The 244,690-nt window shown below is 38.7% G+C and overlaps 2 protein-coding genes and 2 pseudogenes across 6 annotated transcripts; 3 read left to right on the forward strand and 1 right to left on the reverse strand.

The window, feature by feature from the left end:
* Positions 1-16,331: 16,331 nt before the first annotated feature.
* Positions 16,332-195,686, forward strand: LONP2 (lon peptidase 2, peroxisomal). The gene is made up of 15 exons (XM_037816336.1): positions 16,332-16,676; positions 22,715-22,949; positions 39,770-39,901; positions 45,987-46,109; positions 49,051-49,208; positions 50,417-50,511; positions 58,541-58,799; positions 85,306-85,447; positions 121,571-121,721; positions 123,305-123,431; positions 139,686-139,819; positions 163,521-163,663; positions 190,534-190,741; positions 191,167-191,357; positions 195,266-195,686. Exons 1-15 carry the CDS (start codon positions 16,444-16,446, stop codon positions 195,485-195,487), a joined length of 2,553 nt encoding a protein of 850 aa, XP_037672264.1. The 5' UTR covers positions 16,332-16,443; the 3' UTR covers positions 195,488-195,686.
* On the forward strand, positions 50,518-53,824 carry LOC119518907 (annotated as a pseudogene).
* On the forward strand, positions 108,239-109,690 carry LOC119518756 (annotated as a pseudogene).
* Positions 195,687-202,525: 6,839 nt separating the features above from the next.
* On the reverse strand, positions 202,526-224,307 carry SIAH1 (siah E3 ubiquitin protein ligase 1). Of its 5 annotated transcripts, none has more exons than XM_037816339.1 (4): positions 224,104-224,307; positions 212,375-212,465; positions 211,553-211,609; positions 202,526-203,952 (listed from the first exon to the last, which is right to left on the reverse strand). In XM_037816339.1, exon 4 carries the CDS (start codon positions 203,948-203,950, stop codon positions 203,096-203,098), a length of 855 nt encoding a protein of 284 aa, XP_037672267.1. In that variant the 5' UTR covers positions 203,951-203,952; positions 211,553-211,609; positions 212,375-212,465; positions 224,104-224,307; the 3' UTR covers positions 202,526-203,095. The 5 variants fall into 5 exon arrangements, with proteins under 5 accessions (XP_037672267.1, XP_037672266.1, XP_037672269.1 ...); XM_037816338.1 differs by lacking the exon at positions 224,104-224,307 and adding an exon at positions 223,365-224,060; XM_037816341.1 differs by lacking the exon at positions 212,375-212,465.
* Between the last annotated feature and the right edge of the window lie 20,383 nt (positions 224,308-244,690).

Consider the following 244,690-nt stretch of genomic DNA (forward strand, 5'->3'; position numbering starts at 1 on the left):
CATGGAGTTGTCCTCTCCTTTCATTCCTGGGTTCCACTGACCTCCAGCATCTCTATTCTGCCACAGCTTTTTTTCTCTATGTCCAATTTCCTTTGCTTATAAGGCCTTCAACCACACTAAATTAGCCCCACCCTCATTCATCTGGGCACACATTAGCTAATAACATCTTCAAAGTTCCTATTTACAAATGGGTTTACACCCACAGGACCAGAGGTTGGGACCTGAACATGTCCCTTTTGTAAGGGACATGACTCAATCCCCAAGACCAGTAAAAGTATGGGCTAATGGATGGGGAAAGGAGGAAGGACAGCAAATTCCAGATTGAAAGTAATGCACCCTGGCAGGGAACTATGTCAGTGGTATGAAGATATCTGTTTAACAATGGAATCTCCAGGAAAAATATACATATATATGTTCCTAACTTTGTTATACATTTTACTGACATAAGAGTATGTATAGTTGTGATGGTTAGGTTCATGTGTCAACTTGGCCTTGTGATGGTGCCCAGGTGTCTGGTCAAGCAAGCACTGGCCAAACCATTACTGCAAGGACATTTGTGGCTGGTTAATAAGCCAGAAGGCTGGTTTATTAAATCATCAGTCAAATGACTGCATCTGTGGCTGATTACATCAACAAAGGGTGTGTCTTCCACAATGGGAAAATTCAATCGGCAGGACTTGATCCAATCGGTTGAAGACTTTTAAGGGAGAACTTTCATTTCTGCTTCAGCCAGCCAGCCTCCCCTGGGGAGTTCATCAAGGACCTTCACCGGACTTGTTGGCTTGCTGCCTGCCCTACGGAATTTGGACTCATACATTCTGCCCTACAGACTTTGGACTTGTGCATCTTGTCCTATTGAATTTGGACTCGTGCATCCCCACAGTTATGTGAGACTCTTTTATAAAATCTCATATTTACATACATCTCCTGCTGGTTCTGTTTCCCTGGAGAACCCTAACTAATATAGTAGCACACAATTAACAAATAATAAAATATATAATACTCTATTGGAAATTCCATATAGCTGATTCTCACAGAATGCTTTCATTGATTTTTGCAAAACTCTTGTATGTGTAGGTAAACTATGGCTGCAATGGGTGAATGACAGTAGCTCCAACATGAATGCTAGTTGACATTTTGCTTTATGTTAATGAGTAGGAGGAAAGTGAAACACCAGAGATGTATGTTGGTTGGATCATCACTCATTTGTCAGTGATGTGAGTGACTTTGCTGAATTGGATTATAGTTCTCAAATATTGAAAGAATCTTTCCTCATTTGCCATGCTATTCACAATGTAACAGCTACAGACAAAACACACCTGTAAATTTAATCTGCATTATTAACATTTCCTTAAGTAAAAAATAATAAACATGCCTTTTGTAGTCATTGCCAATTTCAAATACTCCCAACGTGGCTGATTTCAAACTACCAACCAGACTTCACTGAAGGAGGAACTGGGAGAAGAAAGCACAGTAAGAAACCATTGTATTATTCAGGGTTTTCCAGAGGAACAGAACTGACAGGATACATGTATACAATTATTAAGAGATTTATTATAGCAATTGTCTCACATGACCACAGGGATTGGCAAACCCGCATTCTGTAGGGCTCGCCACAAGTTGGGAACTCCAATGAAGGTGAGGTTGAATTCCTCAGGAGAAGTTGGTTGCATGAAGTAGAAGCATAACTTCTTCCTTCTGACTTCTGAAATCTGCAGTTCTGGCTTTTAAGACCTCCAACTGATTGGATGAGGAGACTCCCCTCATTGCAGAGGGCAATCTCCTTTGTTGACTGTAGATACAATCAGCTGTAGATGCAATTAACTAACTATATATACAAATTCATCTATGAAATACCTTCACAGTAACAATCAGGTCAGTGTTTGCTTGATCAAGCAACTGGATAAAATAACCTAGCCAATTTGATACATGAAATTAACCATTACAGTCTACCCATTGTCAACTTAGCACCCAAAGACATCTCCTTAAACCATATTTAATCCCCAAATAATGAAAATAACAGTCATACTTTTGCCTAATATGATACAACTGCCGAGTATACAACCAAAAATGCACAAACCCCTTCCTCAGAAGAGGACGCAAGTCCTTGGGTGATATTCACTTTTTTCTTCTTAAAATTTTTATTGTAGTAACAGATATACAGCACAAAATTCCCCATTTTAACCACATTCAAGTGTACAACTCAGTAGTACTAATTATATTCACAATATTGTGCTACCACATGTGATCATCACTTATTCTTGATGATGACATAAAGTTAATACAACTTATGTTATATGATGAAAGGGAAGAAAACGATACATGCTTTATGTATATATATAAACATTCATAACAAAACAAGAAAGAAATACTTATAACCATTTCAATCCTCATTTCTGCAACTGGTCATGTTGTCATAGCTCTTATTTATAACTACACCATCTTCCTTTACCCATTCCATATTCCCTTTACCCTTAGCAAGCTCTTTGGCTGGTCATGGTTCTTTGCTTGGTAGGGTGACCCAAATCTTCATTTTTTTAAATCATATTTTTTATTATAGCATATAACATATATACATAGAAGTGATAACTTTCCAAATGTACTTTAACAAGTAGTTAGCAAATTTCAAAAAATATTATTGGTTTCAGTTCCACGGTTTCACTTATTTCCCTATTGTGAAAAATAAAATATTTACAAAACAATAATATCTTTCAAAGTATGATTTAACAAGTAGTTATATAGGAAATTTCCAAAGTTGTTATGCATTACAGTACCATAGTTTCAGTTATTTCCTTATTGTGAAATATAACATATATACAAAAAGGTGATAGCTTTCAAATGACAATTTAACAAGTAGCTATAGAACAAATTTTAAAGGATGCTATGGGTTATAGTTCCATCATTTCAATTCTTTACTTCTAGCTATTCTAATACCCTAGAAACTAAGAAAAAGAAAATTAAATAGAGATTCAGTATTCATCATCCTTTGTTAAATTCCATCTTGTCTATTGTTACCCCTTCCTCTAGTTTAATCACTTTCCCAGTCTTCAGGGATGTCTAGGCAGTGACCACCCTAACTTGTTCATGTCGATAAGGGGTGTTGACTTTATGAGAAAGGGGGACACATCTGGTTGATGTTCTTGAAGAGGGTATTGCCTCTGGGTTTTTGGAACTTACCTGGCATAGAAGGTCTCTGAAGGACTTATGTTTTGGAAGAATTATCTTAGTGAGTGAAACTTTAATAGAGTCTCAGATAGGGATCCAGGTATTCATTAAGATTTGGGGGACTACTGTTGACTTGGGCTTATTATACTGTGGTAGTTTGGCATATCTAGGTGAAGCTTACATAGGAGTAATCTCCAGACACCTCCTAACTCTATTTGAATTTTCTTAGTCACTGAAACCTTATTTTGTTGCCTTTCTTTTCCCCCTTTTGGTCAAAAAGGCATTTTCAATCCCTCGATGCCAGGGTCAGGCTCATTCCCAGAATCCGTGTCCCACGTTGCCAGGAAGACTCATTCATCTGGGGGGTCCTGTCCCATGCTGGGGGAGGGTGATGGATTTATTTTCAGAGTTAGGCTTAGAGGTATATCTTCATTCTTGAAGGTTCTAGGCTATTAGTAGTCCTGCCTGTATTAGGTTGTTACAGTTTTGCACTGACTTTAATCACGGGGCATGGGAGTACTAAGAAGGCACCTGAAAAGATCTCCCATATTCCCAGGTAAACTCTTCTTTACCTTCACTGTGAAGTAGCAGCCCAATTTCCCCCCTGGTAATCAGTATCACTCACCCCACCCAGGACAGTAACTCTCTTCATTGCCTGTTGTTCAGAGGCATGAGGAGCACAAAGTGGCTGGGTGGCAGTCTTAACTCCCATTTCAATGGAATCCTTGTTAGGTCTCCTTGTGGAAGGACTTCTCCTTTTTGAACCAAGACCTCTAGAACAGTAGAGCATAAGGTTGCAGGGACAAGAAGCAAAAAATTTCTATTGGATCACTAGGGGTAACAGTGAGTGGAGCCACTACCATTGCCACCCCTTGATTTCTGAACCCAAGAATCCTAGCTATGGGAGAAATAGCAGCATAGGATGGATGCTGATTTAGAGCATATACAGCCTCCTGTAGAACACTGACCCAGCCCTGTAAGGTATTGCCACCCAATTAACACCATAACTGAGTCTTCAGAAGGCCATTCCACTGTTCTATCTATCCAGCTCTGAATTCAGAATGGTGGGGAACATGGTAAGACCAGTGAATTCCATGAGTATGAGCCCATCACCACACTTCATTTGCTGTGAAGTGAGATCTTTGATCAGCAGCAATGTTATGTGGTATACCATGATGGTGGATAAGGCATTCTATAAGTCCATGGATGGTAGTTTTGGCAGAAGCATTGTGTGCAGGGAAGGGCAAATCTATATCCAGAGTATGTGTCTATTCCAGTATGAATAAAATGTTGTGTTTCATGATGGAAGTGGTCCAATGTCATCAAACTGCCACCAGGTAGCAGGCTGATTACTTCAGGGACTGTTGCCATATCAGGGACTAAGTGCTGGTCTCCGCTGCTGATAGATCGGGCACTTGGGCACTCAACAGTGGCTGTGACCACGTCGGTCTTGGTGAGTGGACGTCCATCCCTACCACCATGGCCACTTTGTTCATGAGCCCATTGGGCAATGACAGGAAAGAGGCCAACTGGTATCCATAGAATAGGTCATCCTATCCCCTTGATTATTAAAATCCTCCTCTGCTGAAGTCACCCTTTGGTGGGCCCTCACATAGGGCACAAATATCTTCATGTTTTTTGCCCACTCAGAAAGGTCTATCCACATACGTCTTCCCTGGACCTCTTTGTCATTGGTTTTCCAATCATGTTCCTTCCACGTCCCTGGCCATCCAACCAAACCATTGGCCACAGCCCATGAAAAAATTATACAAACACACCTCCAGTCACTTTTGTCTTGAAGCAAAATGAACAACCAGGAGCACTGCTTAAAGTTCTGCCCACTAAGAAGATTTCCCTTCACCACTGGCTTTCGGGGGTGTCCCAGAAAGGGGCTGTAGTGCTGCAGCTGTCCACTTTCAGATGGTGGCTGCATATCATGCAGAACCATCTGTAAAACAAGACCGAGTTTTTTTCTTTCTCGATCAACTGATCATAGGGAACTCTCCAAGACGCATAGGTATGGGCTCTCAAAGAGAAGGTAATTGGCAGGAATGAGGGCCATGGGAAATTGGGCCACTTCCTCATGTAACTTATTTGTGTCTTCAGGGCCTGCTCAAGCCCAATCTCGTACATACCACTTCCATTTGATGATGGAGTACTGCTGTGCATAGCCAACTTTATGATTTGGTGGGTCAGACAACACCCAGTTCATGATGGGCAGCTCAGGTGTCATGGTAACTTGGTGGCTCATGGTTAAGCATTTGGTCTCTACTAAGGCTCAGCAGCAGGCTTAAAGGTGTTTCTCAAAAGGATAGTAGTTATGGCAGGGCTTTGCTTCAAAATCCTAAGGGTCTGTGCTGTAACTCTCCTACAGGGGCCTGCCAAAGGTTCCAGACTGCATCTTCATTTGCCACTGACACTTCCATCAACATTGGATCTGCTGGATCATATGGCCCAAGTGTCAGAGTAGCTTGCACAGCAGCCTGTACCTGTTGTGGAGCCTGCTCTTACTCCAGTCCACCCTCAGAACTAACAACTTTTCTGGTCACTTGGTAAATAGACTGGAGTAGCACACTGAAATGAGGAATATTTTGCCTCCAAAATCCAAAGAGGTTAATTAGGTCTTGTGCCTCTTTTTTGGTTGCAGGAGGGGCCATATACAACAGCTTTTCCTTCATCTTAGAAGGGATATTTTCACATGCCCACATCACTGATAACTAGAAATTTCACTGAGATAGAAGGCCCCTGATTTTTGTTAGATTTATTTCCCATCTTCTGACATGCAAATGTCTTACTAGCAAGTCTAGAGTAGTTGTGACTTTTGCTCACTAAGTCCATTCAATGTGATATCATCAATATATGGACCAGTGGTGGTTTTTACTAATGAGTATCAAGATAAAAACATTTGCTAGATCAATAGCTGCATACCAGGTACCAGGGAATGTGTTGATTTGCTCAAGCAATGACACCACATCTGGAATAGCAGCTGCAGTTGGAGTCATAACCTGGTTAAGTTTATGATAATCCACTATCATTCTTCAAGATCCATCTTTTTCTGCGCCGGCTATTGAATTGGGAATTGCTGCCTTTGCATCCTTCAAGTCCTTAATGGTAGCACTAATCTAGGTAATCCCTTTAGGAATGCAGTATTGCTTTTGATTTATTTGCTATTTTGCTGGGTAGAGACAGTTCTAGTGGCTTCCACTTGGCCTTTTCTACCACTAAAGCCCCCGCTTGACAAGTCAGGAAACCATTCTGCCACTTGCTGGGTATGTCTATTCCAATTATACATTCCAGAACTGAAAAAATAACCACAGAATGGGTTCAGGGACCTACTGGGCCCTCTGTGAGATGGACCTGAGCTAAAATCCCATTGATCACCTGACTTCCATAAGCTCCTACTCTGACTGGTGCACCATAGTGATGTTTTGGCTGGAATTGTTGTCAGTTCAGAGTAAGTGTTCAGTAGTCTCTGAAATGTCTGATCATTTCCTTTCCTCCAATGCACAGTCACCCTGATAAAAGGTCGTAGATCCATCGGGGGAAGGCTAGGAGTAATACTGCAGAATAAATTTTTGGCAGTATAGAAGGGTCCGTCCCCAAAGGGAATAAGTATTCCCTTGAGTCAAGAGGTTTTGTGTCTGTAAGCTGTCTCAAGTCTGAAAATTGGTCAAGAAGTCATGACTTTGTTTTTTTTGTGATTCAAGTTAAACTTTTAATGTCTTGACTTAAAATTCTTCTGCTTATTCAACTCAAGTAAGAATTTAGGAGATTGACCTATTTCACTTCTGTGTAACCTGTGACCAATTAGTTAATGTCATAGGTCTCTGTGAGTCAGATCATTCTGATTACTGCTTTGACTCTGCCGTCCATTATGGTAACCATGCCCACTGTCATTTTGGCAATCAAGTGCGGCAACTTGGATCCTGCCAAGCCTGGATCCAATCATCTCCTTTGCATTTAAGGATCCCAGTTCAGTGACAACATTTCCCACAGTAATATGTGACCTACAGAGAAGATCAACCACAGAGCTCTCCAGGGCTGATGGTACTCCTCTCACAAATTTATTCCTCACAGTTGTAGTAAAAGGTATATCCTCTGGACCCTCCTGGGTAGGTGAGCAGGTCTTACATGATAAATCCTCTCTAAGCCTTTCGATTACCTTTTCTATATTATTCCAGGGCATCTGTGGCATTTCAGCTACATTAAGTGTACACCACCTTTTGATCCACGCTTCTGTCAACGAACCAAACTACTAGAGCATTTTCTAACCCCTTGAGCTGCAACACTGAATACAGAATTGCTGCCTAGTGGGCCCATATCAATAAACTCAGCCTGACACACCTTTTTGTTCTTTGCACCATTATCCACATCTTAAACATGCATTCTAGTATATATCACTCTGATTTCTGCCTGTATAAATAGGAAAAATTATACAGTTCTTTTGGAGTGTAGCACACCTCCTCATGGGTCACATTTTGTTCCTCACCTTTTGGGGCCTATTTGTAACTTTAATCTAATTGTAGGTCTGGAAGCAAAAAGGGGTTGTGGGGATTGATTATGAGAGAAATTAGCAGTGTCTTGCACATCAATTACCTCAGGGGATTTCATTATGGTTTCATCTGGTGAAACGGATAATCTCCTCAGATGGAGGTATAAGGGCTGTTTCCTCAGGGAAGAAAATTACAGGTTTATTTAGGAAAAGCAGGTTTAATCTCCTCAGATAGGGGTGGGATGGCTGATTCCTCAAGGGAGGACATTACAGGTATATGAGACAAAGAAGGCTGCAGAATTTAGTGGTTCAGTGTCCCCACCATCATCATGATCAGCCCAAATGTCCCCATTCCAATTTTCAGGATCCCATTCCTTCCCAATCAATGCCCCCACTTTAACAGCAGACACCCTGTAAGGTTGGAAATTCAATTTGTGTTGTAATTCAGCTACTCACGTGGTGAGAGTCTGCATTTGGCTTTCAGAAATTTCAACTCTGTGGCTACAAGAAATAAGAGTGTCTTTCAGGGCACACACAGAAACTTTCATGTCCTTCATGTGGCACTTGAGCTGTGAATTTGAAGCTCTGAAACCCAAAACATCCTCCCCATCCCACACTATTTTTAATTCAGCCTTTGTCCCCATTTTTCTACTCATCCATCCATATACTGGATAAATATACAGCATATTTAAGAACCAGGCAACATCATTATAATTTTTAACTTCACAAAAATCTGATATGGTATCAAATATACTGTCACCCAGAGTCTTGCTTCTTATAAGCTTTTGAGTAGGAGTATTCAAAAGTAATATTTTGCATATGTCTATTGTGAATTCATGCCATGGACTATCAGTGCCCTCTTAACCATTGGAAACAGAGGCATCAGTGCCTTTTAGCCCCCCCACCATTAGCCACCATTTAGTCTAATCAGATTAGGGAATCAACTCAGAAATTTCATCCTTAAGATTGTTTCTCAAGATTCAGCTCTCAGTACCAAAGTCTGCATTAGTCAGTGTTCTCCAGAGAAACAGAACTCACTGGAAATATAAATATATAGAGATGTATTATAGGAATTGACTCCTGTGACTGTGAGGATTGGTAAGTACAAATTCCAAAGGGCAGACCACAAGCTGGGAACTCCAATGAATATAAACTTGAATTCCTCAGGAGAAGATGCCTGTGTAAAGTAGAGGCAGAAATTCTTCTTTCTGACTTCTGAAATCTACATTTCTGGCTTTTAAGACCTCAATGAGGAGACTCCCCTCATTGTTGAGGGCAATCTCCTTTGTTGGTTGTAGATGCAATTAGCCATAAATGCAATCAATTGACAAATGATGCAAATTCATCTGCATAATACCTTTACAGTAGCAATCAGGTCAGATGCTTGACCAACTGGATATCATAACCTAGCCAAGTTGACACATGCAACCAACCATCACATATAATATTTTTTGTAATAGACAACTTCAAAAGCATTAATAATAAGAAAATGTAGTAAACTAATTAGAAAGTGATGAATTTTGAGTATTTGTCATGCTTTTTTTTAAATTAAATTCAGTTTTATTGAGATATATTCACATACCATACAATCATCTATGGTGTACAATCAACTGTTCACAGTACCATCATATAGGTTATGCATTTATCACCCCAATCTATTTTTGACCACTTTCCTTATACTAGAAAGAATCAGAATAAGAATAAGAAATAAAGTAAAAAAGAAACCCAAAACATCCCCCCCATCCCACCCTATTTTTCATTCAGCCTTTGTCCCCATTTTTCTACTCATCCATCCATACACTGGATAAAGGGAGTGCGATCCACAAGGTTCTCACAAACCACTGTCACCCCTTGTGAGCTACACTGTTATACAATCGTCTTCAAGAGTCAAGGCTACTGCTTTGGAATTTGATAATTTCAGGTATTTACTTCTAGCTATTCCAATATATTAAAACCTAAAAAGTGTTATCTATATAGTGCATAAGAGTGTCCACCACAGTGACCTCTTGACTCCATTTGAAATCTCTCAGCCACTGAAGCTTTATTTCATTTCATTTCACATCCCCCTTCTGGTCAAGAAGATGTTCTCAATCCCATGATGCCAGGTCCAGATTCATCCCCGGGAGTCATATCCTGCATTGCCAGGGAGATTTACACCCCTGGGAGTCAGATCCCACGTAGGGGGGAGGGCAGTGAGATCACCTGCCGAGGTGGCTTAGCTGGAGAGAGAGGGCCACATCTGAGCAACAAAGAGTCACTCAGGGGGAGACTCTTACGCACAATTATAAGCAGATTTAGCCTCTCCTTTGCAGCAACAAGCTTCATAAGGGCAAGCCCAAGACAGAGTGCTCAGCATTTCAAGCCGTCAGTCCTCAGTTTGTGAGAACATCAGCAACAGTCCAGGTGAGGAAGTCCAACACTTCTGCATTTTCCCCCAGCTCTTCGGGGGGCCCTGCATATATATTTTTATTCTCTGCCCAAATTACTTTGGGATGTGTCACATTTGTTTTTAATGTAAGTTATTTAATTGTAAGTTAAAATAATTTAAGTTTTAGTAATGTTTATTTCTAACAATTAGCTCTCAAAATTCCTGAAAATTTGACAATTGGCTCTCATAAGCCAATAAAAGCCAGCTCCAGCAGATCACCATTGCATTTATCTGGAAAAAGTGGTGTCTTTTTCCAAACACTCCTCCTATCAAGGACATATTTTTCCAATTCACCCGTAAGTGTCCTATAGACTAGTGGTGGCTGTGCTTGGAGTTTAGCTTTCCTGGCTCCCATGTGGTGAAGATGGAAGCAAGAAGTGCCAAAAGCCTGGGTGAGGGGCTTTCCAGAGGTGATTGAGTGGACTGTCCAGGCTGTAAATGAATGAGAATCATGGGAAGATCTTGGAGGGGAGCATGGCGTCAGCAGGGGCAGCAGGAGTGAGGCCCAGCAATATAAGGAATACTCCCAGGACTTGAGCAAGTTAAAACACATCACTTGAAGGCCTACACCAGATCCAGTCAGCCTCCAGTGACAGTAGGACAAGAGCTGGTCAGGTGGACCACACACATCTACAGGAAAATTGGGGATACTATGCTTAGAACCCCACCTCTTCCCCTGCTAGGCCACAACCCCGAGACTGAGTCTTTACTGAGAAACTATTCAAATGATTGCATCAAACACAATTTTAAAATGGTAAATCTCCCCCCCACCATTAGCCAGCCAATGGGTGCTCATGAGGAAGACCAGATGTTTAGAGACCAAATGAAGAAATTGTATTTTTCTGCACCTTTTAGTTATGATACAGTTGGCTCACCTAGTTATTTATATCTACCTGCAAGGAGGTGCAATGGGGGTTTCACAGATGTGTCTCTTTTCTATAAAGGAATTTTTCCAAGAAACTCAATGGAGAAAATGAAACCAAATGAAAATTAAGAAAATTCAAATGTGTGTCATGGATATGTTTGCAGAACATGAATTGCTCATCCCAATGTAACTGGAGCTCGGCCACATGATAGCTTGGGCCTCCTTCCAGTACCACAAGGTCCACCTCTGCTTCCTCGACTGGACCGGGGGATTCCCTCCAGAACTTCCTTTGGCAGTACTTAAAATATTTCCTGGCATCTCAGCTTCTCCTCAGTAAAGAAGTTAGAGCTGAGGCTTATTCACTCGAATTAGTGGCAAAACCATTACTTCCAGGAGGGGCAGATGAGGACATGACTGTGAATAAAAGAGGAAAAAGATGCTACCTGCCCTAAGTTCTCTGTGTTCCCAGGGACAGAGGTCAAGATTGCACACTTGGGTTATTTATAGGCCATTTGCATATGGCGAAACAGCCTGTGAACAGGAGGATAGCCCCTGGAGCAAGGTAACCTGTGGCAAGGGCTTTTGGCAAGATCTGCTTTATTTCCTCATGATTCTAACCACTTACCCAGCAGGGTCTAGTGTCCTAGACCAGAAGGTACACCAGAGATTAAAGAAGTGCCCAGGGCAAGGGGCAGAGGCACTTGTGAGCCAGGCCCCAAAGACGTTTAAGTGATTAGATCTTTCTCCTCCTGTGTGTCTCTCTTCTAGTCAACTCATTCCTTTGCTATTTAACTTTCCTTGCAATTGAGTTTATTTCCTTCAATGAGTTTCAATAGCTCCCAGAGGCCAGTGACTGTCCATTAACTGTGGAATCCCCATACCCCAGTGTGTGGCCTTCTCTGTTCCAGAAACTGGGAAGTTCTTTCTCACCTTGATCTTTCTGCTATTCCTAGCCTCTGTCAAGAGCATCTGCCCCCAGCTCTCTGAAAAGCAGGTCCATTCTTATCATTAGGTTTCAGCTCAAATGCCACTTCCTCAGAGTAACCTTCCCAGACCTCCCCACCTCTAGCCACCCTCTGCCTATCACCTACTATGTAGTCTTCTTTTATATTTTCTTTACCTATCACCTTCTGAAATTGTCATTTATTTCTTTGTTGGCTTGTTTATTTTTTGCCTACCAACACTAGAATGTAAGCTCTTTGAAACCAGGGAAATTGTATGTCTTATTCTTTGGGTATATAACCAAAGAAAGTGAAATGTATCCCTGAATCCAGAATAGTGCCCAGCACATAGTAGGTACTTAATAAATATTTAATGGCTATATGAATGAAGTACATGCAGAGCCTGTCAAAGAAGGATACCTTACATTTAGATTCTTGATGCACTCCAGGTTAGCTGACACATCCCATCCTAAAGATAATCTGACAGGTTTGAAAGGTGTTCATAAAGCAAGCAAGTTAAACTTGGATGCATTTATACAACATACCTCCTATGGTGAACTATGCATTTGTATTTTAGAAAATAAATCCAACAGTTATTATGTGAACAGAACACACATTTTTTTTGTTATTGTTTTTGGTGTGTGTGTTAAAAATAATAAGTATAAGTGTTTTAAAAACATACCATATATCAGATAGGCTTGATCCCCAGAACATATAAGAATTTTACAGTGCAACAACAAAAAGGCAAACAACCTGTGCTGGTTTCAATCTTTTAACCCATTCCTGTGGGTGTGGGCCTCTTGTAGATGGTTCCTTTTGGTTAGGTTATTTCAGTTGAAATGTGACCCACCCCATTCAAGGTTGGTCTTAATCCTTTTACTGGAGTCTTTTATGAGGATGAAAGATGGAAAAAGCCAAGAGAGCTTAGAGAGAAACATCCAGAGAAGTGTGGAGAGAGTTTACAGAAAAAGATCCCAGAGGAGCTGAGAGAGAAGAGCCCCAGAAATGCTAAGAGAGAACCCACAGAAGCTCAGAGAGGAGGCCACTGGGATCAGGAGCTGAAAGCAATGAAACCCAGGAGTGGAGGACCAGCAGACACGGCCTCGTGCCTCAACACATGGCACAGGAACCATGGATGCCAGTGGCTTTTCTTCAGAGAAGGTATCGTCCTGCTGATGCCTTAATTGGGACATTTTCATGGCCTTAGAACTGTAAATTAATAAACTAATAAATCCTCATTGTTAAAGCCAACCCATTTCTGGTATATTGCATGCTGACAGCTTTAGCAAACAAAAATACAATGCAATTTAAAAAATGGGAAAAGGATGTGAATAGACATTTCTCCAAAGAAGATATACAAATGGCCAGTAAGTATATAAGAAGCCCAACATCATTAACCAACAGGGAATGCAAATCAAAACCACAATGATATACCACTTCACACCTACAAGGATGGCAATTATTTTAAAAACTGAAAATAACAAGTGTTGGAGAAGATGTGGAGAAATTGGAACTCTAGTGCTTTGTTGGTGATAATGTAAAATGGTTCGGCCACTGTGGAAAGCAATACGGTGATTCCTCAAAAAGTTAAATATAGAATTACGATATGACCTGGCAATTCCACTTCTAGGTATATAACCAAAGAAAGTGAAAGCAGACTCAGAAATATACTTTTAGACAAATGTTTATAGCAGCATCATTCACAATAGCCAAAAAATAGAAAAACCCAATTATCCATCAACAAAGGAAAAGGTAAACAAAATGAGGTACACACACACAATGGAATATTATTTGGCCATAAGAAAAAATGAAGTTCTGAGACATGCTGAAAATGGAAGACCCTTGAAAACATCGTGCTTAAAATAGCAAGAATTATGCTTAAAATATGCAAGACACATAAGGACAAATATTGTATGATGTCACAAGAAAAGTCTAGAAATAGCAAATCTGCAGAGACAGGAAGTAGATTAGAGATTACCAGGTGATGGGGGAGTGTATGGGGAGTGTTGTATGAAGTGTGTGTAAATAAAATGAATTTTTGCAAAAGTACCACAAAGTTTGTAAAACACTGGGAGCCTCAAAGAATGGGCCACGGTCCCTCTTGCCCTTGGAGAGACCTTGATGAACAAGTAAACTCTTGTGGACCTGGGCCATGCCTATTTTAGCTCTATATCACCCCCAGAGCCTGGCACAGGTCAGGGCACATAGTACACATCCAGAGAAATGATTCAGAGACTGCTGATTATACCCAAGGTCTTCAATCACCAGCTCAAATTCTAGTCCTTAGCAGCTCCGGCTCCAACCTAGGAGAGATTCTTGACAACTGTTTTCCTTTCACTCTTCAGTTCCCATCCACCAGCATATTCTGTCAAAGGAACATTCAAAAATATCTTGAATCTACCTGCTTCTAGCCTAAGGTATCAACATCTCTTGCCTGGATGGCTGCAATCACCTACTAACTGGCCTCCCAGGTTTTGAACCTCAGTCCTTATGTTCTAATCTCCAAACAGCTGCCAAAATGATATTAGTCCGTCCAATGGCTTCCATTAGGCTTAGAATAAAACCCACACTCCTTACCAGAACCTATATAGCCCTCTATAACCTGGTCCCACCCACCTCTCTCATCTCATTAGGTACCAGTTGGGTCCCAAGCTCATACATTCCAGGAATAGTTGCCTCAAAAACCCTAAATTCATTCCAACTGCAGAGCCTTTGCAATTGTTGCTTTTTCTGCCTGGAATATTGCTCCTTGGCCCAAACTCCTTGTCTTTGTCTTGCTAGCTCCTCACAGTGCAGGACCCAGATCAAATGCCATCTCTTCCAAGAGGCCTTCCCCCACCATCTACCTAAAGGACTGATCACTATCCACAATTATTTTCCTGGTTTATTTCCTTATTTATTGTTTGTTTCCCCCACTAAAATATCAGCTTCATAAAAGCAGGATCTTGTCTCTCTTGTTAACTGATGTATCCCTGGCACCTAGAAAAGCCTCTAGTACATAGTGGATGTTCAAAACGTATTTGTTTAGTGAATGATTGAAAGAAGGTACGACCACATTAGAGAAACAGATCAATAATTTTAGGCGAGAGCTTCCAAGTCCTGTGGTTTTGTCACCATCACAGAACCCAGTACACCTGACTTATGTCTTATCTTCCCTGTTGCACACAGAGAAACAAATTTCCATGTGGCCCATATCAGACTTAGTTGTCTATGGGGCTGTCACACTAGCTGAGACACTTGGACCTTGTCTTATGTTCCTTTTGCTACCCCTCTGCACTGGGCCCAGAGCCTGGCCCTTAGCAGTCCCTCAACAAACGCCAGTTGACTTGAATGGATTTTCAGTTCTCTCCTGGATTCTGAGAGCACTACTGGACTTCATAGTTGTAGAAAACTTTCTCTGAATCCACAGCCAAACCCAAGTCAAATACCCCATGAAGGAGCTCCCAATGGACAAAACTGAAACAGTTTGAAGACGAAAATACATACTGCTATCATTGCATTATAATCCATAGGAAAAATAAATTTCCGTGAGTCCATACTAACATAAATAGGTAATTGAATAAGTAAATAGGTGGGGGAGAAGGACAGCTCTTTCTTACAGTAGAATTCAATTAATAAATATAGAAATGTCTCCCCATAAGATACTTACTACTTAAAAAGAGAAAAATAGTAGTTTAGAGTGGAGAAACCTGGCAGATACCATTTTCACCAGATGATCAAGGTTAACATCACAGGTAGTGAGACATTTCACCATCACATATCATAAGAAAGGGATGTCACTACTGTGCTATTTGTGGCAAAAACACATAACATTGCTCTAACCATGAGAAATCATCAGCTAAATCCAAATTGAGGAACATTCTACAAAATAACTGACCAGTGCTCTTTAAAAGTATGAAAGTTTTTAAAAGATTGAGGAATTGTCACAGATCAGAGGAGAACAAGGATATATCATAACTAAATGAAAAGTGGGATCCTGAATTGGATCCCAGACCAGAAAAAGGACATCAGGGAAATGTTGGCTAATGTTGAATAAAGTCCACAGGTTAGGTATTAGTGATGTTAATTTCCAGATTTTGATAATTGTTCTATGATTGTATAAGATGTTAACAGGAGAATCCAGGTGAATGGTATATGAGAACTCTTTATTTTTGTAACATTTTGTAACCCTAGGATTAATTCAAATAAAAAGTTTTTTTTAAAAAAATTAAGAATGTACCATTTAAACACGCTCACCCTTCCAAACACAACATATGGGGTAGTTCTGTGGGTGAGGTTCACGGGAAAGAGAAGGCGAGGCCGGGAGAGTCGGGCATCGGAGCGGACTTGACAGGTGCTTCTTTTCGCATATCTACGACGCGCAACCCCTCCCCGGTGACCGCAAGAGGGGGCAGCGCGAAGCGGCGGCGATTGAGCCTGGGGGCGGGCCGTAGAGCGGGGCCGGAAGTCGCGCTGCTCCAGCGGCTGAGGCGATTCCGTCGCCTTCGAGTAGGTCGCACGGAGCTCTAGGCCAGGTTCTCTCGACGCCCTCCCAAGTGCAGCGGCCTTCGCCATGTCGTCGGTGAGCCCTATCCAGATCCCCAGCCGCCTCCCGCTGCTACTCACCCACGAGGGAGTCCTGTTGCCGGGGTCCACCATCCGCACCAGCGTAGACTCGGCCCGCAACCTGCAGCTGGTGCGGAACCGCCTGCTCAAGGGCACATCGCTGCAGAGCACTATCCTGGGCGTCATCCCCAACACACCCGACCCGGCCAGCGACGCGCAGGACCTGCCGCCGCTGCACAGGTAGGCCGGCGGCCCCGGCGGCGGGCGGCGCGGCCTCCTCCCGGGACCCGGACCCGGATCAGGGCCGGCCTTGGGGGGCGGCGGCTCCGGGCAGCTTTTGATGCCCGGCTCTATCTCTCCTTCAGTCCCCTCACTTGTAAAATGCGGGTGACAGATAGCTGTTTCTTCCACGTCAAATGAGGCCATTCGTGAAGTAATGCTTGACTCCCATGTCGACTCTACACCCGTAGCCGCTGCTGTTGTTAAATTTGCATTCCCTTCCCGGCTCGCGGTTCTTCGGACTCCTAGCTAGCCCATTGCTCTCAACTCTCCGGGCCCCTCCTTTTCTCTCCTTTCACCTTTCACCTTTCTCCTCCTATTTCCTTTCCTCCCAACCCCCCGCCTTTTAAAATCTTTTTTTTTCCCCCTTGACTGAGGCACTCCACACGTTTTCTTTTTCCTCTCCCATCCCAAACTGCAACACATCCGCACCCCCACCCCCTTTAACTTTTGGTTGCTTTTCTTCCACACTCCCTACCCACCCTTTCTCTTCTCCCCCAGTATTTTTGTTTTCCTTCTTAAAAAGCTTTTCCTGCTCACGTTTTCCCTTGTCTCCCTTTCTGGAACTTTCCTAGCGTCGTGCCTCTGTTCCTTCTCATAATCTTAACATTTCCTTAGGGGACAACTAGGACCTTATACCGCGGTCCTAGCTGTGCGTGTGTGACTTTGGGTGAGGGAATTAACCTGTGCATATTGCTTAATTCATTTGTAATTTGGAAACTAAAAAGCACTTTGGTGGGTTATGAAGATTAAATGAAATCAGGTATGTAGTCTGCTTTGCCCCATGCTTAAAATATAGCAGCACTGCCCAGTCTTGTGGCTGGTAGCCATCTGTGGCTATAGAACAGTTGGAATGTGGCTCCTCCACATTGAGACGTTCGAGTGACCAATTGTCCTGGCTTGCCCAGGATTGTTCTGGTTTCAGCATTGAAAACCCCAGGCAGACTGAGAACGTTGGTCACCCTAGATGTGTGATAACTGTACAGTGTGCACTAGATTTTGGAAATTTAGTATGAAGAATGTTTTTTTGGTTAATAACTTAATAAATTTTATTTTGATTACCTGTTGGAATGGTAATGTTTTGGCTGTTTGAGGTTAAGTAAAATATTAACATTTTGTCTGTTTCCTTTTAGCGTATAAGGTGACTACTAGAAAATTTAAAGTTACATATGAGTCTCACATTTTATTTCTGTTGGATAATCCTGATATATAGTATGCTCTCAACAAATGTTATCTTCACACTCACCTCCTAAGCCCCTGCCTCCTATCCTTAACTCTTCTTGAGGTGCTTTCCCAGTTTAGATCCCCACTTCTTCCCCTACAGTTATGTCTCTCCTTTAAATTAGATTTCCTAACTCTGGATGGATTTGGGAAGATTTAGGAATGCCTTATTTTTGCCGAAAATCTTGTGACTATATGTTTTTTTGAGGAGAGTTTGTAGCTTTCTTTAGATTCTCAAAGGAAATCAGTATCTCTCCTATTCCCTCCTAAAATACATATACTCAACAACCCATTTTTTGTCTGCATTGTGAAAGCCTTGTTTTTCTCAAGCACGGAAAACATTTTGGCTTCCATCTGATCTGTTTTGGTTATTGCTTGAGTGGAATTGAACACTTTCAAGTTTTAGTAAACTTTTTGATAGAGTTGGATTCTGATTTCCTTACATATGACACAACTCCTTAACCTCTGCTTTTTGCGCTCATGGTGTTTTGCTCTTTGTGTCCACTTAGTTGCCTGCTGAGGGGAGAGCATTCATGATTAGATTTTTAATTTTATTTTTATTATGCATATGTGTGATGATTACCATGTAAATTTTAACAGTAGATTTCAGTTATATTTTAAGTTTGAGTGACTGTTTGTTGTTGTTATTCTAGCAAGATTTTTGAAGGGTTTTAAATTTCTTTAAATACCTCCATAACAACAATAACTAAATTCTGCCTGGGAGTCATCACAGATAATGCAAAAACTGATGCTTGATGTTCATGTTGCTACCATTGTATCAACTGAGTAGCAATTTTAAAATTTAATAGCTTTAGTTAGGAAACATACATGGAAAATCTTTCATAGAATTCTAGAATTATAAGGACTCATCAGACCATTTAGTTATCCCAGAAATATTGTTTGCTACTTGAAAAGTCTATGTAGAAATTATTCTGCATCCCTTAGTAATAGATTCCAGGATCTTTTCTTTCTCTGATATGACCATTAAAATACTCTTTACTTTAAAAAAAAAAATGCTTTAATGGTAAAAATGTTGAGTTAACCATAACGTTAGTCAATTTCTAGACACAAATCTGCCCTTTCCCAGTTACCTGCTTTTCCCGTAGTACTCCAGAGGGAAGATCAGGGACTCCACTCCAGTCCTTTGTCTCCTTTGCACCATCCAGTTGACACTGGCTACAATCTTCAGGGAGCAACAGAAGTAATTTGCTCCCATGATATACAAAGTAGCAGTGCCAGATGTTGACTTACCTGAGTCACTTACTTGGTGGTTTTATACAGTGCAGCCCCCTTTCTGCATGTGAGTGTATAGGCATGGTGCCTGATACAGCAGCCGTTTTAGAAGAATAACTTTGGATTATCCATGCAGTGTAGAACTTGGCTCCCATGCCACCTTAGGATACCTTGCATTTCCTGCTTAACTGGATTGTACTTTTAGTGGCTCCTGAGTGACCCATTGTTTTCTTAGTGAAAATGGATAATAATTTAGCACTACCTGTACAGTCTCTTTCCATGAATTTCAACATAGTCATCCATTCTTCTTCCAGTCTTACCTTCAGGGTACATGGCTTCATTTCCTCAAAGTGCTGATTTCTCAATTTCTCTTCATTTGTTGCCCCAAATCATCAAATTATATTCATCAAATTCATCAAAATCATCTATTCAGGAATTTAAATAGGGTGACACCAAGATAAAAATAAAAAGAGCACTTCTTTCCCAGAAGTGTTACTTTTCTCTTGCTTCCAGGGCTTTGGAGAAGTGCTTCTCTTCATTAAGTGTCATTAAGATGTCAATATTAGACAGTAAATAATAGCTGTGCTTTCCAGCATCTCAGCTATTTGGAAGCTATGTTAATAATTTATTTTTACACTTCTTATAGGTACAAACTCACGTTGTCAGTTGTGGTGGGAAAAGGGTAAAATTTGTCACAAACCTAATACAACTACCCTTTTTGCTACTTCATAGCTTTGTAATCATGGGTAACTAATTTGTTTAATCCTTTCTGAGTTTCGATTTTTGTTTCATAATAAGTAGATAGTGCTGCCTTCCTCTTAATGTTGAAGGGAGGTATATAATAATATAATTCTTGCATAAACCTTTACTAAACTGCAAAACGTTCTAAACCTATATGCTAGTGATGTTATCATTCCCAAAATGGATAGTTTTAAATGTTGTTTTCACAAATGTGGTAGTGGGGAGCCCATGTTCTGAACCATATTTCAGTATGGGTAGAACTGAACTAGCATCTTTACAAAGATTGAGGATCTCTTGGAAAATTGAGGATTCCAGGGCTTTAAAGTTTGTTTGTTTAAAAAAAAAAAAGGTAAGTGCTTGGTAGAGAGACCAGAGTTTAGATATTTATATAATATTCTCATCTTGGAAAACTGCTTTTTAGTGCTTTTAGATTTCCTAACATAAGAGGTGGCGGTTCTCAAATACTTTTGTAACTCTCATAATATATGTCAGTTTACAAATTACACAAATCATACCCATTGTAGTCAGACCTTGTTTGGGTTAAAATAATATTTTACATACTCTGAAGGTAGATCCCAGTTAGGAGTTTCCAAAGTGCTTTAAGCGCTAACAATATCAGAGTAATGATGGTGTGGACTTCCAGAGCTTCTCCCTAAAGGGGAAGAACACACTTACTTTAATATATAAATTTGGATCAGTTTTGGCAAAATCAATAATGTTACTATTTAGTTGTGCCTAATAAAGTGCTTGTTAACGGAAGAGCTAGACTATTTAGGAAAGATGCCTAACGATATAAAGCCTTCTGTGAATCATAGTTGGAAGGGAGGTATTTGGTCAATTAAATATTTTGTTTACTTAATACCTATATTTATGTAAAAAGCTTGGAGTTCAGGATATATAGAACTTGTCTAAAATAACAATATATGTGGTCCTTTTCCACAATGCTTTTCATACAAAATGTCTTTCACCGGGTCTCTGTTTCTAGCCATCTAATTTCACAGATCATGGTGGTGTTTTTTTTTTTTTTTTTAAAGCGGGATGTGTGTGTGTGTGTGTGTGTTGTGTGTGTGGTACATACTAATCAACTATAAGTGAATGGTAAGCACTAATAACACATTTATATAAAGGTTATATATAACCTTTATATATTTTGTCTCATCATAGAGAAACGTAATGTAAATCTAATCTCTTCAATCTGGAACATCTTCCTTTTCACAGTTAGCAAAAGTATTTTATTTGCTTTATGAGAAAAGTCATTTTTACAGACTTAGTAATTAAATTTATCTCCCAATCTGGAGGTTTGCATTTCTCTTATCTCTCTCGTGTCTCTCATTGGTTTCTAGTTTATAAACCCTTTTGGCAAGGGATCCAGTTTCTTGTCTGTGGATGTTTCTTGTTGTATATAGAACTGTGAATTCTTTCAGCATTGGGTAAAAACATTAATGACCATAATCTGCAATAAATTGGTTTTAGCTGGCATCTGCTCAATTCGGGTATTGCTCATCTTCTCATGCAACCTGAGTTGATTTTCAGGAAATAGAAAATATAACCTACGTTGATTAATGACTGGAGAAAAGCAGCCACGACACAAATAACTCACAATAATAAATAGTTGCCAAATCATTTCAGGTTTTTAAGATATTTGATGTTTTTCCTCCCCACCAAATTGTCCTCCTAATTGTCTGCTTAAGTTATTGTTTAAATTAGTTTTTATCTCCCCACATGGTATGACTGAAAAAATGGTAAGGAATGATGGACATAGCTCAAATTAACTCGGTGGCAGAGGAAAGCCACCAAAGAATTTGAAATTTATCAATGGTCACGTAATCTACAGAATGAATAATTTGTAAGGAAGTAATTAAGAATTAACTGTATTAAGTAAACAGATTCACTAAAATTTTCACTGACTGGATTTGCATATAATTTCATGTTTGACTGGATATTGTAGTGTTACTATTTACTAGGCTCTCCTGAAATTCTAACCCTCTCGGTGGCTGAAGGGAGACAGTGTTATTTTAATTTGGATTATGGAAGCATTTTCTGAGTGTTGATCTTTAAATTTTCTGTAATTTATGCCTTAGCTTGGATGAAACGTCCCTTCTGTGGATTAGGTTTATATGTGACTTGGTTGGTATTGCATGTTCTGATAAGGAATGAAGGCATATTTTATTTAATTTTCTCAAATAGTATTAGGAATAGAACTAGGTATTTACCTTCTTGAGATACAGGTTTTTATCTAACTGTCCTCACTCTGTGACAGTGTGTGGCTTCTAATATTTAACCCCCACATTTAGAAGTTAAATAGAAGTTATATAGATGATTTATATAAAAAAAACCGCCTTGATGTTGGCAGCAGAACTGGTATTGGAACAGAAATATCTCGGATTGGATTACATCTTTCTGTTTATGTTATATCTGATTACAGTGCTAATATTTACTCTGATGTAAGATTGCTTTATTCCCAGTTGGCAGACTTAATTTAAGTTGTATAATTGTCAACCAACTACTTCTCTTAAGTTTTTATGTTTAAATAATCCAAATGTTTAGGAAGTCCTACCTAATTTTTAAAGGAGGTGCTTATTATGGTGAGATGAACTGACTGTTTTGTCCCATAGCTGGATGGTAGTGACTTAACAGACCACACACTGAGTGCTAAATTAAATAGAGAACTAATTAGCTTATGTTTTAGACATTCTTTTGGGGTTTTTAAAAATGAATTTCTCAGAAAAGGTGACAGTTTTTAGGTGAATTTCTGTTCTACCATACTGAATGTTTGTAATACCAACTTTTCATGTGTTTTTCAGGATTGGGACAGCTGCACTGGCGATTCAGGTTGTAGGCAGTAACTGGCCCAAACCACACTATACTTTACTGATTACGGGACTCTGCCGTTTCCAGATTATACAGGTGTTGAAAGAGAAGCCATATCCTGTTGCTGAAGTGGAACAGTTGGACCGACTTGAGGAATTTCCCAATACCTGTAAGCCTAGGGAGGAGCTAGGAGAACTCTCAGATCAGTTTTACAAATATGCGGTACAAGTGAGTTGCTTTCATTTGTTTCCTTAAAACTCTTTTTCTTTGGTTCCTTTGCTGCCTGCCCTAAGATATGATGAATTTGTTGGGTAGTGGAGTTTTGGGGTAGTGTAAGTTTAAATGATTTAATATAATATTGTAAAATACAATTTTCATTGCTTTTGTCTGAGATTGTGCCAAAATCATTCCAAGACTTATTAGCCCACCATTTCTAAAGATGTTCTAAAGTTATTTCTAGAGCTTCCCTTATATAAGTTTCAGTGTCTCCAAATAAGATAGTTATTAAACTTAAATGTTAAAGTCAAAAATTAAGCACAGCTTATCAGGAGAATGGTTATTGTAATGGTCCCTAGATGGTAAGCTTTTACAGCAGTCACAGCTGTTCCTGAGTTGTAATGGTTACCTCTAAATTCTGAGATGCTGAACTCTTTATGTATAACCTGGTCAGTCTGTGGAACTTTGGGTATCTGTGTGACACCTGAAACTCAGAGCTAGAGCTCGGCAGCTATGAATGTCAGTATTACCTCATACAGCAACTGTTTAAAAAGCTGAAAAAGAGTTCAGACCTCAATTAGAGATGTGAGTGAAGTGGATCTGGTTAGGACTAAAGCAAATTAGGCCAAAGGGTAAAGGACGATATTGACTGTGTTTTAAAACTTCAACTTCTGTGTGAGACCAAGTGAAGAGCTGTTTATTTGGTGCAGGATCTATATTTTCTGCAGCACACTAAATAATTTAACTTGTACAGTCAGTTTATTCAAAAACCATGATTACATGGAACTTTGAATAGGAAGAGAGATTTGGTAGGTTTATGCAGGTTAGTGTGAAATTCTAATACATCCCAAAGTAATTTGGGCAGAGAATGAGGATATGTTTGCAGGGCCCCCCTGGGGAACTGGGGAAAAATGCAGAAATGTTGGACTTCCCCACCTGGGTTGTTACTGGTATTCTCGCAAATGTTGAGACTGACTGGTTGGATGAGCCCTTGATCTTGGGGTGTGCCCTTCTGAAGCTTGTGGCTGCAAAGGACAGGCTGAGGCTACTTATCATTGTGCCTATGAGTCCCCCAGAGAACCTCTTTTGTTGCTCAATGTTGCTCTCTCTCTCTCTAAGCCTGCACAGCCTTCTACATGGGACATGATTCCCAGGGGTATAAATCTCCCTGGCAATGTGGGACATGACTACCAGGGATGAGCCTGGACCCAGCATCATGGGATTGAGAAAATCTTCTTGACCAAAAGGGGGAACAGAAGTGAAACAAAATAAAGTGTCAGTGGCTGAGAGATTTCAAATGAAGTCAAGAGGTCACTCTGGAGGGCATTCTTATGTGCTATATAGATATCCCTTTTTAGTTTTCAGTGTATTGGAATGGCTAGAAGGAAATACCTGAAACTGTCAAAGTGCAACCCAGTAGCCTTGATTTTTGAAGATGACTGCATAACTATGTAGCTTACATGGTGTGACTGTGTGATTGTGAAAACTTGTGACTCACACTCCCTTTGTCCAGTGTATGGACAGATGAGTAGAAAAATGGAGACAAAAGGTAAATGAATAAGAGGAAAGGATGAGGGAGATGGGATGTTTTGGGTGCTCTTTTTTACCTTTTTTGGGGGGGAAGTAAGGAAAATATTTAAAAGTTGATTCCGGTGATGAATGCATAACTATATGTTGGTACTGTGAATAGTTGATTGTACACTGTGGATGAATGTAGAGTATGTGAATGTATCCCAATAAAATTGTATTTAAAAAACAGATTGAGGAGCAGCATAATATCTCTGTAGACAATAAAAGCACACTGGAAAGACAAAAAGTCAAAAATTAAAATACTGCACAAAGTAATTTGTCACTAAAATATATAGGCACGAAATTATATGTTATATTGGTTGAGAAGACAAAGTCACACTATACCTGGCATTAACTATTGAAGAGTAAGCCCGTGGTGGGCTGATTTCCAGTTAATTGAGGCTAAAACCTCAGTTAATTAGAATTCCGGGAAAGAAGCACACATTAGGGATGTGTTAAATATTTGATACCTTTAATTCCAGGTTATTGAGGCTTTTTTTAGATTTAACAGAAAGAACCCTCATCCCCGTTGTTTCAGATATATTGAGATATCTCCATTGTATCACTGTTGTTGAGATATACTATAAAATGTAGTCATCTACTCTTTGTTATAATCCTGCGAATATTACTGAATCTAAGAAGATCGCGTAGTATCTCAAGGTCTTGTTATGAAAATCATAAGTCATTGAAAAGTGTGGACAAGTGTTCATAGCTTATGGTATTTGTACCTGCTATGACATTTGAAGAGACACGCTTGTAGTGTGGTGAACGACAAAAGTAAAGTAGAGAAATTTAAAGCTGTAATTTCTGCAAGGACTTTTACTCTGAAGAAAGAAACTTTGTTTTGAGAACCGGAATTAGTGAATATGCTATTTAAGAATGGAAGAACTATAGAGAAATAGAATTTCTTTTCCTTTTCCTGGGTAATGCTCCCTGGGTCTTTCTTTGTTCTCCTGTTGGACACAGTTTCATAGCTTTTTCCACTTTGCTTTTTAGTTCTCCCCACTTTGAATCTACAGAATTTTTTTAAACGTGTAAATTTCTATAATGACAAAGGAATTTTTAGAGAGAAACAAATCATCATAAATTTTACTACCGGAATACCTCTAACTTAATTTTTTCTTGTCTTCTGGTCGTGATTCATAGCCAGTTTTGTGTTTTGTTTTTATATCCATGTCCAGTTTTCATATTAAGTACTTTAAATTCAATACCTTTATCAATTTCATTGAGTTAGGATATCATAATTTTATCATTCCTCTTTTTTAGACATTAAGATTATTTCCAATTGATGCTTTTCATTTTATCCCGTCTACTTCTACAGCACTCATCATCTCTCACTTTGTCTTCTCCCGTAGCTTCCTACTTGATCTCTTAGTTTCTTCTATCTCTAAGCCAACCTGTTCACTGAGTCTTCTTTAAAAAAAGTTTGGGGCTTACCTCTCCCCTGAGTAAAATGGTTATAGGATAAAATCCATATTTCTCAGTGTGACATTAAGGCCCTTCACAACTTGGCCTAGGCCTATCTATCTCGCCTTAATTCTAGTTGCTTCCAGATACACATCTGTCATTCTAGCCACTGAACCCCAAAAACTCTGATGTCATGTTCTTTCATTTCTTTATGATTTTGCCTTTTGTTCTCTGTGTTGAAAGTGCTCTTCCTTCTCTGTATTTTCAAATTCTGTTTGTATTTTCCCTGCTCCTGTAGGCTGTTGTTGCTTTCTGTTGCTTTCACAATCCTTTATACATATCTTCTAATTTAATTGTATCACATTGTATTGAAATTTATCTTATAAGTCTGTTTCCCATACCAAACTTAAATTCATCCCTGCTTTAACCATCTTTAACTAAGCAGTATATTGTATCTAGCAAATATTATATATACTTAATAAGTGTTTGGGGAATGAGTTTCAATGATTTTTAGTTTATTTTCTTAGGATGAATTTCTAGGAGCAAAGGTCTTCAAATTTTATCTTCATCTCCCACCTGAACAGCTTCATCATAATTATACTTTAATTCCCTTGAGTTTAAGCTGATAATGAATGGATTCCTAAATTACAATGTTTTTAGAAAGGTTTGATCATTACTGGCATGTGAAATCTTACTAGAGTGACTACATGAGGACTCAGTATATCTTTCGTGAAATGGTAGGTACAAACAGAATTTTGCTGTGCTAGCCACTCTCCAGTCTTTGTCACATAATGTAACAAAGGTGTATTTCCCTCCTGTTTCTTGCCTTACACTGGTAGATGCAATGATCTGCCCGTTACAGTCACTTAGAGACCCAGGTTGATTAGAGACTTCTCAAGACATGCTTTCCTCATCACTGAGGCAGGAAAAAGAAATATGGCAGATCTCTCAGTGACATTTAATGCTTCTGCCCAGAAGTAACTAGTACTTTCTCATTTGTTTCACGGATCAAAGCAACACTTATAGCCATGTCTGTATTCAAAGAGGTAAACAGTAATCCTTCCATATATCCGGAAGAAAAAGGGAATCTTTATCAGTAGCCCTAATGACTACCATTGCTGAAAGCTTGCCTTGGGCTTAATCTGTATTAACTCCAGGATGTACCTGGAAGTTGTTTTTCTACATATCATTCAGATTCTGTGCTTAGATACTAATTAATCAAAATGTTATACTAAGAATCAATATTTCAGCTATTGACTGGTTATTATAAAATAACATCAGCTGCTTAACTCTGAGGTTCCTGACAGAAACTATGTTTTATTCGTCTCTGTATTCCTAGCCTAGTAACTAATACATGAAAGTACCTGGTAAATGTTTGTGATTGTTACTGAATTGAAACAACAGCGGAACCTGCCCTTATTTCAATATAAACTGATGTCTTTGTTTTGTTTGCATCTAAAAAAAAAAAAAAAAAAGAAGTACTTGGGATGTAGTAACACATTTTGTACTAGGTAGGTGTCCTTCTTTTCCAGTATCATACTAAAACCAGCATTTTAAAATAATTTAACAAATTCTACATGAAAATATCTCTGCATTTTTGGTATTTTGTTATTGCTTATACAGTTAGCATGAGATCAACAAAAATAGTATTTTAAGCATATTTGAATGGTTACAGCTAAAACTTCTGTAGTTCCCTTGCCCAACTCCCACCTGTTTCCCCAAATTATTAAACTGCTATGATTAAGATATATGGGTTCAGGATGGCAACACAAACAATAAATCCTCAGAAACTTTTCTCAATCAACTCTGTGCTTACCTACAAGAAGGTGAAATTATCTCTTATTTTTGCTTAATGAAATCACTGGTAGTATGCTCTGAACCTGACAGAACCTTCCCACTGCCAGAGCGTGGCTTTTGAGTTGTTTTTATCAAAATGGAACATATTAATAGACAGGCCACCTTAGATAAGTCACAGAGTTATGAAACATAAAACCCCTTCCTTTATTAGGTGAAATAGTAATTACTCTATCACATTAATAATTGTGCTATATTTAAAAGTTTATGAAAGAAGAATTTTATTGTAATTGTGACTGACTGGTATCTCTGTCTCTAGAATATTATCTGCTGCTTAAGAGAAGCTTAAAACATGCATGTTTAAATAAACTAATGAAGTATATTCATGATCAGTGCCTGGACTAGGATGATGCAAAAGAGGCATTTACCCTAATCCTGGCTATGCTTATGGTACTGTTCTAATTTGCCTTCCCTCAAGATCGTTTTTTATTTAACCTTACACTAAGTCCAGACTTACACTTTTTTTTTATCTTCATTTTATTGAGATATATTCACATACCACGCAGTCATACAAAACAAATCGTACTTTTGATTGTTCACAGTACCATTACACAGCTGTACATTCATCACCTAAATCAATCCCTGACACCTTCATTAGCACACACACAAAAATAACAAGAATAATAATTAGAGTGAAAAAGAGCAATTGAAGTAAAAAAGAACACTGGGTACCTTTGTCTGTTTGTTTCCTTCCCCTATTTTTCTACTCATCCATCCATAAACTAGACAAAGTGGAGTGTGGTCCTTATGGCTTTCCCAATCCCATTGTCACCCCTCATAAGCTACATTTTTATACAACTGTCTTCGAGATTCATGGGTTCTGGGTTGTAGTTTGATAGTTTCAGGTATCCACCACCAGCTACCCCAATTCTTTAGAACCTAAAAAGGGTTGTCTAAAGTGTGCATAAGAGTGCCCACCAGAGTGACCTCTCGGCTCCTTTTGGAATCTCTCTGCCACTGAAGCTTATTTCATTTCCTTTCACATCCCCCTTTTGGTCAAGAAGATGTTCTCCGTCCCACGATGCCAGGTCTACATTCCTCCCCGGGAGTCATATTCCACGTTGCCAGGGAGATTCACTCCCCTGGGTGTCTGATCCCACGTAGGGGGGAGGGCAGTGATTTCACCTTTCAAGTTGGCTTAGCCAGAGAGAGAGGGCCACATCTGAGCAACAAAGAGGCATTCGGGAGGAGGCTCTTAGGCACAACCATAGGGAGGCCTAGCCTCTCCTTTGCAGCAACCGTCTTCCCAAGGGTAAAACCTATGGTAGAGGGCTCAACCCATCAAACCACCAGTCCCCTATGTCTGTGGTCATGTTAGCAACCATGGAGGTGGGGTAGGCCAATACCCCTGCATTCTCCACAGGCTCCTCAAGGGGGCACTACATCTTTTTTTTTCCTTGTTTTTCTTTTTTTTTTTTTTAACTTTCCCTTCTTTTTTAAATCAACTGTATGGAAAAAAAGTTAAAAAGAAAACAAACATACAATAAAAGAACATTTCAAAGAGACCATAACAAGGGAGTAAGAAAAAGACAACTAACCTAAGATAACTGCTTAACGTCTAACATGTTCCTACTTTACCCCAAGAAAGTTACCTAATATAGCAACATTTCTGTGAACTTGCTCCTACTATATCCATCAGAAATTAACAGACCATAGTCATTCCTGGGCATCCCCAGAACGTTAAATAGCTTATCTGTTCTTCTTGGATTATTGTTCCCCCTTCCTTAATTGGTCTCTATTGCTAGTTCCCCTACATTCTACATTATAAACCATTTGTTTTACATTTTTCAAAGTTCACATTAGTGGTAGCATATAATATTTGTCCTTTTGTGCCTGGCTTATTTCGCTCAGCATTATGTCTTCAAGGTTCATCCATGTTGTCATATGTTTCACGAGATCGTTCCTTCTTACTGCCGCGTAGTATTCCATCGTGTGTATCTACCACATTTTATTTATCCACTCATCTGTTGAAGGACATTTGGGTTGTTTCCATCTCTTGGCAATTGTGAATAATGCTGCTATGAACATTGGCGTGCAGATATCTGTTCGTGTCACTGCTTTCCGATCTTCCGGGTATATACCGAGAAGTGCAATCGCTGGATCGAATGGTAACTCTATATCTAGTTTTCTAAGGAACTGCCAGACTGACTTCCAGAGTGGCTGAACCATTATACAGTCCCACCAACAATGAATAAGAGTTCCAATTTCTCCACATCCCCTCCAGCATTTGTAGTTTCCTGTTTGTTTAATGGCAGCCATTCTAACTGGTGTTAGATGGTATCTCATTGTGGTTTTAATTTGCATCTCTCTAATAGCTAGTGAAGCTGAACATTTTTTCATGTGTTTCTTGGCCATTTGTATTTCCTCTTCAGAGAACTGTCTTTTCATATCTTTTGCCCATTTTATAATTGGGCTGTCTGTACTATTGTCATTGAGTTGTAGGATTTCTTTATATATGCAAGATATCAGTCTTTTGTCAGATACATGGTTTCCAAAAATTTTTTCCCATTGAGTTGGCTGCCTCTTTACCTTTTTGAGAAATTCCTTTGAGGTACAGAAACTTCTAAGCTTGAGGAGTTCCCATTTATCTGTTTTCTCTTTTGTTGCTTGTGCTTTGGGTGTAAAGTCTAGGAAGTGGCCGCCTAATACAAGGTCTTGAAGATGTTTTCCTACATTATCTTCTAGGAGTTTTATGGTACTTTCTTTTATATTGAGATCTTTGGTCCATTTTGAGTTAATTTTTGTGTAGGGGGTGAGGTAGGGGTCCTCTTTCATTCTTTTGGATATGGATATCCAACTCTCCCAGCCCCATTTGTTGAATAGACCATTATGACTCAGTTCAGTGACTTTGGGGGCCTTATCAAAGATCAGTCGGCCATAGATCTGAGGGTCTATCTCTGAATTCTCAATTCGATTCCATTGATCTATATGTCTATCTTTGTGCCAGTGCCATGCTGTTTTGGCAACTGTGGCTTTATAATAAGCTTCAAAGTCAGGGAGTGTAAGTCCTCCCACTTCGTTTTTCTTTTTTAGAGTGTCTTTAGCAATTCGAGGCATCTTCCCTTTTCAAATAAATTTGATAACTAGCTTTTCCAAGTCTGCAAAGTAGGTTGTTGGAATTTTGATTGGGATTGCATTGAATCTGTAGATGAGTTTGGGTAGAATTGACATCTTAATGACATTTAGTCTTCCTATCCATGAACATGGAATATTTTTCCATCTTTTAAGGTCCCCTTCTATTTCTTTTAGTAGAGTTATGTAGTTTTCTTTGTATAGGTCTTCTACATCTTTGGTTAAGTTTATTCCTAAGTACTTGATTTTTTTAGTTGCTATTGAAAATGGTATCTTTTTCTTGAGTGTCTCTTCAGTTTGTTCATTTCTAGCATATAGAAACATTACTGACTTATGTGCATTAATCTTGTATCCCGCTACTTTGCTAAATTTGTTTATTAGCTCTAGTAGCTGTATCGTCGATTTCTCAGGGTTTTCTAGATATAAGATCATATCATCTGCAAACAATGACAGTTTTACTTCTTCTTTTCCAATTTGGATGCCTTTTATTTCTTTGTCTTGCCGGATTGCCCTGGCTAGCACTTCCAGCACAATGTTGAATAACAGTGGTGACAGCGGGCATCCTTGTCTTGTTCCTGATCTTAGAGGGAAGGCTTTCAGTCTCTCACCATTGAGTACTATGCTGGCTGTGGGTTTTTCATATATGCTCTTTATCATGTTGAGGAAGTTTCCTTCAATTCCTACCTTTTGAAGTGTTTTTATCAAAAAGGGATGTTGGATTTTGTCAAATGCTTTTTCAGCATCTATTGAGATGATCAATTGATTTTTCCCTTTTGACTTGTTAATGTGTTGTAATACATTGATTGATTTTCTTGTGTTGAACCATCCTTGCATGCCTGGAATAAACCCCACTTGGTCATGGTGTATGATTTTTTTAATGTGTCTTTGGATTCGATTTACAAGTATTTTGTTGAGGATTTTTGCATCTATATTCATTAGGGAGATTGGCCGGTAGTTTTCCTTTTTTGTAGCATCTTTGCCTGGTTTTGGTATTAGATTGATGTTAGCTTCATAAAATGAGTTAGGTAGTGTTCCATTTTCTTCAGTGTTTTGAAAGAGTTTGAGTAAGATTGGTGTCAGTTCTTTCTGGAAAGTTTGGTAGAATTCCCCTGTGAAGCCATCTGGCCCTGGGCATTTGTTTGTGGGAAGATTTTTGATGACTGATTGGATCTCTTTGCTTGTGATGGGTTGGTTGAGGTCTTCTATTTCTTCTCTGGTCAGTCTAGGTTGTTCATATGTTTCCAGGAAATTGTCCATTTCTTCTACATTATCCAGTTTGTTGCCATACAGTTGTTCATAATATCCTCTTATAATTTTTTTAATTTCTTCAGGATCTGCAGTTATGTCACCTTTTTCATTCATTATTTTGTTTATATGGGTCTTCTGTCTTTTTGATTTTGTCAGTCTAGCTAGGGGCTTGTCAATCTTGTTGATCTTCTCAAAGAACCAACTTTTGGTGATATTTATCCTCTCTGTTGTTTTTTTGTTCTCTATGTCATTTATTTCTGCTTTAATCCTTGTTATTTCTTTTCTTGTACTTGGTTTAGGATTGGTTTGCTGTTCATTTTCTAGTTGATCCATTAGTTCTTTGATTTTGGCTCTTTCTTCCTTTTTAATATATGCGTTTAGTGCTATAAATTTCCCCCTTAGCACTGCTTTTGCTGCATCCCATAGGTTTTGGTATGTTGTGTTCTCATTTTCATTCGTCTCTATATATTTAGCAATTTCTCTTGCTATTTGTTCTTTAACCCACTGATTGTTTAGGAGTGTGTTGTTTAACCTCCAGGTATTTGTGAATTTTCTAAGTCTCTGATGGTTATTGACTTCTAATTGTATTCCATTGTGGTCAGAGAATGTGCTTTGAATAATTTCAATCTTTTTAAATTTATTGAAGCTTGTTTTATGTCCCAGCATATGATCTATTCTGGAGAAAGTTCCGTGAGCACTAGAAAAGTATGTGTATCCTGGTGATTTGGGATGTAATGTCCTGTATATGTCTGTTAAATCTAATTCATTTATCAGATTGTTTAGGTTTTCAATTTCCTTATTGGTCTTCTGTCTGGTTGATCTATCTATAGGAGAGAGTGATGTGTTGAAGTCTCCCACAATTATTGTGGAAGCATCAATTGCTTCCTTTAGTTTTGCCAGTGTTTCTCTCATGTATTTTGTGGCACCTTGATTGGGTGCATAGACATTTTCGATTGTTATTTCTTCTTGCTGAATTGCCCCTTTTATTAGTATGTAGTCGCCTTATTTGTCTCTCAAAACATCCCTGCATTTGAAGTCTATTTTATCTGAGATTAATATTGCTACACCTGCTTTCTTTTGGCTGTAGCTTGCATGAAATATTTTTTTCCATCCTTTCACTTTCAATTTCTTTGTGTCCCTGTGTCTAAGATGAGTCTCTTGTATGCAACATATTGATGGTTCATTTTTTTTGATCCATTCTGCGAATCTATATCTTTTAATTGGGGAGTTTAATCCATTTACATTCAACGTTATAACCGTGAAGGCATTTCTTGAATCAGCCATCTTATCCTTTGGTTTATGTTTGTCATATTTTTCCCCTGTGTCTATTAATATCCTTTATTGTACCCATACCGAATCTCTTTAGTACTGAACCTTTCTCCAAGTCTCTCTGTCCTTTCTTTGTTTCTCTGTCTGTAGGGCTCCCTTTAGTATCTGCAGTAGGGCAGGTCTCTTGTTAGCAAATTCTCTCAGCATTTGTTTGTCTGTGAAAAATTTAAGCTCTCCGTCAAATTTGAAGGAGATCTTTGCTGGATAAAATATTCTTGGCTGGAAATGTTTCTCACTCAGAATTTTAAATATATCGTGCCACTGCCTTCTTGCCTCCATGGTGGCTGCTGAGTAGTCACTACTTAGTCTTATGCTATTTCCTTTGTATGTGGTGAATTGCTTTTCTCTTGCTGCTTTCAGAACTTGCTCCTTCTCTTCTGTGTTTGACAGTGTGATCAGTATATGTCTCAGAGTGGGTTTATTTGGATTTATTCTATTTGGAGTTTGCTGAGCATTTATGATTTGTGTATTTATGTTGTTTAGAAGATTTGGGAAGTTTTCCCTAACAATTTCTTTGAATACTCTTCCTAGACCTTTACCCTTTTCTTCCCCTTCTGGGACACCAATGAGTCTTATATTCGGACGTTTCATATTATCTATCATATCCCTGCGGTCCATTTCGATTTTTTCAATTTTTTTCCCCATTCTTTCTTTTATGCTTTCATTTTCCATTCTGTCATCTTCCAGGTCACTGATTCGTTGTTCACCTTCTTCTAGTCTTGTACTGTGAGTGTCCAGAATCTTTTTAATTTGGTCAACAGTTTCTTTAATTTCCATAAGATCATCCATTTTTTTATTTAGTCTTGCAATGTCTTCTTTATGCTCTTCTAGGGTCTTCTTGATTTCCTTTGTATCCCGTACTGTGGTCTCATTGTTCATCTTTAGTTCTTTGAGTAGCTGCTCTAGGTGCTGTGTCTCTTCTGATCTTTTGATTTGGGTTCTTGGGCTTGGGTTATCCATATCGTCTGTTTTTTTCATATGCTTTATAATTTTCTGTTGTTTTTGGCCTCGTGGCATTTGCTGAACTTGATAGGGTTCTTTTAGGATTTGTAGACCAATTGAAGTCCTTATCTCTAATTTATCAGATCTACAGCTTCGTGGAGTACACTTTCTCTAACTAACCAGCAGATGGCGTCCACGAGCCACCTGTTCTCCACAAGCCAGTTCTCCCCTGCTTAGCCTTTTTGGTGAGTGGGGGAGTGAGTCTTGTGGGGTCCAATTGGTGTACCAAGCTTGCGTGTGTAGTTGGTGTTGCCTGCCCTGTATATGGGGCGTGTTTCTGGGCAGTCAGGGAGCGGGGGTGGCTCTAACAATCAAATCTCCCTGGTGATCCTAGAGTTTTAAATCTGCTGCAATAGTCTAATCCTTCAGTTCAGTCCTGCCACAGTTTGTCTCTGCCACTGACCCACAAGTCCTTGGTATTGGCGTATGGCTCCTGAGACTTGCAAGTGGGCCCCTCTTCCAGGCTGTGCTCCCCGGGTCCTCTGTTGAGGGATGACTGTGCTATGTCACAGGTAAGTGCCATCCCCCCAGGGCAGTTCTGGGCTGCTGGGCTGTGTAGGGAGTCTCCCAGTCTGCTGAAATGATGGCTGAATGGGGCTTTGTTAATTCACACTGCTCCACCTTCCCAACTCTGGGACAATCAGCTGAGGTTGCAGGGAAGGCTAATATCCATGCCCAGTTTTGTGGTGTGTGCCTGTTATTTGAAGCACTTCCGTCACACTGGGTTGTCTGGGGCAGCTCTGGGCTATGGGGCTGGCGATGGGCAGGAGTGTTTCCTGTCCACTAGGATGATGGCTGTGAGCGGACACCCCCCTTTTCTTGGGAAGTTGTGGTGTTTAGTGAATTTTCTCAGCCACTGGATTATTGCGTTTTGTCTCAGAGCTCTCTTAGTTCTGCTCTTGACTTGACCTGCCCAAATTGCAAGTCTTTGAAGCTTTGTGTATTGGGCTTCTTAGAGTAATTGTTTTAGGAAAAAGAAAAAAGGATTAAAAAAAAAAAAAGGGGGCCCTCCTCAGAGATCTAATGGGTTATTGAAATGCTAAGAGACAAAGCAACCAGGGCCATTAAGGAAAGGTCCACAGGGCAGAGAGATCAGCTTTTCTTCGGGATTTGCATATGCGCCTCAGGGCCTGAGCTCTGCCCTTCCCCTTTCTCCAAATAAAATCTTCCGCTTTTATTTTGGAGTTTTTCATGTTGTTTTTTTTCAATGCCTGTCTCCTCTCTGCTGGGCTGGCTGCTCTCAGATTCTCTGGTGTCTGGTCTCCGTCTGTCTATGGTTGGAGTTTGGATCAGTAGAATGAGTTTCCAATAAGGGCTGCCACTGCAGTTCTCCCTTCTCCTTCCTGGAGCTGACAGCCCTTCCTCCCACGGGACTGAGCCTGGCAGGGAGGGGTGTGGGTCCCCTGGCCGCAAAAACTTACAGATTTCGCTGATCTCAGCAGTTCCACGTTTTCATGAGTGTTGTATGAAGTATGCCCAAAGTCAGATTGCTCTGTGGTGTCCAGTCCACGCAGTTCCTGGCTTTCTACCTACTTTCCTGGAGGAGTAACTAAAACATACAGCTCACCAGTCCGCCATCTTGCCCCCAGCCCTCCAGACTTACACTTTTTAAAATAAGAATAGCATACTCATCTGTGCGTTGCTTTTTTCAGTGAGCATTTCTATAAAGTTTTAATTACAGATTTCTGTAAAGCAAATATGTGCTTCTCTGTTTTCCATTGACTACCCATGACAGAGAGAAGTGAACTTGATTTTCTGAGGGTCTGGGGACAGAACTAGAAGTGGCTTGCTGCAAGTCAGAGTTTATATAAATCTCCTCATGTAAAATAAAATTTTATGGGATTTTGTCTTATATCTATTTTTGTTTTAATAAGAAAGTAGTTAGAGTTACTGTAGGATATACTCCTAGAATATTGGTGGATTGAAAGGAGGAAAATCTTGAAAAATGACAAAAATACAGTGTTTGAAGTTCATTGACTCTGAGCTGAGTCAATGAGGCATACAAATTTTTTGGAAAATGTTTTTTATTAAGTAAAAATATCTTGGATTTGAGAGCTCAGAAAAGGGTAATTTTGGTAGCTGAGAGATCTCACTGTGGAATCGTTTTATTATGTTTTACATGAAGGAGGTGATAATATCTCCATATTAATATCTGAAAGTGTTATGATAAAAATTTAGCACAATTCCCCTGTAGAGTAGTAATGCCAAGTACTTAACTGCAGCAGAAGAAGTGAACCTGGAGAGAATGGATGCACATCCCATACAGAAAGATGCTTGGTGACATTAAAAATATAGAATAAAGGGTAAGAGATTAGTGAAATTGTCCTTAGTTTCTTTACGTGTGATATTGAAAAGATGATGTGTCTTCTCATGATGATGAAAAAAAAAATTAGATTCACAGAGCAATTCCTAGAAGGGAGAAGTCCTAGAAGGAACTTCTTTGCCAATTCTAGCCTGATAAAGGGATTAAGGTATAACCAGTCTCATTTTGTGATTAAGACATCACTAGTATCAAAACCATGGATTTACCATTATCAACTTTTGGATTACCATCTCTAGTGAGACATCGTATTTTTTTCACATATAGTAATAGCAGACTCTTCCCCCCCACATTTTATATGGGTACCATATAATGAGAGATGTTGTTTGTGTGGCTTTGTTTTGAAGCCACCTGGTGTTTTACTGACCATGTGACTGTCTTTGGTGTTGACATCCCTGTGTCAAAAGCGAATGGTAAAAAACAAGCCTCTCTAGAACTTAAAACACATACTTTAACTTCTATTCCTACTCTACTCCAAGACATCTCACCAGGAACATCATGCAAGGCAGTCATGAGAAGGTGTTCTCACTAGATTAAAATTTAGAGACTCCAAAGCTAGAAATACTAAATATAATATTTTTTAATGCTTCTTTGAAATATTTTGTCTGATTATTAAGATTGCTTCACCTTTTTTGGTTTTGTCTGACCATGCAAAGCAAGGACTTACCTGTATAGTTATTGTAACTCATCCAGAATTGTTTGGGAGCATCATTAATCATTTTTAAATGAATCGTTGCTGTTCTTCCTAGAATGTTACATAGAGGTCCGTTGAAAAATAGCCATAATGTAGGCCTCTGCCTTTTAAAATGAGTAGTTTTGCCCATATTCTCTTTCCATATCATCTTAATATATATGACATCTCCCTCCTAGGTAGAAGTCACTAGGTTTATTTCTTCTACCTTCAGTTTCATCTCTCTAAAATACTGCTACTCAAAGTGTGATGGTGTTGGCCCAGGAACTATTTGCTACCAGTCCATGTCAAGATTAGTACAGAAAGTGAGATTAAGTATTTAGATGCTTTTTATGGCAATTTGACATTACTGTGACATCCAGGAATGTGATTTTGACTTTATGGAAATACTGGTCCCTGATGGGTTGGGTTTGAAAAGCACTGCTTTGGAGGATGACTGCCCATCTTCTCTGATATGGCCCTTAGAGCCCCCCAAAATGAATTTTGCATAAACCATGTATGTTATATTTTAAGACATACCATCCCAAATATAGCTTCCAAATTTGGTCAAAATCTGTTTTATAGTTTTTTAGGAATGTAGTAACAGACAGACAAAAACTCTATATAGGTTATCTCTGGTTAAGGAAGTGGATACCCCTTGTAGATGTAAACTTATTCAAATGTATTTTCTAAGTATCACTCTGATATTCTTGACACTGAAGCTGTAGAATCGGTAGAGTAGCACCTACAATGCTTCTTAGCCAGAAGGGATGCTGCTACTTGTTAGAAGACTTGGATTTGAGTTCTGGCTTCAGTCCTTACTTTGGTCAAAATACAGTTTCTCTGAATCTCAGTTTCCTTCTCTCCAAAATAGGGCTGATAATATCAGCTGTATTGCTACTATGGATTTCGACAAGGGTCAGATATGATTATTGGTTTTCTTTTTAGAAGTTAGAAGTGAACTGAGATGTAATCATACCATTGTTTGTTTGTTTTGTATTGTTCTTATTTGTTGTCCTTAGACTTTTTTTGCCTGAGTCCTGGCTCTTTTTGATTCAGAATTTTTAGACAGATATGTATTTGTTGTATATCAGAAGTATATGCCGTATATCAGTGGTGGAAGGCAGACTTGAGGTTTTGTAATTCAAATTGTAGTTTTGATGGGATGTCTTTTATACTTTACATACTGATGGTGTTATAGGTATAAGATAAGAATAGACTTTAGGTAGAGCTTCCGTTTTATGGTAGAACTGTTCTTTGTGGGCATATATTGCCCCAGTATGCTATGATTAGTGTCTCTTGAGAGAAAACATTTATGTCTATATTATTGTAGTGTGTTCTTTATCCCCAAGCAAAAAGTTCCTTTAGATGGCCAAAAATTCTTCATACCATTTGAGGGATAAATTTGACTCTCTTTATTGCTGTATACTGAGTTTACCTTGTTTGTAGAAATTAAAAACATGGGGCATCACCTTAACTAAGTGACCAAAGTTCACATCATCAATAAAAGGGACATAATCCTGATGAGATGTGCTGAGAAGAAAATAACGTTACTTAGGTGGTATTCCTTCCAAAAATGCACAACCTAAATCTTATCAGAAGAAAGCAATCAGACCAACCCAAATTCAGGGACAATCTATAAAACAGACATCCTATACTCATCAAAATAGTGTTACGAAAGACAAAGAAAGGCTGAAGAACTGTTCTAGATTATAGGAGACCAAAGAAACATGACAAATTAAAGCAGTGCCATAATCCTGGATAGGATCCTAAATCATAAAAGTAATTTGCTATAAAATAGGACATTATTGGGACCACTGAGGTAATTTGAATGTGGAGTATATATTAGAAAGTGGTATTGGATCTATGTTAAATTTCCAGAATTTAATAATTATGCTGTGACTATGTAAGAGAATGCCTTTGTTCTTAAGAACAAGTGTCATGATGTCTGCAATGTACTCTCAAATGCTTCAGCAATAATGTGTGTGTGTGTAGAGAGAAAGGGAAAGTAAATGTGGCAAAATGTTGAAATTCATGAATCCAGGGGAGGGATATATAGGAGTTGTACTGTTCTTGCAACTTTTCTATAAATTTGACTTTTTCAAAATAAAAATTAAGATCAAAGCACAAATTTACAAAGCCTTTTATAAACATCAGTATGAAATTTTGAGCCATTTTTGCTTTTCATTCTGATTGACATTTTGAAAGTACTTCTCTTTCCTTCTGAGGCCTGTAAAATGCCTTGACTATAATAATCTGTTTTGGAAACAAATTCCCAAACATTTAACCTATATGGAAATTTAATTATGAAAATTCACAAATAATGCCAGATTTCATTAAAAACACTTTTTTTTCTTCCAGTTGGTTGAAATGTTAGATTTGTCTGTTCCTGCTGTTGCTAAATTGAGACGTCTTTTAGATAGTCTTCCACGGGAAGCTTTACCAGATATTCTGACATCAATTATCCGAACAAGCAACAAGGAGAAGCTCCAGGTACAGTGTTCCCTAGGTTGCCTTGTCACTTTTTATTTGGATCTGGATGTTGTATAATTAAATTTTGACCCTTAGGAAAGAGGTACTGGAAACTTAGAGAAGTTGTTAAATGGCTTTTATGTTTACATTGCCCTTGAAAATGATTATTTTACATTTTTTGTTTATACCAGAAACTTTTATTCATATAGCTAGCTGTTCAATGTATGGAAAAAGGTAAAGCAGGGAATCATTTGAAAGGTAAATATTTCATTTAATAAAATACAGAAACAGATATTGTCTCTTCAAATTTAAACATGCAGAGCCTTTCCCTGTTTAGTTGCTTGCTTTATTAGAATTCTTCATGTTTCATAATGTATAAACTACACTTACGATGCATTATCTGTGACTTTCAGTTTCTATTTCTCTAAAGTGAGGTGAGTTTTAAAGACATTGAAAAATAATTCAAGTGCAGAATTCTAGATTTGTATGACTTTCCCTCAAACTATAAGTTTTCTTGCACACTTACTTTATAGTATTTTTAAGCACCCTGCTTTATTGAATCATCTTATATCATTTAAGTTAGTTTTTATTGCACTAAGCCTCATTCTTATTTTACCAGTTGATTTTATTTTTTAAGTCAAACAATTATAATAGCAAGTACAAATACAAATATGTTGGGCATAAACACAAAATTTCAGTTCAACTAGTAGGAGTAGAAGAGTACAGGAGTACTAGAGTAACCTGGCTGTGGACATCAACACTATATTGTACTGAGGGAAGAGAGAGCTCTGGTTATTGGACAATCATTAATGGAGATTCATTCGAAGTGCTTCTACTGTGTTGTGTATTTTTTATTTTAATTTTATTGAGATTGTTCACATACCATACAATTATCCAAAGTGTACAATCAATTGCCCTGGTACTCTCACACAGCCATCACACAATTAATTTTTGTTCAATTTTTAGAACATTTTCATTGCTCCAGACAAGAAATAAAGACAAAGAAGAGAAAAAAAAAAAAGAAAGAAAGAAAGAAAGAAAGAAAGAAAGAAAAGGAAACTCAAATCCTCCCATATCCCTAACCACCCCCCTCCATTGTTGACTTGTAGTATTGGTATACTACATTTGTTACTGTTTATGAAAGAACGTTGAAATACTACTAACTGTAGTATATAGTTTGCAATAGGTATATATTCTCTCCCTAAATGCCTCTCTCTTATTAACTTCTAGTTGTAGTGTTATACATTTGTTCTGGTTCATGAAAGAGATTTCTAGTATTTGTACAGTTAATCATGGACATTGCCCACCACAGGATTCAGTTTTATACATTCCCATCTTTTGATCTCCAGCTTTCCTTCTGGTGACATACATGACTCTGAGCTTCCCCTTTCCACCACCTTCACACAGCATTCAGCACTGTTAGTTAGTTTCACAACGTGCTACCGTAACCTCTGTTCATTTCCAAACATTTAAGTTCATCCTAGTTGAACATTCTGCCCATAGCAACTGCTCACCATTCTTCAGCCTCATTCTATACCTTGGTAACTTATATTTCATGTCTGTGAGTTTATATATTACAATTAGTTCCTATCAGTGAGACCCTGTAATATTTGTCCTTATTTGTCTGGCTTATTTCACTCAGTATATTGCTCTCAAGGTTTCATGATCAACCCATTTTTTTTTTAAAAGATGGTTTTGTTCACATGCCATACATTCCACCCTAAGTAAACAATTGATGGTTCCCTGTATAGTCACATATTTATGTGTTCACCACCCTCACCACTATCTATATAAGGACATCTACATTTCTTCCACAAAGCAGGAGGAAGGGTCAAAGAAGGTAGAGACGCAAAAGAAAAAGAAAAAAGAAAGAGGAAAAAAAAACAAACATTACAGCTAGGAAGCAGCAAAAGGAAAGATAACCTTAAAGTAGAATAAAGAGTCAGACACCACCACCAATGCCAAGTATCTCATACCCCTCCCGAATGTCCCCCTCTTATCTGCATTTACCTTGGTTTATTGCCTTTGTTACATTAAAGAAAACATAATACAATGATTCTGTTAATTGTAGTCTCTAGTTTATGTTAAATTGTATTTTTCCCCCATTGCCTCCCTATTTTTAACACTTTGCAAGGTTGACATTTGTTCTCCTTTGTGAAAAAACATATTTGTACATTTTATCACAGTTGTTGAACACTGTACGTTTCACTGAATTACACAGTCCCACTCTTTATCTTTCCTCTTTTCTTCTGGTGTCCCACATGCCCCTAACCTTCCTCTTTCAACCATATTCATAGTTATCTTTGTTCAGCATCCTTGCATGGCTGTGCTACCATCACCCAAAATTGTGTTCCAAACCTCTCAGTTCTGTCTTCTCCTGTCAGTCTGTAGTGCTCCCTTTAGTATTTCTTGTAGGGTAGGTGTTTTGTTCACAGTCTCTCATTGCCTGTTTATCAGAGAATATTTTGAACTCTCCCTGATATTTGAAGGACAGTTTTGCTGGATATAGGATTCTTGGTTGGCGATTTTTCTCTTTCAGTATCTTAAATATATCACACCACTTCCTTCTTGTTTCCATGGTTTCTGCTGAGAAATCTGCACATAGTCTTATTAAGCTTCCTTTGTATGTGATGGATTGCTTTTCTCTTGCTACTTTCATGATTCTCTCTGTCTTTGACATTTGATAATCTGATTATTAAGTGTCTTGGTGTAGGCCTATTCAGATCTATTCTGTTTGGAGCATGCTGTGCTTCTTGGATCTGTGATTTTATGTCTTTCATAAGAGATGGGAAATTTTCATTGATTATTTCCTTTCTTATTGCTTCTGTCCCTTTTCCCTTCTCTTCTCCTTCTGGGACACCAGTGATACGTACATTCTTGTATTTTGTTTCGTCCTTCAGTTCCTGGAGACGTTGCTCATATTTTTCCATTCTTTTCTCTATCTGTTCTTTTGTGTGTAGGCTTTCAGGTGTTTTGTTCTCCAGTTCCTGAGTGTATTCTTCTGCCTCTTGGGATCTGCTGTTGTATGTTTCCATTGTGTCTTTCGTCTCTTGCAGTGTGCCTTTCATTTCCATAGATTCTGCCAGTTGTTTTTTTGAACTTTCGATTTCTGCCTTATGTATGCCCAGTGTTTTCTTTTTAGCCTTTCTCTTTTGTCATATCTTCTCTAAACTTTTTGAATTGATTTAGCATTAGTTGTTTCAATTCCTGTATCTCAATTGAAGTGTAAACTGGGCCATAACTTTGTTTTTCTTAGTGTGGGTTGTAGTTTTCTGTTGTCTAGGCATCTGACCTCCTAGGCCACCCCAATCAGGTTTTCCCAGATGAGAACAAGCTCAGGTCACAGAAGGAGGAAATATTCAGTATCTTGTCTCCCTGATGGTGTGTCTTAGAGGATTGACACACCCTGTGCTTTTATGCCCAGCAACTGGTGCCTGTCAGCCTGTCACTCTGGGCTGGTGTGGCCCACAGCTCTCCTTCCCCAGGCTCTGGGGTCTGGTTCTGAATGTAAGGCAAGTAGTAGAGCTGGGCCGCTCCTCTTTCCTCTTGGGAAGCTATGCCCCCTCCAGAGGGGTCATTTGCATATAAATGGATTCTTTCTTTCTCTGACTCTGCTATCTCCACCCTTGTCTGGGTCAGAGAGCTGTGAGTTTAAAATGGCTGAGGCTTTCTCTACTGGAAAGCACTGAGAGCTGAAAATGGCTGAGGCTTTTTCCACTGAGCCGCCCAGGTTCAGAGAGAGAGAAGGGGACAGAAAGCTCCCAGATTCACCTGTTGGCCAGAGATAGCACCTGATCCTTTGGTCTCCATGTCTTGAGACAGATACGTCCCCTGATTCTCCCAAGGTCTGTTGTCACCAAAAGCTTCTTTTTGCTTGTTGGGGATTCACTGTCTGTATTGAGAAGTTAAATTAAAACCCCAGTTGGAGCTGGGCTGAGGTATATTCACTTGTTCAGAGAATGCTGCTCTCTAGCACCGGGAGACTTCCATGAGGGAGGGGCTTTCCGCTTGGATCCTCAGTTTTTCCTTACAGATTTTATGCTGCGATCTCCGGCATTCCTCCCAATTCAGGTTGGTGTGTGATGAGTGGACAGTCACGTTTGTCTCCCTGCAGTTATTCCAGGTTATTTACTAATTTTTCTGTCATTTATGAATTGTTCCAGGGGGACTAACTAGCTTCCACTCATCTCTATGCTGCCATCTTAGCTGCTCTAGGGCTGGTTTTTTAAAAACACTTTACTCTGGAGAGTCTGGAGCTGTCCAGAAGGAGTGTGGGCATGAGGCCCAGCACCTGCTCCGAGTGCCCCAGCCACTGTGTTGTATATTTTTAAATGTAATATTTTGAATGTAGAATTCATTTAGACTTACTATGTAGACATATCCCAGTCTTTAAAGAAAAATTCCTAGAAAGAGTTGAGTTCAGACATGTTTTGTTTTTGTTCTTAAAACAGTACACATAGCTTTATTTTTAAGCTGTATAGGCATCTGACTTTCTTGATTAGTTTATTCTGGAGCTTGTTTTGTTTTCATTCTTTTACTTAGGGTTTTCTTGTTGATTGGCTTTCTTCTCTAACCTTTGGTGTTCAGTTCAGCCTATTCTAGACCTGTAACTTAGATTCTGTTTAGCTGATGAGAGTTTTTCACCTCTTGTTTTTCTTTGTCTTGCTCTGCCTCTGTGTAGCCTTCTTGCATGATGGTCTCCTCAGATATGGTCAACCCCAGTCAGGGTTTCCCAGTCCAGAGAGGCCCAGGTCTCAGGAGGAGGGTATGGAGTTTCCTTGAGAATGAGACCCTCCTGTGAGGCCTTTAGACTCTGTGCTTCTCCTACGCTGTCCAGCAGGTGACACTTGCCAGCCTGCAGTTACCCCAGCAGTGTAAGGAGGCGAGGAGCCTTTAGTTCTCCTGGCGACCCTGACCCTGTCAGGGGCATGGCTGACTGAAGCTGGTTTCTGAATTCCAGCCCCTGGGATCTGAGTTTCCAAAAGGAGGGTTACCACTGGAACTGGGCCACGCTCCCCTTTTCTTGGGAAGTTACAGTGTTTAGCAAATTTTCTCCACCACTAGACTTACTGCTTTGTCTCTCAGAGCTATCTTAGCTCTGCTCTTGCCTGGGCCCAAATTACAAGTCTTTGAGGCTTTCTGTAATGGGCTTCTTAGAATAATTGTTCTAGAAAAAGAGAAAAAGATTAAAAAAAAAAAAGAAGAAGAAGGGAAGAAAAAGAAGGGCGCAGTATGGACTATTTACAGTCCTTACAGATCTAATGGGCTATTGAAATGCTAAAAGACCAGGAGTTGAGGGCAAATAAGGAACAATCAAGAAAGCAGAGAAATCGGCTTCTCAGGCAAGGGTCCTCGCCCCCTGGATTTGCATATGCGCCTGATTCTGTTTGAGCCCTACCCTTCTCCATATTATGTTCATCTGAACTCTAAAAAAGTCTGTTTTTATTTTGGGCTTTTTTTTTGCTGTTTTTTGCTAGCCCGATCTTCTCTCCGTGGGGCTGACTTGCTCCTGGATTCTCCAGTGTCTGGTCTCAGTCTATCTATGTTTGGAGTTTTTGATCAGCAGTCTGAGTTTTCAATCAGAGCTGCAATTGCAGTTCTCCGTCCTGGTTCCCAGCATCACTGATGGCCCCTCCTCCCACGGGACTGTGCCTGGCAGGGAGGGGCGCAGGCCCCCTGGCCGCGGGAAGTTACAGATTTCACTGACCTCAGCTGTTCCACATGTTCGTGAGTGTTGTATGAAGTATGCCCAAAGTCAAATTGCTCTGCGGTGTCTGGTCCACGCAGTTCCTGGCTTTCTACCAACTGCCCTGGAGGAGTAACTAAAACCCACACCTCACCACTCTGCCATTTGCCCCGCCCCCCACACAGCTTTATTTTTAAATGAAAAATCGGTATTTTTTTTTTTCCTTGTTTAGGATTCTGGTGTTCATTTCAAATAACCTTACTGATTTAATATAGTTAATTTGGTTGTACTGACCACAGTATAACTGTGAATACTGATAGGAATTGTCTTTTTTACTTAATTTATGTTATGGCTCTGACTGCCTTGTTTTTGGAGCATGTGTTTCTGAGAGAGTCTGTTAAATGACTCCTGTTTCCTTAGATTTTAGATGCTGTGAGTCTGGAGGAGCGGTTCAAGATGACTATACCACTGCTTGTGAGACAAATTGAAGGCCTAAAATTACTTCAAAAAACCAGAAAACACAAGCAAGATGATGATAAGAGGGTAAATATTTCTTTTAATACATTTCTTTGGGTTCCCAGTTGTTTTGTACGGTGGGAGATGTATTTCATGACAGAAAAATTGGGAAATGAATGGAACAATGAAGAAAAAAGTTCATTGTCTCGTACCACTCAAGTTACTGTTAAAATTTTGATGTGCTTCCTCTAGTCCTTTCCCATGCCTGGGTCTTTTTTTTAAACATGCAGGCATTTTCTCGTTTTTGTTTTTTTTTCGGTAATTATCCAAATAGATAATTTTCCTCTGCCGATTTCCTTTTTGTTAAATATTGTTTATTGTTTCTAATGTTTTCCATGTTTTAAACATTAGGAAATAACTGATGAATGTCTTTCAGTGCAACATTTTTTTTTTTGCTCCATGTAGTATTAAGAACATACTACAAAATTGTTTCCTAAAAAGAACTGTGTTAGTATGTTGTGCCACAATTTGGCTGAATTTTTTGTTTTGTTTTTAACTTACAGAGGTTTCAGTTTTCATTTAGTCACCATTCTCTGTACTTAGTGGTTTGATAAATGTCCCCTTCTGTTTTTTCTCTAGTTAATTTTTTTCAAAGCATTTAACTTTTTAACTCATTCATTATTTATTTTATCCTGTAAATGAGATGAAGAGAACAGTCATATTTTTTGCCAAATAGTGTTTTATTTAGCTCAACATTGTTTATTAAATAATCCTTTCCTTTTCCATTGATTTGTGGTACCTTCTTTTTCATACATTACAGTTATATGTAAGATGGGTCTGTTTGAAGTCTGCCTTCAGCTACTGATTTTACTATTTGTTTGTCTGGAGAGAGTTAAGATGGGAAAATATATTTAAGTGGCAAGACATGAAAACCACAGTTCTCTAAAGGCTATTGGAGATCCAGGGCTCTTGACTTAAGTGATAGCTTGGGAATGATGTTAGAGATTTAATGGTCATGTGCATGAAAGTGTTCCTTCATCAGTGGGAGTGTAGTGTAGAGAAAAGAAGAACAAGAGCAAAGGAGCAGTAGACTGAAAAGAGTGATGAGAGGTAGGAAGTAATGATCACCATACTGCTGTTGAGTATTCCGGAATACCATGCTGTTTCAAACACACAAACACACACGAAATATGAATTATTCCTGGATTGAGAGCGTATCAGTGACTCAATAATTCACTTTGTACAGAAGGACAAACCAATGTACCCTCTGCATTGGGAGTCACAGAAAACTGCAGTTTACTATTGGTAAAGATTACCATCACTTAGAAAAAAAGTTGTTCAGAAGTGCACCATAAAATTATCAAATAAGAGACATAAAATTATCAAATAAGAGACAGTTATTTGAAAATGTAGGAAACAGAGGATAACATTTGGATTTAGCTTAAAACTTTCTTGTTGCTGTTTTTCTAAGAATTAAAAAGTACTGTTTTAGCAGCTAGGGGAAAAGTTGCATAAAAAATGCTTTTGTCTCAACAGTGAAATCATTGATGCACTACTTTTTTTAAATCTCACTTTTTTAAAAAAAAGTATTTCATTTCCTGTTTTTTATAACTTAATATTGTATTAATTTTATCTAGTATTTATGTAAGACTGAAAGTATACTCAATTATTACATTCTCATTAAATTATATTTTTACTGTTTAAAAATGTTTTCTAACAGATTACTTCACAGGTTAGGAAACTCTGGAAACTTTTACATTAAATACCAGTATATCATTTTGCTTCAGTCATGGCAGGAGTTAATTCATGATGTTAATGAGTGGCAATTTTAAAGAGCATATGAGGTAGTTTTAAAATATGGTAGAGAGATAATGGAGAAAGAGAACACAAATGAAGGGCATTGGCTCCCCCCCTACGTGGGATCAGACACCCAGGGTAGTGAATCTCCCTGACAACGTGGAATATGACTCCTGGGAAGGAATGTAGACCCGGCATCGTGGGATGGAGAACATCTTCTTGACCAAAAGGGAGATGTGAAAGGAAATGAAATAAGCTTCAGTGGCAGAGAGATTCCAAAAGGAGCCGAGAGGTCACTCTGGTGGGCACTCTTATGCACAATATAGATAACCCTTTTTAGGTTCTAATGAATTGGGGTAGTTGGTGGTGGATACCTAAAACTATCAAACTACAACCCAGAACCCATGAACCTTGAAGACAATTGTATAAAAATGTAGCTTATGAGGGGGGACAATGGGATTGGGAAAACCATGAGGATCACACTCCCCTTTGTCTAGTTTATGGATGGATGAGTAGAAAAATAGGGGAAGGAAACAAACAAACAGACAAAGGCTCCCAGTGTTCTTTTTTACTTTAATTGCTCTTTTTCACTTTAATTATTATTCTTGTTATTTTTGTGTGTGTGGTAATGAAGGTGTCCGGGATTGATTTTGGTGATGAATGTACAACTATGTAATGGTACTGTGAACAATCGAATGTATGATTTGTTTTGTATGATTGCGTGGTATGTGAATATATCTCAATAAAATGAATATTAAAAAAAAGGGCATTGGATTTGGCACAGAAGATGGTTGTTGGATTTGAAAGAACAGTTTCATCCAAATGAAAGCTAAAGGCTTAATGAAGTGAATGGTGAGGTAGGAGAGGCAGTGGTGAAAGCCACTTGTTTGAGAAGCAGAGCGTCACAAGAAGGAAAGTAAATACTGTGGTAGTTAATGGAAGGGGTCATAAGTAAGATAAAATATTTTGAGAGAAAGAAGCCTTTTCTGTAGGTTGAAGACAGAATAGAGCTGGTGGTAGAAAGGCTGAAGTTGCTAGAGAGAAATTTCATGATGTAGGAGGAAAGACGGACTTTATTCAGTCACCAGATGTTAAGTAGTAATGTGTATGAAGAAAATAGATATAGCCATAAAACTGTTTATTCAGCACCAACCATACCTAATGTATGGCTGAGTACTTCATTTTCTATGTATTTAGACATGCAGTTTCACTCTTGTATTTTCTACTCTAGGTTATAGCAATACGCCCTAATAGGAGGATTACACATGTTTCCTTAGAAGATGAGGATGAGGATGAAGATAATGATGACATTATCCTGCTGGAGAAAAAAATACGAGTATCTAATATGCCAGAGCAGGCCCATAAAATCTGTGTCAAAGAGATAAAAAGGTAAATTATAGAGGGCATTCATTTGTGTTTTCATTTTGTTTATTAATGTTAAAAATTGTTGCTCATGGAAACTTGATTCTGCTGAGTATTCTCTGATTATTTTCTTTTTCTTATGCATAATGTATTTAGAGACCACTCTATTCATTTTATCTTTCCATTGTCAACTCTTACCTTTCATAGTTTCCCAGTTCTCAGGGGATAGCCTTGATCTGTGGAATACTTCCCCCTCTTTCTTCATTTCTCAACCAAGATCTAATTCTAAAGCATTCTTAAGTACTGAGGATAAATGATACAACTCTTCCACCTACAGTATGCTGTCAGAATTATCATTCTTATAACGGTCTTTTCATTGTCTTAAAGAATAGACCATACTTCTTATTTGGACATAATGTTTGTTCAGTTATCGTTATGTTCTTCACTTCACTGTTTGCTTCTTTAGATTATAGGCTGTAGGAGGCTGGGACAGTCACTTTGTTTTTATATAAGATATAGTGCAAGGAATCCTCAACAACAGAATAGGGTATATGAGTTGATTGCGTTTTCTGGTTATTCTCAGGGTTAAGTAGAAAGCCATTTTTTCAACCCTTACAGTACTTGCAACTGTGTAACCATATTGTATTTTCTTTAAGTAATGAATTATTGATGAATTAAATACTTAGTAACTAAAGATTTGACTTTCTGAGGTTCACAGTTAAGAATATTAGTAAATGTAGTCTACGGGGATTTTATATTGACTCTGACGGTTAATAAATGTGTAACATCAGTTATGTCCAAGAGAACCTTGTTATGGAAGTTACATTTTTTAATTAAATATCTGATGTTAGCTTGCTTTTATGTGCTGACCTCATATGTGATACAAAATAATAACTGGATAGGCCGTTAAATCTTAGTGTAATTAGTGGATATGTGTGACCTAAGACTTTCCCTGTGAGCTCACAAAGGGCAGACACTGGTGAGACCGTATTTCAAGGATAGAATCAGATATGGTGTTCTTTTCCTCAGGTTAGAGGTTTCTATTTTGTTTTATAGTGTATTTATAAAATTTTTATTAAAATTAATATACAAAATTAATATTAATTTCATTAAAATTAACATACTTTTTAACCAAATGTGCACAATATATCTGACCAAAAACTGTAGCTATACTTGATTTTTATGTAATTTTTCTATGTTCTTGAACGTATTTGCTATGTATTTTTTCCCTACAGACTCAAAAAAATGCCTCAGTCAATGCCAGAATATGCTCTGACTAGGAATTATTTGGAACTTATGGTGGAACTTCCTTGGAACAAAAGTACAACTGGTGAGCCAACAAAATAACACCTTTTTTATAGTCTGCCACTCAGAAAGCTCACACATATCCTCATTTAAATAATTCCTATTGATTATCTTACTGTTCAGTTAGTTCTTGGTGTAAATTATTTGGAGACTAAACTCATATTACCTAAGTCCTGGGATCAAATAGGAAAAGAAGGTGCTTCAAGAAGGTGCCTTTTCCCTGATTTGGGAGAATGTAGGATTTTTTCTATAACTGATAAGATATGTATTTCTCAATACCAATCAATCAGACAATAAAATTTTTATATTTATGTACTATTTGTCAGAAACATAAGAAAACTAACACTGAGGTAGTTGACAGTAAGTACCAAATATAGATAGTAACTCTTTTCTTTATGTTTTCCTAAAGACATAGGTTACGTATAAAGACAGGATAACAATTAAAGAGTTTTACCATTTTCAGATTTTTTCTCCTATTGGGGCCTATTTGAAGAGTTTAAATTCTTTTTATTCTTCAGTAGAATTTTTCATTTTATCAAGAGCCTTCGATAACCAGTTTTCCTATGAATTTGCTATGTGTTTTCCCTTGGGATACCTTATACTCATTTGGCTTTCGTAATTCTCAGAACCATTTTATTTGCATTTGTTTCTATTATTGGACCCACTTTTTTTTAGTTTACATACAAGATTTATTGAGTTCAAAATGAATTGATTGCCTAAATCACTGTTGACATCAGAGTAGCTGTATGGTTGACTTTAAAAAATTGAGCAGATATATCATCCTAATATAGTTACTACATTTAAAAAAATGCTAGAGGACCCCCCCCCCCACATCAGTGATCCATCCTTGGGCCTTCCCCTCTCACCACAACCCCTGTTCCTAGTCCCTCTTGTCTTCATCCCTCCCCCTCTCCCTCATCCCATCCATCCGCCATCCCTATCCCCTACCCTGGAGGTGGAGTGCCTGAGGAATTAAGGGTCCAGGCACTCTGGCTGCCATATTCTGCTGCCGAGGCTAAGGCTTGTGCCACTGTCTGCCTTCTCATTGCACTGGAGCACCTGTGCTGGCTTGTGCCAGGAACCACTGTAGCTCACCCGCCTTCAGGAGCTATTTCCCCTGCCAGTGTTCATCCTGAACAATTCTAGGACGCTCTGGATAATGATATTCGAAGCCTGGAACAGAGACAGTTTTATGAAGAAAATGAATTTTTTGTCATTAAAAATCTGGTATCCAATGCTGATATCTAGTGCTTTAGGGGTATGTTTGAAAAAATCTTCAGAGAGGAGGAGAAGCCAATGGGATTAATGGTCATGAGAGATGTGACCATTACAAAATTAGAATATATTCCAAAAGAAAAAGTGGTCACAAAGATCAAGATTTCCAAGAAAACGAGGAACTCTTCATCTTCTGCCTTCTCCCCAAGATTTTCAAATACATGGAGTGCTTCACTGGACCCAACGCCACGCCCACCATGCTGCTAAACAGATCTCCAGATTCAGGCAAGTCAGTGTCCTGCCATCTCTTGCACCGGGACCTGCACTGTTTCCCCTTCAGGTCCAGCTGTAGGTTGTGTGTGCCTGGACAGCCATGGAGCACACTGACCACAATAGTGGCTGTCTGTGCGTGCTCTCGGGAACACACAAGGACCCCCTGAAGCAGCACGACTAACCCCAGTGGAAAGAGGGTGTAAATATAACATTCCATGGGATTCAAGGCTACGGGGAAAACAATGCTCACGTGCACCTGGTGATGGAGAAGGGAAACACCATCTTTTTCCATCCTCTACTCATCCATGGGTCTGGCCAGAACAACTCAAGAATACTGGAAGGCACTTCCTGCCATTACTCTGGTGCCCATTGCTACTACATCGATGTGAAGGGCATCACTCAAGAAAACATTGAGAAGGAAGTTTTGGAAATAGCAGATAGATTATCTGGGACTAAAAATAACATCAACCTGAAAGATGTCTGGAGATTTCAGCACAGCTTCTGTGAGGAAAACAATCAACTTTTGAAATAGCTCTTTGTTGGAACTCATTTAAAGGAAGCCAAAACAAACACGGTGTTTAAGGAGAATGTTTTCCTAACAAGATGATGTAATCTTTTCTATCACTTGTTAACAAAATCAAAAAGCATGTATCAAGGACTTAATTGTGTATGATTAATTTTGCAGAGCAGTGTTGTTGCTTTGACAGATGTAAAAACAATAAAATTGAAATATAATTGTTCTAATGAAAATAAGTTGGAATTACAACTAATAAAGGTGATGATATATGAAAAAGAATGCTAGAGATTTTGAAAAATGTTAGCTCTAAAGCATGTTCATGCCTCATTAAGATTTGGTACACACACAGGGTTTCAGGATGTTGAATTTTTTATATAAAAAATACTTGCCTGTTAACCTATAGAGGACCATCTTTTTAAGTATCAAGATTTGTTTGCTTTTCTTTTTTTTGGTCTCAAAGAGGACCCAGTATGAAGCATACTTATGTTAAATTAACTATTGGGGCAAAATTAAGGGAGTGGCTAGTTACTAAGATGAAAATTGGCCTAATCACCTTCCTTTTGTTTTGGTAACCTTTAGATTTCGTCTCTATTACAGTTCTTAGGTTATTGCATTGGAAAGCAGCTATAGTCAGTATTTCTGTTTATGTTATTCTTCTTTCATGAATACTTTGTAAATTTGCATCCATCCTATTTCTTAGATTTTGATGTTTTTAAATTTCTATTAGAATGTTTGTGTATAACGTTGAGGTTAATTCACTTTTTGTTTTCTTCTAAATTTGGGGAATTCATAAATTTTCATTGAATTAAATCAGGTACACTGTTGAAATTTAGAAGGAACTACTTAAAAGCAATACTGGTAATTTTTTCCATTATTTTCAAGCTTTACTGTGGTATAATTGACATACAATAAAAGCTGCACAATCGTGATGTATACAATTTGATGCATTTTGACATATGTATATATGATGAAACCATCACCATAATAAAATAATGAAAATGTTCATCACTCCAAAAGTTTCCTCATGCCACTTTATGATTACTCTTTCCCTCCCCCTCTCTTCCTGCCTCCCAAACCCCAGTCAACCACTGTAGATTAGTTTATATTTTCTAGAATTTTATTGAATGGAATTATATAGTATGTACTTTGTGGGTAGTGGTGCTGGTTACTTTCACTCAGCATAATTATTTTGAGGTTCATCCATGTTGCTGCATGTATCAGTAATTTGTTCCTTTTTATTGTTGGATATGCCCTATAACTTGTTTATCCATCCACCTGTTGAGAGACATTTGGGTTGTTTCCAATTTTTTGGCTATTAAAAATAAAAGCTGCTATGAACTATACTGGTAAATGTATATCTTAATTTATTTCATGTTTATGTGTCATTACAAAATATTGCCTTGTAGTTGAAAGATTTTTACCAAAATGCTGGTGCTTTAAACTAAAAAAACAAGCTGAAGTCAAATTTCTTGGTTTTGTTTTTAATTCATATTTTTCTGGCAACTTGGTAGTAAGATAAATGCATTAGAACACACATTCCCATTGAAGTAGCCCCTTCTTGTCACCTGCGCAGTTTGAATTCATATGTGGGTCTGGATCTAGCTGGACTGTTGGGAAGTCCATTTAACTCATAGCCCTCCAGTGTCTACCCTTTAAGTGAAGTGGTCCTATTCTATGAGATTGGAGAGGCCCCTTTCTCCTTATTAGTTCAGACCTGTGAGAAAAAATACAAGTTCAGACATGTTTAACTACTCTTCTTCCATTTCAGCTGCCAAGCTTCCATATTGGCATATGCTTGCTTGGTATTTGCATGTGCCATTGATGGAGAAGTGACAATTTTCAAAGTCGGTAATCTTCTTTTTTGATGTTACGGTTAGTGTATAATATGAGGAACTTCTAGGTAACTTGGTAACACCAAGAGCCTTCTAAGTATTATTTTGAAATTTTGGTATTCTCTTGGTAATATTTTTTCTGCTCCAATATTTATTTTAATTAATGATATAAGACAAATACAAGGTGCATGTGGTCTGATGGCCTGAGAATACTAAAATTGCAGATTTGGATATTTGTCGTTTATAGCCTAGTAAATTACTCTAGGTTTCCTCCCTTTCCCACTTGTCTTATTTATTAAGTTAAACTAGTTACTAACCAGGAATTTTTTTCCAGGCTTGTAAATTGCAGTTGTAGAGATTTCTGGGCAAAATGTTTATTTAAACTTTGTATGCTAACTCCCATTCTTTACAGAAATAACCAAGAATATATAAATATGGAACGTAGACATTATCATTTTCACAACTAGGAAAGGATGTCCCTCATGTGCCAGAAACTCAGAAGAATTTCTGCTAGATGAGATTCAGATAGGACTAGATTCAACAAAGAAACTAGGGGAGGTTATACTGGAGCTGACTTGTAAGCTACCTCTGAAAAATTATAATTTCAAAAGAAGTAGAGGAGTCCGGGACCGTGTTCCCCCCTCAGTTTGGAAGGGTGAGGGTAGGCTTCTGAGACAGAGAGTACTCAGTTTGGCACCTTTAGCCACTGTCAGGGGCAGCACTAAAAGGCAGCTGGTGTAAATAAAAGCTACACCAGAGAGAGAACCAGCAGCATATGCGGAGGTGTTCTTCCCTTAAGCTTCAGGGCTCTTCGATCCAGCAAAGAACCCATGTGGAAATCTTCTACATGGATGATTACATGGGAAGATTACCCATAGCTGAGGTTCCCTTCCTACTCTCCTCAGGCCGCTCACCACTGATAACTGTTCCTTCAGCTTCAGGTCTAGAGGAATGATGTGAACAACATCTAAATGTAAATACTGGGGTGCAATTTGAATTCATTCATCCTGTTATAAAAACAAGCCAGTTTGGATAGATTTCTTATTATTCAACACTAAGTAGATTTAAAAACAAAACAAAACGAGACCTGTGAAAGCATTCTGTAACATAAAGGCAGGTAGGTGTACATAGAAAGCAAGCAGTGGAGGAATCTCAATTTCAAAAATATTTGCTGCGGGAAGCAAGAACATTTAAGGCAGCCTCTACTTTGAGCTTTTTTACTTATACGTGGAATCTACAGAACAAGAAATAAAGGATGAGATTAGCTATATAGGCAGGCAGAAATAGATGGGCAGACTAGATAGTTTAAGAAATGATATAATGAAACTAAAAGTTTAATAACAGCTTCAATAGGTATCGGGAGTAGTAAAGAGCACAATAAACCTTTCAAAAACTAATCAAAATGGAGCTTGAATTTGAAATGCTGTCTCTTAATGCAAAGGGAAAGAAGAAGAAAAACGATGTTATGTGATGGAGGGTGGAGAATAGAGAATATGAGAATTTTTATCATACAGGTGTGAGATTTCTTCAGAAGGAAGAAAAAAACGATGGATCTCAGACTTGTGTAGCAGTATATGCCAGAAGGCATTTTGGCAGCATTTTAGGGGAAACGTTTCTTGGGATTCTTCACCTACCTAAGATGCTGTACAGTATATGTGTTTTGGCATTAAAAATGCATAGAACTTGTGTACCCATCATGAAAATACTTCTCTTTGTTTAGCATTTCAACTAAAAGCTCAAGATAGGTAAATGGCTTGAGCTTCTAAACCATTAATAAATAGAATTAAATCTAAATGTGTGATTATAAAACCATGCAAGTGTCATTCATAATTCTTAAAAGATGCTTACCAAAGTTAGAGGTTGCGATATTAATCAGAAACAGAAAATGGAAAGGAAAAGAGTTGGAGAAAGTAAGTTTGCTAATTTTCCCATTGTAAATAAGAGGAGGCAGTAGGTACAATTTCAATCTTTCAGTTGTAAATAGAGAAATAGTCCTTCAAATAAGTTTTTAAATGCTTTACAAATGTAACCATAAGTTACATTAAGAATAATAATCAGAAAAAATATATAGTTTGTATAGAAAATTTAGAAAATAGTAATTTATAAAGCATGGAAATTATCTTTCCTTAAAAGTTGGAAAGAACTTGCTTTTTAAATTGTCTTCACTTGACATATTTTTTGGAAGAAATTCCTTCACAGTGTTTTCAATTTTATCTAAATTATGTATAATTCTATTCTTGTTTAATATCAGGACTGGATGTTGAGTTATAACAAGTACCTTTTTACATACAAAGTGATATTTTGATTAAAAGATTTTTCTCCTTTGAATGATGATACAATAAATGTATTAATAGTATTGAACCATCTTTTTATAATTAAAATGAATCCCCCTGGGATTGAGTAGATTACTCTTTCAATAGATTTGATTTACTAGCATTTTACTATTTAGAACTATACTAAATGGTATTGGTCTTGTGTTTTCTTTTGTGTTTACTGTGGTATATTTTAATGTCAGCATTGTAAAACAGTTGGGAAATTTTCTGTCTTTCATGTATACATTGTTTGGATTTTGAAGCCAGGAAAGTTGGGGAGAAATTTTATTCTTCCCTTTCTAAATTGTTTACATAGAACTCTAATAATAATAGCACTGTAATTAAATTATGTATATTACTGCTTAGCTAGGATTTTATGGAGCAGCTTGGAACCAAACCACCATTTAAGGCCATTTTTCCTGTAGGAAAAATTCATAGCAGTTTCCAAATAACTGATTGAAATGGTGAACTTCTGTTTTTCTTGGCTAATACTCTCCCATCCTCTGCTTTCACTATCTGTGTGATCACATGACTGTGTATTACCATGGCAGACCTTCAGCTGGGGAATTCATTTTGGCTTCCATGACAAGTGTTTTATCTATGAGTATTTTCAGAGCTAAAGCACATCTGTAAATCTGATGAGTGCTTGATTCTAGAAACAAAGCCTAACTGATGCACTTCTGGTGAGACTTTAATTCTTACAACTTTTCTGAAGGGCAATTAGACAATTTTTAACTGTGTTTTAATTTTGATCTAGGAGTTTCATCTTTTTTGAGTTTAGCTGTAGGAACTAATTACAGATACATGCTGAGATACAAGGATGCATAGTGAAGCATTCTTTGTAACAGTAAAGATTTGTAAACAATCTAAATGCTCAGCAATAGGGAATTAGTTAAATGAATTTTTGGTTAATTAAATAATGGAATATTATGCACCATAACTGAAAATGTTACTGAAAAATACACTTGTTACTGAAAGGTTTCCTAATATATTAGGTGAAAAAGCATTTTACGAGACTGTGAAACCATAATGATAAGAAAAAAATTTTTAAAGAAGGAATGAATCCCAACAGAAATAGAAAATAGTCTCCAAAGAAATAATACATTAACTCCCTGAGTTTTAATTGTGTATTACATACTATTTCTGGAGGCATTAGATCTTTTTTTTTTTAAGTTAGGGTGTGTTTTCTTCTCATGTATCACCCTATTATTAACATCTTGCATTACTGTGGTACATTTGTTATAATTCATGAAAGAACATTTCTATAATTGTACAATTAACTATAGTCCATCGTTTACAATAGGTTTCAGTTTGTTGTACAGTCCTGAGTTTTATCTTCTAATTTTTATTCTAGTAACATGCATACAATCTAAAATTTCCCCTTTTAACCACATTCACATGTATGATTCGTTGCTGGTAATTACAGTGTTGTGCTGCCATCACCACCATCCATTTCCAAAACTTTACAATCAACCCAAATAGAAATTCTGTACAAATAAGCAGTAACTCCCCGTTCCCTATCCCCAACTCAGCCCCTGGTAACCTATGTTCTAGATTCTAACTCTATGAATTTGCTTGTTCTGATTATCAGTGAGATCATACAGTATTTGTTGTTTTGGGTCTGACTTATTTCACTCAACATAATGTCTTCAGGGTTCACCCATGTTGCATGAACCAGAGCTTCATCCTTTTTTAATGACGAATAATATTCCATTCCATGTGTAAACAGAAAAACATAAAAACCAGGTCCTGGTCTCCATAAAGACTCATTTAGAAGGATCCAATTCAGTCTGTTCTTGTCACTTCTCTTTTCTAAAAAAATATCTTGGCTCTTGCTGGACTTGAAAGGTTCTTCCTCTTAAAAATTCTACATGCTCAGATGATTTCTGTTGGGTTATTTAACAGACCGTCTGGATATTCGGGCAGCTCGTATTCTTCTGGATAATGACCATTATGCCATGGAAAAGTTGAAGAAAAGAGTGCTGGAATATTTGGCTGTCAGGCAGCTGAAAAACAACTTGAAGGGCCCAATTCTTTGTTTTGTTGGCCCTCCTGGAGTTGGTAAAACAAGTGTGGGAAGATCAGTGGCCAAGACCCTAGGTCGAGAGTTCCACAGGATTGCACTTGGAGGAGTGTGTGACCAATCTGACATTCGAGGACACAGGTAGAATACTTCTCTTGGTCTAATCTCTGATTCTATTTCCTTTTTAATTGACTGGAGCTCCCAAAAAAGCTGAGGTATAATGTTTATTTTTCTTACAGGGCACTTTGTGGTACCTTGAAAAGGAAAGGACATTTACAATAACTTTTTAGGAAAGGACATTTACAATAACTTTTTAGCTAGCCTAGAATCTCTACCCTAATGATATACCCAAACTCACTCTGATATTTATATGTTGATGAATAGTTACTCTGTGCCTCAACTTTCCTGGAATCCCATTTGAATATAATTATAAATACTTATGTTTGGATATAATAGAATAATGTCTTTTATTCATTTTGATCCAGTAGCATTCTATAAATAATGACCATGTTCTAGTTTGCTAATGCTGCCAGAATGCAAAACACCAGAAATGGACTGGCTTTTATAAAGGGGATTTATTTGGTTACTCAGTTACAGTCTTAAGGCCATAAAATGTCCACTGTAACGCATCAGCAACTGGGTACCTTCACTGGAGGATGGCCAATGACATCCAGAAAACCTCTGTTAGCTGGGAAGGCACATGGCTGGCGTCTGCTCCAAGTTCTGGTTTCAAAATGGCTTTCTCCCAGGATGCTCCTCTCTAGGCCACAGCTCCTCTTCAAAATGTCACTCTCAGTTGCTATTGGGGCGTTTGTCCTCTCTTAGCTTCTCTGGAGCAAGAGTCTGCTTTCAACAGCCATCTTCAAACTGTCTCTCATCTGCAGCTCCTCTCTCAGCTCCTGGGCATTCTTCAGAGTGACCCTCTTGGCTGTAGCGAGCTCGCTCCTTCTGTCTGAGCTTATATGATGTTCTGGTAAACTAAGGCCCACACTGAATGGGCAGGGCCACACCTCCACGGAAACTGTCCAGTCAGAGTTATAACCCACAGTTGGGTGGGGCGCATTTCCATGGAAACAACCTAATCCAAACCTTCCAACTTAATCCCCACTAATATGTCTGCCCCCACAAGATTGCATCAAAGATAATGGCATTCTGGGATACATAATACACCCAAACCAGCACATTCTATCCCTTGGACCCCAAAATGACATGATCTTTCCATATACAAAATACATTCATCCCATTACAGTATTACAAAAACTTAAATCATTTCAGTAACAATAGTTAAGTACAAAGTCCTATTAAAGTCAGTTACAGGCGTGGTTGGTCCTAAGGCATAATTCCCCTCTGGTTCTGTACCTGTGAAACTTAGAACAAGTTATCTGCTTTCAATATACAAAGGAGGGACAGTCATAGGGTAAACATTCCCATTGCCATAAGGAGAAACTGAAAGGAAAACAGAGTTAACAAGACCAAAACAGTTCCTAAAAGCTGCAGGGCAAACTCCATTATATTTCAAAGTCTGAGAGTCATCTACAGAACGACATTGCATCCTTGGGGCTTGAGAGAGCGGGAGTCTAACCCTTCCTAAGGGCCTCTGCGGCAGCCCTTTCCTCTCCAAATGCTGGGGTGAGTGCTCCAACGTATCCACACATTGGCCCCATCCTCCTCAAACATTGGGGCAGCACCCGGATTCTCTTCTATCTCCGGGGCACACGCTCAACCCGTTCAGAACAGTGGAGTGGTGGCCAGGCTCTCCCCAGTCCCCTGGGAATGTGCTGTATACTCTTTGAGGCCTGAGGTGGCAACACATTCCATGAACATCAAGGTGGAAGGCCCCCCTCGACCTCTGGGGCAAACTCACCCTTTCCATGCCTTGGGCCACTCCGCTCTCCCAGCCTGAGACCTCTTGACTTCAGGCTCTGTCTTTGAAGAAAACTTTTCTTCAGTTTGTTCCTTGTCTGTCTCCTCTAGTCCAGACCGGCAGCAGCTCCATCTATAAGGATCTCACAAAAATTCTGTTGGCTTTGCATGACACACACGGGTCAAAGCCGTCAGACAGTAGGACTTTCCACGGATTCTTTCTGGATTATTTCATCTCCAATCCTGGCTTGTACTGAAATGGCAGCTGGGTTCCATGTTTGGTTAAATCCTCATGTTGGGCTGTAGCTTCTGGGGATCCATGCCCTGGAAGCCTGGAATTTTCCAAACCATCAGTTTCTGGTTTCCTTGAACCTAAGAGTTCAGTTCTAAGTTTATCTCTGTCCTGTTGCATTTTACTACAAGCTGCAAGTAGAAGCCAGGCTACTATTTCTATATTTTGCTTGGACATCTCATCAGCTAAATATTCCAGGTTGTCGCTTTCAAATTCTGCCTTCCATCCGGGACTCAATTTTGCCAAATTCTCTGCCACTTTAAAACAAGGATCACCTTTCTTCCAGTTCACAAAACACATTCATCATTTCTGCTCAAGGCCTCATCAAAAGTATCTTTAGAGTCCATATTTCCACAGTCTCTTCAAAGCAGTTTAGGCCTTTTCTATCAAGTTCCTCACAATTCTTCCAGAATCTTCCCCTTATCCATTTAAAAAGTTGTTCCAACATGTTTGGTATTTGCAAACTCAGCAGCACCAGCACCCCACTTCTCTGGTACCAAAATCTGTTATAGTTTGCTAATGCTGCCAGAATGTAAAACACCAGAAATGGACTGGCTTTTATAAAGGGGATTTATTTGGTTACGCAGATATAGTCTTAAGGCCATAAAATGTCCAATGTAATGCATCAGCAATTGGATACCTTCACTGGAGGATGGCCAGTGGCATCTGGAAAACCTCTGTTAGCTGGGAAGGCACATGGCTGGCGTCTGCTCCAAATTCTGGTTTCAAAATGACTTTCTCCCGGGACACTCCTCTCTAGGCCGTAGCTTCTCTTCAAAATGTCACTCCCAGGTGTTCTTGGGGCGTTTGTCCTCTCTTAGCTTCTCTGGAGCAAGAGTCTGCTTTCAGTGGCCGTCTTCAAACTGTGTCTTATCTGCCGCTCCTCTCTCAGCTCCTGAGCATTCTTCAGAGTGACCCTCTTGGCTGTAGCAAGCTCGCTCCTTCTGTCTGAGCTTATATAATGCCCTAGTAAAGTAATCAAGGCCCACACTGAATGGATGGGGCTACACCTCCATGGAAACTGTCCAGTCAGAGTTATCACCCACAGTTGGGTGGGGCGCATTTCCATGGAAACAACCTAATCCAAACCTTCCAACTTAATCCCCACTAATATGTCTGCCCCCACAAGATTGCATCAAAGATAATGGCATTCTGGGGGACGTAATACACCCAAACCAGCACAGACCCATAAACTCCTATAGTTAAAAAAAATAATGTGATAGCTGGGGCAAGTAGAAGGAGATAAATCTTTGGTAACAGAATTTTCTACTTGCAATTTAAACTTCCTTTTGGTTTACAGTATGATTATGAGTAATAGGGAGAAAGGATGATTATTAAGGTTTATTTTTGTATTTTTGACACGCTTTCTATAAAACACATTGAACTCTGAGAACTCTGTCCCTGATTAATCTAACATTATCAGATTCAGATTTGCATGTTGCTTTGTTTTGTTCTCTCTTGTGTCTCTTGCTCAGATTGTAAAATGCCTTTGGAAAGCATGAACCTATATGTCACAGTTTAAGGGTTTCATTGCAGTCGCAGGTTGTGAGAAAAATATACGTATAGCCTATGTGGTAAAGAATATTTTAAAATATAAAACATTTAAAAATGTAGAAATCATGACTTGTTTATAAAAGAATATGATGCTTTTTTAACATCTTATTTTCCATTTGTCTTATTCTCAGGGATCACTGACAATCTTAGCAGCGATGGGAAACTGTTTCAGAAATGTTTTCACGAGAAGGTTATTTTTAATCACTCTTATTTGCTCATTTACAATTCTTATGCATTAAAGAAACAACATTCCAAGATTTTGATAAATAAACAATGAGTGGTGTAAGGCAGGGTGGGGAATTGAATTGGGTCATTTTTTTCTGGCAATTTCAAAAGATATTTTTGTTGCCTAGAGTTTATTTTCGTGTATGCCACTAGAGGCTGTAGTTTGCTTTTGTAAAGCAATTGGCATCGTTACTCTTGGACCAATCTTGAAGAAGAAATTTAGTTTGGAGCCTAAATTTCAGTCAGAGTGTCCGGGAAGTCTTCCCCATTCAAGTGACTTGATTGATACACTCAAAGTTGTTTTGGTTTATTTCTTCCTTTCAACCTTGTTTTTTTTCATGATTGTTTTAACCATTTGGGGCCCTTAAAGTTCTGCAAAAAAGGATGATAGGAATTGCATTGAATTTGTAGGTTGCTTTAGGCACTGGAGACATTTTGACACTATTTAGTCTTCTAATCCATGAGCACAGGATGTCTTTCTATTTATTTCGGTCTTTTTAAATTTCTTTCAGCAATATTTTAAAAGCAGTTTTATTGACATAAATTCATATACCATACAATCTATCTAAAGTGTACAATCACTGTCTTCTAGTATATTCAGAAAATTGTTCATATATCACTCACAATCAATTCTAGGACATTTCCACCCTGAATAGGGTTCACTGTGTTATAGTCCCATGTTTCATCCTCTGGCTTTCCTTCTAGTGACCCACATGACCCTAAATTATCCCTTTGAACCACAGTCACACCCACGTATCTTCACTGTTAAGTCACTTACTATAATTTACTCCTATCACTCCCATCCATTTCCATACATTACTATCAACCTTATAAATTCTGCACAAATTAAGCATCAGGTCCCCATTTTCTTCCCTCATTCTATCTTCTACTGACCTATGTTCTAGGTAGTAACTCCATGAGTTCACTGGTTACATTTAGTTCATGTTAGTGAGGTCATACAATATTTGTCCTTTTGTGTCTGACTTATTTCACTCAACATGATGTCCTCAAGGATCATCCATGTGGTCGCCTGTTTCTGTAGTTCATGCCCTCTTATTGCTGAATAATATTCCATTGTATGTATATACCACATTTTGTTTATCTACTCATTGGTTGATGGACACTTGGGTTGTTTCCATCTTTTGGTGATTATCAGTAGTGTCACCATGAACATTGGTGTGCAAATATCTGTTCGCCCTGCTTTCAGTTCTTCTGAGTGTATACCTAGTAACAGGATTGCTGGAATATATGGCAGTTCTTATGCTTACCTTCCTGAGGAACTGCCAAGCTGCCTTCCAAAGTGACTACACCATTCTGCATTCCCACCAACAGTGAATAAGTGTTCCTGTTTCTTCACATTGTCTCCAACACTTGCAGTTTTTTTTTTTAATGATAGCCATTCTAGTGGCTGTGTAATGCTATCTCATTGTTTTAGAAAATAACTTTATTTATCATATAAAAAAACATTTCCAAACAAATGAAAGAAAAGCAATGAGAAAAACAAGTATCCTGAAATAACTTCATTCCTTCCAATATGCTCCTACCATACCAAGAGAAAATTAACAAATCATAGTCACAACTGAGCATTCCCATAGCATTAGGATCACCCTCAATATCTTGTCTGTTCTTATTAGATTATTGTTCCCCCTTCACTAGCTGCTGTCTATCTCTACGTCCCCTATATTCTACAATATAAGACACTTATTTTACATTTTTCACAGAGCTCACATTAGTGGTAACATACAATATCTCTTCTTTTGTACCTGGCTTATTTCACTCACATTGTGTCCAAGATTCATCCATGTTGTCGTATGTTTCACAGCCTCATTCCTTCTTACTGCTGTGTCGTATTCCATCATGTATATGTACCACATTTTGTTTATCCATTCATCAGATGAAGGATATTTAGGTTGTTTCCATCTCTTGGCAATTGTGAACAATGCTGTCATGAACATTGGTGTACAAATACCTGTTCGTGTCACTGCTTTCAGATCTTCTGGGTAAATACCGAGAAGTGAAATTTCTGGATTGTAGGGTTGTGGTTTTGATTTGCATTTCCCTGTAACTAGTGATGTTAAGCATCTTTTTATGTGCTTTTCAGACATTTGTATTTCGTCTTTGGAAAAATGTCTATTTAAGACTTTTGCGCATTTTTTAACTGGGTTGTTTGTCTTTTTATTGTTGAGTTGTAGGATTCCTTTATATATTCTGGATATTGAACCATTATTGGACACGTGGTTTCCAAATATTTTCTTCCTTTAAGTAGTCTGCCTTTTCATCTTTGACAGAGTCCTTTAATGCACAAAACTGCTCAATTTTGAGGAGGTCCCATTTGTCTTTTTTTCTTTTGTTGCTTGTGCTTTGTGTGTAAGGTCTAAGAAGCAACCTCCTACCACAAGATCTTAGATGCTTCCCTACATTCTCTTCTAGGAGTTTTATGGTTCTGGCTTTTGTTTTTAGGTCTTTGATCCATTTTGAGTAAATTTTTGTATAGGGGTCCTCCTTCATTCTTTTGGACATAGATATCTAGTTCTTCCAGCACCATTTGTTGATGAGACCGCTCTGTCCCAATTGGGTGAACTTGGAAACCTTGTGAAAACTCAATTGACCATAGATATGAGGGTCTATGTCTAAACTCTTGATTTGATTTCATTGCAGTATGTCTCCCTTTAGGTCAATACCATGCTGTTTTTATCACTGTGGCTTTGTTGTATGCTTTTAGTCAGGAAGTGAGACTCTTCCAACTTCATTTTTGTTTTTCAAGATATTTTTGACTTCAGGACCCCTTACCATTCCAAATAAATTTGATAATTGACTTTTCCATTTCTGCACAGTGGGCTTTCGGAATTTTGGTAAGGATTAAGTTAAATCTATAAATCAATTTGGGTAGAATTGACATCTTAACAATACTTAGTCTTCCAGTCCATGAACACAGAATGTTTGTCCCTTTATTTAGGTCTTCTTTGATTTCCTCTTAGCAATATTTTATAGTTTTTTGAACACAGGTCATTTACATCCTTGGTTAAATTTATTCCTAGGTATTGGATTCCTTTAGTTTCTATTGTAAGTTTTTTCTTGATTTCCTCCTCACATTGCTCATTACTAGTGTATAGAAACACTCCTGATTGTTGTGTGTTAATCTTGTATCCTGCCACTTTGCAGAACTCACTTATTATGTCTTGGTAGCTTTGTTATAGATTTTTTGGAATTTTCTATGTTTGGGTCATATTGTCTGCAAATAGTGAAAATTTTACTTCTTCCTTTATGATTTGGATGCTTTTTATTTCTTTTTCTTGCCTGATTGCTCTAGCTAGAACTTCTAGCATAATACTGAATATTAGTGGTGACAGTGGACATCTTTGTCTTGTTTCTGATCTCAACGGGAAAGCTTTCTGTCTTTCACCATTTTTCTGGTTTGCTAAAGCTGCTGGAATACAAAATACCAGAAATGGGTTGGCTTTTACAATGGGAGTTTATTAGTTCACAAATATACAGTTCTAAGGCCATGCAAATATCCCAGTTAAGGCATCAGTGGGACGATACCTTCTCTGAAGAAAGGCCAATAACATCTAGGGTTCCTCCGTAATATGGGAAGGCATATGGCCAGAGTCTGCTGGGCCTCTGCTGGGGTTAGCTTCCGGTGTCTGTTTTTTTCTCCAAAATGCCTCTGGGCTTCTGTCTTAGCTTCTCTCTCTCAGCTCCTGTGTGTAGCTTCTCTCTCTCAGCTCCTGTGTGTACTTGCTTGTTTCTCCCAGGGCATTTCTCTCTAAGCATCTAGGGGTCCTCTTTTAGCTTCCCCAGGAAAATTCTGGATTTCATCTCTTAGCTTCTTTCCTGGTTCTGGTTTCAATGGCTGACTCCAAAATGTCTCTTGGTGTTTTGTCTCTAAGCATCTCAGTCTGTGTCAGTTCTGAGCTGTCTCTCTCTCCCTGAGCTCTCTTAAGGAGTCCAGTAAACTTATTAAGACTCCCTTGAATGGGCAGGGTCACCATGGAAATAACCTAATCAGAGGGTCCCACCCACAATTGGATGGGACACATCTCATGGAAACAACCTAATCAAAAGATCCCACCCACAATAAGTCTGCCCTCTCAAGATTGGATTCAAAGAACATGGCTTTTCTGGGGTGCATAATAGATTCAAACCAGCACAACCATTGAGTACAATATTAGCTGTGGGTTTTTCATACATGCCTTTATCATGTTGAGAAAAGTTCCTTCTATTCATATCTTTTGAAGTGTTTTTATGAGAAAGGGATACTGGGTTTTGTCAAATGTCTTTTCTAAGTCAATCAAGATGATGAAGTGGCTCTTCTCATTCAGTTTGTTAATATGGTATATTACTTTGATTGATTTTCTTATGTTGAACCACCCTTGCATAGATGGAATAAAACCCACTTGATCATGATGTGTAGTTCTTTTTTTTTTTTAAATTCAATTTTATTGAGATATAATCACATACCATCCCATATTCCAAAACAAACAATCAGTTGTTCACAGTACCATCATATAGTTGTGCATTCATCACCCCAGTCTATTTTTTGAACATTTTCCTTGTACCAGAAAAAAGTGAAAGTAAGAGTAAAAAATAAAAGTAAAAAAGAACACCCAAATCATCCCCCCCCACCCTACTTTTCATTTAGTTTTTTGTCCCCATTTTTCTATTCATCCATCCATACACTGGATAAAGGGAGTGTGATCCACAAGGCTTTCACAATCACACTGTCACCCCTTGTAAGCTACATTGTTATACAACCTGAAAAGGGTTATCTGTATAGTGCATAAGAATGTCCACCACAATGACCTCTCCACTCCATTTGGTATCTCTCAGCCACTGAAACTTTATTTTGTTTCATTTCACATCCCCCTTTTGGTCAAGAAGATGTCTCAGTCCCACGATGTCGAGTTCAGATTCATCCCTGGGAGATTTACACCCCTGGGAGTCAGATCCCACGTAGAGGGGAGGGCAGTGAGTTTACCTACTGAGTTGGCTTAGCTAGAGAGAGAGGACCACATCTGAGCAACAAAGAGATTCTCAGGGGGAGACTTGTAGGCACAATTATAGGCAGGTTTAGCCTCTCCTTTGCAGTAATGAGCTTCATAAGGGCAAGTCCCATGATAGAGGACTTGGCACATCAAACCGCCTGTCCTCAATGTCTGTGAGAACATCAACAACAATCCAGGTGAGGAAGTCCAACACCTCTGCATTTTCCCCCTGCTCCTCAGGGGGTCCCTGCATATATATTTTTATTCTCTGTCCGTATTACTTTGGGATGTGTCGCTATTTCACACTAACCTATGCAAACCTACCAGGTCTCACTTCCTATTAAAAGTTTCATGTAATTATGGTATTTGAACAAACTGTACAAGTTAAATTGTTTAGGAATATAGGTATTGCACCAACTAAACATCTCTTCCCTTGGTCTCACATGGAATTTGAAGTTTTAAAACGCAGTCAGTATCGTCCTTTACCCTTTGGACTGATTTGCCCAAGTCCTAACCACATCTGCTTCATTCATATCTCTAGTTGAAGTCTGGACTCTTTTTCAGCTTTTTTAACAGTTGCTATTATTGCTAATACTGATGCTCTATCTGTCAAGTTCTAGCTGAGTTTCAGGTGCTACACAGATACCCGAAGTTCCAGGGATTGATCAGGTTATACACAAAGGGATCAGTATCTCGGAATTTGGAGATAGCCATTACAATTCAGGAATAGATGTGACTGCTGTAAGAGCTTTCAATCTAGGGACCATTGTTTAATTCTTTTAATGTGCTGTTGATTCTGTTTGCAAGTATTTTGTTGAGGATTTTTGGATCTATATTCATTAGAGAGATTGGTGTGTAGTTTTCCTTTCTTGTAGTATATTTATCTGGTTTTGGTATTAGAGTGATGGTGGCTTCATAGAATGAGTTAGGTAGCATTCCCTCCTCTTCAGTTTTCTGGAAGAATTTGTGTGGGATTGGTATTATTTCTTCTTGGTATGATTGGTAGAATTCACTTGTGAAGTTATCTGGTCCCGGGCTTGTCTTTGTTGGGAAATTTTTGATGACTGATTCAATCTCTTTACTTGTAATTGTTGTTTTTTGTTTGTTTGTTTGTTTTGAGGTCTTCTATTTCTTCTAAAGCCAATATAGGTTGTTCATGTGTTTCTAGGTGTTCCGGTTTGCTAATTCTGCTATTATGCAAAATACCCAAAATGGATTGATTTTTATAAAGGGGGTCTATTTGATTACAAAGTTACAGTTTTAAGGCATAAAGTGTCCAAAGTAAGGCATCAGTAATCGGGTACCGTCACTGGAGGTCGGCCAGTGATGTCCAGAAAGCCTCTGTTAGCTGGGAAAGCACGTGGCTGGCGTCTGCTCTGGAGTTCTGGTTTCAAAAGGGCTTTCTCCCAGGACGTTCTTCTCTAGGCTGCAGCAGCAAGCTCCTTCTGTCTGAGTTTCTTATATAGGACTCCAGTGATTTAATTAAGAGCCACCCTGAATGGGTGGGGTCCATATCTCCATCAAACGTTTCACTCACAGTTGATTGAGTCACATCTCCAAGAAAATAATCAAAGGATTCCAACCTAAGCAGCACTAATCCATCTGTCCCCACAAAATTGCATCAAAGAACATGGCGTTTTGGGGGACATGATACATCCAAACTGGCACATTCCACCCCCTGGACCCCAAATGACACTATCTTTCCATATACAGAATACATTTATCCCATCACAACATCACAAACCTTAAATCATTTCAGTAACAATAGTTAAGTATGAGATCCCATCAAAATCAGTTACAAGGATGCTCTGTCCTAAGGCAAAATTCTCCTCTGGCTGTGGACCTGTGAAACACAGAACAAGTTACCTGCTTTCAATATACAAAGGAGGGACAGTCATAGGATAAACATTCCCATTGCCATAAGGAGAAACAGTAAGGAGAACAGGGTTTACTGGACCAAAACAGTTCCTAAAACCCACAGGACAAACTCCATTAGATTTCAAAGTCTGAGAGTCTTTATAGAGTGATGCTTTATCCTTGGGGCTTGAGAGAGCGGCTGTGTCACCCTTTCCAAGGGCCTTCACAGCAGTCCTTTTCTCTCCACACTCTGGGGTAAGTACTCCAACACCTCCACACATTGCGGAGACCAACTTTTTCTTGGCCCCACCCTCATCAAACATTGGGGTGCCACCCGGACTCTGCCTCTCCGGAGCAAAGGCTCTCCCCTTTCCGAATAGTGGGATGGTGATCAGGCTCTCCCCAATCCCCAGGGAATGTACTCCGTCCTCTCTGTGCCCTGGGGTGGCAGCACTCTTCCTGAGCATCAAGGAGGAAGGCCCATGCCCTTCCTCTGGGGCAAACTCATCTTTGCCATGTGCATGGGCTGCTACGCTTTCCCTGCTTGAGACCTCTTGACTCCAGACCTCAATCTCCATGGCTCTGTCTTTGAAGACATTTTTCCTTCAATTTGTTCCTCTGTCCCTTCCAGTCCAGATCAGCCAGGGCTCCGGCTATAAAGTTCTCTCAAAAATCTCATTGGCTTGGCATGAAGCACACAGGGGTCAGACAATAGGACTTTTCACAAATCCTTTCTGGATAACTCCATCTCAAATCCTGGCTTGTACTGAAATGGTGGTCGTATTGGTTAAATCTCCACAAGGGGCTATAGCCTCTGGGGTCTCATTTTCTGGAAGCCCAGAATTTTCTAAACTGTCAGTTTCTGGTTTCTTTGTACCCAAGAGTTCATTTCTCAGCTTATCTCTGTCCTGTCGCATTTTACTATAAGCTGCAAGGAGAAGCCAGGCCACATTTTCGATATTTAGTATCGAAATCTCTTCAGCTAGGTGTCCCAGCTCCTTGTTTTCAAATTCTGCCTTTCATCCAACACCAGGACTCAATTCTGCCAAATTCTCTGTCACTTTAAAACAAGGATCGCCTTTCTCCCAGTTGGCAATGTTACATTCAACATCTCTGTTCATGGCATCATCAGAGCTATCTTTAGATTCCATATTTCCACAAACAGTATTTTCAAAGCAATTTAGGGCTTTTCTATCAAGCTTCTCACAGTTCTTTCAGAATTTTTCCCTTATCCATTTAAAAAGCCATTCAACATGTTTGGTATTTGCAAACTCAGCAGCACCCCACTTCTCTGGTACCAAAATCTGTTCCGGTTTGCTAGTGCTGCTGTTATGCAGAATACCAGAAATGGATTGGCTTTTATAAAGGGGGTTTATTTGGTTTCAAAGTTACAGTCTTAAGGCCATAAAATGTCCAAGGTGAGGCATCAACAATCAAGTACCTTCACTGGAAGATGGCCAATGGCATCCTGAAAACCTCTGTTACCTGGGAAGGCACACAACTGGTGTCTGCTCTGGAGTTCTGGTTTCAAAAGGGCTTTCTCCGTGGACATTCTTCTCTAGGCTGCAGCAGCAAGCTCCTTCTGTCTGAGTTTCTTATATAGGACTCCAGTGATTTAATTAAGAGCCACCCTGAATGGGTGGAGTCCATATCTCCATGGAAATTATCCAATCAGATGTTTCACTCACAGTTGATTGAGTCACATCTCGATGGAAATAATCAAAGGATTCCAACCTAATCAACACTAATCCATTTGCCCCCACAACAAGATTGCATCAAGGAACATGGCGTTTTGGGGGACATAATACATCCAGACTTGCACACTAGGAAATTGTCCATTTCATCTAAGTTTTCTGGCTTATTGGCATACAGTTGTTCACAGTATCCTTTTGATTTTTTTTTTTTTATTTCTGATGCATCATTAGTAATGTTCTCCCTCTGATTTCTGGTTTTATTTATTTCCATCTCCTCTCATTTTCTGTGTCAATCTAGATAAGGGCTTGTCAATTTTGTTGATCTTCTCAAAGAACCAACATTTGGTTTTGTTGATTCTCTATTTTGTTGTTGTTGTTGTTTTCAGTTTCATTTATTTCTGCCCTAGTTTTTGTTATTACTTTCTGTTTGCTTTGGGATTAGTTTGCTGTTCTTTTTCTATTTCCTCTAAGTGTGTAGTTAGATGTTTGATTTTAGCTCTTACTTCCTTTTTAATGTAGGCATTTAGGGCTTTAAATATCCCTCTCAATATTACCTTTACTGCATCCTTTAAGTTTTGATACGTTGTATTCTCGTTTTCATTTGTTTCGAGATATTTATTGTTCTCTCTTGTAATTTCTTCTTTGACCCATCAATTATTTAAGAGTGTTGTTTAACCTCCATAAATATGTGTATTTTCCAGTCCTTCACCTGTTGTTGATTTCCAGCTTCATTCTTTAATGAAGAGATCAGAGAATGTGCTTTGTTATGATTTCAGTCTTTTAAAATTTATTAAGACCTGTTTTGTGAACCAATCTGTGGTCTATCCTAGAGAATATTCCAAGAGCACTTAAGAGCAATGTCTAACCTGCTATCTTGGGGTGCATTGTTCTGTATATGTCTGTTAGATCTAGTTCATTTATCAAATTATTCAAGCATCTCCTTATTGATCCTCTGTCTAGATGTTCTATCTGTTAATGTCAGTAGTGTATTGAAGTCCTCAACTGTTATTGTAGATATTCCTATTTCTCCCTTCAGTTTTGCTAGTGTTTGCCTCATGTAATTTGGGGCACCATGCTTAGGTGCTTATATATTGATGATTGTTATTTCTTCTTGGTGGATTTCTCATTTTATTCATATATAATGTCCTTCTTTGTCTCTTATAACAGCTTTTGTATTTATTTTGTTTGATGGTAGTATAGCTACCCCAGCTTTTCTTGGATACTATTTGCATGGAATATCTTTTTCCAGCCTTTACATTCAACCTATTTGTGTCCTTGGGTCTGAAGTGAGTCTCTTAAAGACAACATATGGATGACTCATATTTTTTTATCCATTCAGCCAGTCTTGTGTCTTGAATGGGGAGTTTAATCCAGTAACATTCAATGTTGTTACTGTAAAGGCAGTATTTCCTTCAGCCATTTTATCCTTTTATTTTACACGTCATATCTTAAATTTGTAGCTTTTTACCCTTTTAGTTACCCTTACTGATAAATCTTCATTTCTACACTCTCTTCCAAGCCTGTCTCTCCTGTCCTTTCTTGCAGTCCCTGAAAGGACTTGCTTTAGTATTTCTTGTAGGACAGGTCTCTTGTTAACAAATTCTCTGCTTCTGCTTATCTATGCATATGTTAAACTGTCCCTCATTTTTGTAGGACAGTTTTGCTAGATAGAGAATTCTTGGCTGGCAATTTTTCTCTTTCAGTGTCTTTAATATACCATACCACTGCCTTCTCACTTCCATGGTTTCTGATAAAAAATTAATCCTTGGTGTTTCGAGCATCCCTTGTATGTTAAGAATTTTCTCTTGCTGTTTTTAGAATTCTCCCTATCTTTGGCATTTGACATTCTGATTATGTGTGTCTTGGCATAGGTCTCTTTGGATTCATTTGGTTTGGGGTGTACTGTGCTTCTTAGACTTGGATATCAGTGCCTTTCATAAGAGTTGGGACTTTGTCAGCCATTATTTCCTCAAATATTTTATCTGTCCCCTTTCCCTTCCCTTCTCCTTTTGGGACTTTTTAATGCACTTTGTGTTTCTAATCTGTTCCCAGAGACCCTGCTCCATTTTTCCCGTTATATTCTCTATCTGTTCTTTTGTCTGTTCAAATTCAGATGTTCTGTTTTTAGCTCATTGATCCTTTTTTCTGCCTGTTCAAATCTGTTGCTGTGTGCTTCTAGTGTATTTATTTCATCTGATGTTCTTTTTGTTCCCATAAAATGTGTTATTTTTCTTTACATACTTTCCAATTCTTCTTTACACTCACCCAGTATCTTCTTAATATCCTTTATCTCCTTAGCCATATTTTCCTTAATCTCCTTGAATTGATTTAGGAGATTTGTTTGAACATCTTTTATTAGTTGTTCTAAATTCTGTGTCTCTTCTGAAGTTTTAATTTGTTTCTTTGACTGGGCCATATCTTCCTGTTTCTTAATATGGCTTATTATTTTTTGCTGATGTCTAAGCGTTGGGTTATCTTGGTGAATTTCCTCTGAAGGTTGGATTTTCTCTCTTGTCACATTTTTTGTTGCTTTTTGGATTTGTGTTAATGCTTTTCTTTGACACTTGGTTTGTCAGTTTTACCCAACAGGGCTGGGCCAGAGACCCACGAAGGGGGTGCACACCAACTCCACAGGGCCCCAGGGATAGGTCAGGTAAAGAAGCCTAAAAGCCTTTAATTCCACTCCCCAGGGTACGTTTTCCTGGCCTGCCCAGGATATGGCCCTCTTCACCCAAAAGCCTTTCAGATGTCTTCTTGGAGGTGTGCATTCCTCACCTGCCAGAGGGTGGTGCTCTTCACCATCCTATTCCCTTCAGCCCTCAGAAGGCTGAGAAGCTCCCTACTGACTGAGCTGCACTGGGCAAGGTGTAAGCTTAAACTGCTGTTAGTCTGTCTCAGCAGTGGCACAGTGCTAGATTGTGTCCCGCCCTGTTTTTTTGGAGTGTGAACCTCCACTGCCTTTCATTCTGGAGCTGCCCACTGACCAGAGACTGGAGAACCAGACACTTTTCTGCCCCAACAGTGGTGGACGGGTGCCAGGAGCTGGGGCTGAGGAGAGTTACATTCTCTTAGGGCAGCTTCTCTGTCTCTTTGTCCTGCACTTTCTTGGGTGTTGTAAAGCACTTCCCCTGATCTCCAGACCCCCAAATCCTTGTTGCAGTTTCTGCCTGACCCTTAGTTGTTTTTCTGGGAGAGAAATGAGCCTAGCCTTTCCCTAAGCATTCATCTTGTATCCATTGTCTCAGCAATATTTTTTTTAACTTTTATTTTGAAATAGTTATAGGATCATGAGAATATAAAAAATAGCACAGAAAAGTCCTGTGGAACTTTCACCTAGTTTCTCCCAATGGTAACATTTTACATAAGTATAGTACAATATCAAAACCAGAAACTGGGCATTGATAGAATCTGAAGTCCTTATTTATATTTCACTAGTTTTACATGAACTTGTTTGTTTGAATGTATGTGCGTTTCTATGTAATTTTATCACATGTATAGATTGGTGTAACCACCATCAAAATGAAGATACAGAACTGTTCTATCACTACAAAGATCCCTTGTGTTAACTCTTGATAGTCATACTCATTACCTAACTCCCTACTCTGGCCCAACCCCTGGCAACTAATAATCTGTTCTCCATCATTATAATTTTGTCATCTCAAGAATATTATATAAATGGAACCATACAGTATTTAATCTTTTGGGACTGGCTTAATGCCCTTAAGTTCTATCCAAGTTGTTTTGTCAATGGTTAGTTCTTTTTTATTGCTGAGTAGCATGCCCTGGTTTTTACCATAGATTGTTTAACCTTTTCACCCATTGGAACACATTTGGATTGTTTCCAGTTTTTGACGCTTACAAATAAAGCTGCTCTAAGTAAGTACTCATGTACTGATTTTTATATAAAATGATTTTTCATTTCTATGGAATAAAAACCCAGGAGTGAGACTGCTGTATTGTATGGTAAATGTATGTTTAGTTTTTATAAGAAACTGACAAACCATTTTCTGGACTGGCTGTACTATTTTACATTCCTCCAGGAACATATGAGAGAACCAGTTTTGCCATTTTCTCACTAGCATTTGGTATTGTCATAATTTTTAATGTATTTTTTTATTTTAGCTGTTGAGATAGATGTACGGTGATATTGAGAGTTTTATTTAAAAAAAAAGTTTTATACCATATTGTTGAGGTTTTAATATACGTTTACCTAATGGCTAATGATGTCCATATTTTCATGTGCTTGATACCTCTTATATCTTCTTTGGTGAAATATATGTTCATGTCTTTCGCACATTTTCTATTTGGATTATTGTAGCTTTTTACTGTTGAGCTTTGAGAGTCTTTGATATTTGTAGTTATCAGTCCTTTGTCAGTTATATTGCATGCAAATATTTTCTACCTGTTTGTAGCTTATGTTTTTATCTTCTTAACAGTATCTGTGGCAGAACAAAAGTTTTAAGTTTTGATGAAGTCCAGTATATCAATTTTTTTTCTTTTATGAATTGAATTTTGATGCATGTCTAAGAATTCTTTGCCAAGCTGTAGGTCCCAAAGATTTTCTTTTATGTTTTCCTCTAAAATTTTATAGTTTTCCATTTTTTATTAAGTCCATGATCCATTTTGAGTTAATTTTTTTTTTTTTTTTACTGTGGATGTCCAATTGCTCCAGCACCCTTTTTTGAAATAAATAAATAAATAAATAAATAAATAAATAAATAAATAAAATCATTCCTCTGTTGATTTGCTTTTGTACCTTTGTCAAAAATCAATTGGTATTACTTCTGTGAGTCCATTTCTGGGTTCTCTGTTCTGTTCCATTCATCTATGTGTATATCCTTTGCCAGTGTATACTATGCTGTCTAATGTAGCTACATGATGTCTTGAAATTGAGAAAAGTAATTCTTCTCATGTTGTTCTTTTCAAAATTGTTTTAGCCTTTGTTTATTCATATAAATTTTTTGATAAGCTTGCCTTTATCTATAAACAATCTTGCTGGAATTTTGATAGGAATTAAATTAAACATTTAAATCAATTTGAAGAAAATTGACATCTTTACTATGTTGAGTCTTCCAATCCTTCATGAGAATGGTATGTCTCTCCAAGTATGTCTTACTTGATTTTTTTTCGTCAGTATAAATGTCCTGTAACTGTTTTGTTAGATATATACCTAAGTACTTTTTTTAATTTTAAATTTTTTTATTGTGATTGTTCACATACCATACAATTATCCAAAGATCCAAAGTGTACAATCAGTTACCCCCGGTACCATCATACAGCTGTGCATCCATCGCCACAATTGATTTTTGTTCAATTTTTAGAATATCTTCATTGCACCAGAAAAGAAATAAATACAAAGAAGAAAAGAAAAAAGAAAAGGAAACTGACATCCTCCCATATCCCTAACCACCCCCCCCATTGTTGACTTATAGTATTGGTATAGTACATTTGTTACTGTTTATGAAAGAACGTTGAAATACTACTAACTGTAGTATATAGTTTATAGTAGGTATATATTTTTTCCCTATATGCCCCTCTATTATTAACTTCTAGTTGTATTGTCATACATTTGTTCTGGTTCATGAAAGAGATTTCTAATATTTGTGCAGTTAATCTCGGACATTGCCCACCACAAGGTTTACTGTTTTATATATTCCCATCTTTTAACCTCCAGCTTTCCTTTTGGTGACATACATGACTTTGAGCTTCCCCTTTCCACCACATTCACGCACCATTCAGCACTGTTAGTTACTCTCACAATGTGCTACCATCACCTCTGCTCATTTCCAAACATTTAAGTTCATCCTAGTTGAACATTCTCATATTAAGCAACCGCTCCCCATTCTTTAGCCTCGTTCTATATCTTGGTAACTTATATTTCATGTCTATGAGTTTACATATTATAATATGTATTATATATTATAATTAATTCCTATCAGTGAGACCCTGCAATATTTGTCCTTATGTGTCTGGCTTATTTCACTCAGTATATTGCCTTCAAGGTTTTGTCATCAACCCATTTTTTTTTTAAGACAGTTTTGCTCACACGCCATACATTCCATCCTAAGTAATTAATCAGTGGTTGCCTGTATAGTCATATATTTATGTGTTCACCACCCTCACCAATATCTATATAAGGACATCTACATTTCTTCCCCAAAGCAGGAGGACGAGTCAAAGAAGGTAGAGAGGCAAAAGAAAAAGAAAAAAGAAAGAAAGAAAAAAAAAACATGAGAGCTGGGAAGCAGCAAAAGAAAAGATAACCTTAGATCAAAGTAGAATAAAGAGTCAGACAACACCACCAATGCCAAGAGTCTCACACCCCTCCCCTAAGCCCCCCTCTTATCTGCATTTACCTTGGTATATTGCCTTTGTTACATTAAAGGAAGCATAATACAATGATTCTGTTAATTATAGTCTCTAGTTTACGTTGATTGTATTTTTCCCACAATACATCCCTATTTTTAAAGCCTTGCAAGGTTGACATTCATTTGTTCTCTCTCGTGAAAAAACATATTTGTACATTTTATAACAATTGTTGAACACTCTACGTTTCACTGAGTTATACAGTCCCACTCTTTATCTTTACTCTTTTCTTCTGGTGTCCCACATGCTCCTAACCTTCCTCTTTCAACTATATTCATAGTTATCTTTGTTCAGTGTACTTACATGGCTGTGCTACTATCACCCAAAATTGTGTTCCCAAACCTCTCACTCCTGTCTTTGCCTATCAGTCTGTAGTGTTCCCTTTAGTATTTCCTGTAGGGCAGGTATCTTATTCACAAACTCTCTCATTGTCTGTTTGTCAGAGAATATTTTGAACTCTCTTATATTTGAAGGACAGTTTTGCCGGATATGGGATTCTTGGTTGGTGGTTTTTCTCTTTCAGTATCTTAAATATATCACACCACTTCCTTCTTGTTTCCATGGTTTCTGCTGAGAAATCCGCACATTCTTATTAAGCTTCCTTTGTATGTGATGGATCACTTTTCTCTTGCTGCTTTCAGGATTCTCCCTGTCTTTGATGTTTGATAATCTGATTATTAAGTGTCTTGGTGTAGGCCTATTCAGATCTATTCTGTTTGGAGTGTACTGTGCTTCTTGGATCTGTAATTTTATGTCTTTCATAAGAGATGGGAAATTTTCATTAATTATTTCCTCTGTTATTGCTTCTGCCCCTTTTCCCTTCTCTTCTCCTTCTGGGACACCAGTGATACATATGTTCTGGTATTTTGTTTTGTCCTTAAGTTCCCGGAGATGTTGCTCATATTTTTCCATCCTTTTCTCTATCTGTTCTTTTTGTGTAGGCTTTCAGGTGACTTGTTCTCCAGTTCCTGAATGTTTTCTTCTGCCTCTTGAGATCTGCTGTTGTATGTTTCCATTGTGTCTTTTGTCTCTTGTGTTGTGCATTTCATTTCCATAAATTCTATGAGTTGTTTTTTTGAACTTTCGATTTCTGCTTTATGTATGCCCAGTGTTTTTTTTAATAGCCTTTATCTCTTTTGCCATATCTTCTCTAAACTTTTTGAATTGATTTAGCATTAGTTGTTTAAATTCTCAGTTGAAGTGTAAGTTTGTTCCTTTGACTGGGCCATAACTTCATTTTTCTTAGTGTAAGTTGTAGTTTTCTGTTGTCTAGGCATCTGACCTCCTTGGCCATCCTGGTTAGGTTTTCCCAGATGAGAACAGGCTCAGGTCCCAGAAGGAGGAAATATTCAGTATCCGGTTTCTCTGATGGTGTGTCTTAGATTATTGACACACACTGTGCTTTTCTGCCCAGCAGGTGGTGCCCATCAAGCCTGTCACTCTGGGCTGCTGTGAGGAGGTGTGGCTGTTTTCCCCCAGTCTCTGGGGTCTGGCTCTGAATGAAATCTGGGTAGTAGAGCTGGGCCCCACCTCTTTCCTCTTGGAAAGATATGCCCTCTAGAGAGAGGTCATTTGTGTATAAATAGATTCTTTGTTTCTCTGACTCTGCTATCTCCACCTTGTCTGGGTCAGAGTGCTGCAAGGTTAAAATGGCTGAGGCTTTCTCTACTGTAGAGCACTGCAAGCCGAAAACGGTTGAGGCTTTCTCCACTGAGCCATCCAGGTTGAGAGAGAGAGAAAGGGACAGAAAGCCCCCTTTCAGGGTCAGTGTACTGCCCCCAGATTCACCTGTCGGCCAGAGATAGCAGCTGATCCTTTGGGCTGCCCGTCCTGAGACAGATACTTCCCCTGGCTTTCCAAAGTCAGTCGTCACCAAAAACCTCTGTCTGCTTGTTGGGGATTCGCAGTCTGTTTTGAGCGGTTAACATTAAAAACCCAGTTGGAGCTGGGCTGAGGTATATTCGCTTGTTCAGAAAGTGCTGCTCTCTAGCACCATGAGGCTTCTATGAGGGAGGGGCTCTCGGCTCAGGTCTGCAGTTTTTATTTACAGATTTTATGCTGCAATCTCGGGCATTCCTCCCAATTCAGGTTGGCTTATGATGATTGGACAATCATACATACTGTCTCCCCGCAGTTATTCCAGGTTATTTACTAGTTGTTCTGTTATTTATTAGTCGTTCCAGGGGGGCTAACTAGCTTCCACTCCTTTCTATGCCACCATCTTAGCTCCTCCTCCCTAAGTACTTTTTGAGTGATTATAAATGGTATTGTGCTTTTAATTTCAGTTTCTACTTGCTCATTACTAGTAAGTATATAGAAATACAATTGATATATGTATATTGTTCTTGTATCCTGTGACCTTGATGAAATTGCTTACTAGTTTTCATTTTATTGTATGTTGCTTCAGATTTTCTATGCAAGCTATCATATGCTCTGCAAACAGAGACGGTTTTCCTTCCTTCCCAATTTGTGTGTCTTTTTTCCTTTTTCGATTCTTACTGTGTTGGCTAGGACTTCCAGTACTATGTTGAATATGAGTCATGAGAGCAGACATCTTGCCTTTTTCCTAATCTTTGGGGGAGAGTATACAGTCTTTCACTATTAAGTATAATGTTAGCTGTAGGTTTTTTTGTAGATGGTTTTTATCAAATTGAGCATGTTGCCCTCTATGCATAGTTTGCTGAGAGCTTTTATCATGAACAAGAGTTGAATTTTGTCAAATGCTTTTCTGTGTCAAAGGATATGATCATGATTTTTTTTCTTTAGCCTGTAAGTATGGTGGATTAAACTAAGTGATTTTTGAATATTAAAGTAGGCCTGCATCCCTGGAATAACCTTCACTTCATCATAGTGCATAACTCCTTTTTTATACATTGTTTTGTAGTTTTCAGTGTATAAGTCTTTCACCTGCTTGGTTAAATTTATTCCTAGGTAATTTATTATTTTAGATGCTATTGTAAATTGAATTCTTTTCTTGATTTCCTTTTCAGATTGTTCATTACTGGACTATAGACACCCAACTGACTTCCGTGTTTACCTTTTATCCTGCAACTTTGCTGAATTTATTCATAAGTTTTGGTAATTTTCTTGTGGTTTCTTGGAGATTTTCTATATGGATGGGATCATGTCATCTGCAAATAGAGATAATTTTACTTCTTCCTTTCCAGTTTGGATGCTTTTTATTTCTTTCTCTTGCCTGATTGCTCTGGCTAGAACTTCCAATACAATGTTAAATAACAATGCCGACAGTGGTCATCCTAGTCTTGTTCCTGATCTTGGGGTGAATGCTTTCTGTCTCTCACCATCGAATGTGGTATTTGGTGCGGGCTTTTTATAAATGCTCTTTATCAGGCTGAGTAACTTCTCTATTCCTAGTAGTCTGCATTTTTTTATCATGAAAGGTTATATTTTGTTTGCATCAATTAAGATGGTCATATGTTTTTTCCTTTCATTCTATTAATGTGGTGTATTACATTCATTGCATTCTGGAATAAATCCCACTTGGTCATTGTATATAATCACTTTAATATCATGTTAGATGAATTTGCCAGTATTTTGTTTTGCATGTTTGTATCTATATTCGTAAGGGATATTGATCTATAACATTCTTTTCTTGTCTTTATCTGGATTTGGTAATAGAGTAATGCTGGCCTTGTAGAATGAATTAGAAGGTAATCCTTTCTTCTCTGTTTTTTTTGGAGGAGTTTGAGAAAGATTGTTGGGTCTCTAGACAGCATATAGATGAATCATGCTTTTTCATCCAGTATGTCGCTCTCTGCCTTTAATAGGGGCGTTTAATCCATTGACACTTAAGGTAATACTAAGAAGGAAGGATTTACCACTGCCATTTTAGCCATTTGTTTTGTGTATGTCTTGTATATTTTTTGTTCTTCAGTTGTTCCATTAATGCCTTTTAAACATTTTGATTCTCTTTTTCTTTCCTTTTCTTTATATTTTGTAGTTATTTTCCACTAGTACTATCCTAGCTTCATAATATATAAACTCTCTACTATTATATATCTCTATCTCTTCCCCTTTATTATTGTCTCAGATTACATCTTTATACATTGCATGCTCATTAACATAGATTTAAAATGTTGTTTTATGCATTTGCCTGTTAAGTCTTATAGGGAGGGAAAGCAGTTACAAATTGAAAACACAGTAACATAGGATTTTATATTTACCTATGTGGTTACCTTTACCAATATTCTCTAGTTCTTACGGCTTTGGGTTACTGTCCAGTGACCTTTTATTTCAGGCTGGAAGATTCTCTTTAGCCTTTCTTATAGGACAGGTCTTCTGGAAGTGAATTCTTTCACTTTTTTTTTTTATCTGTAAATGTCTTTTAATTTCTCCATTTCTGAAAGATAATTTTGCTAGATACAACATTCCAGGCTGACAGATTTTTCTTTAATGACTTTAGATATGCTTCTGGCTTCCATGGTTTCTAATAAGAAATCTACTGTTAATCTTTTTGGGGTTCCCTTGTATGTGACAAGTCTTTTCTCTATTGCTGCTTTCATTACCCTCTCATTGTCTTCAGATTTTGAAAATTTCACTCTCGTGTCTCCTGGTTTAGCTCTCTTAGAATCTATTCTTCTTGGAGTTTGTTGGGCTTCCTGGATGTGTATATTCATGTCTCTCATCAGATTTGGGAGGCTTTGGGCCATTATTTCTTCAAATATTTTTTTGACCCTTTCTCTTTTCTTGTCCTTGTGGGACGCCAGTGATGCATATGCTTGTATGCTAATGGTGTGCTACAGGTCCCTCAAGCTCTGTTCATATTTCTTTGTTATTTTTTTTCTGCTCTGGATTATTTTTATTGTTTTGTCTTCAGGTTCTCTGATCCTTCTGCCTGTTCAAATGTGCTTTTGAGTCATCTAATGAGTTTTTCATTTCAATTACTGTACTTTGGAGCCACAAAATTTCTGTTTGGTTCCTTTTTATAATTCCCATCTCTTAATTTTGTCCACACAATGTTTTCCTGATTTCCTTTAGTTCTTTGTATATGGTTCCCTTTGGTTCTGTGAACGTATTTAAGACAGTTGATTTAAAGTCTTTCACTAATAGCAACAATATATGAGCTTCTTCGGGGATGTTTTCTGGAAAATTCTTTTTTTCCTGTGAATGGGCCAAACTTTCCTGTTTTTTTTTTTTTGTTTGTTTGTTTTGTTTGTTTGTTTTTTGCATGTGTTTTATAATTTTTTGTTGAGAACTGGACATTCTGAGTATTATATTGTTATAACTCTGGAAATGTAGTTCTCCCACTCCTCTGAGACTGCTAGTTTTTTGTTGTTGTTTTGGCATGAGCTGTCAGTTTGTTTCTAAACCATGTTTGCTCCCCCCCCCATATATATATATCACAATATTCAGTGTGGCCATTACCTCTTGTGGAAGGCAGCTGTATATAATAAGAGCTAGTATGTAGTAAGATATTATTATCAGAGTGCTTTTTTGCTTTTTAGAGGTGGTTATATCTTTTTGTTATGTGCTGTGAGTTGAATTTTATTCCCTAAATAGGTATGTTGAAGATCTTGCCCTGCTCCACCACCACCAGGGTCTCAGAATGTGACCTAACTTAAAATAATGCCATTATAGATATAATTAAGAAGAGTTCACATTGGAGTAGGGTGGGCCCTTAATCCAATATGACTAGTGTCCTTAGAAGAGAAGGCACACAGAGACACGGGAAGAAGGCCATGTGATGGTAGAGGCAGAGATTGGAGTGATGTGTCTATGAGCCAAGGAACACCAAAGATTGGTGGGGTAGGGGAGTGGGGGGCGGTGAAGACCCACCCAGAAGCTAAAAGAGACAAGGAAGGATTCTCTTCTACAGCTTTCAGTAGAAGCATGGCCCTGCTGACACTTTGATTTCAGATTCCAGCCTTCAGAACTGTCAAGATAATCCATTTCTGTTGTTTTAAGCCACCCAGTTTGTGGTAAATTGTTATGGCAGCCCCAAGAAACTAATAGAGTACCCATGAACAAAAACTGGATCAAAAGTAAGTAGCAGATGAGTTATAGGGTCAATATGTGCTGTAGGCATTGCGTTATTGGAAGATCACTTCGTGAGAAGTGGTCAGGAAAAGTTTCTTAGAGGAGTTGTCTTAGGTAGAGTTTACATAAACAGGGAGAATGTTAAGGGCAAGAAGGCACCATATTAACAAAGACTTTTTGGTTTTAGTTTGTTTTTAAAGCACAAGGGATATAATAGGATCTTGATGTGGGCTGAAGTGAGAGTAATGGCAGCAAATTAGAAAGACTGGCAGGGGGCAGATTGTGACGAACCTTGAATTCCAGATAAAGGAGTTTGGACCTAATTCTATAGACTGGGAAGCAATGGGAAGTTTTGGAGGAATTGTTTGTGTACAGTGATTAGTATCTAGGTTTCTACTTTAATAGAAAGGACATCTTCCTAGAATATTATTTACTCTCTAGTGACTTTAGGTCTAGAAGTTTTAGTACCTTTTTTGAAGTCTATTCATCAGTAAGGAAAGGAAAATAAATTAATGCAGTAATGACTCAGGAGCTTTGAGATTTTAAAATATTTCCCTTTCCTAACTGCTCTTAAAAATTATATTAATGGCAAATCCGTAAATTCTCTAGAGAAATAATTTTAAAGACTTACTAATTTTGAGTCTTGTTCTTATTCCATTTTGAAATCATGAATTTACGAATTCTTATTGTAACAGCACAATAGTTACTTATTTGGTTCCAGTGCCTTGGTCCCGTTCCCTGGATGAAAGCCATTCCCATAATATTTTAAAGGCTTTCTTGTCCTTTCAAAGGCCACTCTATTCTGTCCGACTTTATATAAATCATGTGGCAGAATTAAGGCCTGCTCTGTGAATCGGCTTTGTGCAGGTCATGAGATAACTGCTGCTGTTCCATTTGTACATTAATCAATTTCTTCTAGGCAATCAAACTTGTGTGCTTTTTCAGAAATATTTGCTTTGCATATGACTAGAGCGTAAGGTTTTAGTTAAAATTGGTAAATTGTTGCTTAAAATAAAGTTTTGCCATCTTTCTAAAAAGGGTACCTTTTTCACTTTGACAAACACTTGTTTTTTAGTTCATGCCACACACTACGTCTGTTATTATTATATAGATTGTTTTTGTTCAAATGTCATAAAACAAAATGCTGGCTGAACTTGGTTATGCCAGTTAGTGCAAATGGAGTGAACAGTTTTATTCAAAGGACCAGAATTAATGGAATTTTTATATAAATACTTTTGACCCCAAATTCTCTTATTATAATTGATAACAGATTATTGCCTTTGAAAATAAGAGTTTGGAATTTTTCATTGTATTTTTTTGTCCATGTTTCAAGTGGCCCTTTGAACCAGTTCTAATCTCCTTTATGAAGATGATGATGATGTTTTAACCAGCTCTGGGGCAACCATTTCAGTATGTAAAGAGGTGGTTATGTTTGTGGAGAAAGGGACTCTGAAAAGTCATGAAAAGCATAGGGATCAAATTCATAGGGTCCTTTTGGGATCTAGAAGAATAAGAACTGTAACTATGTGACCTAAGTGTAATGCTTTTCCTTGTCACTGAATGGCAAAAATGAGATACAGTTCTTTCAGTGATACAGGCAACTTGCAGCCAGAATTAAATGGAAAATAAGATAAGAATTAAATCTGGTAAGCTTTTTTGATTTATCAGGTTGCCTTTTAAATATATAGTACATCTTTGCGCTATTATGCAGATAGCTGAGTGTCTTTTTTCCAATTGAGTTTCGGTTTCTAAACAGCATTACTTTTGCATCCTGATATCTCATCATTTGTAAATTTTATGCTTGCTTTCTGTAGGCGCACCTATGTTGGCAGTATGCCTGGTCGTATAATCAATGGCTTGAAGACCGTTGGGGTTAACAATCCAGTGTTCCTATTGGATGAGGTTGACAAACTGGGAAAAAGTCTACAGGGTGATCCCGCAGCAGCTCTGCTTGAGGTAAGATTTAGAAAATTCTGTTTGTAAATCACAATAGAAAAGTATGGATAAAAAATATGTAATCATATTTGAGTAATATGTACATTAAGGTGGATGTATTCATGGGAAAAATGGTTTTTTAATACAGACTGAAATATGAAACATGATATTTAAATTAAGTTGTCTTTGAGATTTCTTTTTCTCTCCTTTTTTTTTTTGATGAAAAGGATTTTTATTTCTTCTTTTCCTTTTTGTTTTTTTTTTTTTCAAATATTGTTTAACAAAATTTTATCCATGCTTTTTGTTTAGTGACCACTAATTCTATAAAGTTATTACAAAAGCACAGCAAGTAGATCTCCTTCTCCTTAGAGCATCCCCCATTTCCTCTTGTGCACCTTGACTTCCAACTTTTATCTATTAACTACTTCCATTTTCAGAAATAGCATGGCTATATTGTTACTTCTTGATTTTTTAGTTTTTGACGCTGCCTATTGACTTCCCCCTACAGGAGATGAAGATTTTGCTTTCTTTCCTCCCTCTGCCCCACTATACTGTTTTATACCCTCATTTTTCCCTCTATAATTTTATTGTGAGTTTGTTGAATCATTGTTGAATATTTACATTATTATATAAATATTTTTCAGAACTGAGCCATATAGTAAACTGTCATCACTTTTCTTTTCCTGTCCCTCTTTCTGTTTTCCTGTACAGTTTAAAAATCTTCTTAAAGTTAGTAATTGTCTTGCTTCTTTTTGTTTCCTTTCATCAGTTGTCTAATTCTCCTTTCAAGACATGCAGGCACATTAGGTGTTCTATGAGTTTTATCTTAAGTTCTCCAAATAATAGGTTATTTTCTACATCTGGTACATAGCTTTCTTCATAGGACCTCCCTTCACCTCTTCACCATGTTGTATTTCCTATTCCACATTCTTCCTCTTTCTTGGTTTATTCCCTCATTGTTGTGGTGTTAATTCCCCAATAGCTTCCTGAGAAAGCTTGTTTTCAGACTTTGCATATCTTAAAATGTCTTTATAAGATGGAAGAAGATGGCAACATAGAGAGGAGTGGAAGTTAGTTAGTCCCCCCAGAGCAACTAATAAGCAACCAGGAACAACTAGTAAATGATCTGAAATAACTGCTGGGGGACAAGTGTGACTGTCCACATACCATGCCCCAACCTGGATTGGGAGGAATGCCTGAGATCACAGCATGGAATCTGTGAGTAGAAACTGTGGACCCACGCTGGGAGCCCCATCCCGCATGGCAGCCCAAACTGCAAAGCCTCACTGAGATAGAGACCAGCACTCTGAACAAGCGAATATACCTCAGTTCAGCTCCAGTAGGGGTTTTAATTGGCAAACGTGGACTGACCAATGCAAGCTGCAAATCCCCAACAAGCAGACAGAGGCTTTTAGTGATGACTCACCTTGAAGAACCAAGGGACTTCTGTGTCTTGGGAGGGGGAGCCCAGAGGACCAGGTGCTATCTCTGGCTGCTGAGGGAAACTGGGGGCCATGGGCTGACCCTGAAAGGGGGCTTTCTGTCCCTTTTTCTCTCTCTCAACCTGAGCAGATCAGTGAAGAAAGCCTCAGCCATTTTCATCTCATAGCACTCTGACCCAGACAGGGGTGGAGATAGCAGAGTCGGGAGACAGAGGACCTATTTATATGCAAATGAAAACTCCCCAGGGGGCATGTCTTCCCTAAGAGGAAAGAGGTGGTACCCAGATCTACTACCCACCTTCCATTCAGAACCAGACCCCAGAGCTTGAGGTAAAACAGCCACAGGCCACACCTCCCTATTCCAGTCAGGAGTGACAGGCTGACAGGCGCCACCTGCTGAGCAGAAAAGCACAGCGGCTTGAGGCCTCACAGGGTGCATCAGTCCTCTAAGGCACACCCTCAGGGAAAGCAGATACTGAATATTTCTTCCTTCTGGGAACTGAGCCCATTCTGGTCTGGGAAAACCTGATTGGGGTAACCAAGGAAACCAGATGCCTAGACAACAAAAAACTACAACCTACACTAAGAAAAACAAAGTTATGGCCCAGTCAAAGGAACAGACTTACACTTCAACTGAGATACAGGAATTGAAACAACTAATGCTAAATCAATTCAAAAAGCTTAGGGAAGATATGACAAAAGAGATGAAGACTGTAAAGAAAACACTGGGCATACATAAAGTAGATATTGAAAGTTTGAAAAAACAGCTGGCAGAATCTGTGGAAATGAAAGGCACAACACGAGATGAAAGACCCAATGGAGACATACAACAGCAGATCTCAAGAGGCAGAAGAAAACACCCAGGAACTGGCGAATAAGACACCTGAAAGCCTACACACAAAAGAACAGATAGAGAAAAGAATGGAAAAATATGAACAACGTCTCAGGAAATTGAATGACAACACAAAACACAGGAACAACTGTTGGAACAACCATGACTGTTGACACATTGTACACCAGCCTGGAATGGGTGGAATGGCTGATATCGCAGCATAAAAGCTGTAGGTAATAACTGCAGACCTGCACCCCTCCCTCCCACCAGCAGGCTGAGCTGCAGAATTTCACTGTGGGAGAAAGAAGCAGACCCTGCTGGAGCAAATGAATATAGCTCAACCAAGCTCCCCCTGCAGTTTTATTTAACAAATGTAGACTGCTGAAGGCAAGCTACAAACACAGATAAATCCCTAACAAGCAGGAAAGTATCCTGAGTTTGCTCGCACTGGAGAGGAGGTGGGGCTGACAAAAAAATATAGAGGCTTTTGGAGATGGCTGAGCTTAGAATACTGGAATATGGCTGTGTCCCAAGAAAAGGAGTACAGAGGACTAGGTACTATCTCTGAACAACAGGCAAAACTGGGGAGCTGTAGACTGGCTCAGAAAGGGGACTTTCTCTTTTTCTCCCTTTTTTTCACTCTCAAACTGAGTAGCTCAGTGGAGAAAATCTCAGGCATATTTGGTTCTGAGCTCTGACCCAGGCAAAGGTGGAGTTAACAGAGTTAAAGAGACAAAGGGGTAATTCAGTTATAAAAGATAACTCCCTAGGGGTTGTATTTTTCCCTAAAAGGAGGAAAACAGGGCCCAGCTCAAGTGACTGTCCGCCCTTCAGAACTCAGACCCCAAGGCCTGGGGGAAAACAACCAATCAAACCAGCAACAATTTAAGCTTGGCTTCTGACATCCTTGGTCTCTGGCCAGGACAGGGTCTGCTGATAATTAAAGGGACCACACCTCTTTACACCAGTGGGGAGCGATGGGCTGACAGGCACCACCTGCTGGACAGGATAGGAAAAGCACAGAATCCAGAGGCCTCACAGGAAAGTCTGTCAGTCTTCTAGAACACACCCTCAGGGAAACCTGGTACTGAATATAGCCTTCTCCTGAGACCTGAGGCAGTTCTGATCTGGGAAAACCTGACTGGTGTAATCAAGGAAACCAGATGCCTAGACAAGAGAAAACTACAAATCACATTAGGAAAAACCAAGATATGGCCAAGTCAAAGGAACTAACTTACTCTTCAACTGAAATACAGGAGTTGAAACAACTAATTATAGATCTTTCAAATAAATATGCTAAATCAATTCAAAAACCAATTCAGTGAGTTGAGGGAAGAAATGGCAAAAGAGATGAAGGATACAAAGAAAACATTGGGCAAACATGAGGAAGAACTCAAAAGTTTGAAAAAACAATCGGCAGAAGCTATGGAAGTGAAAGGCACAACATAAGAGATGAAAAATGCAGTGGAGACGTACGACTGTAGATTTCAGGAGACAGAAGAAAACATTCATGAACTGGAGAACAGGACACCTGAAATCCTACATGCAAAAAAGAACAGATAGGGAAAAGAATGGAAAAATATGAGCAATGTCTCAGGGAGTTGAAAGACAATATGAAGCACATGAATGTATGTGTCATGGGTGTCCCAGAAAGAGAAGAGAAGGGAAAGGGGGCAGAAGTAATAATGGAGGAAATAATCACTGAAAATTTCCCATCTCTTGTGAAAGACATAAAATTACAGATCCCAGAAACTCAGCATACACCAAACAGAATGGATCTGAAGAGACCTACACCAAGACACTTAATAATCAGATTATCAAATGTCAAAAACAAGAGAGAATCCTGAAAGCAGCAGGAGAAAAGTGATCCATCACATACAAGGGAAGCTTGATAAGACTGTGTGCGGATTTCTCATTAGAAACTATGGAGGCAAGAAGGCAGTGGTGTAATATATTTAAGATACTGAAAGAGAAAAAACACCAACTAAGAATTTTATACCTGGCAAAATTGTCCTTCAAATATGAGGGAGAGTTTAAAATACTCTCAGATGAGAGTTTGTGAACAAGATACCTGCTCTACAGGAAATACTAAAGGAAGTGCTACAGACAGATAGGAGACGACAGGAGTGAGAGGTTTAGAGCACAATTGTCGGTGATGGTAGCACAATAATGTAAGTACACTGAACAAAGATGACTGTGAGTATGGTTGAAAAAGGAAGGTTAGGGCCATGTGGGACATCAGAAGGAAAGAGAAGATAAAGACTGAGGCTGTATAACTTAGTGAAGCCTAGAGCAGTCAATGATTGTGATAAAATGTACAAATACATATTTACATGCGGAAGAATAAATGAATGTCAACCTTGCAAGGTGTTAAAAATGGGGTGGTTTGGGGAGAAAATACAGTCAATACAGACTAGAGTCTATAGTTAATAGGAACATTGTATTGTGCTTCCTTTAATATAACAAATGCAATATACCAAAGCTAAAAAGGGTGATGTATGGGATTCTTGGCAATGGTATTGTCTGACTTTTTTATTGTATGTTTTTTTAATTTTATATTTTCTTTTGTTGCATTTTAGCTGTCATTTTTTTTCTTTCATTTTCTTTTGTCTTTCTACTCTTTGACTCTTTCTTTATGGAAGAAATGGAAATGTCCTTCTATAGACGGTAGTGGTGGTGGTGAATGCATTACTATGTGACTGTACAGGGAACCATTGATTGTTCACTTAGGATGGAATGTGTGGTGCATGAATAAAGCTATCTTAAAAAAAATGGGTTGATGGATGAACCTTGAGGACATTATGTTGAGTGAAATAAGTCAGACACAAAAGGACAAATGTATGATCTCACTGATATGAACTGTTTATAATATATAAACTCATAGGCATGAAATATATGTTATCAGGGTATAGAATGAGGCTAAAGAATGGGGAGCGGTTGCGTAACATGTGCAGAACACTTAACTAGGTTGAACTTAAGCGTTTGGAAATAAACAGAGGTTATGGTAGCACATTAACTGTGAGAATAACTGACAGTGCTGAATGGTGTGTGAATGTGGTGGAAAGGGGAAGTTTAGAGTCATGTATGTCACCAGAAGGAAAGTTGGAGGTGAAAACATGGGAATGTATAACACAGTGAATCTTGTGGTGGACAATGTCTATGATTAACTGTACAAATATTAGAAATTTCTTTCATGAACTAGAAGAAATGTATGACACTATTACTAAAAGTCAATATTAGAGGGGTATATGGGGGAAAATGTACCTATTGCAAACTGTGTACTACAGTTAGTAATATTTTAATATTCTTTCATCAACACTAACAAATGTACTATACCAATAATATGAGTCAAGGGAGGGGGAGGTAGGGGTATGGGAGGATTTGAGTTTTCTTTTTTCTTTTTATTTCTTTTCTAGAGTAATGAAAATGTTCTAAAATGGAAAAAAATTAATTGTGGTGATGAATGCACAATTATATAATTGTACTGTGAACAATTGAATGTACCTGTGGATGAATGCATGGTATGTAAATAATCTCAATTAAATTTAATTAAAAAAGAAAGACCGAGGACTTGACTTATAAAGTAGGGAGTTCCTAAGTTCACACAGCCTATGTTATGTCCACTGTAATCCATCCATGTCTCACATTATCGTCACTTCATTGTACAATCTTCATCACTCTCCATTTTAAACAATTCTCGTGACCCAAAACATTTTGTAGCTCTTGTCAGTCCTTAATTATTTGTCTGTAGTATTTGTGTAGTACTAGTATGGTATTCCTATTAATTATAGTCCCTAATATGCAATGTGTAGATTTTTCTCATATACCCTTTTGTTGTCAACTCTCTGTACTGGTGTCATACCTTAAAAGTATATCGTGCAAGCCCCTATCTATATTTGTAGTGCCAATCAGTGGGAAACATGCCTTTAAACAACCCCTTCCAATCCTGTTTACCTTCAGTAAAGCTCAGATACTTATAACCCCATTAACAAACAATTGTCACCCTTTACATTACCACACCTTTGAATTCACCATCACTTTCCATCCATTTTTGCTGTGCTTTGAAGATTCTTTGAATTAGAAAATCCTGTACTGCCATTCAGGAAAATTTAAATTCTTTATTTTTTTTTTTTTCATGATTTTCTCCCTGCCGTTTGCTTGGAAATCCTGTTACTTGGATGTTAAATCCTTAATTTTTGTATCCTTTCTTTTCTATAATTCGTCTCTTACGTTTTGCTCTACTCTGTGAAGACTTTCTCAGCTGTACTTTTAATCCCTGTATAAGTTAATCATTTCTGCTACCATGTTTTTAATGTGAATTACTTTTTGCCTCTCTGCATATTCTTTTTATAGTTTCCTGCCTTTGTTACATAGTTACAATACATCCTCTTATCTCTGCAGGAAAGATACTGATAGATTTTTTAAAATTGTTCCTTCTCTTTAAACTGCTTTTATCTGTCTGTTTGTTGTATATTTCTTGTGATCTCTGTCTTATGTTTTAGTCTTTCATTAGATGTCTTGTAATTTTTGTTTGTTTCTTCATATTTAATAATGAAGAGCCAAAAAGCTCCCTGGGAACCAAGTAGGGGGAAAAGGTTGCAAGTGGGAGTATCTGTGTATTTAGCATCCGGTGTGTATACATTCACCCGAGCCCTTGTGTCCAGTTTGCTAAAGCTGCTGGAATGCAATATACCAGAAATGGATTGACTTTTATAAAGGGGATTTATTAGGTTACAAATTTACAGTTCTCAGTCCATAAAAGTGCTCAAACTAAGGCATCAACAGGAGAATACCTTCAGTCACGAAAGGCCAATGGCGTCTGGAACACCTATGTCAGCTCTGAAGGCACATGGGTGGCGTCTGCTGGTCCTTTCCTCCCGGGTTACATTACTTTCAGCTTCAGATTCTAGTGGCTTTCTCTTTAAGTGTCTGTAGGTTCTCACTTAGCTTCTCTAGGGCAAACTCCCTATTTCTACTGCATCAGAGCCACCTGAATGAAAAAAAGAGTAAATTCAATTACAAACCTTATATTTAAAGTAGAATAATACTGACAGTCTGAAAAACTGTACTTATATGTATATGAAATCTAAATGTCATTTGTAAAGTGTACCTGTGTAAGATTATTAAAATAAGATGAATTATAGCTAATTTATCTTAAGATGTGAAGGATAGAACAGTGATCTAAACCAGAGTTGTTAATCTGAATAAATTAAAGAATAAAGAATATGCGTATTTCTGTGAGCTTTCATGGAATTGCTGCTTATGTAAAATAGAATGTATTTTCAGTTACTTTTGTTAACAAAGGAATATTTATTCAAAATTTATATAACTTCTTTTGCAAATTTATTGAAAATATAAAAATAGATCCAACTACTTGATAATCAAGTGTTAGTAGATAGAATTAAGACAAGTCTGTTGGGCTGTATTAAAATGTAAGATACAGGAAAAGTTCATTTATGTAACTAATAAATTCAAAAGAAAATTATAGAATTATGTTTTTATCAAGTAGATTTTTTTCATCTTTATGACTGATGCAAGATTCTGTCTTTGCTGTTAAATTTAAATGCACTTTTGAAATATTGCTTTTGTGTGAATGGGCAAATAACATGCATGGACACTATCAATTTTCTGTATACGTAACAAAATTTGCAGGTCTAAATAATATGTAGTGCCCCCAGAATAGAAAAGCCACTAGTAGAGACAAAGTAAACTTCTTTCTTTAAAGCTAGAGTTCTTACTTAATTAGAATTAGATCCAGTTACTAATTAGATCCAATAGTATATTTACTACTTAGATACATCAGACATTTGATCTAATGTGAGCTATACAACTATTGTCAAAGAATGTCGGAGGTAAAGTACATAGAAATCATCTAATCTAGCTCCATCCTTTTAGAGTGAAAGAAACTTGAGACCTAGGATATTAATTTTTCTCATTTTACCACATGCTTTCCAGTAGAAATTCTAAAAATCAAGCAGAGTAGAGTTCGGGAAGATGGTGGATTAGGAGAGACAGAGCAAAATTCTTCTCCATGAAAAACACTAGATAAAGGACAGAAAGTGCTCCAGAACAGCAGTTCCAGGGTTCCACCAGCTGATCAGGGACTTCTACACTACTTAGTGAGTATGTAGCTGGAGAAGCCAAGAGACTGCGTTTAGGACCAGTGAGTGTTCAGCATGGAACACTGCTGAGGAACGGGAGGTTGGAGCCAGCTGACAAGCACAGAGGGGAGAAGCCTTCCACGCCCCATGCACCTTCCTTAGCACTTGTCTGGGGTGATAACGCTTTGCAGACCCTTGGCCAAGGGCCCCCATGCCAGGGACTGGTGGTTGGAGCAGGCAGATGAGCCCAGAAGGGGGCAGCTTTCCATGCCCTGTGCAGCCATCTTAGTGATTGGCTGGGGAGATAACCCTACACAGCCCTGCAACTGCCAAGCTGGGGACTGGCTGCCAAGCATGGAGAGAACAGCTTTCTAAGCCCCATCTCTGCAGTTGGCTGGAGAGAGAACCCTTCAGAGCCCCAAGGCCAAGAGCTCCCCTGAGGGAATTTGGGATTAGGCAGACTTTTGACAGCATCCACTCTTCCTCCATGGAATCCTGCAGTGTGCAAAGCCTAGAGGCAAGGGCGCCTCAGGGAAGTGCCAGGATCCCTCCCCCAATCCCAGGAACTCATGGGTGCATCATACAGGGACTGTGTGGCATTTGAGCTGGAAGTTGAGACGTGCAGCTCTGCAGCCCCCAGAGTACTCCACCTGCATCCCCGGGAATGAGTGGGACCACTGTGTCCTGGAACGGACTCCTTGCCAAACTGCACAGGGCATACCTCCAATCCTCAGGGCTGACAGTCTCCAGTGCACAGAAAATTGGTGCACTGACTGGATTTCCACATGGTTTGGACCCCCATTCAGGGCATAGACGAAGTTGGCGGAGAACTGGCTTGAGGATAAGACATGGCTCAAGAGCACCATCTGCTGGTAAGTTAGGGAAAGTGCACTCCACCAAGCTGTAGCTCTGCCAAATTATAGATAATTGTTCAAATAATACTGCATATCCTAAATGAATCCTGTCATGACAAGCAAATGTCAAGAGGCCAGGAACATCAGAAAATTATAAGGCATATGAAGAAACCAGGAGATACAGACAACCCAAATATACAAATTTAAAAACCAGAGGAGACATAGAATTTGGAACAGTTAATCAAAGAAGCATATACAAACATCAGTGTCATGGCTAAGGATATAAAGGACATCAAGAATACCATAGAAGAACATAAAGAACAGTTTGCAAGAGTAAATTAAAAAGTAGCAGATCTTATGGAAATAAAAGATAATATTGATGAAATTAAAAATATTCTCGAGACACATAACAGCAGATTTGAAGTGGCAGAGGAAAGAATTAGCAAATTCAAGGACAGAAGATGGAATGGGAAAACACAAAAAAACGAAGGGTAGAAAAAATTGAAAAATTTGAAATGGATCTCAGGGAAATGATGGACAACATGAAGTGCATAAATATAAGAATCATTGGTGTTCCAGAAAGTGAAGAGAAGAGTAAAGGGCTAGGAAGAGTATTTGAAGACATTGTTGGGGAAACCTTCCCAACCCTTCTAAATGACATAAATATGCTAAAAAAAAAAAAAAAAAATGTCCAACAAACTCCAAATAGAATAAATTCAAATAAACCCACTCCGAGACATATTCTGATCAGATTGTCAAATGCTGAAGAGAAGGAGAAAATTCTGAAAGCAGCAAGGGAGAAGTGATTGACCACATGCAAGTGAAACAATAAGACTTAGTATGACTACTCAGCAGGCACCATGGAGGAAAGAAGGCAGTGGTATGATATATGTAAAAGTCTGAAAGAGAAAAATTGCCAGCCAAGAATTCTTTATCCAGCAAAGCTCTCCTTCAGAATTGAGGGAGAGTTTAAAATCTTCACAAACAAATGCTGCGAGAATTTGTTAACAAGAGACCTGCCCTGCCAAGAAATACTAAAGGTAGCTCTACTGGCTGAGAAGAAAAGACAGGAGAGGGAAGCCTGGAGAAGGGCACAGAACTCAAGATTATTAGTGTTCTGTTTTGCTAATGCTGCCATTGTGCAAAATACCAGAAATGGATAGGCTTTTTCAGGGGGTTTTCTTTGGTTGCCAAGTTACAGTCCTAAGGCCATGAAAGTGTCCAAACTAAGACATCAAAAATAGGGTACTGTTCCGGTTTCCTAATGTGCCATTATGCAGAAATGGATTAGCTTTTATATGGGGGGTTTATTTGGTTACAATACAGTCTTAATGCCATAAAATGTCCAAGGTAAGGCATCAACAGGGTACCTTCACTGAAGGATGGCCTTTGGCATCCGGAAAACCTCTGTTAGCTCGGAGGGCACGAGGCTCATGTCCGCTTGCTCCCAGGTTGTGTTTCAAAATGGCATTCTCCAAAATGTTGCTCTTGGGCATTTTGTCCTCTCTTAGCTGCAGCTCTGGAGCAAACTCTGGGCTAGTATAAGTCTGCTTTCAGTGGCCGTCTCCAAAATGTCTCTCTCAGTTGCTCTCCAAAATGTCACTCACAGCTGCTCTGAGTTCCTTCTGCTTGTCAGCTCTTTTATATGGCTCCAGTGATTTAATTCAGACCCACCCTGAATGGATGGGCTAACACCTCCAAGGAAATTATCCAATCAAAGGTCTTGCCCACAGTTGATGGAGTCACTTCTCCATGGGAAAAATCAATAGGTTTCAACCTAATCAACACTAATACGCCTGCCTCCATAAGACTGCATCAAAGAACATGGCGTTTGGGGGGATAAATACATCCAGACCAGCACATTCTACCCACTAAACACCAAAATGACATGATCTTTCCATATACAAAATACATGCATCCTGTCGCAATATCACAAAACCTAAAATCATTTCAGTAACAATAGGTAAGTACAAGATCCCATCAAATTCAGTCACATGTGGTCTTGTCCTGAAGCAGAATTCCGCTCTGGCTGTGGACCTGTGAAACTTAGAACAAGTTATTTGCTGCCAATATGCAAAGGAGGAACAGTCATAGGATAAATGTTTCCATTGCCATAAGGAGAAACTGAAAGGAAAACAGGATTAACAGGACCAAACCAGTTCTGAAAACCTGCAGGGCAAACTTCATTAGAATTCAAAGTCTGAGAGTCATTTATAGAGCAACATTTTATCCTTGGGGCTTGCAAGAGCAGGAGTCCAACCCTTTCCAAGGGCCTTCGCAGCAGCCCTTTTCTCTCCAAACACTGGGGTGAGTGCTCCAACATATCCATGCACTGGGGAGACCACCTTCTTGGCCCCACCCTCCTCAAACAGTGGGGTGGCATCCAGGTTCTCCCCAATCCCTGGGGAATGTGCTCCACCCTCTCTGAGTCCTGGGGTGGCAGCACTCTCCCTGAGCATTGAGGAGGAAGGACTGTGCTCTGCCTCCAGGGCGAACTCACCCTTTCCACGTGCATGGGCCTCTCCAGTCTCCCTGCCCGAAACCTCTTAACTGCAGACCTCACTCTCCATGGCTCTGTCTTTGAAGAAATGTTTCATTCAATTTTTTCCTTCTCCATATCTTCCAGTCCAGACTGGCATTGGTTCCATTTATACAGATGTCGCCAAAAAATTTGTTGGCTTGGCATGAAACATACAAGGGTAAAAACCATCAGACAATAGGAGTTTCCACAAATCCTTTCTGGGTAACTCCATCTCCAATCCTGGCTTGTACTGAAATGGCAGTAGGGTTCCATGTTTGTTTAAATTCTCATGTGGGGCTGTAGCTTCTGGGGTGTCACTTTTTGGAAGCCCAGAATTTTCCAAACTATCAGTTTCTAGTTTCCTTGCACCGAAGAGTTCGTTTCTCAGCTTATCTCTGTCCTGTCGCATTTTACTATAAGCCACAAGGAGAAGCCAGTCTACATTCTCCACACATAGTCTGGAGATTTCCTCAGCTAAGTTTTCCAGCTCGTCGCTTGCAAATTCTACCTCCTGTCTGACACCAGGACTCAGTTTTGCCAGATTCTCTGCCACTTTAAAACGAGGATCGCCATTCTTCCAGTTGGCAATAACACATTCATCATTTCTGTTTAAAGTCTCATCAGAAGTATCTTTAGAGTACGTATTTCTACCAACAGTCTCTCCAGAGCAGTTGAGGCCTTTTCTATCAAGCTCCTCACAATTCTTCCAAAATCTTCGCCTTATCCATTCAAAAAGCTGTTCCAACATGTTTGGTATTTGCAAACTCAGTAACACCCCAATTCTATGGTAGCAAAATTTGTTCTGGTTTGCTATTGCTGCCACTATGCAAAATACCAGAAATAGATTGACTTTTCTAAATGGGGTTTTTTGGGTTACAAAGTTACAGTCTGAAGGCTATAAAGTGTCCAAGGTAAGGCATCAACAGCAGGGTATCTTCACTGAAGGATGGCCTTTGGCATCTGGAAAACCTCTGTTAGCTTGGAAGGCAGGTGCCTGGAATCTGCTTGCTCTTAGGTTGTGTTTCAAAATGGCGTTCTCCAAAATGTTTCTCTTGGGTGTTTTTTCCTCTCTTAGCTGCAGCTCTGGAACAGATTCTGGGCTAGCATAAGTCTGCTTTCAGTGGCCGTCTCCAAAATGTCTCTCTCAGTTGCTCTCCAGAATGTCACTCACAGCTGCTCTGAGTTCCTTCTGCTTGTCAGCTGTTTTATATGGCTCCAGTGATTTAATTCAGATGCACCCTGAATAAGTGGGCTAACACCTCCATGGAAGTTATCCAATCAGAGGTCTTGCCCACAGTTGATTGAGTCACTTCTCCATGGAAACACTCAATCAATAGCTTCCAACCTAATTAACACTAACACGTCGCCTCCACAAGATTGCATCAAAGAACATGGTATTTTGGGGGATATAATACATCCATACTGGCAAAGGTACCTTCACTGAAGAATGGACAGTGGCCTCTGGAACCCCTTTGTTGGCTAGGAAGTCATGTGGCTGGTGTCTTCTTCCTTTGTACCCAGGATGTGTTTCAAAATGGCATTCTCCAAAATTTTGCTCTTGGGCATTTTGTCCTCTCTTTGCTTCCCTGGAGCAAACTCTGAGCTAGCATCTCTAAAGTGCCAGAGAAAATCTGCCTTCAACTGCCATCTCCAAAATGTCTCTCTCAGCTGCAGCACCAAACTCCTTTGGTCTGTGTGCTCTTTTACAACTCCAGTGATTTAATTAAGACCCATGCTGAATGAGTCGAGTAACACCTCCATGGAAATAATCTAACCAAAGGTATTACCCACATTTGGGTGAGTCACATACCCACGGAAACAGTTAATCAAAAGGTCACACCCTAATCAAAAAGATTAATCTGCCCCCACAAGATTGCATTAAAGAATATTACTTTTTCAGGGGGATGTAATATATACAAACCGGGACAATTAGTAAGGGTAACTTAAAGGAAATAGAGAGAGAAAAAACAGATCTGACATCTGAAAACCAAAGGATAGGTAGGCTGATTCAAGACTTCCTTCAGAGTAATAACACTGAATGTGAATGGATTAAATGCCCCAATTAAAAGGTATAGATTGGCAGAATGGATTAAAAAATATAAACCATCAGAATGCTGTTTACAACAGACTCACATTAGACCCAGCGACACAAAGAGATTGAAAGTGAAAGGATGGAAAAAAATATTCCAAACAAGCTACAACCAAAAGAAAGCAGGGGGAGCAGTACTAATTTCAGATAAAATAAACTTTAAATACAAGGATGTCATAAGAGACAGAGACTGTATACTAGTAAAAGGGACAATTCACCAAGAAGAAATAACGATCATAAATATTTATGCACCCAATCAAGGTGCCCTAAAGTACATGAGACAAACATTGGCAAAACTGAAGGAGGCAATAGATGTGTCCACAATAATCACAATAATCATCTAGAAGAGGACCAATAAGGAAATTGAGAACCTAAACAATATGATAAACAAATTAGACTTAATAGACATATGTGGAGCATTACATCCCAAATTACCAGGATATACATTCTTCTCTAGTGCTCATGGAACTTTCTCCATGATAGATCATATGCTGGGGCATAAAACAACCCATAATAAATTTTAAATATTGAAATTATTCAAAGCACATTCTGTTACCACAATGGAATGCAACTAGGAGTCAATAACCATCAAAGATCTAGAACGTTCACAAATATCTGGAGGTTAAACAAAACCCTCCTAAACAATCAGTGGGTCAAAGAAGAAATTACAAGAGAAATAGGTAAATATCCAGAGATGAATGAAAACAAGAACACAACATATCAAAACTTATGGGATGCAGGAAAGGTGATATTAAGGGGGGAACTTATAGCTCTAAATGCATACGTTAAAAAGGAAGAATGCGCTAAATTCAATTCACTAACAGAATAACTAAAGAAGCTAGAGAATGGTTAGCAAGCTAATCATAAAGCAAGTAGAAGAAAAGAAATAACAAAGATTAAAGCAGAAATAAATGATTTGGAGAACAACAAAGCAAAACCAAAAGTTGGTTCTTTGAGAAGATTAACAAGATTGACAAATACTTAGCTAGACTGACAAAGTCAAAAAGAGAGAAGACCCAAATAAACAAAATAATAAATCAGAGGAGGACAGAGGACGTTACTGTGGATCCCAAAGAAATTTAAAAAATCTTGAGAACAACTGTATGCTAACAATTTAGAGGAAGTGGATAATTTCCTGGAAACACATGAACAACCTAGACTGACTAGAGAAGAAATAGAAGACCTCAACAAACCAATCACAAGTAAAGAGATCCAATCAGTCATCAAAAAGCTTCCTTCAAATAAAAGCCCAAGGCAAGATGGCTTCACAGCATTCTGATGGTTTATATTTTTTAATCCATTCTGCCAATCTATACCTTTTAATTGGGGCATTTAATCCATTCACATTTCTGGAAAGTTACCAAACTTTCCAGAAAGAGCTGACTCCATTCCTTCTCAAACTGTTGAAAAAATTGAAGAAAATGGAACACTGCCTAACTCATTTTATGAAGCCAACATCAGTCTAATACCAAAGCCAGATAAAGATAGTACAAAAACTACAGTCCAATCTCCCTAAAGGATATAGATACAAAAATTCTCCCCAAATATTTGCAAATTGAATCCAAAGACAAATTTAAAATATCATACACCATGACCAAGTGGGGTTCATCTGAGGCATGCAAGAGTGGTTCAACATAAGGAAATCAATCAATGCAATATAACACATTAACAAATAGAAGGGAAAAAATCAAATGATTATCTCAATAGATGATTAAAACCATTCAACAAATTCAGCATCCTTTTTTGATAAAACACTTCAAAAGGTAGAGATTGAAGGAAACTTCTTCGATATGATAAAGGCCATATATGAAAAACCCACAGCAAGCATAGTACTCAATAGTGAGTGACTGAAAGCCTTCCCTCTAAGATCAGGAACGAGACAAGCATGACCGTTGTCACTGTTATTATTCAACATTGTGCTAGAAGTGCTAGCCAGAGCAATCAGGCAAGACAAAGAAATAAAAGGCATCCAAACTGGAAAGGAAGAAGTAAAACTGTCAATTATGCAGGTGGTATGATCTTATATTTGGAAAATTCTGAGAAATTGACAACACAGCTACTTGAACTAATAAATTAAGCAAACTGGCGGGATAAAGATTAAAGCACACAAGTCAGTGATGTTCCTATACACTAGAAATTACCTAACTGAAGTGACAGTCAAGTAAAAGATTTCATTCACAATCGCAACTAAAAACATCATGTACCCAAGAATAAACTTAACCAAGGATGTAAAAGACCTCTACATGGAAAATTATATAACTTTACTAAAAGAAACAAAAGGGGTCCTAATAAGATGGAAAGATATTCCATGTTCATGGATAGGAAGGCTAACCATTGTTAAGATGTCAATCCAACCCAAACTGGTCTACAGATTCAGTGCAGTTCTGATCAGAATTCCAACAATCTACTTTGCAGGTGTGGAAAAGCTAGTTATCAAATTTGTTTGGAAGGGAAGGGGGACTTGAATTGCTAGAAAGATTCTAAAAAAGAAAAACAAAGTAGGAGAACTTATGCTTCTTGACTTTGAAGCCTACTATAAAGCCACAGTAGTCAAAACAGCATGGTATTTACACAAAGATATAGGCAGATTGATCAATGGAATTGAATTGAGAATTCAGAAATGGACCCCCAGATCTATGGTCGACTGAATTTTTATTAGGCCTCCAAATCCACTGAACAGAGAACAGTCTCTTCAAAAAAATGGGGCTGGGAGAACTGGATAGCCATATCCAGAAGAATGAAAGAGGACCCACCTCCCTCACATCCTATACAAAAATGAACTCAAAATGGATCAAAGACCTCAATGTAAGGATCAGTACCATAAAACTCCTAGAAGATAATGTAGGGAAACATCTTGAAGACCTAGTATTAGGAGGTAGCTTTTTAGACCTTACACCCAAAGCACAAGCAACAAAAGGAAAAATAGATAAATGGGAACTCCTTAAAATCAAAAGCTTTTGTATCTCAAAGGAATTTGTCAAAAAGATGAAGAGGCAGCCAAGTACAATGGAAGAAAATATTTGGAAACCATGTATCTGACAAGAGACTGATGTATTGCGTATATAAAGAAACCCTACAACTTAACAACAATAGTACAAACAGCCCGATTATAAAGTGGGCAAAAGATATGTAAAGACATTTCTCTGAAGAGGAAATACAAATGGCTAAAAAAAACACATGGAAAAATGTTCATCTTCACTAGCTATTAGGGAAATGCAAATCAATACCACAGTAAGATACCATCTCTCACCAATAAGAATGGCTGCCTCCAACAAACAAGAAACTACAAATGCTGGAGAGGATGTGGAGAAATCGCAACTCTTATTCATTGCTGGTTGGACTGTATAATGGTACAGCCACGTGGAAGGCAATTTGGCAGTTCTTCCAAAAACTAGATATCGAGTTACCCTACGATCCAGCAGTTTCACCAATTTCACCTCTCTGTATATACCCAGAAGATCTGAAAGCAGTGACATGAACAGATATTTGCACACTGATGTTCATAGTGGCATTGTTTGCAATTGCCAAGAGAAGGAAGCAATCCAAATGTCCTTCAACAGATGAGTAGATAAACAAAATGTGGTATATACACATGATGGAATACTACACAGCAGTAAGAAGGAACAAAGTCATAAAGCCTATGACCATATGGATGAACCTTGAAGACATAATGCTGAGTGAAATAAGCCAGACACAAAAGGAGAGAGATTTTTTTTTTTTTTACCACTAATGTGAACTCTGTGAAAAATGTAAAATAAGTGTCTTATAATGTAGAACATAGGAAATCTAGAGATAGACAGAAGCTAGTGGCAGGGGAATGATAATCTGATATGTACCTATATGATAATGAAGGTGAAGTTAATGATATGGGAATGATCATGCGTGACTGTGGTTTGTTAATGGGAGTATAAGTATCAGTGACACATTGAAAGTAAACATGTTCATAAATGGTTGTTTAAAGGCAGTGTAACCCACAGAGTAGCACCACAAACCTAAATAAGTGTTAGCATGATGTATTTGTGAAATATGACACTGGTGCAGAGTTAACAACATAATGGTATATGGAAAAACTTCCCTTTACATATTATAGACTGTATTTAATAGGAATATCTTACCGACACTACACTAGTACTAGGGATGAATAATCAGCAGCTGATAAGAGCTCTGGAATGTTTTATGTTATGATAGTTGTTTAAAGTTGAGAGTGAGGAGGATTGTACAACTAAGTGTAGATAATGTAAGAAACTGACTGTTTATCTTGGGATAAGATACATATTAAGTGAAATTTGGAATCCATTACCTAATAAATCAGGCCCTTGACTTGAGGCTTGCTTTTGTGAAACTTGGGGCTATAAATTGGAGGCTGAACCTTCCTATAATTATGCCTACGAGGCACCTCCAGGGAACCTCTTTTGTTGCTCAGATGTGGCCTTTCTTTTAGCCTAACTTGGCAAATAAATTCATTAACTTGCCCCCCATGAGGAACATGACTCCCAGGTGAATGAATCTCCCTGGTGACATGGGACATGACTCCCAGGAATGAGCCTGGCCCTGGCACTGAGGGATTAAAAATACCTGCTTGACCAAAAGGAGAATAAGAAAGGTAACAAGCTGAGGTTTCAGTGACTTAAGAGAGCCAAAAGAGTCACGAGGCTATCCTGGAGGTTTCTCTTATGCAAGCTCCATCTAGACATCCCAAATGGCCACAACATGCCATGCCCTTACCAAAAGTAGTCCCCAAATACCTAGGCCCCTCCCTGAGATTCTATGAAAGAATCACTCACTAAGTTTTCTCTCTCAAAAACTTAAATCTATCAGAGTGTTCCTATGCCAGACAAGTCCTAAAACCCAGAGGCAACAGCCTCTTTAAGAACAACAATCACATGCAGCCCCCTTCCCCATATTGTCAATACCCCCGTTCAATATGAACAAGTTAGGGTGGTTTCTGCCTAGACACCCCTGAAGATGGAGAAAGAAATTAAGGTGAGTGAAGGGTAGCAACAAACAAGATAAGATTTAACAAAGGATTTAACAAAGGTCTATGAATACTGAAACTGTATATAAATTATATATTTTTTAGATGCTGGGGTGTTGGAATAGCCGTAAGGAGGTAAATGACATGGTGGCACTGTAACCTGTAACATTCTTTGAAATTTGCTCTATAGCTATTTGTTGAATTGTGCTTTGAAAGTCTTCACCTTTCTGTATATACCATATGTTTCATAATAAGGAAAGAACTGAAACTGTGGAATTGTAACCTATAACAATTTTTGAAATTACCTATATAACTGCTTGTTGAGCTGTACATCGAAAGTTAACACCTTTCTGTATGTATGTTATATTTTACCATAATGGAAATAGCTGAAGCTGTGGAACTGTGACCCATGACATTCTTTGAAATTTGCTCTCTACTTGTTAAATCGTACTTTGAAAGTTATCACTGTTATGTGTATATGTTAAAGTTCACAATAAAAAAACACATTAAAAAATCAAGCAGAATTAAAAAATGCTGTAAATAGCAATATTATGAGAGAAGTGTAGGTAAAAAATATGCCCATGCTCCCCTCCCTCCCCCCCCATTTCTCTCTGCTATCTCTAATTAGAGGGAAAAAAGACTAGAATTGAATGATCAGCCTAAAATAAATTGGGAAAACTGGGGCCTGCTAATCAGTACTTCTCAACGCAAGCAGCGACTATTGCCAGTGCCCAATACATAGTTGCAAATTAAACAAAAATGTCTTAATGACTTTTGCTTTTCTTTTTATATCTTGGTCTCATTTTTTGTCTTCTTTCCCTTGCTATGCACTCACCCCTCCCCCCCACACACATGCATAAGCTGCCACTTGGCTACCCAGTGTCCTCTAGCACCTAGCTGTCCTCCCAACCAAAACTATTGTGTTCTCATTTCTACCTTATTTAACACCCCTGTTCTTAAAGTTTGCTGGTAATTGGATTATGTGGTTAAATTTACATGCAGCTTAAGTTGGAGTGGGATGGAGGAATTATTGTAAACCTATCAAGCTAATTTCCAAGGCTTTCTTTTACTCTCCTACCATACTCAGGGATGCTATATCAAGGAGTAGTTGAACAAACTTGTGCCTTGTGTTTGTCCTTGCTAGTCCACCAATGGACTTAAAAAGTAGAATAAGAAGAAAAAACCTGAGAGAAGTGTAGAAATAAATTGAAAACAAATAAATTGAGTAATAGTCATTTTAGTAGTAAATTGAGAAATAATGTTGAGATGGGTTGAGACTGTACATCCCAGGTTTTCAAAAGCAATCCCTATTAGAAGTATCCTGTCCATTTGGGAAATCATTTTACCAGTATTTGGCAGGTTATGTATCTTTATTTTTGCATGAAGAACAGGCAATTTTCAAAAATTTATAGAGGAACTTAAATTTTTTATTATCTTTTGACAAAACCAATGGAAAAATGAGAATGCAATTCTACAAAATATATGCTTGGCTTTGGGCAGTATAATTCACAAATGGAGATGGGTGTTCAGAGTAGAATGTATAAATACCTCTGATTAAACCAAAGCAGGTCTGCTTTTTTTATTTATTTAAATGTTTTATTGACTATTTTAGTTTTTACAGTTTTATTGAGGTATGATTGATGTAAAGTGCACATATTTAAAATGTGTAATTTGATGAGCTTTCACATGTCTAAATCATTAAATCATAACCACAATCAAGATAATGAACATAGGAGTTCCTCTTCTGGGATGGTGGTGTGAGGAGCTCCATAGATCCACTCCCCAGTGAAACAACCATAGTTGGTGAAAATTTTTAAAGAAACACAAAAAACAAAATAGAGCCATTTAAAGTCTCTGGATATTGTTCTAACAACATACATCAAATGAAGAACATTTATTCAAGAAAATCTAAATTCGTATGAACAGAAAAGAGTCTGTGGCACTTGAGCCTTGACCCACTCCCTCCCTCCTCTGCTCCTCCACCCCCACCCCAAGCTCAACATGACAGAAGCTCCACTCCAGGTAAGTGTGGCCAAGAAGACAGATCTCCCATTCCGTCAGCATCCAGTCACAGGATGAGGTATCTTACCAAGAAGACAGGGCACCAGAATTTCTCATTCCCCTCAGCTGTGAATCACAGTGGCAAAATTCTTGGTAAAGTCAGCCAAAAGGTCAGGAGCTCCCTTCCTCCACCCAGCCCCCAATCATAGGGGTGAGACTGTACCTCAGGTGTGGCAGACCAAGATACTGGGGCCCTGGATCACCCTCTCTCCAGCTAACTCATAGGGCAGAGGTTCCATGATGGTAAAGGCAAGCTGAGAAGAACTGAGGCTACTGCCTCGGGCCAGTGCCCAGCTCATAAAGCAAGGGTTTCACTCAGGGAAAAAGACACTTTCCCCACACTCAGCTCCATATCTGTGGCTCAGACATTTTGCCCAACGGTAGAAGTAGTCTGTAGCAATAGAGGACTCTGAAGTTCTCCCCCAAAACACTTACTTTATTTCAAACAGTGTGGGGAAGTTCAAGCCTTTAGGACATAAAAACAATGGAGATTTTGGTAAGCAATTAAGAGAAGGCTGGTAGCTTTATGAGAGCAATAAGCTAAACCACAGGCCAACTAATTTGCCAGAGAGAACCTAGAAAGAGACAGCTGAAACTGTCAAAGGGAGCCCTGCAAAAACTACTGGAATACTAGGGTGACTGTGCACATGCCCAAGGCTGTGCCCTCTGATGAGCAACATTAGAGGCTTCACACTGCAGGGGAAGTATTCTTCATTAAAATAATCCAGCCAATGCACTAAATAAACAAGCAAACAACAAAAATAAGCCACAGTGGATGGCAGGGGAATCGGTATCCAGATTTTCTAAAGCATACCTAAAATACCCAGTTTTCAGCAAAAAATTATGAGACATGCAAAGAAACAGTAGAATGTGACATTAACAGGAAAAAAAAAAAAAAAAAAGCAGGCAACAGAAACTGTGAGATGGCCCAGATATTGAATTTAACAGACAAGGACATCAAAGCAGGCGTTATAAGTATCTTCAAAGAACTAAAGGAAACCATGTTTAAAGACGTAAAGAAAGGTGTGATGACAGTGGCTCATCAAATAGAGAATAGCAATAAAGACATAGAAGTTGTAAAAAAAAGAACCAAATGTAAATTCTGTAGTTGAAAAGTATAATAACTGGAAAAGTTCACAAATGGGATTTAGCAGTATATTTGAACTGTCAGAAGAAAGAATCGGAAAAGTTGAAGATAGATTAATAGAGATTATGCAATCTGAAGAACAGAGAAGAAAAAAATGAATAAAGCCTTGGAGAAATGTAGTACACAATTATGCATACCAACATATGTGTAATGGCAGTATTAGATGCACAGAAAAGGGGGAAAGGAGCAGAAAAAATATTCCAAGAAATATTAGCTGAAAATATCCCAAATTTGATGAAAAATATTAATCTATACATCAAGAAGCTCAACAAATTCCAAGTAGGATAAATGCAAAGAGATACACATACAGACACATCATGATAAACATGTTGAAAGACCAGGGAAATTTTGGAAGCTGCAAGAGTAAAATGGAACTCCAGTGGATTAACAGCTGACTTCATATTAGAAAGATTAGTGGCCAGAAGACAGTAAGAACATATAGTCAAGGTGCTGAAAGAAGAAAATCTGTAAACCAAGAATCTTATATGCAGGAAAATATCTTTCAAAACTGAAGGCAAAATAAAGGCATTCCCCAGATAAAAACTGAGAAAATTCGTTGCTAGTAGACCAACCTTACAAGTAATACTTGACTAGTTCTTCAAGCTGAAAGCAAGTGATTCCCCCACCCCACACTCCAAAAAAGCACTAGTAGGATAATTGTATAATTATAAAAGACGGTATAGAGTCATATTTCTTCCCTTTTCACTGATTTAAAAAGTAATTGTATAAAACAGTATATGGGGGAACTGATGGAGCAGTGGGGCAGAGGGGTGAGTTGTGAGAAGCGACCTGGCTCCCAGCTGCCTCTGGGAGGCTCAAGACCCTCACGAGGGGCAGGATGTTTACAGTGGCTGCTGCTGTGAATTTGGAACTGGATCCCATTTTTTTAAAAGCACTAGGCTTCTTACATTCAAAGAGTAAGGATTCTGCTGAAAAACTGAAGGCGCTGCTTGATGAATCTTTGGCTCAGGGTTATTGATTTGAGTTACCGTCCATCTCAAAAGAATGTGGAGCCACCCAGAATTTCAAGTACAAAATCTGCTCCCATTAAGCAAGAACCCAAAACTTCACCCAGTCTTCCTTCTGGTAATAGTAATGGCAAGGGTCTCACAACTGAAAAGGTAAAGAAGGAAGCTGAAAAGAGGCCTGCTGATAAAGTGAAATCAGACATCAGTGCAGGAGTTGATGTTCCAAAGAAACCTAGATTGGAGAAACGAGAGACAGGGTCCTCTCCCATTACCATCCAAACCCGCAAGGATTTAGCTATGGCTGACCTGTCTAGTTTTGAGGAGACCAATGCTGACGATTTTGCCACGGAGATGGGATTGGCCTGTGTTGTTTGTAGGCAAATGACAGTGGCATCTAGTAATCAATTAGTAGAATGTCAGGAGTGCCATAATCTCTATCACCAAGACTGCCACAAGCCCCAGGTGAGAGACAAGGAAGTGAATGACCCTCTTCTGATGTGGTATTGTGCCCGAAGTACCAGACAAATGAAAAGAATGGCTCAAAAAACTCAGAAACCACCACAGAAACCAGCCCCAACAGTTGTTTCTGTCACTCCAGCTGTCAAAGATCCATTGGTTAAGAAACCAGAAACTAAACTCAAACAAGAGACAACTTTTCTAGCATTCAAGAGAACAGAAGTCAAGACATCTGAGTTACTTGAGGAAATTCTTCTAGTACCAGTGTTTCCTCTTTAGTAACTAGTGGCCTAACTGGTTGGGCAGGCTTCGCAGCCAAAACCTCCTCTGCTGGTCCATCAACAGCAAAATTGAATTCAACAACACAGAACAATAGCGGAAAACCTGCTACCTCATCAGCTAACCAGAAGCCTGTGGGTTTGACTGGTCTGGTAACATCATCCAAAGGTGGAATAGGTTCCAAAATAGGTTCTGGTAACAGCACTATGCCCACTGTACCATTGAAACCACCTCCACCTCTAACCTTGGGCAAAAGTGGCCTTAATCGCTCAGTTAGTTGTGACAGTGTTAGCAAAGTAGGTCTTCCTAGTCCAAGTAGTTTAGTTCCGGGAAGCAGCAGCCAACTAAGTGGGAATGGAAATAGTGGGACATCAGGGCTCAGTGGAAGTACCACCAGCAAAACCACTTCAGAATCAAGCAGCTCTTCCTCAGCATCCCTCAAAGGTCCACCTTCACAAGAATCACAGCTCAATGCCATGAAGTGATTACAGATGGTCAGGAAGAAAGCTGCCCAAAAGAAACTCAGGAAGTTAACATGATCAAGTAGGTTTTTATATCACATTACCCTAAAGATGAAAATCTCATTGTTAGGACAAAAGATGTAATATACTTTAATTTAATAAAAATCTTCATGATCAAAAAAAAAAAAAACAAACAACCAGTATATGTATAATTGCATTTTGAGGCTTCTGCCATATTAAATGCAATCTATTTGGTAATAACAACATAGAGGAGTTGGGTGGCAGAAAATACTATAAATATCCATTTATTCTTTTTTCTTCTCTCAGCTTCTTTGACACAAAATTATATGAAGTAATAACTTTAACAAACTCCTTTCCCCTGCTAGAATTTGCTCTCCAGGTAAAAGCTGCTTAGTACAGTGAAAGTGGTATAAGAAACAGCTAAGCCAGGGAGCCTAGAGCAGTGGCTTAGCTTCTTTTAAGTACTGTGGTGAAACGTGTGTGCCAGTTTGAATGTATTATGTCCCCCAAAATGCCATTATGTTTGATGCAGTCTTGTGTGGGCAGACATGTTAGTGTTGATTAGATTGTAATTCTTTGAGTGTTTCCATGGAGATGTGACCCAGCCAACTGTAGGTGATAACTCTGATTAGATAATTTCCATGGAGGTGTGGCCCTTCCCATTCAGGCTGGGCCTTGATTAGTTTACTACAGCACTGTATAAGCTCAGACAGAAGGAGTGAACTTGCTGCAGCCAAGAGGGACACTTTGAAGAATGCACAGAAGCTGAGAGAGGAGCTGCAACTTACAGAAACTTTTGAAGATGGCCATTGAAAGCAGAGTTTTGCTGACACTTTGAAGGTACTAGCCCAGAGTTTGCCCCGAGAAGCTGCAGCCTAGAGAGGAACATCCTGGGAGAAAGCCATTTTGAAACCAGAACTCCGGAGCAGGTGCCAGCCACGTGCCTTCCCAGCTAACAGAGGTTTTCCAGGTGCCATTGGCCATCCTCCAGTGAAGGCACCTGATTGTTAATGCCTTACCTTGGACATTTTGTGGCCTTAAGACTGTAACTGTGTAACCAAATAAACCTGCTTTATAAAAGCCAGTCCATTTCTGGTGTTTTGCAAAAGGGCAGCATTAGCAAACTGGAACAATGTGTTAGAGGGAGAAGGGAAGAGGGGATTCAAATTCCTGTAAAAGCAGAGATTGGCAGAATGGCTTAAAAAAAAGCATGACCCAACTATATGATTTTTCAGGAGAGTCACCTTAAATTCAAATACATAAGTAGGGTGAAAGTGAAAGAATGGAAAAAAAAAATGTACTATGTGAGTAATTGCCAAAAGAGAACTTCATATAATATCACATATATAATATCACATAAAATATATCATGGATATAATATCACATATATAATATCATATAAAATAAGTCAAAATTTGTTATAAGGGACCAAGAAGGTCATTTTAGGCTGATGAAGTGTCAGTTCAACAAGAGACATGATAATTATAAATACATACACACCTGTTCCGGTTTGCTAATGCTGCCAGAATGTGAAACACCAGAGATGGATTTGCTTTTATAAAGAGGGTTTATTTGGTTACAAATTTACAGTCCTAAGGCCATAAAGGTGTCCAAACTAAGGCATCAACAAGAGGATACCTTCCCTGAAGGAATGGCCAATGTCATCTGGGACACCTGTTAGCTGGAAAGGCATGTGGCTGGTGTCTGCTGGTCCTTTGCTCCCGGGTTGCATTTATTTCAGCTTCTGATTCCAGTGGCTTTCTCTCTAAGCATCTGGGAGTCCTTTCTTAGCTTTTCCATGGCAAACTTGGGGCTTAATCTCTTAGCTTAGCATCTCCAGGCATACTTCTGTCTACTTCTCTGAGCATCTCTGAGCATCAGCAAGCATCTGGGTCTGTGTTGGCTCTTAGCGTCTCTCTTAAATACTCCAGTGAACTCATCAAGACCCCCCTAAATGGGCAGGGTACACATCTCCATGGAAATAATTTAATCAGAGCTTCTACCCTAATCAACAGACTAATCAGTCTGCCCCCACAAGATTGCATTAAAAAGTATGGTTTTTCTGGGGACATATATCCAAACCAGCACAAACACCTGAAAGGGGCAAAAGGAAATATCAGGACTTCACATTAGGGGGTGATTTATTAGACTTTACATGGAATGCACGAGCAATGAGAAAAAAAGATAAATGGGATTTTATCAAAATTAAAAACTTTTGTGGATCAGAAGGACATTACTATGCAAGTAAAGAGACAACTTACAGAATGTGAGAAAATATTTGGAAACCATATATCTAATAAAGATTTCTTTTCCAGAATTTATAAAGAAATCCTACAACTCAACAACAAAAAGGCAAACTACTCAGTTAATTAACAAATGAGCAAAAGTCTTGAGTAAAAATTTCTTTAAAGAAGATATACATTTGGCCAAAGAGGACATGAAAAGATGCTCAACATCATTAGACATTAGGGAAATGCAAGTTAAAACCACAATGAGATGCCATTTCACATCCACTAGAATGGCTACTATTAAAAAAAAAAAAAACAAAGTAACGAATATTGGAGAGTATGTGAAGAAATAGAAAATAAGAATACTTGTTCAGTGTTGTTGGGAATGTAAGATGGTGCGGCCACTATGGAAAATAGTTTAGGCAGTTCCTCAGAAAGTTAAGAATGCAATTACCGTATGACCCAGCCATCCCACATCTAAATATATACCCAAAATAATTGAAAGTAGGAAATCTAACAGGTATTTGTACACCAGTGTTTATAGCAGCAATTATTCACAATAGCCAAAAAGTAGAAGCAACCCAAGTTCCATCAACAAATGAATGGTTAATCACAATATGGTATATACATACAATCAGATATTATGGAGTTGTAAAAGGGAATGATGTCCTGATATATGCAACAACATGGATGAACTTGGAAGACATTGTGTTGCATGAAATAAAGCAGGCACAAAAGGACAAAGATTGTATGGTCTTGGAGGCTTCCAGGAAGATGACAGAGTAGGGAGATACATAAAACATCTCCTACAAAATCAGCTAGGTAATAGATAGCTATTCGATAGAATCAGTGGTTCTGGGGCTCTGGAGAACAGGAGAGCATATACAGCATCAGGGAAAGAGCAGTACAGGGAGACTGAGAAGCTGTAGCAAAAACTGTGAGTGAATCCCTCCCTTGGCATTGGCCACCGCCTATCCCCCACCCTCAAGACTTGCCGTCAATATGGTCAGCGGCTTGCTGTTGCAGACAGAAAAGGGTGTGAAGGCCTTCTTCCCTGGGAACAGGATGGGGACACAGGTGCTGAGTGTGACTTCTGATCAGTTTGTTTGGACTGCTGGGTTCTGACTCTGAATCATAGTTCTGCCCTGCCTGGAACAGGGATCCCTGCAGGTGTTGATTCAACACCACCCCATGAAGATTGAAAAAATACACTCTCTTCCTACGGCTACAGGGAAAGGTTTGTCGAAAGGCACCATCTTCTGGGCATACCAAGAAAGTACAGCTTGGGGAGGTGATTTAAAAAAGGAGGGTTTGGGCATCTTTCCTGACCCTTTCCCCAGGGCCCTTTGGAATTGGTCTGCCCACCCTTTGTATGTCCCTGGCCCTGTTTTGATCAGTTAAACATAGACAATTCTAAAGATCTAGAATAAGTTGAACAGAGTGTCAAAGAAGAGCCTTAACAACAGACCATTCAACATTGAAACCCTAGGCAAGAGAGGAACTGACCATCAGAGTAAACACATCAAGATAATCAGGTGCTTAGACAACAAGAACAAATTTAAAAGTTGGAATGACTAATCAAAGATGTTCAAACAAATCTCCTAAATCAATTCAAGGAGATAAAAGAAAATATGGCTAAATAGATACAGGATATTAAGAAGACACTGGGTGAGCATAAAGAAGAATTTGAAAGCATGCAAAGAAAAGTAACAGAAGTTATAGGAATGAAAGTCACAATAGAAGAGATTAAAACTACACTAGAGGCATACAGCAACAGACATGAACAGGCAGAAGAAAGGATCAATGAACTAGAAGACAGGAGATCTAAAATCTAATGGAAGAACGTAGAAAAGAATGGAAAAAATCGAGCAGGTCCCAGGGAGTTGAATGACAGCACAAAGCACACAACATACGTGTCCTGTGTGTCCCAGAAGGGCAAGAAAAGGGAAAAGAGGCAGATAAAATATTTGAGGAACTAATGACTAAAAATTTCTCAACTCTTATGAAAATCTAGAATATCCAAGAAGTACAACAGACTCCAAACATAATAAATCCTAATAGACTTACCCCAAGACACATACTAATCAGAATGTCAGATGCCAACCATAAAGAAAGAATTTTGAAAGCAATAAGAGAAAAGAGGTTCATCATGTACAAAAGATGCTCAATAAGACTAAGTTCCTGTTTCACATCAGAAACCATGAAGATGAGAATGCAGTGGTATGATATATTTAAGATACTAAAAGGGAAGAACCATAAGCCAAGAATTCTTTATCCAGTGAAACTATCCTTCAGAAATGAGGGAAAGTTTAAAATATTCACAGGTAAACAGAAATAGAGAGTTTGTTAATAACAGACCAGCTCTACAAGAAATACTAAAGGGAATTCTGCAGGCAAAAAGGAAAATATGAAAGAGAGGATTAGAGGAGGGTTTAGAAATAAAGATTATCAGTAAGAGTAACTAAAAGTGTAAAAAGAGAGACAAAAATAATATATAAAAGTGAAAGGATAAAATGTTTGAAGTAAATACTGCCTTTAAAATAATAACATTGACTGTTAATGGATTAAACTCCCCAATCAAAAGACACAAATTGGCAGGATGGATAAAAAGTAGGCTCTGTTCTTGTTTGCTAAAACTGCTGGCAAAATGTCAGAAATGGATTGTCTTTTATAAAGGGGGTTTATTAGGTTGCAGATTTACAGTTTTAAGGACATGAAAGTGTCCAAACTAAGGCATCAACAATAGATACCTTCACTGAAAAAAGACCAGTGGCATCTGGGGTTCCTGTGGCACATCAGAAGGCGCATGGCGATGTCTGTGGTTCTTATCCCGGGCTCCGGTTTCAAAATGACTTTCTCCAAAATGTCTCTGGTCTTCTATGCTTAGCTTCACTGGGTCCTTCTACTTGTTTCTGCCAGGGCATTTCTGTCTCAGCATCTCTAGGGGTCCTCTCTTAGCTTCTACATGGAAAACTCTGGATTTTATCTCTTAGCTTTTCTCCAAATGTCTTTCAGTTTGCATCTCCCAATGTCTGGGTATGTCTTGGCTCTCTTAAGGACTCCAGTAAACTAAATAAGACCTTGAATGGATGCGGTCATATCTCCATGGAAATAATCTAATCAGAAGGTCCCACCCACAATTGTGTGGGTCATTTCTCCATGGAAACAACCTAATCAAAAAAGGTTCCACCCAAAATAGGTCTGCCTCCACAAGATTGGATTAAAAGAGCATGTCTTTTGTGTGGTACATAAAATTCAAAGCAGCGTATCTATATGCTGTTGTGCCAGTTTGAATATATTGTGTCCCCCAAATGCCGCTGTCTTTGACGTAATCTTGTGTGGGCAGACGTTATCAGTGTTGATTAGATTGTAATTCTTTGAGTGTTTCTTTGGAGATGCGCCCCATCCAGCTGTGGGTGATGACTCTGATTGGATAATTTCCATGGAGGTGTTGGCCCACCCATTGGGTGGGTCTGAATTAAATTACTGGTGCACTATATAAGATCAGACAGAAGGAGCAAGCTGCTACAGTCAAGAGGGACACTTTGAAGAAAGCACAGGAGCTGCAGATGAGAGACACTTTGAAGAAGGCTGTTGAAAGCAGACTCCTGCTCCAGAGAAGCTGAGAGAGGACAAATATCCCAAGTGCAACTAAGAGTGACATTTTTGAGGGACTGCATCCTAGAGAGGAACATCTTGGGAGAAAGCCATTTTGAAACCAGAACTTTGGAGCAGACGCCAGCCACGTGCCTTCCCAGCTAACAGAGGTTTTCTGGACGCCATTGGCCACCCTCCAGTGAAGGTACCCGATTGCTGATGTGTTACCTTGGACACTTTATGGCCTTAAGACTGTAACTGTGTAATCAAATAAACCCCCTTCTATAAAAGTCAATCCATCTCTGGTGTTTTGCATTCCGGCAGCATTAGCAAACTAGAACAGCTGTCCACAAGAGACTCACCTTAGACCCAAAGACACAAATATGTTGAAATTGAAAGACTGGGAAAAGATATTCCACACAAACAGTAACCAAAAAAACAGCTGTGGTAGCTATATGAATTTTGGACAAAATAGACTTCAAATGAAAAACTGTTACAAGAGACAAAAGAAGGACAAAATAAAAGGGGCAATCCACCAAGAAGAAATAACAGTCGTAAATGTTTATGTACCTAACCATGGTGCCCCAAACTACATGATGCAAACACTGGCAAAACTGAGCAGTGAGATAGATGTTTCTACAATAATAGTTGGAGACTTCAGTACACCACTCTCACCAATAGATAGAACATCTAGACAGAGGATCAATAAGAAACAGAGACCTACCAGACATATACAGAACATTGCACCCCCAAACAGCAGGATGAAAGACTGTGAAAGCTTTCCCTCTCAGATTGGGAACAAGACAAGGATGCCCTCACCACTGTTATTCAGCATTGTGCTAGAAGTTGTAGCTAGAGCAGTTGGCAAGGAAAAGAAATAAAAAGCTTCCAAATTAGAAAGGAAGAAGTAAAACTTTCACTGTTTTCAGATGACATGATTCTATATTTAGAAGTTCCAAAAAACCTATAACAAGGCTACTAGAGCTGATAAGTTCAGCAACATGGTGGGATACAAGTTCAACAGACAAAAATCAGTAGTGTTTCTTTGCACTAGTAATAAGCAATTTGAGGAGGATAGAAAAAATTTTTCATTTACAATAGCAACTAAGAAAATCAAATATGTAGGAATAAGTTTAACCAAGGATGTAAAGGACATGTACACAGAAAACTGCAAAACATTGCTAGAAGAATCAAAGAAGACCTAAATAAATGGAAGGACGTTTGTGTTCATGGATTGGAAAACTAAATATGATTAAGATGTCAGTTCTTTCCAGATTGATTTACAGATTCAACACAGTCCTGATCAAAATTCCAGCCACCTACTTTGCAGAAATAGAAAAACCAAATATCAGATTTATTTGGAAGGGTAACGTTACTCAAATAGCCAAAAATACCCGGAAAAAGTAGAATGAAGTTGGAAGATTCACACATCCTGACTTTAAGCATATCCTACAAAGTTGTGGTCAAAACAGGATGGTACTGGCATAAAGATAGACATATTATCAATGGAACTGACTTCAGAGTTCAGAATATGTCCACACATTTACAGTCAATTGATTTTCAGCAAGGCAGCCAAGTCTATTCAACTGAGACAGAACAGCCGCTTTAACAAATGGTGCTGGGAGAACTAGATATTCATATCCAAAAGAATGAAAGAATACTCCTGTCTCACACCTTATATGAAAATTAATTGAAAATGGCTCAGAGACCTAACTATAAGAATGAGAACCATAAAACTCCTAGAAGAAAATGTAGGAAAGTATCTTCATGATATTGTGGTAAGCGGTGGTTTCTTGGTCTTTACACCCTAAGCACCAGCAATGAAAGAAAAAATAGATAAATGAGACCTCCTTAAAATATAATACTATTGTGCTCCAAAGTACTTTGTCAAGTAGTTGAAAAGGCAGCTAATTCAGTGGAGAAAATATTTGGAAACTACATATCTTATAAGGGTTTGATATCCAGAATATGTAAAGAAATCCTACAAATCAACAACAAAAAGACAACCCAATTAAAAAATGTGTTTTTTTTTTTAACATGTTTGTAATAGCTGATGCAAATTACTAAGTTTACTGAATCTAACGTCTGGGTTTCCTCAGAGACTGTTTCCATTGAGTGCTTTTTTTCCCCTGTGTATTAACCATATTTGTCTCTTTCTTTGTGTCTTAATAATTTTTTATCATTGCATATCTTAATAATTTTCATTGAAAATTGGATATTTAAAATAGTACAATTATGTTTAAATAATATAATTAGATTTGTTCCTCCTCTGAGGGTTTATTGTTTTTGCTGCTGCTGCTATTACTGTTGTGGTTGTGTTGCTGCCATTTGTTTTAGTGATTTTCCCTGGATTCATCTGTAAAATCTGTATTCTTTATCATGTATAGTCAGTGAAGATTCTGCTTTGTTAGCTTACTGTCTAGCTAATGTCTGTGATTTCCTTAAATCCTTGAACCAACAAGTCTCTCACTCTTTGCCTAGGTGCTCTGCTTGTGTATGTTGAGGCACATCTTCAGTGCTCAGGCAGGTAGTTTACAACTCTACCTTAGCCTTCACTTCTAGCATTTGCAAAGCCTTAAAAGTCTGCCAGAGGTGAGATATTAGCGCCTTTTCAGATTTTTCCTGTTAACACTCAGAGCTCTGCGCATGCTTATGACCTTGTAGAGCCCAGGAATGTGTGGGATACTTTTGAAAACCCCTTATGAACATCATCTTCCCCAGTTTTTCCTTTTAAACTTTTTGGTCAGCTTTTGTTTTTCCAAACTGGCTTTAAGCCACTGCGTTGTTAAACAGTTGCCACTGGTTGTTGTTTGACAAAGGCCCTTGGTATATGGCTGTTCACACAAATTGTTCTCTGAGTCAAGTCGGATAATGACAAGTCTTGAGAATGGAGCTTTTCCAAGGAATTGCTAGACAGGTTAAATAGTGACAGTTCTGTGGATTTGAGGCTTTGGGAGAGTTCCAAACCTATTCTGCCCCCTATAATGGCTACTAGACTACTGTTTGTCACAGCTACTGTGGTTGTGAGGCTTTTGTTTTTCAAGGATACCATGAACTAGGGAGAAGGGACATGGGGTAGGGCAATTTAAAACATGAAAGCGCTCCTGTAACTTCATGAGGTTCTATTTTTCTTGGGTTTTTGCAAGCCTTAGGTTAATTTCCAGCATTCTGAAAAAAGTTAATCTTGATCATTTTCTGCCAATGATTTCATTGCTGAGGTCCTTTCTCTGCTATCCTAGAAGTACTTCCTCCCAAATTTATTTTTAAATTCTGTGCTTAAATGATTTTAGTGCTTACTTCTTAAGCTTTTATTTTGTTATCTTTTGTTCAGATGGAATATTCATGTTGCTTTTGTCAAGAATATATGAGTGGGTTATGTTTTCATGCCTTTTATATTTGAGAAGACCTTTTTTCATACACTCCTTCTCATAGTTCATTGCCTCTCTGACTTCACATTCCTAGGAATGCAATGCCAACACAGCCATTTCCATCTTCTGTTATACTACATAGGTAGGGATTAATAGTCCTAGAATTGGTGTAGAGAGTTTCCATCCCTAGTCACAACTGTATAGGTAGGAATTAGTAGACATTGTATTTATGTAAAAAGACCTTTTAACTGGGGGGAAGAGGAAGAACTAGCTCTCATCATTCTTGAAAGCAACTCCTGTATGTGAGAAGGTTGGGCATTGGAAGCCCTGGCTGTGAAGTTTGGGTAAGAAACACAGGTTTGATGAATAAAAAGCTACTATTAGAATTTTTTCCCTTCACAAACTTACCAGTTGGCCTTAAGTTTGCAGCTGAATGGTGGTTACTAGAACTTCTTATCTGGCAGAATATTGATTAATATTTCTAATGCTGTTTAAGCTCTATCTTTTTTGTGTTTTCCTGAATAAAAGATGAAAGCAGGCAAATTGGGTTTCCCGGTTAGTATATATTATATCCCCCAGAAAAGGCCATATTCTTAAACGCAGTCTTGTGGGGGCAGACATATTAGTGTTGATTAAGTTGGAAACTTTGGATTAGGTTGTTTCCATGGAGATGTGACCCACCCAACTGTAGGTGATAGCTCTGATTAGATAATTTCCATGGAGCTGTTGCCTCACTCATTCAGGGTGGGTCTTAATTGGATCACTGGAGTACTTTAAAAAGAGCCACACAGGCCCAGATGCTTGCTGCTACAGCCAAGAGGGACACTTTGAAGAACGCACAGTTGCTGAGAGAGGAGCTACAGCTTACACAGGCATTTTGGAGATGGCCTTTGAAAGCAGACTTTTGTTCCCGAGGAGCTAAGAGAGGACAAATGCCCCAAGAGCAACTAAGAGTGGCATTTTTGAGGAACTGCAGCCTAGAGAGGAATGTCCTGGGAGAAAGCCATTTTGAAACCAGAATTCCAGAGCAGATGCCAGCCATGTGCTTTCCCAGCTAACAAAGGTTTTCCAGACGTCAGTGGCCATCCTCCACTGAAGTACCCGATTGTTGATGTTGATGTATTACTTTGGACACTTTATGGCTTTAAGACTGTAACTGTATAACCAAATAAACCCCCTTTTATAAAAGCCAATCCATTTCTGGTGTTTTGCATTCTGGCAGCATTAGCAAACCAGAACATTGGGCATCACTGATTTTCTCTCCTCATAACCTGGGTGTCCTGTATTGCATTTTAAAGACTTCATTCATAGTTGAGAAACATGGTTTTATTAGTTTTCCTACTTTTTTTTTTTAACCCTAGTGTCTTAAAATTCTAAGGAAAAACAACTACTTCACTTGAATAGGTCTTTCAGGCATTTCTAAAACATATTCATTGATGTATTGAATTTATTTAAAGCAATTGAAGAATAATAACTAGGTAATGGGTTTAACTAAGATTGCTGTATTTTCTATACATATATTAACAGTTTTCAGATAATTGGTAGACAGTAAGGTTATGCTTACTTATTCTATATAGAACATAATTAGAGTTTTGGGGGGTGATATGCAAGTACCTTACAGCAAACATTATTAAGTCCTGTGAAAATATGGATATTAGAACTTTCTAGGAATTGTATTCTAGATAAATATTCTAGATAAACAGCTTCTAGCAATAATGAATGTTGAACAAAAGTCAAGATTATATGTAAAGGGCTTCACATAATTCTTGTGGAAATTTTAAAGAAATAACACTTTAGAAAGGGAATTAGAAGCAAGCTGGTTATATGGTATAATTGTAATTTATAATATTTTAGTCATTTTGCTTCCTTTTTGAATATATATGTCAATGCTTTTTATTTCTATACCAGTTTAGTGTAAATGAAAGTGATGATAAGGTTTAAGGTTTAGAATATACAAAAGGCACTTGGTGCCTTCTTTAAGATCATTAGCGATGCATGCCTGTGACTTAAAGTATTTGAGCAGTAACCCAAAGAAGATACAGTCTTTTAAATATACAGTTGCTGAGTGTTTTGAGACTCTTAGTTGTTACATTATCTAATTTATCCAATTAATTATTTTTAAGAGATATTGATATTTTGTTCATTATGAACAATAAGATGTTGCTTTAAAGCATTTTTAAAAAGTGAACTTTTCCTTGTGCTGTATCAAAATATAGTCACATGGTGGTTTTTACTAGTTTACTTTCATTCAGGATTCCCTTTCAGTGAAAGAATTTGTACCCGACTTTTGAATAATGTTTGAGGAAGAATATAGTGATGGTGTTTATTATTTTACCTGCTATCTAAGAATTTCAAAATGCTCTATACAATTGCCTTATGTTCCCATAGCAGTTAAGACAGGGAGTGTTACCAAGAGGGAAACAGGTTCTGCAGGATTGGTAATTTATTTATGGTCACACAGTGAGCCATTTATAGATTTAGGAACAAAGCTTAAAAGGTTACTCTTTGCCTCTTTGCACTTTTATGTGTTTTCAAAGTTTTTGACATTGACCATGTTTTGTTAAGAAAAAAATTATTTAAAATATGGGGAATGTAAAAAATGATGCCCATATTTTAATGTTATCCCTGTATTTTCCAAATTAACTATATTGAGAACTATCCACCTTTCTAATGAATCATGCATGTTTTGACTTATACAGCTTTCTATTACTAAATTTGTTTAAAAGTTTTTTATTCTCCCCTAGGTGTTGGATCCGGAACAAAACCATAACTTCACAGATCATTATCTGAATGTGGCCTTTGACCTTTCCCAAGTTCTTTTTATAGCTACTGCCAACACCACTGCTACTATTCCACCTGCCCTGTTGGACAGAATGGAGATAATTCAAGTGCCAGGTACTTTATTCCCATATTAAGTCATGATTTGTTATTCCTTTCCTTTCTGAGCATAATCCTTTAAAATTGGTCTTGCTATGGAGTTTTGAGTAAAGAAGCTGGTTTTGAATACAGAAGTTGATGTTCAAGATATAAATCTTCAAAAGTTCTGAGTCTGGTTTATAAACCAGCTTTTGTGTAGTTTCAAAGTCTGGAAAGGCAAAGCTTTGTTGTTTTTTAACCAGGACGGATCAGAGTATGTATATATTCTGTAAAATACCAAGAATAAATTTCAGATTTAATTTAACTTTAAAGAATGATCACTTCTTAGGAAAAATAAGACATGTTTCTTTGAAGCATTTTTTGAAATTAAGGTGAAAAACAATTTATTCGAAGTCAGTGTCTAGAAACCAAAAATAGATCTTCACATGTCAATTCAGCTTCCATCTAACAGATTTTGAAGTTTCTACCATCTCTTTGGGAAAGTGTTGTTTAATTATTTACTCCTGTTGAGAGATGGTGCCTAATAAGGAACTGAAATTTCCTCTTATTAAATCTGGCCTCACTTTTATATGAAAGTACATGGTGCTTTTAAATTCCTCTTTTTTGTTGGCTCTATCAAGTAATTACATATTTTTTATTGTATCTTCTCCTTCACTGGAATGTGCAAAATAAAGTCCTTTAGTCACTAATACTAAATAAATACCACTGTTTCTCTAATTTTAATTGCTTGGAAACTAAAAGGCAGAAACTCCATGAGGTACACTGATGTGAGTAAATTATTCAGCACAGCTGCTGTAGAATTGGACAAATCATGCTGACTTCTTTCTTTGGCAGGTTTGGTCATCCTATCTTCTAGCTTTTCTGGTGTTTTTTTTTTGTTTTTTTTTTTACCTCCTCTTTCTTTTCAAAAGACGCTCTGTCAATTTATATTGTTAATTTTTGCTTGTTAGGGGAATTTTGCCTTACAGGATTTCAGGACAAAGTAATCTGTGCTCATTGAGGCTATTAAGAAGCATAAAAAGATAAACACTTTTAAGTGTTTAAATTATATGTATAATTGCAGCATGTGAAAAAAAGTCTTTTGTACAGGCATCTTACGCTTTGTTTTGTTTTGTTGCTAATATTTATAGTCATCGTTTTAGAAATAGCTCCTTTGGTGCCCTTCTCTTGTAACCTACTGATTATTTAATTGAAACAAATTTGTGGTAAGTTTTTTCAAGTATTTATCAGTTATGCTAAAGAAATGGGATATGTTTATTTTCTTATTAAATAATAGTAATATTTCAGAGCATTTGCGATAAGGGGAAATTATCTCTAAAGTTTGGCTACAGTTTTTTTCTCTTTGAGAGGTATGTCATTTAATCAGAAGACTTTCAAACACTGTGCTTAGTAAATGCTTGATTTGTTTGTGAAAAAGTGGGAAATTTTAACAATCATTGATTTGAGATAAAATTTCTTTATCATGATAATCATCTAGTTAAAGTAATACTTAAATTCATTCTAAATCCAAGTTCCATTGACTCTATGTTTCATTCATTAAAAAAGCATGGCACTGTGGAAGCCATGTGAGAACTTACAAAACAAGATTACTTGTTTTACAGGGTATACACAAGAGGAGAAGATAGAGATCGCACATAGGCACTTGATCCCAAAACAACTGGAACAACATGGGCTGACTCCTCAGCAGATTCAGATCCCTCAAGTTACTACTCTTGCCATCATCACCAGGTTAGCCAGCCATCCTGAGGCTTCACTTATGCTTAAGTCTGAAACAGAGATTATTTTACTGGCAACCCATAGCATCCATTTCTTTCTCTCCGACAGATTCCTAGCAAACTTTTGCATAGTTATTGATTTACCCAGGGCTCTATATGTGGAGAAAGCATTTAGAATACCTTCAAAGCTAAGGACTTTAGGTGAACCTTTAACAAAATAGAATATAAGGATTAATTTTGATAAATCAGCAGCCAAAAACGGAAAATGTAGAGACACCTGTATACACAGGATCTTCAAAGTTGTTGAATTCTCTTAAGAGGTGATATGCTACTTTCAGCCATCTGTTTTAAGTTATTCCGATTTTCTTTTCTTCTATTATCTTTAACTGAAAGATTTTTAAAATCTTTAGATTTTTGATCTTCACAATTAACATTGGAATGATAGAAACGGTGGTTTCCAAAGTTTGTTCCTAAGTATGTGAGTCTGTGGCAGTACATAAATTGAGTCGAGTTGTTGCTTAGTCTAATTTATATATTCCCTGTTTGAATGGAGCATATACTCTGTGGAGAATTTATGTCAACCATAACATGTTACAGTTTTTCCTGACTCAGCATTACAGTTCCATTGCATCATCTGGCAGATTATGTCAGACTACCAAGCACTACTCATGCAGCCCTTTTCCAGCAACTGCTGTTTTTGAAGAAATGTGAAGTATCTCTCCTTTTTGAACTTAAAGTTTGGTCATGCAGTCTACTTTTTAATCTAAGATAGCTATGCTAGCCTTTTTTGGGAAGTCTATTTAAATATATATATACACAAAACAATAAGACTAAATCTGACCTGGCAGTTCCTTTTCATGACTTGTTTTATGATTTACTGTGTGGATAATGCCAGGAGAAATAAATTCAGTGCTTTATATTTGAAAGCCTTCCAACAATATCCTTATCTAGATAACATCCATGATGCCTTTGAGTAACTTTCAACAAATCACTTAACCTTTTTGATAGCTTCCCATCTGTAAAACATAAATGATAGAGAAAATATCCATAACTTATCTGAATCTGAAGAAGAATGATTTTGAAAAGTAATCTTTATTTGTATTTTACAGTTATTACCTAGAGAACTATTTTTTTGGATGTATTTATTACTTTGAAACCTCAGATCTTAAAAGCTGTAGACATTAGGAAATCTCTCTGAACAGTTTTGCTTTAATATTGTTTTTAGAAACAGCACAGCTACATGCTACTCAAGGCATGTTGGATGTTTAGTGAGTTACCAAACATGGGACATAGATTTGAATTTTCCATCTTTTGGAGTGTGTCATAACCTTAAAACTTAATGTTCAGGGGAGGGAATCTTGGAAGTAGTCTAGTCTTACCTCCCAGTAACCAGACTACTTGAATACTTCTAATACTAGGATGCTTACTCTTAACTACTCCTTGGTTAATGACTTTGAATTGTTATACTCTTTATGTCATCTCCATGTGATTTTTTTTTGTTCTATCCTGTAGGAGCACCTGGAATCTAAGTTCAATTCAGCACTTCTGACATAAAAAAAGAAAACGCTATCAGATCCACTCCCCATAAATTTTTCTTCTTCATGCTAAACATTCCTATTCTCTTTACCATTCCTCTTGACTTTGTTTCAAGACTGTTCAGTTACCTGATTAGAATCCTTCTCGATGAATTCTGTAATATCAGTGTCCCTTTAAAATGAAACACCCAGAGTGGAACACAATATTTCAGATGTAGAGTAAACACTTCATGGTATGAGAAGACAATTGCTTTTCTCATTCTGAATGTTATTATATGACTGTATCCCAAGATTGTTAGTTTTTTTAGGTTATTCTCTTGCCTATTGCGCTTAATAGTTATATAACATCTTTATTTTTAATATGAATTTCTTCTAAGCCCAGATTATCCTATTCTGTATTTTTAGAGTTGTTTTTTAAAGGCCCAAATATAGAAGTTTCTACTGATGTATATTTCATTGTTAGTTTCAAGTACCATTACAGCAAATTGATTTTTTTGAATCTTGATTATTATTAAGTATATTAGTCTTTTTGTCATCTATTAATGTTATACTATCTGCATTTGTTCATAGCCCATTCTTATTCTAAGCACATAAAAAAGTATTTTTGTTGTTGTTGACCTTAATATTTTTGGCAAACTTCAGTTCTGTCTGAACTACTTGGTAACGTTTCTGCATGTTCATGCCTTTTCTTTCCTATACATACTTAGTCCCTTTTCTTCCGTCTTTGTTGAGACCTTTTAATCTGAGCTGATCAAAATAGTTGGTCTAGGCAGGTATTTTGGGTTTTTGTTTTGTTTTTATATGTTTGTTTATTTTCAAAATGCCTTCCTGTTTTGGTCTTTGTTGAAATTTTATGTAGTTGTATAACAAGAACTGTGTGTATCCTCCCATCCCTATGATTGAAATGAGTTTTACTTTAAAGTCTCTAACCAAGAACTCTTAACTTTCCTCATAATTTTTAAATCTGCTTCCCTGAAATTTAAAATATTTTTGTCTAATCAATTCAAATTTTTTCAGATATAAAACTGCATTCTCAAACTGTACTCCAGCTAACCAAATCCTATATAAATACACAATTTATTATGCACTTCCCAAAATAACCCTCTCAAGACAAGCAAATGCCCTGAAGTCAGCAGAAAATTACAAAGCACTTGAAGGATATAGAAAATATGGACAAGCCAAACAAACAAATTAAAAAGCTGAAGAGATGTAAAATTTGGAGCGATTAATCAAAGAAGTACTCACAAATATCAATATTATGGCTCAGGATATAAAAGACATGAAGACCCTAGAAGAGCATAAAGAAGAATTTCCAAAAAATACCAGATCTTACGGAAATAAAAGATACTGTTAATCAAATTAAAAATATTCTTGAGACACATAACACCAGATTTGAAGAAGTAGAGGAACGAATTAGTGACCTCAAAGATAGGGTGATGGAAAGTGAAAGCAAAAAAGAACAAATGGTGAAAAAAAAATTGAAAAATTTGAAATGGATCTCAGGGAAATGATGGCCAACATGAAGTGCACAAATATAAGAATCACTGGTGTTCCGGAAGGGGAAGAGTAAAGAGCCAGGAAGTGTATTCAAAGAATTTGTTGGGGAAAGCTTCCCAACACTTCTAAATGACATAAATATCCCAATTAAAGATGCCCAATGAACTCCAAAAAGGATAAATCCAAATAAGCCTACTCTGAGACATACACTGATTAGATTGTCAAATGCTGAAGAGGAGAGACTTCTGAAAGCATCAAAAGAGAAGTGATTCACCACATACAAGGGAAACAACATAAGACTAAGTACTGACTACTCAGCAGGCACGATGGAGGCAAGAAGGCAGTGGTAGGACATATTTCAGATTCTGAAAGAGAAAAATTGCCAACCAAGAATTCTTCATCCAGCAAAGCTCTCCTTCAAAATTGATGGAGAGTTTAGAATTTTCAGAGACAAACAAATGCTGAGAGAATTTGTTAAAAAGAGACCTACCCTGCAAGAAATACTAAAGGCAGCCCTACCAGTTGAGAAAAAAAGAACAGAGAGAGAGGTCTGAGGAAGAGCACAGAACTGAAGAGTTATTAGTACAGGTAACTTAAAGGAAAAAAGAGAGGGAAAAAAGATAGATCCAAAAACTAAAAACCAAAGGATAAGATGGCTGGTTCAGGAACTCCCTTCACAGTAATAACTTTGAATGTGAATGGATTAAACTCTCCAATTAAAAGATATAGACTGGTAGAATGGATTTAAAAATATAACCCAGTGGCTCGGAGAACCTAAGATGGCAGCTAGGTGAGACAGGGCAAGAAAACACCTCTGTGAAAAGTACTAGATAAAAGCCAGAAAGTGACCCAGAACAGCAGTTCCAGCTATGCACCAGCTGGACAAGGTCTGCTAAATCTACAGGGACCATGCATTTGGTGAAACCAGGAATCTGCATTCTGAAACGAGTGAGTGAGCTGGCTGAAAGTCCAGCGGCCGCGTTGCGGTGTGGGGAAACCATGGGTTGGCATTTGAAGATGGACTAGTTCTTTAAAAAAAAAAAAAAAAAACAGGAGCAGCTGTGGTTACAACGGTGAGAACCATGCAGTGAAGCACGGCAGGAGCGGGCTGGGCCAACATCTTGGTGTCTGGCATGGAGGATAGCCCACTGCTGATTGTCCTAGGGCCAGAGGGGCAGAGGGAAGCCAAAAGGAGAAAGAAACCGCGCCTCTTGCAGCCATCTCCCTGACGGACGGGAGACCCTCCTGCCCAGGACAAACCTATAGCCCAGAGCCCAGCCAAGGGTCCCAGTGTGACAGGGAATACTTCCTGCAGCACTGTGCACACGCCACAATATCGGCCATGGACAGTGGCCTTTAGTGCACCCACAGCTAATTGTCCCGGAGCTGGTAAGGCGGAGTTGTGTGAAAAGGGGGAAATTAACACGCCCCATTCAACCATCTTTAAAGCAGGCTGGGAATGCCCCTGCATGGCCCAGCAGCCCAGGGCTTCCCTGGCGGGCCCGCACACACTTGTGACATGGCACAACCTTCCCTCAGTGGAGGTCCTGGAAGAGCATGGCTGAGAAGGGGGGCCCGCTTGGAAATCCCAGGGACCCTATTCCAATACCAAGGACTTGTGGGTCAGTGGCAGAGACAGTCTGTGGCAACACTGAAATGAAAGCTCAGACTCTTGCAACACCCTTAAATCTCTGGGAACACCTGGGAGGTTTGACTATTAAAGCTGCCCCGCCTCCCTAACCACCCAGACACACGCCCCACATTCAGCACAGACAGCACCAACAGCACACCCAAACTTAGTGCACCAGTTGAACCCCACAAGAATCAGATCCCCACACACCACAAAGACAAAGTTGGGGAGAACTGACTTGAGGGGAATAGGTGACTCACGGACGCCATCTGCTGGTTACTTAGAGAAAGTGTACGCCACCAAACTGTAGATCTGACAAATTAGAGATTGGTATTTTTTATATCCTGAAAGAACCCTATCAAGTAAAGCAAAAGCCAAGAGGCCAAAAACAACAGAAAATCTTAAGCATATGATAAAACCAGATGATATGGAGAACTCATACCCAAACACCCAAATCAAAAGATCAGAAGATACACAGTACTTGGCGCAGTTAATCAAAGAACTACAGACAAACAATGAGAGCATGGCACAGGATATAAAGAACATGAAGAAGAGCATGGCACAGGATATAAAGGACATAAAGAAGACCCTAGAAGAGCATAAAGAAGAAATTGCAAGAGTAAATAAAAAAAAAATAGAAGATCTTATGGAAATAAAAGTAACTGTTGGCCAAATTAAAAAGACTCTGGATACTCATAATACAAGATTAGAGGAAGTTGAATGATGACTCAACGTCCTTGAGGACCACAGAACAGAAAATGAAAGAACAAAAGAAAGAATGGGAAAATGAAAGAACAAAGGAAAGAAGTCGATCTCAGGGATACACTAGATAAAATAAAACATCCAAATTTAAGACTCATTGGTGTCCCAGAAGGGGAAGAGAATGGTAAAGGTCTAGAAAGAGTATTCAAAGAAATTGTTGGGGAAAACTTCTCAAACCTTCTACACAATATAAATACACAAAGCATAAATGCCCAGTGAACTCCAGATAGAATAAATCCAAATAAACCCACTCCAAGACATATTCTGTTCAGACTGTCAAATACTGAAGAGAAGGAGCAAGTTCTAAAGGCAGCAAGAGAAAAGCAATTCACCACATACAAAGGAAACAACATAAGACTAAGTAGTGACTACTCAGCGGCCACCATGGAGGCGAGAAGGCAGTGGCATGACATATTTAAAATTCTGAGAGAGAGCAATTTCCAACCAAGAATACTTTATCCAGCAAAACTCTCCTTCAGATTTGAGGGAGAGCTTAAATTTTTCACAGACAAACAAATGCTGAGAGATTTTGCTAATAAAAGACCTGCCCTACTTCAGATGCTAAAGGGAGCCCTACTGACAGAGGAACAAAAAAAAAGAGAGAGAGATATAGAGATTTTTAACAGACATATACAGAACATTACATCCCAGGTCACTGGGACACACATTCTTCTCTAGCGATCATGGATCTTTCTCCAGAATAGACCATAGGCTGGGACATAAAACAAGCCTCAATAAATTTAAAAAAAAAAAAAATTTGAATTTATTCAAAGCACATTCTCTGACCACAATGGAATACAAATAGAAGTCAATAACCATCGGAGACTTAGAAGATTCCCAAACAACTGGAGGGTAAAAATGAGGGGGAGATGAAAACATTCCCAGATAATCAAAAGCTAAGGGACTTCATCACCAGCAGATCAGTCCTATGAGAAATGCTAAAGGGAATTGAGCAGGCTGAAAGGAAGAGACACTAAACAATTGACTGAAACTACGTGAAGAAATAAAGATTACCAGTAAAGATCACATGGTAAATATAAATACCAATATTACTGTATTTTTGATTTGTAACTCCACGATTCACTTCCTACAGGATCTAAAATACATAAACTGTAATGACAAATCAGTGGTTTTGGACTCAGTGTAAAATATGTAATTTTTGACAAGAACTACATAAAGGTGGGGGAATGGAGGAGTATAGGAACATAGTTTATGTGTCATATTGAAGTAAAGTTGGTATCAAAGAAAAATAAGATTGTTATAGATTTAAGAGGTTAAATTTAAGCCCCCATGGTAAACACAAAGAAAATATCAGAGAATATGACCATAGAGATGAAAAATAATGGGTTACAAGCAGTGGGGGAAGGGGCAATGGGGAGTCAAGAAATGAGTATAGGGTTTCTGTTTGGGGTGAAGAAAAATTTCTACTAATGGATGGTGGGAAGGTGGTAGCATTACAACATTCTAAATGTGATTAATCCCACTATGGAATGCAAGGGAAGGGTTGGAATGGGAAGATTTAAGCTGTATATATGTTTCCACAATTGAAAAAAAAAAAAAGAAAAAGACAGTCTAAATAGATAATGACAATTAAATGTCAAGGATGATCCTGGATGGGATCTGAGGCTGGAGGAGAGGAGGCTCAAAAGGACAAGGTTGGGGCGTAAGGAAAAAAAAAAGGAAATATAGATTGTAACTTTGTGTCAATGTTGAATTTATTGAACTTAGCTGTGCTTAATGGGATTGCATAAAAGAATGTTCTTGTTCATGGGAATTGTAGATGTGAATTATGTTGTTTGTTCAAGGATGTGTGCAGCTTGCTCTCATATGTTCAGAAGACAGAGCAATAGATGATGGATGATAAATGAGGGAGGGAGTGGGGGGGAGAAAGAAATGGTGATGTGACAGAATGTTAAAGTTGGTGGATCGGGGGAGCGGGGTCAGGGTATGCTGGAGTTCTGTGTTTGGGTTTTGTATTGTTTTTGCAACTGTTCCTGTAAGTTTGAATTTATTTCAAAATAAAATTTAAAGAAATAATAAAAAAGTAAAAATTAAAAAAATATATACATACATATTCCTGCAATATGCTGTTTACAAGAGACTCATCTTAGAACCTGTGACACAGACTGAAGATGAAAGGATGGAAAAAAATATTCCACACAAACTCCAATCAAAAGAAAGCTGGGGTAGCTATACTAATTTCAGGCAAAATAGACTTTAAATACAAAGATGTCATAAGAGTTAAAGAAGGACTATATATTAATAAAAGGGATAATTCACCAAGGAGAAATAACAATTATAAATGCTTATATACTCATCAAGGAGCTTCAAAATACATGAGACAAACATTGGCCAAACTGAAGGGAGCAATAGACACGTCTACAATAATAGTGGGAGACTTCAATACACCATTCTCTTCTATAGATAGAACAACTAGACAGAGGACCAATAAGGAAATTGAGAACCTAAACAATATGATAAATGAATTAGACCTAATTGACATATATAGATCGTTACATCCCAGAGTACCAGGACACACATTCTTTGCTAGTGCCCATGTAACATTTTCCAGGATAGATCATATGTTGAGCCACAAAACAAGTCTTAATAGATTTAAAAAGATTGAAATTATTCAAAGCACGTTCTCTGACCACAGTGGAATGCAACTGGAAATCAACAACCACTAAGGAACCAGATCTTCCACAAATATATGGAGGTTAAACAACACACTACTAAACCAGTGGCCAAAGAAAAAACTGTAAGAGAAATTGGTAAATATCTAGAGACTAATGAAAATGAGACCACAACATATCAAAACGTGGGATGCAGCGAAGGCAGTGCTGAGAGGGAAATTTATAGATCAAATGCATATATCAAAAAGCAAGAAAGAGCTAAAACTAAAGACCTAACTGAACAGCTGAGGAGGCTAGAGAACAATCAGCAAACTAACCCTAAAGCAAGTAGACAAAAAGAATTAACAAAGATTAAAGCACAAATAAATGAGCTGGAGGACAAAAAACAATAGAATAAATAAAACCAAAAGTTGGTTCTTTTAGAAGATCAACAAGATTAACGGACCCTTAGCTAGACTGAGCAAGTCAAAGAGAGAGAAGACCCAAATAAACAGAATCAGAAATGAGAAGGGTGTAATTATTACAGATCCTGAAGAAATAAAAAAAAATCATAAGAGGGTTCTGTGAACAACTGTATGCTAACAAGCTAGACAATTCAGAGGAAATGGACAGTTTCCTGGAAACCAATGAACAACATAGGCTGACCCAAGAAGAAATAGAAGACCTCAACAAACCAGTCACAAACAAGGAGATCCAATCAGTCATCAAAAATCTACCTACAAATAAAAGCCCAGGGCCAAATGGCTTCACAGGGGAATTTTACCAAATTTTCCAAGAAGAATTGACATCATTCCTGCTCAACTCTTTCAAAAAATTGAAGAAAAGGAACACTATCTAACTCATTTTATGAAGCTAATATCACTCTGATACCAAAACCAGATAAAGACTCGACAAAAAAGGAAAACTGTAGGTCAGTCTCCCTAATGAATATAGATGCAAAAATTCTCTACAAAATACTTGCAAATCAAATCCAAAGGCACATTAAAAGAATTACACACCATGACCAAGTGGGATTCTTTCCTGGAATGCAAGGGTGGTTCAACATAAGAATATCAATTAATGTAATCAACACATTAAGAAATCAAGGGAAAAATCAAATGATCATCTTGATAAACACTAAAAAAGCATTCGACAAAATTCAACATCCCTTTTGATACAAACACTTGAAAAGGAAGTGAGGAGAGGAATTGAGGAGAGGAGGGGCAAGATGGCAGCACAGAGAGGTGTAGAATTTACTTAGTCCCTGGAGCAACTAATAAACAACCAGAAACAACTAGTAAATAATCTGGAACAACTGCTGGGAGACATCATACACAAACCTGGCATGGGTGGAATGGCTGAGATCACAGCATAAAAGCTGTAGGTAAAAACTGTGGAACTCTGCTGAGCTGCAAGACTTCGCTGTGGGAGAAAGCAGCATTCCTGAAGCAAGCAAATATAGCTCAGCCTAGCTTCACCTGGGATTTTAATTAACAAATTTGGACTGCTGAATACAAGCTACAAACATAGACAAACCCCTAACAAGCAGAAAAGTACCCTGAGGTAGCTCCCAGTGGAAAGGAGGTGGGGGTTGATGGGAAAAAAGAATGCAGACTTTTAGAGACAGCTGACCTTAAAGAGCCAGAAAACACCTGTGTCCCAGGAAGGGAGCCCAGAAGACTGGGTGCTATCTCTGACACTGACGAAACTAGGGGGCCATGGACTGGCTCTGAAAAGGGGCTTTCTTTCGCTTTTTCTCTCTCTCAACCTGAGTGGCTTAGTGGAGAAAGCCCCAACTATTTTCAGTTTGCAGCACTCTGACCTAGATGGGTGGAGTTAATAGAGTCAGAGAGACAAAGGAGTAATTCAAATACAGAAGATAATTCCCTAGGGGGTGTATCTTCCCTAAGAGGAAGGAGGAGGAGCCCAGTTCCAGTGCCGGCCCACCCTTCAGAACTCAGACCTCAGGGCCTTGGGGAAAACAGTCAAAACAGAAACAACCTAAGCTAGAATTAAAGGTACCAAACCTCTTTACACCCCTGGGGAGCAACAGGCTGACAGGTGCCATCTGCTGAACAGGTTAGGAAAAGCACAGTGGCTAGAGGCCTCACAGGAAGTCTGTCAATCTTCTAAGACACACCCACATGGAAATGTGACACTGAATATAGCTTCATTCTGAGACCTGTACACATTCTGGTGTGGGAAAATCTGATTGGGATAATCAAGGAAACCACATGCCTAGAAACAGAAAACTGCAAAACGCACTAGGAAACACGAAGATACGGCCCAAAGGAACAAACGTACACCTCAACTCAGATACAGTTGAGATATTGTTTCACCTTAATGAAACAATCAAAGATTTTCAAATAAATATGTGAAATCAATTCAAAAACCAAGTCAACAAGTTCAGAGAAGATATGGCAAAAGAGAGGAAGGATATAAAGAAAACACTGGGTGTACATAAGGTAGAAATGGAAAGTTTGAAAAAATAACTGGCAGAATCTATGGAAATGAAAGGCACAACACAGGAGATGAAAAACACAATGGAGACATACAACAGCAGATTTCAGGAGGCAGAAGAAAACATTCAGGAACTGGAGAACAAGACACCTGAAATCCTACACACAAAGGAACAGATAGGGAAAAGAATGGAAAAATATGAGCAACGTCTCAGGGAATTGAATGGCAAGATGAAGCACATGAATGCATGTGTCATGGGTGTCCCAGAAGGAGAAGAGGAGGGAAAAGGGGCAGAAGCAATAATAGAGGAAATAATCACTGAAAAATTCCCATCTCTTATGAAAGACATAAAATTACAGATCCAAGAACCACAACATATCCCAAACAGAATAGATCTGAATAGACTTATGCCAAGGCACTTAATAATCAGATTATCAAACATCAAAGACAAAGAGAGAATCCTAAAAGCAGCAAGAGAAAAGCGATCCATCACATACAAGGGAAGCTTGATAAGACGATGTGCAAACTTCTTAGTAAAAACCATGGAGGCAGGAAGGAAGTGGGGTGATAAAGTTAAGATACTGAAAGAGAAAAACTGCAAACCAAGAATCCAATCTCTGGCAAAACTGTCCTTCAGTTATGAGGGAGAGTTTAAAATATTCTCTGACAAACAAACAATGAGAGAATTTGTGAACAAGATACCTGCTCTATGGAAAATACTAAAGAGAGCGCTACAGACGGATAGGAAAAGACAGGAATGAGGTTTGGAACACAATTTTGGGTGATGGTAGGTAGCACAACAATGTAAGTACACTGAACAAAGATAACTGTGAGTATGGTTGAAAGAGGAAGTTAGGGGCATGTGGGATGCCAGAAGGAAAGAGGGAAAATAAAGACTGGGGCTGTATAACTTAGTGAAACCTAGAGTGTGCACCAATTGTGGTAAAATGTACAAATATGTTTTTACTTAAGGGAGAACAAATGAATGTCAACCTTGTCAGGTGTTAAAAATAGGGTGGTAGTGGGGAAAAAAATAAAATCAATGCAAACTAGGTACTATAGTTAACAGAAACATTGTATTATGCTTCCTCTAATGTAACAAAGGCAGTATACCAAAGCTGAATGCCTGTAAGAGGAGGGTATAAGGGAGGGGTGTGGGACTCTTGGCTTTGGTGATGTTGTCTGATTTTTTTATTATACTTTATTTTAATTCTATCTTTCCTTTTGTTGCTTTTTAGTTATCTTTTTTTTTTCTATTTTTTTTTTTCTTTCTCTTTTGTCTCTCTACCTTCTTCCTCTTTCTTTGTGGAAAAAAATAGAAATGTCCTTATATAGATAGTGGTGATGGTGAATGCGTAAATATGTGATTATACAGGGAATCATTGATTGTTTACTTAGGATGGAATGTATGGTCTGTGAACAAAACTGTCTTTAAAAAAACAGGTTGATGAATAAACCTTGAGGGCATTATATTGAGTGAAATAAGTCGGACACAGAAGGGCTCATCATCTCATTGATATGAACTAATTGTAATATGTAAACTCATAGACATGAAACGTAGGTTACCAGGATATGGAATGAGGCTAAAGAATGGGGAGTGGATGCTTATTATGAACAGAATGTTTGACTAGCTTGAACTTAAGTGTTTGGAAATGGACAGAGCTGACGATAGCATGTTATTGTGAGAATAACTAACAGTGCTGAATAGTGTGTGAATGTGGTGGAAAGGGGAAGCTTAGAGTCACATGTGTCACCAGAAGGAAATTTGGAGGTTAAAATATGGGAATGTATAACACAGTGAATCATGTGGTGGGCAATGTCAGTGATTAACTGTACAAATATTAGAAGTCTCTTTCATGAACTAGAACAAATGTATGACACTATAACTAAAAGATAATAATAGGGGGGGTATATAGGGAAAAAATATACCTATTGCCATCTATGTACAACAGTTAGTAGTATTTTAACATTCTTTCATCAACAGTAACAAATGTACAATACCAATACTATAAGTCAGTAATGGAGGAGGGTGGTGAGGGGTATGGGAGGATTTGAGTTTTCTTTCTTCTTTTTCTTTCTTTTCTGGAGTAATGAGAATGTTCTAAAAATCGAAAAAAAAAATGAATTGTGATGAATGCACAGCTGTATATTGGTACCGTGAATAAATGATTGTACACTTTGGATGATTGTATGGTATGTGAATAATCTCAAGAAAATTGAATTTTAAAAAAAAGTGGAAATTGAAGGAAACTTCCTCAATATGATAAAGGGCATTTATGAAAATCCCACAGCCTGCATGGTACTCAACAATGAGAAGCTGAAAGCTTTCCCCATAAGATCAGGAAGGAGACAAGGATGCCCACTGTCACCTCTGTTATTCAACATTGTGCTAGAAGTTCTAGCCAGGGCAGTTTGCCAAGATAAAGATATAAAACATAACCAAATTAGAAAGGAAGAAGTAAAATTGTCATTATTTGCAGATGATATGATCTTACATTTGAAAAGTCCCAAGAATTGGACCACAAAGTTACTTGAGCTAATAAATTCAGCAGAGTGGCGGGATATAAGATTAATGTACATAAGTCAGTAACATTCCTATACCTAACTGAAGAGGCAATTAAAAAAAAATCCATTCACAATATTTTTTTAAAAATCAAGTACCTAGGAAGAAACTTAACCAAGGACATAAAAAACCTCTACACAGAAAATTACAAAATTTTACTAAAAGAAATTTTAAAAAAAAGGACCTAAATGGGTAGAAAAATATTCTGTGCTCATGGATAGGAAGACTAAATATTGTTAAGATGTCAGTTCTACCCAAACTGATCTAAGGATTCAACGCAATCCCAATCCAAATTCCGGCAACCTACTTTGCAGACTTGGAAAAACTAGTCAAATTTATTTGGAAGGCAAAGGGGCCTCAAATTGCCAAAAACTTCCTAAAAAAGAAGAATGAAATGGAAGGACTTTAACTTCCAGACTTTGAAGCCTACTGTAAAGCTACAGTGGTCAAAACAGCAGGGTACTGGCATAAAGATAGACATATTGATCAATGGAATCAAATTGAGAGTTCAAAAATAGACCCCCGGATATATGGTCAACTGATTTTTGATAAGTACCCCAAATCTACTGAACTAGGACAGAACAGTCTTCAGAAAATGGGGCTGGAAGAATTGGATAGCCATAACAAAAAGAATGAAAAAGGACCTCTACCTCACACCCTATACAAAAATGAACTCAGAGTGAATCAAAGACGTCAATGTAAAAGACAGTAACATAAAACACCTAGAAGATAATGTAGGGAAACATCTTCAAGACCTAATATTAGGAGGTAGCTTCTTAGTCCTTACACCCAAAGCACAAGCAATGAAAGAAAAAATAGATAAATGGAAACTCCTCAAAATCAAAAGCTTCTGTACCTCAAAGGAATTATTCAGAAAGGTGAAGAGGCAGCCAATGCAATGGGAGAAAATATTTAGAAACCATGTATCTGATAAGACACTAATATCTTGCATATATAAAGAAATCCTACAACTCAACAACAATAGTACAAACAGCCCAATTATAAAATGGGCAAAAGATATGAAAAGACTTTTCTCCGAAGAAGAAATACAAATGGCTAAAAAACATGAAAAATTGTTCTTCTTCACTAGCTATTAGGGAGATGCAAATCAAGACCACAATGAGACACCATCTCACGCTGCTAAGAATGGCTGCTTCCAACAAACAAGAAACTGCAAATGCTGGAGAAGATGTGGAGAAATTGGAACTCTTATTCATTGCTGGTGGGACTGTATAATGGTACAGCCGCTCTGGAAGACAGTTTGGCAGTTTCTCAGAAAACTAGATATTGAATTACCCTGTGATCTGGCAATTCTGCTTCTCAGTATATACCCAGAAGATTTGAAAGCAGTGACATGAACAGACATTTATACACCGATGTTCATAGCAGCACTGTGTACAATTGCCTAGAGATGGAAACAACCCAAGTGTCCTTTAACAGACAAGTGGTTAAACAGAATGTGGTATATACATATGATGGAATACTATGCAGCAGTAAGAAGCAACAAGTGCTTGAAACATGTGGCAACATGGATGAACCTTGAAGATATAATTCTGAGTGAAATTACTCAGATGCAAAAGGAGAGATATTGTATGTTACCACTTCTATGGACTACCTGAACAATGTAAAATCAGTGTCTTATAATGTAAGAATATTGGGGACCTAGTGATAGACAGTAGCTAGTGAGGGGGAATGATAGTCTAATATGTTCACATAGATTAATGATGGTGAAATCAAAGGTATGGTAATATAGGGGTGACAATTGTTTTTAATGGGATTATAAGTATCAGAGCTGTATTCAAGGTGGATAGGAATGAAAGGGATTGTTTAAAGGCATGTTTCCCACAGATCAGCACCACAAGTATAGATCGGTATACTTCTAAGGTATGACACTGGCACAGAGAGTTGACGGCAGAAGGGTGCATGGGAAAAAATCTACACATTGAGTACTCGGGACTATAATTAATAGGAATGCCATACTTGATAAAAGTTTCACTCACTAAGTTTATTTGTCAGAAACTAAAGTCCTTCAGAGTGCCCCTATGCTAGCTAAGTTCCTAAAACCGGAAGCAATAGTTTCTTCAAGAACATCAACCAGATATGTCCCCTTTGCTCATAAAGTTGATACCCCTTTTCAAGATGAACAGGTTAAGGTAGTCACTGCCTAGACATCCCTGGAGATCGGGAAAGTGATTAAACTAGAGGAAGGGGTAGCAGCAGACAAGATGGAATTTAACAAAGGATTATGAATACTGAATCTTTATATAATTTCTTTTCCTTAATTGCTAGGGTATTAAAATAGTTAGAGGGAAATAGTTGAAATGGTGGGAGTGGAACCCATGACATTCTTTGAAATTTGTTACATAGCTTCTTATTAAATTGTAATTTGAAAGCTGTACCTTTTTGTATTTATGTTAGATTTCACAATAGGGAAATGACTGAAACTATGGTACTATAACTCATAATAACTGGAAATTTCCTATATATCTACTAGTTAAATCATACTTTGAAAGATAGTACCTTTTTGTATATATGTTATATTTCATAATAAATAAATAACTGAAACTGTGGAATTGTAACCTATAATATTCTTTGAAATTTGCTCTCTACTTGTTAAATTGTACTTGGAAACTTATCACTTTTACATATATATGTTACATTCTACAATTTACAAATATGATTAAAAAAAACAAACTGCCTTCTCTGTGTGGATGCTGCCCATTCAAATCTATCCAAAACTGTGTGGGCAAAAATGGTTGTACTGTATAATGATTTGTGAAATGGCTTATGGAATGCAAGTCTAACAGAAGTTTTTTAAAGACAGCTCTGTGTGCTTAACCACATTTAGAATCTTTTTCACAAAATCACAACGCTTACAACCCTCAGCAACCTTTCTTTCTATAGAAGCCCCTACAGTGAAAATATATTGAATAGGGATGATTAGTAAAGTTCTGAGTAAAAAGTCAGTTTCTCTCTCAGATTCTTTTTTGCTCTAGTTGGAAAGAGAGTGCTATTTTTCTGATTCTTTCAGGAATATCTCAAGAATAATAAATCTGTCTAGAGTTTTTAAGTTAAAAACTTTTGTTTAAGATCTCTTTTTAGTACTTAAGAAAATGTAATGAACTTTAAAATGTAACTGTTTCTTTAATATAAGTTAATCACGTTATTTCTGTCCATTTTTACACATTAAAATGTTTTTCTTTGATAGATATACCAGAGAGGCAGGAGTTCGTTCTCTGGATAGGAAGTTTGGGGCCATTTGCCGAGCTGTTGCTGTGAAAGTGGCAGAAGGACAACATAAAGAAGCCAAGTTGGATCATTCTGATGTGACTGAAGAAGAAGGTCTGTGACCTTGATCTGATGCTCTCGGGCCTGGTAGCCAGGAGTGAATGGCAAGACAAGCGGGTATGGAGGGATGGTAGTTGGGTAGTCCCTGGAGCAGTTACACATACTGTTCCACGTGTATCCAATGAGTAAGTAATTAATATTTGATGTATTTTATCAAGAAGATTCTCTTCTACAAACAGAACAGAGTTTTACTGAAATAATAACTCAGTATTAATGCTTTAAGGTTTTAGTAACTTTCTCCAGATTTGTAATGCAGTTATTGCAACATTACAGAATCCAAGTATGGATTGGCAGATGGCAATGGCAGATCTTTTGTACCCTGAAATAGCTTCATGTATAGTAATTTATTTTTCTCATACTTTTTTTTAATAGGTAAACATTTAAAATGTAATTTTAATTAGTTTTTCTAAAAAAATAATTGCAGAAGTTGTGACAGGGAGAGTCATGGGGAAGATTGTCACCGGAATTATGAAATTTAGCCATTTCCTTTGATACCCAGTTAAAATGTTTTACCTTCTTGCCCCAGAACTGAAGTGGTCTCAGTTCATCATACCATGCAGTTTGCCAAAACTTTCTTTAACAAACATGACCTCAGTAGTAGGGAATTGAAAATTGCTTTCATACTAAAGAGACTTATTAGCTGTTCTACCAAATCCATAGCTCTTTCCAGAAAGGAGTTGGATAATGTGATTGAAGAGCCATAATATATGGGAGGCTTGGTGGAACAGATACAGTTCAACACCTTCCCTGTTTTTCCTTGTATTGTGCACTGAACAGCAGTAGCATCAATGAGTAGACTTCCACATAATGCTTCTGTTTTAGTAGAGGTGCTGGATCATGCAAATATAGAATCTCTCTGGTTAATTTTCTCCAGAAACTAAACATCCTATCTTCTGTTAAATTGAAAAAGGATAGTGCCCTCATTTTTGTGGAGTAGACTTGAGCTCTAATTGTTTCTTACACAGACTTTAAAACTTTCTGTTTTTAGTCCCACCCCTCTCCCATACTTTTAGAGGTATCCTAGATTCCTGAGCCTTTGTAAGATTCTTTGGCTCATATCAACTTCTTGTTGGTATCCACCTGCAGACATAGGGGTTGCCTCTTCCTCTACTTTGATGAGTGTTTACTATTTCTTATCCTTCTACTTTATGTTTTCCAAAATTTTGTCAGCTTCTCTTATCAGCTATTGTCTTCTTTCTAGTTCTTTTTTCTTACTATACATTTTTATTTCTTAACTCTCATTTTAGTCAGACTTTGAGAGGAAGTGTAGAAATAAGCATGTGTTTAGACCACCATTTCCAGAAATCTGAAGTTTTTAAAAGAGCCCTAGGTAAGTGAAGGCCTATCAGGAATTGAAATCACTGGTGAAGCTGATAGTGGAGAACCGGGAGATATTTTTCCTTTTTCTTTTTTCCTTCTCTAAATGTAAGACTTAGATCTAGGTGCTCCTCATTTTCCCCCTTTTATTCTTACAACACTCCCTTTGTACTGTGGTCTGAAGCAACTGAGCCTATGTTTGTTCGTTCCGGTCTGTGATATAGTACAAAGGTAGAGTGTAAAATTTGTTTATCTAGTTAGTTAACATGCTTAGAAAATTGTGTTTAAGATTTAGGTGATGTTTTACAATTTATAATGATACATTCAGAGGGATTCTATGTCAGAAGGATATTTTCCATAATTATGCATTGCTTAATGTTTATACATACATCCATTATAGCCCATTTCCAATGTCTGGGATCACATTAGCTATTTAAGATAATGTATGAATATTCAAAGATTTGTTCAGAAAGCTTGTAAACTGTGTGAGAACCCAGTTTTCGTGGTAACATTTATTTGGTTATTTATTTTCAATCCTTGATTCACAGAACATCTCCTAAATGATACCATAATTAAGCAGATTTGGATAATTAAGATATTACCAAGGACATCTACATGAATAAACAATTAGGATAAGTACTTGTCTCTTGAGGATGGGATTGGTTGTAATCCTTACTAGAGGCAAAGAAATGGACTCTGAGCCTGTTCCAATATTGTAACATACTCTTGAGTTGGTGTAAACAACTCTCCTCCAGATTTATAGTAGGGTAATTATAAGGTATCCTGAATCAATGTTTATGACCTCAACCAGACCAAAAGAAAAATTTCTACAGGTGTTTTCATTAGGGTTTCATGCCACAGAGTACAAATGGAGCTTATTAACTGGAAAGTTCTCATTAAGAAATAAATTATTTAAAATTAGAATATAAAACAAAAAAGAATTGTTATAGAGATTTCCAGTAATGCAGTAAACGACTTTTTGTTGATAAATATTATTTTTAATTTTAAAAATAATGCTGGAGTTAGAGCTAATGCCAGGAAGAAAAGCAGTTTCAGGCCACAAGCTTCAAAACAGGCAGAAGCCACCGGTATATTGAACAAACTTTCTTGGGTAACCCCAGAAGCCCTGGTCTATGAACGTTTGTCTTTGTTTGTGAGGTCTTAACTGGCAGTTAAACAGACTGAATAATAACAGAGAGTTTAAAAGGCAGGTGAAGTTTATAGTTGATCTTTGTTTGAGGAGGAATATTTATGGTTTAGATGCACTTACCTGTAAAGCAGTACTGCCTCTGTTTTTATGGATGTTTTTGGTGTATTCTAAATTGTTCTTTTTCTTTTTGGTGTGTTAATTAGATTGAAGAATAAAATTACATGGCAAAACTTGTATTCTGCATTTTGCCTGCCTTTAGCCAGGTACACAAATGTTCCACGTATTCATTTTGGCATACCTTGGTGTTTCTCTCAAGAGTTAGGCATATGAGCATTTATTGAAGTACTCATGTACCATATATGTCTAATTACTATCTAGTCAGATTTTTCCTCAAAAATTTTCCTCACCAAACAGGGATTCAGTTGATTATAATCAATCTTACCAAAGTCTCATAATAAGAAATATTCTCTCAATTACTTTATTTTTGAACAATATTTATTGGCTAAGCTACATTAGACTGAAAGAACCTCAGTAGATGTTACTTGCTGATTATTCTCATTCATGTCTCGTGAATAACTGGTTAGGAAAAAAAAACTGGCAAAAGAAAACACAAATTTAACAGTCATTTGTGAAGATATAAGGAAACAATTTTCATTAGATGTCATTACAAATAAACTCTTTAAAAATCACTTAGGGCAATACCATAAGAGGTTACATCATGGTGATCTCAGATATACACTTACAGGAAAAAATGAAACTAGCCAAACTGTGTTAAACTATGTATTTTGGGCCTGAGATAATTGCCAGTGGCAGCACCATACGTAGTTTTAAAAATTGTATCAGATAATCTTGATATCTGGTAATATAAGTCATCCAGCTTTGTTCTTCAAAATTGCCTTTGCTGCTGTAGATCCTTTAAATATCCATATAAATTTTAGAATCAGCTTTTCATTTTCTCTCAGGAAGTTGGTAAATAAAAGTAAATAAAACTTCCTGAATTTTTACTGTGATTGTATTGAATCTGCAGATCGGTTTGAGGAAAATTGACAATTTGATATTAACATGTTCTCCAATTCATGATTTGATATATAGCTTCATATATGTAAGTCTTCTTAAATAAACGTTTTAAGTGTTTTATAGTTTAAGTGTTTTATAGTTTTCAGTATAGAGCTTTCACACATTTTTTCTTTAGTTATATTTCTAGGTATTTGATTTTGACTGTATTTATTATTATAAATGGTATTTTTAAAATGTCATTTTCTAATTTTTTGTTGCTGGTATTTGGAAATACTTGTATCCTGCAAACTTGCCAAATTGATTTATTTATTCTAATAGTTTTTAGAATCTGGGATTTTCTATGTAAACCATCCATCATGACAAATGCAAACATTTTTTACTGGTAGTTTTTACTTCTTCCTTTCCAACTGTTACACCTTTTATTTCATTTTCTTCCCTTCATTCCTATTGTAGGAAAATATTGAATAGAAAGTGATAATAATAGACAAGGTAAGCATTAAAAAGCCCGTGGACTAATTACCAGCCTATGAAGCCTTTGTTTTTTACCTAATTGCCTACTATAAAATCTCAATTGAATAGAATTCTCAGTAGCTGTCCAGTTTGACCCTGCTTTGATTCATAAATCCCTTCACAACATTCCCCAATAAACACTATGCCTTGCCAGTTTGATTCTGTTAACAGACACGTCTTTATAATCTTAACTGTTTTGCAGTACATAGGAAAATAGTAGCTGTAAATTGGAAAAAGAGCTGGTGGTTGGGTGGTATGAGTCACAAGCAGTAAAGATTTTGATGTCAGTGAAGACAGGCCTGTCTTCATGATACAGTCCCTGGGGCCCCTGTTAACCACAAAGCATTGGGCTAGCTAAACCAATATACCACAAATCTGTCTAACTCTATGACAATTTCTGTAGTTCAGTCTGGATCCCATTTTGGCTGAGTTGCATTTTGACATGAGTTATTTCTCTGGTATAATAAGCACTATGTAGAACAGTGAGATCAGCATAACATAGTGGAAGAAGGTAGATACAATATTTTTATAATATCCATAATTCTTTGTTCCATCCTTTGCAGACAACTCTACAGTTAAAAATGCATCAAATACAAGATTTTAATTTTACAGCACTAGTTTTCCTCATTTATTGACTTCAGTTCTCCCAGTTCACCACACCCTTGACTATTGGCCAGATTTTGGTGGGTGTGAGAAATGCATCCTGCCATTTAAGCAAGTATATTTAGTGCCAAGGGGTTAGAGCACACACAGGTTTGTGTGCTCATTTTTGTGCTTTAAGCACTTTACATCCCACTCATTTTCTATGTTAGCTTTTCCACTCATACTTTCTCAGGATGTAGGTCTCCAGAAGGAGAGAGACTTCTGTTGGGCTGCTTTCTGGGATTCTTTGCTTCCTGCCATTGACTTCTTAAGCCCTTAGCATGTTTTATGCTAGTATGTTAAGTGTGACTCCTTCATAACCAAAACGGGATACTGTCCCTGCAGGAATATCAAGTACTTTGGGTCCTTTCAGTTTTCTTGGCTAATTTCCAAATCTGAAGCATATCTATTTTTTACTGTCTTACATTAATAGAAAATAATATGTAGACTGTTTTTAGAAAGAAAGTAACCCCTGTGCTTTGTATAACTTTTTCCTAAATTGTTTTTGCATTCTTGGATCAGTCTTCTGTTTGTTGCAGGACCTGCCTTTTTATCTTTGGAATTTTACATTATTTATCTACTGCTGCTTAACAAATTACCCCAAAATTTAGCAAATTAAAACACTTAAACAGTTTCTGTGGGTGAGGAATCCAGGAGCAGCTTAGCTGGATAGTTCTGGCTCAAGATTTTCATGAGGTTACAAACTGTTGGCCAACTGAATGTTCGACTAAGGGAGGATCTGCTTCCAAGCTCACTTTTCCATGGTGGTTGCTGGCTGTTGGCTGGAGTCTTCAGTTCTTCCCCACATGGACTTCTCCATAGGCTTCCTGAGTGTGCTCTTGACATGCAGCTGGCTTCCCCCAAAGTAAGTGCTAGGTGAGCAAGAGGGCCCAAGACAAAAGCTGCAGTCTTCTATAACTGTTATTTCTGCCATATTCTGTTGGTCATACAGACTGACTCTGGTATAGTGTTAGACGGGACTGCACAAGGGTATGAGTATCAGGAGACGGATCATTGGGGGCCATCTTGAAAACCGACTCTCAGAGATATGTCCTTTTTTGGGTTATTTCAAAGAAACTTTTTGTACATTTCATTCTGTTTCAACCCCTCTTTCCCAGGGTCGAAATTGTTTATTTAGAGTTCTGAAAAAAACCTGTGGTTTGGATTGTTAATAGAGAGTGGAAGTTTCTGGGCTGCAGAAATGGTTAAGGATATATAGTTATTGTACTCTTTGGGATGGGCCTCCAGGGAGAAATAGCCTAAGTCTGTCACCCACAAGCAAATGAGTGATTCTTTAGCAGCGATTGAAACCACTTTTATTTGTCAAATTTAATGTGGGTTTTGTTGATGTTGTTTTCATTTTTTCTGTGTATTTGAACATAAAAACTTTGTTAGCTATTTTTAGTGATGTGATAATAGAGAAGTTTCCTATTACTTGGTTCTGAGTCCTCTTAACATTTTAACCCAAATCTTCCTTTCTGGCTGGATTTACAACAATAAAGAGAACAATTTTTGTTCTCTTTGTTTGCCTCTGAACCCAAAATCCATAGACCAGATGCTTTGGCTATTTATTTTAGATTTGTTACAATACTCAGGAGTTAGATGTTTAGTTTCTGAAGAAATGCCCGGGTCTGATGATAAGACGTCTTTGAGCACAGTGTGATCGACGAGTCACAGCTATGGTTTTAGTACTATTATGGGGGCTGAATTAAAATAGGCCTACATTTTTCTAATCTTTAGCAGCATGGTCATCACAGTCTAAGACACTTAATCATCAGAAGGATTTTCCTAAGCTAACATTGAAGTTTGTGCTGTTGAATATCCTTCAAACCTGAGCTGATTTCTGTTCCCAGGTTGTACAGATTCTGCTTGGAAGTTTGAATTCATTTTTGCATTTTCAGTGTCTTGCTTTAACTTCTTCTTGTGTATCGTTTTCTTTTGAGTGTATTAGTAGCCCAGGGCAAATAAAAATTTATAATAGTTAAAGAAACTAAGATTGTTGAGACAGAGTTTTAATCCCAAAGGCACCTGACTTGCTGATGCTAACTAAAGCTTTAGGGACTTGTAGATTGCTGTTACAGCTAACTGGATTTGCAAACAATCCAAGATGATAGTAAGTTGAGATCTAAAGATTAAGGCTTTCTAAATCCTTTGCATTTGATAGGGATATTAGGCACCACTGTTGTATCCAAACATCTGAAATCAGTTGGTGATTTACTATTGGGTTGAAAATATCATCCTGATACACAATGCCAATATCATGAAAATATACTAAATATTATTTTCTAAATTGACATTTACAATGATTTACTGATTGTTCCCTTAGAAAATTGGCCTTGTTTAAGAGAGATTGTTTGCCCATGCAGATGGAAAGAAAATAGCAGTGAAGAAAAAATGCTACTCACTGTGTAATAGAAGCAAAATGTTTGTTACTTAAATTCTATTTTGGGACAAGAAACTCAAATGTTGTAAAATAATTATATGAAGTTATTGTTTCATTCAGTAAGTCATATAAAAAGATGAAGTGGCCTTTGAGTATCATTGTTATACATTATCAAAAACAGCCTTTCTAAGTTACAGAAGTACTAAAGCGATAAAAAATAATAAAGTACTACAAATGATCCTTGTTTTTTAACTACCAACCCATTTAAAATAATTCTCCAAGAATATTTTCTGAATCTCTAATATGAGAAATGAGATTTATTAATACATAAAACTCACTGGGAGTCAAGAGAGCAAGCTCTATTATCTGATACCAAAGATAGGATCCTACATTTTGGACCCTTGTATATATTGTTATTTTCATTCAGTGAGTCAGTTAGCATTTACTGAATACTTCTATATGCCAAGTTCTAAATTGAATTATGAGAAACAAATGAAAAAGGCTCTTAACAATTGTGTAGTCTCTTTGGGGAGGTAGGTATAATTTTTAAATGTGGAATAAATGCTAGTTTTTAAAGAGTTGTAGAGGCTCTGAATTGATCATTGAAAGCATCATTTTAATTACTATAGAGATTGTAGCTTTATTTATTGCTTTTAGTAAGTTGAGACAAAGCATTATTGACATCTCAAAATTCATTGGAATGGAAAAAAAGATAGGAAAAAATTTTTTCCCAGATATTCTTTTTTTGAAATTCTCTATTTTCATGAATAGAAAACTGTCACTAAAGTTGAGAAATTGCTCACAACAACTTTCATCTATATTTCAATGGTTATTGTGTGGAAATGTTTAGTAGGTAAACTTGAAAGAAAATGTATTTGGTTTTATTAAGGTTGTATTATCATTCTCAAAATAATGAAGAAAATATTGGTAGAAAGGACTTAGAAGAGTTTATTGTTAACATGAGGGCTCTTCTGGGCATTTCATCCACAGATTTCTCCATAAAAATCAGTTCCTTAGGAAAAAAAAGTTGAAAATACGCTGGCACAAATGCCTTGGCAGCCCTAGTCAGTAACTTGAATCTCAGTAGCATTTAGCACACTTCCTCTAGCTAGGAAGACAGTTTTCTGGAAAAGATTAACGTGAAACTGACAGCACAAATTGTACAGTTGAAAATATTCAGGTTTTTCTTATTTCTTTTTAAGGTATTTTGTTTTTCCCTTCCTGCCTTTCTAAGAGAAGGCTTTTGGATGCATTGTAACCATGGTCAGTTTGGCTTGGAGGCACATACTTCCACCATTTTATAAGAAAAAGCAAAATCACTTTTAATCTCAGTATCTCATTTCACTTTCCAAAATAGGTTTGGTTAAAAAAAAAAAAAAATCCCTAGTTGTTTTTAATAATTGCAAACATAGAAGTCACTCTCTCCATGCTTGAACAGAGTCTGAATCCATTTATACCCGTGTGTGCTGAAGAGTTGAGATGTAAGCATCATCCCTCTCATTGATCCATGCATGGCCTCTCTGCCAAGTAGCTATTAAGACACCCAGTGACACACCTCCTACACCCAACACCCAAATATTTAGAGTTCAGCAATTCGATCCCCATGTTTCATTTTACTTCTAGTCCACAATTCAGGAGCTCAGTGTGATGGAATTCAACTTTCAAGAAAAAAGGAGTGCTAATTATTTTAATCCTTCAGTAATAATTTTGTTACATAATTTTCATTGGTTACAAATGTTTGTGTATACTTGAAAAAATGAGCATTAAAGATGTACAATAATATTTTGGCAAATCACAGTAATGATTAATTAGTTGATTCGTTATTTGTTTGCAAATGTTACTAAAATTTAATTCAGCAGATCATAGTTTGAATACTTATTTTGTATATGTGTATGTATGGTGTACAGCTGTATGGTATGAGGAGGTTAGAGTTCATCTAGTCTGACTTTTCATTTTGCAGATGAGGAAACTGGGGCCCAGTTTCTTACTGATGCTTGTGCCTCATAAATGTTGGTTATATTACAGTCTGGGTGGTGGTTATCCCGCCAGCCTGAAAGGCATTCCAGAATAGTGAGAGCTAAATCTAGAAAGGTAATTTGGCACTATATTGTGATAGGTCTTGAATTTGACTCTTGGGAGTTAGGAATTTTTTTGATTGGTAATGAAAAACTAGCGAAGATGTTTATCTGGAAATGATGTAATTAGAGCAGTGGTTTAGAAAGATTATAAGTAACGATTAAAATGGATAGTAGGGGTGACATCATCAACATGGCAATGTAAAGAGCTACTGAAAACTTCTCTCCAGAGATTTAATGAAAAAAAGGACAATTCTGAGTTGTTTGAAACTCTGGAGCAGGATATAGACTGGAGTAAGACCCTGCAAATGCCGAATTGAAGAAAGAGAAGAAATATCAGGTACGAATTTTCCGTTCCAGACCAGCCGGTCCTCTCCCCTCCCCTTCACTTGGTCTCCGTGCAGGAAAGGCACAGAAATGACAGGCATGACCCCTCCCACAAAGGACGCAGATTTTAGAATGTCACAGCAGTGAAAATTACCCTCACTGTTTGAAGACCTGGTGGACAGGGGAAGACAGTTCAAGGCCCAGATCAGTGCAAGACAAAGAAACAGAAAACACTAACAGAGATGCGTTTCTAGCCCTGGGTCTTAGAGCCCTTCTCCCAACCTTGAGGGAAGCAGCAGCCGGCAGCTGATTAAGTTACTGAACAGCGCCATCTGCTGGACAGTCCAGAAAGTGCAAGGACCCTTTCTTAGGAACGCAGGAACTGGTCTACTTGCCCTGTACGGAAACCCAGCCCTATTTTGGCTGAGAAATAGGGAAGACCTAACTGTTAAAGCAGGGACCCAAAACAAACCCAGGTCTTGCTAGCTGATGGAAAACAGAGCACCACTGGAAGCCAGCAGATTTGTATTACCACACACAAGGAACTTGCTGGGGTGCACAGTGTCTACCTGCCACCCCTGTGGCAAGCCATGGTGGTCACCTGATATGGGGAGAAAACTGGGGGATGGGGCCAATCTGACAACTGGCCAGGGAGAGAAACAAAGAAAAGATAGAGATCAAAATCAACCAACAAGAAAACTTTACACAAAAAGAGAGAAAACAACCTCCAGAATAGACCAATCAAGAAAACACATGCCAAGACAGCAGAAAATCATGAGCCACATCAGGAAATGGGAAGATATGGCCCAGTCAAAGGAGGAAACTAACATTTCAACTGAGATTCAGGAGTTGAAACAACTAATTATACATATTCAAACAAATCTTTTACATCGAATCAATGAGGTGAGAGAAATGTGACAAAAGAAATAAAGGCTATAAAGAAGACACTAGGTGATCATAAGGAAGAATTCAAAAGCTTGAAAAAACAAATGGCAGAACTTATGGGAATGAAAGGCACAATAGAAGAGATGAAAAACACAATGGTGACATACAACAGCAGACTTGGACAGGCAGAAGAAAAGCTCAGTGAGATGGAGGACAGGACATCTGAAATCCTGCACACAAAGGAACAGATAGGGAAAAGAATGGAAAAATATGAGCAGGGTCTCAGGGCACTGAAGGACAACCTGAAGCTCACGAATATACATGTTGTATGTGTCCTCGAAGGAGAAGAGAAGGAAAAAGCGGCAGAAGGAATAATAGAGGAAACAATCAATGAAAATTTCCCAACTCTTATGAAAGACATAAAATTACTGGTCCAAGAGCACAGTGTACGCCAAAAAGAATTGATCCAAATAGACCTACTCCAAGACACTTACTAATCAGATTTTCAAGTGTCAAAGACAAAGAGAGCATTCTGAAAGCAGCAAGAGAGAAGCAATCCGTCATATACAAGGGAAGCTTGATAAGACTAAGTGCAGGTCTCTCAGCAGAAACCATGGAGGCGAGAAGGCAGGGTATGACATATTCAAGATACTGAAAGAGAAAAACTGCCAGCCAAGAATCCTATATCTAGCAAAACTGTCCTTCAAAAATGAGGGAGAGTTTAAAATATTACAGATAAACAGACACTGAGAGAGTTTGTGTATTTCCTCTACAGGAAATACTAAAGGGAGTGCTACAGACAGATAGGAAAAGACAGGAGAGAGAGGTTTGGAGAAGAGTGTAGAAATGAAGATATCAGGAGATAGAAAGAGGGTAGAGATTGGACATTTGATGTTGAAGGAATATAGAATGTTCTAGAGGATTGATTGTGTAGATCTAGAAATGGATAGCACAGTACTGTGTGATGGTAGCACAATATTGTAAGTACACTGAAAAAAGATGACTGTGAATATGATTGAAAGGGGAAGGTCAGAGGTCTGTATGACACCGGAATGAAAGATAAAAGATAAAGACTGGGACTGTATAACTTAGTGAAAGTTAGAGTAGTCATTTTATGGACAAGAATCATTTGTATTACTATCAGTTTTTTACAGCTTACAGAATTGAAAAATAGCTCAAAAACAGTGAAAGCCTGGAAAGTACACTAGACAGGATTCCCATTCATCTATTTTTGCCCATTTTCAAAATCTTTAACAGTTTTTCCTGACACAACCTATAGAATGGAATCTCTGTATATAAATATCAGTTATATTATATTCAGGCAGGAAAAGAAGTCTAATCTCTGAATTTATGACTAAGTTGCCTTGCCTTGTTAAAGAATTCCTGAACTACAGGTGACTTTTCTAGACTGGACTTTAGGTTGGGGCAAAATATAAAGTGTCTCTGACTTAGAGGTAGGAGTCCAGATATACTGCTTGTGATTTGGTTTGGACTTTAGACAGTTTATTTAGCCTCTTCTTGGATATAAAATGGGCCAGGTCTTTGAGTTTCTGGCCAGCTTTTAAAATTTTATATTTCAAGGTTCTGTTCTTTAGTATTCTTGAATTCTTTAGCATTCTTGAATTCTGATAAGCTTCAAAATGATACCTAGACATTTTCAGGGAACTATTTTCCCAAAGACATCTTATTGGTATGACAGGAACAGGCAGTATTCATTTCTTTGGAAAATTGGCTCTGTTTCTGGGCCCTGTTTTACTGATGGCTGCAATTAACAGTGTTCTTGTATATACCCCCTCCTTCCCTTCCCCATCCCCGCCCTACAGGCCTTAAAAAACTGCTCATGTTTAAGTGTACACTTCTTTCAAAATCTAGAAGAAGGGGTTCCTGCTATTGCTATACCATAAAATATAGCTTCTAAACTCAAGGGACTAGGCTTGAGAGTGTAGTGTATGCTTCAGGGAGAGCATAGAGCATAGAGAGCAGAGCGTAAAAAGTGATTACTAAAATTTTCTGTCTTGAGTTAAAATGATTATGGATATCCTAGGGATATCTCTGGTTAGATAGATTTTAGTTTCTGCCACATTCTGGAGAATTGTTTGTTGTTAGGGTTTTTTGCATTTCTGGCCTCTGCTGCTTCTCATTGTTTGGATCATCTGCCAGGAGACACCATTTTACTGTAAGATTTATTCAAAAGTCAAGGAACTGTTTCTTTCCTTTTTTTTTTTTAACAGAAGTCTCTTGGAGTTGCCTGAGATATTATGTCCCTCTAACTCTTCTCCTTATCTTCCCACTCTCAATATCTCCCTATGTGCCCCCTTTCCCATAATGGTTCTTTGGCTCCTGGACCTGCTTTCATTTAAATCAATTCCTGTGGTATAGTTAAAAGTGAATGGAGGAGAAACCAAGATGGCGGCTAGGTGAGACAGGGCTAAGGAACACCTCCATGGAAAACACTAGATAAGGACCAGAGAGTGACCCAGAATACCAGTTACAGCGATGTGCCAGCTGGACGAGATCTGCTAGTTTCCAGGGGCTGTGTACTTGGTGAAACTGAGAGTCTGCATTCTGAAACGAGTGAGTAAGCTGGCTGGAAGTCCCGCAGCCGCGCGGCGATCTGGGGAAGCCAGGGTTTGGCGTCTGGAGACCAACGGGCTCCTTTAATAAAAAAAAGAAAAAGAAAAAAGGGGAAAAGCCAGGAGCGGCTGCAGGTGCGATCGTGGGAAACACACAGTAAAACACAGCAAGAGGGGGCTGGGCCGGCCTCTCGGTGTCTGGCCTGGAAGATAGCCCGCTGCAGATATCCCTGGGGCTGGGGGAACGGAGTGGAGAGCCAGAAGCCGAAAGAATCCCTGCAGCTAGCAGCTCCCTCCCGGGAGGGCTGGATAAACTCCTGCCTGGGGCCATGCCCACAGCCCAGAGCCCCGCCAGTTGTCCCAGAGCTGGGAAGGAGGAACTGTGCGAGGAGCGGGGTGTGGAGTCGCCCCGTTCGGCCATTTTTGCATAAGGCTGAAAGAGAGCCGGCTCGGCCCGGCAGCCCAGGGCTTCCCTTGAGGGACAGCGTGTGCTGATGACGTAGCACAGCCATTACCTCAGCAGAGGTCCTGGAGGATCGCGACTGGGCGGGGGGACCTTCTCGGAGATCCTAGAGACACTACGCCAAGTCCGGTGGTTTGTGGGACATCGAGAGAGAGGGGCTGGGGCTGAAATGAAATGAAGGCTTGGACTCTTGTGGCAGCCTTGAATCTCCAGGAACCGGGGGGATTTGAATATTGAGGCTGTCCTTCCTCCCTGACCACCCGTACAAGCGCCCCGCATTCAGGGCGGACAGCTCCAGCAGCACACCCAGGCTGAGTTCTCCAGCTGGACCCCACAAGAATCGTTTCCCCATATAACGTGGGGACAAGGTGGAGAACTGACTTGAGAAGTATAGGTGACTCACAGACGCCATCTGCTGGTTAGTTAGAGAAAGTGTATGTCACCAAACAGTGTTTCTGAAATATTAAATAGGTTTTTTTTTACAAATTAAAAGAAGCCTGTCGAACAGAGCAAATGCCAAGAGGCCAAAAACAACAGAAAATCTCAATGCATATGATAAAACCAGATGATACGGAGAATCCAACTCCAAACACACAAATCAAGTTATCAGAAGAAACGAAGGTCCTCGCAGAATTAATCAAAGAAATACAATCGAGGAACGAAAGCATGGCAAAGGATTTAAAGGACTTCAAGAAGACCATGGCCCAGGATATAAGCTACATAAACAAGACCCTAGAAGAGCATAAAGAAGACATTGCAAGCCTGAATAAAAAAATAGAAGATCTTACGGAAATAAAAGAAACTGTTGGCCAAATTAAAAAGACTCTGGATATTCACAATACAAGACTAGAGGAAGCTGAACAACATCTCAGTGTCCTAGAAGTCAACAGAACAGAAAATGAAAGGACAAAAGAAAGAAAGGAGAAAAAAATTGAAAAAATCGAAATGGATCTCAGGGAAACAATAGATAAAATAAAACGTCCAAACTTGAGACTCACTGGTGTCCCAGAAGGGGAAGAGAAGGGTAAAGGTCTAGAAAGAGTATTCAAAGAAATTTTGGGGGAAAACTTCCCCAACCTTCTACACAATATAAATACACAAAGCATAAATGCCCAGCGAACTCCAAATAGAATAAATCCAAATAAACCCACTCCAAGACATATTCTGATCAGACTCAAATACTGAAGAGAAGGAGCAAGTTCTGAAAGCAGCAAGAGAAAAGAAATTCACCACATACAAAGGAAACAACGTAAGACTAAGTTGTGACTACTCAGTGGCCACCATGGAGGCGAGAAGACAGTGGCATGACATATTTAAAATATTGAGAGAGAAAAATTTCCAACCAAGAATACTTTATCCAGCAAAACTCTCCTTCAAATTCGAGGGAGAGCTTAAATTTTTCACAGACAAACAAATCCTGAGAGACTTTGCCAATAAAAGACCTGCCCTACTTCAGATTATAAAGAGAACCCTGCCAACAGAGAAACAACAGAAAGAAGAAAGAGATACAGAGAATTTTAACAGAAATATATAGTACCTTACGTCCCAAAGCACCAGGACACTCATTTTTCTCTAGTGATCACGGATCTTTCTCCAGAAGGCACCGTAAGCTGGGGCATAAAACAAGCCTCAAGGAATTAAAAAAAAAAAAAAAAAAAAAAAAATTGCATATACTCAAAGCACATTCTCCAACCACAATGGAATACAAATAGAAGTCAATGATTTTTGAACTGTAACTCCACTATTTACTTCCTACATGATATAAATTACACAAACCCTAATGACAAATCAGTGGTTTTGAACTCAATGTAAAATATGTAATTTTAGACAACTATATAAAGGTAGGCGAATGGAGGAGTATAGGAACATAGTTTATGTGTCCTATTGAAGTGGAGGTGGTATCAAAGAAAAACAAGATTGTTATGGATATAAGAGGTTAATGTTAACCCCCACAGCAAACACAAAGAAACTATCAGAGAATGTAACCATGGAGATGAATTGTAGAGTTCGGTTTAAGAGAAATGGGGGACGGTGCAATGGAGAGTTAAGAAATGAGGGTGGAGTTGCTGTTTGAGGTGAAGGGAAATTTCTAGTAATGGATGGTGGGAAAGAGCATTACAACATTCTAAAGGTGATTAATACCACTAATGGAAGGCTAGGGAGGGGATGGAATGGGAAGATTTAGGCTGTATATATGTTCCCACAACTAAAAAAAAAACAAAAATACACTCTAAATAGATGATTGAATGCCAAGGATGAACTTGGGTGGAATTAGAGGATAGAGGACAGGAGGCTCAAAGGGACACAGTTGAGACATAAGGTAAAGGAAATATAGAATGTAAGCTTTGTATCATTGTTGAACCTGTTGTACTTCTTAGCTGCCACTTAATGGGATTGCATAAAAAACTGTTCTTGTTCATGGGAAGTGTATACGTGAATTATAATATATGTTCAAGGATGTGTGCAACTAGCTCTCATATGTTCAGAAGACAGAGCAATAGATGATGGATGATAGGGAGGGAGGGAAAGAAATAGCGATGTAACAGCATGTTAAGGTTGGTGGATTGAGCTATCGGGGGAGGGGGGTCAGGGTATGATGGAATTCTTTGTATGGGGCTAGTATTATTTTTGCAACTGTTCCTATAACTTTGAATTTATTTCAAAAAAAAAAAAAAGAATGGAAAAGAACACTGGATTGTTTCCTTGTTAGAGCTGCTTTAGAAAGGCCTAATCTTTCCTCCTGAGGAGTTTGTAGCTATAGAATATCCTTTAGTAATAGCTGTGGTGACATTAACTCTAGCCCTGTTAAGGCGCATACCCACATTTTATTCTCCTTTGCCATCAACCATCACAGTCCGGCAGTGGTTATGCAGTAGGGTAGACACACTGCTTAGCAGAGTGAAGGCTTTACTGGTTCAGCCCTTGGTGCTGTTTTCTCATCTGCTGCCTTCAGGTCAATAAACTCTTTGGTTGTAGCCATCTTGTCTATGGCCTAATTGGCCTCAAACAGGCTGATGATACCTATGAAAGAACAACTTGGAGATATCCCTGAACAGAGTAAACCAACCTAAAAATTTTTAGCTCACTCCCATCTTCAGACCAATTTTGTTTCTTTTGAGTAAAAAAAACTAGTTGAAGTGGAATGGATTGAGGTCCAGCTTATTATAGTCATTTTATTTTTCCATGCCCTTTCTTTTAACTCTGTATTTAATGGCACTTTATTCTTTTAAGAATATGCTTTGAAATCACTTGTAAAGAGAATTTTAATAAGTGGCATTTATATGAAATATAATAGGAATATGTAGTAATAGTGTAGGACAGAATCTTGTCTTGATATCTTCTTTTTCTTACATATATTTAATTTATGTGATTCTCAACAGTCAGTTGCCAATGTTGAGGCAGTTATCAGTAGTAAGTGGATTATAGAAAGGGAGTTTAGGAAGATTTCTTAATATTCTGAAGAACTAAAATGATAACTTGTTACAGCTTTGCCTTGTTTTTTATATGTTTGTGACATGTTTCAAATTATGGTATTCAGCCATGGAGAAGTGGGGACTTAAAGTTTGTTTTTTGAATCAGGCTAAAATGGTACTATAATTATTCCAGTTTTACTGATTAGAAAACCAGGTAAAAAGAAGTCAGGTAACTTTGTTCAAGGTCAACTGGAAAACCAGAGCCAGGATTTGAGTCTGTCATTTACTGACCCACTTCATGGTAAAACTTCTGTTAACATTTTGGACTATATCATTTCATTCATTCATATATATTTTTGTAAAAGTCATACCCTCCCTCTTCCCCAATCTAAGCTTGTTTCAAAAAAAATTTACTTACATCATTAAAAATGTACTTGGAAAACATGTTTGTTGACTGTGTAGTATTTTATCAGATGGATGTACCACAGTTTACTTAGTCATGTTCCTAATGTTGCGCATTTATATTGGACGGATTTCTGCTGTTGCGGTAATGCTCCAGTGAACAGCTTTGTGCATCAACTGTTGCCTGTGCTTTTGGTTATATCCTTAAGGATAGATTCTTGCAAAAACAAACAAAAAAAAAATATATATATATGTATATATATATATATTTAGAATTTCGTTTCCTGGAACATTAACTAGTTTATATTTCCATAAATAGTGTTTGAGAAGATCACTTTCTTTAGCATTGATTTTTGTCATTTCTTGCATTTCTTTACTAAATACTTTATTTTGGTAACCAGAAAATGGTATCTTGCTTTATAATTTACATTTCTTTTGCTTCTTGGTGAAACAATCCATTTTTTATATGAATATTAACCATTTGTTAAAACCAGTGTTTTAGCCCAAGAGACAGGCATGAAAAAGAAAACTGCATAATTCCAGCAGGAAGGATTTGTAGGGGAGGGTCTATATTATTGGGAGGTTGGACTTTGTTTTATTGTTTTTCTTTGTGCTGATCCCTTCTGTCCAGGGAGAACATGGCACTAGAGCTGAGTACTTAAAAGCTTATATATAGAGCTTAGGAGGTTCAGATATTACCTGGGCCTCCTTGTTTGAATGGCATCTTTGTGAGATGATGTTTTGCTTGTTGTTGGTTTGTTTTAATAAGGAATCAAAGTATGTATTTTATGAAAATCCAGTATTTCCTTACTCTCACTTTGCATTACACAAGTTAGTGGATGATTCTTAAAATCCAGGGCTATCTTGTCTCTTCTGATTACCTGGCACCATTTTCTTGACTAGGGCTGTAGTTTTCTAGGCTTGTGTTCTAATGATGGAATATTTTGAAGTGCATATTAGTTCTGAATTTATTCAATTTTTGATTAACACAGCTGCTATGCCTTAAAGCTTATAGTAAATTGTCAACTTTTATATTATAAGATTTGTTGGTGTTGGAAATAACTCTCCCCAACATCCCTTTGTGCTCAGAGCACTGAATTCAGTACTATACTTGAAAAGGGATTGGATGTCCTAAAGCATTGTTTACATAATTGTGGACTGGCTTTCACCTATCCAGCTTTACTTCCTCTGTTGATAGGAAACACAGGCTGGCAACAGTAATTAGATCTCAGAAAAGCTCCTCACAGAGCACCAGGCTAGGGAAACAGGCAGCCTCTTCTGTACATTGACTGAAGTTTCAAAGTGCCACTACCTTGCATTTTGAGGGTGCAGTACCCTTAGACAGGTAGTGCTCTTCTTTCTGTGCATTAATTTTAATTAAGCAATGACACTGCTCTCTTTTCTGCTCTGAGATCTACATGTAGCTAAACTGATCGTTTGAGAGCTTTCCTACCCTCAGTAATCGATACTGCTTTGGAATACACTGCAAATAGAATGGCAGGCAGAAAATCTCCCATCTCCACAGGCTAATAAATTTCTGGATTTTGTGGAACAGATAAATGCTTTAAGAAGTTAGAAAGATCAGGGAAGAATTCTTAGAATCTGGTTGAACCAGACCTTGAAAGATTAGGTGACATCACAGAGGTGTGACTATGAGAATATATGTATATAACTCGAGACTTAAATTTATGATACAATATATGCATTACACTTTGCAGTCTATAAAGGATTTTCTCCTTAATTCTCAAACAATCCTGCAGAGCTAGATAGTGAGACAGATTTACTGCTTTGCATGGGGTCAAATAGCCAGCAAGTGGCAGAAACTCTGAACTGCTATGTTGTTTTTTCTCCTATATCACTCATGATTCAGTCTTGAAGAGGAACCCAGTGGAGCTCAGCAGGAGAGTAGACCAGAGGACCCCTAACCCTGAAGGTCACAGCAAAGCTGTAATACACTAGGGTTGTTTAGTGACAACCCAGGATAGCTCCTAGTATCTTGAGGGACCAAAATGGTTCAATCCCAGATATACTAATATTAGTAAAATAGTCAGTAATCACTTTTGGAAGAAAAGGAGTAATTAAGGAAGGTAGTGGGAAAAAAAATTTAACTTCATGAACTATAGGAACTGGAAAAATCACAGCAAAACTAAAATAAATATATAGGTGTCTATATTTATGTTGTATAGTAATATATATATACACTTTTAGAAGAAAGGGAGCATGTAAAAACAGTAATTAAAAAGATTTTTTAAAGAGCTTCACAAAATACTACAAGAACTAGAAGAATCATAGCAAAACTAAAAGAAAGCAAGACTAGGAATGGAAAGAACAGAGCCAACTGTTCCCTTTAAAAAAAAAGAAAAACACCTCTGCTCTTCATTTTAGTCTTCTGAACACAGATTATGGAATATTTTTCTTCCTTACACAGATCAGTAGAAAAGGTGATCTCATAGGTCAATTGGCTTGTGCTCCTTGTATGAGTAGGCTCAAACTAAAATGACAAGATATCAGACAAGTGAGGCTCTCAGGAGAGTAAGATGGAAATAGTCCATTATTATAGGAATTTCTACCCAGGCTGCTGCTTCTGTTATCCTGGGACTACCATTTAAGTTTGCTTTTATTTAAAAATGGTAACCTTGGAGTAGAGCTGTATGCTTACAAAAGAGGCATTGCTTAGTGTGGTTTCTATCATTTCCAAGGTCACATTGCCCACTTTCAGAAAATGGGACAATTTAACTGAACCCCTCTGAAAAGTAATCAAGAGTAGAGAGAATTGTAAAGTTAGTTACAAGCCCTGTATTAGGTTGATCTAATAGAGAATTGTACAATATGATCTATTGCATTTAACCCTTCAGTATTTCACCTCTAAAGGCTATTAGGGGAAAACTAAGATGGTGGCTAGGTGAGACGGCGAAAATACACCTCCATGAAAAACACTAGATAAAAACCAGAGGGTGACCCAGAATACCGATTGTAGCAATGTGCCAGCTGGACGAGGTCTTCTAGTTCCACACAGGCCGTATACTTGGTAAAACCGGGAGTTTGCATTCTGAAACGAGTGAGTAAGCTGACTGGAAGACCTGCAGCCATGTGGTGGTCTGGGAAAGCCAGGGTTTGGTGTTTGGAGACCGACGGGCTCTTTTAAAAAAAAAAAAAAAAAAAAAAGGAAAAACCCAGGAGTGGCTGCAGCTGTGATACTGGGAACTATGCAGTAAAACACAGCAAGAGGGTGCTGGGCCGGCCTCTCAGTGTCTGGCCTGGAAGATAGCCTGCTGCAGATACCCTTGGGGCTGGGGGAATGGAGGGGAGAGCCAGAAGCAGAAAGAAACCCCCTGGCAGCTAGCAGCTGGCTTCCTGGAGAGCTGAATAAACTCCTGCCCGGGGCCGTGCCCACAGCCCAGAGCCCCACCAGTTGTCCTGGAGCTGGGAAGGAGGAACTGTGCGAGGAGTGGGGTGTGGAGACGCCCCGTTTGGCCATGTATGCATCAGGCTGGAAGCGCCCCAGCACAGCCCAGCTGCCCAGGGCTTCCCTTGAGGGATGGCGCACACTGGTGATGTAGCACGGCATTCCCTCAGCAGAGGCCCTGGAGGATCGTGGCTGGGCGGGGGGACCCGCTCGGAGAACCCAGGGACACTACGCCAAGTCCGGTGGTTTGTGGGACAGCGAGAGAGAGGGTCTGGGGCTGAAATGAAATGAAGGCTTAGACTCTTGCAGCGGCCTTGAATCCCCAGGAACCTGGGGGATTTGAATATTAAAACTGTCTTTCCTCCCTGGCCACCTGTACATATACCCCACATTCAGGGTGGACGGCTCCAGCAACACACCCAAACTAAGTTCTCCAACTGAAGCCCACAAGGATCATTTCCCCACACACCGTGAGGACAAGGTGGAGTACTGACTTGAGGGGTATAGGTGTCTCACAGACGCCATCTGCTAGGTAGTTAGAGAAAGTGTACGCCACCAAACTGTGTTTCTGAAAAATTAGATAGAAATTTTTTTTTTTACAACTTGAAAGAACCCTATCAAACAAAGCAATTGCAAGAGGCCAAAAACAACAGAAAATCTTAATGCATATGATGAAACCAGATGATATGGAGAATCCAACTCCAAACACACAATCAAGATATCGGAAGACACAAAGTACCTCGCACAATTAATCAAAGAACTACAATCGAGGAACGAAAACATGGCAAAGGATTTAAAAGACATCAAGAAGACCATGGCCCAGGATATAAGCGACATAAAGAAGACCCTAGAAGAGCATAAAGAAGACATTGCAAGAGTAAATAAAAAAATAGAGGATCTTATGGAAATAAAAGAAACTGTTGGCCAAATTAAAAAGACTCTGGATATTCACAATACAAGACTAAAGGAAGCTGAACAACATCTCAGTGTCCTAGAAGTCAACAGAACAGAAAATGAAAGAACGAAAAAAAGAATGGGGAAAAAAATTGAAAAAATCGAAATGGATCTCAGGGATATGATAGATAAAATAAAACTTCCAAACTTAAGACTCATTGGTGTCCCAGAAGGGGAAGAGAAGGGTAAAGGTCTAGAAAGAGTATTCAAAGAAATTTTGGGGGAAAACTTCCCCAACCTTCTACACAATATAAATACACAAAGCATAAATGCCCAACGAACTCCAAATAGAATCCAAATAAACCCACTCCGAGACATATTCTGATCAGACTCTCAAATACTGAAGAGAAGGAGCAAGTTCTGAAAGCAGCAAGAGAAAAGCAATTCACCACATACAAAGGAAACAACATAAGACTAAGTTGTGACTACTCAGCGGCCACCATGGAGGTGAGAAGGCAGTGGCATGACATACTTAAAATCATGAGAGAGAAAAATTTCCAACCAAGATTACTTTATCCAGCAAAACTCTCCTTCAAATTTTAGGGAGAGCTTAAATTTTTCACAGACAAACAAATGCTGAGACTTTGCCAATAAAAGACCTGCCCTACTTCAGGTTCTAAAGGGAGCCCTACCAACAGAGAAATAAAGAAACGAGAAAGAGACATAAAGAATTTTAACAGACATATATAATACCTTACATCCCAGATCACCAGGACACTCATTTTTCTCCAGTGATCACGGATCTTTCTCCAGAAGGGTTACCATAAGCTGGGACATAAAACAAGCCTCAAGAAATTAAAAAAAAAAAAAAAAAGAAAAATTGAATATACTCAAAGCACATTCTCCAATCACAATGGAATACAAATAGAAGTCAATAATTTTTGAACTATAACTCCACTATTTACTTCCTACATGATAAAAAATACACAAACTCTAAGGACAAATCAGTGGTTTTGAACTCAATGTAAAATACGTAATTTTAGACAACTATATAAAGGTGGGGAAATGGAGGAGTATAGGAACATAGTTTATGTGTCCTATTGAAGTGAAGTTGTTATCAAAGAAAAACAAGATTGATATGGATTTAAGAGGTTAATTTTAAGCCCCACAGTAAACACAAAGAAATTATCAGAGAATATAACCATAGAGATGAAAAGTAGAGTTTGGGTTAAGAGAAATGGGGCAAGGGACAATGGGGAGTTAAGACATGAGTGTAGGGTTGCTGTTTGAGTTGAAGGGAAATTTCTAGTAATGGATGGTGGGAAAGAGCATTACAACATTCTAAATGTGATTAATCCCACTTGGAAGGCTAGGGAGGGGGTGGAATGGGAAGATTTAGGCTGTATATATGTCTCCACAATTGAAAAAAAAAAAAAAAGTCTAAATAGATGACAATTGAATGCCAAGGATGAACTTGGATGGGATTGGAGGATAGAGGACAGGTGGCGCAAAGGGACACAGTTGAGACATAAGGAAAAGGAAATATAGAATGTAAGCTTCGTATCATTGTTGAATCTCTTGTGCTTCTTAGCTGCGCTTAATGGGGTTGCATAAAAGAATGTTCTTGTTCATGGGAAGTGTATACGTGAATTATAGTGTATGTTCAAGGATGTGTCCAGCTAGCTCTCATATGTTCAGAAGACAGAGCAATAGATGGTGGATGATAGGGAGGGAAAGAAAAGCGATGTGACAGCATGTTAAAGTTAGTGGATTGAGCTATCGGGGGAGGGGGGGTCAGGGTATGATGGAATTCTGTGTATGCGGTTAGTATTGTTTTTGCAACTATTCCTATAACTTTGAATTTATTTCAAAATAAAGTAACAAAAATAAAAAAAATAAAGGCTATTAGCTGAAAACTGCCTGGCAATAGTTAAAAAGAAGACAGTCAAAGTTGCTGCCCTCCCAGATCTTACACTTTGTTGGAGGAATATGGACGATAAACTAGTAAAAGTAAATGAACAAGGTAATTGCAATATACCTATACCCTTACAGAGTACTTGAAAGAGTAATTCTTCTGCCTGAGCTTCACATACATACAACGTGAATTTCTGTGCCTCAACAATGCATAAAAGGGACTGAACTATTGAAGTCCACTGGGCTTCTGTTTGGTATTTATTGCTAACAAACTTTCAAACTTGCAAAGCTCTTAGAATTTCTAAATATATTATCCTCTCTTAGATTGCAAAGAACACATCTCAGAAGATGCAAAACCTGAAAGTATCAGTGACACTACTGACTTGGCTCTCCCACCTGAAATGCCAATTTTGATTGATTTCCATGCTCTGAAAGACATCCTTGGGCCCCCAATGTATGAAATGGAGGTAATCATTCTCATTTCTTTATTGATACTCACCGGTTTACTTTGGAGGTTGCTAAAGATTGAAGGAGAAATAGAGTTGAGTGGGGAGGCTAAATTTTGTCTTAAGATTGAAAACTTGTTTTCTGTATGGTATTGCTTTCTAGTGCTTAATGTGATAATATGGCTATCACTGGGAACCAGAGACCCTGACCATATCCTCTTCTAGAAACCCATTTAAGTCTCTACCATCCAGTTCCATTTTAAGAACAGTGTCTATGGCTTTCCTCCTTAGAACTTCTATATTCCTATTGCATGTGCTTTAAGAACTTTTTTGTGCTAACAAGGTGTTTTAGTTTAGATGGTTACTCAAAATGGATACCATGAAATGGATTGGCTTTAAACACTGGAAGTTTATTAGCTTACAGTTTGAAGCCATGAGAATGTCCAAATCAAGGCAATGCTTTCTTCCAGAAGACTGACTACCAACAATCCTTGGCTCCTCTGCCACATAGCAAGGCGCATGGCACCATCTGCTGGTCTCTCCCTTCGCTTACAGGTTTCGTTGCTTTCAGCTTTTTGCTTCCATGATGCTCACGCATGCATGCACACTCTCTCGCTCGCTCGCTTGCTCTCTCACTCGCTCTCTCTCTCTACTCCATTTATAAAGGCATCTTTTAGGAATCTATCATTTCAATGTTAATAGTGCTTTAGGGTTAAACCAGCATACAGTTCTTTCCCTATTATTGCTCTCCCTCAACTGTACCTCACAGCAGAAGGTCTGGGATGCAAGACTGAGTTGAGGCAGATGGATGGAAACAGGTTTTTTAATATGTGACTGCTGAGGGCAAAAAAAAAATGTATTTTATATGATGCTTATGAGCTTTCACAGGTCAGTTACTAGAAAAAGTTTTAGCATAACTGAATTTAGCATCTTTCTTCAGAAGTTTACCATTACCTCCTTCTTGTCAGTTTAATGAAGAAATAGATTTTTCAGGACATAAATCTGATGAATTGCTTAGTCTAATATTTGAAATCATCACTGGTGGATAACCTCAAATTCTTATAACTGAGGAGAGGAGAAATAGTCACCAAACCCATCTTGTTTATCTTTTTAAACTCTGAGTCATTAAAACTAATGAGCTATAAAGCTCTCAATTATAAGAACTAGTGTTTTGATCTTAAACAATAGAATCAGAAGTATTATTTTCATAATGTTAAATTTCAAGGTACCATGGATTTAAATTTTGGAGTGTTGAGAGAACATGAGCAAAACTTTGTTGGTTGAGAAAGTGAACAAAATCTGCTTTCCTGTTCTGAGTGAATCCAGAGATTTGTGAGTGAAGACATTAAACAGGTTCTGATTCCTGTGAGATGGGCCTTTTTCTCTAGGCTTTCCAGAATAAGTACATTCCACCAGTGCTTTGGGAATTTAAATTAGAGTGACAAATGAAAACAAAACATTGATGCATGTTTCTGTTGCATCCATTCTTTTCTCCCAGCCATTTGTGCTGCTGTCTTGTTTGGAAGCATTGCTTACATTTTTGGAGCTTTGGCAGAGAAAAAGCCAAAAGAACATAAATGAGAAATGTAATAAAAACTGCTTAACATCTCCGCTTGATACCATTGGATACACTCATTTTATTGTAGAGTTGTAGACTTGTAGAGTCTGAGCTGTTAAATATGAACACTTTTACTAACATGGATAAGATAATAGATTAATACATTGATACTATCACCCATAACCATTACAGTGCTATTCAATTTTTCTCTCTCTCTGTTTTTATTTTCTATTTTTATTGTGGTAAACATAAAATTTCCCATTTTAACCACTTTCAAGCTTACAGTTCACCAATATTCACTACATTCACAATGTTGTCATTACCACTGTCTATTACCAAAACTTACCCATCACACTAAACTGAAACTATACCCGTTAAGCATTAACTCCCCATTCCCTACCTCCAGCCCCCTCCCCTTCCCACTCTGTAATCTACTTTCTGTTTCTGAATTTGCATATCATAGTTATTTCACATACATGAAATCATACATCTGTCCTTTCATATCTGGCTTAAGAGGTTCATCCTTGTTGTAACCTGGGTCAGAACTTCATTCCTTTTTATGGGTGAATAATGCTCGATAGTGTGTGTACGTGTGTGTATGTGTGTGTGTGTGTATAAAATTGCATTTTGTTTATCCATTCATTTGTTGATAGCCACTTAGGTTGCATCACCTTTTAGCTATTGTGAATAATGCTTCTATGAACATTGGTGTACAAATATCAATTTGAGTCCCTGCTTTCAATTCTTTGGGGTTTATTCCTAGAAGTGGGGTTGCCAGGTCCTATGGTAATTCTGTACTTAACTTCCTGAGGAACTGCCGATCTGTTTTTGAGAGCAGCTACACCATTTTAAATTCCTACCAGCAGTGCATAATGGTTCCTATTTCTCTACATCCTCACCAACACTTGTGATTTTCTGTGTTAAATGATAGTCATTCTGGTGGGTGTGAGGTGCTATCTCGTTGTGGTTTTGATTTGCATTTCCCTAAATGGCTAATGATGTTGAGCATCTTTTCATGAGCTCATTGGCCATGTGTATGTCTTCTTTAGAGAAATGTCTATTCAAGTTCTTGGCCCATTCTTAATTGGAATGCTTTTTTTTTGTTGTTGAGTTATAGGAGTTCATAAAGAATGTATAAAATATTCTGGATATTAAACCCTCATCAGAGACATGGTTTCCAAATATTTTCTCCCATTCTGTAGGTTGTCTGTTCAGTTTCTTGATAGGCCTTTTGATGAACAAAAGTTATTAATTTTGATGAGTTCCATTTAGTTTTTCTCTTGCTTTTAGTATGAAGTCTAAAAATCCATCACCCATCACCTAATACAAAGTACTAAAGATATTCCCCTATGTTTTCATCTAGGAGTTTTTTTAATTTTAGTTCTTATATTTAGGTCTTTGATTTTGAGTTAAATTTTTAATGCTTCTCAATTCTTACTCCAGTTTCCCAAAGTTAGCCCAGACACCATAGGATAAGGGCATCCTCTGAAAGACTGCCCTTTAGGCACGAGTCACAAGTTTGGGGGTTCCTATTAGAAACAAGCTTTATACCTTAAAAATGCTCACCCAGTTGTGGAGGAGAAAAGAATTTATTCACGATCTTGCAAGAACGGATGCACAGCCAGACACATGGCAGGAGTGGCGAACAATAGAACACAGCAAAAATTTATATTCCAGGCCTAACGCAAGTCCCTCCCCTGTTTCTCCATTGGCTGGATACTCCAGAGGGTACAGTCTATCCAAGAGAGCTAACTAGCCTGCCTTTGGGATTTTAGATTGTACAGCCTATCCGAGAGGGCCAACTCTAGGCTTACATCAAAGGCATTTTCCCTCCTCCCGACCACAGAACCTGTTTGAGCCAGCCTTGTTCGGTCTCCTTTTTTTCCCTAGTCCACATTGCCTTTATGTGAAAGCTAAACTTAACCCTTTCTTACAGTTCCCAGGGCACCCCACCATCCCTTCAGGTTCGATAGTTGACTAGAATGACTCACAAAACTCAGTATGTGTGTTATACATACAATTATGGTTTTATTATAGCAAAAAAATTTTACAAATCGGAAGAAACCAAAAGAAGAGACCCATGACGCAAGGTCTGGGAGGGTCTCAAATGTAGAACTTTTGTGTCCTCCCCACATGGCATCAGAACACATCACCCTCCCAGTACCATCACTATTATAATGGAAGCTCACGGAGCTTCAGTGTTCAGACCTTTTTTTTTTTCTTTCTTTCTTTTGGTTCTTTTATGTGGGTAGGTATGATGGAATCAGTTCCCATCTGGTTGATCTCAACCTCCAGCCTCTGTCTGCAGTCTTTGAGTTTGAATTGATATGTCATCGCTCAAAATTGCAACCCCAAGTCATCTCATTAGCATAAATATTCAGGTGTGCTCTGAGGCCCACCATGACTAACAAAAGACTCTCTGATCTCAGGAAATTCTGACGATTTTAAAGCTATCTCCAGGAACAAAGGCAAGCCAAATTCTTTATTATAGGACAGCATGTTAGAATAGATCTAGTGTCTGAGAATTTGGAACAATTTTATCTTTTCCACACTTGAAATAATTCACCCTGTAGCCTGGAGTTTCTTTCTGTACCTATCCTGGCCTAATGACCATCATTCCCAAATTACTCAGCCGCACACTGTGTCAGCTTTTCCATCTATAAATTAAGATGCATGGGACATTTCTTTATTGTCCATGGGGGCTGTTCACTGTGCTAGGAGTCATCTTCTGTTTTATTCGCAGGGTTTAAAGAGCTTAAATGAATAATGCAGATTCATATGATGCAAATTAATAGAGCCAGTATTTAAATTCAGATCATTTGACTTCAACTCCAGTACTCTTCCCACTTTCCTACAATACCCTGTCAGGATCAAGATAATTCCTGTCTTTTCCTGCTACAAGAGAGTAGCAGTGATATATGGCAGTTTATTAAAAAAGCCATCTATTCTAGATCAGACTTTTATTTTATTATTCTTAGCAACTATAGTGCTGATTTTTGGATTGGGAGAGGTTGAGCTGGGGTTTTTTGGCCATTCTCATTTGTGTTATCAGGTATCAGGCACTATGCAAGACATGATATATCACTTAATACTCACTCATAGAGTCTTTCCAGTAACAGATGACAAAACATGCTTAAAGAGTTTAAATAACTTACGAGATGACACAACTTATGCCAAAATTGAGATTTAGTTCCAGGCCTGACTGACTCCAAAGCTTGTGAACTCTGTTTCACACATTTGAAAAGCATACCATAGACACCCTAAGTAGATGCTCGGCTCTTTGCAAAGAATTCAAGGTGGCCAGTTTTCTCTCTTCTTCTTTGTGTTCTCCTAAGTAAAGAATCTAAAAAGAAAGATTGAGAATATTGGAATACATGTTAAGGTGTTCCCAAAATGTTGTAAGGTACTTATTTTTTATAAATGCTTATATACCCCATGAAGGTGAAAGTCTAGAGTCTGTCATTTCTTCTAGAAAGTGTTTCATTCATTCATTCAATAATTATGTAGTAAGGACCAATACAATAGTAAACAGGCAAAGTATGATCTCTATCTTCATGGACCTTCACAGAGGAAACAAAAAATAAGCAAGTAAACAAATAATTACAAATGGAGATTGATGCTATAAAGAAAACAAACAGGGCAATACTGAGGTAGGGATTAACTGTTCTAGAAATATCTGACATTTTAGAGCTAGACTTGACAGGCAGGGATGGAGGTAGCCTTACTGGTGGAGTATGTGTGGAAAATGAAGGAAACAGGATAATCAAATGGGAGTCACAGGTTTCTGGCTAGAGCAGCAGGGGATTTGTTGATAATGCCATTTATTGAGATGGGAAGGACTAGTGGAAGAAAGGACATTTTGTAGGGAGGGAGGGAGGGAGTATTGCAAAGAAAATTTAAAGTTATGTTTTGTACATATGTTTCAACCCAGATTAGCCCCAAGACCAAAGAACACACCTGGCACAGAGTTACCCATGAGTTTAATTAGGGATTTACAAAACAGGAGATGATTTTTTCCAATGGCAGCAGGTCAGGAAAGTGAAGTCAGCATTCTACACAGAGAGAAAGAGGAGTGTCAAGGGGGGTGCTTATAAAGGTTTGTGACAAGAGTTTCTCACGAGATTTGGTTACTAACAGTGATTAGGGAGGGAAGTTTTAATGCTTTCCCCCCTGGAGTGGAGAGAGGGGCCTGTTCCCTGGTCTTGTAGGTGGCTGTGTGTATCTCACAATGGAGGAGGGGGCAGGGCCCCAGGTTCTGGGACCTCACAATCCACCCTACCCCCTCAGCAGACTACATTGACCATAGGACAGACATTGCAGGATAAGAGACATTGGAACACTAGGAGTCCCCACACACCAAAATACCAACCCCACAAAGAGGTGCTGCTGACAATTGATAAAGTCTGTGCTTATTTTCCAATATGTTGAGTTCTGCTGGGCCAGCAGGGTGTTCCACACAGTCCATTTTGCAGGGGTTACAGTCCAAGAAAGGCCAGTAGCACCTAAAGGTGGCAAATCCGTGCAAACCCAATGCTGGGTTCAATTGTGGGCATGAGTTACTGCTGAGGCTCCTAGGGGTGAAAAGAAAGCTGTTCATGGGGAACAATAAGGGGTAATTTTTGCTGATATACAAGGTAAGTTTCCATTAGTGGACAGAAGAGTTCCCGGGAAAGGGGTGCTCTGTGGAGGTTTTAGATATCTTAGTTTTTCCCCCTGCAATTGCAGGGAGTCTTCTGGAGTTAAATCTATAGTTAGCTTAGGCATAATAAGTATCCACAAAGTCATACATACAGTACCTTGAGGTATGGGGGGGTCCCAGGTTGGTTATATATGTTTTGAACTTAGGTGACCCCAATACCCCATGGGCTTAGGATTCCCAACCAGCACAGCTGCATGGGCCAGGACCACAGCAAATCGACCTTATTTTCCCTGATGTCTAATGCTTGTGGTGCAGCCAAGAGCAAATTATTTTCATTACCTCATTATAGTTGTAACATTACCAGTCCTTTTACCTGGATTCACAGCGCTTGCGTGGGTCCCGCAGTTCCCAGCTCAATGGGAGTGGGAGCAGCTGCACCAGGTCATGAACTGAGGATGGTGAGGGCTGACAGGTCCACTGCTGCAGGGTCATCTTTTAGCTGTTCTTTCAAAAGCCCATTCATTCTTTCAGTTAACCCTGCTGCTGTGGGGTTGTGTGGCAAATGAAATGTCCATAAGATGTCATGTTCAGTAGCCCAGGCTTGGGTTAATTGTCCAGTAAATGGGGTCCCTCTGTCACTGTCCATGTGTATGGAGACCCCAAAGAAAGCATTAATTTATCTGGGCTACATATTGCAGCCGTCTGGTTGGCTTTTCCTACTGGGAAGGCCAATAAAAGCCCAGTAGCCGTGTCTACAGCTGTAAAGGCATATTTTGCACCCTCAGATAAGGGAAGGGGCCCAGTGTAGTCTATTCACTATCTGGTGACTGGGATCTGCTCACAGCCAATGTGACCAAGTTGGTGAGGAAGTATTCTTGGTCATCTCAACAAGCAGGAGGGGCAGATGTCCACAACATCTTTCAGCTTTTGCCTCATAATGGACACCTGGAATTGCCGTGCCAGCGTCCACAGAGTGTTTCCTTGGTGTCCTATTTTCCTATGTAGCCATTCAGCAGCCTCGTGCAATGTTAGCTCCAGGCTACAAGCTTTTGCTAAAGCATCTGCTTTGATATTGCCAGTTGAAGAGTTAGTGTTATGGGCAGAAACATGAAACAAAGTTACCTTGCACTTGTAGCAGGCACCCCAGATGTCTTTCCACATTTCTTTCCCCCGTAAGGGGTGGCCAACAACAATCCATTGCTCTTGCTTCCATGTGGCAAACCACATTGTTAAGCCCCAGTACACTGCCCAGCTGTCAGCACAAATAGTGACTCTCCTAGTTCGTGAACAATGACCATCCATTCAGCCCATTGGCTGCTTTGCATAGTCCTAGTTTCCCACCGTATAGTGTCCATCAAAGCTACTGCTCTCCAGGTGGCAGGCTGCCCATGTGCTGATCCATCATTATGTGAGGCAGACTCCAGTATATTGCTACATCCATCAACACTGTGCACAGAAACAACCACTTCAGTAGGATCAGCAGGGAGGGGCAAGCATTTTTCTTCCACATAGGAAATTTGTCCTAGAATATCATGCATTTCTGCACTTAAGGGGCTGTTGTTAAAGACACTGCATTGCAGCAGATAGACTTTCTTTTTTGTCACAGTGCTCAGCTAAGCGGTCCCTGAATGCAGTTTATTTGCTATGTCTTTTATCCACCCCTGTATGGGGATGGCAGTGCACAATGACACAGGGCATTTTTGGGTTAGTCCTTCAACTTGCAGTAGGGCATTATAGGTAGCACACAGTTGTTTATCAGGACTGTACTGCAGTTTGGCTCCTTTCCAGAGCTGAAACCAAAAGCCAGTGGGAACTCGCTTTGCCTGTTGTCTTTGCCACAGGCCCCACCCAAAGCCAATATCAGTATTGACCACGTCTAATTCACAAGGCACATCTGGGTCCACCCCCAATAAAGCCTGAGCCTGTGCAATAGCCCATTTGGCTTTTTCAAAAGCAGCCTGCTGTGGAACATCCCATTCCCATGTTTTTCCTTTCCTAACTAGGACATACAAAGGTTTTAGAATCTGCACTAAACAGGGTATAAACAGTCTCCAATAACCCTACAAACCAAGGAAAGCCCTGAGCTGTTTAGGAGTTTGTGGAGTGGGGTAATTTTGCACTTGATCAGCAAAAGCAGAGGGAATAGATTTAGCAGTGTTTCCAATTCTGCAAGAGAGTTCCCTGTCAACATAGTATCATCAATATAATAAACAGGAGTGTCTCTGCTGGAGGTTTCCACATTTTTAAATTTTGAGCTACCAAACCATGGCAGATGGTGGGACCATGAAGATACCCTTGTGGTAAGCATGGCAAATGTCCAACACAGGCTGGCTGGAGGGGTCTAAGGAGATAAAAAAAAAAAAAAAAGACATTAGCAAGGTCTAACACAAAATGAAACTGGCCTAATTGCATACTTATGTCCTGTAACAAAGTAGTTATATTTGGTACAGCTGCAAACAAAGGAAGAATTACTTTGTTACACTCTCTATAATCAATAGTCATCCACCTGGCACTATCAGGCTTCTTCACTGGCCAGATTGGGCTATTAAATGGACTGTGAGTGGAGATTATAACATCCACTCTTTCCAGTTTCTTAACGGTAGCAGTGATTTCTTGATGGCCCCCTGGTAACTTCTGTTGGTGCACTGTTATGCATCTGATGGAGAGTACCTTTACCGGTAACCACTTACCATGTCCTCTTTGGATGGTTTTGACCACCCAGCACTGAAGACAGAATTCACCTGCAATAGTTTACACAGTGATAGTCTGCCATTGTTCATATATTAGAGTGCCTTCCACTCCAGTATTCACCAGTGCCAAAACTCTATGTTCATTAGTGGGAGACCAAAAAATAGTTAACTTAATATGCAGCCTCCAATCCCTGGTGTCCCCATATATAGCTCTTATTTGGGGATCTTGACCTGTCCCCTGTGTGAGGGGAAAGGGGATTTGCTATGCCTCCTTGGCAGGTGGTGGGGGGTGGGAGGTGGTGCAGAGGGCTCTTTATACTGTAAGGGCTGAGATTTTCTGCCAGAGTTCGTTTCTCCCTCTGGTGATCTGGTTCTAAATTTGGTGTATCTCTGCTTCTTCAGTAACTTATTCCATAACCCTACTAGCACAGAGTTTGGCTGTCTATCAGTGTCTTCAATTTTAGTGACAGTAAGCTATTAGGTGTCTGCATGACACACAGTTTGGACCATGTCTCTTTGGGGCACAGCCCATAGTCCTGACTCTAGCTCCTTTTTCTTTAGGCATTCAGATTCTCCGAGATTCGTTACTACTTGGGCAGCTCTGGAGATGGGTTGCCCCACCAGTGGACTAAGAATGGGCACCAGTGTCCCATACCGTTGATTTGGGGCACTATGTAAGAACTATGTAAGATTGTGTTTTTTATGCCCATGGTTAAGTTTCGTTATGTGATCCCACAAAGTTAGCAGCATAAGCTGCATGTTTCATTCCTAGCCCCATTAGTATATCTTGTAATTCACCAAGTGTGCTCCAATGGGGGGAGTGACCTGGGACATGTCCCCCCACATTGGGGCAAGTTTCTTTACACTGAGTCACCAGCCAATTTAATAGTGAGCCAGATTCAGGTCAAATGGCTAAGGCATATATATGTTGGCAGAGGGAAGAGTGAATGGTAATAGAGGCCAGTTTGTTTATTTCATGTCCTGAAAGCAGTATTCCCTCTGCATCAGTGTCCCACAGGTACAGAAGCCAATTTGGAAAAATTTCTTTAGGTTTTTGTCTGTATTGATTCTCACTTTCCCATAACTCAGTGGCAGTATAATCACTCATTGTGACCAACACCTTTTGATCAAGAGGTGCTGATAGGGCAGCGGCAGCTGCAGTGCCATCCCCCCTGCATGGGGATCAGGGTGTGGAATTTGCTCCATTTTGTTGGACCAGAGGATGAACGTGCTTACTTTCTCAATTTCATGTTCCCAGTCAGATGGGGGCCCATCCTTTTCTGAAGAAAAATCAACAGGGTCTCACACTTTGGGATTCCAGTCAGGAGAAGTCATGATACACCTGACTTGCCCTTCGGGCAGCTTGCGCCTTTCACATTAGCATACCAGCATGCTAATGCCTCTAAACTTTTATCTACATGGTGCAGCCTTTCATTTAATGCATCCTTCAAATCTGCTTGGGCTGTGTGTCACGTTCTAACTTAAGCCATGCAATAGCCACGGTGGCCTGACGCCTCTCCCTTTTCTTATGAAACCCTAACCGTCCTGCAGCCTACTGCAGGAGACCCAGCAATCCAGCCTGGGAGTTCTGGGCATCATCATACTCCCTCGCCAGCCCCCACTCATCCAGGAGGACTGCCACCCCTCCCTACATGGACATTTCAGGCCATCCCGGGACTCCCCCCAGAGAGTCTTCTTTCCCAGGACTCATGCCTGTTACAGCTGGCATGAGAGAGAGAGAGAGAGAGAGAGAGAGAGAGAGAGAGAGAGAGAGAGAGAGAGGAGTGCCAGGGGGGGGGGGGGAGGAGGGTTTATAAATGTTTGTGACAACAGTGTTTCTCATGAAATTCGGTTACAACAGGATCTTGCAAGATTTGGTTACAACAAGGTCTCACAAGAATTGATTACAAACAGTTATTAGGAGATTGAAGTTTTAATGCTTTCCCCCTAGGGCTGGGGGGGGCTGTTTTCTGGTCATGTAGTTGGCTGCGTGTATCTCATAATGGAGAAGGGGGTGGGACCCCGGGCCCTGGGCCCTCACAACATATTAAGTTTGAAATATCTGAGGCATCTAAGTGGAGACAGTGGCATGCAGCTCTGCTGCTCAGAGAGATCCAAGATGGGTATAGAGTTATCAGAACTCTGTAATATATTTAAAAGATATTTAAAGCCTACAAGGTCACCTATGGACAAAGTATAACAGAAAAGAGCCAGGTAGCCTAGGAACAAGCCCTGAAGAACACCCAGCATTTAGAGGTCAGGTGTAGAGGAATGGAAGCCATCAAAAGAGGCAAAAAAAAAATAGAGACTAAGAAGGAGCAAGCATCCAGGTAAAAAGAAAACAAGGATGTTGTGCTGCTATGAAGACAAAAGAGGAGAATGCTTCAAGAAGGAGGGAATATCAAAATGTGTTTACTGTTTGTTGAAAAGAAAGATAAGGTCAGAAAAATGTGTTTTGGATTTGGCAGCGTAGGAGTTGTTGGTGACCTTGGAGGAATGGTTCCACGAGGAGTGGTGCGGATGGTAGTTTTTGAAGTGTGTTGAAGAAGACTGTGAAGTGAGGCAATAGAATTCATGTATAGGTGACTCTATGCAGAGAAAAGAAGTTGCTAGAAGGGATGATGGGATGGGATCCAGAACATAAGTGAAAAAAATGGCTATGATAGGAGAACGAAACACCTTTTGCAGGGTATGATAAAGAAGGGGGCAAGAATAGTGTTATTTGCAAGGAAGATATTATTTGGTGCAACAAAGATATATTATCTGTGCAAAAAAAGGAATGAAATTAGAACAGAGCTGTTATAAATGAGAAAGTGATAGAATTAATTACTAAAAGTGAAAGTGAACTAGAAGGATAAGAAAATGATGGACAGGGGAAATGTTTAAAATTTAGATTTCAGAGGTAGTATAGTTTCTATTAATGATAAAGACTGGAAGAAAGTGTCTTAGTTAAGGTGAAGGAACAGTTGTTGGACTTAAGGAGGTGGTAAGAGAACTGAGAAGCCAGGTTGGGAGTGGGCATCTATATATTTTTCAAATACACCCAGGGTGATAGCAGGAGTTAGAATGATAAGGGATGAGAAGAGTTTTTGAATGTAGAAGATAGGGAGTAAAGAATGAAGATGGTAAAGCCAGCTACTATAAGCTTCTGAGAACCAGGAGTTTAATAGAAAGGAAAAAGAATAAGGTTGAAAAGCCATTTATCCAGTCTCCTTGAATTTGATATTTTCCTCATATATGGGAGTAGTTATATGAATCTTACTAGTAATGAGACTTTGGTGAGTTAATGTACAGAAAGCAACCACCATACTCCCTGGAAAAAAAAAACGGACTTATGCCCAACCACCAAAAAAAAGTCTGTTGTTTTTATAATCCTAATTTTGTATCTGTATTTAATAACTTTACAACCACCCCTTACTGGTGCTTTACTTTCATTGAAGATGATTTTACAAAAATATGTTAATATCAAAATTACTGACCTAGCTAACTGGCAGAGAGGAAGGAAAATGAGAAGGCACACTTATAAGTGATTAGAGAATTATTAGAATTATCTATAAGACAGGTGGGAAAATAGGTTCTAGGAACTAAATCTAGATTTCAAATTTAGGAACAGTAATATGGGTCACGTTTTCATATGCAATAAAGTTTCCAAAAGAAATAAGATCATCCCTGCACTTTAGTAAAAAGAGTAAAAAAGAGTGGAAGTACCCAAGGCAGCCTAGAATTCATTCCCGCTGCACTTGTTCTCACAGAGCAGACTTAGTTCAGAATTCTTCAAAAGCTCCAGATCAGGGTGTAGAAGATTAAGAAAGGATGAAGGAATCAAATCACAGCTATTTAATCACATTTGATCTGGTCAAACAATTATGATATTGCCATTAATAATGGTAAACTAGGTAGTAATTACATTACTTTTGTTGATTACATGAACATTGAATGACCAGTCTTGCAGTTGAAAAAAAAAAAAAAGCCAACAAAAAGAGTTCCTATTTGTCTCTGAAAGGGAATAATAGTCTTAAACTCACAAACTCACACATTCCAAATGTAATGACAGATCAGAAAAACAAATAAGCTCTAGTATTTCCAGGATAAATTTAATTTTTATTCTTAGAGAACTAGACATCTAAGCCACAAGCATCTATATGCTGTCCAGCCTGCTAACCCCAAGTTTGTGTCATTTAATTCTTCCTGACTCCATGTTTTTAGATAGCCCCCAACCTTATATCCAAGTATTGGCTTCTGACATTGGTGTCTGAAAAACCCTTATCTAAAAGTGGCTGCCCTTAAAAGAAAAAAAGAGAGAGAGAAGAGGATAGACATTCAGTTTTTAGGAAACATCCTGAATAGAATATATCCAAAGGTGAATTCCAGGAAATTCCATCATCATGCTTGTCTTTTTTTTTTTTTTTTATCTTCATTTTATTGAGATATATTCACATACCACGCAGTCATACAAAACAAATTCTACATTCGATTGTTCACAGTACCATTACATGGTTGTACATTCATCACCTAAATCAATCCCTGACACCTTCATTAGCACACACACAAAAGTAACAAGAATAATAATTAAAGTGAAAAAGAGCAATTGAAGTAAAAAAGAACACTGGGTACCTTTGTCTGTTTGTTTGTTTGTTTCTTTCCCCTATTTTTCTACTCATCCATCCATAAACTAGACAAAGTGGAGTGTGGTCCTTATGGCTTTCACAATCCCATTGTCACCCCTCATAAGCTACATTTTTATACAGTTGTCTTTGAGATTCATGGGTTCTGGGTTGTAGTTTGATAGTTTCAGGTATCCACCACCAGCTATCCCAATTCTTTAGAACCTAAAAAGGGTTGTCTAAAGTGTGTGTAAGAGTGCCCACCAGAGTGTCCTCTCGGCTCCTTTTGGAATCTCTCTGCCACTGAAGCTTATTTCATTTCCTTTCACATCCCCTTTTTGGTCAAGAAGATGTTCTCCGTCCCACGATGCCAGGTCTACATTCCTCCCCGGGAGTCATATTCCACGTTGCCAGGGAGATTCACTCCCCTGGGTGTCTGATCCCACGTAGGGGGGAGGGCAGTGATTTCACCTTTCAAGTTGGCTTAGCTAGAGAGAGAGGGCCACATCTGAGCAACAAAGAGGCATTCGGGAGGAGGCTCTTAGGCACAACCATAGGGAGGCCTAGCCTCTCCTTTGCAGCAACCGTCTTCCCAAGGGTAAAACCTATGGTAGAAGGCTCAATCCATCAAACCACCAGTCCCCTATGTCTGTGGTCATGTTAGCATCCATCGAGGTGGGGTAGGCCAATACCCCTGCATTCTCCACAGGCTCCTCAAGGGGGCACTACATCTTTTTTTTTCCCTGTTTTTCTTTTTTTTTTTTTTTTTTAACTTTCTTTTCTTTTTTAAATCAACTGTATGAAAAAAAAAAAATTAAAAAAAAAAAAAAAAAACATACAATAAAAGAACATTTCAAGGAGACCATAACAAGGGAGTAAGAAAAAGACAACTAACCTAAGATAACTGCTTTACTTCCAACCTGTTCCTACTTTACCCCAAGAAAGTTACCTAATATAGCAACATTTCTGTGAACTTTCCTACTATATCCATCAGAAATTAACAGACCATAGTCATTCCTGGGCATCCCCAGAACGTTAAATAGCTTATCTGTTCTTCTTGGATTATTGTTCCCCCTTCCTTAATTGGTCTCTATTGCTAGTTCCCCTCCATTCTACATTATAAACCATTTGTTTTACATTTTTCAAAGTTCACATTAGTGGTAGCATATAATATTTGCCTTTTTGTGCCTGGCTTATTTCGCTCAGCATTATGTCTTCAAGGTTCATCCATGTTGTCATATGTTTCACGAGATCGTTCCTTCTTACTGCCATGTAGTATTCCATCGTGTGTATATGCCACATTTTCTTTATCCACTCATCTGTTGAAGGACATTTGGGTTGTTTCCATCTCTTGGCAATTGTGAATAATGCTGCTATGAACATTGGCGTGCAGATATCTGTTTGTGTCACTGCTTTCCGATCTTCCGGGTATATACCGAGAAGTGCAGTCGCTGGATCGAATGGTAACTCTATATCTAGTTTTCTGAGGAACTGCCAGACTGACTTCCAGAGTGGCTGAACCATTATACAGTCCCGCCAACAATGAATAAGAGTTCCAATTTCTCCACATCCCCTCCAGCATTTGTAGTTTCCTGTTTGTTTAATGGCAGCCATTCTAATCGGTGTTAGATGGTATTTCATTGTGGTCTTAATTTGCATCTCTCTAATAGCTAGTGAAGCTGAACATTTTTTCATGTGTTTCTTGGCCATTTGTATTTCCTCTTCAGAGAACTGTCTTTTCATATCTTTTGCCCATTTTATAATTGGGCTGTCTGTACTACTGTCATTGAGTCGTAGGATTTCCTCATATATGCAAGGTATCAGTCTTTTGTCAGATACATGGTTTCCAAAAATTTTTTCCCATTGAGTTGGCTGCCTCTTTAGCTTTTTGAGAAATTCCTTTGAGGTGCAGAAACTTCTAAGCTTGAGGAGTTCCCATTTATCTATTTTTTCTTTTGTTGCTTGTGCTTTGGGTGTAAAGTCTAGGAAGTGGCCGCCTAATACAAGGTCTTGAAGATGTTTTCCTACATTATCTTCTGGGAGTTTTATGGTACTTTCTTTTATATTGAGATCTTTCATCATTTTGAGTTAATTTTTGTGTAGGGTGTGAGATAGGGGTCCTCTTTCATTCTTTTGGATATGGATAGCCAAATCTCCCAGCCCCATTTGTTGAATAGACCATTATGGCTCAGTTCAGTGACTTTGGGGGCCTTATCAAAGATCAGTCGGCCATAGATCTGAGGGTCTATCTCTGAATTCTCAATTCGATTCCATTGATCTATATGTCTGTCTTTGTGCCAGTACCATGCTGTTTTGGCAACTGTGGCTTTATAATAAGCCTCAAAGTCAGGGAGTGTAAGTCCTCCCACTTTGTTTTTCTTTTTTAGAGTGTGTTTAGCAATTCGAGGCATCTTCCCTTTCCAAATAAATTTGATAACTACCTTTTCCAAGTCTGCAAAGTAGGTTGTTGGAATTTTGATTGGGATTGCATTGAATCTGTAGATGAGTTTGGGTAGAATTGACATCTTAATGACATTTAGCCTTCCTATCCGTGAACATGGAATATTTTTCCATCTTTTAAGGTCCCCTTCTATTTCTTTTAGTAGAGTTATGTAGTTTTCTTTGTATAGGTCTTTTACATCTTTGGTTAAGTTTATTCCTAGGTACTTGATTTTTTTAGTTGCTGTTGAAAATGGTCTTCTTCTTGAGTGTCTCTTCAGTGTGTTCATTTCTAGCATATAGAAACATTACTGACTTATGTGCATTAATCTTGTATCCCGCTACTTTGCTAAATTTGTTTATTAGCTCTGGTAGCTGTATCGTCGATTTCTCGGGGTTTTCTAAATATAAGATCATATCATCTGCAAACAATGACAGTTTTACTTCTTCTTTTCCAATTTGGATGCCTTTTATTTCCTTGTCTTGCCGGATTGCCCTGGCTAGCACTTCCAGCACAATGTTGAATAACAGTGGTGACAGCGGGCATCCTTGTCTTGTTCCTGATCTTAGAGGGAAGGCTTTCAGTCTCTCACCATTGAGTACTATGCTGGCTGTGGGTTTTTCATGTATGCTCTTTATCATATTGAGGGAGTTTCCTTCAATTCCTACCTTTTGAAGTGTTTTTATCAAAAACGGATGTTGGATTTTGTCAAATGCTTTTTCAGCATCTATTGAGATCATTTGATTTTTCCCTTTCGAATTTTTAATGTGTTTTAATACATTGATTGATTTTCTTATGTTGAATCATCCTTGCATGCCTGGAATGAACCCCACTTGGTCATGGTGTATGATTTTTTTAATGTGTCTTTGGATTCGATTTGCAAGTATTTTGTTGAGGATTTTTGCATCTATATTTGTTAGGGGGATTGGCCGGTAGTTTTCCTTTTTTGTAGCATCTTTGCCTGGTTTTGGTATCAGATTGATGTTAGCTTCACAAAATGAGTTAGGTAGTGTTCCATTTTCTTCAATGTTTTGAAAGAGTTTGAGTAAGATTGGTGTCAGTTCTTTCTGGAAAGTTTGGTAGAATTCCCCTGTGAAGCCATCTGGCCCTGGGCATTTATTTGTGGGAAGATTTTTGATGACTGATTGGATCTCTTTGCTTGTGATGGGTTGGTTGAGGTCTTCTGTTTCTTCTCTGGTCAGTCTAAGTTGTTCATATGTTTCCAGGAAATTGTCCACTTCCTCTACATTATCCAGTTTGTTGCCATACAGTTGTTCATAGTATCCTCTTATAAATTTTTTAATCTCTTCAGGATCTGCAGTTATGTTACGTTTTTCATTCACTATTTTGTTTATATGGGTCTTCTCTCTTTTTGATTTTGTCAGTCTAGCTAGGGGCTTGTCAATCTTGTTGATCTTCTCAAAGAACCAACTTTTGGTGATATTTATCCTCTCTATTGTTTTTTGTTCTCTATGTCATTTATTTCTGCTTTAATCCTTGTTATTTCTTTTCTTGTACTTGGTTTAGGATTGGTTTGCTGTTCATTTTCTAGCTTCTTCAGCTGATCCATTAGTTCTCTGATTTTGGCTCTTTCTTCCTTTTTAATATATATATGCGTTTAGTGCTATAAATTTCCCCCTTAGCACTGCTTTTGCTGCATCCCATAGGTTTTGGTATGTTGTGTTCTCATTTTCATTTGTCTCTATATATTTAACAATTTCTCTTGCTATTTCTTCTTTAACCCACTGATTGGTTTAGGAGTGTGTTGTTTAACCTCCAGGTATTTGTGAATTTTCTAAGTCTCCTAGGGTTATTGACTTCTAATTGTATTCCATTGTGGTCAGAGAATGTGCTTTGAATAATTTCAATCTTTTTAAATTTATTGAGGCTTGTTTTATGTCCCAGCATATGATCTATTCTGGAGAAAGTTCCATGAGCACTAGAAAAGTATGTGTATCCTGGTGATTTGGGATGTAATGTCCTGTATATATCTGTTAAATCTAATTCATTTATCAGATTGTTTAGGTTTTCAATTTCCTTATTTGTCTTCTATCTGGTTGATCTATCTATAGGAGAGAGTGATGTGTTGAAGTCTCCCACAATTATTGTGGAAACATCAATTGCTTCCTTTAGTTTTGCCAGTGTTTCTCTCATGTATTTTGTGGCACCTTGATTGGGTGCATAGACATTTACGATTGTTATTTCTTCTTGCTGAATTGCCCCTTTTATTAGTATGTAGTGGCCTTCTTTGTCTCTCAAAACATCCCTGCATTTAAAGTCTATTTCATCTGAGATTAATATTGCTACACCTGCTTTCTTTTGGCTGTAGCTTGCATGAAATATTTTTTTCCATCCTTTCACTTTCAATTTCTTTGTGTCCCTGTGTCTAAGATGAGTCTCTTGTATGCAACATATTGATGGTTCATTTTTTTTGATCCATTCTGCGAATCTATATCTTTTAATTGGGGAGTTTAATCCATTTACATTCAACGCTATAACCGTGAAGGCATTTCTTGAATCAGCCATCTTATCCTTTGGTTTATGTTTGTCATATTTTTCCCCTCTCTCTACTAATATCCTTAATTGTACCCATACCGAATCTCTTTAGTACTGAACCTTTCTCCAAGTCTCTCTGTCCTTTCCTTGTTTCTCTGTCTGTAGGGCTCCCTTTAGTATCTCCAGTAGGGTAGGTCTCTTGTTAGCAAATTCTCTCAGCATTTGTTTGTCTGTGAAAAATTTAAGCTCTCCCTCAAATTTGAAGGAGAGCTTTGCTGGATAAAGTATTCTTGGTTGGAAATCTTTCTCACTCAGAATTTTAAATATATCATGCCACTGCCTTTTCGCCTCCATGGTGGCTGCTGAGTAGTCACTACTTAGTCTTATGCTGTTTCCTTTGTATGTGGTGAATTGCTTTTCTCTTGCTGCTTTCAGAACTTGCTCCTTCTCTTCCGTGTTTGACAGTGTGATCAGAATATGTCTCGGAGTGGGTTTATTTGGATTTATTCTATTTGGAGTTCGCTGAGTATTTATGATTTGTGTATTTATGTTGTTTTAGAAGATTTGGGAAGTTTTCCCCAACAATTTCTTTGAATACTCTTCCTAGACCTTTACCCTTTTCTTCCCCTTCTGGAACACCAATGAGTCTTATATTAGGACGTTTTATATTATCTATCATATCCCTGAGGTCCGTTTCGATTTTTTCAATTTTTTTCCCCATTCTTTCTTTTATGCTTTCATTTTCCATTCTGTCATCTTCCAGGTCACTGATTCATTGTTCAGCTTCCTCTAGTCTTGTACTGTGAGTGTCCAGAATCTTTTTAATTTGGTCAACAGTTTCTTTAATTTCCATAAGATCATCTATTTTTTTATTTAGTCTTGCAGTGTCTTCTTTATGCTCTTCTAGGGTCTTCTTGATATCCTTTGTATCTCGTACTATGGTCTCATTGTTCATCTTTAGTTCTTTGAGTAGCTGCTCTAGGTGCTGTGTCTCTTCTGATCTTTTGATTTGGGTGCTTGGGCTTGGGTTATCCATATCATCTGGTTTTTTCATATGCTTTATAATTTTCTGTTGTTTTTGGCCTCTTGGCATTTGCTGAACTTGATAGGGTTCTTTTAGGATTTGTAGACCAATTGAAGTCCTTATCTCTAATTTATCAGATCTACAGCTTCGTGGAGTACACTTTCTCTAACTAACCAGCAGGTGGAGTCCACGAGCCACCTGTTCTCCACAAGCCAGTTCTCCCCTGTCTAGCCTTTGTGGTGAGTGGGGGAGTGAGTCTTGTGGGGTCCAATTGGTGTACCAAGCTTGCGTGTGTAGTTGGTGTTGCCCGCCCTGTATATGGGGCGTGTTTCTGGGCAGTCAGGGAGTGGGGGTGGCTCTACCAATCAAATCTCCCTGGTGATCCTGGAGTTTTAAAGCTGCTGCAATAGTCTAATCCTTCAGTTTCAGTCCTGCCACAGTTTGTCTCTGCCACTGACCCACAAGTCCTTGGTATTGGCGTATGGCTCCTGAGACTTGCAAGTGGGTCCCTCTTCCAGGCCATGCACCCCCTGGTCCTCTGTTGAGGGATGACTGTGCTATGTCACAGGTGAGTGCCGTCCCCCCAGGGCAATTCTGGGCTCTGGGCTGTGTAGGGAGGCTCCCAGTCTGCTGAAATGATGGCTGAATGGGGCTTTGTTAATTCACACTGCTCCACCTTCCCAACTCTGGGACAATCAGCTGAGGTTGCAGGGAAGGCTAATATCCATGCCCAGTTTTGTGGTGTGTGCCTGTTATTTGAAGCACTTCCGTCACACTGGGTTGTCTGGGGCAGCTCTGGGCTATGGGGCTGGCGATGAGCAGGAGTGTTTCCTGTCTACCAGGATGATGGCTGTGAGCAGACACCCCCCTTTTCTTGGGAAGTTGTGGTGTTTAGTGAATTTTCTCAGCCACTGGATTATTGCCTTTTGTCTCAGAGCTCTCTTAGTTCTGCTCTTGTCTTGACCTGCCCAAATTGCAAGTCTTTGAAGCTTTCTGTATTGGGTTTCTTAGAGTAATTGTTTTAGAAAAAGAAAAAAGGATTAAAAAAAGGGGGGGGGGGCCCTCCTCACAGATCTAATGGGTTATTGAAATGCTAAGAGACAAAGCAACCAGCGCCATTAAGGAAAGGTCCACAGGGCAGAGAGATCAGCTTTTCTTCGGGATTTGCATATGCACCTCAGGGCCTGAGCTCTGCCCTTCCCCTTTCTATGTTCACCAGAACTCCAAAAATCCTCCGCTTTTATTTTGGAGTTTTTCGTGTTGTTTTTTTCTATGCCTGTCTCCTCTCTGCTGGGCTGGCTGCTCCCAGATTCTCTGGTGTCTGGTCTCAGTCTATCTATGGTTGGAGTCTGGATCAGTAGAATGAGTTTCCGATAAGGGCTGCCACTGCAGTTCTCCCTTCTCCTTCCCGGAGCTGACAGCCCCTCCTCCCACGGGACTGAGCCTGGCAGGGAGGGGTGCGGATCCCCTGGCCGCAAAAACTTACAGATTTCGCTGATCTCAGCAGTTCCACGTTTTCATGAGTGTTGTATGAAGTATGCCCAAAGTCAGATTGCTCTGTGGTGTCCAGTCCACGCAGTTCCTGGCTTTCTACCTACTTTCCTGGAGGAGTAACGGGCTCTCTTTAAGCACGAAGGATAGAATGTATGGGGACAGTCACCAATCCAAGAAACATGCTCCAAAGAAGTTTCTCCGTGAAGCCGCGCAGGGCTGAGGCTCCGACCCGAACAGACACCGCCTCCGCCATGGCTGCCCGACGCCCCATCAACACCCAAGCCCTGCCTGATACGCCCAGAGATGCATGCCAGTCCGTTAGGCAGCTCTCCGTGCTTGTCTTTTGAGTAAATACAGTCAGCTGTTAGAAATGGACAAAGAATATAAACACTAACTGTATGTCCAAAAGAATCATCGTAGAAAATTAATTCTCCATCCTGCCCCATTTAACATGCTGTGCCAAAGCCTGGTTTCATGCTGTACACCCTCTGTTTTTGTTCTTGTTTTATTTAATTAGAGAAGCTGTAAGTTTACAGAAAAATCGTGCATAAAATAGTGTTCCCTTACACCACAATATTATTAATACTTTACATTAGTGTGGTACATTTGTTAAAATTAATGAAAGAACATTCTTACAATTGTAGTAGTAACTGTAGTCCATCATTTATAGTTGTTCATTGTATTGTACAGTCCTATGGGTTTTTAAATTTTTTATTCTAGTAACATATAAAACCTAAAATTTCCCCTTTTAACCACATTCAAAAATAATTCAGTGCTGTTAATTACATTCACAACATTGTGCTACCATCACTACTTCCCATTACCAAACCTTTACAGTCAACCCAAATAGAAACTGCACAATTTAAGCATTAATTTCCCATTCCTTACCCTCACTCTGTCCCCTGGTAACCTATATTCTAGATTCTGACTCTGTGAGTTTGCTTATTCTAATTTGTTCATATCAGTGAAGTCATAAAATATTTGTCCTTTTGTATCTGGCTTATTTCGCTCAGCATGATGTCTTCAAGGGTCATTCCATGTTGTGGCGTATATCAGAACTTCATTATTGTTTACAGCTGAATAATACTCTACTGTATGTATATACCACATTTTACTTATCCATTCATTGGTTGATGGACATTGGGTTGTTTCTGTCTTTTGGCAGTTGGGAATAATTCTGCTATGAACAAATTGGTGTATAAATATCTTTTTGAGTCCCTACTTTCAAATATTTTGGGTGTGAACCTAGAAATGGGATTGCAGTACACATCCCCTGTTTAATACAATGTTAATGCCACACACTCAGTCTGGCCTAGTGCCTCCAAAAGACCCTACTGAAAGGATCTGAAAGCATCTGGTTCTCAACAATGAGTCAGGACAGCCTGGCCTATTTAATACTGCTTTAAGAGATACAGTGGTAGATCCCAGCACTTCTCCAAGGTAAACAGAATCTGACCTTCTCTTTTCTAAACACTACTTAAATCTACAATTAGAAAAATCTAATATTCATGAATTCAAGGCTTAAAATCTCAGTACAAAGAAGGTGATAACCCTGGCAGGAGCATAAAAAGTGCTATATAAGCGATGAAAGAAATCAGTTTATAGGGTAAACTCATTGCAGAGTGAACCTGCACACATACCACAGCAATCTAACAGCTCAGGTTGTACATCTAGCATGGTATCATGCTTGCCTCTGGAAAGATGGCCCTGAAAATTATTCATGTCTCCATTCCTAGATACCCTGACCCCTCTGTTATGATGGCCTCCTGGCTCTTGTCTGGCCAGCAAACACCTACTTGTATTTAAGACTCCACTCAGATTTAGACTCTCCTGTGACACCTGCCCTAGCTCCCCCGATAGGGACCCTTGCTTCTTCAGGTCTCCCTGTAGATAAAAGCATGTTGTAAATACATTGTTGTTATACTCCTTATGATGGAGTATAATTTCCTCTTTATTTGTCCAATGCCCTTTAGTAATCTATTAATTCTAATAGGTATTTATTTTTATAACCCTATAATCTATAATAGAGCCTGGCTCAGGACACTTGGTAAAGGACTACTGAATGCATGCAGATAACTTTTGATCCCTCTGATAGGTCTGCAGTAGTAAATAACAAGGTAACAAACCATAAATGTTTGTCTAGGCTTGGCATGGTCAATAAAAATTGTGCATATTTACTATTTCAATCAAATATCACTATTATTACTTATTACTTAATTAAGAGGGAAGGCCACTGTGAAATTGGCAGTGATTTGATACTTAAATGCTCCTGTTAAACACTGGTATCACTGAAGTGTTCAGAATGAAACCACGTGTTATATTTATATAAAACAATCTGTATTGTGTAGCATTCCTTAATAAGTGACTCAACACAATAATTTCAAAACTATGTCTGTCCACAAGCACTCTCTTCTATAAGCTTATTTCCATTACTGGTTTGTGGAATCATCATTTATATTAGCCAAGAAAGGCCTAGACTTTAAACTTAAATTGTTTTTCCCACTAGATGCTAAAAGTGGCATCTGAATATCTTGAGTTCATTTTTGCATTGTTTAACCCAATGCATTTCATGGTATTTGCTTGAGCAGCCTAGGAAACTAAAATAAGGGTTCATCCTTGTTGTACTCCAGATCAGAACTTCATTCCCTTTTATGGGTGAATAATATTCCATTGTATAAAAAATATACCACATTTTGTTTATCCACTCATCCACTGATGGACTTTGCATTGCTTCTACTTTTTGGCTATTGTGAACAATGCTGCTATGAACATTGATGTACTTACATCTGTTCAGATCCCTGCATTCAATTCTTTGGGACTTATACCTAGAAGTGGGATTGCTGGGTCCTGTGGTAATTCTATATTTAACTTCCTGAAGCACTGTCAGTCTGTTTTCCACACTGGCTATACCATTTCACATTCCTACCAACAGTGAATGAGTTTACCATTTCTCCACATCCTCTCCAACACTTATTATTTTAATTGTTTTTAATCATAGCTATTCTAGTGGGTCCTTGGCCCATTTCTTAATTGAGATGTTCATCTTTGTGTTGTCGAATTATAGGAGTTCTTTATATACAATATTAAAGCCTTATTGGAGACATGGTTTCCATATATTTTCTCCCATTCTGTAGGTTGTCTTTTCATTTTCTTGATACATGCTTTGATGCACAGAAGTTTTTAATTTTGATGAAGTCCAATATATCTTTTTTTTTCTTTTGTTGCTCATGCTTTTGGTATCATATCTAAAACTCCATTGCCAAATACAACTGAATATTTTCCCTGTGTCGTCTTCTAAGAGTTTTATAGCCTTAGCTCTTTTATTTAGATCATTGATAGGTTTTTAAGTTAATTTTGTATATAATATGAGTTAGGGGTCCAGTTTCATTCTTTTGCATGTGGATATCCAGTTTTCCCAACACCATTTTTTGAAGAGACCATTCTTTCCCCATTGAGAAGACTTGGTACCATTGTTTAAAAAAACCCCGTAGATGCAGGGGTTATTTCTGAATAGTTTTGATTACTCTAAGTAGTTTTGAAATAAATTTTGAAATCAGGAAGCACAAGTTCTCCAACTGTGTTCTTCTTTTTCAAGATGGTTTTGTCTATTCAGGGTCCCTTAAAGTTCCAAATAAATTTGATGGTTGGCTTTTCCATTTCTGCAAAGAAGGTTGTTGGAATTTTGATTGAGATTGTGTTGAATTTGTAATTTGCTTTGGGTAGAGTTGATATCATAACAAAATTTAATTTTCCAATCCATGAACACAAAATGAACACTTCCATGTATTAAGGTCTTCTTTGATTTCTTTCAACAAGGTTTTGTAGTTTTCCACATTCAAGAACTTTACAGCCTTGGTTAATTTTATTCCTATGTATTTGAATCGTTTAATTGCTGTTGTAAATGGATTATTTTATTAGCTCTTCTGATTGTTCATTGTTAGTGTATGGAAACATAATAGTTTTTCCATGTCGATCTTGTACTTTGCCACTTTGCTGAATTTGTTTTTGTTTATTAGCTCTAGTAGCTTTCTTGTAGATTCTTTAGGGTTTTCTATGTATAAGATTGTGTCATGTGCATGAATAGGGATAATTTTACTTCTTCCTTTCCAATTTGGATGCCTTTTATTTCTTTTCTTTTCTTTTCTTTTTTCTTGCCTAATTGCTCTGGGTAGAACTTCCCATATATTGTTAAATAGCAGTAAAGTGGGGCATCCTTGAATTGTTCCTGATCTTAGGGGAAATCTTTCAGTGTTTCACCATTCAGGTGGGTGTGATTTTTGCTGTGGGTTTTTCATATATCCACTTTATCATATTGAGGAATTTCCCTCCTATTCCATGTTTTCTGAGTGTTTTTATCAAGAAGGGGTGCTGGATTTTGTAAAATTGGCTTGGTTTCTTGAAGCAGCATAGTAATTAACTAGAATCTTACTACTGCTTCTTTGGGGGATATTTTTGGTGTTATTCTGACATCAGAATTAAGGATTGAGTATTCAGCTGGGATTGTTCTTGTTATAACTAACAAAATTATACCAAAATTTACCTTTTCTGTTAAATTACACAAGATCCAGTATATTCTTGAGTAGTAGTTCACCTAGCCCCAGAAAGGCACTCTGTAGTAAAATAAGAACCCCCTAACAAATTCCCACCTTAACTAGAGGTTGTTCAGGTATAGAGAACTGATTTTACATTAGAAAACACAAGCCTTGTGAACATTTTTAGAAATAGTTGCCTCTAAGTTTTCCTCAAATATTATTGATCTTTTGTGTATTTCTCCTCAGATAAATATAGCTATAGGATAAGTGTCAAAGTAGAGGGAAATGTGATCTGTGGTGCATAGTCTCAATCTTAACTAATGCTGGAATTGGGCCTTCCAAGTCTCTAACCTATCAAATTTAATTAATTAGGATTGATTAAAAAAAAATAAAGCCAACATTAAAAAGTCTCTTATGTTTACTACTGAAATTAAGCATCCAATAGCTTCAGTTGATGCCATATATGATTTTTGAAGTAACTTTTAAAAAAATCAGCTAGAATTTTCACCAATAATCTAAGACCCTTGGAAAAGGACTGAGTAACCTGGCCCAGGCTACAGACTGTTACCTCTTGGTATAAAACTCTTATTTGGTTTAGTTCTTGGTTGGCAGATTGTGCCCAGCTTCTCTGGCATGGGCAACTTCTATTGCAAAGGAAATTTGGAGGCTCAAAGGGTGCAATTAAAGTTCACATATTACTGTTTTTCATCTGCTTTTTATGTGTTTCCATAACTTGGAGGTAGTAACCTAGATTGCTTATCACCTGAGCTGATAATCTCAGATGAGTGAGATGTTCAGTTTAAAATGGCAGTAAGCAGCACAGCGGGCCTCCTGACACAGGAAGAAATCTAGGACACCATTTAGTGGTATTTTATAGTATCTCTGCTCAGTAACAGAGAAAATAAAGGTAAAGGTCAGAGAAGTAAAATCTAGGGGTTTGTAACACGTATCTTCACACTTGGTCTCTGGAGCTAACATTTTTTAAATGTATGTTAGTAAGAGGGTTTCTACTTTCTGAAACAAATTCCTGATTACCTAAAATGAAATTAAAGTTCTGGAATAGGTATGCATATGCAGCCTAATACAAAAATTTAAATAGATAAAACAATTGGGTTTGTGTCTTGAAAATTATGGCATTTGTAAGTAGGTATGGCTCTTTAAAAATCGGTTATTCACACATATTCTAAGGTAAAATTGCTCTGACAAATGACAAAAATGGACATTTAGTTTTTTCTTTTGGCAGAAAGCTAGCTAATAAATAAGTGTGACTCAGAATCATGTTATGTAATACGTACTTTGAGGTATCGCTTCATGGAAAGAGAAGACTCTTGCAGGGTAGCGTAATCTAAGTCAGCCTGAAGATAATTTGGCACTTGTTGACCCAACTCTGATCATTTTTCTTCTTTCTTTCAAGGTATCTCAGCGTTTGAGTCAACCAGGGGTGGCAATAGGTTTGGTGTGGACTCCTTTAGGTGGGGAAATCATGTTCGTGGAGGCAAGTCGAATGGATGGTGAAGGTCAGTTAACTCTGACTGGCCAGCTAGGGGATGTCATGAAGGAGTCTGCCCATCTCGCTATTAGCTGGCTCCGCAGTAATGCAAAGAAATACCAGCTGACTAATGGTAAGTGACCTAGAAACAGCTGGGATACAGCTGTGTGTGAAGAGCTTTGGATCATGATCAGGAGGTACCTCACAATTCTGCAACAAAGACTAAGATGAGCTTTAAATTATCAGTTACACCATTCAATAAAATGCAGACCTATAATTTTGAACCCCTGTGGAAATTCTGGTTCCCATTTTAGGATTGTTTGCCTAGTGCCTGAATTAGAAACCAAGTCAAAGGGCTTTGGTTTGTTTTTAATCCTACTTGGAACAGAATGAAACTAGTTATTCTAACAGACCACTACTCCAATTTTACTACCCACTAATAATTAGAAGGATTCATTTACCCAAAATATTCATTCTTATCTCTTTGATTTTCTTTTTAGGAGAAAAAGAAAACAGGTTTAATTTTTCCACTTTAAAATCTTCTTTTCCTTTTTAAAGCTTTTGGAAGTTATGATCTTCTTGACAACACAGACATCCATCTGCACTTCCCAGCTGGAGCTGTCACAAAAGATGGACCATCTGCTGGGGTTACCATAGTAACCTGTCTCGCCTCACTTTTTAGTGGGCGGCTGGTGCGTTCAGATGTAGCCATGACTGGAGAAATTACACTGAGAGGTCTTGTTCTTCCAGTAAGTATGAAGAAACCCATTTATATGTATTTAGAAATTTTCAATTTAAAGTGATTTGCCTTCTTCCTGTAAATACCTTGGTTTAAAACACATGTTGAATTTTTATACTTGTAATTAATTCGTTTTTTTAAATTTCAATCAAATTAAACAAAAACTGACAACTTTTCCCATGTTTTAGAAGACTCACTAAGGGAAAAAAATATTAGACTGATTATCAGAAATATCTACTGTTCAGAAGATTTGAGGCCTTTATCTAGTTAAAAAATTGTTAACAATGTATATAGTATATGTATAAAATAGAATAGTACTTGTTTTAAACTTTATGCCCAACTCTTAAGTTCCTTTGAGACCCCTTTCCTTCTATAGAAGACTTGATTACTGTAGTTGATAGATTTATAGAAAAACAGCTAGTATAGAATGGAAACTGTAATAAAGATTGACCATATCTAGTTGCTTAATTTTGAAAAAGTTCTACAAATGTGGGGCCTTTGGGCTTTGGTTCATATCCTAAACTATTTTGATAAAATGCACAGAACCTGAGAGAGTACTTAAGAGTTTTAAAAGTCACTAATTACCAAAAACATTTGACAACAAAATTTTGGCAGGTTCATGGCAAAATGAGAATGAGAGATATTCTTTATTCTCAGAAAGTCCTTATTTTATGATATAATGTGAAAAGATCATTAGTTGCCAATTAAGATCATAAAAATGCTCTTAGTTCCCTGATTTTTTTTATTTAATTCAACTATAAAGTCAGAAGAAAGTCATATTCTAAACCCTATTCATTGGGCTATATTTGTAGATCTATACGCCAAAGAAATGGCTGATCTTTTTTCTTCACCTTACCCCAGGAACTATTGCATTTCAAGTGACAATTGTGGTTACTAGTAGCTGTGCTACTAAAAGGAAATGTTCAAGTGCTTTATTGACAATAAATACTTCAGTTTCTTGGTTCAAAATGGTAGACTAAGCAAGGAATAAAATGAATATATCCTAACATTATCACAAATAAGTGAGGTTAAAAAAAAGTGGGGTCATCAGCTGACAATTCAGCCAATACCTGGAAGATGTGTTCTGGTTGATGAACTATCAAATTGGAGATAGAGACAGTCTTCCTAGCAGAAATCCATGTGCTAGGTGGTATGATTGAGAACTCTATTCATTATCTATTGTTGCCTAACAGATTACCTCAAAATAATAATAAACCTTATCCTTCGTGTCTGTGTGTCAGGAATTCAGGTGAGGCTTAGCTGAGGAGTTCTGGTTCAGGGTCTCTCATCTTATAGGCAAAATGCTGGCCAGAGTGCAGTCATTCAACAGTTGAATGATCCGCTTCCAAAGCGATGCATTCACATGCCTGGCATGTTGGTGCTGGTTGTTGGCAGGAGGCACTAGTTCCTCCCCTCACTCTCCACAGGCTGCTTAAGTGACTTCTTAAAGCACTGGTGATCTGGAAGAGATTGATCCAGGCAGAAGCTCTCATTTTTTTATGACTTATGGAAGTCATAATGCAATCACTTCCACCACATTGTTTCTTTAAGTCTGGAGAATCAGATTCTACCTTTGAAGGGGAAATATATGGACATATTCTAAAACCACCACAAGAGTTTGGGGGTATGTTTTCTCCATCTTTAAGAGAAAAAAAAGTCATTAAGCTTTAGGAAAAATAAGCTACAGAAAAGCTTTCCAAAAAAGTAAACCAAAATGTATGATTAAACAATTGATTGTGTGTTTTTTACAAGTTGCATTTGACTTTGACGCTGTTCTCCACTAAGTAGCACAGAGGTCAGGCCTTTAGGCCTCCAGAAAAGGAAACTATCCTGGAACACAGCTCAGCTCCATAGTTACAGTATTTATGGACAAAACAATGTCATGCTTTTTATTCATTTTCCATAAGCAGTCTTTGGCCAAGATAATTGTGATTATGGAATAGAATGTGTTAACCTTGACAATGTAAAAGAAAGGGAACAGTTGAGAGAAGAGAAGGAGCTCATATCTATCAAAAATTCAGTAGTAGAATGTTTCTCCATTTAAAGATTTAATATCACACTAAGTAAAATGTTAAAAATTTAGGTTACTATTTAACCTTTTGAGTGGCTTTCCTAGCCCATGGTATAACAAAATGGAAGATGGTATGGACTCTTTAAAATAGCAGTGGTTAGGTGTTTATGGAAACAGTATGCATGATTTGCAATGGGTGGAGATGGCCTAAGGGTACCAGAATGGTGAACTGTTGTGTGTGCATACAAGAAAATATTGAGCAACTGTGAGGAGTGAAGCTGTGAGACAGCATTTTGAGTGAACTACACCAGGAACAAAGGCAAACACTGTAATGCCTCACCAATATGGACTAACTACAATGTGTAAACTCAGAATTGAATCTTAGAGCACAGCTTATCAGGGGAACGCTTATTGTAAGGGTCTCTAGAGTGTAAGCTATTACAGCAGTCACAGCTATTCCTTAATTGTAATGGCTGTCTCCGGATTTCAAGATGCTGATCCCTTTGTGTATAACCTGATCGATCCCTGGGACTTTGGGTATCTGTGTGATACATGAAACTCAGAGCTAGAACTCGACAGATATGAATGTCAGTATTAGCACATACAGCAACTGTTAAAAAAACTGAAAAAGTGCCCAGACTTCAATTAGAGACATGAATGAAGCAGATGTGATTAGGACTAGGGCAAGTAGGGCCAAGGGTAAAGGATGATACTGACTGTATTTTAAAAATTCAGATTCCATGTGAGACCAAGGAAGAGATGTTTAGTTGGTTCAGGATCTACATTTCCTAAACAATTTAACTTATACAGTTCATTCAAATACCATAAATACATGGAACTTTTAATAGGAAGTGAGAGTTGGTAGGTTTGCATAGGTTAGTGTGAAATAACAACACATCCCAAAGTAATCTGGACAGAGAATAAAAATATATATGAAGGGCCTCCCTGAGGAGCTGGGGGAAAATGCAGGTGTTGGGCTTTCTCACCTGGATTGTTGTTGATGTTCTCACAGACACTGAGGACTGGCGATTTGGTGTGCCGAGCCCTTATGAAGCTCGTTATTGCAAAGGAGAGGCTAAACCTGCCTATAACTGTGCCTAAGAGTCTCCCCCTGAGTGCCTCTTTGTTGCTCAGATGTGGCCCTCTCTCTCTCTAGCCAAGCCAACTCGGCAGGTGAACTCACTGCCCTCCCCCCCAAGTGGGATCTGACTCCCAGGGGTGTAAATCTCCCTGGCAACACAGGATATGACTCCCGAGGATGAATCTGGACCTGACATTGTGGGATTGAGAACATCTTCTTGACCAAAAGGGGGAAGCAAAATGAAATAAAGTTTCAGTGGCTGAGAGATTCCAAATGGAGTTGAGAGGTCACTCTAATGGGCATTCTTATGCACTATATAGATAACCCATTTTAGGTTTTCATGCATTGAAATAGCCAGAAGTAAATACTTGAAACTATCAAACTGCAACCCAGTAGCCTTGACTCTTGAAAATGGTTGTATAGATAGCAACGTAGCTTGTAAGAGGTGACAGTGTGATTGTGAAAGCCTTGTGGATCACACTCCTTTTTATTCAATGTATGGATGGATGAGTAGAAAAATGGGCAAAAAACTAAATGAAAAATAGGGTGGGGGGAGAGATTTGTGTGTTCTTTTTTACTTTTATTTTTTATCCTTTTTCTGGTACAAGGACAATGTTCAAAAAATAGTTTGGAGTGATGAATGCACAACTATATGATGGTATTGTGAACAATTGATTGTACACTTGGGATGATTGTATGGTATGTGAATATATCTCAATAAAATTGAATTTTAAAAATAGCAACAGTTAAATTTAGTGAAAAGGTGGATCAGAGTTTCTTTCAGAGGAGGATGATAAACCTTAATAACTTTCTTCTCTCCTTATAGGTGGGTGGAATTAAAGACAAAGTGCTGGCAGCACACAGAGCAGGACTGAAACGAATCATTATTCCCCAGAGGAATGAAAAAGACCTTGACGAAATCCCATGCAATGTGCGACAAGATTTAAGTTTTGTCACAGCAAGCTGCTTGGATGAAGTTCTTAATGCAGCTTTTGATGGTGGTTTTACTGTCAAAACCATACCTGGTCTCTTGAATAGCAAATTATAGATCCAAATCTCAACTTTTCAGAATTTTAAGTTATGAAGTACCAAAAGGTACTAACAAGGTTGATTTTATTCCTACTAATATTTGTAAACAAATGTCTCTAATTTGTGAACATAATCACAACAGTAATGAATCTTACCTAGGTGGTGACTTGTGTTTATTACAGAAATATACTAATTTAATAAATTGATAAAAGTTGAAATCTTTTGTGTTTAATTGGGATCATCACTGTCCCTGGAAAGGTATAAAGCAGTGATTCAATGTTGTCCCCAGCGCAGCATCATCTGTATCACCTAAAAACTGTTTAAGAACTGCAAATTCTGAGGCCTCATTGCAGACCTCAGGCAGAAACTTTGGGGTTGGAGCCCAGTGATTTGTGTTAACAAGCCCTCCAAAATGATTCTGATGCACAGTAAATTACAAGAAACATTAGTATAGACCATTACCTTGGGAGACTCACCTAAGACTTCATTGAATCCTGAAAACAATCTGGGCAAAGAAGAAAATAAAGTCAGCTATTAATACTTATGGAAAATAGTATTCAAGTTAACCTGTCTAACCCTGAGTGATGAGGTATATGCAACTCCAGTGTCAGTCCCCTGTTAATGCTGAAGGAAATTAACAGAACAGGATAATTAAATTGGGCAGAGTGAGTTTTAGCACACATCATAGAAATTCACTGGTCCTAGATGCCTGCAACCCTAGAAAATCCAGGCCCAGAGGGAGGCAGCCATCCATCCTGGCGTGGGCCCTAACCTTGGAATCCTGACTCCTGCCACCTCCATCTGCTGCTTGTTTGCCTGTGCCAGTTCCCAGATCTGCAGACATCTCCTCCTGTGACTCAGTTGAGTCTGGCTAACTATGAAGCCAGGCTCTTCTGCTGGGTGACCTCTGTTTTCTTAGTTTTCCTCACCTGTAAAATACAAATAATATCTAAACTCAGGGTTATTGTGAGGATTAAGTTAGAATGCGGTGTAAAATAGCATTTATAAAAAGAAAGTAACAGGCTTCAAAATGCTACTACAAAACATAGGAACAGATACACAAAGATATTTTGGAATTGCTTGTTTGAGAATAGGGGCTGCAAGTTACCTGAGATAAAATACTGTGCTCAGGCTTGCTAGTATTCTGTGAAATTGTTCTGGGAGGATGAGTCCAGACCTAGGGCTAATTAAAGCACAATGGAAAAGAAAGAGCATCAAGACATTTGAAAACATCTCATTACTATCCTGACACTATTGTAAATTTTATCATTTCCATTTCAGTCATCTTACAGGGGAAGAAAATAAGCTATGATTGTTTATTTGTTCTCCACAACCATAGGAAGCTAACCCATACACAAAGTGCTCTGCTGTTACATAAGCATCCTGTCCCACCCAGCAGAATAGCAACACAGAAAACTTTAAAAATTTGAGAATATCTGTATTCTTCATCCAGAGTCCTGAACATGCACCTTTGTATTTATCGGAAAGCAGCATTAGGGCATCTTCTGTTCCCTTGCTTTTTTTTTTTTTTTTTTTTTTTTTTTTTTTTTTTAAGGAGCCTTCTGAGAAAATCGGATGCAATTTTCCAAGTGTTTGAAATTTAAGCAGTATTTTCATTTCTCCAGCTTTATTTTAAAAGTTACATGTACCACAGTTAGCTGGATTTTTATTGAAAATGCTGATTAACTCAGGAAATTCTAGCTCACTGGGTTTACAGGGAAGGCCTTGGGATCTGTGTATTTAACCAGCATCCACATGCTTTTTACACAAAGGCTTTTGAAACCTCACCTACTGACTAAATAAAGCTTTAAGTGCTTTGGCTACCAAGAAATCTAGATTGTCTACTTGAGGCATACAAGTGAAATTTTTCTTTGGCTTGGCACCCTCACTGGTCCCTTGAACCGTAACCACAAACCACCCATCGGAGACAGAGACCCTTCATCATTTTTGATCACCTATTTGCAAACAGTGGGAAATACCATCTGTTCGAGTGATCCTAAAATATATAGAATCAGTTTATAAATCTACGACTGTAGTAAGGCTTCCTGATTGTATGAGCGGGGTTTAAATGATACTTAACACTACCTGAATTTTTTTTAAAATAAGAGGGAAAACACAAAAAATGGGCACACTAACTTAAATACGTGAAGATTTTTCCTTTTTATTCCCTTGACATCAAGATTTGCATTCTGGCCATAGTGTGTAAAAGGGGGAATGCAGGTGGGTTTTATTTCCAATGCCGTCTTCAGTTGACTGGTGGTAGCTGCTTGAAATGCAGAGAATTGACTCTCACCTCTATGGGTGCAGTGATTCCTGATGTCTCCCACCCTGGGCTCCCTGTGCCAATACCTGGTCTCCGTTTAAGCCTCACCTTCAGGGCTGGTGGACATCAGTGTAAATGAATCAACTGTGTGGTCAGGCGATCACCTGCCAAGTTTCAGGTGAGTTGATAGTATTTTCTTTTATAAACTACTGAAATGGGACTTGACACTGAGCCATGAAGAATGTTACTTTTCCCAATTCCCTTTCCAAAGACAAGTTTATTTTAACTGGAATTATTAGGTGTAAACATCAAGAAGTTGTTTTTGAAAAGTAACAGATGTATTCAAGCTCACATTATTTTGGCCAAAATAAGTTATATTTGAGTTCCCATACCCATGAAAATCTTAACCAGTAGCTTAAAAAACAGACAACACAAAAGTATAGTCATTATCTAATTTGATGATTTATGGACTGATGCTAATGCTCATTTTTTTTGTTTTAGTGGATCCTGCAATGAAAATTTCACTTACTAAGAAGAAAAAAAAAACACCAAAACAGGAAGAAAATATTTGACTAGACAGAGGCATAATCAGTAAATGAAAAGCTGTATCAAAAATGATTTTTAAAAAATATTAGGGAAAGCTTTTTCATAATTCATTTGGAAAATTGGATGTAGTTTATATTTATCAATGAGCTAAAGAACAGTTATTCAGTGTTTAATACTTTTAATATTAAAATATTCAACATCCTAATATTTGTGGACTTAGTCCAAACCTGTCAAAATACAGCTTTATAACAAAAACCCAAGTATTCTTTCCTACCATTGTGAAGGACGGATGGTTTAATGTTTGTCAACCTTTGATGCTTTTCAGAATTTAGAATGGCCCAAGAAAATTACATCTGTAAAGTTTGTTTACCAAAGGTGCCTACAGATGGTCCTGCAAGGAACTGGGGATGTAATACCGGACCCCATGATGAGCTCTTGATCACACTTCACCTTCTTCATCCCCTTTGGAGATAGATTCTATTAGCCCCTTTCACAGAGGAAGGCCAGGCAGAGAGATTAAATACAAATTAATACGGAGTCAGAACTCAGGCAGTTATAATCTACAGCCCACACTGTTCACTACATTTTAGCAGATGCCTGGTAAGTATTACACAGTATTTGGGGAGAATGATGCAGTTTTTAGATACGTGAGAATCTGGTATAAAGCTATAGACCAGTAGTAGTAAACCACCAAATAACACTTTGTGTATTTATTTACAACAGGCATACCAGGTAAGCAGGAGGGAATGTCAAAGATTCAAGCAGTGGGTCCACGCTACAGGTTGCCCCTGCACTGTATCTGTACCTAGGCTAGTTGGTAAACTGTACACTTGATTCACCCTATTATGTTTTCATCTTTCTCTTTTGTCCAGTCTAATGCAGCAGTTACAGACTGACTCCCAGGTATGTTTAATTTATCCACAGTATTTTGTTTTTTAAATTTGGATTACTAACCAACTCCTCCACACAGGAGTATGAATTAAATAAGATTCTACCATTACTAGAATCACTGCAGATGTTTCTGAATATAAAGAGCTCTTGAACTCTTTTGGGGGAAGGGGGAAAGCACACCATTATTTTTGGTGAATTAAGCTATCTATAGCCATGCACATTAGTTGAAAGTTTACAGCAATGTGGGCCTTAAAAAAAGTTATACATACTATAATAGAAATCACTCAAGCAAAGGGAAAAATTGCTTCCAAACTATCATTACCATATTAAACTGGCCAATGACTCAATTCAGCAGATCAAATTTTAAGTACATAAAGGCAAAAGGGCAAAGTTAGAGAGTATCTCCTATCCGTGCTCCATACAATCCCTTGAAAGACAACAAAAGAAGGGACAAGGGTGTAGAGGAATGTATTTGTTATAACAAAGGCAATTTAAGAACAATATAAATCATAAATCTCAACATGGACCAAGGAGTGTGGCTATGTCATCCCTGTGGGCTATGAGCATGAATAACAAGAAATTATTAACATTAACATGTCACCCTTATTAGATGTCAAATGTATACAAAACTTAACTACCTTTTGCTTAAATTAGCAAAATGTGAGTGTGCTGGTTTGGATCTATTATGTCCCTCCCAAAAGCCATATTCTTTAATGCAATCTTGTTGGGGCAGATCTATTATCTTTCTGATTAGGGTGTGACCTCTTGATTGTTTCCATGGAGATTTGACTCAATCCACTCTAGGCAAGACCTTTTGATCCAACTATCTCCATGGAGATGTGGACCCACCCATTCAGGGTGGTTCTTAATTAAATCACTGGAGAGACTTCTGGAGAGATGATTGCTGACGCTTTGAGATGCTGGCCCAGAGTTTGCTCCGGAGAAGCCAAGAGAGGACAAAATGCCCCAAGAGCAGCTGAGGAACTTTTGGAGAGATGCTTGGGAGATGACACTTAGAGGTGCATGGAGACCCTGGAGATAACAGCCCAAAGACATTTTGGAGAAAGCCATTTGAAACCAGAACCCTGGAGCAAGGATCAGCAGACACCAGCCAGGTGCCTTCCCGGGCACCACTGGCCATTCTTCAGTGAAGGTATCCTCTTGTTGAGGCCTTAATTGGGACATTTTCATGGCCTTCAGACTGTAAATTTGTAACTTAATAAATACCCTTTATAAAAACCAATCCATTTCTGGTATTTTGCATTAACAGCAGCATTACAAACCAGAAGAGTGAGGTTACGATGAAACAAAGTCCTTCACACCACTGCTCTAAGTGTACGCTGGAACCTTTCCAGAAAGCAATATGATAAAAGCATACCACCTTTAAAAAAGTTTAAAAGTTTATCTGCTTCCCAGAAAAGGAAATAATCCTAAGAACATTATCAGAAAACAGAACTAACTGTTCGCATGTTATTTATACATAGCCAAAATAACTGTAAACAAAGTAAATATCCAACAGGAAACTGAATAAAATTATGAATCCTCAACAAAGTAATTAAAAAATGTTTTTCCAAGATTATTAAACAAAGTAGTGAAATGCTCAGATCATGTTAATGTGTGGAGACAGAAGGGGGGTACATAATTACATAATCCCCTTTTGTTTTCAAAATAAATATGTGTAAACATGTCCACATACCTAGGAACTGGAAAGATAAAAATGTTAGCAGCCATGCCTGGATAGATCTCTGGGCCTTTTTGTCATTTCCAAAGTCTCTACAATGGCCACATATTACTTTTATCATCATTAAACACTTTATATAATATAAATATAAACATAAGTATGTTAAAATGTCTTGCAGATACCTCAGTATATGAGTAATAAAAGCTGCTTTTCTAAACACTTAGACTAACAGAAATGGACAGAATATAAATTTGTGGTTGAACCGTTGTTTCCCTTCACCACAAAAATGGCTCCACAAGCACATTATAACCAATTAAGAGGCATGTTTATTTAGAGAAGAGGCTACATAACCTTCTTTCCTGAAAACAGTTAACACAAGTAAACTTTGTTCCCCAGAACTGGTGATGGGATAAGGAGGAAATCCAAATTAATTTTAATTGACTTTCTAGGCTTAGGGTACCCATAGAAACCACAGAAAACAACATGATCCTCCTTGGCCATTCAGAAGGCAATTTCAGAATCATGCCATGTGCCTTGGGTAATCAGCAACAGTTAACTGTATGGTGCTGGTAAAAGACAATGATAGTAGCGAACATTTGTTGGGTGCTTATTATATAAAGCACTGTTCTACATAACTTACTTTTACCACATGTAACTCTTTGTTAGGTAGCTACCATTATTAACCCCAGTTTACATATTAGGATACTGAGGCCCAAGTTCACACAGCTCTGACGGGTAGGAGAGAACCAGATTCATACCAAAGCACTTGGAAGTGGTATGAACCACCACCAGCTGTGAAATAGTAAACTAACTCATTTTTGCTGTTTTCTTTCCTCCCACCACCCCACCCCCAACCCTACAAGGGGAAAAAAGTTATCAGCATTTTAACTAGTCATTTTCCTGACAGGGTTGCTAGTGAGAATCAAAATGGGGGCAGCAAAATGAAACACAAAGACTCTGTATCACTCAAACAGTAGCTATATAAACTCATTTTTGCCGACCTTTAGAATAAAACTACCACAGTTCAAAAATACGGCACACCACTTTCTGCTGTGGGGTTAAAGTACAGAATGGAACCGGAAAATAACTGGATTTTAATCAAACTTAGAGCTAAAGCAGACACGTTAAGAATTTTTTAATTTGCCAGATATCCTTTTAATGAGAATTAGAAAAGACCAAAAACATCTTTTTTTCTGCAAACTGCTTTTTAAACAAATGATTTTGCTTATAATTACAAATACTGTTTAAGAGATGCCTTCTTTTGCAAAACCAATACAAGAACAAATTTTAAACACGTGATCTGCCCAAGATACTTGAAAAAGGAAAAAGAAAAAAAAAGCTGGATTTTTTTTTCAGTATTTTTAAAAATCAGAATGTATTCCCTAACCCTTTCAAAGAATAATTTTGAAGGTATGACTCAAATGGGAAAAAAAAAAGCCAAGGAGACCACTTTATAGCTGCTTTAAATAACTTTTGATAATTCTTCAGATGTTACTTTTCCTCTCTGGAATTCATATCGTCACAAAATAGCTGAATTTACAGTATTTCTAATGAACTGATTAATGAGAGAAAAGAAAATATTTATCAACACATATGTATAAACTACCATAAACAATTACACATATCAAAAAGACACTAACTTTAAAAGGTACAAAAAAAGTAAGGAAAAACCTGAATTACAGAAAAGTCAAATTTATTTAATGAAAAAACTAGAATTAATAAAAATTAGCAAATACACAAAAAATATACACACAGCAGCACTATGCAGTGACTCACAAAGGGGAAAAAGCAGTGGTCAGAGACCACTCAACATGGCTTGTCAGTTTTTTTAAGGGAGGAAAAACCAAACACCACACACGCGCTCCGAACAAAACCAAACCAAAAAAAAACAAAAAACAAAAAAAAACCAACAAGATTCTCAACAGTACAATCAATCTACAACAAACACAAATTCAGAATTATTTTACAATGCTTCCTGTAGAATCAACTTTCTTAATACAAAAGATGCCCATCTTGGGTGTATATATATATATTTTTTTCAGTGGTTTACTGTTGACTTATTTTTAAATATATTAGTGTTACTACATGCAACTGTTTCCTGTATTTAACAGCCTTTCATTTACCTTCATGTGCCTCACTTTCACCTACCAAACAGTTTCAGGTTGGCAGGCAGATGGATGCCTTATTTTCTGTGAAACTGAATGCAACGGTTTTAAACACTGGCCAGAAAATATTTGATTGCCATTTTAACACATGGAAATAGTTACATTGATGCCTAAATTGCCATTTTCTGCAAAAAGCTGTGCAATGCTGGTGTCAAAGACTAGGCAGTCACTATTCATAATGGCTGTTGCAATTCCCTCATGAATAGATCGAGGAGTCGCTTCCCAAGTCAATCGCCGCCTATGACCATTTAGCTCAAGTCGATAAGCAAAATTTTCAGCTTGCTTGCGTGTTCCTATCAGCTGTACAATTGCGAAGAACTGCTGGTGACCATCATATTTTTCCTGTTTCTCCAATACTAACATGAAGTGAAAGCCAAAACAGGACTGCATCATCACCCAGTCAACAGCACCAGGAAGATTAATGTCTGTAGCAAGGAAAACTATATCCTCTCCCTGTAGGGTTGTAATGGACTTGTGCTGATGCATCAGGTGGGGCATTACAGCATCCAAAGAGCCTTGCCATTTACAGGAAGCACCAGGGCATGGACAGGAATAAGGCCTAAACTCACAAAGCTCTTCGTGGTCTGCTTTTTCTGTGTGTGGCAGAGTTATTTCACATCCAGAAGAGGCATATTTACAAGGGAAAAGTACTGAATTGGCCACTTTCTCCATTGCCAGGTTGCGAATGGATCCCAACGGGCCACGGCAAGTTGGACAGCATGTGAGCTTTGGGCGACAGTTGCTACAAACAAGATGGCCACTCTGACACTGAAGAATGGGGGGGGTGGTAAACACATAGTCAAAGCAGACCGGACACTCAAAAAGACTCGCCAAGTCATTGTTGGATGCAGTTGTGCCGGTCAGGGCAGGCACCCTCTGGGACGGTGTACACTTTGAAGTACCAGTAGGTAATGCTGTAGCAGTCTGACGGCTCATTTCTGAAATAAATGAGAGAAATCACATAAATAAAAAGGCAGGACAAAAGTAATTACAACTGTAACTTGTTTCATAAATGTTTACATGCCAGAAATTTTTTTTTAATTTCATGCAAACTACTCTGAGCAAAAGAACATGGAAAATAAATAGAGTTGAAAAACCACAATTTACAATAAATATGAATTTTTATTATTAGGAGCTGTATACTGGAAGAGACATCTTTTCTAAATGTTCCAGAACATATTACAAATGAATTCCATTTAAAAAAAAAATTTTTAAATTCTTTGTTGCCAATTCCAAAACCATATGGAATAAGAAATGCTGAAATAGTAACTGAACCATACACTAAGAAACGCTGTATAAAAGAATAGTTCTCTTCTCCCTCTCTGAGTTCAATTCCCCCATTCAGTCTTTTTCTGAGTCAGCTGTTGATTGAGTTATAGGTAAGTTCCAACAACTCAAACACCAAAGGATCACCAGAGTATCGACGACTTCTCCTAATGGTGAAGAGATATATCTGCTTTTGAGGTATATTTGGGCAATAAGAAGGGTGGTCTGAAGGGGAAAGGCCTGCCACCACCCCATCATTCATATTCCCCTAAAATATTAGCATTGGCTAAGTGTTAATCTTGTTATCTACTGGATCAGTGCCCCCCTCAAAAGTGGGGGTATACAGGGGAAAATGGACAATAGACAACCATCCTCAAATGAAAGTTTATAGTCTATTTAGAGAATACGAATCATTTTACTTCCCTTCCACAACAGAAAGCAGGAATAATGTGCAAAGAGGAAGGAGTGTCAGAAAAAGAAGGTAATTAAGAAAAACAATAAAGATAAAAACACCTTGGAGAGACACATACAACACTGGGGTTGGGTGGGGTAGGGCTCAATGGGTATAGAATTCCTTGTACCCTAGAATTCCACACAGGCTTTACAGTGCCACAACATGTTATAGATGCCATTTATCAGCTAAGGAATAAACACTATTTAAGACTACTAACATCTGGAAGAAATGACCAACAATATAACTCACTAGTCAGGAAGAAATCAAAAATAAACAAAACAAGCAACTTTTCCCTGGAATTCACTTTTGCTGGGAGATGACACTACTTGTCTTGGGGGTGACAATGATCAGTCTGCTGTCTTCAGAGTGTATTCCCAATAACTACACTAACAAAATTAAAGCCTCAAATTTAATGTTTTCTATCAATTACAACTGTTATTATGTTGCAAAGCCTTTAACTTTTAAGAAATAATACCAGTTACCAATGTGATCATGTAATGCCATCTGGGTTCTTTCTAGTTTACCAATAGACACCATAAGTGGGGGTTAAGGGTGCAAAAACAGATCAATTCTACAATCACTAAGGAAATATTCTAAAATTCAAAGCAAAACAAAAGTATAGCAGAATTCTATAATAATGTGGTGCACCACAAGGACTTGGAAGAACACAAATCAACTCTCAGCATCTGAGCCCCTGTGTAACCTAGATTTTCTATCCCGACAACAGGACTATAAAGGCATTTTACAGTAATCAAGTTTCCCTCTGAGTAGATTCTTTGAGCCTCTGATGATCCATCCATCTTATGTTACTTGTAAAAACAAAGGGCTCAGCATTGTCAAAACACCCTAAAAGTCATTTATCTGTATGCTCTATGCCTATTTCATGGTTCATTTTATGTTGCTCATTTAAGTGAGCCACATCAACATAATACTGTGCAACAGTTATACATTTATCAGTAGCTCAGGCTCCTGTTACAATATATGTTCATTATTTTTCCAAACATAGAAAACACAATTTTAATTCCTATTCAAAGTGTGAAAACTGAAACGTACCCAATATTTCTTGTGAATGGACTTATTACAGACCAACAGCTGCTTTAAAACAAAAACAAAAAAAAAACAAACGAGACTCCAAAGGCGAAACAGAAAACTAATCTCAACCTTCAGCCTTGCAGCAGGAAGCAAGGACTCAACTGTCTTTGGACAACCCTGCTGAAGCCATGGTATGGCCATTCCCCCAAACCATTCAGATTCCACTGACTTAAAAACAACTTTCAAGTGTCACAGTTTAAACAACCCAGTCTCTTAAAGTCAATACCTTTTCTCTTCCTTGTCCTAACTGCTGGTAAACATGTAAGCAAGACTTCCTTCCAGGAGTACAGAAAACGTAGGGTAGGCTTCCCGGTCATGAGAAATCAAGCAGCTCATTGCATTTCCCCAAGCAACACAGACAATTTACAACAAAGGCCCCTTCCGGACACACTCTGTTCCTAACTACAGAAGACTCAAATTCGGGTCAAAGATAAGGTTCTCAAGAGACGGAGATAATAAGGCCCTGCTCCATACACTTCGTCCGTTCCTCTCAAAGCACACCAGCTACAGAGGCAGAGAAAGGAAGGCTTTCCGGTCCCAAGAGGGCTCAAATTTGCTGGCGTCTCTAAAAACAGAATCCATCGCTGAGTTGTCCTCGCTGTATGCTAAACGTTCATCTAGGAAGTTTGTCTTCCCCAGATTCATTAGCCGAGCTCGGGTCAAGACCAAGCAACGGGCCAGGCTGCCAGGGTGCGTGGTGGTGAAGCAGAGGACAGGCACTCTCGGAGCCGGTAGGGAGGTATGCAAGGTCCGGCCGCCAATCCCCAGAAGAGCTTCTGGGAGCCAACGACTGGGCTGCTGCTGCAGCTCCGAAAGCCTCCTGCCCAGCTCCAATCCCCGGTCACAGCTCGCCGCGCCCAGAGCGCAGACGCTTGCCTAGCAAAGGGACGGCGCCACTGGGAAGGACGGCTGGGGGCGGGGGCGCGAGCAGGGCGGGGCCTCCCAGGTCCGGAGGGGCGGCTCCCGACTCCTCCGCTGGGCCGGCCCGGCAAGCAGCGCACAACGCGCACAACGCCCACCCGCGCGGCCTCGCGGCCTCCTCAGTGAAACGTTTCCACCGGTTTAAGTCGAACCACGTAGTCTTGACAGGTCAAAACGGTGAAATATCGGCAATTTCCCATGCTTTTAACTGAAAAGCTACCCAGAGTATATGGAAAACGGAGGCGCTCTTCCGTGCACTACAATCTCCGTGTTAACTTTCAGCGTAAAAGTGTTCTCCCCAAGTCATTCACTAACTTTCGGGCGTCAACAGTATTTCCTCAATTCTAACTTCTCCATTTCCACCCGTCCGCACCATATTTTAACATTTCTGAAACAGGGGAAGAAGTCCTAAAACCATTATGTCCTTTAACGTAGCAGTGATTCTTCTCATTACCCCATCTTCCCAAGCTCTTAATAAAATGATGATATGCCCTTAAAAGTGACCGCACCTTAAAATACGTAAATACGGTAATGGCCAGGCAGTCCAAGGATAAAACTGACGGTGGGACAGCTTTCCCAACAGTTTACAGTGGAGTTCAGGGTCCAACGGGAGCTGACAACGACTCTAAAAACACCAACTAGAGAGAAGAGACCCTCTTAAAAAGCACCGTGTATATTTTCTCAAATAGACTTGCTTCCTACTGCTTTGAAAGGCACGACTTTGAGACACACAAGTAAAAGACTGAAAATAAGGAAACTGGATAGCAACTTTATAATGTATCCCCCCATCCCCCACCCCCGTTTACACAAGAAAAACTAAGAGGATAAATTAAGGTCACAAAGTCATACATCCTCAGAAGAATATGAAACTACACTTATTCGATTTTTTTTTTTTTTTTGAGAATTAGGAAACATCAAGCCCACACTACCCTCCACAAAATGACTCTGCAGTAAGAGAACTAAGCACACTTAATATGTTAAACTCCTATACTTCAATCTCCAAATAAGAGATTATATTCTCTGTGAAAGCCATCCTAAATCGCCTCATTAAAGTTACAGTAGCTTGTTTTCTTTTTAAACAAGCTTTACCCTTGCCCCAATAAAGCCCTTGCATCAGCTACTACTGCATTCAGAAGTATAACCTGTCATTACATCATGCTTGGAGCAGCCTTTAAATTCAAGAGCTGGTAATGAGGAGTGAAACCTATGCAGTGAATTGCAGATTACCACTTTTCAACAACAAATTCGAACTTTAATCACTTCTCACCCATAGGGTGTTCTATCACCTCAAACTCAGTTCAATAACTGGTCACACAAAACATGAAAAAAAGTCATAAGGAATAGAAATAAATTACTATTGTCTGCATTTTTATTGCCTTATACTTATTCATTCTACATACATCTTAGTATCTTGAACAGACTTCAAATATTTTAGGCAGTGAAACTCTTCCAAACAGAATTAACAAAGAACCTTAATATATAAAACAAGTAAGGCTGATGACTGAGTCCTCAGGCAAAAAAATATTTCACTGTTTGCCAACGCCCAAAGAACCTACACAGGTGTGAAAACCATCCATCTATGGACAATCTCCTCAATTTAACAGGTAAGCATAGGAGTCTAGACATAAGTAGAGTCACCTAAACTTGGATGCAAAACACAAACATGATAACCTAATGTAAATCATGGACTATAGTTAATATTGTAATATTGTTACATGAATTGTAACAAAGTTCCCACAATAATGCCAAGTGTTAATAACAGGGAAAACTGCATGGGGTGGGAGTGGTATATATGGGAACTCTGTATTTTCTGATTTTTCATGGAGCACTGGAACCCTCTTTGCTGGTGGGAATGCAAAATGGTTAAGCCACATTTTTATCACTACAGAATGTACTACTGAGCAGCGCTGTTCTATATCCTAATTCTATTTTACTAGCAATTATCCTTCTATTTTTATTACACATTAAATCTACTTTTTAATTAACATCAAGAATGAAAATATTAACATTCCCCAAAACAAGGTAAGCCCTTTAGCATGCTTTTACTTTCTGTTCCCTACCCGCCAAAAGAGACTACTAAACTTCTTAACTTCGTCACAACAATTCTTTAAACCTGACTACAACCATTCTGGTTTCAATTCTCACAGCTATATCACAGATAAATACTGTATCTTTTTTTCCTCGAATCCCTAATTATGATTTTTTTGGTATGGTTGCAGTACCTCATGAAAGTTCTCAGAAAAAGTATATATAAGTGATAAACTCTCAGTCTTGGCAATCTGAAGCGCTTACATAAGTTTAGAATTCTAGTCATAATCTTTTTCCCTAAAAACTGTAAACTTTGCACCACTGTATTCTGACATTTAGTGATATAGATGAAAAGTCTAATGCCATTTTGATCTTATTCCTTTGTAGGTAACCTTTTTCCTCCAACAGGTAGGTTTTAGAACTTTTTTCTTATCTTTAGAAATAAGAATTTTTCACATCTAGGCATATGATTTCTTGGTGACTTTAACCGTTATTAAGAGAATAATCCACTGCCATCGGCCTTCTTAGCATGCAGCACAAGCAACCCCACCCCCCAAGAACTGACAAGGCCATCAATTGCCTGATGCCCCCAAAGATTACAAGGGCTAACAGAAGGGAGGCCCCCACATCTTTTTTCCATGAGAGACCACAAAAGGAAGGGAGTTTGATTTAGGGACATTAAAGGAATCTTCTGTGCTCAGTGGCCTCTTTCTATCAGAGTAGCAGAGCATTATTTCAATGACTTTGTAACATTCATGTGGGAAGGTTTTAACACCAACATAAAGTTAGTTTCTAACGCTACTTAAAAATCTATTTTTCTTTTCTTTTTTTTGCACAGAAGCTGGTAATCTACGACCTACATGTAAACAACTTCATAAGAATATTTTTTGTACTTGATTTTCTTGGGTTGATATGATACATTATATTTAAATTTCTTGAACACTGTGTATTCCCTTAATGTGTATAAATGACTGAGGCTTTGTAAAATACGGGACATTTATGTAGGAATAAAGTTATTTGATGGGGTAAAAGAAGCTATATGTGATTTTTTAAAAAAAAAGTCTTTACCTCAGTGGATTTTTCTCCGATTGGCTCTGATTCTTCTCCATCTACTCAGTTCTTTTCTTCACATAATTCTGATATTGATCCTCCATGTCACTTATATTTTTCCTCTTAATTCCAATCTCTTAGTTTTGTTTTGCTCTGCACTACAAACGGATCCATCAAATTCTAAGTCATGAATTTGGTTCTGCTAACCTCACTATTTGTCTTGACATGCTAAAGCATTTTTTAAATATATAGATACCCTAAAAATCTTCAACAAGAAAAGCTTTCATGGCAGGAATGGCTGCTTCTCTTCACTGCTGGAATGGCCACAGTAGAAACTGAATAGAAGGTCAAGTATTTAGATATACAAAAGGAAGTATTATACATCAATGAAATTATGCTTTTTCCCCATTCTCACTAGTAAACCACCATCACAAACACTTACTAAGCACCAGTTTGTGCCATATATTGTCCTCAATGGTTTACATACCTCAATGATCCTCCAAGTCAGGCACTTATGCCCACCTTCCCTAGAGATAAGAAAATAGATTCCAAAAGAGAAAGTAAATGTTTCAGATCCTAGAAATAGTAAGAGATGAAGGTGGAGCTATCTGACCAGGGAAAACTCAGAAAGGATGGGTGGACTGGATGAGTTGAGGTTAACCTAGGCAAAGCAAACTATCAGAAATTTTAGTCTTGGAAAAGATCTTAACCAACCCTACTGTTTTCAGAGGATAACTATGATACATAGAAGTAACCTGCCAGATGTCATATAATTTAGATCAATGTTCTATCACCCTTGGGGAGTACTAATGTAGCCGTGGGAGATCAAAAAAGGGGGCTGATACCTAGTTAAATCCTGAAGAAATAAAGAATTAAAAGTAACTTCCTTAGAGAGGCCTTTCCTGATTACTTTTCTAAAGGCCACATCACACTTCTTATTGTCTTCATATTATCCTACCAGTTGAAATTCTCTTGTTAACTATTACTGTCTGTTTTCACCTCCCATACCCCCCACTACACTAGGAGACTTTCACTAGAACAGCAGTTCTCCAACTTTTGGTTTCAGGAATCCTTCACACCAGTGGTTGGCAAACTACATCCTGCAAGTCAGCTGTCTGTTTTGGTAGTTTTCTTGAAACACAGCTATGTCCCTTCATTTACATATTGCTTGTGACTGTTTTCAAGCTACAAGGGCAGAGTTGAGTACTTGAGACAGAGACCCTAGGACTCCTAAGCATAATTTACTATCTGGCCCTTTGAGAAAAAATTTATAACCCCTGCTTTAAACTTTTAAAAAACTGAGGCTCTCAAAGAACTCTGTTTGTGTGGATTATATGTATTTAAATTTATCCTATTAGAGACTAAAACCAAGAAATTTTGGAAACATTAATTCAAAATAACAATAAACCCATTGGATGATAAACGTTAATGAAAAGTAACTATTATCCACAATAATAGCGAGAACAGTGGCCATGATTCACGTTTTGCAAATCTCTTGAATGCATGCCTTCTCATTATCTGCTTCTGCATTCAGCCTTTTTGTGATACCAAAGGCCATGAGGCCTCTGGGAAACACTGTATTCTCAGGTCTCACTGTGAAAAAAAAGTTTTAACCTTTCAGAGCCCCCTCACAGGATTTTGGGAACTCCCAGAGTCCCTGATGGACATTTGAGAACCAACGCACTACAATATAAGCATAATGATAACAGAGACCTTGTTCCACTCACCTTTCTATCTCCAGCACCTAGGACAGTACCTGGTCCAGAGCAGGTACTCAGTTATTTCTGGGAAAGAATAAGTAGATTAAGTAAAAAATTTTAAAGGATTCCAGGTAGAAGAAATAAAATATACAAAACTAGAACTTAACTCATCCCTGATGCCTCTGCAAGGGATCTAAGAAAATTTACAACTGAGATTTAAATTCACTTTAAAATGACACAATGTAGTATGAAGTACACAGTTTTATCACCATAAAATAAGTTGGAAAAAAATGGACATATTTCTATACCAATTCTCTAAATTTTCGAAATATTTTTTATGCATGTGACATGAGAGTTCCATAAACTCACCAATTCTCAGAGTCGTTTCTTTTAGTAATGGACTACTGATAACATACCTTGAGAATGTAGCTACGTATAATAAACAAGGACATTGAATTTGGTTGAAATTGGAAGCTCAAACTTGAATTCCTAACTTGGCTCTTACTATTTTGATATGGAGCAAAATTACAATCTTCTAAGTCTCAAGTCTCTCATTTATGAAATAACAATACTGCTACCACCAATAGATTTTTAGACATTAACTGAGATCAGGTATGTGGAATGCTCAGTGTACTGCTAAAACACAATGATGTTTACAAGCCACACTAGGAACTCTGCACTGAAACACTAAATAAAACCCAAATTATATTACAGTGGAATTCTACTGAAAACTACTACCGTAGTTCATTCTACTTCATTTTCTAAACCTCAATTTGGGATTGTACCTGAAAACTGATATAAAGGTCACAGATTTAGCTGTGAAAGAAGCTATATTAACTGAGCACCTACCTACTGCAATGGTCTGCCAACAGCTTCATTCATAATATTTAATTTAATCCTCCATAAGGTAGCTTTTATCTCCACTTTGCAGATGAATAAACTGAAGATCAGAAAGATTAAGAGGTTATAAAATAAGAGCACAGCCCAACTGTCTGCCTTGTTGCTAAATCGTATCCTCTTTAAAACAACCCTAGAAAAGAATATTGTACCGTCTCCTTCTCACTCTGCTATAAAATATTTAACATAGCATTCCAACACATCTTTTCAATGTTTACAAAAAAATTTTACCAAAAAATTAAAATTTTCCTAAATTCTTTAAAATAAACCTTTAGTTCTAGGCAAGTAGTTGCTTCTTGGAATTTTTACTATCAAAGTGATAGATCGGATATCAATTTGAGTTTGTCATTTATCCATTAAACACTAAATCAAGCCAAGTATCAAGAAGAGAGGCAAGAGCAGAGAAATATGAGCAACAGAAGCAGGAAATGGGTCAAACAGGCTTTTTCAACCATTTTTCATACCACATGTCTAAATATGTGGTATGAACATACCTGAAGAAATCAAATTATTGAAACTATGTCAGTCATGGTTACAACACAATCACTACTGCAATTTAAGAAAATCCCACAATGTCCAAATAAAATCACCCAGATACTAACTAGTCACTTAGTTATCTCTTCAACACCTGAATACAACTGGTTGCTATTCTGACTGGAATGCTTTACATTCTCTCCGGCTACAAAATTCTCACATATTCCAGCAGACACTTGCTCTTTTGCTCCCATTTTGGCATTAAGCTATGCCTCTTAAACCTTTATCTAGAAAATACATCGTATCTAGTTCTGCATTTTAACACACAATCCACTTAACTCCAAATTCCATCTGACAAGAATGGTGGGTATACACACACACATACAAACATGATCAACACATGCCCAAAACAAAAATTTTATAAATCAAAATCAGCAGTAACCTATGAAGAATTTGATACTAAGCTAAACAATAAAAAAAAAAAAAAACCAAAATCAAAACCAGAAAAAAAAAAAAAAGCATATTGCTTGGGAGACAGAAGAAACTTTAAAATGGAGTAAAAACTATATACTATATATGTTTGATGGCTCTTTACTAGTAGAAAAATAATGGAATTTTTGGAGGAAAAATGCCATACTAAAAAATTAATGAAGCCTTATTCCAATTAAATTATATTCAATTGAAATAGTTATAATCTGTGTCTGTAATAAACATTACGCCTGAAATTTTAACTGAATTTCAAATAAGGCTTTGACACATGAACAACTTACGCTCTAATTCTCCTCAAACTAAGATTCTAATCTCAAGAGATTGACAGTTCTCTATAAGGAATTTTCTAATGTTTTATTTTCCTGTTTTTGATAGTCTAAAAAACAGCATCATATCAGCACATTCTGAATCACCTGAATCCACCTGTTGGCCATGTAATTCACAGTGCAGACATTTGCATATGTTCACATTGACTCCAAAGGGGTACTATAAGACTTTAATTCTGGAAGGCTAAAGAATAAAGCAAAGCCCAAATCAAATGACCTCATGGTTTTCCCATGAAGTATTTATAAATGTTATCATGTGGTGACCACACGATACAGGGTAATTTAGGGATGCTCAACTCAAAAGAACCTGCAGTCATAAACTGTAACAAATGTATCACACTAATGCAAGGTGTTAATAATAGGGTGGGAACTCTGCGTACTATGCATGATTTTTCTGTAAACCTAAAACTTCTCTAATACAAAATATATATATATTTTTTCTCTAAACCCACTGAAACTAAAGAAGAAAAACAAAACTTAAAAATATTGAGGGGAGTTACTGCTCAATCCATTATACATTTAATAATCCTAGAAAATTAAAAAAAAAAAAGAACTGCAGCATAGTAGTCAGTACTATAGCCCATGTTGTCTGGAGACTTAAAATTTCCAATACTACCCCATATTTTAACAAACCAGAACCTAGTTTGAATTCCACTGGTTTTGTAGTTTTATTTATATTTAATCTGCAAGTTTTGAACCCTCAGCAAATTGTGACATGTGACAGTTGATCAATCACTCACTGCCATCTGATAAATGATAAACTTTGTTCACTGGCTTCTCAAACTCAGTTTTCCTATCTCACTAGTCACTCCTCAGTTTCCTTTACTAGTTCCTATTCTTGTCCCCAAACTCTTGGAGTTGCTAATATCCTCTTTCCTTATCTACACTGATAACTTTAGTGATCTCATTCAGTCTGTGGCCTTAAATTCTACCAGTATACCAGGGACTTCAATATTTTTATCTCCAGTCCAGATTAAAAAAAAACTCCAGGTTTATTCTAAACCCCAAATTCTTATATCCAACTGCTTCCTAGATACCCACTTAGGGAGATGGCTAAAGCTGAAATCTTTAACTTTCCCCCAAAGACTACTCTACCCATGATCACCTTCTCAACAGATAGAAACTCCACTTTTCCAGTTGCTCAGGTCAAAAACCATGACTCTCCTCTTTCACACCACACTTCCATACCATCAGGAAATCTTTATATCTAAAATTCAACCACTCCTCACCACCTCCACCATGTAATCCATGTAATCCAAGCCACCATTATCTCTCACTTGGATTATTACCATATCCTCCTAACCAGTCTCCCTGCTTCCATCCTTGTCCCCCCACCCCTGACTTTCAATATGTTCTAAACACAGCAGCCAGAATAATCCTGTTGAAATTTACATCCAATCATGTCACTTCTCTGCTCAATACCCTCCTTTGGTTATTACCATATCAGAGTAAAAGCCAAAAGCCTAAAAACAGCCTAAAAGGCCCTACACAATATGATGATGTAGTCCCATTATCTCTCTAACTTCATCTCTCATTTCTTTTCCACTCACTCACTGTATTCCAGTCACACCAGCCTCCTTATTCCATGAAAAGGCTAGGGTTGCTCCTCCGGGCCTCCGCCTTAAAACATTTTTCTCCTGCAAATCCACATGGCTAACTCCTTACCAACTTGAAATCTTTGCCTATTGTTAGCATCTCAGTGAGGCCTATCCTGTCTGCTCTATTTAGAACAGCACACAGCACCCAGACTCCCTCTACAATGCACTCCTAATCCCTGCCCACAACCCTCCCACATCTCTCCTCTATTTTTCTACAAAACATTACCTTCTAACAGGCTATATAATTTACTTATTTGCTTTTATACGTTTGTTGTTGTAGATCTCCCCAACAAAGACCTGGAAGGTTAAGGATTTTTGTCTGTCTTGTTCACTGATACGTCCCAAACACTTAAAACAACAACTGGCACATTTATTTATTACTGGATGAGTTAAATAAGAAATCAAAATAGATTTTTAAACAGTTAATATTCAAAGCTAGAATGCAATACAGCAAAATCCTCAAAGAAAATGAATACCATCCTAGAATTCTATACCCAACCAAATTATCCTAAGTGTGAGGGCAGAATAACATTATTATCAGTCATGCTGCAAGGTCTCAAAAACATTAACTCCCTTGTACATGTTCTCAGTAAGCTCCTGGATGACAAGCTTTTCAAAAGTAAGAGAACAACCAAGGAGAGCCAGATGGGCTTTTAGAAACAGAAGACTCAATCCAAGAGAAAGGTTAAGGGAATCCTGAGAAAATAAGAAAAGGGAAATATCAAAATGACAGCTTCACACCAGAGGAAGAAGGCAACTTGAGCTATACAAACAACTGGATTGGACATTTAGACAAGTGGCAATGACTGTGGGGTAGAATTAGCAGTAATAGGAAGGAAGGATGGAAGGGGGGAAGGAATGAAGGATTAGTAGAAAGGAATACAAATTAAATAATGCAGAATACAAAGGTAATCACAGCTAATTTCATGGTCAAATTGTGAATAACTTTTACTGTCATAACAACTCAAAGACAAAACTGTGATGTAACTAAATTAGGAGGGTGTAGGAATGGGAAGAGTATATACATGGGCCAAAAGCTAAAACCTTATCTTCCGCAATAGGAAGTCAATATATAAGGCCTAAATCTGAAATCTAGAAGAACAAAAGCATGTTACTTAGAGACAAAGTATATACAAAAACAGTTAGCTAAAAGTGAGTATATAGTTGCCTTGGGGAAGGATCAGGAGGAATGGGGGAGGGGCAGAACTATTTGATTCTGAAACATGTGCATGTAAAACTCTTAAAAAAAAAAAAAATAGTTCAAAACCTGGTATGAGAAACAGCACCAACCGTACGCCTTAGCAAGGAAATGACATACATAACTTTATTTTCTAAGATTTGATGTCAAGTATTGGCAAAGATGTGGGGAAACACTCTCCTACGCTGCTTGGAACGTCCACTGTAAAGGCTGCTCATAAAATCTCGCATTTTTAATCAAAATTTAAAAGTATAAACTCTTTGACCCAGGATTTTTCTTCCAATATTCTATTCTCCACTTCACACATGTAGGCAAAGATATATAAGGATGCCTACAGAAACCCAGTCTGTAATAAACAGATAACAGCCCTATATTAAGAAAGTAGTTAACTTATGGTCCATACAACACAATACTATGCTGCCTTTTTTTTTTTTTTTTTTTTAATAAGATGGACCCAGACCTACTAACATGTAAGAATCAAACTGCTAAAATGAACGGAGGAAAAAAAAAGCTACAGAACATATACCTTGCAATCCCATTTATGTTAAAAGAAAAACAGATAAGAAATACACATTGATGTAGCTTATCTATATGTATTCATATAGGTTTTTTACTGGGAGAGAAAAGAAACTGGCAAACCTTAAGGTGAGAGATTAGAGAAGGTGGGAAGTCAAGTTTAGAACCAGAAATCAGAGAGAACCGAGACCAGACCATGGAAGTGCAGGCATGCTAAGTGCCAAGCACTGCAGGATACAGCAACTACAAAGCTTCTTCATCACTTAGAACTGCATGGTTCAAACATGTAAGGCTGCTGACAAGTGGTAATCATTTAATGGGAAATACAAGGATTAAGTCAAAAATATTAACTTTAAAGTATCTATGGCTAGCTTAAAAAAATATGAAGTACACACAAACTAAAAACTACACCAAAATGTCTACAATGGTTACTTTTTGGTAATCAGATTACAGAAGATCCTTTGTGTATTTATGGGGGAGGGGAAAGAAGAGGAAAGCACATTTCTGTATTTCTGAAATGCTCCATAAAACACAAGTTATTTTTGGTAATAAAAAAGGATTACACTTTAAAAACTGAGTGTTTGGCATAACAAGTGCATATTTTATAGTTCCCCATTCTTTCCTGCTAAAGAATTGCTACTGACTTCATACACAAATTTTGAAACACTGGGAAATCAAGTCCACCACCTTGACTCATGACTTTTCTTAAAATAGACGAATACTTTCACAGGAAAGAAGATATTAAGAACTATCCTATTTGCAAAAAGCCACAATTTCTTTTTACACATATACGCACATTTTAGTTAATACTTATAAAAAATTTAACATTTTAAAAATTGTATAACAAAACAAAATGTATCTGATTACCCACAAACTCAAAAGAATACTCTGTAAAAATTAATTCACAAGTTGTCCCTAACAATGTTAAAATCAGGGCACTTGGCAAATCACTATCCTTTACCATTCAGCCAAATTCAAAGGAACAAAAAGGTACAAGGCAAAGGGGGAAAACAACTAAGCAGTTTTAAAAATTAGAGGTTTACACTTCATTTAGTAAACCAATTATTGAAGTAATCTTTCCAAGGTCAAGTCTTCCCAAAGAAGCTACAGGATACTTATAATTTCATTCTGTCAAACCACCACTAGCTAAATCTGTCAATGTGACAATACTGCTACAAGTACAGTATAATACTTCCTATAAAATTCAAGACTGACATTAATTCTAATTTAAAAAAAAAGTTTTTCTCATTGGAAGTATCTACTTAATTAAATATAGCTTGGTTCTCCACAGGCTTTTCCCCCAACCTCTTTCTAATTCCTTCCGTATGTGCCCCAAGCCCCTTGCCCTGTTCAAAACAAAGTAAACAAAAGCAAAAGGACACAAATTAAGCTGAATGTAATTCAGGGCTGAACAACCTCAAACTTAAAAGTCTTTGACGCATCCTTCTGGTCACTGTGGCTAAAGCCCAGAGAATAAATGGTCCCAAATGGACTACCTTGTCAAAAAATCATTTAGCCTAGAGTTCCTGAAGATATAAGAAAAAAAAAATCAAAAATAAATGTACCGAGACACAGTTATTCAGCTAATTTCTGGTAATTTGCCCGAAGACAATCTAAGAAGTAATGCCCCTGAATCTCACAATGTTGAGTGAAAGACATGAAACACAAGAGTACAAACAGTAGTTCCATTCATATAAAGTTCAAAACAGGCAAAATCAACCTACAGTGTTAAATAAGTCAAGAGGTGGTTTCCTTAAGGGGCAAGGGAGGGAGGAGGTAATTAGAAGGTGGCAAGGGGGGGGCACTTCTGGTGATGTTCTGTCCTATGATCTGGGAGTTGATTTCATTTGTGAAAATTCATCAAGCTGTGTACTTACTATTTGACCAGTTTTATGTGTGTATTTATACTATACTTCAAAAAAAAGTTACATTTAGAAGAAAACATACTATTGTTCCATGGTCAAAATCCCCTGTGAACGACAGCATTCAGGTATACTGACTGGCTACTTCACTGCACCTCTCCTCTCTTTCCCTCTGCAAGTTTCTCGATGTGTGCCTCTCCGCACCCTTGGCCTGCCACAATGCAGCATTCACTAAATACTCCCGACTGATGGCTTCACCCCATACTTCCTTCAGAAAATACAATAAAAGTCACACAATGCAAAATACCTAATCTTCCCAGTAGCAAGCCTACAAGCCCACCTACCATCTCTTTCCCTCCCATCGGAAAAACAGAAGGGACCCTACATTTGCGCACCTGACTCTCTCAGAATTCACACTCCTATTACCCCTTCTCTTGCATCAATCTCTCCCTCTCTTTAGCTACTGAATCATTCCTTTCAGCATCCAAACATGCTCTGTGTATCTCTCAATTGGCTTTTGGGATACTATATCCCTTGATTTTACTGCTACTACATTAATCCAGGCCATAATCAACTACTGCCTGGTTAAACAGACCTTCTAACCAATCAATTCTCCAAACAACTGCTAAAGCAATCTTAAAAATTAAAAATGGATTACATCATTCCTTTAATTAGAATATTTTGATGGCTTCCCGCTACACTTAAAATCCAAATTCCTTGCTTTGACCATTTAGAATCGGATGATCCCTGTCTTTCCACCTTCATTTCAAACCATCCTTTCCCCACATCCAATTGTCTGAGCAACATACTCTTCTCTCAGCTCCTGCAACAGTCGTCCACGTTCATTCCTACCTCAACGCCTTTCCCTCACAGCTCTTTCCATCTGGTATGTTCAGGCCCTTCCCACTTCAAAGAGCTAGCCCTGTATCCTTTACCTTCACCTCAGGCAGCAGGTCTCCCACACTCATTATTCTCTACATCAGCATTTTTGACATCTATTGCACATGTTACAATTTGGAAATGTTTATTTTTTCCCTATCCCCCGCCACCAGAATGTAAGCAGTAGTAGAGAAATTAAGTAACTTAGGTAACTTATTCAACAACTAATTTTTTTTTTTTTAATACTTAAGCACTTTCTATGTGTTAGGCAACATGCTTTTAGATGCAAAAGTAGGAAATTTCCCTGCTCTCGTGGAGCTAAAAGTCGCAAATACAACAAGCAATAGTCAAGAGACACAACCAGGTCTGAACCTTATGAACCCATCTTCTTAACCTAACTAACTACTGACGGAGGGGGGAGGGGGCAACAGGTGGGGAAAGGGGGAGAAGCATTATGCTTAATAGCTGGGTGTGTGCTAATGGAAACTAAGAGAGGTTAAGTAATCTGCCCAAAGCAGCAGAGACAGACATGTGAGGAATTAAACACAATCATAAACAAGGCACAAAGTTGTAAAAGTACAAGAGAGTGTTAAAGGGACAAAGGAACTGGACTAGAGGGTATGCCAAAGCAGGAGACAGGGCTGGAAAAGTATATTAGCAAGAGTTTAAACGCATTAGTCAATCATTCAACAAATATTTATTGAGCACCAACTACATGCCAGAAACAGGGCTAAACTGTAGGCAAACAAGGGAGACCAAGACAAAGTCCTCGTAGGGATTACAGACTATCTGGGGAAGCAAATAAGTAAAGAAAAATTACAATTCTTGGATATACATGATACAGGGGGGCCAAGCAGAGTGTGTTTATGGGCACACAGAGGAATGGCACCCAAATCAATGTGAGTTCAGGAAGAGCTTCTCAGTCAAGTAATGTCTAGGCTAAGATTATAGAGTTTAGTACGAAGAGAAAAAAATTGGTGCATTCAGGGACTTGCAAGCATACAGAAGGAAATGGCAGTGAAGTAACAAGCCGGGCCAGGTCAGGAGGGGCTGTGAACACACAACTGTATCAAGGAACTTGGACTTTATCTGAAGGGCTTTTAAGACAGATTCACCTATTAGAAAGCTCACTTAAAACTGCAGTCAGAAAAACTGACTGGAGGAAGCAGAATCCAAAAGAAGGCATACCACTTAAGACAGAAGAGAAGGAATGAATGTAAATGGTGAAAGTTAACAGTGAGTGTGAGAATCAATTGCAGATTTGAGATTACCAGACAGAAAAATTAGGGCTTGCTAACTAACTAGATGTGGTGATAGATGACAAATGATAAAAACCCTGGATGGACGAAAAGATAAAAGATTTTAGTTTTGATCATGTAAGTTTGAAACACCCTGGTACATAAAAGTGAAAAACGACCAGCAGGCAAGAGAATGCATAGGTATGGAGTTCAGCAAGCAAAGAGATCTGAGTGTTACCAGCATATAGATATTTGATGAGGAAACAGGTATGTATTTAGTGCTAAGCACTGAGGATATAAGAATGAACAAAATATAATTCCTGCCCTTACAGAGTAGATGTTCTAGTTACTACAGCCAGGAAGTAGATTGCGTGAAAACCAAAAATCATTTAAAGTGCATTAAAGATACTGCTCTTTAAAAGGATACTTTCTGTAAAGAGGAAATAACTGCCCCCAGTACTGGGGGGGGGGGGTTGTTAAGAAAGGAATCTGAGATTCTCATATACCGACTGTGTGTGAAATGAGGTCGTCTATACTAAAAAATCCAGAATTTAACATTTTACAAGGTATAAATGGAAATTCCTTAATTTTAACAAGAGTTTGTAACAGATCTCTTTAAACAGAGAGAAACAGCCAATCCTTAGAAATTGAGTAGTTTTTTAAAAAAATCAACCATCCAACTGCTTTAAAATACAACTTTAAGTGGTCCCTTAAGTGGTCATCCAACACTGCAAAGTTACTAAACTTTCTTTGTTACCCCCTATTATGTAAAATCTTAAATACCTAAATACTTACTCATGTAAAATCTTAAATACTTAAATCCCACTGCTGAAAATAAAGTCCATTTGTCATGTTAATGTTGCTTTAATTTCCTTTGTAACTCAAATTTTAGCTTGATTATAATTTCTAACTATACATATTAAAGAATATTGCTCTACAGCAATTTCATAAGAATTTCCAAAACTTAGAGGGAACAGGTATTAAGCTAAATTGAATTGTTTCATTCTGAATTCGCACTTTGTGAAATACTTATCCTGAAAAGTTAACAGTTTCATATAATTATACTTTACTTAAGTTTAAAACAGTATTAAAATGTTGCTAAAATTACGCTAGAAAGATGCTGAAAGGGGTCTTTTAACCAGTTCTCTAACATATTACCAGTTCTATAGCATTTTTGGCAAAGCAAAGTGTTTAGGAAAAAATTCTAGATAGGGCTGCAAGTAACCATTCCAGATTTTAAGTCTGTACCTTCATTTAATTTCCAGGATGAGAAATTACACAACCAATTTCAGTAATCACTTTGCATCTCACAATGAACCAGTCACAAAGTTCTTCTAACAGCTAACCAAAATCCTTTTCACCACAATTCAAACCAACATATCCCACATAAAATTACCAGCCCATCACATTTGTCACACATACAACTACACTTCGCTCTTCAGTAACTTCTAAACGAGTTGGGACACCACAGACACCTAACACTCCATTATAGGGACTAACTGTCCCGCTTTTCCAAGTTAGTTAACTCAAAAGTCCTTGAGCGTGAACTGGATCCATAAATGTAAAAGGACTAAAAGGAAACGGATTTTAATCTTATTTGATTTTACTTCCAGACCACCCAGACCTGGCCATTCAAATCCCCTACAATCAAACTTCCAAATGGCATCATCTCAGAACACTGGTCAATCAATCATCCAAACCTCCTCTTGCTTTCAATTAACAAAATTCACTGAAAGAAAAAAAAAACCCAAGCACTAACAATTTATAATGTGAATTCACAAATTCTGGCCCATGCACTTCCAACATATCCATTATGCCAAGGTAACCTCAGAAGTGAAGCTATTACAGAACAAAAACAACAGCCTTAATGGCAAACATTTTTTGAGTACTTACTATGGGCCTGCCACTGTTCTAAGCCTTTCACCCATCATCTCATCAATTTTCCCAACAATCCTGTGAAGTAGGTACAGTCATCACACCCATTTTGCAGATAAAGAAAATGAAGCACAAAGATTAAGTACCCTACTCGAGGTCACAAACCGGTGGGGCAGGAAAAGAACCAAAGCAAGCAGTCTGGCTTCAGAGCCCATGCTCTCAACATTCAACTGCTGAAGAGAGTTAACAATTTATCGAACTTATTAAGACATAGTATATGTTCAATTGCTAGGAACGGGCAGTCAGATCCCTGTCCCATATCCACGTTCACGGCTTCTGTGACTGACAAATCACCTCTACAATTTGATTTTCCGAACACACAAATTGGACTTCTGTGACTGTCAGGGCAAATAAATTCTTAATGTTTCCAGGAACGGGCAGACAAGCAAATTAAGAGCTACGCATCGCTATGGCCCAAGTTACCCACGTTCCTAAGTTATAAATCCAGGAGAGTCAAGAAAGCAGTCCAAAGTACTCGGCAAATGAAGCCTGGAAAAACCAGGATTTATAATAAAGGGCTGGAGCTTTGCTGACGAGCCGTTCACGCGATCCCTTTTTCAACGACATAAACAAGGGAGGAGGCTGCATTCTTCACACTGCACAATAAAGCCTCAGGCCGGAGCAAGAGGAAGAACGCAACACGAAGGGGACGGCTGCCCAGGGTGCGGAGGAGGGAAGGGGGAGGCCAAGGACGCTGGAGTCGCCCCGTCCGGCCCCGGGCCCAGGGCCTCCGGACGGCGCGGGGAGGGGCCGGAGGGAGGGCCGGCCGCTGCCCGCGCTCAGCTGACCTCCGCCATGTTGGCCGCACACCCCGGGACCCTTCCCAACAAAGGCCGGCACGAGGGCTCGGGGCGCGCCAACGCCTCCCCGGTCGGGCCCGCCTACCGGGCGCGCGGGGGCCGGGCCGCGCCAACAGGCCCTTCCCCTCGGGCCGGCTTCGCGGGGCGACCCCTCCGTCGGGCCCACCCCTCCGCCGAACCAGGGCGCTGGGGGCATCGAGGACCGGGGCCGGCAGCGGGACTTGGGCCGAAACAAAGGCGCCGCCGCGCTGGGAGCGGCCCTCGCCCCCGTCCCCGCCTGCCCGGCGCCATGACCGGGCCTGAGGAGGCCCCTCCCGGGGAGCCCCCCACCGGCCGGCTCCTCCCTCCAGGCCGGTTCCCACTTACCTGTGGGCGGAGAGCGCGCCTCGGACCCCGGCCCTCGCTCAAACGCGCTCCGTTGCCGCCACGAAACCCCGCCGCCGCGGGCAGCGCCACCGTCTCTTCCCAGTGCAGAGACCCACGGGACACCCTGAGCCGCCGCCGCCGCCGCCGCTCGAGAGCGCGCCCCGCAACGGCCGCCCAGGCTCCCCCCTGGCCGCCGCCGCCGCTTCGCGCGTCCTCGAGCTCGCCGCGCGCTCCCGCTAAATACCACACACTGCGGCGGCCGCCATGCGGAGGCGCGAACCCGCGCGTCGGGAGCCCATAGGGGGCGGGGCTTCCGGCAGTCGCGCAGACGCAGAGGCTCGGGCGGGCCTTCGGGGGCGTGCGCTACTGATTGGCGGTTGGCGCTCTGGCTGCCTGGTTACGGTTGCTGGGACCGGACCCCTCGCGCCCAACGAACGCTGGCTCGCCACGCTTTTTCCCGCAACCGTCCCTGCCCGAGCACAGACAAGCGTCTGCCCCCCACCCCCTTTCCCCGCCAGGGTCTCGCTCCCCGCGGGGCTTTGTTTCTGGGGCCGCGCGGCCACCCTTACCCGGGCCCGGCTGGAGTGCGACCCCCCAGACTCCCGCCACTGCCTTGCGAGCCTGCCCCTTGCTGTTCGTTTACAGTAGCAGTTTGGTTTGCTGTCTTTGCACGTCGCACCACACTTATTCCCCAAGAAAAAGAACCGTGGCCACCGACTGAGGACCCCACCCCTAAAAGAAGAGGTCCAAGCCACTCCCTTTTGTTTGAGCCTCTCTTCAGCAAAAGCGGAACGAAATTCAAAGGCTTATTTTAGCAGAGAAGTGGGAAGCGTGCCCCTTCCCCTGTGTCCTCATCTAGAAGCTAAATAGAAAAATTAAAGGAGAGCGTTGTTTACAATTCTTTGACGGGCGCAAGGTATCTCTCTGAGCAAAAGCCTGGATGTGAGACTTTTACAAACTGGATTTCCAAGTAAAATCCTCTATAAAAATCATATTCTGTGTGGGGAAAAAAAAAGGTACTTTTCATATGAAATTTCAGAAAACATCCAGGGAGCACTCTCCCCCGCCCCCTCATCTCCAGCCTCCCCACCACCAGCAGATCTCTGTTGGGAAGCTGGTATGCAAGTACTCCAGTGAAAAACACCGTTTCTGCTCAAAAGCTGCGGACACAAAGTTATCTTAGGTAGTAATGCAGCCTGCTAATTTCCAGCTTCCCTCAGGAAATTTGTAAAATATGCCTGTGTTGATACTTCCACTTATGTTCTCAAACTAACGTTTTGCTTATTGTGGCTGCTCTTTTCCTCTGGGACTATTAGCACATCCCAACAGTATTTCTTAAGGTTGGAAAAGTAAAAAAAAAAAAAAAAAAAAAAAATGTTCTTAGCCACAAGGCATCACATACTGCTAATAATGCACTGGCCCCAAAGCCCAAAATTCAGATGAAGAACTTGGGTAAGTTAAATCGACCTGTGCAACTACTGATGGTGTTATCAGTTCATCTCTTCAACAAATGTTTACAGAGACCATCTGTGTTTGTCATACGCTGTGCTGGGGGCCAGGCACCCAAAGATGTAAGACTTGCAGATGCTGTAGTCACCTCTAGTGACAAGTAAGGAAGATATTTATTCATTCATTCATTCAACAAATGCCAGGTGCATGCTGGGCTCTGGGAATACAGACAGACTCCGCCCTCATGGAGGAAGAAGGGTAAATTCCTGTTTGGGGAAAATTAACTGTGAAGTGCCTGGGGCATTGTGGAAACCAGCTCTGGAGAGAGCTCCCAGGTCATTGGCCCTCAGGGCTGTGAGTTCCCAGAGTCACAAGGAGAGTAAGAATGAATTCCTTCTATTTCAATTCAATTAAACTGAAACTAGACATTAGGAAGTGGAATTATAGAACATATTTTTAAACAATAAGACTCTAATCACAACAGACTGTCAGGCTAAATGAAAAAGATGGACATGAAACAAACATATGATGCATGCAAAGGTATAGAAAACATACAAGAGTCACATCTTACCAAGGCTAGGTTGCAAACTCTAACCAGGAAATGTAGAGTTTACAGGCCCTACAGAAACCTTAGACTCTGGCTGAGGGGTTTGGAGAAATGTGGAGTTCACAGGCCCTACAGAAACCATAGACCCTGGCTGAGGGGGGTTGGGGAAATGGGGCGGGGCAGTGGGCATCTGTACTGAGGAAAAGGGTACTCCCCTCTTGATCCTAAAGGTGACTACAGCATCTATAAGTTCATCAGGCTGAGCAGAATCAGGGAGGGGTTTCTTACAACACTCACAGCCTTGATCATACCCTTGTTTAGTTCCTAACAGTTATACCATTTCTTTAACTCTATCTTGCACTAAGCTTCTAATATCATTGTTCTTATCCTGGGGATCAGGTGGTCCAGTTGCCAGTTCCTTAGTTGGAAGCTCCAAGCGTCCCACAACCCAGGGCACAGAGGCCTCGGCTACTATTTCCTTAACCTGGACTCCTGAGTCCCAGTTGGGATCTCAGGGTGTTCTTTTATTGGGGGCTTAGGAAGTTTGGCTACTATTTCTTTAGCCTGGACCTGGGAAGCTTCAGTCTGTTTATTTTTCACCTGGGAATTAGGATCCTCCTTTACTTCTCCTGGACCAATAAGCTCCAGAGCTTTCAAGGAGAGGCTAGGGGTTTGGCTATAGGTAAAACGCCATGCCCAAAACATTCTCTCTGCAGCTTTTCATTGTGAGCTAGAGCCATAAAACATTGTACATACGGGATTTCATCCCCTTTGCCCATTCTCTTACAGAATGATTCTAGCTTCAAAATGCCATTATATTCTATTGATCCTTGGCTTTGGCCACTTGTGACCATCCTCTAATTCATACTGAGGCCAAATTACTTCACATGAATGTTTCATGCTTTTCTGTCATGGGCTCACATTCCAATTGCTTCCAAGGCTTAAGAATGCAATTTAAAGGTTCACCCTTCTTAATTTTCTTGGGTTTCTCGCTTATGTTGTTTCCCATTTTTTAAATACTTTTTAGATAACTCGAGACAAAACAGGACAAAACAAAACACAGAACAAAACTTAACCAAACCACAAACAAAACAAGACCAAGAATTAAAGTCAAGTCCTAGGCGACCAAGTCTCAACAGCTATTCCTCTATGCCTGGGGCTGCACCCTCCAAAAACATCTTTGGCATAAATTTATGAGCCACTAAGCAACCAAACCAAGTGCAGTCTCCTGCTTATGGCTTCGGCAGGGGTTTATGTGTCACTGAAAAAGAAACCAACCAGGACCCATACACAAAAAGAAGACAAGGCCAAGAAAATAAGGCCAAGTCTTAGGTGACCAAGTCCCAGTGGCTATTCCTCCATGCCAAAGCAGCTTTGGCATAGATTTATGTGCCACTGAGCACTCAAACCCAGGCACCAAATTCAGTGACCTCCCCAAATGCCAGGGGGTGTCTCCTTCCAAACCAAGTCTCAATGGCTATTCCTTCATGCCTGGGGCTACACCCTCCAAAAACAGCTTTGGCATGAATTTATGGCCACTGAGTGCCCAAACCAAGTGCGGCCTCCTGCTTACAGCTCTGGGAGGAGTTTTGTGTCACTGAAGAAGAAATAAACCGGGCCCACAAACAAAAGAAGACTAGACCAAGAACCAGAGAAATAAGACCAAGGCTTGTATAAGCATACAAAACATCCACACTCACTCACTGAACCAGTCTTCCTCTGCAGCCAGCTGCCATTGGGGTCCCGGATGGATGGGGAAAGAAACTATCTTGTTCAGCTCTCAGAGAAAAGTCTCTCAGTTGACTGGCCGTAGAGCTGAGACTCACAAATGTTTTACCTCGGAGGTCCAGGAATCCACCGAGCAGCATGTTGTTCAAATGTTGAGCCCCCACGCTGGGCATCAAAACTGTAGAAGGGACACTTCCCAAATCTGGGTTCGTCACTCGGCGCAGCCAACAGAAGTCACACTGAACCAGGCTGAGAAGGAAAAAAGGTTTATTTACACTGATGGGAGACAAGAGAGCTTTCCTAAATCTGCCTCCCTGAAGTGTTTCTTTAATTGGTTTTTATACAGGTTCAGAGACAAAAAGAGATAATCATCTAATTAACATGCAACAAGAGTGATAGATGAAAGGCTTACCTATATCTGGAAGATTTGGGACAATCTCCCCAAAGTGATTCTTTAATTCTTTAATTGGCTAAACCCATTAGAGCTGGATAAAGAGAGTTTTAGTTAGCATGTAACAAAGGTTTGGAGAATTTCAGTAGTTTAGTTATTTCTTATTTCCTTGAGTAACCAGGTGACACCTGTGTAAGATGCAAACTTTACATTTACATATTGTTGCAGAACTCATATCTTGCTCTTTTGTGAGACTAAAGAAAGGTTTTCACCTCCTGCCTATTTCCCATTTTAAGATTACATTTAAAAGCTGCTTTAGGTTACATTTTAAGGTTAATTTACAATTTCCTGCTTGCTTATAATTTTAATATTATATTTTAAAAGTCACTGTTACATGATGCCTGGTGAGATTTTATTAAAGAAGGTCCATTTCTCAAACTTCTCCTTCATCAAGTCTCTACTAGTTCAGTGACTTTCTTGATGAATGTTTTACTGCTGTTCAGTGCACATTGGCTCTACTCTACATAATCAAAGAAAGCTGTCCTTGGGCATTGATTAAAAAGCAATCCCAGATGGAAGAAGATGATGGCATAGAGAAGAGTAGAAGCTAGTTTGTCCCCCTGGAACAGCTAATAAACAACCAGGAAAACTAGTAAATAATCTGGAATAACTTTGGGGGTGGTGGTAAACATGACTGTCCACTCAACATACACCAACCTGAATTGGGAGGAATGCCCAAGATCACAGCATAAAATCTGTAAGTAAAAACTGCGTATCCAAGCCAGGAGCCCCACCCCCATGGCCCAAACTGCAAAGCCTTGCAGTGATAGAGAGCAGCACTCTCCCAGCAAGCGAATATAGCTCAGCAAATCTCCAACTGGGGTTTTAATTAGCAAATGTGGACTCCTCAATACAAGCTATGAACCCCCAACAAGCAGACAGAGGCTTTTGGTGATGACTGACCTTGGAGAGCTGGAGGGTGGCCATGGACTGGCCTTGAATGGGGCTTTCTATCCCTTTTTTCAGTTCAGTGGAGAAAGCCTCAGCCATTTTCAGTTCCCAGCACTCTGACCCAGACAAGGGTGGAGACAGCACAGGCAGAGGGTCTATACAAATGTAAATGACCTCTCCCTAGGGGGTGTATTTTCCCTAAGAGGAAGGAGGTGGTGCCCAGCTCTACTACCTGCCTTCTATTCAGAACCAGACCCCAGTGCCTGGGGGAAAACAGCCATGGGCCACCCCTCCTTACACCAGTCTGGAGCTACAGGCTGACAGGTGCCACCTGCTAGGCAGAAAAGCACAGTGACTTGAGGCCTCACAGGGTGTACCAGTCTTCTAAGACGCACCCTCAGGGAGATGTTATACTACTGCCTCCTTTTGAGACCTGAGCCCATTCTGGTCTGAGAAAACCTGATTGGGGTAACCAAGGAAACCAGATGCCTAGACAACAGGAAACTACAACCTACACTAAGAAAAATGAAGTTATGGCCCAGTCAAAGGAACAAACTTACACTTCAACTGAGCTACAGGAATTTAAACATCTAATACTAAATAAATTCAAAAAGTATAGGGAAGATGTGGCAAAAGAGATGAAGCATATAATGAAAACACTGGGCGTACACAGGTAAAAAATCAAAAGTTCGGGAAAACAACTGGCAGAATCTATGGAAATGAAAGGCACAACACAAGAGATGAAAGACACAATGGAAACATACAACAGCGTATCTCAAGAGGCAGAAGAAAACACTCAGGAACTGGAGAGCAAGACACCTGTGCCAGTTTGAATGTATTATATTCCCTCAAATGCCATTATCTTTGATATAATCTTGTGTGGGCAGACTTATCAGTGTTAATTAGATTGTAATTCTTTGAGTGTTTCCATGGCAATGTGCCCCACCCAACTGTGGGTGATGACTGATTGGATAATTCCCATGGAGGTGCTGGCCCACCCATTCAGCATGGATCTAAATTAAATCACTGGAGCCATATAAATGAGCTGAGAAACAGAAGGAACTCAGTGCAGCTGAGTGACAATTTGAAGAGGAGCTACAGCCAAGAGAGACACTTTGAAGAAAGCACAGGAGCTGCAGATCATTTTGAAGACAGCTGTTGGAAGCAGATTCTTGCTCCAGAGAAGCTAAGAGAGGACAAATACCCCAAGTGCAACTAAGAGTGACATTTTTGAGGAACTGCAGCCTAGAGAGGAACGTCCTGGGAGAAAGCCATTTTGAAACCAGAACTTTGGAGCAGATGCCAGCCACGTGCCTTCCCAGCTAACAGAGGTTTTCCGGACACCATTGGCCATCGTCCAGTGAAGGAACTGGATTGCTGATGTGTTACCTTGGACACTTTATGGCCTTAAGACTGTAACTGTGTAACCAAATAAACACCCTTTTATAAAAGCCAATCCATCTCTGGTGTTTTGCATTCTGGCAGCATTAGCAAACTAGAACAACATCCGAAAGCCTACACACAAAAGAACAGTTAGGGGAAAGAATGGAAAAATGTGAGCAACATCTCCAGGAACTTACAGAGAAAATGAAATGCAGGACTGTACATGTCATGGGTGTCCCAGAAGGAGAAGAGAAGGGAAAAGGGGCAGAAGCAATAACAGAGGAAATAATCAGTGAAAATTTCCTCTCTCTCATGAAAGACATAAAATTACAAATCCAAGAAGCACAGTGTACCCCAAACAGAATAGATCTGAATAGGCCTACACCAAGACACTTAATAATCAGACTATCAAATGTCAAAGATAAAGAGGGAAACTTGAAAGCAGCAAGAGAAAAGCGATCCATCACATACAAAGGAAGCTTGATAAGACTGTGTGTGGATTTCTCAATAGAAACCATGGAGGCAAGAAGGAAGTGGTGTGATATATTTAAGATACTGAAAGAGAAAAACTACCAAGCAAGAATCCTATATCCGGCAAAACTGTCCTTCAAATAGGAGGGAGAACTTAAAATATTCTCTGACAAACAGACAATGACAGTGTTTGTGAACAAGATACCTGCTTTACAGGGAACACTAAAGGAAGCACTGCAGACAGAAAGTAAAAGACAGGAGTGACAGGTTTGGAAAACAATTTTGGGAGATAGTAGCACAGCAATGTAAGTACACTGAACAAAGATGACTGTGAATATGGTTGAAAGAGGAAGGCTGGGATCATGTGGGACACCAGAACAAAAGACACAGGATAAAGACTGGGACTTTGTAACTCAGTGAAACCTAGGGTGCTCAACGATTGTAATAAAAGGTAAAAATATGTTTTTACATGAGGTAGAACAAATGAATGTCAACATTGCCAGGTGTTAAAAGTAGGGTGGGATTGGGGGGAAAATACAATCAATGCAAATTAAAAACTATAATTAACAGAAACATTGTATTTTGCTTCCTTTAATATAACAAAGGCAATAAACCAAAGCTAAATGCATGGGGTGGGGGACATAGGGGAAGGGTGTGGGTCTCCCTGGAATTGGTGATATTGTCTGACTCTATTCTACTTTAGTTTAGCTTAGTTTTGTTGCTTTCTAGCCGTCTTTTTTTTTCTCTCTTGCTTTTATCTTTTTCTTTTGTCTCTCTACCTTCTTTGACTCTTCCTCCTTCTCTGTGGAAGAAATGGAGACATCCTTAGATAGTGGCGATGGTGCTGAATGCATCAATACATGACTATACAGGGATCGTTTACTTAGGACAGAATGTATGGTGTGTAAACAAAACTGTCTTTAAAAAAATGTGTTGATGAAGAAACCTTGAGGGCACTATACTGAGTGAAATAAGACAGACACATAAGGACAAATATTGCAGGGTCTCACTGATATGAACTAATTATAATATATACACTCATAGACATGAAATATAAGTTACCAGGATATAGAATGAGGCTAAAGAATGGGGAGTGGTTGCTTATTATGAGCAGAATGTTCAACTAGGGTGAACTTAAATGTTTGGAAATGGACAGAGGTGATGGCAGCACATTGTGAGAATAATTAACAGTGCTGAATGGTGTGTGAAGGTGGTAGAAAGGGGAAGCTCAGAGTCATGTACGTCACCAGAAGGAAAGTTGGAGGTTAAAAGATGGGAATGTATGGACAATGTCCATGATTAATTGTACAAATATTAGAAATCCCTCTCATGAACTAGAACAAATGTATGACACTATAACTAGAAGGTAATAATAGAGGGGCATATAGGAAAAATATATATACCTATTGCAAACTACATACTACAGTTAGTAATATTTTTAACATTCTTTCATCAACAGGAACAAATTTACTTTACCGAAACTATGAATCAATAATGGAGTGGGGGGTGGTTAGGGGTATGGGAGCATTGGAGTTTCCTTTTTTTGTCTTTATTTCTTTTCTGTTGTAATGAAAATGTTCTAAAAATTGAAAAAAAAATATTGTGGTGATGGATGCACAGCTGTGTGATGGTACCATGGGCAACTGATGGTATACTTTGGGTCTTTGGATAGTTATATGGTATATGAACAATCTCAGTAAAAACCAAAAAGAAAAAACAAGCAATCCCAGATACAACATAAAGAAATCTTGAAGATATCACTTGTGGCTGGGGGTGTGTGTGGGGGATCCAGACACAAAAAGACAAAATTGTATAATTCCACTTCCGTGAAATACCAGAATTTGGGAGCAGAAAATAGATTAATAGGGTGATCAGGGAGGATGGAAAGTTATTGTTTAATGGGTACAGAGATTCTGTTTTGGTGATTCAAAAGTTTTGGTCATGGAGATTGGTGATGGTGGCACACAATATTGTGAATGTCATTAACATCACTGAATCGTACACATGTGCTGGTTTGGATGTGTTATGTCCCCCAAAACACCATGTTCTTTGATGCAGTCTTGTGGGGGCAGATGTATTAGTGTTGATTAGGTTGGAATCCTTTCACTGAGTGTTTCCATGGAGATGTAACGCAATCAACTGTGGGCGAGAACTTTGACTAGATAATTTCCATGGAGGTGTTACCCCACCCATTCAGGGTAGGTCTTAATTGAATCACTGGAGTCCTATAAAAAATTCACAGACAGAAGGAGGTGCTGCATCCAAAAGAGACACTTTGAAGAATACACAGGAGCTGAGAGTGGAGCTGAGCACAACCTGGGATCAGCAGACGCCAGCCACGTAACAGAGGTTTTCCGGATGCCACTGGCCTTCCTTCAGTGAAGTTATACTTGTGCTGATGCCTTCATTTGGACATTTTCAAGTTACAGACAGTAACTTTGTAATCAAATAAACCCCCTTTATAAAAGCCAATCCATTTCTGGTGTTTTGCAAAATGGCAGCATTAGCAAAGCAGAACAACATGAAAGTAGTTAAATGGGAAATTTTATGTTGCATGTATGTCACCACATGAAAAATAAAATTAAAAAAAAAGGCAATGCCAGATACCTTGTCAAAGTTGACAAAACCAGTTAAGACTATACAGATGATTTCCAAGTGCCTTAATATCAATACGATTGTTTTCCAATAGATCAATTCACAACACCAAACCCATCTCCTCATGCCTGGATCATCACTGGGCAGTATTTGTTTCCAAGCAATCATAGGCGCTTCTTGCCCAGGAAACTAATGCTATCTCCCCTTATTGTTAGATCATTAATACCCATTTATCATTCAGCTTAGGTTGGACAGCTCTGGAGACATATTAGCATTTCCTTCCAAGCTTAGCTCAGTTGTTAGCCAAACAGAGAACTTTTCTTAGCCTGAAACTGGGAGGCACTCCACCCTCCCTGACAGATTCCTATCAGCCTTGCAAAGGAAAGCAGGTCCCCAACAAGTCAGACATGCTAAAGCAGAGCAGAATCAATGTTTTCTTTACCGGACACACCTGTTTCAGTTGTTGAGTGTCTGGGCTGATGAATGCATTAAACAGCATCCAAAATAAATTCTGCCGAACATGGCGGGGAAAAAGTTGGAGATACAACATGAACATTCAGAAATGTAACTGGGACCAGCTGCATAAAGTCTTTCAAAATTCCTGAAAGGCCAAATGGTCAGAAATGCATTAGTCCATTACTGGAGTTTTCCTTGAAAATAATCATGTTTCCTTGGGTAAAAAGTTATATGCTAAACAACAAATTTTAGAAGAAGCTAGAAAATCATTTAGGTTTTTTATGTGCCTGGTGGTATGTCGGGGTAGGTGATATCAATAACAACTACTTTCCAAATGTCAGTATCGAGTCAAGTGCACTGCAGTGCATTAGATAAGATTCTTGCCCCATCCAAATCATTTCTTCATACTGTCAGAATTTAGCCTTAAAAAATGCTATTTATTGAGTTCCTAGTATGTGCTAAAGAGTACACTAATCTCCCTGAAGGCAGAAGACCTGTCACATTCACTAGTGTGTCTTTGACTAGACATAGCATGACACCTGTCACATACAGAGCACTCAAAAGTTTTGTTGACTAAATGAAGAAATATTAGACAAGGGCTCTGTGCATAAAAACTTCTAGTTGCCTAAAGAATCTGTCAACAGTTTATCTTTTACATGTTTTCATTTGTTATAAGCAGAGATTTTTCCTTTCCAAAGTATCTTGGAGGAACTAGCATTTATTGAACTCCTAATGTGTGCTCAAGTTTATGGGTTACTTAATTTAAGACTAACAGCAAATGTATGAAGTGAACTTGGTTATCTCCATCTTACAGATGAAGAAACAAACTCTGAGAGGATAAGTTAGGCACACACTAAAAAGTGGCAGAGCAGAAGTTACCATCCACGCCTGCTTGGCTCCAAACACTTGACTCTCCTCTATGCCTGTTTTTCAACTAAGGGTCATCCAACTACAAGCATTTACACATGAATTCTCCAGGTCCCTTACATCCTTCATGAGAATTTTTTAATTTAGGGTTTTCATTTTAATAATTTAGGAAGAATTAATAAAAGTATCATATTATCTGGACAACTACCTCACAACTCTCTATATGGATAATTAAAAAAAAAAAAAGAAGGTTTAAGTGTAGCATTTAGGGTGTAGTGTGACCACTGGAAGAACTAAAGCTACAGCGGTTAAAAGGGATATTTCTGGTGAGGAAGACGGGGAGGGGGCCATCTAGGTGGAAGACAGGGAAGCTGATTTTCATTTGAATTATTTTAAACCATGTACCTTGCATTACTTTAATAATTAAAAATAATAAGGACAATAGAAAGGTCTTTAAGGACAGAGACAAAGTCTGTGTGATCTTTGAGAAAGAACGCAGGCTTGGAAGTTATACTGCCTCAACTCGAGTACTAAACAGTGACCCCTGACAAGTAATTGAACACTTTGCCTCAGTTTCCTCAACTATAATAACAGTCTTCTCTGTAAATGCCTGTAAAGTGTTCTCTCCAAATACATGTAAAGCATTTAGAACAGGGTTTTGGCTTGAGTGGACAGAAAGAACTGGAAAGGGTTTGGGAGATGGAGACAGGTGGACAGAATGATGGCACCCTAAAGATGTTCATGTCCTGACTCCCGAAGCCTGTGAATCTATTTCCTGACATGGAGAGACTTTGCAGATTGATTAAATTAAGGCTCTTGAGATGGGGAGAGTATCCTGGATTACGAAGGTGGGCCCAGTGTGATACAAACACCTTTATAAGGGAAAGAGGGAGGCAGGAGGGTCAGAGAAGGAGATAGGATGACAAAAGCAGAAGTCCCAGAGTCAGAGATGTGAAGCTGCCACCACAAGCCAAGGAATATGGGTGCCCTCTAGAAGCTGGAAAAAGCAAAGAAACGGATTCTCCCCTGGAGCCTCCAGAAGGAAGAAGCCCTGTCAACACCTTGACTTGTGACAGTGAGATTGACTTCAGACTCCTAACCTCAAGAACAGTAGGATGAAAAAAATGTGTTGTCTTAAGCCAGAAGTTTGTGGCAACTTTTACAGCAAACTAATGCAGAGGCAGACACAAAAGGAACCCTAAACCCCGAGGAACCGCTGAGGATATCCCCCTTTCAAATATCACAGCACATCTGGAAACACAGCAAAGCTGTCCCTGGGCAAATCGGCCATCCAAGAGGAAGGAGAAGGGGGCCCCCATCGGTTCAGTTCTATTAAGACAGAAGAAGCCACTCAAGGTCACTGAACTCCGTGTTTACATGAATACAGTCTCACAGCCTTTTATTCCCTTGATCCTATTGAAAGAAAACAAATGCCTGTATGCAAATATTCTAGTAAAACTGTCCCTACATGTTTAAATAGTTGATTCCTAGTAACCGTTTCTTTGGCAATCAATAAAAAATAGCTTCTTCCCACTTTGTTTCTTAATCAAGAGACTTTCCAGCATGTGTGTGTGTGTGTGTGTGTGTGTGTGTGTGTGTGTGTATTCATGGACAATTTTCTTTTCTTTCTCTTTCTTTCTTTTAATAAAAATGTAACTTTCCAAGATATCCTGAAAATAGCGCTCAGGCTTACAACATTACAGCTTTAATGAGCCAAGAATTCTATTTTTTCCCTATTACACAGAACAATAATTCTTAGCTTAAAATTTCAAAGCACTTCACAAGCATTTAATTAATCCTCTCCACTGCCAGAGAGAAGGAAACTGATATTCATAGTATCTCATCCTGACATCCTTTAATTTGGCAGGACTTCCTGTTGGCTTAGAAAAACAGTGTCTGTACCACGAAGGTTATTTGGGCCACATTGCTTAATCAGGCCTCCTTTCCTAATGAAACCTGGTGATCGGAGTGGTTTTAAATTGCCGTTTCCTCAGGGATTAGATGGGGCAGAGGGAGCTGCTTTGAGCCTGGAAGAGAAATGGCACCGATTCCCTCAGAGAAATGAAAAGCTCGTCTGCACCGAACCAGCGAGATGGGCTTGTGATTAAGGCCTGTTGTGAATTGCATCATCAGAGCCTGATTCACTCGGTGGAACTGGGGCACGATAGGTATCTTCTCAGAACTCAGCTCTCCTGGGGCCCAGAGAAAATCAGCAGCTGAATTTCACTGTGTGCCCTTTGCTGGGTCCCTGGGATGCGTGGGAAGCTCGGAGAAGCCTATTTTCCTCTCCACTCAGACCTGCTTCCTGCTGAAGGTGTAATGACAACAGACCAGCCACGCAACCACTCGGTCCAAACCTGACCCTCCGCCAGGCGGACTCACAGGTGGGGCCTTTTCCCTGCACAGCCTCCCACCACTCTCTTCCAGACCCACCCCACTTACTACAATTTCCACTGGCTAATCTCTTCCTACTACACCTTATCAGTTACACAGTGGCCAGAATGATGGCAAATCCCATTTTCAATTCAAGGAAACAAAACTCAAGAAATATGCTTTGAGTTCCTGCTCCCGAGCCAAGGCACCGCAGGATCCTGAATGAGATAATGTTTCTGACCTCAAGAAACTTAATTAAGATGAATAGCCACATAACCATAATACGAGTAAAGTAGTGGAGGTTTCAGAAAGCTGTTCTTGAGAGGAGAGGACACCAAGAGAGGGGTAGGGAGAGAAAAATACCATTTGTGGGGGGTAGGAGGAATTATTGCAGCATTCTTAACAAAGGCAGTATTTCGTGTGACTCTTAAAGGATGTAATTTTAACAAGGATGATGGCAAGGGGGTATTCCAGACCAAGGGACTGGAAAACATGCAGTGTGCTTGGGGAGACAGAAGCCCAGTTTGGCTGGCCTGGGGGATCTGCAACCGCACAGTTAGGTTGAATCAGGTTGTAGACATTTATGGACAATAAGCAATTATTGCTGTGTTACCCCAACTTAGATAATTCTTGTACCACTCCCAGAATATTTTCCAGACCCACAAATCATCTGTACTCTTATTTATTTCACGTTATTCTTAAATCAATTCACTGTTTTATGTTTAAATTAAAAGAACACCATATATCAGGGGTCGGCAAATGGCCTACTAGCCAAATCCAGCCCATCACCATCTGTTTTTGCATTGCACATAAGGTGAGAATGGTTTTTGCATTTCTAAATTGTTGAAAAAAATCAAAAGAAGAATAATTGTTCATGATGTGAAAATTGAAATTCAAATATGCAACTCAAAAGTTTGGTGTCCATAAATCCAGTGTTATTGGGACACAGCCATGCCCATTCATGTACATATGGTCTGTGGCCACTTTCATGCTACAACAGCAGAGTTGTAGCTGTAACACAGACCACATGGCCCGTGTAGCCTAAAATACCTACTATATGGCCACTGTGATGGTTTGGAGGCTTTATGGACCCAGAAGAGCATGTTCTTAAAGCGAATCCATTTCTATGGGTGTAGACCTATTGCGGGTGGGCCCTTATTGATAGATTATTTCAGTTGAGGCATATTCCAGATGGGACTTAATCCTCTTACTGGAGTCCTTTATAAGAGGATGAAATTCAGAGAAACACACAGAAGCTAAGAGAGAAAACCACAGAAACAGGAAGCCACTGTAGCCAGAAGCTGGAAGCAACAAAGCCCAGAAAAGACAGAAGAGACCCGTCAGTGCCACCACGTGCCTTGCCACCTGACTGACGAGTCCAGGTATCGTCTTGATCATGCCTTGATTTGGACATTTTCACAGCCTCAGAACTGAAAGCTTGTAAGCTAATAAATTTCCATTGTTAAAAGCCAGCCCATTTATGATATATTGCATTTCCGCAGCTTTAGCAAACTAAAACAGCCATTTACTGAAAAAGTTTGCCAACCCCTGTTCTATACTAACATATACATTAGGAAAACCTGCCATTTGTCATAAATGAAAATTAACTGGAAAAACACTTTTTACATAACATAACACCAAAGGTACAAAACTCAAGTGACACCTTGAAAAAGCACTAAAAATTATTGAGTACCTACTTTGCAGCAGAGACTTTTTGCTAAGCACTTTCATACCGGATAGTTATAATAGAAACTGCAATGTATTTCAAGGTTTAATGTGAACAAGCTCAGTACTTTAAATACAGTATCTCATTTAATCCTCAAAACACGTTATTGGAGATGATGCAATCCCTCTGTTTAGAGGTAAGAGAACAGAGGCCCACAGAAGTGAAGCAGTTTGTCCGAGGTTACACCAGTAGTGGCACATCCAGGATTTCTTCCCAGCTCATGGGATTTGGAGCCTATTTCATGTTAAACATTAAACCATCACTACCTCGCATACCCCACTCTCGGTACCAAAATCTGTTCTAGTTTGCTAATGCTGTGGAATGCAAAACACCAGAGATGGATTGGCTTTTACAAAAGGGGGTTTATTTGGTTACACAGTTACAGTCTTAAGGCCATAAAGTGTCCAAGGTAACACATCAGTGATCGGGTACCTTCACTGGAGGATGGCAAATGGCATCTGGAAAACTTCTGTTAGCCGGGAAGGCACGTGGCTGGCGTCTGCTCCAAAGTGCTGGAATGGAAAAGTCCATTCCAGGAGGAGCCTGTAACCAGGAGGAGCCACTGGAAGTTTTTAGTCAAGGAGAGTGACATACTCAGAGCCCTACTGTACTAGGACCAATCTGGTCAAGGCGAGCAGGAAGGACTGGAGTGGGTACCCTAAAAACAGAGAACAGTTAGGAAACTGAGAGTAGATTAGCAGAGTGGTGGTGGTAAAACCCAAAGGGCTCAGCAGTGAGCTGAGGGTCAGAGTGCCTGAGGTTTTGCATCTTAGTGGCTGGGAATGGTAAGCTGAGGGGGAGGGAGGTGTCAAATTTAGACATGGCAGACTGAGTGGCCTCTGGATATCCAGATGGAGAAGTCCAGCAGACAAGAGGAAATTTGGGAAGGGAACTTAAGAGAATGTCATGTCTGGGAATATCACCTGCCTAGAGGGGATGGTAAAATTATGGAAGCCATTGAAATGTTCAAGGGCAAGAGTGTATAGAGAAAGAGCATCAGGGAACACCTATGCACAGGGAGCGGAAGGAGGAAAAGGATCCAGTGGAGGTGTGGGAGGAGGGAGGTGCTGGCAGGGAGCCAGATCGCAGTACCAGAGGAAAACAACTGGGAGTAAAAAGGATTTTTAAGAAGGCTGGAGATCTGTGTATTCCTGTGGGCAGGGAGAATGAATTAGTTAAAAGGAGAGACAAGGTACACAGGGAATGGTGATGACTCAAAGACCCAAGAGAAGCAGAAGGTAGTGGCGAAAAGAACAGGGAGCAGGGTTAGCCTTTCCAAGGAAGAGACACACCTGTCTTGGTTAGTGTGGCAGCTTAAAAATATGTCCAGAAATTCTTTAAATTCTCCTCCCTTTAAAAAATGGAGCTTAATTCCCCTCCCCTTGAGTGTGGGTTGGACTCAGTGTCTATTTCTAAAAATAAAATAAGGCAAAAGTGATGGTGTGTGTTCTGGTCTGCTAATGCTGCCAGAATGCAAAATACCAGAAATGAGTTCCTTCTGTTTGTCAGCTCATTTACAAGGCCCCAGTAATCTAATTCAGACCCACCCTGAATGGGCAGGCCAACACCTCCAAGGAAATTATCCAATCAGAGTCATCACCACAGTTGGGTGGGGCACATCTCCATGGAAACACTCAAAGAATTACAATCTAATTAACACTGATATGTCTGCCCACACAAGATTACATCAAAGATAATGGCGTTTGGGGGGACATAATACATTCAAACTGGCACAGCTTTTATAAAGGGGGTTTATTTGGTTACACAGTTACAGTCTCAAAGCCATAAAGTGTCCAAGGTAACGCATCTATAATCGGGTACCTTCACTGAAGGATGGCCAATGGCATCCGGAAAACCTCTGTTAGCTCGGAACGCACGTGGCTGGCGTCTGCTTGCTCCCAGGTTGCGTTTCAAAATAGCGTTCTCCAAAATGTTGCTCTTGGGGCGCTCTGTCCTCTCTTAGTGGCAGCTCCTCTTCAAAATGTCACTCTCAGTTGCTCTCAGGTCCTTCTGTCTGTGAATTCCTTTATAGGACTCCAAGTGATCCAATTAACACCCACCCTGAATGTGCGGGGTAACATCTCCATGGAAATTATCCAATCAAATGTTTCACTGACAGTTGATTGAGTCACATCTCCATGGAAACACTCAATCAAAGGATTCCAATATAATCAACACTAACACATCTGCCCCCACGAGACTGCATCAAAGAATATGGCTTTTTGCAGGACACAATATATCCAAACTAGCATAGTATATCACTTCTGAGAAATGCCATTAGAAAGCACTGTGGCTTCCTCCTTGTTCTTTATTTCTCAGGTCACTTGCTTTAGGGATCCAGCCACTTTGTCATGAGAATGTTCAAGCTTCCCTATGGAGAAGTCTGTGTGGTGAGCAATCTAGGCCTGTTATCAATGGTTACTGAGAAATTGGGGCCTCTTGCCCACAGCCATGTGAGTGCACTATCTTGGAAGTGGAATCTCCAGCCCCTGTCAAGTCTTCAGATGATGGCAAACCTGGCCAACAGCTTGGTGGCAAGTTCATAAGAGACTCTGCCCCAGAACCTATCATCTAAGCCACTCCCAAATTCCTGACCCACAGAAACTAAGAGATAACACGGGTGTTCTTTTAAGCTGCCAGGTTTGGGGGCAATTTGACAGACATCAATAAATAACTAATACATTCAACCATAGGAGCTTCCTGGCCAGGAATCAATAGAGTTTCTCCCTTTCTTAGAATATCCTAGAAATTGAAAACCTAAAGACACCCCAAGGACTCCTATCCCAATTCTCCAGAGGACCTGGTCCCAAATCACAGCCAGTGGCTAGCAGAACTCACCCAAAGATCCACATTTTCAAATTTTCCATTCAAAGTGAGATGTCTCTGCCAAGCTTCACGACCATTCCTCCTGTAAGCATTTCCCATCCACTCATCCAACAAGTATCAGTTGAGTACCTACTCTCTCTAGGCACAGCAATACAACATTGAACGAGCCAGACCTGCTCTCTAGAATTTATATTTGAATGGAAAAAGGCAGCCATTATACAAATAAGCATATAAATAAGATCATTTCAGACAGCAGCAAATGTTTTGAATAAAGCGATGGATGAGATTGACTGGATGGAGAGAGTGCTAGTGCTACTACAGGTGGGAACAAGTAATAGGGTCACACCTAACATTTGTGGGGACCACACCAAGAGTGCAAAATGGAGGCCCAAGACCTTACATGCAAATATTTAAAAAGTATAAATAAAATTAATAACTATTAAAAAATATGATCCATTCGCCTACCTTGACAAATATATGTCCATAAAGACATGGAAGACCACGATTGAATTTGAAACTTGCAGACTTCCCAGAGTGCTGCACAGGAACAACAGCACAGAGAAAGCAAGCTGGCCCTTAGCCTCATTCTGACCTTCTTTGCTTCCCTCCCACCCTGCTCTATCTCCCATGTCAAGGGGCCTCGTATATACCTATGTGGACACTGAAACCTTGTGTCCCAGTTCCTGCCTACCCCCTTCCAAACAGCTGTCCCTTGGTTATTTCTGAGGCAAAAGTGTGTGTCTACCTGAAGCACTATGTACCCTTTAGAGGACAGACCGAGGATAGAGATACACCTGAGCACTAAAAGCAGGCCCAGGAATATGGTCTAGGTGGGGGTTCCAAGCTCCCAGTGGGCACCTCTCCTTGGCCCCTTGAACCCTTCATCCCTTAAGATGCATGTCCAGAGGAGGACACGAGCTGGTCAGAGGGCAGTGTATTGGTTTCCTATTGCTATGAAAGCAAATTAGCACAATCTTAGTGGCTTAAAACAACACAAGCTTATCATCTTACAGTTCTGAAGGTTGGAACTCCAAAATGGGTCTCAGTGGGCTAGGGTCAAGAAGTTAGCAGGCTTGTTCCTTTTTGGAGGCTCTAAGGGATAATTTGTTCCTTGCTCCTTCAAGTTGTTGGCAGGATTCAATTCCTTGCAGTTGTAAGACTGAGGTTCCTGTTTCCTTCTGGCTGTCAGCTGAGGGCAGTTCCCAGCTTCTAGAAGCCACCTACATTTTTTGACTTGTGGATCCCTTGCCATCTTCAAAGCTGGCAGTCTGGTAGGTCAAGTGCCTCTCAAACTTTGATTCTCCCCTTCTTCCATCTAATTTCTCTAACTCATACTTCTCATTTAACCTCTTCTTCTATTTTTAAGGACCCATATGTTTAGATTGGGCCCAGTTAATCCAGGAAAATCTTCTCTTCTCAAGGTTGGCTGATTAGCAACTTTTTTTAAATTTAAACTGCTGGAGGAAAACAATTGCTAACTGAGAATTTTATATCCAGCAAGACTGTCTTTCAAAAATGAAGGAAAGATTAAAACATAGCAAAAGCTGAGAGAATTTGTCTCCTCACTAGACCTGCCCTACCAGTGCTTTTAATGGGAGTTCCTCAGACTGAAAGGAAAGGACACTATATAGTGGTTGAAGTGGCATAACGAGATAAAGACCTCCAAAAAAGACAACCGTATGGATAATTATAATTGCCGGTAATATTGTATTGTATTTTTTGGTATGTAACTCCACTTTTGACTTCTTACAGTTTCTAAAGTGCAAATGCTTAAAAACTAATGATAATGTGCTGGTTTGAATCTACTATGCACCCCATAAAAGCCATGTTCTTCTAATACAATCTTGTGGGTGCAGTCTTATTATGGGGGGGGATCTTCTGATTAGGTTGTTTCCATTGAGATATCACCCACCCAATTGTGGGTGGGACCTTTTGATTAGATTATTTCAATGGAAATGTGATCCCACCCATTCAAGTGGGTCTTAATTAGTTTACTGGAGTCTGAGAGAGAGACAGTAGAGGGTGCAGAGCTGACACAGACCCAGAACCAAGAGAGAAGCTGAGAGATGAAATCCAGAGTTTTCCCCAGAGATGCTAAGAGATGACCCCCAGATGCTTAGAGAGAAAAGCCCTAGGAGAAACAAGCAAGAATGCACAGGAGCTAAGAGGTAGCAGCTAAGAGAGACAGAAACACAGAGACAATTTGGAGAAAGCCATTGAAACCAGAAGCTAATCCCAGGAGACAAGGATCAGCAGAGCCAACCATGTGCCTTCCCATGTGACATAAGAACCCCAAATACCATCAGCCTTTCCTAAGAGAAGGAATCTACTTCCCGATGCCTTAATTGGCACATTTTCATTGCCTTAGAACTATGAATTTATGAACTAATAAACCCCCATTGTAAAAGCCGATCCATTTCTGGTATTTTGCATTTCAGTAGTTTTAGCAAACCAGAACAGATAGATCTATGGTTTTGGACATACAATGTGTATAGATATAATTTGTAACAAGTATGACTGAAAGGTAAGGGGGTGGAAAGATATAGAACAATGTATGTATATTCTATTGGAGTTAAGTTGTATCACATCAAACATGATTGTTATAGATTTAGGGTGTTAAGTTTAAACCCCACGGTAAACACATAACAAAAATCTGAAAAATATATTCAGAAGGAAATGAGAACAGATTCAAATAGGTACATACAAGAAACAAACAAATAAATATGAAAGTAGGCATTAACAGAAGAATTGCAGGACAAAAAAGGTATAAGACTTACAAAGAGCAAAATGGCAGAAGTCTTGCATTATCAGTAGTTACTTTAAA

The sequence above is a fragment of the Choloepus didactylus genome, chromosome 22 (genome assembly GCF_015220235.1).
Source record: "Choloepus didactylus isolate mChoDid1 chromosome 22, mChoDid1.pri, whole genome shotgun sequence".
Classification (NCBI taxonomy): Eukaryota; Metazoa; Chordata; class Mammalia; order Pilosa; family Megalonychidae; genus Choloepus; species Choloepus didactylus.

Excerpts from the sequence above, each read along its gene's own strand:
- LONP2 (XM_037816336.1), top strand. The coding sequence starts at position 16,444 with ATGTCGTCGGTGAGCCCTATCCAGATCCCCAGCCGCCTCCCGCTGCTA. Across the intron at positions 58,800-85,305 it reads TCTGACATTCGAGGACACAG|GCGCACCTATGTTGGCAGTA; the intron begins GTAGAATACTTC and ends TGCTTTCTGTAG. Across the intron at positions 191,358-195,265 it reads TGAGAGGTCTTGTTCTTCCA|GTGGGTGGAATTAAAGACAA; the intron begins GTAAGTATGAAG and ends CTCTCCTTATAG.
- SIAH1 (XM_037816337.1), bottom strand. The coding sequence starts at position 206,143 with ATGACCGGGAAGCCTACCCTACGTTTTCTGTACTCCTGGAAGGAAGTC. Across the intron at positions 203,953-206,052 it reads TAGGACAAGGAAGAGAAAAG|AAATGAGCCGTCAGACTGCT; the intron begins GTATTGACTTTA and ends CATTTATTTCAG.